The sequence below is a fragment of the Myripristis murdjan genome, chromosome 21 (genome assembly GCF_902150065.1).
Source record: "Myripristis murdjan chromosome 21, fMyrMur1.1, whole genome shotgun sequence".
Lineage (NCBI taxonomy): Eukaryota > Metazoa > Chordata > Actinopteri > Holocentriformes > Holocentridae > Myripristis > Myripristis murdjan.
Genome location: NC_044000.1, coordinates 13,957,216 through 14,168,810, shown reverse-complemented (window position 1 = coordinate 14,168,810; position 211,595 = coordinate 13,957,216). Strand labels below are relative to the sequence as shown.

General features: G+C 42.6%; 9 protein-coding genes across 19 annotated transcripts; 4 read left to right on the top strand and 5 right to left on the bottom strand.

Moving 5' to 3' along the window:
• Positions 1–5,221: 5,221 nt before the first annotated feature.
• Positions 5,222–54,393, bottom strand: LOC115380318 (protein FAM126B). 3 transcript variants are annotated; one of them, XM_030081437.1, is made up of 13 exons: positions 54,224–54,393; positions 35,058–35,142; positions 30,806–30,884; positions 28,398–28,499; positions 26,090–26,269; positions 23,628–23,708; positions 20,517–20,632; positions 18,961–19,056; positions 16,867–16,983; positions 14,665–14,752; positions 14,003–14,159; positions 12,958–13,128; positions 5,222–9,933 (listed from the first exon to the last, which is right to left on the bottom strand). In XM_030081437.1, exons 3-13 carry the CDS (start codon positions 30,854–30,856, stop codon positions 9,278–9,280), a joined length of 1,815 nt encoding a protein of 604 aa, XP_029937297.1. In that variant the 5' UTR covers positions 30,857–30,884; positions 35,058–35,142; positions 54,224–54,393; the 3' UTR covers positions 5,222–9,277. The 3 variants fall into 3 exon arrangements, with proteins under 3 accessions (XP_029937297.1, XP_029937298.1, XP_029937300.1); XM_030081438.1 differs by lacking the exon at positions 54,224–54,393 and adding an exon at positions 53,920–54,181; XM_030081440.1 differs by lacking the exon at positions 12,958–13,128.
• A 915-nt stretch (positions 54,394–55,308) lies between these two features.
• Positions 55,309–58,926, top strand: LOC115380454 (CASP8 and FADD-like apoptosis regulator). The gene is made up of 11 exons (XM_030081658.1): positions 55,309–55,488; positions 55,613–55,652; positions 55,912–56,244; positions 56,351–56,456; positions 56,597–56,732; positions 57,106–57,182; positions 57,267–57,336; positions 57,568–57,614; positions 57,730–57,808; positions 57,979–58,483; positions 58,640–58,926. Exons 3-11 carry the CDS (start codon positions 55,949–55,951, stop codon positions 58,767–58,769), a joined length of 1,446 nt encoding a protein of 481 aa, XP_029937518.1. The 5' UTR covers positions 55,309–55,488; positions 55,613–55,652; positions 55,912–55,948; the 3' UTR covers positions 58,770–58,926.
• Positions 58,927–59,988: 1,062 nt separating this feature from the next.
• On the top strand, positions 59,989–154,799 carry LOC115380389 (disco-interacting protein 2 homolog A). Of its 3 annotated transcripts, XM_030081543.1 has the most exons (39): positions 59,989–60,456; positions 114,158–114,229; positions 120,393–120,512; positions 120,605–120,724; positions 125,066–125,347; positions 128,214–128,351; positions 130,174–130,215; positions 132,835–132,954; positions 134,298–134,495; positions 134,814–134,905; positions 135,261–135,371; positions 136,630–136,753; positions 136,874–136,983; positions 137,197–137,299; positions 138,349–138,413; positions 139,284–139,377; positions 140,612–140,731; positions 140,909–141,023; positions 142,151–142,290; positions 143,091–143,227; positions 143,373–143,453; positions 143,833–143,960; positions 144,132–144,246; positions 144,626–144,827; positions 145,030–145,139; positions 145,487–145,567; positions 145,708–145,831; positions 146,645–146,766; positions 146,944–147,055; positions 147,241–147,350; positions 147,563–147,693; positions 147,967–148,135; positions 148,379–148,549; positions 151,042–151,103; positions 151,382–151,439; positions 151,553–151,627; positions 151,828–152,002; positions 152,178–152,301; positions 152,511–154,799. In XM_030081543.1, exons 1-39 carry the CDS (start codon positions 60,333–60,335, stop codon positions 152,761–152,763), a joined length of 4,830 nt encoding a protein of 1,609 aa, XP_029937403.1. In that variant the 5' UTR covers positions 59,989–60,332; the 3' UTR covers positions 152,764–154,799. The 3 variants fall into 3 exon arrangements, with proteins under 3 accessions (XP_029937403.1, XP_029937404.1, XP_029937405.1); XM_030081544.1 differs by lacking the exon at positions 130,174–130,215 and having other exon boundaries at positions 60,333–60,456; XM_030081545.1 differs by lacking the exons at positions 130,174–130,215; positions 144,132–144,246; positions 144,626–144,827; ... (13 more) ...; positions 152,178–152,301; positions 152,511–154,799 and having other exon boundaries at positions 60,333–60,456; positions 143,833–143,964.
• A 557-nt stretch (positions 154,800–155,356) lies between these two features.
• LOC115380390 (sacsin-like) lies at positions 155,357–178,871 on the bottom strand. Its single transcript, XM_030081546.1, has 2 exons — positions 178,865–178,871; positions 155,357–159,469 (listed from the first exon to the last, which is right to left on the bottom strand). Exon 2 carries the CDS (start codon positions 159,305–159,307, stop codon positions 156,788–156,790), a length of 2,520 nt encoding a protein of 839 aa, XP_029937406.1. The 5' UTR covers positions 159,308–159,469; positions 178,865–178,871; the 3' UTR covers positions 155,357–156,787.
• Positions 162,041–174,946, bottom strand: sacs2 (sacsin molecular chaperone 2). Its single transcript, XM_030081542.1, has 8 exons — positions 174,931–174,946; positions 173,889–173,934; positions 171,735–171,822; positions 170,196–170,307; positions 169,855–170,001; positions 168,315–169,746; positions 167,938–168,026; positions 162,041–167,801 (listed from the first exon to the last, which is right to left on the bottom strand). The coding sequence occupies exons 2-8, from the start codon at positions 173,915–173,917 to the stop codon at positions 162,121–162,123; spliced, it is 7,578 nt and encodes a 2,525-aa protein (XP_029937402.1). The 5' UTR covers positions 173,918–173,934; positions 174,931–174,946; the 3' UTR covers positions 162,041–162,120.
• LOC115380392 (zinc finger protein 525-like) lies at positions 175,692–178,462 on the top strand. Of its 3 annotated transcripts, none has more exons than XM_030081554.1 (2): positions 175,692–175,815; positions 176,326–178,462. In XM_030081554.1, the coding sequence occupies exon 2, from the start codon at positions 176,378–176,380 to the stop codon at positions 177,434–177,436; it is 1,059 nt and encodes a 352-aa protein (XP_029937414.1). In that variant the 5' UTR covers positions 175,692–175,815; positions 176,326–176,377; the 3' UTR covers positions 177,437–178,462. The 3 variants fall into 3 exon arrangements, with proteins under 3 accessions (XP_029937414.1, XP_029937413.1, XP_029937412.1); XM_030081553.1 differs by having other exon boundaries at positions 175,692–175,866; XM_030081552.1 differs by lacking the exon at positions 175,692–175,815 and adding an exon at positions 175,889–176,001.
• On the bottom strand, positions 178,495–183,633 carry prmt2 (protein arginine methyltransferase 2). Of its 4 annotated transcripts, none has more exons than XM_030081549.1 (9): positions 183,413–183,633; positions 183,125–183,313; positions 182,844–183,005; positions 181,789–181,911; positions 181,363–181,538; positions 180,330–180,459; positions 180,067–180,203; positions 179,572–179,749; positions 178,499–179,372 (listed from the first exon to the last, which is right to left on the bottom strand). In XM_030081549.1, exons 1-9 carry the CDS (start codon positions 183,500–183,502, stop codon positions 179,340–179,342), a joined length of 1,218 nt encoding a protein of 405 aa, XP_029937409.1. In that variant the 5' UTR covers positions 183,503–183,633; the 3' UTR covers positions 178,499–179,339. The 4 variants fall into 4 exon arrangements, with proteins under 4 accessions (XP_029937411.1, XP_029937409.1, XP_029937410.1 ...); XM_030081548.1 differs by having other exon boundaries at positions 178,503–179,372; positions 181,747–181,911; XM_030081551.1 differs by lacking the exon at positions 180,067–180,203 and having other exon boundaries at positions 178,495–179,372; positions 181,747–181,911.
• A 950-nt stretch (positions 183,634–184,583) lies between these two features.
• ercc1 (excision repair cross-complementation group 1) lies at positions 184,584–188,755 on the bottom strand. The gene is made up of 9 exons (XM_030080094.1): positions 188,564–188,755; positions 187,852–188,304; positions 187,626–187,729; positions 186,701–186,800; positions 186,502–186,578; positions 185,666–185,765; positions 185,373–185,444; positions 185,051–185,119; positions 184,584–184,955 (listed from the first exon to the last, which is right to left on the bottom strand). Exons 1-9 carry the CDS (start codon positions 188,624–188,626, stop codon positions 184,893–184,895), a joined length of 1,101 nt encoding a protein of 366 aa, XP_029935954.1. The 5' UTR covers positions 188,627–188,755; the 3' UTR covers positions 184,584–184,892.
• A 1,119-nt stretch (positions 188,756–189,874) lies between these two features.
• Positions 189,875–208,495, top strand: sona (SON DNA and RNA binding protein a). Of its 2 annotated transcripts, none has more exons than XM_030080395.1 (10): positions 189,875–190,040; positions 195,410–195,513; positions 197,520–197,727; positions 198,513–198,589; positions 198,693–200,567; positions 201,173–201,629; positions 201,924–202,450; positions 202,745–203,250; positions 203,410–203,502; positions 205,614–208,495. In XM_030080395.1, the coding sequence occupies exons 2-9, from the start codon at positions 195,486–195,488 to the stop codon at positions 203,482–203,484; spliced, it is 3,753 nt and encodes a 1,250-aa protein (XP_029936255.1). In that variant the 5' UTR covers positions 189,875–190,040; positions 195,410–195,485; the 3' UTR covers positions 203,485–203,502; positions 205,614–208,495. The 2 variants fall into 2 exon arrangements, with proteins under 2 accessions (XP_029936255.1, XP_029936256.1); XM_030080396.1 differs by lacking the exon at positions 189,875–190,040 and adding an exon at positions 190,173–190,514.
• The last annotated feature ends 3,100 nt before the right edge of the window (positions 208,496–211,595 follow it).

Below are 211,595 nucleotides of genomic sequence, written 5' to 3'. Positions count from 1 at the left end.
ATTTAAGTTTTTTTTTCCTGATAAGATAACAACCTTGAAGTCACAAACTTGATGCTCTGTTTTTAAGACATATTGCATAATGAATTGCAGGTTATATCATTCCCCAAAATCAATATAGCACAACATTAAACACACACACACACACACACACACACACACACAGAAACAAGTCATTTTGTCTTTGTTAATCAAGGTAATGCAATTAATAGCAAAAACACTGTCATCTCTTTTACATCCACTTCAAATCTCCTCTTGATAATACCAAAACAAGAATCACTGCTTCATTAGAAGTGAAAGCACATGGTGGGAGAAGACTCACCCTTTCAACGGTAGAAATTCGATTTAATTTCCCCAGATGCAGCTGCTGGACATCTTCTTCTGGGTGAATTTGACTCTCAGATTTGGTCAGCATTTCTAAGGGAAAGAGCAAAAAAGCCTGATATCTAGAAATCCCCAGCTTGGAGCAGGGACTTGAAGTTATTTTATGCTCATTGACCTTTTTCCATGTGTGGAGGAAGACAGAAGAAACAAACAGGAGGCGCGGTATGAACGTCAGCACTGATGATTTCCTCATCAACAAACAAAGTATTGCATCTTGGTACTGTGATATGCCTTTAACTAGCTGTCATGTGACCTATACAGCATCCCCTGTAGGTAAAACTTCATTTTACAGTCCATTAACTACCAGGTAATAAAAAGTATTACAGAAATAAAAATACTTGCACAGATATTATCTGAAAACTGGAATCTGGAAACCAATTTATTTTCTAGTAAATACATGTAAATGAATAACCTACTGTTCCAACAATATTGTTGTACCATCTACTGTCCAAGTAAATTCCGAAATACTTACTAGGGAATTTTTCAGGACTTACAATCCATCTTCCAGAAGATTTTCCCAGTAAAATATTTGTCTCCAGCTTATTTCCTGGTAAAGACTGCCAAATAAAGCCTTACCGTATTTAAAATACAGTTTAAAGTCCACACTGACCCACTGATTCACTCATCAGATCCTGAAGAGGCAAGGAATCCTTCATGATGCTCACTGGACACAGATATTACACTGACCTTGCTATCTTGCATTGTGAAAAGGCTCCACCCTCAGAGAAATAACAACCCCTCCTCATGCATCTAATGCGTCTAATGGAGAAGAAAATCTGTTCTATAGTAGCCTAATGGCGTCACAGCAGACCAAATGAATGGCAGCGTGAGTTCAGAAAATAGACACACATTAGGCAGTTTACCAGTTTGCGGTGTTAGTTTACACTCATACCTGTACTTATTTCAGCCCTAAATATTCTCAGATCCTATTAGAAAGAGTGAGAGCTTTCCCAAGCTTCATACACCACTAGAAAAAGAAAATAAAGTGTGGAGGAATGATTCATCATAGTTAGCATATTACCCTTCTCGCTGCCCTGAGATCCTCCTTTTATGTGGATGAACGACAGCAGGAACATTCGTTTGTGATGCTCAGCACGACCACTACACCTGCACCTGTGTGGAAGTGCTATGTTATGTTTCCTTAAATCTTCACCAGGCGTTACGGCAATTGTTGCCAGGTGACACCTCAAGAGTATTCATCTAGGGATCTTGTTACTGAATGGAGTTCAGTTTGGACTCAGGTTGGCTTTCAGTGGCTCATATGCAGCCATAACAATCGCAACAGTAAAGACAAACAGACCGGCAACACAGAAAATGTCACCAGTGAATGGTCCAGTTGCACACACAGGCCAGCCTGCAGGTCAGTTTGGCTGTTTTGAATTTTACAACAGCTTTCAATATGCGCCTCCATGTCTTTTCCTGGCCTCCACTCTGCATAAACCAGTGCTGTTAGATTTTCAATAACCTTCAAGAAAATAGAGGCTGTAATTAGAATTATATGGCCATTCCATATAAAATCAACCAAATCACACACAAAAAAAAATCCTACCCACCTTTTGCATATTCAGTGAAGCCATGTAACATCTTAAATTCATTCTAGGCATATTTTCTGAGTTACTGGTCCTCACTCACCTCACTCCTAATAGATAGCCACATGAAATTTCCAGTCCTGAAAAACAAACTTGAGCTCTGCAATCAAGTCAATTTGACATCCATCCAAGGTGTCACAATCCTGAGCCAAAATCTGTTTTTCTTCAACACATTTTTTTCTGTAACCAACTTTGAGCGTCAATATCTTGGGAAAAATGAAAGTTTCAACAGCAAAACTACCAGTTTAATGTTGATGACACAGTGTACAAACAAGCATTGGTATCCTGGAGGTGTCATATGTTTTCTGATAATTCATCAAAAAAGTGCATTTTGGGAAAACTTTCAAGGGTCATATCCAGGGGGGCCGCCAGGAATTTTGGGCCCCATGAAAAAAAAAATACATATGTTTACTCGATGATGGTTTAATAATTTTATATTATTTTTTACCTATTTTTGGGGCCCCTGTCAGGCAAGGGCCCTTGGAATTGTCCTAACTTTTCCCCCATATACGGCGCCCCTGGTCATATCACCATGTGGGACAGATGGCTGGTTAAAACAAATTATGGCATATGAAACTTTTCATTTTTAGCTTCATTTTGAGATCAGGATCATGTTCTAGTCATGATTCCTTCTGTGTCAAAATCACTTCATGAAATAGGCCTATTTTGACTCTCGCAAAATGTAAATGTAAATTGTTGTTGCTGAATTTCCATGGAATGACTCTATAGTTACCCCAATTGTCTGACAGATATCAAACTCTTTAACTTTGTGGGTTAGAGAAATATTTCAGAGCCTAGAAGTATCAAATTCTGAGTGACCACAGGTTTCTCAGGTTAAAGTTGGCTTGCTTGAATTTTGAAAATACATCAAATACATGAATTTCAGGCCCTTATAGGTTAAGATGAAAAATGAAACTAATGGATTAATAAAAAAAAAAAAGTAGTGTATCACTTAAAAACGTAATAATAAAATTAGAGTATTGAGTTCCCATAAGAATTAATACTTCAAAAATGGGCATTGCTTTGTCTTTGACTTTGATCGGTTTAATGAGAGTCAGTTTGAAAAGTTTGTCGAGGGTTTGCTCTGTCCCTGCTCAGCACTAAAGGAAAGTTGCCGCACGGTGATACTGACGTGTTTATGGGCACACTGTACGCTGCTGCAGGCTGACATGTAAATAAGTGATTTGCATTGTTACTCGTTTGTCAGTAGGATGTTGGGGACAAAGTTCAGCCTAGTTTTTGAGCTCAAAACCAGCTCTGGTAAAACATTGCTCTGGTGACCCAGCACTACACTGTATGACTGCAGCATCTGGTCATGAAAAATTCTAGGATGAGCTTTAATTCTTGTGATAAAAATGTTACAAGGAGGGGAGGAGTTTAATTGGTTTTAAGGATAACTGATTTTCCTTCGTTACAGTCATTCAGTCATGGATGCTGGAAACAAGAAAAACCAGACTCTGTAATCACATTGGAGGTAATGAGGTATTTGCAAGTAAAGCAGCTGCTGGCCATAAACCTACATTCGTTAGACCAGAGTCAATATCTCTGTTTGACAGGGCAGTGTAAGATGCAGACATACTACAGGATCTGATTTATTATTTTCATCCTTGTTGGGGCTGTGGGTTTGGTAAGCAATCAAGTCCCCATCCTTCCATAAGTGGAAATATCAGCACTAATTGCAAAAAGTACCAATCCCATGCAAATTAAATTCTCCACAATTTAAGCATTAATCATAACAACCATTACAGGCTGATTTACAGGCATGAGAGCAAGCAAGCAGGTTGCTTTTTTTTTTTTTTTTTTTTTTTGACATTTTCTGCCCCCATTGTAAATGTTGTGAACATATTCATCGGCATAACTTACACATATACATACAGAGACATGGTGAGCACATGTTATCTCACACTATATCAGGGGCAGTGCATTTATCAAGACAATACAGGCATACTTTTGCTATTTATATTGTGTTGTGTCTTGGCAGAGAATATAGTAAGCCAGTGATTGCCCTAAAGCTCGTGGATAAACTTCATGAAGCTTGACGGGTTTTACTGTGAGGGTGATTTATCTTTTCTTAATACATTTTTAGGAAGTGAGAAGTTCAGGTGTGATTACTTTACTAACTGAATATTGACTATTATTCTCATTAACTACCACTAGATGTCAGCACAAGACCATTTATCACAGTCCTTGCTTACCACCAGAACCAGGAACCTATTGTATATGAGTATTTTTACAATATATATATATATATATATATATCATTTTTTATCATTGTCTTTATCAAAAGTTTTTTTTTTTTTTTTTTTTTTTTTACTGATTTTATACTTTTCAACTTTCAGCTGTAAATATTAGTTGGATTGTGGCTGATTCTGGTCCACTGGTTTACATTTGCTTATTTTGGCTAGAGACCTCTTGCTACTAATAATCTCATAACTGAATCATTTAATCATCAAAATGATATAAAATGTTCCTCTAGTTAAGTCAAGCCAATTTTAGCTGTATGGCTCAGTATCTCAAATTACAAATCTGCCTCAAGGTGGTTTACAGCAACACAACTTCCTCTGTCCTCACACCCTCATGGAAGATAAGGAAAACCTCCTGGGACGGTTTCCTCCCTGATGACGGACAGATGTGATAACGAGTTAGAATGAGAAAAATGTAATGATGTAATATCTAAACTATCTCTGAATGAAAAAAAATGTGACCAAAAGGGGGGAAAAAGTTTCTGGATGAATCACTGGGCAATAAAATTTACTGGATAATGTATCATTACATATGGACAGCATCTTATTTCAGAACCTGAGATGTAAGAATTTTCAACTGATGAATTAATAATATACTAATGTGATAATGCCTACTTACTCTTTTCTATACTAGGTTTATAATTGTATCTAGTGTACTACATCAACAGGTTTTATGGCATTTTCAACCCATTTAGAAGGACATTACTTGACCTTTCATAATCAGCTATTGCACACTGTGTAAGAGGTCTCATTTTGTATTGCAAAATGTTCATAGAATCAAAAACTAAAGGCTAGTTATGTACAGTTGTGCTTTGTAATGAAACTGAAACACATAAAACACATGGCTCACTGAGAGGAAGAGATAGTCACAGCTCTTACACTGAGCTTCTGGCTGTTTTTTTCCCCCTTTCTTTTTTTAACTTCAAGTCCAGTAGTTGTGATGCATGGCTACTAGCAGTGTCACGCTGTGCTACTTCATGTTCAAATAAATGCATCCAGACACTCATGTCCCTTACAGCACAATATTTATTCAACAATATACAGATTAATTTCTCTCTACATCTCAGACTGGTCATCAGTTTTTTATACTGTCTTGCTTTCACTCTTTTGTACATTTGATATTTACAAGATTTAAAATAAGTCTTTCTCTCCATTTATACAACATCAATAGTACAGTGTTATCACATCTTGAGCAGCTTCCCTCGAAGCCTCTATAGATTCATCATTGATAATCTGTTTATATTTCATACATCGACGTCTTTGAGCCACAGAGCAGCAGATTGACAGAAGGGCTCGACATGCACCATGAGTCCAGGTCTGGCTTTCTCACTGTGGGGGGGCAGTCGGGTGACAAATACAGAACAGGGGTGGTCCTCTTGTTTCACCCACATGTGGAAGTACACCCACGTGAGAGAGGTCCTTCTCTCTGCAGCACCACAACGGGGTGCAGAGACAGAGGCATTACAATGGGACGCTGCTGAGGACTCGCAAAACATCGTCTTAAAATCATCTGCCCCCTCCCACCTGACGAGGTTCAATGAAAGCCCATACTCAAAGAAATGGAAAGAAAAAAAAAAAACAAGTGTTGCATAGAATCAATTCTGACCTCAAAAAAATGAAATTTTGGTGCTGCCATGTTTCACATGTGGCTTTCTGACAAACATTAAAACTCCTGAGACCTTCCTGACCTCTTGACTTTTATTTGGTTTTCAAAGTAAAGAAAAAAAATAAATAGCTGTACCCTTAGCCTTTGTTTTAAAAGAACAACAACAAAAAAGAAAGCATTGTGTTGGATGTGACATCGCTTAGAAGTACTACTTTAAAGAGACTAAAACCCTGCATTGAGTGTATACACATTTGCACATCTATATATTTTTTCAATTAACTTGAGGAGAGAGGTGGATGAAGATTGGATTAAAGTGCATTATACTGTATGAAAACAAAGCCCACACTTATCACATGCAGGACAGGAAATTAACTGGTTTTTTTATCCAACGGCCACAGTAGCTTATCCACAATTTAGGAGCCAAATCTGATTTTTAGAGCAGAAGAGGCCTTCTGAGCACGACTTGTTAATCCAAAATGGCCGGTGGACAAACTCGCCAGCAGCAGTCAAACTTTTCCAGCATTTGACCGTCGGCTGGTGCTCATTTCCCGCCCTGATCACATGCAATGTAACACAAGACACAGAGATATTTGTCTATCCATTACACCGAGTCAACGTACAGTACCAACGTGGCGCTGGTAACCTTGGTCAGGATCACTCATGTTAATGACACGGACATGTCACCAGTTTGAACAGCAAAAGGCGCCACTCAACTCACAGCAAAATACAGCAGATGGGGGACGCGGTTCCTTGTGAGCCGAACAGCACGGGGGGTGACGGGTACAAGACAGAACAGGTGAGAGTGTGAACTATTAGCATGGCTGCACTCCTCTCTTTTGCTTACACAGTCACTCACGCTGAGAAGGAGCGCGTGATCGTGGAGGCCAAAGAACCAACATGGCTTTTTGGCCCAAAATGTTTAAGGCTAAAGCGCACACGGGACTCACTCGGGACTAGGAGCAGCAGTTGTGATGGTTTCCAGTATGGAGCATGAGTGTGGCGGGATTTTCACTGCAGATTGAACTGACTTTTATATACATTTAACCATTCATCCTCCTTTTAGACGAGCACATGAGCTAGACATGGAAATGTAATACATCACCTGACGTCTATATAGAAGCATAATGTACTCTGTTTGCTTTTTACGCATGAACAGGAAAGCTTAGTCATGATTGTGCATCTACATCTTGCCTTACAAAGAGAAAATGTACATGGCATATAGAGAGAAGCTGCATCTAAGGGCACATTTATCCATGAATAATCCAAGCATCCCTTTTTTGTCCCTTAGCTTTGAAATAAGACTAGTAAACAGAAAAAAAATAGGCATACATTTTTTTTTTTAACTTAAGACACACAAGCAAAAAAAAAAAAAAAAAAAAAAAATTTCCATAAGGAAAGGATGTGTATTGGCACATCTGGCAAAGACGAGGATGAAACTGGGTTTGGCTTACTGGCTGTTTCATATTGTGGGAGGGGGGTCGAGGTGAGGGTTGGTGAAACAGCAGTGCTTTGCAGGGCACTAAGCATGCAGACAAGCACACCATGTTCAGTTCACTCAGCCTGGGGAGGGTGCACTACAGAAGGCTATCTAGCGCCGTGCACAGATAACAGGCATTTAACAGCAGAAGAGATCCAACTCAACTCCATGCATGTGCGGATAAAAAAAAATTGCACTTAAAAAAAAAAAAAAAAAAGAAAAAAAAAGAAATAAAAAAAGATAAGTAGGACATTGTAGGGTGTTAAAAATAATCAGGTTATTCTGCTGTTTGATGAGAAAAAAACCTGACGACAAAGACAGATTTGTTATTATTTTGCAGCTAAAGTTTGTGCATGGTGCGGCTGAACCAAAACGCGAGGCCGAGATATTCAGTCACAAGCTCTCACATTGACACGCACAGATTTGACAGTGTCATTAAGTTGTAGTGTGTGAAACCGTTTTTGGTCCCCACTCTTATTCCCCCAAACTGTCAAGAGTTCTCCGAGCGGTGGCTTCACAATCCGATGGGACTTTTTGTCCCGCCTCTGACAGAATGGGATTGGGAGACAGGTGTCTGAGTGGCAGGTGAAGACACAATGAGGTAGAACAAAATGTTTCATGAGCATCCAATCACAGCACGTGACACGGAGCGAGCATCAAGGTGACCGACTGCTAGGAGCCTCCAGAGGGCAGTACATCACTTGCTCACAAAACAATGAGGAAAGTCACACACGTCCACGTCAAAAACCACAGCTTCTACAGACTGACAGACACACAGCAACAAGTGCTTTCAGATGGAAGGACCAATTAAAATGGACTGAACGCTAATCACCATCCAACTTAAAATACAGCCGTCGTCATGCACTTTAGAAATTCTTTCCAGAAGTCCACGAATGTTTTTACACAGCTCTCCTGCCGGGATCCTCACTGGGAGCTTCAGGTTTAACATCAAGTCACTAGAGGACCTTGAAAAAGTTCAGATGTCATCCAGTCCTCTGTTAGCTGCACAGTAACGATTTTTTTTTTTTTTTTTAAAGGACTTGTCTGTTTGAAAGGTCGGCTTAGAGCTCACAAGACAAACCTTTACCACATTCCAGTTGGATTTTACAACAGTGTCGAAAGTTTGAGAAATTACAGATCAAATGAGAAAAAGAAACATTACAGAATAAAAACGAAACTAAAATGTAGGGGAATCACTTCCGGTCTGGTTGCTGTCTCCAAAATAACTCTCACATAGTCGAGAAAAAAAAGTGCTACTCTCTTTGGATTGTGATTTTAACAAACATTTCAAGAAAAAAAATTGTATTCATAAAACCATTTATGCCAAATTAAGAACAAATAATTAAAAGGAAGATAGTCAGCAGGAAAGATTGCACGTGAGCCCAGGAATGAAAGGGAAGGAATGAAAGAACAATAATCCCTACTCTTTCTCCGCATGAGCAACAGTAAGTGTTATTGCTGATTCAGAAACAGACTGATTCAGTCGGAAACTTAAAATCTCTGAAATGTCATGGATCCCCTTATAGCTAGTAGAGTATCCTTATGGGTGTTTTCCTTGTCAATTCCTCCTTTTGCTCCAGAGTTTCTGTGTGGCGTATTAGAGGTCGAATGCTCAGTAATGAGCTGCAGCGTCGTTCCAGCAGCGGGCAGTCCTGCTCTACTCACTCACTCTTTTCCCCGCACGTGTTGCATTCTCAGGGACTGCCAATGAAGACACTGACTTTAATGGAGCTTGAATGGGTGGAGAAACAACCTTCTGAGATCTGAGGATGATGATAAAGTCCTCTCCTATGTGTACACACACACACACACACACACACACACAAAATACCCAACACAGATAAGGTAGACAGGATTTGTCAAGGTACAGTAGGGCTATGAGCCACAGAAAACAGCAAGAGGATGTGTGTTACGAGAAAAAGGGTGGTGTGTGTGTGTGTGTGTGTGTGTGCATGAGAGAGAGTGTCTACCTCATCCAACATTACACCTGTGATATGATCTGCATGTTGAAGCTGGGGGAGCGGGACTGCCTGGTGAGGGGGGCTCCAGGGGACAGGAGGTCCTGGGCCTCCTCCGGCCTGACTAGGTGCTCCTCCTGCAGGCTGATGGTGGAATGGCGGTGGGAGCCGCCGGCCATGAGCCCCCCTCCCCTCTCAGAGCCGCCCTCCACTTCCCCTTTGCTGTCCTCGCCCCCGTTGAGGTTGAGGCTCATGCAGTCAAAGGACTTGCTGGATGAGGTGCTGCCAGTCCGTACGAGTGTGGGCCCGGCGGGGAAGCTCAGGTGCTTTTTGATGGGACTCAGCTCGATGGCGTCCAAGGCAATGCTGGCTGGGGGGGACTGCTGCCTCTGGTGGTGCCTCCTCAGGGCCGACTGGGGATCTACCAAAAGATCTCGCTGCTTCTCCGTCTCCCTCTCTCGCTCCTTCTCCTTCTCCTTCTCCCTGTCCCGTGACAGCCGGGCCGTCACGGCTTTCTTGATGCTACTGCTGCTGCTCTTCAGGCTGCTGCTCCTCAGTCCGCCACTGCCGCCTGCCTTGGTGCCGCTGGGCTGGCTGCTGTTGGATGCCCCAGAGGAGAAGCCCTCGTCTGGGTCGTTCACGTTGAATGAATCCTCTCCGCCACTCATGCCATCAGTGTCTGGACATGAATGCACACGCACACACACACACAAAGGGGAAAAAAAAACAAAATAAAAAAACAGCATGATAGAAAGAGACACAGAGAGAAATCAAATTTCAGTTTGACGTCAAGTTCAGACAATGACAGGTCTTATCTAATGTAAGGCACAATCTCTATGAGACTAGAAGTAAACTTTATTTGTGCAAGCACTGTGCAGCATATTAATTCTGGTTCACTTTAAGTTCAAAGGATCATTAATTCTGTTCACTTCAAATTTCAATACATTAAAAGATCAGCTATAATTGGGTGGGCGGTTGCAGACAACCCTCCAAAGTATGATAAGCCAATTAAAGCAAACAGTTTATTGCAAACACTCAAGACTTGACACAAACTTTTGCACTAATCCTGGGAAAGGGCAAAGCTTTAGCTCCTCTTTCTTGTTAATTGTAGTGTCAGCAGGCCTATGACAAACCCTGATTAAAATGAGTAATAATTTCCACAGACTGTTCATAAATAATGCAGAATAAATTAGGTGCCGCTGAGCTGGTCAGTGTACTAATGCTCTAATGCTAACTCCTCTCCTCGGGTGGCTCTCTTTTTTTCCATTATGTACTACTAACACGAGAACATTCAGCGCAGCAGACAATGACCTTGAACTGTTAACTATGTGATGTAAATCAGATTGCTTCATTTTTTTATGGAAAAAAGCATCAAATCAATAATAACCAAAGGCCGGTGTTTATCATGATTGATAACAGAGGTAAATTGTGCTTAGCATATTTAATATATCAATGATTAACAAATAATATTTGGTGACTATTTGGTATAATTCATACAGGCACAAGAGTGAAATAAAAACTGTTTATAATCCATCTATGAGTCCATTGTGTGAAAGCTGAGAGGGGGAAAAATGATAAAAAAGTTAGAAAAAAGACCATTATTAACATATGCATGGGGGAAAAAAAAAAGCCTGTTAAAGAGATGAGACAGAGGATCAACCATCTCTCTCCATCATGCAGCATTGGGACAAGCAAAACTGTACACCGGAGCACCACAAGCAGTTAGAGCACCAGAGAAATGGAGAAAAGAGAACAAAGAAGAAGTAAAGGCCTGGATTGACATGCACATGACAAGACGAGACGACGCATGCTCTCCTGCCTCATTCCTCCTTTCTCCTGCAGCGCCGGCCCAGCAGCCGCTTGCTTGGCTGGCCGAGAGGAGCCTGCCAATCTGGGGAGAGCGTCGAGGCGAGTCCGTACGCCTCAAGAGATCAATAGCACTCCAATTAGAACTGACAGACCACAAGGCCAGATGGGCCTGTCTGCTCGCCGTCACAAGCCAAGCCAGTCCCAAATAAAGAACTGAACGCTGAGTATTTCCAGGCTTTACAAAACAGGTTTAACAGGGCTGTAATTACGTCCCTATGATTCTACAATGCAACCACAAACTGTAGGATTTATGGTCACTTAGCTATGTATTTCTAAAACGGAGGGCCCAGTCATCACAGATAACCATGGGCATTTATCAGAGTCACCACAGTTCTCTTTTAATTGGCTGGCAGAATACCGTTCTAATGCAACAGAAACCAGAGATATTTCATGTTTTTTTTTCCGTTGTTGCTGTTTTTATGCAGAGCTCAACAATGATTCAGTGGAAGAGAATGGGAAGAGGGTTAGATGGCAAGCAGACAAACTGACTATGAATCAGAGATGAGCTGATCTTCAATCACATCAAAGCATCTGACTCTGATTTCACAGTGTGTTCAAATATGTAGCGACCACACACTGAGGTGGACAGACATTCAGCAAAATGGACCATATGATTGCTATTGGCAGTAAATTAGCTTTTAGCTGTACAAAATATTGGATTTGTTCATTTTGTAGCAGTCTGTTCACTTGGCCCTGTCATTTGTCATTTTAGTGGTACAGGTTTCCGTTAAAAATGTTTCTAAGCTTGCCTTAGCATGCGCATGCTTTGAGGCATGAGGAAAAGGGCTCTTTCTCACTCACTGAGCTCACAGAGGAAAAGTAACATCGCACGACACAAAATTAGCATACAGGCGAGCTGCCGGACTGAAAAACAAAATGGATGGCCTCTCCCTGTAGAATGGTGCCAGCAGATGGGTGCTGCTGGCCTGAGTGACCCAAAACTTGTGTTGCCTTCAGACACCACCAGGGGCAGCAGAGAAACAAGAAGAAATCTTGGTCGACTGAGCTGCTTTTGTAACATGGACAGATTTTCCTGTTAAAGGCACCTAAAGTAGTTTTCCTTGTAAATTCGCTTGGCTTTGTTTACATTCAACATTTCTCACCAAAACACACCGGGTGTGTCTTGGAGGTCCAATAAACATGTTGAATGCATTTCCTACATCAACCATTTACAAAGCCTTATGTTAGGATGTGTATGTAAACAAAACAGGGATCCAGGTTTCCAACTGGGTACCATAGTGCCACCAGTGGTCACAAACTACATTGAGTACCTTTAAAAGTACAGAAAAAAATAAATCCATAAAACCAGCTATCAGACATGAAGAAGCGACCGCCACAGCTACTAGTCAGCTGTCACCTCAATGCACCAGTTGCCAAGAGAGTCGAGTCAAAGGCCGAGCTGCAGGCTGGACAATAAGCATGCTCAGTGAGTGACAAGGGGAGCGATCTAGTGTGTGTTACACTAAGCATGGCAAAGAGGAAATAGAGGATATGACATGATGAAGGCCCATGCAAAACGGCCACTTAGCCACACTTCCTTCAAACCCAGAATAGGAGACTCTTCCACTCTTTTGAGGAGGGGACAATAGCAGTGATCTGGTAGCAGGGGGGTTGCTGAGTAAAGGGTCGGATAGACTGGATGAGTTAGTATACTCTGGGGAAGTGAAGAGGCAGCCAGAATGGGAACGGCATTAACGTTCAGTTAGCCTCCCGCGTTAGGGAGGCGGAGGAGGAGGAGGAGGGGTGGGGGTGGGGGGGTACAGATCGAAGGGGGCACCTCCTCCTGAGACCCTCCCTCTTTTGAGCGTGTGGCACGTCCTCCCCTGTCCCCTACCCTCAAGTGTGATGGGGGGAACGATGCTGCTGCTGCTGCTGTGGTGGCTGTGAGCCCGCCCTCCTCTGTCCTCTTTGGCCGCTGGGTCCCAGGGAGTGTGGTGTTGGTGGGCGTGGCTAGGAGCATTGACGGTGAGGCTCAACTCTGCATCGGTTGAGTAGTCAAAACAATCTGGGAGTCAACGACACAGATGGGGAAATGTGCTCCTTTAGTGCCAGCAAGCTTCGAATGATTCCGGCCTCATGGAAACAGCAACCCAGAGTTTTTTTTTTTTTTTTTCCCCAGGTTGAAGCCGCTGCTAGATCCGCATTTCATTTTACGAAATGATTCCTCAAAACATTTTCTTGGAATCTCATGTACGCCGAACTGCAAAGTTGCCAATTGTTGATTAACCTAACTAACCAAATCCAGGAAAAAAATGAACTACTGGCAAAAAAAACAATTTAGAAGAACTGGTCCTTTCCTTTCATCATCAATCTGCTGGGTAAAATGGAGCAGCCTCAGTAGAATCTAGAGGCATCATTTGTCCTGACTCTTTCGCAAAATAGGCGTAGTTTTCATACAACGACTTAACTTAAGTAGCGATAATCAGCACAGCAAACACTCAAAAGACAAGACGAGCAAAGAAAGAGCAATAGCGCAGTGAGTGGCACAAATATTGCGACAGAGAGATTATATGACCAACTGCATATTTAACATGAAACACCATCTGGACAGCGTTTAAGATTGAGTGGATTACTTTACAACAGCTTTCCCTCTCACAGCCGAGGATGGACACCGGAGAGGACTGTTTCTTCAAATAGTTCACGTTTGTGTCCTTTCAAATATTGAAAAAAAAAAAGGTAAAATCTCCATGGATAATCAAAGCTTATATCATAAGTCATAACTTAGCACGACTACAGAATCCCTTGAATTCCTTAGCTTTCTGGTTCAACCTACTTTTTGGTATGCAACCAATAGAGGAAGGCTTTGGCAAAAAACACTGAGGCCTGGTTCACGCTTCTTCCCGTATGCTCCTCTGTGGCACTTGGACTCGCTGTCTTACCCTCTCTCTTCCAGCGGTGGCGTCGTATGGAGGCGGTGGTGATGGCTGAGATGGAGATGCGGCTGACGGTGGGTGTCACCTCCACCTGGAGCACCTTGCGGCCCTGCGGCTCGTCGGGAGCGCTTTCTGGCAGAGAGTTCTTCATGGCGTTCCCCAGCTGATCGACAGAGAAACAGCAAAACACGTCACCGTACAATTCAGTGACCTCTGTTTATCTGTATCTGCACACGGACCTGAATACACTGACACATTACTGCACCGTTCAATTATGTTAAATTATACTTGCATAAAAAAAACATCCAACAAAAGACACTTCCATCACATCAACGTATTCATGAGTGAATACACACATGCACAAACATAAATCGCCACATCATTTAACTGCTATATTTTGATTGCAATTCAGTTAAAGTCAGACAAAAAGGTGCAAAATGTGAGCATGCTACTTTTAAAACAACCTATAAGCTCACAATCTATAGCAGAGATTCTTTAAACTACGGATTAGGTTGCAAAATGGTCTGTGGATTTGTGAGAACGACAGCACTTTTATGACAATGTTTTGACTTGACTGGGCTCCAGGGAGAGAAAAGGTTACCACTATTTGTGGTTCAAGTCACACACACACACACACACACACACACACAAAATGCTGTTTGTCTTACCAGGAGAGGCTGGGAGTAAAGTTCCAGCTGGGCTCTGTACAGGATATCCTCCAATGCTTCCCGCCCCATCTCCCACTCTCCATTGTATCTGTGCAATACAACAAAACACATGCACACACGTACACATACACAGAGCTATATAATAATGTCACGGTCACAGCTTGTTTGAGGAACCGGGAGTGTCTGACAAGGTGCCTTCATGTCACCTCCCCTGGAGTATCATTAAAAGTTATTTAATAACACGTGCGGCGATGAGGAGAGAAAGAAGCAGCTGTTGAGTGCAGGTCCTGGTAGTAGCAATTATCACAGGAAATTCATCTAGCACAGGATTTTTTTGCAGAATAAACTCCATCAATATATTATACAAATGGACATGTGAGCTGCATAATTAATTGTGTAAAAATCACATATTGCAATTTTAGTTTCCAAAATTGGCATATTTGCAATAATAAAACATTTCATTTAGAGCGGCAGCTTTAGTTGGAAATTGTCAAGATGTTGGTATCAGAGGCAAAAGGTGCAGTAAGATAATTTTGCGATTAATAACAGTTATCTCAATATCCCGGGAAACAAGCAGGTCAGTCGGTTTATTCATTTTTGTGCTGCCAAGAGAGAAATAATCACTGCTGAACGATGTGTTTAACATGAGGGTGTGAATGCCAGTGGTGCTTGTTCCTCAGCTTTCCAGCGGGAGATGATGTCACATCCCCTGCACAGTGACGGCAGATGAAAGGGAACAGCTCCAAAAAAAGATTGCACCGCTGAACCCTCTTTGATTTCCCCACCGCACATGCAACAATAATACAGCCAGGGACAAGCGCCTGGGCGTCCCATTTAGCCTCGAGATGAATAAGGCGAGGTAAAAACAGAGAGATCTGATGTTCTGACGGCTGGAAAGCGGACGAGACAACGTTTCAGCCCTGGTTTAAAAAAAAAAAAAAAAAAGGAAAAAAGAAAAAAGCGGGTGTCAGCTCTGTTTGTTCTTCTACCCGTGCTCTTCTCTCCCTCCCTCCCTCTCTTCATGTAGCATTACACCGCTGTAGCATTAGCGGACATATTAACCTAAATCCCAGAGTGTCCTCAGCGAGCGCCAAGGTCCCTCTGCATGTGTGGAGCTCTGGATTCATGTTTATCTGCCCTTCACGTGTGCCCTGGGTGAATATGAGAGCCTGGCCTGATACTGAATGGCACCGAGGTGACCTATGGTAGGGATTACTAAAAAGGCTATTATTCTCCCACACACACACACACACACACACACACACACACACACACACACACACACACACACACACACCACACACACACACTTTCTCTCGCTCTCTTTCACTTTCAGCTGCTCCAATCTGCCGATAGCCGGCCTGCACCCTCATGGGGGCAATGTGACACAGCGCGTACTCCCTCACTCTCACTCCCTTTGGTACACCAGCTCAACAGCGGTGATTCTAGTGACTACCCAATCAGGAAATCCATCACTGAGGAGGAGCTATCATCGACTGTAATCTGCTTTGCAACGACCGTCCTCGTAGCGGATGAAATCACCTGCTCCCACAATGCACTGCCGATCTAATCAGTCAGTACAGTGGAGAGTTCCTGTCCTCGGTGCTTTGATATGGTAAGAGGGTTGGGAGGTTCTCTGCGGTAAATCACGCCAAACCAGAATAGATATTGTCCCCATTAGTCATGTCCTGCAGTGGCAAAAGGTCAAATGTGAGTGACATTGTTATCTAGCTCATGAAATGACTCTGTGCATGATTTAATCTGGGCAGATGAGGAATTAACATGTGATCATCTTCCCCTCTATTATCAATTATCTTCCTATTATCTCTTACTCAATGTCACAGTCCTCAGCTGAGGCCATTTTGTATTGATCGTAGTAAGCACTTTAACTCCCTTAAATTTCCCCTTATGAAGCTTCAAAGCCTGAATAAACATTTTTCCATATTGTATGACAATGGCACGCATGTATTCTGGATCTGCTGGCTGCAGTGCTTCACTGAGGCTACATCACATTTATAATGAGTGAAATATTCAGACTCAAGAGACCGCTGTTTTATGGCTGCAGCGTTACATAAAGCAGAAAATATTTAGATGTTCTGTGAGTTAGAACAAAGCACGGCCACACAGCATGCATTTGTAATGTTGAACCCACCGGTGGGACGGGCAGAGTTGAAGTGAGGGTGCACAGCTGTAAATACGTACATGGCGTGATAGACGGCAGTCAGCATCTGGACCATGAACTCGGGGTCCAGCAGCACACGGTTACATGGTTCCCTCCAAAGCTTCTGCTGCTGCCGCGGGAAGCCACATACACAGAGCCTAGGGAGGGAGGGACACCAACACACACACACACACACACACACTCCTGTAAATAAGGTGAATAAGGTCATACTGCACTGGGCAACAACAAAGGGCAGTTTAGGAGGAAGAAAAGAAACAGGGTTGCAGAGGTTTTACAGTTTTTCTTCAAAGGTTTCTAGTAACTGTGGGTAGATGAATATAAAGAGGAAGAACAACATCAGTCACTTCCCAAATAACAAAGGAAAGGGAAACACATCAAACAATGAGCAAACGAGAGCACAAATCTAACATAGTATATAGCCACAGAGGTCAGGTGAGGTCGAATGATGGGGTGTTCAGACCATGAGGCTACGATCAAAGAGCGAGCATTGTTCTCGTGCTCTGCAGCCTTCACAGTCACAGCGTGCCGCCTGTCTAGACAAAGTTCGCTTCAGGCGCTGTCTGTCTGCTTGCTCACAGCAGGGAAGTCTTCATATCCTGAGTCGTCTGAACACTGGGGTGGTGCATTCACCGCGCTGCAGCTCCACTACTGAGCCTCATATTACGAATTCCACATTGATCCTTTCTCTAACCCCCAGGGTGTCTTGGTATTTCCAAGAGAGAAACTCTTAGATGGTGATTCAGTAGTAGGAATTTCATTTAGCCAATCACAGGGCACGATTCAACTAACTAGAGAGTTAGAAAGCACTGTACTCATTAGACCCTCCTGCTGAGAAGATATTTAGTACTGAGGTCAGTGAATGGCTACAGGCAAGAGGGGATGATTCAAACAGAGACTCAGGATAGCAAGTACTGATGGTAAAGGAGAAGGTGGACACTAATTGGTTAGAGGGAAAAGTTATTTTAAAAAACATGATATATAACTGGAAAGACGCTATGCATTACTCAAAATATTTCATTTCCATGTCAAACAGCTGACCAAATTAAACTTTTGTGAATTTTTACATCTAAAGGTTTGTTTCTGGCATGTCAGCTTTATTTGCTAAATTACAGTAAAGAGACGGGAAAGGCAATGGAGAGAGAGGGGATGACATGCAGCAAAGGGTCCGGGCTGGATTTGAACCCAGGCTGTTGTGGTAAAGCCTTGATGGGGTGGTATGTGCTCTATTAGGTGAACCACCAGGGTGCCCACATTTCAAGTTTTTAATTGAAGGCAATGTTTTTTGTTTAATTGCACCATACTTAGGTGCAATAACCTATAGTGCAATAACTCCTGTCCATGTTTGCACTTGTACATATATTTTTTTCTTTCTTTTTATTCTATATATATTTATATTTATATTCCTTTCTTTATTTTTCTTGACTAATTGCTCTTTTTACTTTACACTTTGAGTGGGAGTTGTTATTGTAACAAAAAGTAATTTCCCCCTGGGGATCAATAAAGTATTCTGACTCTGATTCTGATTCTGATTAATAAACATCAAACAGTTAAACAGTTATGTGTGTGGTTGATTTAGGGAGCATTTCCATTAACCTGTTACCATCATGAATCGTGGACAACGTAACATGATATTATCGTATTGTGACTTACTCTTCGAGTCCCACCCCTTGTTGTAGACCAGCAGTGTCAGATGGTGCATGCACAAGGAAGCGCAGCACTTCATGGCGAACCTTTCCACAAAGTTTAACGGTGTTGTAGGAATCCGTTTGTCAATTAAAAGTCTTTTTAATGAGAAACCATGCCCACTGCCACACCCCGTTTTGCCAATCTGCAAAAAAATGAATCCTCTTCGCCCAGTGACAAAGATTTCTACAATGTTTCATGGTGTTGCAGTTATGCATCCTTTTACAGTAAGTCACACCCACCACCACACTCCCTTTGGCCAGTTGGTATGAAAGGTTAATCAACTCTTTCCTGGCCCATGACCAGGCTTTCCACAGAGTTTTATGCAAATCCACCCCCAACATTTTGAGATATCCTGATAGAAAGCACACAGACAGAATGGGGCAAACACAGAACTCCACTGACAGAGGGAAGAATGTGCATTTCCTCACCGTGAGCTCATTCTGCAGACTGACTGATAGGAGGACAGAGGCATGTAGACCACAGCAGAGTTGTAGCACAGCATAAGGAAACACAGCACCTCGAACCTGGAAAAACAATGACAAACAGCGGCTACTATTAACTCTATAGAACACATCCTGAAATTAATCTTGTTCAATTTTAATTCGATCTCAGCTTGTCCAATTTTGTCAACATATCAAATCATCGCATTATTTGTGACAGTTCGGGTATTCACGGAAGTAGTCGATGACCCAGAATTGCTCAAGCGATTTATTAACAAGCAAGCTCAAGCAAACTGCTCGCCTGGGCAGCTTAGCTCATTGTGAGCTATGTGCATACTCTCTGCCTCCATCTGACATGTTGCAATAATCACCTTTAAACTGTCACCACTCACCATCTCATTGCTATAGAATTGAGCCAAAAGCCCACAATGAGCACAAGGCTTTTTGTGAACTCTCGTCTGTGTGGATGTGACAGACTAAAGATTGAGGGTCTGAAAATTGGGCAGTTGGGACAATTGTCTCAAAATAGTGCAATTTGATGAGATACTTTGTAAGTGTGTGTTTTGCTGTGTGTTGGGCTACTCTCTCTCTCTCTGTGGTGTGTGTGTGTGTGTGTGTGTGGTGATGGATGACCGCCAGGAGCAGGACCTGCAGAGTAAAGGCCATAATTGACTCTGTGCACAGAGGAGGTAAATGGCCCGGCTGTATATCACCAATCAGACTGAGCGAGTGCCTCTCAGGGACGTTAGGCTTTCGTCTTATAAACTCTATCTCAGGTCCAGCCACACAAATGGATTTCCCGATAAGCTACGAGGGCCTGGCCTGCTGAAATCCATCGAGTATATTTATGATCCTCTGTGTCCATCATAGCCGAGGGCCTCAGCACTCTGGAGAGGGGCCCAGGGTCTGATCCGTCTTCTGCGTATACATGTGTGTACATGTGCATCTGCGATCATACCAACTGAGTGCGACTCTGCTCATTTCGGTGACAAAACATTTTCTGCCCAGGGGCAAGATTCCAGCAAGCCTCATTATTATGCTAAGATTATCATTCATCCACAGGAGCAGAGATAATGTGAGAGCCAAAAAAGCTTTCAGGCCTGCTGACTCTGGGCAGGCGAGACCGAATGAGAGTGAGGGTTGCTCTCTGATCATATTAAAAGGCCCATTCCATCTAACACTGATGGGAAAGATGTAAAGGAAATAACGACACTTGTTTTGTCTTTAAAAACACAAGGAAAAAACAGCAGAAAGGAAGAAAGAAAAGGGCATAGGGATTGGGTGAAAGCTAGCTTTACTCTAGTGATGCCACGTGGTTGTACTGAACCCAGGCGGCCCACAGTGCTGCCATTTCTCTTTGCTTTGAAACCAACAGAGGAAGTCAGAGGGAGCAGAATGTCTCAAAACGACTGCAATTTAGTGTCTTTTGTGAGGTTTACTCTGTGTGCGTGAAAGTCTGAAGGTCTTTATAACTGGAGCAAATGTCTCAAAATGCTCCACACACACCTCTGTTAGGAAGTCCCTGGGTGAGTCAGTGTGATTACCTGTTCTGTGCAGTGAAGGTCTCTCTCTGAGGGTGGAGGCCGCTGTACACCACTCTGATCAGGTCATGCTGACAGAGAGCCCCCTCTGTCAGTGCCATGGACCCCAGGCTGGAAGGCTACACACACACACAAACACATTTTTTACCATTTATTAATCTGAATATTTAAAAATCTATTCATCTCCTGTACATTAGAGTCCAGATGAAATGGCTGTTTAGGTTCTGGTCCCTGTTGTCACTCTGAACTGGAACCAGTCAGGCTGACAGAGCAGATGAGGGGAGATTACTAATCATAACCCTGCAGTACAGACACTGGAGGTGGAATACAAACTGTGAGGAAAAACATAAAATCACACCAGTGGGTTAAACTTGCCTACCACGCTGACTTTTGCATATCTGCCAACAAACTGGAAAAAAGCAAGAGGTGATAACTTTATGATACTCAAAGAGGCACTGCTAAAAAGCTGATGCACCCTGCAAGTGGAACATGAAAACACCTTTTCTGTTATTAATAAGTAACAAACTGGAGGTTGGATGCTTTCGTTGTTCATGTGGGTAATCTCTGTGATTGGTAGTTGCATTTCATTACAATAGATTCACATTATTAACAGTGCAAAAGGGTGTCGAGGACCTATGCCAGACTCTCTCCATCTACTGAATAGCTTGTTACTGGCAAGTTGCCTCCTTCTATTGACCCCTTTCATTTGTCAAGTCAAATTTGGATGGCACAAACACACACAATTTGATTTTACCCACAGCGGCAAAAACTTTATCAGCTGCAATTTTCCCTCTGTCTTCCATGTATTTCCATATAGTCGCATTTTTGAACTTGATGTATCTGGACCCATCAAGTTCATTAGCACTTTTATTTAATTGATTTTACTTTAAAACCTCTTGTTATTCTGTATCTCTATTAACCTGCCATGCCTGTTTGATTTTTTTTTAAATTGCAGTCATTACTAAAAGGGATTATGTGGGGGATAAGGTTAGTATAAATGAGACAAATTCCTAGCAACCTTATTTGACATGGCAATGATCTACTTAATCTGGAATATTTTTCTTTCAAGTGTAAAAAAGAGAAAGCAAGAAAGAGAGAGAGGGGCAAAGAGAGCAACAGAAAAAGCAAGGCCTTTGTATTGAGTGAAATCCAGACTGATGGGCAAGCAGGGATACGCTGTGGTGATGCGAGGACACTTAGTCATTCTGACGGTGAGCAGAGGGCTCCCTTAAATTGAATTGGTTTTCCATCGTCAGTATCTTGGATGACTCTGAACAGAGAAGTGTTCCGGGAGGGGTGGGGGATTAATTCAGAATAAGGGAGTGGAGTGTATGCTAATGCTGGATGCTGGACTATAAAGCCACGTGACCCACAGTGCCATGCCATAGCCTAGGAACCTTGCTCTGATTAATGCAGACACAGACACACCCACACCCACATACACACACAGACACACACAGACACACACACACACACACAGAGACATGTCCAAACCCATGCTTCCCTCACTTTCTCAGGATGGAGGGAAGAGGCTCTCAAGCTTATAATTACAGCAATAAATCGCCCTCAGCACGGCACACACAACACTATTATCATCAACATCAAATGGTTCTGCTGGGCCAGGCAAAAATGCATGCATACACACCCACACCCACACCCACACCCACCCACACACACAAACACAAACACAAGAAAACATGCACATACACATACATGTACACTCCCTCCAAGACATACACTGGTACCTACAAACTCATTCATGCTGTATATATATGCTTATTCTGGCTAGCAAAAAAAAAACAAAACAAAAAAAACCCAAAATAAACCTCACAGGCCAGCAGAACACAGTCCCTTGTTTTCGGCCCGAGGTAAACGGTCCTAGATCAGTGTGTCCCGTAAAACACCTTGCTAATGAACTCCAGCTCAATACAATCGTCAATGGATGCCCTTATTTAGCAAATGTGTCAGGAGGGGGTGAAGACAGGGGGTGTGGGGGCTGAGGTTTTCTAGGATCAACACACACACACACACACACACACACACACACACACACACACACAAAAAAAACACAAACACAGAGGAGAGGCACAAACCCAGAATCTCAGAGAGAAAGATGGAGACGAACAAAGAATAAGAGAGAAGGGCTAAAGCAGAACTAGGGCTGCACACAAGGCTTTTTTTTAACTTTTCAATTTTTAACTTTTATGTGCTGAGTTTATTCAGAAGTATGCAGGGATGAACATGACTGGTATGGCTCTTCAATTAAATACGCATTCAAGGGAAATCACACATGTGTTGATTATATACTATCAAAAAGTTTTTTTCTATGAGATGCAAGATAGACTTTATTGTAAAAATGCCATTAGGTTGTGTCATACGGTAACTGAAATTGAGTATCTGAAGTTGAAACTATAAATCATTTAGTGTTTGATGTCTGGGCAAACATACAGACAATTCTTCATTGTATAAAATTGCTCAGAAAATGTGTGAACATCTCTTTCAGGAAAACGTGTATGAGGGTAAAAGAGAATTGTTTTGGTACAAACAAGCCCCAGATGTGAGGCTACTGAGAAAAGACCTCCCTTAGTGGTGAGCCCTCAGCAGCTGCCACCTTCCAAATGTCACTTTAACAAGTCTCTGCCTTTCTCGCCAACCTAATTTGTTCATACTAGTACGTTCAGTGGCAGCTTCATGTTGGCTTCAGCAGCATGATGCAGAAAAAAACGTGTACAGTAAATGCTCTTGCAACACAGCAGCTACTATGTCAGGGGACACGAGCATGATTTCAAATGTACCCACCTCAATGCAGATAATGAGCGCATGACGAAGAAAAAAAAAAGGCAGCTGATGCAAAATTTAAAAGAGCTGTCAGGGGCACATTAATTTTTAGTTCCTATGATAGCCATGACGCTAGCAGTTAATGTGGAAATCGTGAGCCATGCTAAGAATAAAAGTTCAACAACGTATTGTTTCATTCATCATTATCAAGGTAAATGTGACAATGTGATGTGATATTTATGGCCCAAGGATAGAAAGAAACAAAATGATGAGAGAAAAGATGTGGAAAACTGTTGATCCACTAACAAGGATAGAGATACTAGATAGGGGACCTACCTCATGATACACTGATGGTTTGGACAGAGAGGGGATTGTGAAGGAGAGGAGCTTGCTGTTGCCATCTTTGTCCACGATCTCCTACAAAGTCAAACGGAGGAGGGAGGGAGGACAGCAGAAAGAGAGTGAGAAGGAGGAAGACAGAGGGGGACACTGTGTTATTTGAGGGAACAGTCTGGTGCACAATGCTCATCCATATTGATGGTCGGGAATGTGATTCTGCTTTGCTCACTGCCAAACTGGCACTGCATGCAGAACGCTGCCATCGTAACTTAACCCAGTTAGGCCGCCTTTCTCTGTGGACTGGGGAGACCACTTAGCGGCATACAGTGCAGTTGACTACGACTGTATAATCCAAGCTCGCTCAAGTGGTTGTGTCATGTGTGACACAATGCTGCTGGTAGCCGGTACATATTATCAGCTCGGCACAGTCACAATCCCAGTTGACATCATGTTTGAGCCGAAGAATCAGGGCTAGGATGTAAAGCTGTGCCTTTTTCACTATGCACCATCACTTGTTGCTTTGTAAACCATTCATGCATTTACAGGTCTTTTGTAGGACATTTTAAAACTAAAGTCCATTGTGGAGGGCTGAATAAAGGGCACCAGAGCAACTGTTTCCTCTTCAGCTATGCATTTTAGACACTGCCCCCTGATTGGAGGACATATAAATAACTGTATTCTCTGTGTGTATAACACCCCTCAATTTTTCCGGCATATTTTTGTGTAGATGCAGAGGTTGGGGGTAATTTCAGCTGTAAGACCCAGCTTTGCTCCTTGGCCCATTTTGAGTTCAGTCTCAATAACAGCAATTTCAAAAATGTTCTTATTTTAGACAAATGTGTCATGAAAACACACAGAAAAGTGCTTGAAATGTGTTAACTTTTTGGGTGCACTGATAAAAGCGGTCAAATGATGAATTTTATTAGAGTGTATTAAAAAAAAATGTCTCCAGCTTTCTCAGGCCACTGCATGAGATGAATATAAAGAAGATGGTGTCCAACAATCAATCCAGCCATATAAGCATCTGTAATCTGGGCCCAGAATGTGTTAGTGAAGAGGCTTTATCCCGTTATCTCCCATTCTCCCTGATGTTCGGTGCACTGTTGGCCCAGGCCTTGTCCTACCCTTCACTCGCTAGCTGTATGTCTCTGAATATCTGATGGGACTGCAGAGAGGAAGGCTATTTATCTGAGCCCTGCAGTCAATGACCATAGCAGAGAGGTCTGTGTGTGTGTGTGTGTGTGTGTGTGTGTGTGTAGGACGGTATAGATACAACGTGATAAATTATGCATGAACGTACCTCTTCCTGTGCTGGCTCACAGGGAACTCATTCTGCTGATATCTCTAGCTGTGAACCCATTTCCCTAAGGGTGTTTCCTGGTGATCCAGTGGACTTCTGGTCTATCCATTAACCAAGGATTTCCCGATAGATCACCTGTCACTTCAGCATGCTTACTGCGCCTCACTAATGTACTACCCGTGTTAGGTTTAAAAGATAATCATGTTCTAACTTTGAGTTTCTTGTTATCATTTTCACTTACCAGTTTGTTATTGTATTTAAAGATGTGCGTCTAACTGGCTTGGTTGAAAACACCATAGATACCAACAGGCATCCATGCCTACCAATAACAAATTCTCATCATGGCCACGATTCCAATGCAACGTTAAGTGGAATGAGGTATCACAGTCCTTGAAGCCTCATCCAACTAATTGTCATTTCTAGTGTAGTAGCAGTATCTGAATTTTGCACCTAAAGAAAACCATCTGAGGTGAAACTTAAGAGTTGAGGATAAAACATATCATGCTTTACTGGCTTACAGCCACTGATACAGCAACCACTCTAGCATGCAGTTGGTATTTTCACACCAAGTGAGTGGAAAATTAAAGCTAAATCAATTTGAAAATGACCTTAAAGTGATAGTGTGGGGATTGTAGCTAATGTCTCCACCCCTGATGGCCATTCATTTCCATAATTACAGCAATAACCATAACAGCAATATCATCCTTAATCGATTTCCATAAGGAAATTCTCTCTTTGTGAGTTTCCTTCAGTGCTGAGGTCAGAGGTCAGTAGCAGCTACACAGCAGCATCTCTGCAGCTGCAGGGATTCACTTGTTCATGGCAGATTTTTACAGGTGGTTGTAGTATGGTCTAACAGCTACGCCTTGCTGCCACATACATATGAACTGTGTGAAGGATATGTGTCCATCTGGATGGGAGGAGCAATTAAATTATTTTAACCTGTCCATTGTATACTTTCAGGTCAGATTACTATTTCAGCCAGTGCTATTTTGGATCCCACCAGGTAAGCATCAAAATGGGGATGCAAAATGGCACAAAAACCGACTGAAGCGTTCATGACGGAGTGGGGCCTGACTTACATCTTTGTACTCTTCCCACCTGTACTCTTTCTCCCATCATCACCAGCATGCCCAGGAGGACTGGGACTGGCACCCACCAGGTTATAGATGCCCAGGAGGAGCGCCTCGATGCAGCCGTTGCTCTGGCGGTCTCTGCTGGCCGTGACTCGCAGGTACACCCACACCAGCTCGGGCAAGAACTGCAGGGTGAAGCGTCGAAGGCGGTCCTCTGAGCTCCGGTACAGCTCAAACAGCTGATGGCAAACCGGCTCCAGCAGCTGGATTGGGGAGGGAAGGGGGGAGAGGCAGAAGAGTGTGGAGTATAACATCAGTGTGTGTCAAAAAGTGTACGAGAATATACTATGAGGCTCGCTCGCTGATGGATTAGTCCAATAAAGCAGTAATCAATCAGTTTGTCAGTCAGTCTGTTTCTCTGTTACTAAGTCATTCATTTGATCGGCTCAGAATTCAAGGTTTGAGTGATCCACTTCACTCGGTTACTACCATGTTAATCTAAATTTGGCCGATGTCATTGCTGGACTAAAAATCTGTGTGCGCATCTACAAGAGCCAAGAAAAAACCTGGCAAAAAACATGAACAGTATTTTCGTATTACCAGTAAAAACATCTGCCAGTGAAGTGAGATAAATTAACTACTTCTTCCACTGCTAATGAACTCACTTCATGAATTATGTTGTGATCTCATGGTATTTCATATTGACAACCATTTCAAAGAAACAAATGAAAGTGAAAACAAGAAACTGGCAGATTTCACTACTGAGAAAATTAAAACTTTTATGGCTCACTAAAAGATTAATTTACTGGTTAAGATGTTGTTCTTACAGCGAACCACAACGTGTCGTCATCCCCTCCGTGAGCCACTATCACTAGCTTTGACAAATGAATATGAATACGCGTGTGTTTTATGACAGATGTGGGAAGGAGATGAGCTACAGCTGCCTACTCTGCCCTCACTCTGCTCCTCCTCTTTTTCCATCTTCTGATAAACTCCCCTTCCCTTTCACATGCTAACCTTTCAGTCTGTGGACTGTCTTACAGATTAGCCTTTCTGAGTAGCAAGAAAGATATCTCTTACTTTACTGCTTGTTTGAGCAGACAGCTCTTTTAATTCTAAATAGGCCATCAGTGAGAGTGAATCTTATGTGACCCTAAAAATGGTGGATTGACAGTGGGAAAGTTTCGCTGGTGGTCAATAGTGGGAGAGGCAGAGAGACAGATAGCAGCAGGAGAGATAAATCACTACAATGAAGGTCTAGTCAGGTCTAGTCTCAGGGGAGCCAACCGAGGGAATGTGTTTACACTGTCCAAGGGTCAGCCAACTGTGTGCCCGAGTAGCACTGCTCTGTGTGTGTGTGTGTGTGTGTGTGTGTGTGTGTGTACTGTGCCTCACCCTGCAATGAGCTGCGTCTCATTATTGAATTTGGCAAGGCATTTGCTCCTCCATCTCATCAGCAAAACACACAAATACACATAAGGCAGGCACATCTTGCCTTCTCGCTCCTTCCCTGACACACACACACACACACACACACACACACACACACACAAAATTCTCTCTCCTTTACCACTTGTCCAATCATTAATGGGGTTGTGCAGCAGATTGACAACACTAATGGAATTTGTACCCATGCACGCCTAACGCTCAAATTCGACCGTGAAACAGAGGAAAAAGAGAGGGGAAAAGAGAATTGGAGGCACCAACTGTATCATTAGAGTGAAATTAAGGTCCCGTCTTGTTGAGTGCCTGAGGCCTTGGTTCAGAAATTGTGTCATTTGTTCCCTTAAACAGAAAATACTAGCTCAGCCTCGCCGTTAGAGGAAACACATAGTAGAACAAAGGGGACTTGGAAAAAGAAATGTCCCAGGAAAAATGTGATTTTGGGCACAAATCTAATTTCAGTTGCGAATCACAGATCACTGTGGCTTTTACAGCACCATGTGCACGATGGTTCCTGATTCTCATCACTTACACCTACTTTACACTGAGTAATTGATTGCGTTTCTGACCAAGCCTGCGTGTGTACCTGTGACTGTGTGTGTGTGCGTGTGTAGTTTTTACTGTGTGGGTGTGGTTTGGATTTTTTGTATGTGTGTACAGTGACCATATCCTCCCTGTACGTGTGTGTGTGTGTGTGTGTGTGTGTGTGTGTGTGTGTATGTGTGTGTGTATGTGCGTGCGCCCACATAGGCACAGCTGTGTGTCAGCTTCATTCTCCCTGCCAACTGAAACGGTCATGTGAAACACATTTCCCTGAGCTAAATCAGTCCTGCATGGGACTCTGTTGAAAAGTATCTTGGTATTAAAATGTAGTCATTTGTGTGTGTGTGTGTGTGTGTGTGTGTGTGTGTGTGTGTGTGTGTGTGTGTGTGTGTGTGTGTGTTTCACCTCATTGTTGGGGTCCTGGATGACTCTGTAGAGTGCTGGCACCAGGGACTTCTTCAGATGAAGGCTGCCTGCGTAGCTGGGTATGTGAGTGTCTGGTAAGGTCTGAGGAGGGAGGAGGACAGAGGAGGAAGATTTGCTGAATGATGACAAATACTTTTTTTTTTTTAACATTTTTTTTCGAGCCTATACCTTTCATGTAAATGTGAAGGCATTCTTGGCTGTGCCTCTGTGTGGAAATATTGCTGCATGATTGGATTTCAGTGTCTGGTTTTGGTGTCAGCCTCTCAAAATTCTTTCTAGACATGTGATTATAACAGGAGACTCTGTTAGTTCTTCATGAAACAATTTGAAATGCTAAAGATTGCCTATGTCAGCCTAATACACACTGTCAGCCAATCATGCATTCAGATTTTGCATAGCCACACAACTTTTTCCCATTTGCGACAGATTGGACAAGTAGGGGAAACAGTTTAACATCAATGTTGCAGACCAGCCAGGGGTTGGTCTGCTACACACTGTGGAACTGACACAAGGAAAAATCAAACGTAAAAACAATCTCTATTGCTCAACTACATGCCTGTCATGACTGTTTACTGTTGACATGACGAGGCCTGCTGCCAAGCAGACTGTTGTGATTTTGTGCTTTGTTGAGTCTGTGGGTAATGCATATGTACAAGCCTCAGTTAGAGAAAAATGTTCTGGGAGCATCAATGTCCTTCAGAGCAAATTTCATCACTTCATGGCGTATGCTATTTGACAGCATCCCTGAATCTGAAAATAAACAATTAAACAAATATCAATAAAATGATAATCCGTATGTCAAAATGTTAGATACAGACAATTCCCCCTCAAAGAGATTTGGTCATGCGGGTCGTGATCCTAAAGCCAAAAGGTGTTTCAAACACTGAGAGCCCAGTCTCCTTTTACAGTCTAAGTGTCTCTGTTGCAGACTAACCATTTCGCAAGAACGTCCCATAGAAGAGGCAGACGGATCAGTATCTCCGCTGATGATGGTCTCAATAGACCATAATGCAATGCAGCCACAGGACATGTTTTGAGTAAGTGGTGCAACTCTTTGCCGCTTGACTGGAAAAACTCTATTGCTAATGCTCTTTCCACATAAATGCAAAACCTGCAGCCGAATGCAAAAAGTTCACACCTCTTTTCTCGGGGTAGTTTGAAGGCATTATGGGAAATTCAGGAAAGCACTGACTGAAATAGGGATGTTGTAAGAACCAATACCAATCTTATCTGATCTACATGGTGGATCACTGTGAATTCTGAGCTTTAAGTTGCTTAGAGGATGAAATTAAAATCGGTGACCTTGACCCCACAATGATGAATTATGTTGATCAAGAAAATATATGGCTCTGTGATTTGTTTTAATGCATTTTTATAGTCAAAGGAGATACATGATATCAACTATTTCTGGTGGTGGTCAGATGGACCATACTTGTTCACAGGAGAAATACTGTACATTGAAGGCCTTGCGTTTTGCATTGGCCATGCTGAAAATAGCAGATGCAAAAATACTTTGACCTTATCCTTGAAAGAAGTCCTCATTTGTTATTTAATGGCACTTCATTCTCTTCTCCTCTACTTTTGCCAGTGATTTGTATTCGTAATATAATTTGTATTGCTTTTTTGCCATGGCATCGTTTTGGTTTCAAGTATGGTGAAACTAAACCTGGTATCAGTATTGAAGACAAAATTTGTCATTTTTACACTAAACTGAAATACAAGTAGTCAAAGGCAGCTGAGGTAAAGTGGAGTAGCCTAAATGATAACATCTCACAAAACAACTCTAAACCTGCACTAAAACTGCATAAACTGATGCCATCTGACAGTGTCAGAGCATCTTAGGTTGTTTTTTTTTTCTTTTAAATGTTCAGGAGTCTGTGTGCTTGTCTGCAGGATGACAGGAGGCAGTGATCCCCCATCGGCACGGCCTGGCTGTGGTCATTTTGGCTGAGGACGGAACACAATGTGCCCAGCCCGCACTACTCACACACTGACTCACACCATTCCACTTCCCTCACTATTCATCACACACTCCCCTCCTTCCCCTCCCTTCATTGGCTCGTGCCTTCCCTTCCCTTCAAGCCATCGCTCTTTCACATACTGTCTCCGCTGCCCGCTAAGCCCCCCCCCCTCCTTTCTGCTGAGCTTCTTCCCTTTGCACACAATTATAAATAGCTTATGTGCATCCACTGAATTAAATTATAATTCCAACAGGATTCAAATATTGCAGAGGTCACATGCACACTGCTCTCCTCATGACAGCTTTTATACCCACAGCCTGTTGTTTCTATGGATGAATGCCTCCCAAGGGTGACTTCTAGGAGTGCATTTCAGTGTCACGAGTCACAACGGAGATCAGAGGTGGGTTCTTTTTCTTTTTTTTTTACCTTGAATTCTGAGAGCCATTCCTCCACGACGCCGCGCTCCGTTCCCAGCATCTTCCTCAGAGACCCCCACCTCGGCTGCCTGGCAAATAGACAGAGATGGAGGATGGAAGGAGAGATGGAGGAATGGAGAAAAAGAAGGGGAGAGGGAGGGGTTGGTGGCGAGCAGAGCAAGGAAAAAAGCATGAGTGCGGGGAAAAGAGCGGAAGAGAAAGCAAAGAGGACAAGGAGTGTGAGAGAGAGAAAGTGGCAGAGAGCAGTGAACGATTACTCAACCATCTGTCCTTCCGATGACATGTTAAGGCCTCCGAGTGTGCAGGCGATGAGTGTGGATGCTATGATGCTGGCCACACCATTACATAAGCAGTCACCTCACCTGTCACAATGAATCTGAGATGACGCGAGCAGCCAAAGCAAGCATTTAGAGGGTTTTCCCCTGCCTGCTTAACTTTCAGGTGATCCAAGTAAGGCTTTATTTCTTGCGGGCTCAAACATGACTCACACATTTTGTATTGCTGCCTTGCACAATGCAGCTCTAAAATGAATTTCTGACATTCTTGTGCAGTCTCTCGAAATCTTGAAACGGCCATGCCCGATACCTACCTCGCTGGTGATGATGTAGCTTTATAAACCTGCCAAAAACTCAAGGATAGCCCTGCCTTAAAAAAACCAAACCAAACCAAACAAAAACAAAACTTGACTCAATGTTCTATTTATTTTTGGCCTTACAAGAGTGACAAAACAGCTGGATATTAATTTCCTAAATATTACTACACCTTTTCCATATTCCTGAGAGATGACTGAACAAAAGACAGTCCCTGGCTTCTTCAAACGTAAACGTATTCTAATCTTGGGCTGTGGGCACACCGTATCCGTGGTCTGATTCTCTGTATCCAGGAGCTAAAATTAACTGCAGTGAACTGCCCAAAATAACAAGCCATTGCTCCATCAGACTTCATCACATGGAAAATACATCCTCATTAATTATCCTGTAAAAAGGCTGGCTATGAACGAGGCATGGTTCTCTGTGCATGTGAGAGAGAAGGAGAGAACATAAGTGTGTGTATGTGTGTGTGTGTGTGTGTGTGTGTGTGTGTGTACTATGTTGGTAGCGTGGAGGGTGGAGCAGCCACAAGCGCCAATGAATGTTTGGATACAGGCTGAGGGTGATAATGCAAGGGACCAAGTGTGCCTTGCTGCCAACATGACAAAGATCAACTATGCTGATGTAATGGCACAAAGAGAGAGAGAGAGAGGGGGGCTATTCCTCACTCTAAGCCTAAACCCTTCCACACAACAGGACACGAATACCCCACTACTTTAAAGAGTAAAAGAAAAAAACAAACAAAAAAAACAGCCAAAAGCATAAAGCAACATCAGCTAGTTCTCTGCAATAACACAGGACAGGATATTGCCTCTAAATACAGGCCACAGCGGCCATTAAAACAAGTAACCAGCTACTTAGACTTAATGAAGACTTATCAGTGCACTTGAGTTTTAGAGTAGAATAGAACGACTGCTTTTCAGAGAGTACACAAACTTAAGCCGAGGCTAAAATTTTACCAGCTGGTATCTGGTATGAATTTCCCACTGTGATGGCAAGTATACACTGTGGATCTGCGGTAAAGCCAATGTGAAAACAAGTGGCAAAACATCATGGATGCAAATCCCTTTCATTTCTGAGAATCCCTAAATCTAACCTCAATAACAAGGCCACGTGCTGAATGAGTCACGGTCACACTGGAGCCTTTCTGAAAACACTGAGCCAACAATCAAGATAAAATCCATCCCCTGACATGCGGTGTTCCTTATCTTCCGATAAAGAGGAAAAAAAATCTCAAAGTTTGCGCCGCACTTCAGGTCATTACAAGGCCATTGTGCCACTTTGGAAAGCTTTGAACATTTGTTTTTGGAGATGTAGCTTTGGTTCCTTACGTGCGTCACCCATATTCAGCTGCATTAGCATTTGAGCCCCTTACTCTGAGAGAAACTGTCTTGCTCAATAGCTTGCTGTGGTTTTGACTTGATAGGATTAGGGATTAGGACTAACTGCATATATTTTCATTTCAAAGTAGGGAGATCACATTTACAGTCTCAGGCAATAGATTAGTTGGCTAAATGTAAGGTACTCTCCCCCACCCAATGCACTTCTGGTAATACTGAATCTGCTACCTGCTCTTGAATGCTTCAAAAAGCATGATGTCATAAATCTTAATTATTAATCATACCCAAGATAAACAATGTAGACATGATGCCAATGTTTATCTTAAATTAAGGGATTTACACATGTAGCATCACCAAATGCATACTGTATATTGACTCATTTCATTACTGCTGTTATGCCAATATGCAAATTGTGATACAGAGTATACATCCGTAATGAGAGCCAAGTGAAACTGTGCCAGTGATTCAAGGACACATCCTTGATAGCTGCACTGTTCATGATATCAGATGTTATTGAGTCTCTAGTTATAATAAAATTTCAAGTAGAGACTCAAATTGATAGAGGTTACAGTGGCCTCGGTTCTACAATTGTTAGGTAGGGAGCAAACTTTCCAAATTCCCTCTTTGTGTTTTTCTGCTCTTTGCCACTTTGCTATTTCACACTTGGCTCTGATTTTTGACTTAACAGTGTCCGATGGATAGATTTGTGTGAATGCATCTATGAATCTGGGCCTAGCTGGGGTAACTGGGTAATGAGATTATGACCTTGTTCTCATTAAGATAATTAGACTAAGTTGTTTGCATGGCAGCTGCGGGTCTGAGGATTGTTTAAACACAAGAAAGACCAGGACAGTCATTTTATTTCTGTTCTGAATTATGAAATTGAAATATCAAAGCTCTCAAAACTGTCCTCAACTCACTTGCCTTACAACCTTTGTCATTAGATTTTACAAACCACACACAAAACACAGCAGATTTAATTATACTTGGCCTTTCATTTGCAGCTTGTTGGCCCTCTCTCAGACCCCCAAATCCACTTGCCCGTCTGGTATTAATCAAGTCAAGATTGCATGAAAAAGCACTCACTGCATCCAGTGACCTAATTTTAACTTGGACTACCTATGAGGCGCTCAGTCAGACCCCAACATCACTGGCAGAGTACTTAGAGGTTACTCATGTTGAACAAATCCAACATAAAACGACGCATGACTCCCTGAATTGTGCCGATAAGTCTGAGAATGTTACAAAACAGGCTTAGACAAGCACCATGTCTGATTTGCTGTGAGACTGGAGGAGACAGAGCCATCAAGTTCCCTGCTCACAGGAGATGACGATCTGGACGATTCCTATCTTGTTGCATGCACAGGCTCCTTTAATCTGGGTGTATGAACTGAAAGGTCCTGGTAAGGAAGCTTATTCAGCTCTTCATGAATGGCTGACTCATTCTTTTCCTTTGCCTTGTCAAACTGTCAAAGACTCAGTCAAGGGAAATTTGCCATGGGCAGGGCTGGATTATCAGTTACCATGGGAACTGTAGCCAAGTGACACTCAGGCAGTGGCAAATCTCCACCAACAAGACCATGTCCACTTTTTATAAACAACTTGGATACTGACGTGTCAGAACTGCATAATGTGGAAATGTGCTGTAAGAGGCAGATAGGGGGAGAGAAGGCAATAAATACACAACTGCTATTAAAATTTAGGATGACGTTAGACCAGTATGTTTTTTTAACACCGACAATGATTCTGATTTTAACTGAAGCTGCAAATTGCTGATATTTTGTGGCTATAATTGAATATCATAAAATTAGAATATGTATATATATATATATATATACACCGGCAAGGTATATCAGCTAACTAACCCCACCAACCCCAATCTAAGATGCTAATGTAGGGGTTTACACCATCACTGTTCAGGTAAAGGCCTGGTAATGTAGCTTTGTTTAGTTGTAGTTCTATAATTTACTGACACAGTGATGAAAAATTCGATGACAAAAACAACTATCTTGTGCAGGTGAGAGAATCTCTCCCATGTACTTATAAAAACATCTCATCCAACAACAAAAAAAAACAACAACACAACTTGATTAGATGACAATTTAAAACAAAATGTGGCTAGAATAATGGTGGAAAATCATGCATAAAATGATACGGGAAATGAACATTTTAGGCATCTCAGTGAAGAAAATGAAAGAGGAGATGAATTAAAAAAAAAAAAAAAAAAAAAAAAAACATAATTCCCCATGGAAAGAATCAGCAATTGTCAGTCAGATATGAGCCTATTTGACAGGCAGGTTGCAGAGCTTACCTCACTGTCCCAGAACTCAGATCTCCACTGGGAGAGGCAGGCGGTTCTCCACACTGTCACACATCTGTCAGTCGCTGAGGCTCACCTGCACACACAGAGCGAACAAATGATCTGTTAAACACACTGTCATGGGACGAGCCGTCATGTCTACATAAAGCAACATTTAAACTGGATCCATTTAATTGGGGCAGGTCCTGGAATGAACTTTTTCCAGCTGTATGGATAATTCCTGTGGAACAGAGAACCATCATCCAGAACACATTTCCAGCATGCTGGTCAGTCAAACAAGCATGGAAACCAAGCAGAAAACTGGGATGAATAGAGAACATGCTTCTCTTTATAGCTGTACAGGCTAACACCCATTTCCAATCATAATTTCAGTTGGGAAATAAAAAACACATGCAGTGAATTTAGAATTCTTATTAACAATGCTGATTAACAATGTAATATAATCACTTGAAGTATAAACGCATTTTCAACTATTGCCAGGTGCCAAAATTTAAGTATTTCATGTAACAGAATTTCTTCCATTTCTAGTAGATTCTCACTAGAATAGCTAAACCTGGAAGTGACACTGTGCCATTTGGAAGTAATTACAAACCCTGACAGCAGGGCTGTAGCATGGACTAGTTTTGAGTCAAAATTTTATTGTTTTATTTATATGGAAATTCTGTTCACAGCAAGTTTAATATGTGTCATACTTGACAAAAGGTCAGCACTTTTTCTGTGCAGCAGCTGACAAGATCAAGATGAAAAAAAAAACAACAACAACAACCAAATCTCATCAGCTGCTCTAACAGCAAAGCCCTCAACTGAAAGATCCTTTGTTTTAACTTTTTTAGTATGAAAAACCACTGCTAAAATACATGAGACTGAACCTCGCTGACAGACCGCATTTTAGAGTACAGTTCCACAAGATGCATTTTTGTTGCATTCTTGTGTCTTGCCCACATTGTTTAAAATGGAAATGATGCATTTTTTCCCATGAAACGCTATACTGAACATTGTTTGAGGCATGGTACACAGCATCACATAGCAACAGCCACCGGGCCGACGTGTTGTTTTTGCCTGCTGAAAAGGCATCTGGATGATCCACACCCTCGGTGTTTACTTGGCAGAATGAACCAACACCAAGGCCACAGTGACACACAAGATGCTGAACAGAGCCCGCTCCGAGCCGCTGTCTCTCTCAGAGCCCGACAATGCCACATCATTTAGTGCTCCACTTGATGTTAAGCATTTCGAACACAGCCTTGTATTTATCTGAAGGACACTCACTCACATTAGAAGTCCATCACAAACAGCCGGGGAAATTACCATGCAGGACTCCCATCTGTCTAAAATGCTACGTATACTCCGTCTATTGAAAGCTCTACAGAAGCTATTTATTTTCTGTCTGCCATATAAAGCAGACCCATTTTGTGTGACTCATTGAAGCTGAGGTGAATAGTGGCTCTGGGTTAGGTGAGCAAAGCAGAGTAAGGGACAAGTGATGAATAATGCAACGTAAACAAAGCCAGTTGGTAAACCCTTGTGTGTATAGGTTAGATAACAGAAGTGATAGAATCATGTAATTTACACCTGAGGCAGGAAGGGGAGACACTTTGGGTTCACTGATTCCTTGGGATGACTACCCTGATCCTCAACGACATCATCTTTATTTGGCATATCTATTCTATTCCTTTAATATGCTTTAAATTATGGCTTATAGCTTAATACTGCCACATGTAGCAGCAAAATGAGTTTTTGATATATGCTGCACAAAGTCAGCCTGTTGCTTAAAAGACTTAAAAGACTCAAGGAGTCTCTCGTTGATGTTGTTGACAGAAATATTTACCTTCTGACTGCTAGTCCAAAGTGTGAGAAGTTTTTCTTGCACGTTTCTTGCACTGGATTCAGCTCAAGTTACCGTTTAGTACCACAAATTGTAGCTGATAACAGCACTGTCATGACAGAGATGACAGCATGTTGATTCTTTCAAACTGAAGGCTTGGTTGCTTGTTTCTTGCACATTCTGGGAGCTTCAACAGATTTTGGAGGGCAGTGCCATGCCACTCCGGGGTGAAACTTAACTTACGAATTATGTTAAACAGATGAAGTCACTTATCATGTCGTGACTGCTCATGTTAGCTTCTTGAGCTCATTCTGCTGCGTGATGCCCACTGTTACTTTATAAGTGACAAGGTCCCAAGCCCTGGGGCTCCGGTGGTGGTTTGACAGAGACTAATGATTTTTGATAGACACCACATGAAAAACAGATGAAGATAATACTGTGGATAGGAACATAATAGGTGAAACATGTCACAACATCACCAGAAGTGAAGACATTGTCAGTTCACTTTACTTTCCCTCTGATCATACTCAAGAATGCAAAGTTCAATATAAAAATAAATAACTAAAAAAATCCTCCAAATGTTCTGCCATGCTGGTAAACTTAGGGTTTCACTTACTATGTTTTTTCCCATGTGTCAACATGCTTATTAGTTGATCCTGTCTGTCCAACAACAAACAAACAAACAAAACCACTTACCCTACACGTCGTAATTCTGCTGACATTTTTCACTTTGGCTAAGCTTCTGAGCTTTTCCTGCACACATCGTCTACCAATTCAGACTCCATTTTGAAACAGATTAGAAGTTCCTTGGTTTATACACCAAATCTACAATGATTTGATTAGTTATCTTTGATAGGCCTTTCAATTCACAGTCCTTGATCATATAATGTCGTTGTTAAGCAATCTCAACCAGTTTTCAATACTCGGTGTTATAACACACGGACCAAAGTGAGGGCGAGGAGTGCAAGGGCATGCGATCTCTGCAAACACTTAACAAAATGCTAGGCATATGAAATAGACAAATATCCTTTGAGCATTAGTGGTTTGGTTTTTGTGTTGCTACACAGGTCAGACAGCATTTCACAGGTGCCTTGTATCACTGATAAGTCATACAATGGTTTCGAGATAAAGTATTAGAGCGGTTACATGTCTTACTAAAAAAGCTTGTGCCTTAAGTCTAGTTTACGGGTAGAGCTCCATTATACAGACATAACCCAAAAGCAACAGTGTCAATATAAACCTATTCTCAGAATAAATAAGATTATACGTTTGCCTACGGCTAGACCATTGGGGATGAAAAGCAAAGCAGTGATACCAATTCTGTTCTCCCTTCTGGTTACAACAGCGCATAATTATAATGTGATTCCTCCCCACCCTGCATACACCTCGTCCCAGTGTTTGTGTGTCCCATAACAACAGCACTCCCCAGCCAGCCTCATTGTTGGCTAAATGTGTCGTACGTCTAATGAGGCTTAGCAAATGACAATGAGCAAACTTTCCTTCAAGGCCCACTCTTCCTCCGTGCACGACCTGCTCATTGTCCTTTGCAGGAGCTCAGAAAGGAATAGGAGAGCACCAACCCATCCTGTTTACGGCATTTCAAACCCCAAAAACACACTGCTCAAATCTCTGAAACGCTGCTTAGGGTTGGAACGAGGCCAACAATTGTGTTCAGTTTGGAGACAGAGCAGACATCGAGCCAACACACAGCAAGTCCTTCCACACTGCCACAAACACTAAAGCAACAAGGCTCGCGATTTTAATTCCAATTATTTTTTCCAAATCTAAACAATTTTACTACCCTAAACATCACTGAATGATTTATTGAAAAAAAAGCTGATCACTAATTTGTTATTTGCATCACAAGTTCAACACAACTTTACAGGACTGTTTCCTACGAAACAGTAATATTTAGGTTATCTGATTTTTGTTTTGTAGTCATGTCGGGTGCTGTGATATGTTTACCAAAACACAGGATGTGATACTGGAATCCATGATGCCGGTGGTTCTCGCTGGTGTGGTTGTCAGACCATCAAGAATTCATATTACCAGCTGCTGAAAGCTAGTGAAATACAAAGACCACAAACTGCAACTAAGATGCAGCACCTCTCTGTGGATTTACAGTTTGACATATCACCTTGATAATCTGATGGACATGTAACAGAGATCTACTGTTGCACTGTCATTAGCTTACATTAAATTCTAAGACTTTAGTGCCTGAGGAATCTTGACAAATCAAGCATCAATAACTAGCTGCGGATACCCCAGCTTCTATATAACTCTTTGGCTGAAAAGGATTCTAAAAAACTGCAGTATGGGGAATGACTGGGAGTCTTTAGCTACATGAAATGTCTTCTTATTTTAAGTCTTTTCCAAGAGTTTTGAAAGTAAACCCTGAACTGTGCAAGCAGTCCAGAGGATGAGGATTAAAAAATTGCACAGCTTATTAGTGTCACCACGAGTAAAGACGGCTGTTACCGGCTCTCTGGTGGATTTTACCGGGTATTTTCCCCAAAGGCCATGTGTTACTCTTGAATTTAAAAACTTATACACCGTGGAAAGAAATGGGAGGAGGTATATTCTGTGGAGAAAGAAAAAAAAATCTAATAAAGACTAGTGTATTCAGACAGATACTGGGAGCAATATGCTGAGCTGGTGTAACTCCACATATGACGGAAGGAAAGGGAACTGCACACTCAAAAGGGGGAACAGTTTGGGGGGTTGTTTCGGTTTAGGAGATTAGAGCCTGAGCAGTCTCGTGACTGCATGCTTACTGTGGTTGTGTAATGAGGTAGTCGTTAGCTAATGTGGTTAAACAGCAACACTTCTACACAAAATCATTAGATTAATATCTCCAAGGTTGCAAGGTTTCTCTACCAGGGCAGTACAATTGTGTATTGTATGTATGGGTGTCTATCTATCAGTGTGCTGCTGGGGTACTGAGGAATCAGCATAGCTCATTTTATCGGAGTGTGTGTGTCATCTTCTCCTCTCCCACCCTGCTGCCAGCCATGCCTCAGCAGCCCACGCAGTGTCTGTTAGCCAGTCCTCTCGCTTGCCGGCTGCCAAGACATGCAGGGCTAGCAACAGCAGCAGCATGCTAATCAACATGCTGCTCTCCTCCCTAAACAAACACTACAAGAAAGCTGATCAAATCAATTCCATGACAAGACAGCATGCTTCTATGTTAATGGCAGTCTGCTGTACTGTACCTGTGTGTGTGTGTGTGTGTCTTATGTCAGCATGAATAACCCTCTTCATTTACAGCTGGCTTGGCTGTAGAATACATTAAGAGGCAGCCTTACATACAACTAATGATTATGCTGATTAAAGAAAGTATTGCCACCAGGTGCCACATTAACAAAGATCCATGCTGCAAACCCCTGCAGCCTCAGCCTACACTCTAACCTCGACTTACTGGAGTCTACTTTCAAATGAACACTTGAATGGAAGGCTTCCTCAGGCACCTAACACAATACTCATCATTCATTACAGATGGATGAATCATGCAAGTATCCATCACTAAGTGACTCATTAAACAAGTGTAAACAAACACGCAGTTACAACCCAGTAAAATACAGAGAAGCGCTCTGTACCTCAGTTCCACCCAACACAGGGAAGTGTAGATAGAGTGGGCTCATTTACACAGTTCTGTTTTCTGTGTCTGGCTGGGACATTGGTGGAAATTTGGGGTTTCAGTTTCTAGTCTGGTGAAACCCATCATGAAACCAGTTTTGCATTAAACCACTCACAACTATACTATTTAAGATAAAGGCACTGTATCTTAACGCTGAGGCAATTCTTATTTGTTCTTCTTGAAGCAAAGTTTCAATGTTAAGTTAATTTCAGTGTAGCTCTGGGAGGGTGGCAGTACTGCATCTCACCACTGGTGAATGAACCTGAAGGAAACATTAGCAGTTTCTCCCATGAACATCGCTGAAACACCTTACACAACATACGCTTACTGTGTGAGTGTCATGTAACGAGGGCTTTCCAGTGAGCTTTCAGCCAGTTGCTATGAGATGGACATGATCTTCCCACTGAATCTACTAACAGTGTTTTTCATCGCCATGTACTCTTAGGTGCTTGAAAAGTTTAAGAGCCACCTAAAGAAAAAATGAAATGTTTTACTGTGTGCATTTTATCTTTATAATGCATGAGCCTTTTGGACCAACAGTGCACTGTCCATAGAAATCGAATAGGTAGAACTGGAGGTGGCCTTTGTGGGCCTTCAGTTCACTGCAAATCAGAGTATTTCCATCATTACAACAGCTGTAGCTATCAATGATGTCAGAAGAATTTGTTTATGTAACATGATGCTCAAACAACCTACCACGAATAGAGTGCAGATTGGGACACACATTTTTTATCTGAACCCGAGCTGAAATGGGTCCATCCCGGGTATCCACACTCAATCAGGTAAGACTCAAGTCCTTCCAGCATTTAAAAATAAATAAATAAATAAATAAAAAATAAAATAAAAAATCAAGAGCCAAGGAAGGTTATTTTCACAATTCTTTTATTCATTTACTTGTGAAAACAGAAAGTTTCTGTTAGCTGTGACTCACCCAGAAATATTCTGATTTGCTGTGAATCAAAGGCCCATGCCAGTCCGACCCACTGAATTTCTATGGCACTGTCCTTGCTTGCAGCTTCTTGCTGAGGTCCCATGGCCTTTTGATGATTTCTGAATTTATTATGTGCTCGGAAATTCTTGAACAATTGCCCACACAACACTCACGACAGTGGGAACATTAACACCTAAGCCTGGGTAACCTTGAACTTCTTCAACTATCAAACATGTAGAGAAGGTACAATATGTTTATGTCCCCAAACTGTGGGATGCCTCTCATTCTCTGCCATTCGCCGATTATACTGATGTGGAAAAGTATTCCTCATTTAGCGTCCTGACACTGAGGTGTAACAGACTTCATTCCCTGATTACACAAAGTTTAGCCAGGTATGACCTTAATCAGTGATTAATAAATAATTCTCAATAATTCCAAAATAGGCCTATGTCCAGTAGGCCTCATTAAAAAATGAATCATAAGGCTGAAAAGATCAAACATTTAGACCTTGCTATAGGGATAAAATAACTATTATAAAGCTATTCAGCTACTGACAGGTTTTTTTTTTTTTGGAGTAGCAGAGCATACATGGATGGAAACAAAACTGCAGAAAAATGCAGAAATGGTCAAAAATCATCATAGTATGTACAGAAACTGCAGTAGCATTTGCATTTTTGATTACAGTGTGAAGAAATTTAATGCAATACTTTTTATTGTGACATACAATGAAGCATCATTAATAAGCAAAAGATGATTGTTAGGTGCATCAGAGCTCCAGAGAGCTAGTGCAGCGCCACCCGCACTTTGGCTGCCATGTATTACTAGTGTTTGACACAGTGTGATCCCAGATACAGTTTTTTATCTTGAAATGTTAAATTTGTTGCAGTTTTGTATTTGATTCATTTAGGTTCGCACCAGCCAGTTACAAGTGAATTGGTGCTTTTAAACAAAACTCACATGGACTTAGAAGTAGCTTGTTTATTGGACAGAGATTTGGCAAGTTGTCATCCCATGAGATTAGAGATTTTGGCTGCTGGGGAGCTGAGGGAGTCAAAACAAATCTGGCCCCAGTCTTTGTATCTTTAAGGCATGGTGGACTTTTCTGGGATCTGCCATAATTTACTTTCTCTGGTCTTCATAGCAGGTAAGAGCACATTTTACAAAATGCTGAATATTTGTATGCTACAGTGGACTAAGCAGCAATGGTTTCCTGTAGTTGGTATCATATTTTCACTCTTACAAAATTGCATCACAGTTTGCTTTGAAGAGCACCAATACCTACATACCTACAACATCTCAGTGAGTCTTTAAGGTGCAACCTGAATGTTGCACATTCAAATCACATTTTTCTAACCTGCCAAACCAAACCAAGTTACAGAATGAAAGGCTCCAGAGTTTGGCTGAGCTGCTCGGTGTGAACACTTTCAATTTCAGCGTCTGTCACCTGGGCGATGAGGACACAGCGATGCCATGCTACTGTTTATATTTCTTCTGGAGTTACTACGTATAAGCAGCTTTGTAATGATGACCTGTTGCTTTATTTACATGTACATCAGTTCTTCTCTGTAAATCCCCGATCTGATCCATGATCCTGTTAAGTCACGGGCTGCTACAAAAATAAATTCTTGCCTGTCCAGCTGGGAGCAGGGGCAGCAGCAGAAAAAATAAAATGTGAAAATTGTAATTCAGTGTAGCATTAAATACTGTATCTGTCTTTTTATATTTTTGAAGTGTTTCTTCAAAAGAAAGAAAAAAGAGAAAAGTCAAGATGAGTTGATATTAATTTAGCTTCATTCTCATTTTCTATTAAACAACAAAAAGAATAATCACAAGCCAGTAATTTGTGTAAGCCACTTAAACACGCAGCTGTTGTAACAAACAAAATAATCATATGTTGCAGCCAAATATTACTGCATTTTTGCTCAGTGAGGAAACCAAACTTGTGTCTATACGAGTTTGTTCCCATTCACAGCACTATTTATTTTAGCTGCACCGTGGAGAATATTTAAGAGCTTTTGGAGCTGAATTAAGTTTGACCCCATTTACATCCCTCACAACTGCTGCTCGCTAGCAGGGACTGCCTGTCCAGTCTGAGGCAAAGCATCTACTTAAGATAAAAACTACTGACTGATCAGCTACGTCACAGCTGAGTAGAAAATAACAATAAATGTCAAACATTCTAAATTATCCTCTATATGTAATGTGTTGTGTCATGAAATAAATGTCCCCAAGCACAGCTCACACCTGAGGCATTTGCACCGCATGGTACATGATGAAACTGGCTCAGCAGTTTTGACTTCACGTGACTATTCTCTCGCTCTCAGCTGGAAACACACACAGGACCTCAGAACAGTTTTAACACTTCCGTACTGATGGTAGAGAGAGACAGGAAGGCCAGAGGAAAGAGAGCGGGATGATGTGCAGCAAAGGGAATCAAACCTGGACCGCTGCACTAAGGACTCAGCCTTTAGCCTATACGTGGTGCGCGCTCTAACAAATGAGCCACTGGGGTGCCCAGCACCTCAGAACATTTTATCTGAGCATTAATGAACTCGGAGGCTGCTACCTTTTCTCTTAATTAATTAATTAATTCTTTTCTTTGTAATTCCCAGAAATCACTGAGGGGGCAAATCATTCCAATAAGACTCTACAATATACCCGTCTGCAATTTTTTTTTTTTTTTTTGCAATTTATGAAATATAAACTACGCTGATTCAGACAAAACATGACTAGGTGCTCTAATAGCACCAGATAAAGTTGATTGGTAATGTGAGTATATCACTCCAGTAAAAACTACAACATCAGACCTCCTCCCTGTACTAATACTAACGCTGTCTGGATCCATGGTTTTCTACACAGCAACATAAGCTTTGGCTAATATTAAACTGTTAACATTCTGGGTTTTACTCAGCTGTGAAAGGGTGCATGAAAGCACAAACTGCTGATTGTAGTGTTACGGTGATAAACTGTGTTATAACATGTCCCGTCTCTAGCATGTAAACCCGGACTTAGTAAGGGCACAAAATGGAAGTCAAACTTGGAGCAGATATGACTTCATTTGAAGCAATCCAGTAAACTGTTTTATTTCAGTAAGTTATTTTAGGTGTCATACTTCAAGTGGTAATGATGCTTTTGAAGTAAGAGTTGGCCAATAGCCTGTACTGGTCGATTACTTCATAAATTGTCTCAAGGAACACAAGTGAAAAAGCAGTTCTACTAAAAAGGAAGACTGCAAACATGTGAGTGTGTGTGTGTGTGTGTGTGTGTGTGTGTGTGTGTGTGTCTCAACTTCTCTGCCCTAAATGAGCAGTGCCAGGTTTCAACAGTCCAGCATTGGGGATTTTTCAAGGTCAGCGTAGCTCAGTCAGCCATGAATTATTGAACTTAAAGCAAGCCCTGTTCCTGTTCTGTTCAAGCTACTTCTCTTAACTCTGTCACTCTTCTTCCTCCAATTTTGCTGCCTCTGTCTCCCTCGACATCAGCAAGCAATAACAGAGCAGATGATGACTGTGCCAAACTCAAAGCCATTAACATTTATAATAATAAACAGTAATAATGTGACTGTAGGGAAATTCTTTCTGCTTACTCCACAGAGAGATCAGAGCACAGGGTGGAGTACAGATAGAGCTGAAACCATTCATAGAATAGTTTTGTCAATTTACAGAAAAAGAATTTAAAGAAAACATACCAAACAACTGCTAGTTACAACTTAAAAAATGCTAAGGTAAACTAAATAATTAAATGAATCATTTATTTAAATATTAAACTAAATAAGCAATTTTAAAATATTACTTTTAGCTCTGGGAACTTGTGATAAGACCTAAAAAAATAAATAAATCACTTGACAATAAGAATGGCTGTTAGCTGCAGTCTTAACTACAGACCAGCAGTCCTGAAGCTGGTAGGGCTTCAGTGTCTTGCTCAGTGACACTACAGCAGGGCAGATGTAACGTCTGGCTATCACAGCCACATGGGGCTTGATCCCAGGTCCTCTGCTTCACCGTGCTGCTGAAGTAATGTAATGATATAATAATGTGATGACGTTGTGATGTCTATTGAGCGATTTAAATGTATTGCACCTTTTAGATTCTGGCCATTTCATCTGTCCCAGGTGGGATAAATAAAGTTAGGCTATGACTGCACAGAAGTGAGTCAGAGAACAGGGGAATCTGGGACAAGTTCAGGGCCGCCTGAGACTTGTTGCACTGGCTGATTTGCTCACCAAACACATAGCGATACCGACCACAGAGGAAAACACAGACACAGGAGTGTGCACAAGTTGCACGCGCGCACACACACACGCACACATGCACACTTACCCACTTTGTTTCCACACTGCCCAGTCATTCCTCCAACATGTTTGACATAGTCACTTGGGAATTTTACTCCCACTTTTGATGCAGGCTTGCTTGTTCACTTCAGTACCTGTACGTGCCCTCCCTCTCTCTCTCTCTTTCTCTCTCTCAGCCGCACGCATGCATACGCACACAGAAACATACATACATACACACACACACACACTTCATCCAGAGATTCCCCTAGGTGAAGGGATTAATTCTAATACCTGACCACACTTATCCAGTCTACTGTAATCTCCAACCCTCTGCCTCTCTCACTCGTAACGAAAACCAGCCACTCACCACTGGAGAAGGCTGTCTGCTCAGGATTAGGATGAAGTTTATTGATAACCAATACAGGACTGGAAAACAAACAAAAAACACTATTGCTTGGTTTTCTGTACAAGACATACAGCCATAAAAATACACAAACTCACCTAGATCTTCTGGCACACAAACTTGATACTACAGATTTCTAGTCAGAATAAAAGAAGATAAAAAAGGGAACTAGCCAGAAAGAGAATGAAAGAAACAGATGCATTGAACAGAGCATAGTGAGAGTCACAAAACAGTCCTCTCTCTCTTTTTTCTCTCTCTCTTTTTCCATCTCTCTCTCTCCCTCTCTCTCTGCTAGGGGAACTGAGGCGTACGCACATCCTAGGCTAAAATTAGCTCTGCTGCAGCTGCAGGGCCAGACATGTTGGGATGGGCCCGTGTTCATTGCAACTAAGTACATAGAAACACACCCACAAACACACACACACACACAGTTCCACCACTTGGATAGGGCGAGCATCGAGCAGTGACACACAAACAGCACAGGTGAATGCCAGCAGCATCATGCCTACCTCCTCTCTGCCTGACAGTAGCAGAGGCACACAGGTGCACTCTATGCAAATGTGTGTATACAAACCCACATTCAGGATGAACACACACACAGACATATTGGATCTGGTGAGGCGCAAAGTGCTCCACACTACCCCCCAAATGTTACCACCGAAACTGAGGAGGAACAAATTAACTTATAAAGGCTTATGATATTTTTACATTTTAGGAATTCAAATTACTATGCAGTCTACTCAGAAATAAGCAGGTATGGAAAGTAAATGAATGAAGTTGCAATTTGTGATAATTTAGCATTTGTCCAATGTAACTATATCATGTAAAATCATAAACTGATGTTGGCTCAGATTAATTTCCTGCGCTGGAAGACCAGCACCATCCGCAGCCTGTTCACAGCCAGTCTGTTGCTATTTCCACCTATTTTCTATTAACAAAGCCCAAACCATCCTGTAGCTCAGAAACAAGGCCTGAACTTCTGCTTTCCTCCGACATAGCTGACTCCAATGCAAAACGCTCTGTTAAAACTCCATTAGCTACCAAACCGAGGACAGAGGCTGGAGTCCCATTTGGCTTTTCTCTCTGAGAAAATTTGCACCTTTTTGACTTGTTTGCTAATGTCATAGCATTGTAGCTAGCTATGTTTTACAGTCAAGAACTAATGTGTTAGCAGATTGTTGTTTGGCCATCTATTATGTTATCATAGAGAGACCATATTTTGAAACCCCCAAACTGGAGTTCTTAAGTTTACCACACATTTATGCACGTGCAAATGTATGCACATATGCACGCACCATAGGTCTTTTCATCAGGATGGGGGACAATTTTTTAAGCACTTGGCACATCTACTCAGTGCACCTTTCAACACCATGGACAGCGCCTCAGCAGACGAAAAATTGTTTTTCCTCCCAAACTCCACTTTATTTAAAAACTGTATAATAATACTAGTAGAGACAAAACACAAGGATTGCATTGGTATAATGTAACATATATGCTGACTGTCAGTATCTGTTAAAGCACAACAAAACTACCATGTCACTTCACGACTGCAAGTTGGCTGACAACTACGTCAAACAGGAGGAGGAAATAGAGTGCGTGATAAGGGATGTGGATGAAGTTCTTCATATCTTATGATGACCAGTATTTCCTCTTAGTCCTGCATAAGTCCTTACTTTTAACAATTCATACAGCAGACTATAGACTGTCCTTTTGTTCATTTATTGTCACTGCTACTTTGATAAATAATTCATCACTTCAATTTAATTTCATTCAGTCATTTTCTAAACAAAATGCTGCAGGTAGGCTAACGGCACAGCCTTTGTGATGTGATCCATGAACCACAAACCACCTTGTGGTTCTGAGAAACATTTCTGTGTAGCCTGTCAGGGGATTTTTTTTTTGGATCAGCATGTACCCAACCCAATGCAGGACTATACTCCCTCTAGTGATGAGTGATGAAAAAAATATCTCAACTAACTAACCTTATGTTCTTATCCACAGTGACTTATAATGAATTCAACAGTAGAATAAGCTTCCATTTTTAGATCATCCTCTTCCACTTGTATAGAGCAGAAAGGTCATGGCCAAAGTGGCTTGACAACATCTTGTGACCACAGAATGATCATGCTAGCATGACGTGCTAGGAAAGGACATAAAATGAGCCAAGGAGAGAGGTGGAGGGGATTTTTTTGTTATGAAAGCTGTGGCAGTCACAAGTTCACTGACAGTTCAAACTACAGACACATGACCACTAATTCCACGGTATTTAGAAGTGCTGCTGACTTTGTGTGTATGTGTGGGGCTAGCTAAGCGTTTAACTTGACTCTGGAGGTATGGGGGGAAAATGCTGCGCTGCCATATAAACTGCTCAGCAGTCTTCTAACAATGGGCCACCTTGAGCTTTCGTGACACGCATGAGCCCACTGGGCAGCCCAGAGGCCTAAAACCGAGGCCTGCATGGCAAAGGGATCAGCTAGGGGGAAGCAGAGGAGAAGGGGCATGTTTCTACACTGCCACCCCAGATGCCAGGGAGCCTGCAAAAACTGCTGAATACCAGGGAAAGCAAGCCAAAAACATAGCCTGCCCCACAACATCCCCCACCCCAGAGACTCATAATGGTTATTAAATGACATTTTCCCCTACAGTCTGAAAAACAACAATAATATACATTTTGGCCAGGTCTGTCCCACTGCAGCAGATGCAATAGAAGCTAACTGGACAATGGCAGCCTGCTGCTGGCGATTTACAACCTCAGCCAAGCTCATAAGCATTAGCCATCTAGCCTTGGACAGATTTTGTGCTGCCTATCAGACTCTGAATCTGGATTAAAAAGTATTTTTATGACTGGACCATTGACAAAATATGAAATATGCTATGTACTCTGATTCACTGCTGCATGCTTTTGCATATTTTTCTGCTTCCCATCTCTATGCAAAACAGTGAATGAAATAAAAAACAAAACTCATTATACTCAATATATAACAGTACAACCTCTGTAAATGCAAGAGAACATATATTCTAACACTTAGTCCATCAGCAGGCATCGTTTTTGTGCACTTGTTTCAGCCATAGCCTATGACGTTTTCCCTCGACATCTTCTCTATCATATCACAACAACAAAAACAATTGGCAATAATTCAAAGGCTCCTGGACTCAACCGGCCATTGGCATCTGCTCAACTCCAGGCAGGCGCTGAGTCGTGACTGGCACACAGAACAGGAGAGGAGAGAGCTGACCAACTGGAAAGTAAAGCCCACAGGAGAACAGTGGCTTCAAGAGGACGATGACCTATTATCTTTGCTTAAACAATACCATCATACTCAACTTCCTGGTGTTTCAGGAGGCTATGCAAATGATACAAAGCCCTCAAACCACAAACAAACAAACGAACACACACACACACACACACCTAACAAGAGGACAGCTTGGCTGCTTTTCAAGTTGATGCCCATTGTGTCCAGGTCAACAGCAGGATGTGTCATTTCCCCCTGTTAAAGAGCTGCAGTCGATCATGTCACATGAGTAACAAGGCTATATGGTCAAACTGTACTGCAATGCTGTGACTTTCAGCAGGCGCCACTGCACTTACAGTGTAAAGCACGCTTTATATGATGACTGTAGACAGACTTAAACAGAACTGGTCTTTTGCAGCAAAAGAACAAGTCGCTGAAAAAAAATAATACATCACTGTGTCAGAGCAAGAGTTTCCCATAGCAGATCCAAATATAGCTTAAAAATCAATGTGCTCCACCGAGTCTGCCAAAAAAAGAAACAAAGGCAGGACAAAATGAGCTCAGGCTCTGTAGCGCTGTCCCCAACCTGTGTAACGTCTGGCCATCACAGCCACATGGACCACTGCTAATGAACAGCAGGGTTGCTGGGGCTTTGTGCTGCTCCTGTAACACACATCTAGGTGCCGGATGGATTTCTGCACACATACACACTTTTACACTCACGCTGCTGCCGCACTTGACTCATAGTAATATAAAATAAATAGCCTGAGCTTACAGAAGATGCAAACGTCAACATAGTTACAGGACCCCACCCACACCACCCTAGCACACACAACAGCAACGTGTGTTTAGTGAAAAAAAAAACAAAACATTGATCATAGTCCAGGGTCCAATGGAAAGGAAACCTGGTCTTGGGTGGGGAGCAGGCTGTGAGTTGTTGGCCTGCCCTGCAGCAGAGGTACATGTCAATAACAGATCATACTCGGTCAATGCTACAGTGCCTACTATGGGCTTCACAGCTCCCGATTAAAACAAACAATAGGGAGAACGGGCTTGATTCTCTTCCCCAATCAACCTGGCCATGAGTGAAGTCTATTGATTAAACTCTCTAAATCAGCTATCACAACTAATTTCACTGTTGGGGCAACATAGCAAGATATGCTCTCCTCCACACTGCACCATACAATATGCAATTCACTGATTTGAGGGAAAAAAAGTAAAACAGGAAACAGAAATCTGTGACTGTCTTTTGACACCAACAATCATTAACAATGGACTAAACAGCTCAGTGTTAGCTGAAATAGGATAAGTGTCATAGCCTAAGTTTAAGTTTGCTATTTACTGTGTCTGGTCAGCAATAGTGGATTAAAGGTTAACCTTGAGCTGCTAACACGACATAACATCGACTACAGCTACAGTATTGCACCCATTGCACTCTCTGTTAAATAAAAACTCAGTTAAGGAGGTGAAAGGCTATGGCATACTGATATAAACAGATCATACGGCAGAATAATGACAAAAGAGCCTTTCATCATTACCACAAGCACATTTAGACTCTTATTTCAAAACCTAAAGCCACATGGTACACTTTATCAATTTTAAGCCACTTTAAAATCATGTACACAAACACAAAATCATAATTTTTAAATGCTATCATTTTCACACTAGTGAGTAGTAGAACTGAACGATGTAGGAAAAAAATGTACTGCTTTTATTTAGACAGACATTGTAATAGTGGCATATTTCACAAGAATAATATTTTTGCATCACAAATTTCATTTTCACTGAAAAAAAAATGTTATTTTTGCCGGGGTCTGCACCAAACATACATGTTTCTTACGTCTGGAGAGTATGATTTGTAGGCCAGGACATCTCAGTAGTGCCACAGTACTTTATTTATAATGGTATTTTGTCATTATATCTTTATCTAAAAATTGCAGCTCCTGCAATTTGAATATGCAATGCAATTTCAGTAATATTTTTGATTTCATAGCCCTAAAGAGCAGATATGCACACAAGTTCTAGTGCTCCACCTCTTTAAAGGCCATGGCCCCAAGCCACCAACCTGATCCCCTGGTTGGAGTCTGTCAGGCCTTGTTTGACTGACAGGGAAACAAGGTTCAGTACAGAGGGGGGCAGATACTGTACATCATGGAGAGAGCCAACAGACAGACCTCATACCTGGCAGCACAGTGAGTCAGCAGCACCACTGCTCTCTCTCTGCATGCCAACCACACATCCAGCTGCTGCTGCTTCACACTATCTACAGCACAAGCATGACTACCCTGGTGACTTTAAGTACATCAAGCACAGATTAGGAGGCTGCTGAATGACGAAAAGTGAGTGAAAATACAATAACCATTTTAAGAAATGCTGCACATCCAACTCTCCGGGGCAGAATCATGTCAGAGAGCGTCTGGAGTCTCTCTCCTTTTTTTGCTTGGCCTGGGGGAGCCAAAAACAACCACGGCAATCTGGTTTTCCAATTTGAAAAAAAGGGAAGGGTGGGGAGGTGGCTGAATGTGTGATCCTCTGGCTCTGTGGGAGTGAGGACAGTGGAGAATAGTCCCCACTGCTAATCCATAGCAGGCTAATTACAGCTCTGATCCCCTAGGCGTGTGCATCCCTCTAGGTGGAGGGCGGCAGCGGTGGCTGGAGGAGGGCAGGGCACAGTGGGTCTCAGACATGTTTTGGCTTAGAGCTGCCCCACTAAGTACACAACTGGAGCAGATGTATTAACATAACAGCAAATAACAGCGCTCTTTGGCTGCATACTGACACAAAGTTACCGATGAGTCAAATCCCCCTTGAACCTCCCAGGGCTAGCAATGGGAATATGAACAGCATGTGGCCCCATAACTATTATTTAATGAAGAGAAACTGCCCTGAGACACAGCAGGACTACTGACTGAAGTAAACTTAACAGCCTTGCTTGCCTGCTTACAGTACTTGTCAACCTTACTTACTGTTAGCTAAACAAATTCACTTCACAAGTTTAAGTAAAGCCATTCAAAGACTTTCGCTTGTCAAAAAAATTTTGGCTAGGAAAAAGTACCACAGGCTACACTAAAGAGCAGAGGAAACTCAGCTACAGGAGACAGAGGCATAGATAAAGTGGGTAACTGGAGTTTCTATGTCTAAAATAGGCTGCAGTTCTGATGACAGCCTGGTCCCAAAACACACGGTGGATGAGCTGAAGGGAGGGAGGAGGATGATGATTGAGAAAGAGCAGCAGATGGCATGGAATAATCTGGATCTCCAGCTCTACATCTTTGCCCATGATGTCATTACTTGAGGGGCAGCAGTCTTTTCATGACCACATTGCTGCATATCAAAACACATGCACTGTTGAATTAGAAGTCTACTCCGCAAGCAGTGTTCATTTTATTGACTGAGGTCAGTGGCAAAAACAATAGTGTGGCACATGAAAAGCAAAACTGTTTTTGCTGCTGAGTCTGAGTGATGCTGTAAGTTGGTTTGGTTGCTGCCTGCTCCCTTTGGGCAAAACTGGCACAGGAAGTCATTCAGGTCCTTAGTAACACACTGTTCTATATAAGCACTGATTATTAAGGAGCATCAAGGCAGGGGGGTCATGTGGTTAAAAAAGAACAGTCCTGGCAGATGATAAAGGTTGAAGTCCGGTGTTGGAAAACATGCACCCTGCTGAAGCGTCCTTTAGCAAGACTCTGTATCCCCTCTAGCTCCAGGGCTGCTGCTCTAAAACTGACCCTACCCTTTGACCTCCAGAGACAGGGCAATGAAAAGACAATCTCTCGATGGGATCAACAGAATACTGCACAACAGAAACAACAATATCTGCTAATGAATGAACATGGCATAACCAAAAAATGGCTTGGCTGCTGTGATGAGTGGCCTTTAAAGTTACACTGGCCTGCTTGCTGGTCACTTTGAGCACAAGCCTACTATACAGCTGCGTGGACTCTTTGCGTGTCTGTGAAGCCTCCAAGGTGATATCCATGTACTAACCAGCGAGCCCACAGACTCAAGTCACGAACTGGCCTCTCAGGCTTGCTAGCTAGTGTAGCAGGGGCTACTCAGTCCTCTCAAAGTCACTTCAGTTCGGCTGCTACACATGGCGCTCGTTCTCTCCCTTTTTCTGTGCTATAACACCTCCAAAGAGAAAGCTAGCGTTACTTAGAGCAGCACAGCAAACTATGTTCATACTGAACGGAGAAACTGGTGCTAGCTACTACTAATTCAACGTTAAGGTTAGTCGCTGCTTTAGCACTGTACTATCAAGTGTGCCGAAATAATAAAACAAGGACTTCCTGTGCTTATTTTTCAAAATAAAACACTTATTGAATAAACATCGCAGCGGTGCGTTTCTAAGCACTAAGTTGCAAAGTAACACGGTGAAAACACGACTATATTTGAGGAAGAATATGTAGTGAATGAAAATACAGCTGCTGCTCTAAACATGACTTGTCTCACTCCGTCTGTGGGTGGCTTGACGCAGCTGTGTTAAGGCAAGCTACAACAGTGCCACGAAACAAGGCTGACACGTCCTAACGTTAGCCCAACAGACCCTACCTAGCTCGCATGGCGTTAGCGCAGCCACACCGTGCCCGCTCCAGTCAGCTTCAGGCGGGCATCATCCCATTTTTCACCGGTCGTGACCAGGCCGAAACGAGGACACGGCTGGCTCCAGCGCCGGGAGCCCCTCTTATGCAAAGTCTCAAGCCCACAACACCAACACTGGTGTCGGTGTCGCTAAAGCTTCCTCACCGCGGGTACCCATCCACACATCTGATGCTCTTCCAAGTCAGCAGCCCCTGACTGCGACTACCTGGAAAATGATACATGTTCAGCAGCGAGGAGGGGATGAATTACTCACCCGAAGACAGAAGCTGATTATAGCAGTGTCATGCGCTGATTATCACAGGAAGGTAAGAGTGGCGTTGGCCCAAAGCGGCCAGCCAGGTCGAATATCCTCAAAATGATCCCTCAGCGAGCAGCACCTTCCTATGATCTCTCCACACTGCAATGGTGCTGAACCACCGTGCGCTACTATTGGCCAGACTGAGCGGAACTCTCAAAGGCGCCTCGGTCAACAGGGAGGACAGCTGTCCTGCAGGGGGCGCCAAACACACCAACCACACGTACAGGGCGCCTTCAAGCACTGTGGGAAACTTTGCAACTACACTATGAATGCACTGGAAAGCCCCAACCAAGTGGTATACGTCTAAATAAGAGAGGGAAATAGTTTCTAAAATACCCAGGATGTTTAGAAATAACGTTTAGAGGGCGGAGAACATGGAGGCCGCGTCAGCAAATAACGGTGACATTATATAATTTATTATTATTATTATTATTATTATTGTTGTTGCTGTTGTTGTTATTATTATTATTATTATCAAATGGAATTAATGATTCCTGTAGTGAAAGCAGGGGTTATTGTAAAAGAGAACAGAATATAAACAGTAAGATAAATTACATAACCAACAATTTCAGCGTTAGATCTGTTAAAAGAATACATGATGAAATTTTAAATAGTTAACGAAAACAGTAAGAGAAAAAAAAGAATAGCGTGATAAATACAATATATATATATATATAAGATTATAGTGCAGTATACTGTCTATATCACAGAAGTGTTGGTTAAACTTACATTTGTCCATACAACAGGTGCAAACAGTATGCAGTTTTAAGTTTATTTACATGGCTACAACTTTTGCGGAATAAATCACTTAATTTCTCACCAAATCTTCACCAAACAAGTCTATTGTTTATTGTTAAATAACGTTCGGTATATTTTGTGGCCTTTTGAACTACATCCATCCATCCATCCATACGTCCATCCACATGTATATTGTGCATACTTATAACCTCTTTTGAGTATTTATTTTTATTTATTCTGAATTAGTCCGGGCTGTTGCTTTTCTCTGCACAGCCAGTGCCTCACTATTGGGTGACGCCGCCTTTTAAGGTCTTATCGCTGACAGTCGCACCTACTTGTGCCTTATATGGTGCTGCTCTTTCGCTTTCGCTTTTAGCTCTTGAGAAACATTGCAGGTTATGCACATTTGAGTCACAAATTAGACCTACATCTAGAAGAGAAGAATTCCGGAAACATTTTGTCAGCAGCAGCTGTACTCCTACGTGGGTATTTCAAAGCGAATTTCCCTAGAAACGGAGGATCTGAGTCTTTCATTTCCTCTCTCCTGCTTTGTGCGTCACATATCAGCACTTTGAAATGCATGACTCCACTTTTCAAAAATTCCAGTTAAACCCACCGACCCGCTTCGATAACTTCAATGCATAAGGTAGGTCATTTAAATTTACTCTGCATTTACTGATACAAGTTGCCTATTCAAGAGAAATAGTCATGGCTTAATCAATACCGGAAGACGAACTTATACGAACAGCAAACTCGCTAATAGCCTTAATTTTCCATTTTTAATAGTCACATTAACGGAACCGCTGTAGCCTACTTGAAGAAGTAGGCTATTTCTCACTTCTTCATTTGGGGGAGTTCCACCACAGACATATATATCAACGCCTGAAAGCTCGTTTCTCTTTCAGTGATCGTGAGATCTTCCACTACACCACCAGGATCCACATGGCTTTGGCGAACGATCACCTCCGTCGGGTGGTCAATGAGATAGCGGGGTCGCTCAGCTCTAGTGAGTGCAGGAGGCTCTTCTACTTGTGCGGAAGTTTGGACACAGACAACAGCGTGACCTCTGTGAGAGACATGTTGAAATCTCAGCTGGTGAGCGGTCAGATGGATGGCTTGCTTCTGACAGAGCTCATGTTTGACTTGAGACGTTTTGACATCCTGAGAAAGGTGTTAGGAACCAGCAAGGATGAGGTGGAGAGGAGTCTGAGACAGAGGCATGCGTTGTCAAGATACAGGTGAGATGCCTTTTAGGATAAGGGAGCTGTCTAAACATACATCTCAGTTTTGGTTTTTGTATTGTACTTATCATACAATTGTTTTTTTTCTCTCTCTGTCTCTCAGGGTACTGATGGCTGATTTAAGTGAGGACATGACCAATGAAGATTTGAACAATGTGAAATTTCTGTTAAGTAGCAAATTGTCTCGAGAGAAGCAGGACAAAGCCAAGGTGAAATTATGAACAGTTTAGTTTCACATTCTGTCACTGAATTCCTACTGTGGTCTTGACATTTTTCCCCACTGTGTAGGTGGGTTATTTTCAAGCATTTTGTCTCTGTTACTCATCTGTGGCTATGTCTTCTGTGACAGAATTTCCTTGATGTGGTTGTTGAACTTGAGAAGCTGGATGAAGTTTCATCTGAAAGGGTGGACTCTGTGGAGCAGTGTCTGCGAAATATTGGCAGGATTGACCTGGCCAAAAAAGTGAATATGTACAAGAACTCAGGTGAGAGTGTGTTTTACTTTTATGTACTCATACTGAACAATGGGATTTTTTAGCCACAGTATATGAATTGTTGAATAATCAGATGTAGAACATCACTGGTAATTATAGGCATGAAAGCAGTATTTAATAGGGCTACTTATATGATGCATGTATGTGAAATATGCATGTTTCACACTTTAAACAGGGGGAGTGAGGAGAGGAAACCAATACACTGAGGTGTAAAAAAGTACAATGTGACTTGGCACAGCAAACAGTGCGATTTGATCCTGACCAAGTAACTTGTGCATTTATTATAGAACACAAAGACTCAGAAAACTAACCTGAACAGTCAGCCCATAATGAATATTTATTTTAATACCTGCATTTCTCTCAGTGTGCAGAGGGGGAGCAGCTCAGCAATCATCACTTGTTCCTCATCAAATAAAGGAGCAGCAGAGTCGCAGAATTCCTGTGAGTAAGATAGTGTAATTCTTAACATTCATGGCTTTCCCTCGCTCATAAAACTAATTTTCCTTAAACATGTCTGGTTCTCAGTTTTCATCACCCACCCCAAGTTGCTCCTATGCTTCACACCAACCAAGGCAAAGACAGCCCCACCACACTGGTAAGGATGGGTGATTTTGGTCGCAGGCTACATGACTATGTCATTGTCAAATGTGTCTTATTGTAAGACACATTTCAAAAGAACCAGAGTGCCAAGGTACTGGTGCCTGAAAGCCCCTAAAAAATAAGAAAAGTTTTTCATGACTGAATGAAAATGAAAACAAACCCTGCCTAGAACAGAAGGATGTTTGTGTCTCAACTGGATATTTACATCATGACTTTTTCTCGTCAGTCACAGGAAACATCCCAGTGGCTGTGAGGAGAATGCAGAACTGTCAGGTAAGGTATGCATTTCCTGAAGCCTTATTCACGACTTTGTTCCACATTTTTCAGCATGGGTGTAATCTGTACAGTGCATGTATGAAACTGTTCTGTCTTCTTCTTTGTATTGTAGAGCTCGCTGGAGTCTTACCAACTTCATAGCAGTCCCAGAGGGGTATGCGTCATCATTGACTGTGTTGGCAATGACGGAGGTAAGATCCAACGTATGGTTGGTTTGAACACCCCCTCTTATTGACCTTTTATTGAATCATCATCAAAGTTGAAATTTTCCTACATGTCATGCCAGGTGGTATCAACCCCATCTCTCAGTGCATTTTAATATGTATTTAAATGCTGAATATATGTTTCTTTACTCACTCAGACATGATTGAAGACATGTTCAAGGGTCTCCATTTCACAGTGGTCCTCCACAAGTGGTTGGGTGTGGATGACACACTCTCAGCTCTCCGAGGGATTTTTAGACAGAGGGAGAACCACGAAGCCGGTGCTTTTGTCTGCTGCATCATTAGCCGGGGCACTGAAACCGATCTCCTGGCTACAGACATGCACAACACGGGACTGCGCCTGGACACAATCAGGCACCTTTTCACTGCCGAGTCCTGCCCCATGCTGGCCGGCAAGCCCAAACTCTTCTTCATCCAGAGGTACAGTGTCCCCAATGTCCAGGCCTATAACAGGACAGCTCACAGGGATGAGGATCTGGAGACAGATGGGTGCGATGGGCTCGCAAGATGCGAGTTTGTTCCCACAGATGCTGACATGTTCTGGAGTCACTGCTGGACGGATGAGCGCCAGCTGGAGCAAGGGCATCATCGCTCTGTGTACCTGCAGGTGCTGAGAGATGCTCTGCAGAATGGCCAGAAGAGGTATGGGACAATACCATCACAGCAATAGTGTTTGAAATTTATTTTCTGAGCTAAATACAGCTTTCATAGACTACAGAAATATTTCCATGTGCAGTTTGATGTGATTTACATGTGCCATACTACACAAAACTGATGTCTTTTTGTGTGTTATAACAGGAAAACCCACCTTGTTGATATTCATACGGAAGTGAATGGTATGATCTACGAACACAACAAGAGGAATCCCGGAGCAAGATACTACATTGATCTGAAACATACTCTTAGAAAGAATCTCTACCTGCAATAGGAGGACTTTATCACTTTGACTGAAGCTTTCATTACTGTCACTTAGCCATACAGTGCAGTCTTTGGTATAGTGCAATTTTACCCTCCGAAGGAGTTTTATTTCTGTGTTTAGTGTGACCTCTACTGGTCTTACTGACGACTAACACTCAAACCTTATTTTTTTCACAGAAGACGGCCCTTATGTTTGATAGAGATATTCACACTTAAACTGTTCTCACCATTCATAAATTACATTATGGGCATTATGTTGAAGTGTTTCAGATATTTGTTTATAGTTAACTTATTTTGTGTTCCCTTTTCTTGCCACATACCGAGCAGCTAACAGACATTTAAATATGTGAAATTATTACTGATGTTGATTTTCTTATTTATTTAGGGTTTCAAAGTGACTAGGTAATGACACAAACTTTTCTTGCCATAAAAGTTCTTCCCTCAGAAAACCAGTCACTCTATCACTATCACTATCTTTCTTTCTGTCTCTGTTTGTCTAACAGTTTTTCTGAGCCATACCAATAGAAATCATAATGACACAAACAAGAAAATATTACTCAATTCACTTTTATGACATCCAGAGCATGCAGATGAAGAATGTACCTATACTCTGGTAACTATACGTAACCAGAATTATCTCTATATGTGTATATATTATCTATCTATCTATATATGTATATATCTATCCATATCTATGTGAGTGTATATTATATAGATGTTTATAGTGTATTGTTTCATTGCTGGCTCATTTTTCTATTTAAGTGGATTTCAAACTTTTGCTGTGATGTTTGTACAGCCTAATAAGCCAGTAAAATGGCCTTGTATAATGGCATTGCGCGATGTTTATCTCATATATATCTTATATATCTTATATATTATCTTATATATTTTATTGGCTCACAGCAACCCATGGCTGAATGAGACGCAGTCACGAATTCCCCTTTTTTGTGCGCCAAGGACGTCAAAACACAAAACCCCCTAACACATCCACATAGTTTCTCTTTCACAAGCCGAGGTGTGCCTCCCTGTCCGCCTGCCGCGTCCAGCGCCGTGCGCGGCTCTGACTGTAGGAGGCAGGCGAGTTATGTGGAATCATCAGGAGGCGGCAGGCAGCGCGCACGCACCTACCCACACACACAACACAGGGAGTAGAGCTCGTGGACGCGCACGATCCGGGCTGCTGCTGCTGCTATGATGCAATGGCGACTGCGCCGTGGGGAGCGAGGAGTTGAATGAGTTCTCTCCTCATTTCAAGTCAAGAAGCTCCTGACAACAAGGGGACGTGAGTGACAGACGGAGATAGGAGCCGGAGCCCTGGGTTCTCCACACTACATGGAAGCACATACCCAGCTTCTGCCAGCTAGCCACGCAGCTAGCCGTGTCATGACGTTTGGAGGGCTCTCTCACATCTGGACGTCGTTGTAACGAGTAACGTTGAGGGAGCCTTGCGGAGCAAAGCACCAACACCCTATCTGCTCTCGTCAGCCTAAACCGAGAGAGGGGGCATTTTTTTGGTCATATCGTCCTCTTCACCGGCGTGTCTCGACCCATTCGTGCTCGGGGCCGGACCACCATGGCTGAGAGGAACTCTACCGGTTTGCTCATGATGATGTTGGAGCCCACGCCGGCTGTCGCTATGACCCTGCCGGCAGAGGTCCGGGAGAAGCTTGCGGAGCTGGAGCTGGAGCTCTCCGAAGGTAACTTGACAACAACCTGCATGCAAACTACCTCACCTTGTGGCTACAGTATGCTGGTTATTCGTTGTCCTACGGTGCGGCGTGAACATTGCTCATTTATGTGACAGCAGTCAGAACCACCGCCCTTTACTATGGCTTTGTGTTTAAAAACATGACCAGGTTCACCAGAGCGCCTGTTCGTCAGGGGACTCATTCCCACTGCTGAACTTGTGCTCTAGTTTTCTCCTCATGACTGATACACTGCTGCACACGGAGTGGAAAACTCAGCCTAACATGACTGGTAATTAGGTGCACAGTCTTGTTTGTCATCTCCTAAAGGCCGGCAGTTTTGTTTGCCCTGCACTGAAGTTTTAGAGCCCCCACAGTCCCACTCCCAAACAGCCTATTTGACCAGAGGGCTATCTGCCTCTACCTCAACAGCTGAGCTGAGCTGACACACCCATGTTGATGTTGCTGTGGCTCAGTTTTTGTCACACATCCAGGACTGTCTCATGTTTTGGAATTTAAGAACATTACTGAGGAAAGGGAAGTGAGGACCTAATAGTAACCCATATTGTTTTCATATCACTTAATTTCATTACAATATTGTAGAACAACACCACACAATCTACCATCATCTTGCCTATCTCTTGTTGTATTATAGAGACCAGGGGGCAGCTATATAATGGATATTATTGTAAAACCACCCGTTTGAGTGGAGATTGTCTCTCTTGGTGAGCACTTAATATAGTCTCCTGATGGCATCAGTTTGAACCGGAAGAAATTAAATTGCTCCTAGATTGAACCATGAAATTGGGAAGTCATCGGGAGAATTGAAGCAATGACAAATTTGCCTGTGTTGTTCAACCAAGGCAGTGTAGACTGAGTGAAACATTAGACACAACTTAAGTTTTGAACATGCAGTTTTTGCTCATAGTGTGTTTGTGTGCTTGTGTGTGTGTGTATGCATATGCATTTGTTGAAGTTCATGTTTGTCTAGAACCTGTATCCTCAGTTTGACCTTCCCTTTGGTTCTTTCGTGAACTTTGGTGCATAAGACAGGCTTTGTGAAGGTGCAGACTTTTGTAGGTCATGGATCAGACATATTTTTAGGACACCCAAAAGTAAGGTAAAGCTGAGCTTATCCTCCTATTGAGCTGAAATCCTTAAATCCAGTGTTAATGCATTGTAAATAATGACAAGGATGCTTGCTATTTGCACAGCTTCCCTTTGTTTTTCATTACTACAATAGGCCTAGTTTTGGGATAACTGCTGTTTCTTATTTTGAGAGGTTTCACATGAAATTACTTGAGCTGTAGTATTACTAATTAATACTAATAATGACCTATATAAGGGCTGATTAGATTTGGGATTTGACCTCAGGGTGGGATCATATTTTTTGTCAGCATGGAGAAAAGTGTGAAGCTGTACCCCTAACATGTCCTTACAAAGAGCATTTGAAAAGACAAAACCCAGACATCTAGCTTGCTGCATACGTCATGTGTTTATGTTTATTAACACAGATGTTGCTACCAATCTTACATTGAGTCATCCCTCCAATAGTGGCTTGGTGTTGGCTGCATGCTTGTGCAGTAGGACTATGTCAGGGTTAGGAGCAGGCCCAAGGTGTATGCTTTGATAAGCACATTCGCTGCCACTGGGGACTCTAATGGGATAGACATGTTTTCAGGAGTGGCTACCAAACTAATCTATATCTGTCCAGTTTCCTCTTCCTGCTCTCCCCATGTCACATCCTGCCGTGTTGGAGCTCTGATAGCACTATCTCCCTGTCTCCCCTGCCTTCTCTTTCTCTTTCTAGCCTGCCTCAAACGGATGCATTCTGTTTTATGTTCTGTCACTCTATTTCTGTACCTCTCTTCATGCCTTCAGTAGCCTCCTACACTGCCCCCCCATCCCCACCCCCTTTGCTTTTTTTCACTCTAATCACAGAGCAGAATATGATCCCATTTTTGTCCAGGTAATAAGAGAAATCGTGCTCTTAAATCCTATTACTGTGCACTGCTGTGAACTCTTCACCTCACGATGATGCCCTTCGGTTGCCTCCCCCCCGCATCCTGTCTCAGGATAGAATAGTCGAGTCGTTTTATTGCAAGGAGATGAGAGCCTGACAACCCTATAGGTTCCCTTTCGCTCTCAGTGAGCTCCTCTCACGGGGATCTTAACTCAGGCATGTCTGGGTCCTGCTGAGAGACGTCGCAAGTGTTAAGCATGTGTGTGTGTGTGTGTGTGTGTGTGTGTGTGTGTGTATGAGAAGGTGTGTGAGTGTGCAGGCGCATTCTATTATTCATACATGTGAATAGATGTGTCATGTATGTTTGTACAGCAGTTTAGCAGCCGCAGCAGTTATTAGACTAACATGAGTTTGGGACAATGCAGCAGCACAGCCAGCTAATATTCCAATGTCAGCAGCTTAGGCCTGCTGATGTGTGAAATAAACAATCTGTGCACCCTCTTTGCCGTTGAAGCAAATAGTCCTTGCTCCAATGAGGCATTTTTCTCTTGCTCTTGCTTTTTGGTGTTTGTTTTGGTGCAGATGTGACCCGAAATGTTAAGCCTGTTCAACTCATGCGAACCATCCTGGCAATGATGAGTATTTTTAGTCCAGCCATGCAATCATTTTCTGATTCTGCCTAAATTTATGCAAGCCTAAGTATGTGTAAACCAAGTAACTCTTGTCTTTTTATGTAGTTGTTGTCACTTATTTATTTTTGCTGCTATGTTTTGGTGCTGCTTTCTCGGTCGATCGAACTGCCTGTTTGTATACTGATAAACCAGTTTCATTGACTGATTAAAAAAAAAAAAAAACATAGCTGCAATGTTGACCTATGCTCTTTCACATGATGTCAGATATTTGCAAGTTGCTAGCAGACCCAAATCACCTCCTACCAAATCATAACTTGCAGAGTAGTTATTGGAGAGGGCCTGTGTTATTTCTCCGCTGACCTGGATGCAGATGAGTGGTCAAGAGACAGGGCGTAAAGGAGGGCAAGAAGACGGATGATCCCCATTATCTCCTGCAGGGAGGAAAGAGGGAGAGACTCGTCTGCTGAGTAATTCATATGCTCACTCCATCATTCCCTGGTCCCCTCCCTCCTCCTCTGTTTGGTCTCTAAACCCTTTGATTACAAAGTCATTTTTAGTCCAGTGCTGGTGTTAGCTGGGAAACAGCCAGCAGCTGCTGGTTGGTCTGTGCACTTGTTTTGCCGGCTGCCATTCAGCAAACATTTACTGAAGAGCACTGCAGGTTTTTTTTGGTAGGATAGGTGCTGCCTGGTTTGTTCATGTTTGTTTGTATTCATGGGAGGTAACAGTTGAAGCAGCTCTGAGATGTTTCAAGGCAGCTACAGGACAATGTGCCTTGTTGCTTCTCGGTAATTATACCAATTATATGAGTTGTGCATCAGCATTATGAAACTGCTGTTTCATAATTTATTGTTGCATTATCCTGCAAGTCCATTTGTAATTATTTATTGTGGTATCTTCAGCACTCCTTAATTTATTGTGTTTCTTCTTATCTATGTCCTAGACTGCACCGCTGCAGTGACCTAGTTTCCTCACGGGGATCATTAATGTTTAATCTTTTCTAATCGTTTACAGTTTTGCTCAAGTTTTATAGTTGCCTGTAGGTAAAGAGTCTATGAGGCAGAGAGCTGTCAAGTGGTAACTATAGTAACAAGATGGTGATGTTTAAAGCTCAAGCAGGCTTGTCATACCCAGGCATTGACAAAGCCCTGAGGGAGTAATGATCAGTGGAATGTAACTTATTGCAGGTCGCTATCAGTTGTTATTTGGCTGAAATTGCAATTAGTTTTTTTTCAAATGGCACATGGCTGTTTTGGCAGCAATCTCATCGGAACTCATTGAAAACCCAAAGCATGATTCACAGAATGCAAATGGTCATCAGTTGGGACTATTTTTCCCTGCTGCTTTAAAGTCACTATGAGACGGTTCTAAAGTGCAAAGCAGTGGGAGGGCAATTGTGGAGATAAAGGCAATGAGAATGGTGTGGTGGTTTGAAAATATGATGGTTTTATTGGTTGGAATTTTTGTTCCTGACCACTGGTTCAGCGTGAACTGACCATTGTTTTCCAGTAAGTAGTCCACAATGGGATTTTGATATAAACAACAATAAATAAAAATGTAGTCAATCCTTTGGTATATATTGTAGAGGAGGTGAGTATTCTGGTATTTTAAAAGGTGAAAAAGTTTTTTTTTCCCGTTTCATTGTGACTTTAACGTATACATGTTTCTCTTTAACAAAGTATAAATCTTTCATCCAACAGCAGTGCCATACAATAGCCCGTAAACTTCCTGTTACGTAGACCTATTGTTCAGCAATTTTGAACAGCGGTCGCAAAGCCCACACACTTGGTGGGATAGTAGTGGATGCCAGTTGCTTTACCAAACCCCTTCATGGAGGGTATGAGTGTACAGGAAGTCCAGTGAGTAGCCTCCGTAGTTCGTCAAGGGAAGACCACTTACTGCAGGGAAAGACCGCTCTCTGGCCCTGACTCACTTCTTAACTGTGACCACTCACGCCCACCACCAGAACTTCCACTGGACTCACCCAACTGAGTGAGTGCAGCCTATTGTTGGGCAGCACCAAGGATTTGAAGAATGGCACATGCACAGGCCTGTGGACAAATCAGATAATGGTGTTGCTCTATCTACATTCTACATTCAGAGCTTGAGAATATACGGGATTTAGGGTGATTACAGGGCCGACTTTGTACATGGCTGCTGACTGGCTCTGAAATAGGATCCTGAGGAGAAGAATGTTGAGCCTTTGAGCGAGCTAGCCGGCTTGTTGTAGCTGCTGTGGTTGTGGAAGAGCCCAGACGGTTCAGTGATAAGGAGGCAGCTAGGCTGTGCCCCTGCCGTGGTGGAGAATAAAACGTCACGGAGGGTCATAAATATTTCAAGGGTGTGCCTTAGAGCAGAGTTGAGCTTCAGATTCTTGAGCTGCATTCATGTGCTTGTGCCTGTGTATGGCCATATGTGTGTGTGTAAATCTGTGTCTGTGCACACAGGCGAATGTGTGTACGAGTGCACGTGTATCTGTGTGCTTTGTTAAGGTGCTCCTTTCCTTTTTAAAAGCACAAACCACATAGCCGTGTTTCACTGTGGCCCCACAAAGATCCACCAGTTATTGTTCTGGCAACTCCACGGCACTTCCCTACTCTCTCGCTCCCATCTGTTTGTTTTCTTTATAGTAGTCTTCAACATCCTGTCTCTGTCTCTATAGGAGACATGAATAATTAATGGTCTGCAGTGTGGGAATGTAATATCTTGAAATATGTCTTTCTTTCCTCTGTTTATTTAAGTGCGGATGACTCTACAGAATCACATTTCTGTGGGCACGGTGTTTCTGGTGTCCCTGGTGGTTCCTGTGAGTTTGAATTGCTCAAGTGACTCCCTCATTTATTTTTCCAATAGTGTTTTTTTCATACCAGACTTTTTTGCTCTGTGAAACGAAGCATGAATGTCATTTCAGTATTGATTGTTTGAAATTACCACAGCTTTGTATTTTAAAGTTGAGCTGCTTTGTATCTCATTAATTTGGCAGCATATAGGTTATCAAAAGCCCTTTTGCTGAGGAGTTTGTTCTGCAGTTTGAAATACACATTTTTCTTTTTTTTTTTACCTCTTTGTATGCATGTATCAGCTCTAAGCGAAGATGCTTTGCTCTCCCTCATTTCATTTGACCCTGAAGTGATGCTGATGTATGATGGTGTTTTTATTGCTGTTGGTACAATTGATGGCACAACCTGGTACACATTTTGATTACATTGCCACACTCCTACACGGCTTGTGACAGACTTCTGCTTGTATAAGGAGGAGACAAATTACAAGTGCAATGGAATGTGTCATTCATACTGGCTACCAGTGCTACTTGACCAACATGCAGGCCATTTCATTACTCTTCCCAGACACAGGCTTACACCTAACTGTGTCCAAAATAGCTTGTTGGAAAATGAATTTGCAGTGTAAAAAACCACAACAAATGAGCAATCCTGCACTGTTTGTACTGTTTTTCAGTGATTTCAGAGTGAGGCAACCTGGGATGGCTTATTTTTGGAAGGCGCCAACAATTACTGCAAACACACACTCAGTGCCCACAAGAGTCCGCAGCACCATAACTGTTTCTTGGTTTGCTAACAGCTCTGCTTCAGGTCTGTTAATGTATTGAAAAAAAAAAAAAAAAAAAAAAAAAAAAACAGTGTGAATTGAGAGTTTTAGTTAAGTTCTTGTTTTTCTCCATGTTTTTGCTTGTCACAGAAAATGATTGTATCAGGCTAGTTATGCAGAACAGAAGTGCATCAAGTAATTTGGAAATCTGGAAATTTATAGTGTTTTTAAATATCATACATTTCCAATTTATCTGCTGTCAGTTTTTTTTTTACTGTTTTATTTGTTATTTTTCAGTGACCTTGCTGCTGGATATTAAGAACTTTAAATATCATACACTTCATAGGTAGGCCAGTTAAATGTATGAAACAGTGATTATTTTCATTTTGAGGCAATGGCAGTATCCAAAGGACAAGAAAAAGTCTGACCCACTGGTCCAACTGAACCAGTACAGTAGAAAAAAAATTAAATTGCTTAAATACCAACACCAAAAAACAAAACAAAACAAAAAGACATACCGAGAAAGATGATTGCTCATTCTGGATATGAAACAGTGACCACATCGAGGACTACTGGCAGCTACATTAGCTTCTAACTAAGCTTTTCTGGCTTCTTCTATTGCCTCCAGTCCCCTACAGTGAGTTCACCTGACCTTTTTGAATCATATGACTGCCGTTGTATGAAACCAGGAAGTTAATCTCTTCCAAGTCCACGAGTGACTGGGCCCTTTGCCAAGACAACAGTTGCAAGACAGTGCCAGCATCCTGTAACCCAGGCCAGGTAACCGTCCTTTTCTGTCTTGCCACTGAAACGCCACTGTAATGTTCAGTTGGCCATAACATGTGCCTCCTAACACTCAATGTTGGACTTTTTTTTTTGAAAATCATAAAGAAGCATGAACCTCTTTACACAAGTTAATAAAACCCTCCTTCTGATTCAAAATTGTTCTCCCTCGTCATGCGTGCCAGGTACGCTGCCCACTGAGCTGCCGGTGATGCTGCGCCCTTACTGTGAGGGAGATGGCAAGTGCAGTGGAGAGTAGGGTAGCGCAGCGGGCAGCGGTGCCCGAGAGATGTGCTGACCAAACAAGCCACATGCCCCACTTCAAGGACTCGCTGTGAAACTCACTCTGTTTTCCACACCCCATCTCTCCTCCCCATCAAGGCTTTTGTTCAGCTTCCATCAGCGTCTCACTGTGTCATGTAAATTCCCTGCTGTCCATTTGCCTACCAGTGTGTGTGTGTATGTGTGTGTGTGTGTGTGTGTGTGTGAGAGAGAGAGTGTCTGCATCTTGTTGAGAGATCCTGCATCGTCTCTGTGCACAGCTAGGGGAGATACAGGCTCAGTGTGCAAATTGGATGCCAGTCAAGGACCCCTCCTTTAGCCAAAGCCACAGCTCAATCTGGTCTCTCTCTGGTCCAGTCTACTGAGAGGACTGTCAAACCAGCACACCCAGCTGACGCGATTAAATTGTATGAGCTGATACTTGCAAGTACAAGCCTAAGGATATGTATTCAGAAAGATAAAGAGCGGACCACAGGATGTTCTATCGCTCTTTTTTTCTCCACAGGTGTGTTTGCTCTGCAGTGTTTTGGTAATGTCATGTGCAGAGAATAGAACATGGGTGCAGGGTTGAGGCTAGTGGATTGTGCCGGCTGCCTTTATTCTCTGAAGAAGGTTTTCAGAGCCCAAGGTGAAAATCTGTTAATGGCCCTCACTGACATCTCTGTCTTGCTGTGTATTTTTCTGTGTTGAAGAAATGCCTTTGCAAGTTTTGTCTTCATCCACATTGTTATTGATTTCTGCTTGTTAGAGGCAGCAACATAATGTGCTCTGCCTAACAGATCTGCGACTATGGTGCTTCTATGAAAAAAAAAAAAAAACTTCTAAAGACCAAAACAAAGTCTTTCAACCCATGAGGCATTACAGAAGTTGGCGACTGTCTATAAGGCTATTTGCTCTGTCTTGCCATCATTATGAATACCAAATAAATAAGCAGCCGATGCCAATAGTTGGCGCAGCTTTAATGAAAGTGTCTGATGATAATTCATTCTGGGCAAGTGGTGTAATGAATGTACCACTGGCCAGAGCCATCAGCATCTATTAGCTCCCCCTGACCTTCTATGGGCCAGCAGCTAGCGGAGGTCAGCCTGCACAGCATGACAGGACAGTGGGGAGGGAGAGACCACTGAACTTCGCTACATCAGCAGCCAGCCGGCCAGCAGCCCACAGTACAAAGCAAGCGGCAGAGTGTTAGTTTGTAGTCCGAAAACCTGCAGGTGACTTAGCATTTTTGACTGCATTTCCTGGCCAGACTTACAATGCTTTTTTCCCCATAGGGTTTTCAGTTTATGCAGAAAACAAGCAACAATTTGTTAGCATAACATTAGCTTTCTGCCTATATTAATCATGTGTGTCATTCAAAAATACATTTAAAAAAAAGTGTATTGGTTTGTCGAGTTTATCGTGTTGGACAATATGTGCAAGTATCAAGCTTTTGTTTGCGACAGCGCTTATTTTCCTACATTTTTGAAAACCCTCTGGGAAAAATCCACTGGAAATCTACAGAGGGAACCCACGCAAAGTAACCTCTGGGTTAGCCTACAAAAACACATCGTCACCAGGACACTCTTTAGGAAGGGCAACCTTTTGAGCAACTCTAATGTTCAGCTGCAGCCAAGGAGCTCACACAGTAGTGTTGCTTTCATGATGTAGGAATATCTTAATGCAAGGAAACCCTTTAGCAGATCATTGACTTTGTGTCTCATGTTGCTGCCTCGAGTATCGCTGGTCTGCTCTGCCCCAAAAATACCTGGTGTATCAGCTGCTCTACAAAAGTCATTGACATGTATTTTATCTAAATGTTCAAACCACAAAAGCTAAGAGTGCGGAGACTGAAGCAATGTCTTTGATGAGGTGGTCGGCCTATTCAGATGTGAGGTGCAGATCAAAGCCATGCAGGGCCCCTAGCAGCAGCAGCAGGCTGCATTGTTAGCCTTCCTGGTAGAAAACAAACAGACAGAAAATGTCTGGAATGTGCCGTGACCTATCAACTTAACCGTGAGGAGAGGGGCTTCCAAATCCCTGCCACTGCTGGAGGGCACAACTGCACACAACAAACAGGCTGATAGCGTAGCAGGTAGTCCCAGCCTTTTAGAAGAACAACGCCAAGTTGGCCACCCTCCCCCATCCCTCACTCTCCTAGGTGTCCCAACAGAGTATGGAGGGGAAGAAAGAATGAGGAGAGAACAGAATAGAACTGAGTGAGGTTTTTTTTTTTTCACTGTGGGACTAAAGCCAGGCTTTTTTTAGATATAAAACTTAACTTGGCAGACTCAGCTCACATACCAGAAAATGTGTTTTCAGCCTGTGTGCTCCGAGCAAGCAGACAGTTTTAGGTGAGCTTCGCTGCTGTTCCTCTCCAGAGACTACTCCCAGAGAGTTTTTAACTTGTACCTGTATATCCAGAAAGAAGGAAGACAGGGAAAGAGAGGACAAGTCAGGACTGTGTTTCAAGTTCCTGAAGGCAGAACTCACAAACTATGGAGTCTGAGCTGGAGCAATTAGCTACTAGACCAATTTATGCCAGAGACAATTTGGAAATCATCCTGATAAGATTCAAGCTGAAGATCCAGGCTGTGTTTTTAGTCTTTCTTGACTGTGCACAATGGTGCAATTAAGAACCAGTAAAGTGCCTGGTCTGCACTTAAGTCTCAAGAAGGTTTTAAGGAAAAAATGGAAGGTTCTGACCCACCTCTAAAACCCCAGGTTGTTGCACCTTTACAGCAGACACTTTGAAGCCTGTGCCCATCTGCTGTATGGTTTCTGTCTGTTAGCCACATGCAGGTAAACAGTCAAGGCTCAGCTCAAGTGGCAACTAATAATCATCAAAATACGATTATATGAGCTTGGTGAGATTACAAAACCAGCTAATATTAGGTTTAGCAGCATGTCTGTGGATGATTTACCTCTAGGGTCTCCATTCGCCAGCTTGGCACTGTTAATATTGCTTAGATTTTTATATAATCGCATCAAAAATACCTTTCCAATGTGGGAATTCCTTTTTCTAAATTCAAATCATATGGCATTCAAGGCATCCTACCTACTGTGGTTTCTACTGATGCTATCATCTGTTATTAACCATACAAATTTGAGAGAGAAAGGGAGAGAAATGGGATAAAAGTTTTATCTGAACTGCTTGACTCTGAGAGCATGTGCGATGACTTGTTGTGATTGAACTGAGAATCAGCTTCCTTTGTCGAACACTCAGGGCCACTCAGCCATGAAATAACAACAACACAACACTGCCCTGAGACTGCTGGGAAAGCTAGCTTCCTGCCGCCTCACCTGACTATTCTGTGTGCCTTATGAAAATCACCATATGGCAGATGATGCCAAGGCTGTCATGTTTCACAATCAAAGCATGGTTGCATGTTCTACCCAGCAACTTAATCTAATCTCACCTGGCTCCCGAGCCTCTATGCTTCTTGTATTCACTGTATTCCTTCAGGTTTATGCGCAAACAACCTGAACCGTCTTTTTTTGTACAGTTGCCATGCTTACGGGAGAGTTTTATATAGCCAGGCAAGACGTTATATCCAAGGACCCTGCATCTGTTCCCTATTGCTGAGAAATGATGTAGGAGCATGGTCTGGGTACTATGTATGTTCAGAATCTTAAGTAATGACTGATGTATTTTCTGTCAAGACTGCTGACACCTCAGACATTGTAGTTGACACAGAGGCCAGAGAAAAGCAGTGTTAAAGTGATAACTGTAACTGTATGGCCGTCAGCTCACAACACTCCACACTGGCATCAGCTTAAAATTGCCCAAAATGATGATATGCCTGTGTAATTATACCTCATATTTCAATAACATATTTCTTTTTGATTGTCTCTTCAACAGTTTGTGCATTTAGCTGACCTTTGTGTGATTTGGTGGCATCTCCTTTGAAAATAAAATTCCCTGATTTCAGTTGGACAATGTTAATGCTTCAATCCGGAATTGATTTTACTTGCAGAGTGCAGTGGTTGTGCAGAATATTGCAACAACATAAGAGAGTTTGTTTACATCTGCAGGTTTATAAACTGGAGAATAGGAAGATTATTTCGTTGTGTTGTTGGGATTGGTGAGGGAAAATACAGTCCTGTGAGAGGACAGGAGAGTGCAAAATGTAATCAGTGTAAGCTACAGGAGCTACAGTCAGTCTTACTGTAATCTCTGCTTCCTGATCAGTTACAGCAAGCTCTTCAAAAACTCTGATCTGACAGGAAAAGAAAAGCCAAGTCTTGTAAACTATCCAGTGAAAGTTACAAAATATATTAAAAAAAATGTATTTATTGGCATAGCAGTGCACTAACCTTTGTGTATGTTGTAATCAGACTGCACTCCTCTCTCTCTCTCTCTCTCTCTCTCTCTCTCTCTCTCTCTCTCTCTCTTTGCTTTTCCTTGGTTCCATCTCCCCCATGTAGACCTGAGACTTGTATGTGTAGAAGTTCTGTAATTCTAAACATGAAATAATCAGGATTGTTATGGCATCGGGGGTAAACGGGATGGGATTAGCTGTAACAGATGCAGGACTGGGATGGGAGGGCAAGACATTAGTCAGGTTTGAGCGAGATGGGAAAAGAATTTCTCTCCCATGTCTCCCTCTAACCAAGACTACAGGCTATGAATTTACTTAGTAGTACAACAGAGAGAATGAAAGCTTCCAGCTTTTTCAGTCGTTTTCAAATCTGGGATTGGGCCTTTAAATAAAACATTAAATCAAAGGCTAAAAATAGTGTTTGTTCGTGATGCAGTTTTGCCTATGAAACTGTTATGTTACTATTATTTATTACCATTTCTAAGAATTGAATTATTATATACTGTCACGTCGTGTTTGGCCAATGTTCACATATGGTGAACTTTGACCTTGGCAAATTTGTATGGCCGGCTTGAAATTCTGCTTTGGGCATGCTGACCTCTGAAAGTAAATTCTTCCTGACAGAGTCTGTAATCGTGGCAGTGTCACTTCATCCCATTTTTAGAAAACCCTGCTTTAGCGCAGCACACAAGTAAGCCGAAAAGAGGCAGCATGGCTTGCAGTCATCTGTACGGCAAAATTAGATGATACATTTATGTAAGTAATAATTTGATACATGGTGATACTAGCACTGGGTATGTTTTAGAAATAACTCTTTATCTCTTTAGTGAGGATTGGGTTTACACAGAAAAAGTTTTTGCACACTACACCTGGCCAATAACTTTTTGTGACAGAAACATTGCATCTCCTTGTTTAAACAGTTTTTATTTTTGCCTGTTGTCAAACTTTGTTCCTGTTAGCCATCATATACCTTACACACTCTCTGACTGTGAACGAATCAAATCAAAGTAAAGAAATGAAGCTGTATCTCACTGGCTGTCCTTTACACTCATTTACACAAAGCATTAGTGTCTGAACATTTGTTTTTCTGCTGTCTGGGTAATTTACTAGTCTGTTGTTAGTTGTGAATATAAAAATGTGAAATAGAGCAAAAAAACAACCCAAAAAACCCCTTAGGGAGTCCATGAAGTTTCACTTAAAGGTTCTTGTGCTGATATATAAATGATTCAAAACTGATTTTTGTGTGTGTGTGTCTGTGTGGTGAGTCTTACACATGTACTTACGCATGATTGCTGATCACCTTGCACAGCATGGCCCATAATGATATATGTGGCTTCTTGAACACCAAACCTCCCTGTTGTCACATTAAATGCAAACTAGTTGCTCTCCTTCCACATATTTACAATGTGGTCAACACGCCCTGAAGATTTTGAATAACTTTGCTGCAGAATGTTATTTGTGGAATCCCGGGCGCTCGGAGAGGAACAGTGACATGGATACAGCTTTAGGCCAGCCTGTAATCTAATAAAACAGAAACGCACACACACGCACGCACACTTCACCTCTCTCTGCTCTTACTCACAGCATTCCTGACATAGAGGTCACAGGCCTCCGCAGTCTGCGGTTGATGTGAATGGCTGTGGTCACATAACGTGCGTGTTCATTCCACCCCATGACGACAGTTGGAACTCAGTTGTTGAATCTCAGAAGTCCGTTCTCCTTTCCTAACATCCATTCTCCGTTACCCGGTTCACCTCCTTTTCAGAAACACACACACACTCCCGATTTCATTTCTTCAAGGGTGTCAGGGGCATTTGAGGAAAATGTTTGTGAGTGTGTTGCAGGGGCATGTCTCTGTTAATGTGTGTGTGTGTGGGCATGTGTGTGTTCGCTAGTGTGCAGTATTAGAGTTCATGTGCACTCGGTTGAAGCAATTGATTGTTCTGACAGTTATTGTAGCGACTGATCACTTCATTGGCTCTTGCACACGCTACCATTGGGTCCTCATCACCATGCTAGTTGCTAGAAACCATCACTAACTTGATTGTCAACCGCTTCCACCAGCCTTATCTTAACATCTTTGCCATTGTACACCCTGGTTGTTTTCAGATGTTTGAACATGCAGATGTATCAAGTCAAACGCATAATCACAGCATAACATCAGTCACTTATAATAGCAAATCTGTGCCACAGCTATGAATTAAACATAGCAATTACAGATAGCTGTGAATTAAAATTAAGATGCCTGGCAAGTTTCGTGATTCAGTTTAACTGTTGCCTGTTCATTTAGTACAAATTAGACCTTAGTTTTAACACATTTGTCGCTATAGGTTTTATACTGACAATCCTGACTTGAATTCTAATTTAAAATCTTTCTGGAGCAGTGCAGGCTGAACAAGCTCACTGTACCACTGTAGTAAGCCAAGACCATCTTGTACTGGAGGCATGTTACAACATTGCTACATTAAATAATTACACTTTGCTGTACTTCAGTCTTTATTGTGAAGCCTTGAAGGTTTGTCATCCTCAGAACTGCAGAGTCTGTCAGCCGTTTCCAACATACAGCTAATCGCAAGTCAGAGAGGAGGTGTGCATGACTACCTTTGATGAGAAATCAACAGTGGTAAATACTAATTTATGATTTAGCGTTTGATACTGCAGTGTAATTGTTGCAGCCCAAGTGTGTGTGTGTCGACCCCACCCTCCACCTCTCCACCTAACATGTCTCTGTCATGGCGTGAGTGAGAAGCAGCCAAGTGTGGAACGGCAACAAGTGGGAACCAGCTGCTGGCAGGCTGGTTGGACCAATTGGATCAGTGTGTCATGCCACTGATGACACACACCCCCACACATACACACACGCACCCGAGTGCAAACATCCCCCTGAGGCTTACAGCAGAAGCAGCCTCCAACTGACGTTAATTGTCAATTGTGTGGTGGCTGCATGTGAGTGAACAAGCTATGACCTGTACATCAGAAAGCAAAGCCACGACAGAATCACAGCTTACTTGTCCCTCGCTTATTATTTAATTTGATGAGACAAACTAAATTAACCTCTGCTGATATCATACTCATGCTTGGTCTATATTTGGCCACCAGGATGTCAAATCACAACACTGAGACAACATGGTAACTACACTTAAGCTCTGGCGGAAAAGAAAACCTTCACAGCTGGTTTTTGTGTACTTTACAGGTAACTTTAGCCCTCATTTGTAGAAAAATTATTTGGCGGACAGACATGATTAGCTAGCCAAGTTGAAAATGTGCAGACGAAATGATTAAAAAAAGAGGTCAGCGATGAAAGTCAGCCACTTTCTTTGAAAAGATGGCACGCTCTCAGACTCCATGCTGGACTTCAGTGTAGTTTGGTCTGGTTTTCTGAGGTTAAAGGCAGTCCTCCCAAGTCAAATCCATAAAGACACCTTTATTTACACATCAGGGTCAGCTGAAGATGGAAGAGGGGAGGAAGAGAGGAGGAGTGGGAGGTAACATGAGTCCTGTATTTGGATTTACTTTAAATTTACAGTTGCATGGAACAGCTGGAATGTGTCAGACTTCAGGCAAATAGAATTTGCAAATTATCCATAGTGCTTGTTTTTAAGATGCTCGGTGTAGTGAATGGATGGGCTTCGTAAGCATTTAAGACAAGGAAATCAGAAAGCTAAGCAATCACACAAAAGTATGTGAAAGTCAGACCAGTAATCTTCATTTGATTGATCAGTTGTCCTGATGCAGATGACACCTCTTACCTTGTGTTCTAAACATTATGAAACAAATGCATGGAAGAACTGCATAACTGCAAAATTTAAGTGTGCATCTGTGCACACACAGGCACATGTTGCATTTTTGAAAAGGACTTTGCAATCACTGTACTTATCATCGTTGCATATTCATCTAGCCTTGCTGAGTTGTATGCATGCATTCTTCCTGGGTCGTCAAGGCAACAGCAGAGCTGACACACCTCAGCAGCTGTTAAAACACTCCTTCTCTCAGTCAGATTGCAGATTCTGGTTTATTAAATGCACCCACTACTTCCTGTGTCTTTGTGGCAGTGCATACATTACTGAGTATAAAATTCATGCTTTTCTGATTTTATCTTTGTATGATTTACCTTTTTGTTTTATTTACTATGCTTCTGTACTCGTTAGTTGTTACTACCAGTCATTACAAATGGTTGCTGGCTGGGTATGTGTGTGTTTGACTGAGATTGAAGTGTATATATATTATATATTCTGATGTGTTAAAATATAAGCTACATGTTTGAGATGGAGGTTTAATATCTTTGGTGATCTGTTCTAGAGTACTGGCAATTATGCCTGTATGCAATTTCAGTGAAACTCAATTTTTGGAGCTTGTCCTGTCTATATTTTGTTGAACAGTTGTCCTGTTTTGTGGTCTGGATGTTTGTCTATTTATTGTATTTTATTTTTCCTTTTAAACTGTGTTGCGTCATATGTGATGTGATGTTCTATGTTGTATGTGTAATAATATGATTTTGAGTGATGAATGAGGACCCCAGGAAGAATAGCTGTGTTTACATGCTAATGGGGATCCAAATAAATCTTCAAGCCTTGAAGGCAAAATAACTATACATCTCAACAGATACTATGCCTATCTCCCAGTGCACAGTGTAGTTTACTTTCTGCACATGCTTCTAAAACCATCACGTCTACAAAGGCACGGCTGGCCTCTCCCCCTCTTGAGGCCTGGTAAAGATGAACTGTCCACAGGGCACAGCGGGGTCCTTCTCAAGACCCTGACCTTCGACCTGCTGTTAGTGATGCACCATCAGGATGAGTTCTGTATCCCCTGCAGGTCACAGAAGATGAATGATAGGCCGGTGCAGGGCTCCCGCGGGGCTGCCATCGATCTGCACTTTCTCTTTAGGGCCAAAGGATTGGGCCGCTGGCTGGGGAGCATGTGCTACTACTTCTGTCTGCCTAGACGATCATCAGGGGCCCCTGACTCTGCTCCACTTTGTGGATTGCCATCGGCGCCTTTGACACATGCATGTGTACGCACATAAACACACGTTCTTACTCACTCGTGCACATACACAGATAACCCTTCCCTTCCCCCTTCCCTCATGTCAAAGACTGTTTATTGAGTTAGGCTGTGGGTTTGGCCCCTGGCTTACACGTGTGTGCGGGGATAAGTGCAAAAGCAGACCCTGTGCCGGTTCTGTCTCTCTGTGGAACTGACCATTTATTATTTCTCCCAAATCCTCTTTCTGTAAGGAGAGGTGGAGGCTCTGGAGCGCAGAAGACCTTGCTCAGTGAAAAATGCTATTATAAGCTTTCGCCAGGACAAGCGTTTGTTTTTGTCTTGGATTCAGCTCCACCTATTTTTGAAGTATCAGCTCACAAGTTAAAGCCCCACCCTTAATGGTCCTCACGCTGGTTCAATAAATAAAGGATATTTTGTCTGGTGTAATGTTCTGGTGTTTATTAATTTTATTTTTCTTGTTAAGTTTATTTTAAAACAACATTTCACACTTATGATTGATTTTCATTTTCCTGAACGCATGCTTCACAGAGTTCATGAAAAGCCAACTTCTTCAGCATCAGAACTAAAGTGCTGGATATCTGTCCTGTAAAAGCTTTTCCTGGATCTTAAACATCTGTCAGATTATTTGGATACAAGGTAAATCAGTGCTACTTAAACCAATATTGAATTTGCAAAATTTTCTGAATACACAGACCACATCATGAAAGACAGTGGAAAAAAATCATGCTTAAGTAAAAGTGAACATACCTTGTTTGAAAGTAAAAGTCCAAAAATATTTGGAATTAAGTTTTCTTAAGTATTCAAAAGTAACTTAAAAAAAAAAAAAAGCCCATTCAGATGCCCATTCAGTTTAATGAAAGACAGCTGTTTAATCTTTTTGGCAACAAAATTTTATAGCAACTTGGTTGCTTATGATTGTGGCAAATATTTCAGTTTCAGGGCGCCCCAGTTGCTCACCGGGTAAGAGTGCATACTACTTGTTAAGGCTGAGTCCTGATCACAGCGTCCTGGTTTTCAAATCTGACCTCAGGCCCTTTGCTGCATGCCACCCCCCCTCTCTCGCCTGCCTTTCCTGTCTCTCTCTACTGTGACTGTCAAATAAAGCAGAAATGACAAAAAAAAATTATCTTTAAAAAAAAAATCAGTTACATAGTTCAAAATTTCAGCACACAAGCCAGAAATTTACAAGATGGATACTTCAAGGGACAACTTCCCCTGAATGCAGCATAGCTTCTTGCACATTTTTTGCAACCATTTTTGGATGGATAATCTTCAGACATACTTGATTGTGATGTGAGCTTGTTATTTTCAAAAAGTCAGAAAAAGAACTGGCATCTCACCCAATTTTTTTTTTTGTAACGAATAACAAATGAGTCAGGCAAATTGTAGAGGAGTAAAAGAATGCATTTTATTTTCAAAATGCGTTGAAGTAAAAGTGAAAGGAAACAGAGCGATAGATACTCAACTGAAGTGCAAATTCCTTAAAGAAATACTTAAGTACAGCAACAAAGCATTTTTAATTTTTTAACTTACCCCAATGTGTATAATGCACAGAAAGCACCTGTTATAGCACCCTGTTTATACCGTTTTTTGTTTGTTTTTTTGCTAATGTCTATTATACAGTGTCTGCTCTTTAATTTCCGAAAGCACAGACCTCACTCAGGTTTAAACAGTAAAACCATTTTTTAGTTTGAATTTAGTCTACTTGGTGCAGCACTTTCATGGTTTCCGGTGCATCAGGGCAATTCATCAAGTGTCAGGCATGCTGTCAGTCACACAGAAGTATAACTTAATTGACTTTGAAACAGACAAAGTGTTCTGTCATTCAACCAGTCGTCTTCCACGACAAACCCCACCCATCTGCTGTGCCAACCGTGTTGAAACTGATGCTGCGAATTATTTGCATATGTTTGACTCAGGTCTGTGTGTATGCCATTTTGCATACTGTACTCCCCGGGGGGGTCGAATTGAAATGCTCCAATTTCCCTTATGCGGCATCGTAGCATTAGCTGTTAGAGGCCTCTGAGCCTGCAATGGTGTTGCAGACAGTATCACCCAGCTAGTGTTACAGAGTAATAGCCCTGTGCACAATAGCACCACAGCTGGCCTTTTCTGCCTTATCTTCCCAGTGTCCTGCTAGAACAGTGAACAGCCCCGCCGCTGCCTGGTCCAAAAGGCTGGCTGACTTTGAACTGTGGGCGTATGTGGAATGTGGGTCTGGAAAAGGCCTGGGAGGGCTTTGAGAAATTTTAGAACAACAAGCACATCCATTCTGCTGCTTTCTCCCCATGTATGGGGAGGCAGCGAGGGGCTGGCAGAATACCTGAGCAGGCTGGTGAAATTCACCTCAGGCTGCTCTCTCAGCTTGAGAGGCGTGAGCAAACAAGCCTTTGCCGTTTCTGCTACGCTGTTTGTTTGTTTGTTTACGTGATCTAACACGCATTATCTATTACACATCATGGAGCCAGAAAACCTACGTTGGAGTGTTTGCCTATGTAGTGTTAATGGTGAGTGATTTCTCTGAAGGTATACCCCAAGGCTCAGGAGGGCGTGTTTGTCATGAATGAAGGTTCCCATGTAGTTTAGCTGCAGGATATGTTGGGGTGCTTTGGGGCGAGCTGCTGTATGTTACTGCTACACAGTTACCGTATCTACTGTTGATCTCTCTTTCGCTCACACACACTGTGAGGGTAAAAGGCTAACCTCAGCTCACCTCAGACTGGAATCTGTCTTTTCTCTAGTTCAGCTTTCCTCCTGCCATCTGTCAGATTCCTCATCGAGAGGCTCACTCAGGGGCTTGACCGCTGACAGTAAACCTTGAGGTTTGTGTGGCGAGGGTATCGATTGAAGCGCTGGAGGGTGGAGAAATAAGGAGCTAGAATCCAAGGCGGGAGGGAGTGAAAAAGGGAGTGATTGCTGGAGGGGAGGGAAGGTTTTGGGGTGGTATAGAGCATAGATATGTGGAAGTAAAGGAGAGAGGGAAAATAACAAGAGGTGCTGAGTGACAGAGAAATAGAGGACATAGGAAAGCGAGGGTGTGAGTGTGGAGGTTGCATCAAGAGTGAGTGAATATCCCTACAGCACAATGAAAAAAAACCTCATGAGTTGTCGAGAAACAGTCCTATGTTCTGCATTATAGAATCCAGTGTTGCATTTCGAATGTGTTCTTCACTCGTTGAAAGATCCAGCCAAGGTCTCCTCAGACCTTTTGAGTATGAAGGCCTCAAGTCTTTACAGAAGTCCATCTCACTTTGGATGTTATGAAACAGTGACCTTGTGAATCATGAGTTTGTTGATTCATTTTGTAGATTCACACTCCTCCTCCTGCACATATACAACAGCACACACAGAAAAGTTTGGGTACATTTATGTTTCTTGATTATTCAGTGTGTTGTGGCCAATGTTGCTTACAGCATTATATATATATATATATATACACACACAGTACAGGCCAAAAGTTTGGACACACCTTCTCATTCGATGCGTTTTCTTTATTTTCATGACTATTTACATTGTAGATTCTAACTGAAGGAATCAAAACTATGAATGAACACATGTGGAGTTATGTACTTAACAAAAAAAGGTGAAATAACTGAAAACATGTTTTATATTCTAGTTTCTTCAAAATAGCCACCCTTTGCTCTGATTACTGCTTTGCACACTCTTGGCATTCTCTCGATGAGCTTCAAGAGGTAGTCACCTGAAATATAACTTATCAGGGTTAATTAGTGGAATTTCTTGCTTTATCAATGGGGTTGGGACCATCAGTTGTGTTGTGCAGAAGTCAGGTTACTACACAGCCGACAGCCCTATTGGACAACTGTTAAAATTCCAAACTTTGTCCAAACTTTTTGGCCTGTACTGTATATATATATATATATATATATATATATATATATATATAGTATTATTATTATTTTTATTATTATATTGCCCTCATTTTAGCCCTTGTCTCTTTTGTCAAGGCTAATGTTGTCAGTAAAATTAGTCAGTAACTGATCAGTTGATCGGTACTGCTCAACTAATAAATCCTGTAGTAGATTAGTAAATTTTATACAATAAAAAAATTGATATGGCTGGTATTAAGACCAGACTGTTTTTTTTTTTTTTTTTTTTAATTCAGCAGAATAATTTGAATGAGATTCATGGACCTCAGAGGCAGCCCATAAACCGACCATACAAATTTTGTTGTTATGTAACAGGAAAAACAAACAAGCAAAGCCCTCCAAAAAGAAAAAAAGAGTCATAAAGCTTTTATCCACGGTGGTAACATCCTATAAAATTGGTATGTCATGTCCATGTCAGCCCCTCTGTCCTGAGAGAAAAGAGAGTTCATTGTGTGTGAATGCCTGTATACTGTACAGCTAGGATTGTGATGTGGAGGCGAAGTGATCTTCTCACACCAAGATTCATCAGGGTTTCACAGACCAGGCCTTTGGGCTTTGTTGGCTATGGGATAGGCCTGTCAGTGTCTCACTTTCACTGCAGGTATGTGCCATTGAAAGGAGATGGAAGAGAGGAGGTGACTGAAACTGGGGTCACCTGGTCACAAGGTAGCACTGAGAAGATGGAAATCATTTCTGTAAAATGATCAGGCTGTAAAGAACTCACTGCTGGATGGTTTGATGACTTCATCTGGCAGGTGTGTGTTTGTGACAGTTCTCACAAAGCCACCGGTTAAGAGGATTGGGGTGGTTCTCCTGATGCGGCTGCCATTGTTAGAAAACTGTGATGTGAAGGGAAGAGACCAGACCGCCAAGCCAGCAATCACCATGTCTTTGTGTGCTTGTTTGCTCCGTGATGGGCGTCAGAGCTAATCACTTCCTTAGGGCATGAAAGGAAGTGATGTTGTCACGCGGAGTGTGCTCTTCAGCCTGGTGTAGACTAACAGACATCTCCTGTGTTGTCCTATGTTGCGGTGTTGAAGATGCTAGTGTAGCCAAACTGAGATAAGTGAAGGCTCCTATTTGTGTAAAATGATTGACATAAAAGAATGAGATGTGTTTTTTCATTTGGAAGCACACCACTTATTTGTTTACAATAGCAGTCTTCTTGTACATACAGCACAGCCGAGTTACAATGTTTTTGGCTTAATTGTTAGACCAATTTATTGGTTTTCTGACATATTGGGCCGATATCTGCCTGTCGACGATATCTGAGTGTCGACCTGTCCATGTCTTCCCTCTCTGATATCAAAGAGCGTATTCTCTAGCTCTTAAATGAGCTTCAGTGTTTGTTTGGCAGTATCTCTCTTTTTATTTTTTATTTGCAATGCCATCTTTGTTTGTTTCCTTTATTCACACATTTCATAAAAAAGACACTTACGCTACTAATTGTTCTTTTGTTCATGTATCTGCATAGAAATGTTTCTAATTTAAATGTGGTTAATATCACCACAAAATATTGTCTATCACAGCTTTAGATAAAAACAACATTGGTCTTAAAAAACAAGCAAAAAACTAAAAAAAACAAAACATATTAATCAAACACTAATTGCCAATGTGTTGCAAATGATTTTTCGGTTCGACTGCTGGGAATGGCATTGGCCCTCTGGGTGTGTACTACAGCAGCACTCTCTGCAATGGTAGGTAGGCTATGTAGAGGTAGGCTACATAAATCTCTACAGTGAGGACAAAAACACTTGTCGTGATTGCAAAAACTATGAAAATAAGGGCCAGGTTGAAAATAAATGGAATTATTCTTTAGGATTCATTGCTGCACACACACACACACACACACACACACACACACACAAATACGACTTCAGCACACACACTTAGCACTCTCTGACCACCACACGGTAATGAAGGCAGGTCACAGGGGACCACTGAAACTCCCCACTTTCACTGTGTGTCTCTGCTCGCTCAGGCCAGTCGTGTGTTTCCTGCCTCCAGATAAGGCCCTCAGAAGTGGCTTTTTTGTCCCAGTGCTGGTGTGTGTGACTGAGCAGCCAAGCATCCCCGGCCCGGAGAAGCATTTTTCCTGTTAGAAGCCGCTCCTCTTCCGCTTTTCATGCCCCACCCAGGCCGTTGTGTGTGTGTGTGTGTGTGTGTGTGTGTGTGTGCGAGAGAGTTCAAACGTGCGTGTATGTCAAGCTATGTAATGTCTGCTCAGGCTAAATGGGTGATGTGTGCACTGTGATTGCAGGGCGGGATTGGAATGTGTGTGTTGCGTTGGCGTCTGCCAGCATAGCAGAGTCACGGGTCAGCAAGTGCTTCAGTCAGTCACACGTTTTCCCTCTCTCTCCAGGAACCGGGCAGCTTGCCTGCTGAGGGGAGCGGCGAGGTTAACACCATCCTCTAGATAGTTACCGTGCTCGGGTTCTCATTTCACTTCAATATGTAGCAAGGTCCTTCTGATTAGCTGGTCTGTCAGCGTGGGGGTCTCTCATTTATAATGATGCCTTCACTGTCTAATTATTGTTGAAGAGTTAAGTGGAGGACAAGGTATTATATTATGTTTTCTAATGACCCATAGAGGCATCAAAGACTTCCTTTTTCCTTTTCCCTTTACAGTTTATTCACTTTTATGTTGCCGTATCATTTGCTGTATGCCAATTTTGTGTTTTGTGTAAGTGCAATATCCAACTCACAGGAGCTGCAATTTTTTTTTTTTTTTTTGCAATTTTCTTTGATGCCTGTGGGACGCAGACTGAAATTTATGATGTCATCAAGATGTGCTGGATTGCGCTACAACAATGATAGCAACTAGGAGACTGGCATTATGGACTTGTTCATATTTTGCGGGCGCTTTTATGTCCATGCAAGTTTGGTTTTATGGTATTATTGACAGCTCTGAACCATAAAACATATCACTGTCTCTAGAAAATCAATCTGGCTGCGGTGACCATTTTCCATCTTCTCCAAAATCATTTGTAGCAAAGGTGTGTTGCAGCACAGGTCTGAGGGAAGGAAATCTTTTCTGTCTTGTTTCTCGTCAGAGGTCAGCGTTCATTCAGGCAAAACCGACTGCCCTATAGGCCTAATAATAAAAAAAAAAAAAAGTTCCATTCCCCTTTTTGAGAAATTGCTGCCTGCGGATGTGTTTCCCCTGGTTGGACTGATGGTATTGCCGAAGTTTTTGGATGAGGAATTTGTAAGTGAGGTAACCAGCGTAAACAGTGTTATCAGGCAGACTGCAGGAGGAAGTGTCGGTCATCACTGGAGCGATCAAACCTTGGCTCTCCGTATCGGTGGTATTTCCGATCGCTGGATCCTGAATCACATCCCCCCTCTGAAAATCAGATACTGAGGAGGTCGCGCACTGATGAGCACGTGTGTCCACACTTGAACGCAAACTCACATATTTATGAGGGCTACTGCCGCCTCTAGAAGAAGAGCGGAGGGTTTGCACACGTGCACACGCTCGTGCACGTGCGCTGTTGCCACCAGCTGTGCAGAGGTGGTCGAGAGCTGCCATACTGTGCACCCACACACAATGACGTTCACGCGTTTTCAGTAAATCATAAAGAGGATTTAGAAGAAAAAAGAAACCAGTCGCTATGCCAACGGAAGAGCAGAGTGTCAGTCAAGTCTTTGTGAATGATGTTTGCACCGACTCGTGTCACAGTTTTTTTTTTTTTTTTCACAAAGCAAAGCCTGTGGGCCTGTCTGTGTCCAATAGACACTTCACACATATCATGAACTATTTATTCCACATTTGTGATCCAGTCAAATTTTCACTTCACTGTTAGAGGCAAACACATTGTGGATTGTGTGTGTATCTGTGCGCACAACTAAGAGAATAAGAGAGTAAAAATTAATGAGAGACAGAAGAGAGAGAAAATGCCATTGATTTAGAGGGAACCTGAGGTGTTTGGAGCTGTCAGACGTCACTGTCAGCTTGAAGACCTTCAGTTCTCTGAGCCGCAACATGAACAGCACAGAAGTTTTAGACTGCCGGGACTGTTGGACCAGACGAGGATGACAATGTTTTCTCATATTCGTGTTTCTTCCCCGCTTCCTCCCTCCCTGTTCAAGATGACATCAGCTTTCTGCTCAAGTGATTTCAGGGCTGGTGTCATTTAGCTGTTCAGCGAGAGATAGGTAGATACCTCTAAGAGGCCCACAGCGCTGAACACACGGACTGATGAATGAGCAAATGAGATCTTGACAGAAGAGATTGCCATATCTTTTCATCAGCAGTGTGACGTCTGTCAGTGTGAACTCTTTCTGGTTGACAGTCCTGGTTATGATTAGATAAGTTGGTAAAAGGCAAATGGTCAATCTTTTCAGATACTGCAGATATTCATTTACACAATATTATAACATAACAATTATATGTGTATGTTTATATACATATGTAGATCTATATCCATATATAGATAGATAGATTTAAATTATTCATTGTCTTACCTCTCAAATGTGTCTTGTGACTCTCAGGACCTCCTCGTGGTTGAGAACCTCTGTCTGATTTTCTAGCCACTTGCAGTCCCTTGTTCAGGTTCGTGCCTTTTAACCTGTGAGGCAGCTGGCCAGGTTTGATTCAGATGTTCACCTAGCAGGCGCCCGGCTCTGCCCGCATGCACAGGTCATAACGTGACACACGGAGCCGGGGGGCTCTTTAGTTTAGCCTCAATCAGGGGCCATCAGCTTCAAAGAAGGCCGTGACCTTAGGCTGCCCTTTGATGTCCGGCCTACGCAACGAGCATGAAAAGCCTCCTAGCTCGGAGCCAGGTTAGTCTGATTCCCTTCATCGCTGTTTGACTGGAGGCGAATGCATCCACAGATGAGCTGTGGCAGCGCTGCAGCGTCGCCAAATTAACCAAATCTCAACAAGGTCACACCCAGCAGGCAGCCCTACTTTATGATATCAGTGCAGACTGTGCAGTGTGTGTGTGTGTGTGTGTGTGTGTGTGAGACAGAGAGAGGGAGAGAGGCTGCTCAGGATTAATGTTATTGAATTCTGGTGTGAGAGATTAATGGAACAGTGGTTTCATTAGGATCAAGTACATAAAACACAATTACTGTATCCTCCACTTGGGTGAGGGGGGTGGGGGGTGGGGGTGGTGGTGTTGGGGGGGTACAGCGATTGTATTGTAGTCTCTTACAGTCTGGCTGCTCTCTGTCTCTCCTATAGCTTCTTTTTTTTCATGAGTCACATAGCCCAGCCCAAACAAAGGACGGTTTCCATTTTCTGAAGTCTCAACCTCCCATCTCACACACACACACACACACACACACACACATACACACACACACACACACACGCAGTTCCTGTATGATGTAGGCTGCAACTGAAAGATGAGACAAAGCTATGAAACTTGCTTGAGGACAGTGAGAACACGGCCCCCCTTCAACTATCAGAGCTGAACTGGGAAGGAAAGTTACAGCAAAGCAAAGACGGGAAGTCAAATGGATAGACAGGAAAATTAAAGAGGGCATAAAAGAGCGAGAAAGGAGACAGAGAAAGAAAGAGAACCCCGGCGCTCTTTTGTTGTGTGGAGTAAAATGTGGCAGATCTCGCAGCTGCCTTTACCCTGATGTCATCGAACATATCTCTGACCTCAGCTAGCATCTTGCCTAGCGTAGCACTACATGGTATGGCAACCAGATGACTGATTTGCAAAACTATCCAGTGATGTAGTGCTTTTGTTTTTGAGTGGAGCTTTTCTCACCATACATGGTCAAGAGTGAATTGTTTTGTTGTCTGAAGATAATAGAGGAAGGTTGTGCAGTTTGTTACTGACCCTAGGGTGTTTTCGGAAAATGATTCCATTTTTCATCCTGGAAACTTCAAATTACAAAGCCAGCATGAAACATCAGCTGCGCCTCGTGTGCATCCAGGGACAGTGTCAAAGGCATTCACCGGTTAGCAGCGTTCACTGTTAAATTATCGCACGTCTAAGGTGAGCAAAGCCACCTCAGAAAACAAAGCGGACTCAGCTGCCGGCAGCATATAATTCACGAGTCATGAAATTTTGAGGTTTTCCCAAAGTTGAGGTGTGATCAGATAGAGTCCTAGTGGAGCAAGGTTTCATCTAACTTTGTGACAGCCTCACAGACCTCACTGGTCAAGGACTGAGTGTGTGGGAATGTGTGTGTGTGTGTGTGTGTGTGTGCAGCGTCTGCCGTCCCAATGGGGTATCTGACCATGCAGGTGCCATGGCTCTTAAGTCCAACGTTTGTAGGTGAGTGCAGGCAGTACTGTGTGTGTGTGTGTGTTGTGGTGTAAACAAGAGTGCCAGCTGGCTGAGTCAGAGATATAGTGGCAGTGGTGTGTGTGTGTGTGTGTGTGTATGTGTGTGTGCGCGCGTCCATGTCTCTTTTTTGTTTCCTTTTGGTCTTTGTGTCTGGATGTGTTTTGAAAGGGGGAGGCTTGTGTGTGTGTGTGTGTGTGTGTGTGTGTGTGTGTGTGTGTAGCCTGAGCTGGTAGTGGTAATGTTGGCCATGACCCGTGTAGGACCCTTGTTTCCTGTTGAAGGCCAGACAAATACACTGCTTCCTAGTGTTGGCATTACTCATACTCTCTCTCTCTCTCTCCCTCTCTCTCTTTCCCTCTCTCTCTCTCTCTCACACACACACACACATCTGCTCTGCTCACTCTACTATGCGTCTCAGCTTTGTCTCTCACTCATTTTGTCTCTGTTGTCTCTCATTTCCCAGCTCCCCTAATCTGTCTTTCAACTTCATAGAAAAACCCAATAAAATTTGACATTACCACCCCCACCCAATAATAACTAATGTGCCTCCCTCATCTTACTCACATCCCATTCGAGTCAAGTTTCCCGTGCACCCGTTGCACTCGGCGAATAAAAGTGCCTCTGACTCTCACTCATTCTTTTCAGCCCTCTTTGTGCCTCCTCTCTCTTTTGATCTCTAACAGGAGCTGCAGTTTTTCTGCGCTGTACGTCCCGCGGACCAACTGTATCTCTGCATCGCCAGCCCATTGGTCCTTATAAGGAAACGATCCAGCAGCTCAGGCTGTCTCACAGAGATGTTTAACTCCTGATTTATCGGGATGCCTCCTCCTCCTTTACCTTAGCTCTGGGCTTTCATTACGCTGACACATCGCAGACCCTCATGATCTGAGTCAGCATCTGTTTTTATAGACTGCCGTGGAGTAGTACTAGTGATCTGAGACCTGTTGGACCATTAAGACATGTTTGTGTGTAAAAATCCATTGATGCAGCACAAGCTACAGCCCAAAGGAGCAGTTCACCCAAAATACAAAAAAAAAAAAGTTATTTTTCCATCCAGCTAGTTTCTGTGTGATTTGGCGAGGTTTCCAATGTCCGAGCTTCCCTGTGCGAGTTCCCCCAGCATGCCACTGCAGTCGGGCTGCTGGGTATTTGTTTGTAGAGCTCAAACCGTGCCCTGCACTTGAAAAACTCACAACCAACAGCCATCAGCCTTTTTCCAAAGACAAGGACACCTGTCATAATCCACAGCCCTCGGGGAGTGAAGAGTTTGTTGGTATCTATTTCCTGCCGAAAGAAACGAGCACGAATTAGAGCCCTCTTCTCTTGTGCATCAAAGGTCATGGTTGAACTTGTCTGTCTTGCTGATCGGATCCAAATGCCAGCGGGAGCCGATCTTGGAGCGCACAGACTTGACAGTGGATTTGTCCCGGCGTGATTGGATGACAAAAGTTGCACTGAAAAGACAAGTGTAACCACGGCCCGGGCGCTTCTGTGGTGTTTTTCATTGCGCATCCTAGAGTTCACTTCTCAATCAAACTGTTTGTCCAGCACAAGGAGGTCTTTGGCAAGTAGAAATAGACATTTATTTACATGAAAATGTCCACAAAAAAAAAACTACTTAAGCCATCACCCAGTGGGACACATCATCCTTTTTTACTGAGTTACCTTGTAAAATAACCTTGGCAGCCGGAGTTTGAGGTAGGCAGCTAAAACAATAAACATCAGCGGGCAGGGAGGCTGCCTGGCCATGTCCTGAGTCAGAGAGCGCATGGTTTAAATTACTAATCCCTGCAGTGTGATGGACCTGTGTTATCTCTGTCTGTCATTAGGCCTTGACAGTGTGGGGGGTTAATACCAACTGAGTGACAACAACTCAGGCTTTAATAGCGCTCTGCGAGGTAAGCCTCACGTAATTTAGGTTATGTTATGTCTGATATGTCTATATATCATGAAACCTAGGGTGGATTAGGATTTGGGATTAAGCTATTGTATGTCAAACTTGTCTTTTGTTTGAGTGTAGGTATGTGTGTGTATGGGTGAGATTGTGTGGCTCCATGTGTGACAGTATTGACAGTATTGTAAGTGCAGTGTGTGTCATGTGAACATGTGTGAAAGAAATGTCCGGTAATGTGTGTGAACCCGTGTGTGTGTGTGTGTGTGGATTTTGGTGCTGTTTGCATGTGGGTTTATGTGTGCGTTTGCATATTTGTTTGCACGTGTGTGTTCTCTCTTTTCATCTCAGTGGAGTATCAAACAATGATGGTGTGACTGATTTTTGTTTGATGCCCCCCCCCACACACCCCACCCCCCACAGAGGGCAGAGTATTGATTTGACAGCAGATGGCCGTAAACTCACTTTGCTGCTTTTGCTCTCTGCTGTGTGTGGAGATATGAAGGTTCCAGTGCAAATACGCAGCCAGGCTCACAGGCTCACAAAAACAAACACCACCCACACCGGCAGTTATCAGGGGCAGCGGTTGGCTCTTAGGTGAGGCTTTGTAGCACCGCACACAGCACGCACACCAAACACACCGATACACACACACACACACCTTGACATGCACACCAAACACACACTCGTGGGCATATGTATGCACGCAGAAACCCGAGCAGTCAGAGCTTTACGTTAGGATCAGTGCAGGATGTGTTATGGAAGGGAGTCCAAGCGTGAAACAAAGGATTAGGTCTTGTCATGTCTGTGTGTACGTGTGTGTGTGTGTGTGTGTGTGTGTGTGTGAGAGAGAGAGAGAGAGAGAGCGAGAGAGAGATTGTTAGTGCAGTCTATCATGTGTGGAGTTCATTGCAGATGTGGCCTGTAGACCTACATTGACCTCAGCTGTTTGATAAGACCGGATAAGGCTGAAGGTAATCTGAGGGAGGGAGAGGGGTGACATCCTCCTGGTCGAAACAATTTTGGACCTGTATCTTTGTTTATTTAATGCAAAATCTAAGAGAAATCAGTGTTTTATTGCCTTAATGAAACCAAATCTGAAAAAAAAACCACAATCAGTTGACAAAGATAATATTTCATGGTGACTTTTAAAGTAACAAGTAATTTTATTAACATTTGTGAATGAACTGTGTTTTTGATGCTTTTGTCCCTTAGATTCCAGTATGCTTTGCAAAGTCAGTCTGCCCCCCAATTTGGTCTAATCTGTTCTTATTTCCATCTCTTCTCAAAGCAATATTCCTTATCTGCCTCTCATAAAAATATTGCCTGTGTACTGTGACTAAACGTCTCACTCTAATTTAGAGAATTTTAAAATAAAGCTGTGTTACATTTCTGTTTTTGCTGAGTACGTTCTGACACAGTGATCTTTATCAGAGTTTAATTACTGTGGTCTTCTTGCGCTGGCTGTGTGTGTGTGTGTGTGTGTGTGTGGGCTCCGTTGTCCCTGTTGACGGGTGTCCAAGTTTCTTCCTGCAGTTTAACCCATATTCAGCTCCTTTGTTTCTGTGTTGCGTTAAGGTGTTGCCTAAATGACGCGTGCTCTGTGTACAGGCATGGGGGGTTTACCTTTGTGTACATGAGTTAACTGGAACGTTTACTCTTCCCACCGTCCGTTTTGCATGCAAACAAGCACATTCTTGCACGGGAAGACGTTGGTGAATGCCAGCTCTTAGTGTGTGTATGAGTGTGTGTCTGTGTGTCTGTGCATGCACTCATGTATGCTCGTGAGACGCAGCCAGTTTGGTCAGGTGTCAAGTGGAGTGACAGGTGGCAGCTGGGAAATTAGAGAACTTCCTCTTTCTAGCAACGGCTGATTAACTTCCATTCCTTGCACTTGCGCCCTGCAAAACCCATTCACAGAAATCCGAGATTTTCAAAGCAGCGTCACACAATCAATCTTGTTTAGCGCTATGCTGTGATTTTAGTTTCCTTAATTAAAGATTAATTAAAGATTAAAAAACGTCATTTAGAGTTGAGAGTAGAATAGAGTTGTTGATGTTGATGTAAGATCCTCAAAGTGCCATAAAACACCAATAGAAATAATTTTGATCACATCGTCTACCAAAATAATCAGTTACCATTTCAGCCTCATTTGTGGAGCCTTAATTCAAACAGATTGTGATGACCCGACTTCAAACCCCGACTTTGCCTGGAATAAACGTGAACATAACAGGATAGAAACTCTTCAAGGTCCGACAGCGACTTGGAATTCTGTCTTGATACGCCCTTGCTATTTGTCTACTGTAGAAGCAGAGGTTGGGCGAGACACAAAGAGGAAGGGAGAGAGACAGACAGAGAAGGAGTCGGAGAAAAAGAGAGACTGGAAGGTTAAAACAAGCAGAGGGAGGAGGAGGAGGAGGAGGAGGAGGAGGAGGAGGGAGGGAAGGCAATAGAGTTGTTTGTTTTCCACATCAGTCCTGTCGGAGGGGATTGCCCCCGTGGGAAAGGACTCCCATATCATCAAAGAGTAGACAGATACTGTACAACTCCCACTCTCTGTCTGTTTCTCACCTTCTGCCTCTTTTCTCTCTTTTTTCTAAAACAACTTCAGTGTTATTTCTCCGACACTCTCCAGTCACTCAAGGCAGATTTCACCCCTGGGAAACCCAGTTGTCCGTATGTCCCATTTCAGTTGCAGATCAATTTCATCTCCAGATGTGCTATTGTGTGTGCACAAAGGCTGCTGTTATTCTGTCACTGCTGCTTCACGCGTTGTCTTTTCTTGGTCACACAAGCAAACACACACACGCCCTCTCTATCTGTCTCTATCTCCTCTCCTCCTGTGTTGACCCCCTAGTCAATCGACCTCCCATTGCCCTGTCAGATTAGTGGCTGTCATTATCACACTCCATTAAACTTCCGCCAACGGTTGAGATGGCCTATCAGAGGCAGAGGGCCCAGCTGTCTCCGCTGCAGTCTAATCTATACACCCTCAACATCCTATAGTGCTCTGCCTCAGGTCAGTTGTGACATATGTACATATAAAGACGGACATAAAACACACATGGAGAGACACGTGCACAGGGTAACCTGCCTGCATGTCGGCATTTGTCATGGGCAAGATCTATTAGCTGTGCTGTGCCCTCTGTACATAGACATCTTACACAAAGCCTGCACTATCTATCAGTAACTTCTTATTTGAAATTCTTATTAAATATTTTTAATTAGAGTACTTGCCATATTTCCATTGTTTCACCATTATTGCACCTTATTTTTGTTTTATTTTGTATATTCTGTTAACTTTTCCCTCTTGCACCAACATACAAAGACAAATTCCTTGCATGTTCTTAAACTGCTTCTCAATAAACCCGATTCTGATTAAAACAAACTCGCACGTCGACACATAGGCCTACTAGGTCTGCATGTGTGCAGTACCAGATGTGACAGCACAAGGTGCCACTGAAGTGGACAGAGTCGAGATAAATGTGTTTGAGTTGACTGGAGTGTTGAGCAAAAGCCTCGGAGCGGAGGAGCAGTTCATCTTGTTAGTCTCGCGTACTTAAGACTGTTTGCTTTGAGGGAGGAAAGAGTGTGTTTTGCAGTGACCATCAGGTTTCATGGTGGGGATGGTGATGGGTGGTTCAAGGACGCGGGCGTCAGGTCCATTTAGGAATGAGAAAGATGTCATGAAACAAGAATTTTGGTAGCCAACATCAATACTTGATACCCGATCCGACTAAAACAGAAATCCCATTCAGCACAGTCTCCTTTATTTAAATTTCTCATATAAACATAAGCAAGCAAACAGAAACTCAAATATCCTGCTGTAACCACAAACACAATGGTCTGATTATGTGCTCTCATTTTGATTTACAGTCCTGTAGGCATGACTGCAACTTTAGGTGATTCAGTATTTAAACACACAGACTAAAGCCATATTAGAATAAAAGCACTGAGTTGCAGAATTAATGATCAAGTTGTATTGATAGCATATTGTTTTCAATATTTTGGTATTGACTTCGTTTTGAGGTACATGCAACCCAGCCCCCAAAACGTCACACATGAGGCCACAGATCCCCCTTTAGCAAGATTTTGTCTCAGGGACCAAACATTTTTGTTGTCTTTTTAGTGATGAATTGAATAATTGTCCGATGTGAGAGAAACCTATGACTAGAGTTATCATCCTTAAACTTTCCCTAATTTGTATCATTTCTTGTGAGTCCAGTTATAGTGAGAATAAACTCTCACTCATGGAGAGCACTCAGAGTTCCCTCAAGGATCCCTCAGTGTCCGTGGACTCCAGCTGGAGACCCACAGGGATTCAGGAAGCGAAAGAGCAGACAGAGACAGACAGAGCTGGGATCAGCAGCAACATCTGGTCCAGCAGTCCCAGCAGTGTAAAACTTCTCTTTCTGCATCCTCCTCTTATTGCCACTCAGAGATCTGAAGGATCCTCAAACTAACAGTGACATCTGACAGCACAGCACGACACCTCAGGTTCCCTCTCGATGCCTCTCTCCCCTCCTTTTTCCCTCTCTTCCATGTCTTTGTATCTCTTCTTCTGCCTTTCCTCTGAGGATTCGGCACACACACACACACACATCTGCACAGGCGGCACACAGACACACGCGTGCCCTGCTCTGCCAGCCTAGTGAAACAAGGGTCTGATTGGATGATGTCTGGCTGTCGTTACTCTGCTCTCCTTAAATCAATCTTTCCGACAGCTGCTCTCACGCTCGCCTGTCTCCTCTCCCTTCCCTCCCCATCCTCCTCCCTCCATCTCTCCCTCCTCCCAACCTGTCCGTCCAGTGGAGCCAGTTTCTCTGGGTGCCGGTAGCAGCATGCGGACCATTCTCTTTCTCTTTCTTTCTCTCGTTCTCTCTTTGTTTTCATCTGCTCTTCTCACTTTTGAAAAAAAAAAAAAATAAAGCTGTAAAAGCTGCGTCACACCAATGAGATGCAAATACAAACGTGGTGACTCAGTTCAAAACCATGACTGTTCCTACGCAACAGTGTTCCTAAGGTGCAGTCCGTAGAGTCGCTTGCAGCTCCAACTCTTTAAGAATTTAACAGAAACTCGCTCTGAAATTTCCCCAAGGGGAAAGTGGGTCGTTGCGGCAGTAAAAGGATGAGATGTAGATAAGAATGCAATAACTAGAACATGTCAGTGGTAATAGAAGGAGAACATATTGAAGATAAAACAAAAAATAAAATGTATTGAAAAGTTAAAACAGTCCTTGTGTTAATACCGAATGCCATGAGCATATTCTGTCCATGCAGACTGCAGATTGATAGATTTGCATATTTTTGCCTTCCAGTGGCAAGAGCAAATGTGTTTATGGATTCAAGTCCAACAGATTCAGAACTTTTTATTTATTTATTTATTTGATCACAAAAAAGTTTCCCAACCCTAGTTAAAGTTGACATATTCAGCCAATTTTTTTTAAAAAAAGTATTTTATTTGGCTTCATTTTTTATTTTATTCCTCTGTGATCTTATTCCATTAGAAGTTAAGTACTATGGTATGTTGAGGAGGCTGTGCTGCAGGGTGCTGGGTGACACCCGTGTGACATATTGTAACTGTGTTTAACCTCTGGAAAAGGTTTCTCCTCCGAGCTGAGCTTCATACAGTAGATCACTCTTGAAAACACATCATATAGAGATTTGGGGCTGCATACTTAGCTTTTAATCTTTTTGATCGGAGCATCATGATAAATTCCCTCTCATCTAGGCCATCACACTGGCGGGCTAGATAAAGTGGGGGCTGGATGAAAATTTCAAGCTTAAAAGAGCTGCACATTTCCAGGGGCTATTGTGCAGGCGTGAATCAATACAGAGTGGTAAATAGTTTTGGCTGACATGACATATTGTTTGTAGCCGTGAGCCTGCCATTGTTAATTTACTCAATTCCCTCACGAGTCATAAAGCTGATCAATTCATCAGTTTGGATCAGGTGTCTAATGTGATGAGCTCTAATGTTCTGTGTGTGTGTGTGTTAGTGATTGTGTGTGTCAGATTCAAGTATCGGATATCAGCCCATCTGTGCACTTTACTGAATCAAGCCTGCTTTTATCCGCTGGCATCTTTTTCTCTCTCTGTTCGGAGCTGCAGCCCTGCACTCTGCTGTGTGGGTGGGTGGCCGTGTGTGTGTGTGTGAAGTTGTAGCAGATCCAAAGGTCTCCAGGAGTCCCTTCCTGGTTACTCGCAAACACAGTGTGTGTTGTCCCTCCTTCTGAGATCCACACGCACTCCTCTCTTTGCTGCGGCCGACACCAACAGGAAGGAGATAGGAAACAAAGAGCCCACTTCCTGTACGTACAGCCAGCATTCCACACAATGGAGCAGGAAGTGCCTGGCAACTGTAAGGGAGGCCACGGAGTGTGAAGGAGAGATAAAGCGCTCTCTCCATCCGAATTGCCTACTGCACCGCACACAAAACTGTAGGCCCTCCCACCCCTCCCCTGCTTCTTTTTCCATCTCTCAGCCCTAAAAGTACCCCCCTTAATGTTTGTTTTTTCTTGTCCTTTGGTAAAAGGACAAAGCACACATCCTATTTCTCCAATATTCATGTATTTCTCATGTTTCCCAAGAGTTAAAGGTCGGTACTCCTCCCTTTTTAGAGTAGATTTGTTTGTTTTGGAGTCCAGTGATGCAGAGTGGAGTAAATTTACACCCTGCACAAAGGGATAAAGGCTTGCGAACTGTCTCTGCTTGCTCTGGTTTCTGTTAATTTTGCCTAATTTATTCTGTCAATAAAAAGTTGGGCAATCAATCTCTCTTTGCGCATTCACTCCCCATGTCAGACGACCCAAGGGGAGCGCCGCCGCTGTCACCATGGCGACCTTTGCTTGGGACAGGCTATGTACCCATTGGACAACGGGGATCTCTGGGCTAACTGGCTTGCAGATGCTGGAAGCCCTGCTTTAAATCAACACTGCTGGCCTCGCTGAATCAGATGGAGAGATTCACATGCTGCCAGAGGCTGTGACAAAAAAAGATCCTAATGCAGAGAGTTTAGCAACTGAATGGCAGTAAAACACCAAAGAAGAAGTATGTCCAAGTTTCTGCAACAGCGCTTAGTAATGGATTCAAACTCTGTCCCTGCTCCCTGTTTCACATCACCATGCTGGACACAATGCACGAGACAGAGTGTGGAAGTGCACTGCAAAACATCTCCATCTTACCAGGTCATTCAGTCTCATATTCAGTGTTACGATCTTGTTTTTCTTGAAACAAGTGAAAGAAAACCTTCCAGTTGTATGAGATAATTCCCTTTGTTTCCAATGTGAATCAATTTGTTCCCAGAATTTTCTTGAATCAAGGGTCATTTTCTTGATACGAGTGGGCTGTTCTGCCTTATTCTGCCTTATTCTTTCTCTCTGTTTTCCTTTATCTCTCGGCACTCCTTTCCTTTCCTTTTCCGTCCCTCTCCTTCCCTCCATTCCTCTTCGAGTGAATCCCACCCGTCCAGGGACTTCAAAGGCATTTCTCCCCCTCATGCTGCAGTCATTTACCCAAGCAGGGCAGGCAGGCGAGCTCGATGCCAAGGCTGGGCACCCTCAGGGGAGGCTCAGGAGCTGCGTGGAAACACCACGTGTTATCTGGTGAAGAGCACGGGGAAAAACACATAAAGGCCCTTAGAAAAAAAAAATGATGTCATGCTTTATGGAATGTATGGACAAATGGTGGTGCAATTTATACAAGGCATTATTTGGCTCTGAAACTCTGACAGTCACAGTGAGTGCAGAGAGAGGATGAAGAAAGTAAGTTCTGCTTTAGAAGTAACAACTAGGCTATAATCTAGCTCGCCTACAGCTCTTTCCCTGAGATGTCTGTTTCTTAGTTTCCATCCTCACAACTATTTTTAGCGGAGCTTCCTATTTTCTGGGAAGCGTCATAAAGCCGGTTGTCAAAGCAGAAACCAAGTAGACAAGACTGGAAGCCAGGCAGTACAGAGGTACTGTCTGACATTGTACTTTGATAGCTGGTGAACTTTGTACCACATAATAACTTCCTTCAGCAGGGATTGTATAGCCGGCTTAGCCATGAGTCTTTACGTTGACCTGCCTTGATTATCAAATTTCCTGTTCTGCTCCTCTCTGTTGTGGTTCATAAGAATGTAAACACGAGAAAAAAAGTAGAAGAATAGAAGAAAGGGACAGTTTTGAAGTCAAAATAGCCTACCTCTGCAGATGTGCTCTTTTGAAGTCATTTCCTTCAAAGCAGCCATCAGAATAGAGTGCAGCCTGTCAAGTAGTTATCTCATCTGTGTGAGAGATTTTTGTTAGGTGTTTCATGGCTTTTCATGACTTTTTGACCTGGCTTGTACCTTTCTCCAGTCACCTGTAGTGGGCGGGATTCTGGTGACTCAGCGGCCGTGGATACTCTGCCCTGCCCACGTCAAACTCGTACACACCGCACTCTTTCTTGCCACCTTGAAGTTAATACCATTGGCAGAAGTTGCACTGCATGACCAAAAGACATCTCAGTGTTCATTTGCACGCACAGGCAGGCACATAAACACACATATTCCAAATGTGTGTGGTTACAGAGGCCAATGCATCCTGATTAGTCAGTGCTGACCTTCAGATTCCAGTCTTAGAAAGGCAAGACCCCAGTGTCGCTGCATAGTTTAGTCCAGCCTATAGGGAACTGCTACGTCTCTGCATTAGCATTGTAAATGCCTTTGCGTAGAGGTCACATGCTGCCATCACATTCACCCAGGTACAGTAAAGAGCAGCCGTCCCCCTCTCTGCCCACCTTTTCCTACCTCCGTCCCTCCTCTCTGCACCTCACCCACCCCCTCTTCTTTCTGCATTGGCCTACATCTGCGCTATCAGCACTCTCACCGCATAAAGAGACATGACTCATTTCTAGGGAAGCGCTTAACTGTCCTTCGTGATCAGCACCCGCTCCTGTTTTCAAATTCAGACTGTATTCCATGTTAGACTCTCATTATCATAATCTTTACTCTGCGCTTGTGATTGAATAACCCCACATGAGTCCTGATAGAGGGTACCACAAGTCAACTTGCAATTAATCCTGCACGTCACATTCTCATTTCCACAGCTGATAAACATATAATCTCCGCATATTACACGCTGAAACACTTCATTCAGAATGGCCGATGTAGCTGAAAGTAATTGAAATGTTGATGTAAGATGCAGAAAGTGCACTAAACAGTTTTGTCCCTCCCTTTATAAAGACTAACAATCATGACTGCAAAAGGTGAGCACAGTGTTAAACTAAATAATTGGGGTTATTGTTACAGTACTGTTGCACCCCTCCTCCAGACACAGTGGCACATCTATAGACCCGTATGGAAAGAAGATAATGGTAGTACTATTAGTCTGGACAAGCTGAGCGAAAGGGTCAGGGGGTTGCTGTCTCTTTGCATGTGTAGGGGTGATTGCTTATTACAGGTTGGCCTTTGGCTGAAAAGGACTGAGCACACAACGGGAAACATGCATGCAAAATGTGATAGATGAGCACAGATATAAGTGCAGCCATTCTCATTCTCATGTAAACACACACACGCACACACACACACACACACACACAGAAGACATAAATTGCCTCTGCAGTGAAGATTGATGAACTCCGTCCATCAATCTTTAAATGCCAGTATGAAGCTCTGTCTGCAGCCATGTCACAGACTGGTTATAGAGCCCAGAAATGCCCCAGGCCATTAGGGAATGACTCTATTAATAGTCTGAAACAATGCTCGAACGGGATGTTATTCATGATAGCTGCACTCTGGAAAAAAAGATTATTTTTCATCCAAGTGATTGGATAGATTTGACATTTTGGAAAAACAGCTCAGCGGCACAAAACTGAGACCTAGACACGTGAAGACAGTGATAAAGACACAGAATGAGGCTCCATTCAGATGGATCTGTCAATGACTCTACACCGAGCATCAAGAGACTGACAGGAATAAAAGTGGAGGGAGAGGGGAGAGAAGGACACACCAGGCAAGATCAGGAGGAAGGACACGGGGAGGCAGAGGAGGGACGTGGTGCTGTCAGTGGGACCAAGAGGCTGCACATCACTCTAGCACCCTCTATTGGACAGATTTGACCAAAACCCACCGCCGCCTCGCTGTCAGTGGGGGCTCCAGTGGGGTTGGGTGAGATGGCTATCATGCAACATGATAGGCCTGTTTGACGTAAGGGCTGTTCCCTCTGCGTGGAGGATCTATTTGTCACAGCAAAACGAATGTGCCATGTTGGAGAGGGTGTGATTATACCTCAGGCTGTGTGTGCCCGAGGCCGGCGTATGTTTATGTCTGCTGTTTTGTGTGTGTGTGAGAATATCGTTGCATGAATGTGTCTTTACTTGTGCATGTGTGTCTGTTTGCATACATGCATGTGTGTATACAGGATGCTTTGTGTGTGTGTGTGTGTGTGTGTGTGTGTGTATGTGGGTGGTAGCAGTTGCGGTTGCTGTGCCACTGACTAATGGACTCATTAGAATGGGGGCTGTGCACATGTGCTCCAGCTGGAATGTCTCCTGGTGCTACCTCTGCTCGTGTTAATGTACTGGCCGCTCTGTGTGGTGTGTGTGTGTGTGTGTATGTGTGTGTGAGAAAGAGAGAGCTCATTAAAGTTAGTCTCATCTGACATCCACCCCCTCACCACAAATGCTTTACTAGACTGGTTATCCTGCTGTGATAAGCCCACTTAGACAGCACAAACACTTACATTCCCCGAAACACACACACACACACACTCACACACATACGCTATTTCTCTCCCTCCTAGCTTGCTCTTACCAATAATGCAAATAATTAGTGAGCTGCATTTGAATAGATGATGTTAAATATGCAGCAAAATTAATGAGATTTTAATTTGTAACAAAACACTACAACATCCCACAAAACACACATGCCTCAGTCTCAACTTGTTGCCACACCATGCTCTACTCTTCCTTGATATACCTGTTTTGGTTTCTGAGCATTTCTTGCTCTGCTGCTCCTCTCTCTCCCAGTAATAAATATCTTGTCTGAGGACAGCCAGATGTTCCAGCCAGCTTGTTAACAGGGGTTGGGGCTGTGCTGAGCTGTGGTGTTAAATTTTAAAAGGCTTGACTCTGGCCTTGAGAGCGCGATCACTGCTCTGCCTAATTGCTCCGGTTCAGTCAGAGGAGTACAGTTCAGCCAATCGTATGCCCAGGAAGGTGACTGCCACACTGCTGAATTATGGATGAGAAATCACATGTGGACCTGAGCAAGAGTGTGCATGCATACACACACAAGCACACACAAATACAGCATATATATGTCATATATCTCTCTATCTATCTATGAATTAATAAGTAAAATTCCATCTTAATTGCACCCTTATTGGGAAAAGTTGTAATATTTAAAATATTTAAAATAAAGGAAATTTCATTTTGGTTTTACAGCGTAAAATGCTTCCTACAGGTGGGCTCTTGAGGAGCTGCTGCTGCTACAGACACTTTCTGCCTGTCTTTCCTCCTCTGATGCTCTACCTTCATCCCCCTCCAGCCCCACCCCACCCCATAACACCACCACCACCACCACACAGACACACACACTCATCCTGGCTCTGTACTGGTGCAAGATCTGCTGAGTAGGGTCACACTGCACTGAGGAGATAAAGAGGAAAAAGAATGAGGGGGAAATGAAGAAAGGCCAGAGGAGGACGATGACAATAATACAATGACAGCAGTGGTTGACAGGGGAGGGATGAGAGGTGCGAAGAGCCAGAAAATACAGAAAACAGAGTAACAACAGTGAGGAGGAGAGGGAGGAAACACACCAGAGCACTTTGTTGTCATGCTAGAAGACCAAAACATTACGAAACGAACTGATGCAAATTTAACTTTCTCTGTATCTGCACAGATGTAGATGTCAAAATATGCTTTTACAGTTCATTGTTAATGAAACTAGACATTCCAGCGTTTCCTCACATACACAAAATCGGAAAAGTTTTGAAAAGTAAGAGGCAAGTAAATGAAGTTGATGAACTCCAGGTCAAGAAAAGTTTGGTAAAATATTGTTTTTCAGACTCCAGTACACATATGACTAACATTTTATGTAGACCTATTAATCATCCTCAGTGATTTAGCCTCGCTGACAGTCATATTACTCAGCCACTATCAGCACATATCATAATGAACACCAAAATCTTCAAATGGAGCAAAGAGATTAAGGTCTTTAAAATATGGAATTTTGAAATTGAAAATAAGTAGGAACACTGTTTCCAGCCTTATCGAAACGTCATGCTACTCCTGCGATTAGGAAGGGGCTTAAGACAACCCCATTTTTGATGGTAATGTCATGGATATGCCTTTATAAAGTGACATCTCTGGCTTGAATATACAACTCAATTAGATTACACAGACACAGATATGTAAACGACACTGGCTGTACTGTTGATAAGGTTGTTATTTCTTAAGCTCCACCGAACAGAAATGGAGTTTAGCAGCATTTTAAACCATGGGGACAAGTCTAAAACTTGGCTCTCAGGCTGTTGCAGTTGGATCCGCAGCTATAGCGCAGTGCTCACTCTGCAATAATCATATTGTCCTCACTGCGTACGATCTTAACTTTGCTCAGCACAGCTCTGGCTGGAGACATTTATTGAGAATTAACTACAAGTCCGCAAGTTGGAATTTTAGAACAGAAATGGCAGAGTGGAGAGAAAGGAGAGCGAGAAAGAGAGAGAGAGAGAGAGACAGATGATGGCAGCATTAGAGAAAAGAAGACTGTTACCATCAGTTTTGTGTTTGAGCTCGGTGATAAGGTGCTGGAGGAATGGGGGTGTGATGAAGAGAGGAGAGGGAAGGGAGAGAGAGAGAGAAACAGATGGTGGTGGAAGAGAGAGGGGGCTGGTGGTCAGCCTGTCAAGGGCCTGGTGAGATCAGCCTGTCATACTGTCAACTGTGTGTGTGTGTGTGTGAGAGAGAGAGAGAGAGGGAGAGATGAGTGAGTGCGTGACAGTATACATTAGCTGAACTATATGGTGAGAAAATCACGTTGCGGCTATTTTGACAGATACTGTGATATGATTCATGATTGTAGTTGGAATAATCATTTTTGGAGAATATGATTTGTGGGCTGAGGCATCGCTGTAGCACCACAGCACTTCATTTATAAATGGCATTTTGTTACACACTTTACCCTTTTCAAAAAATTGCAGCTCCTGCAATTTGGGTTTTGCTCTCAGCCATATCGATATTGCAGTTTAATGCTATTTTTAATAATTGTTCAGCCCTAGTATACATCTATCTGTGTGAGAGAAAGAAAACACATATTTACTTCATGAGTAAATAATCGATAGTATTGTTGGGTGAAACCAGATATGCTAGAACAGCACAGACTGGGCTTCTTTGGGTTTATGAAATTTTCAAAACCAAAATGTACCATGGTTAAGCTAACAACAAGGCTGTTTTTCTTCAAAAGCTGACATTTTGGAGATGCGAGATTTTCACCTGACAGCAGCAATATGCTGTCTGTCATCAGTGCTGTTGCCTGTCTGATCGGTTTTGATATGAATGCACACTGTTGATCCTATAAACAGGTATACATGGTTTGTTTTGGTTTGTGTGTACACCTGCTCGTTCTGTTGAACCTCCCTCAGCTGGCCGATCCTGCTCTCTCTAGACAGCTGTGTATATTTGGAAACATACTATAACATATCAGCAAAGATGGTGAGGAATAATAGGCCCATGTTTCTATACTGAAAACAGTAAACAAACACACACACGCGTGCAGTTGATCACACACAGTTCCACATAATCACAATGAAGCTGGGCCCTTGTCCAAGGCCTGGTCATGAATCACAGGGAAGGAACAAAAGACTTTGCCGTATGGCTTGTTAGACCTGCAACAGCGCTAGTTAGCTCTGACCCCTCATATATAGTTACGCACATGCACACACACACAAACATACACACTGAGTTTGATTCGGTAGCCTGCGCTCCTCGTACCATTGCGAGTATCTGTGTGTGAACCCTTTAATTGGATTGCCACAGTACCCATGTGTATGTTTAGCTGTTTTGTGTGTATACACAAAAACACCCTGCTTTCCCACCTCCTTATCCCTCTCTATGACCGAGGTGTGTGTGTGTGTGCGTTTGCGTGTATGCATGGAGCTTAATGACTAAGCTTGTGTCAGGCTAGTGAAAACATGGTCATTCATATGGTAATAACCAGGCAGAGAAGAAGACAATAAATCTTTCCACATCCTCGGAGACGGTCCAGGGCAGCGAGCAGACCCCGCAGACCTGGGAGGTTCAGATGGGACAGCATGGTGCTCGTATCTCAGACACCAGGGGTTCAGTGTTTGTCTCCAAAAGGGTAAGCGCTGGAAACACTGCAAACTGCCTCTGCCAAGACGATGTAAGCCACTGGCAAGAGCTGTATAAGTGCTGTAGTGAGGCAATGTAGTTAAGTTAATCTTTTTTATTGTTTCCATTGTTTCATTATGGTTTAACATGGCAGACAAAAGGGACCGTGATCAGAATCTGACAGTTTGTTCTTTCACCTTGTAACTTTAAATGTATCACAGTTTCCAGTAAAAGAAAAAGAAAATGGTAGCTTAAGCCTGTGAGCATCATGCTGACTGTCCTATTTAGCAGAGCCTAGCTATGTAAAAACATTTGTTTCCTGCTCTGGCTACTGAGCTCCCAAGTCTCTTGAGAGATGTAAAGCAGTGCAGTCTGACTGCAGACAGCGTGTGTGGCTGAGCGTGTTGAATAGCATCTGGACAATAGCAGCTGAATTCCCATCAGGATAGACTACTTTGTTGTTTAGGTTCTGTTTTAATTGAGACAGAGTGGACTGGCAAGTTGGAAAATGGGATTCTGATCCTGAATGGAGAGCATTACTGAAACTGAACTCAGCTTGAGTTGATTTCTGCTATCTTAAATCTGCTCACAGCAGGCTACATATTGACCTGTTCCACTGCTTGATGCATGGGCAAGTTTCAGTCTCTTAACTCTTCTCAGTGCATTGCAGAGACAGATGATCCATATGACAAGATTACGTTTTCTGTGAGAGCTGAACACCCAAAATAGACCAGTCACTGTTGACAGTGTTTGCCAGTTTTCCAGTGAGGGCAAGTTGGCTGCAGAAATCGTGACAGATTTGTCTACCAGCCGCTAGTTAGGTGCTTGCATTGCTACTCATCCTGATTATCACTGAAACTACACCAGCAGCTTGCGTGTGTTGGCCAGATGACAGTAGCACACAAGGTTTTCTCTGACTCCTCTAGAGACCAAGGAGGTGACATGATCAACAGAGTGGGATTGTTGGCATGCCACCCAAGAATTAAACTAGCAGTGAAGCCTCTTGGGTCCAGTGGCGTTGGTCCTTGTGAACTGAATGTACAGTGAACTGTGTTACAGTAGGAAGGTCTTCTCATTAGAGCTGGAGGCACAGAGGGGCTGGTTGGCCGTGCACTGATTCTAATATTTAATGGTTTCCCTGAGACTTTACTCTGACGCTCCCATGCTGCTAAAGCCTGTCACAGAGATGTCACAGACATAGACACACAAAAACGCATGAAGATGCCAAATCAGAGTGAGAGAGACTAATCATGATTCATCAAAAAGCATCTTGCTATGCAGGGACACTGAGAAAGTCATTTCTGCTGCTCAGTGTCACGACTCAGTTTCCACTGTGTACAGTCACTATCTTTCACAATCTACTCACATAGAGTTTGTTACATTTTTATATGGACATATGTGTATATCATAAATTACAAATATATGCTTTTTTTCTAATTTCTTTAGTCAACAGCAGCCACTGTCATATAGGAATGTTGAGCAGGTATGGGTGCACACGCATGACAATATGTTGTTTTCATGTAGGCACGTATAAATTATACATACATACAAACCTATAAGTTGACCTTACATGGGTTAATGTATCACCATCTCCAGCGGGCAGTATACATGTTTGGTTAATTTTTGAGCATATACATAACATACAGTATATGACACCGTTTTTCCTGTATCGACGCATATACTGTGTTCACATGTTAGATTTTTGCATGAGTATATTACTATACTTGTGTGCATATTATAGCTCTTTTTTACATGCTAATCTTTAAGCATTCACATTACTGCTCTTGGCTCTGTACATGTGTCATCAAAATATTCAAAACTCAACAGACATTTAGAGACATTTTCAAGTGTTAGATCAGTGTCGTCAGTTATCAGCCTTGGCCTCTAGAGCGTGGACCAAGAGCCTGAGAGGTTTGATTCTTGTAAAATGCATCCTTTACATTAGTAAATAAAGTTGTGCGTCCTTCCCTTTGAAACTGTGTAGTCTGCCTGTTTATACTTATTTACAAGGAAAGGTTTCTGATAAGGCTTCAAATGTGAACACAGACTATTCTTAATGTTCGCCTGTGCTGCTACTGTGTGTCGCCAATCAGGGAGTTTTATTAAAGATATATACCGCATGTCATAGTGGGCTGGTTTCAGTAAGTTGCATGTGCAGTTGTGGTGCATGATACATTGGAGGACGATTTCTGCTCTTGCGAGCGTTGGTGAGATGCATGTCTGCGCATGGAGAGGCTCTGGCCCTGAGCCAGAATAACAGCCTATCGCTCAGTTACTGTGCAACTCAGTCCAGCCAGGGTATCATCTGTCTGAATGCAACTGAGACAAATACACTGGAATGTAGCCAGGTCCACACACACACACTCACACACACACACACACACACACGCACACACGGATACACACTCAGGTGATCCACTCACTCAGCCGCAACTGTGCTTCTGCTTAACGCTTGGATCACCACAGTCTCACATTTCACATAACCAGTGATTACAGCATGTAAATGGTGAGTGTGTACGTGTGTGTGTGTTTGTTCGTATATGTACAGATGCATGATGCAGGCACAATATTCTGATCCCTTATGGTGAGGATTGTTGTAAGTTGGCTTCAGTGTTTGTTCTTGAGTGGATCTACATTTGTATGTGTGTCTCTCTGTAAGAATTTGTGTGTGTGCGTGTGCATGTTGGTGTTTATTCGGGACTGTTAATTATGGTCCCCCTGCTTGTCTGCCCACTCCCCCATCACCACCAAAAGTGCACAGCTGCAGGGCCCCCCTGCGCAAGGCAGCGCTGCGTCTAATGTCTTATTATTCACACTGTCTGTCTGCTCTCCTTCACCAGCCATACAGAGCCTGGGGGATGGAGGGACTGTGTATGTGTGTGTGTGTGTGTGTGTGTGTGTGTGTGTGTGTGTGTGTGTGTGTGCATGCGTGTGCGCCATGAGGGGGTTAGGTATTAGCATAGCGGTAATGGAAGGTTCGTTCTGAGTCCTAATTCGTTGGCGCTACTTAATTAAAAGCGATGCGACAGTGTGATTGGACCCATTGATGGATGGAGACTGAGAGACGCCCAGGCGCTTTAGGACCAGGAATATCAGTGTGTGGATGTGTGTCAGCATGCATCTGTGTGTCGAGTGAAAGGAGGAGGAAGTCATTACCTTTTAATCATGTCCTCCTTTATTCTTTCCCCTTTTCTTTTCCCTTTGCTCTCCTCATCCTCTCTTTCTGTCTCTAAATTCTCCCTAATGCCTCCTCATGTCGGGCCAGCCCCCCCCCCCCCCGTTGACCAGCTGGCTCTCAGTGTCAACCTCCTTGTCATCTTCAATCAACCCCTCTTTTCTGCAACACTTACTCTTTTCCTTCCTTTCCTGACTGTCTTCACACTGAGCGTGTAACCTTCCAGTAGTGTGTGTGTGTGTGTGTGTGTGTGTGTGTGTGTGTGTGTCATGTAAAATGGGACAACAGTTTTTTTTTTTGTTTTTGTTATCAAGTGTTTTTTATTTTATTAGAGAAAAAAGAAAATCAACACAAACAATACATATCAAAAATAGAAATACAAAAAAAAAAAAGACACCCACCTACCCCACAAAATGGGACAACAGTTTGCATTCATGTCATTCAGTGTGCTGTGTAAAAGAATAAATCTCTGTCATATTTGTATAATAGCACTCAGTGTACACACTATCTCTCAGCCTGTATAAAATGCAGCGCTGCATTTGAATGGTGAGCTGCATTCGTGATGTGACCTGAAATGATTTGACTTGCATGGCATCGTGTGTGCAGCACCTGTTAGGCCTGGGTGATATGGACAGAATTAAATATGATGTAAATCTGATGATATGGCATAGGTCTAGTCTTTTCCTGGTTTTAAAGGCTCTATTACAGATGCAATTTTCTGACTTTATTAGACTATTCTAGCTGTTGTATTGTCGGTCTCTACCTGCTTGGCCATCATATCCTCATTACTGATGACTGTTGTGTGGGTAAATATTTTATGGAACCACCAATAGTCATCCCTACAATATCATTATAATAGTGATATTGAGGTGTTTTGTTAAAGATGCCATGATTTTGTCCATATCACCTGGTCCTAGGTGCCCATGTAATGTCTCTCAGTCTGTGGAGACTATTCATTGTGTGTAAATGTATGCATGGCAGTGGTTGTATGGGCCCATTTTTGCTCTGTGTTAATGAGCAATTATACAGCCCAATTATGTGCAACTATTTATTGAGACTAACTGCCATAGGGCAAGTAGGTCTCTAAGATAACATACTAACGCACCAGCACGTGTATATGCATGCACAAGCACACACACACACACACACACACACACACACACACACACACACACACACCCCTTGGGTGATAAGCCAGCTGTGGTTTCTGTGAAGAGATGCAGATCTGCCAAACACACACACACACATACACGCGTGCACACACACACACACACGCACACACACACACACACACACACACACACACATAAATGTACACACACATGCATCCACTCATACCGTCCATGCACACATACACACATATGCCACATGCGAACAGTATACAAATCCCCCCCAAATAAAGAAACGAAAGAAATTGCACAAAGTGTAAACACAGATTCATACAGGCATGCACTCACAGATAAAAACAAAAACAAAGACACCCACTAAAATGTACACAGTTGCACACACACACACACATGCAGACGCACACAGACACCCCCGGGGTGGCGAGTCTGCTGTGGTTTAGTGGAGAGATGTAGATCTGGTATAGTGAAAGCCAGAGGGTTTCAGTGGGACCGATGCAGTTCTCTATCTGCAACCAGTCTAAACAAAGTGTGTGCCTCCACATCAAACTGCTCCCCATTATGATAAGACTAATCTTCACCCAGCTTAGCTTCTGTATCACGTTAAAATAGACTTAATCGTTCACAAAGAGATTCTGAGGTGGAATATCAGCAGCATACATTCAAAAGGTAACAGACAGTAGTGCATGTCAGGTTGTTTTTGATCAGGTTATTGCAGTAGGCTTGTGGTTACAACCTGCAAGCACTTTAGAAGTCACATCGCCTCTATAATCTTTATTTTCCAGCTGTTGCCTTTATAACTTTTTGGTCATTATCATAGGGTCAACTGTAATACCCTGGTTTTCAAGTGTGTACAAGAAGGTGCTTGACAGTGAAAGTAGGTCTGCAGTGTTTCGTCATTTGACCTACATAAGCGTGTAGTGGCAGGCTAAAGGAGTGTCATCGTAATTCATCTAGTGCCTGTGTGTGTGTCTCTGTGTGTGTCTGTGTGTGTTTGTGTGTGTAGTGTGAGTTTGGTATGTGGGAAGGTGGGGGGCAGGGGTCTGCTGCTTTGACACCCTAATCCTGGGGTCTTGCTCGGCTTTGTGTGGAGACCTTAGCTGGGAGGAGAGAGAGGGAGGGATGAAGGGATGGAGAGAGAGGGAGAGGGAGGGGGTGGCAGGGGCGGTCGATTGAAGTGGGGGAATTGGGAGTGCAGGGTTTGAGAGAGGGAAGAGAGGGGAGGGGAGTGACTGGAAGGGAGAATGAGGGAATGGGGTTTGCTCGTCCTCCTGCTCTCGCTGTGAAAGGAGACAAAGGATGCTGAAGGGCCTGACTCATGACAGCAGGACTTCCTGGAGTTCACCGGTTAACCTCTGCTGACCTATCCAGCCTCGATCCTCTGCCTTTCCCCGGCCTGTCCCCCCTCCATCCTTCTGTCTCTCTCTCTCTCTCTCTCTCTCTCTCTGGGCTGAAGACGCCTCACCGCTGCCTGCTCCCCTCGCTGCTGCATGTGAGTGATTCTGCCTGCGTGTGCATGTGGATACATGTTTAACCTTTAATTAGAGGTCTTCTAAGGCCATCGCTATACTGTTACTTTAATTCTTCCAGCGATTTGGCCAGTGTTTTCTCCTCATGGGAGACCGGCAAGTGGATGGACAGACTTGTAATGTAATTTGTAATATAGATTTGCTCTCTCTCTCTTTTTCATTCATGTCCCTCCTCTTCCTCAACAGTGACAGGTAGATTTCCCGTGTACAGTGTACACATCAGTCGAAGCTGTAGATGAAATCCTGGCATAGTTACATACGTACCATCTAGATTCATTTTGGTTGGAGATTGTCAGTGTGAGCAATAATGAATGGAAGCGGTCTCGCAGACATGAATTATGTTATCTATGGTCCTCGTCTAAACTACTCATTGGAAATCTGCATTGGCAAAAAACAAACAAACAGAATGTTACTTTATTATGTCAGCAAGCTAATGGTAAATGACAGCTGGCCACATCTGCTTTTGTTGAACCAAACCACAAGCCTAGAGAGCAAACGCTGCCCTGCCTAAATATTTAGCTGTGGTTTTCTGCCGCTGAAGGGCAGACAGCTTGGTTGCTGGCTTGGCACCAGGGGATTGGCACACTGTGGGTCAGCCTGGCACCGGCAATGGCACGGGTAGGAGGATGGGATGGTGGCAGGGGGGTGGGGCCACTTCTGTGGCAGTCTGTCACTTAAAAAGAGAGGGTGGCACAGGCACAAGAGCTTGTACTTTGTTTGAGGGTGGACAGTTTGATTATTTTGGTGCTTAATGTTCCTCAGACAGGTGGGCAGGCAGGCACGTAGACAATCACACACACACACACACACACACACACACACACACACACTCACTCAGCTTCTCAGTGTGGGCTCTGTCCTCTAATAGACAGCCAGCTGGAGAAAAGAGCACACACAGATGCAAGGCTTGATACAGTTTGACTGTGTGAAGCTAAGCACTGTGTGATCACCACATCACATCAAGCATAAGGAGGGGCTGGGTTCACAAATTCAAATGACAAAATTGATGGGCTTTCACAGTTGTAGAAGTAGTCACAGCAGACGGCAGAATGGAGAGAGAGAGAGAGAGAGAGAGAGAGAGAGAGAGAGAGAGAGAGAGAGAGAGAGAGAGAGAGAGAGAGAGAGAGAGAGAGAGAGAGAGAGAGAGAGAGAGAGAGAGAGAGAGAGAGAGAGAGAGAGAGAGAGAGAGAGAGAGAGAGAGAGAGAGAGAGAGAGCTGTCTGTGGATGCTGTAAAAACTGTGTATAGTCCACACACCCACTACAACTCATGCATTTCCATCCTCTGTATTTGTTTGTTCATTCAGAGCTTCATTATCTTCATTATCTGTCATCATTATCTTTGTTTGTACTGGCTTGTAAAGGAATCTGTCAGGTGTTAGTATTTGCTTTGTCTAGGGAGATGCAAGGTAATTCTCTAATGGGCCATGTTGGAGCAATGGCTCCACTCAATAGCCATCAGTCAATCGGCGTCAATAAGACAAAGCAGAGGACAGTGGGCCCTCTGGCTGTCAATGTCCTGAGTGTCACAAGATTGACAGTCTCCCGTACAAAATTAGATTCAGGGCTGGATGAGAGGAATGCTTACGGTAACAACACAGGAGGACGTTCCAGCACTTAGCCTCTGGGAAGGAACTTTCTGTCATTTCAGGCTAATGAAACCTATTGTCATTATCCTAACATACATTCTTTTGAAATGCGGGCGTATTAGACACAATCACCCTCCCGCTTCTTTTGTTACTTCTTCAGAGAGGACTGCTGTGGGTAATTACAAAGAAAAAAGGGGGGCTTTTGGATGCGTCTCTGGGGGTCAAAAGCTGACTGGAAAGCTCAGTACGGCAGCAATCGCTTGTGGGCTGAGAAGAAGATGCATGTGAGAAAGAGATGAGGAGAGGAGGTTTGAGCGGAGGAGATGAAGGGAACAAAGTAGGAGGGAGCAGGGAGGAGAAGGAAACAATCCTCCCAGCTTCCCCCAGCCTCCGAGCTCCTGATGATGATTCTGTAACCATCAACTCGTGAGGAAAGGCAGGACCAGACCTGCCTCCTCTCTCTCTCTCTCTCTCTGTCTTTTTCTCTGTCTTTCTTTTTGCCTTTCTTTCATGCTTTCATTCTCCCTGTTTTCATTTTCTCCTCCCATCCCTCTTCCCAGGTGCTCCTCTGTAATATATGGTTTGCTTCTTTTTGCTGCTCAATTACACGGCGCAGCCTATAGTCAGTGCAGGAGGGATTGGGGTGGGTGAGTTGGTGGGGTGGTGGGGGCAAATGAATGGTTTCCCACTCTGCTGTAGGTATAAACCCTAGGTAGTCGTCTCATCCCCATCTTTCCCCTTCAGTCTGGGCTGAGAGATTTTGCATGGGCGCTCAGCCTCCCATCCATCCTTACACCTCTCTGTCACCCTTTATAACCCTCCATCCCGCCAGCCTCTCCCAGTCTCTTATTCCCTAGGCGGCAGGCCACATATTGACCTTTGAATCCTCCCATTCTGCTCTTTTGAAGGCAGTCTGTTAAAGCTCAAGCAGAGGAGGGAAATGGACTGTCTGGCTGTGAATAAGTGAACACACACGCACGTACACACATGCACGCACACACAAATGCAGGAAATAACAGGATCATTTGGTGGCTCAGCCTGTTTTTTGCTGTTTGAGATTTGGGCTAAGGGTCATTGTTTACCGCTGAATGGTTCAGTTCATTCCTCCATATTTAATGAGTAAGCTGTTTGTTCTCAGATCAAACGATTAGTTTCACAGACACACAACTTGATGGATCAGTGTGTGCTAGGGGCTGCTGGGACACTGGGACCGCTAGCTTGGATCTGGAGCTGTCGTGGAGAATAGCTCCCTATTGTGTGTGGTTGTCAGGCTGATCGGCTGCTGTGGTCCACACACTCAGACACATAGGCACGCACACACACACACACACATCAGCCGAAAGAGTCAGTGTCAGGTCAGCCGGCCAGGCTTGCAGACAGCACTGTATTGTGCACTGGCCCCCAGCTCCCCTGGTCATTTAACAGTGCATCCATTCAGCTGTCAGTGGTGACTCAGGACCAGCGGTCAACGTTGTGACCAGTGTGACCAACAACACCTGCCCTCACACTATAACACACACACACTGTTCATCATAGGGCTTGGCTCATTCCTCTTGAGCAGAAAAGCACCAGCACGGATTATGATGTGATCCCTTTGTCAAAAAATTTTCAAAATTACATAAATAACCAAACTGCCAAACAACAAAAAGAAAAATGAAGTAACATTCAGTTATATTGTATGGCCTTTGTTGTACTCAGTCATTTCCAGGTTAAAAAGGTGGTTTACATGGTGGGAAGAAGAAAGGGAATAACATGGGAAATGAATTTAATCGATTGGTTCGGTTCAGATAGCCCTATTGAACGTATTGTTTTTTCACTTGACCCTCACCCTAATGACGCCCATAGTGGGCCCATAGAGATCAGTATAAAGGGCACAGTGTGATCTCCATTCATTGGAGACCCTTAAACATTGAGTGGAAAGTCTTACCACTGAGATCTTGTGTTGACTTATGTGAGCCCTTCTCGCTTCTTGCCAAAACACTGAATATGTCATGTCAAGTGCCTGTTCGACTTTGACACTCCTTGTGGCCCGGCTGTGTGAGTGGCATGTTTTCCGCAAAGACCCCCTCCCTCTCTTCTTCCATAGCTTTGTTGCCATCTATTTTATTGACACCCGTCTTTAGGGGTTGCTCAACTGGGGCAGAGCGTGGAGGGATATGCTAGAGCTCGTTGTAGAGGGAATGTGTGCATGTGTGTATGCGCACAGATGTGTGTACATACACATAGTTGTGTGTGAGAGAGAGGTGTTGTCAGTCAGCCCTCACTGGGTGAATCAATATGTCTTTTGTCTGTGGCAGAAAGAGCCTCCATCCCATCAGCCTGCAGAGAGACATAGTGGCATCTCGCAACCCCAAATTCACCCACCATCAGCCAAACACTACTGACTCAGTGACCCGCTTCTTCTTTTTTAATAACACTTTTTATTATGTTGGTATGTTTTTGGCATTTATTTGACACTCTATGATGGATGTATCAGCAGAGTAAAGGGACATTCACATTGACTTTGTTCACTTGTTGGCCATTTTGAATGCTTGGGAAATTTTTTCCTGAAGATGGACATAAACATACGTGACTAATGCTTATCAAATTAGCTGGAAGACTAGGGAACAACAGCCATAACAACTGCTTGATTTTAGGAGGGAAGTTAGTTAGCCATTTGATCAGCTATAGAAAGCTACTAGTTAGTTGTGTGTGCAAGACTGGGTAGCGATAAGCAATAAGCTGCGGTATACCTTTACCTTCTCTCCCTGTATTTGTCTGACTGCCTGCCTGTCTGTCTCATTCTTTGTTTCTCTCCCTCCCTCTCTCTGTCTGCATTTCTTGTAGTCCGACTGCTGGCTTCGAAAAGCTTGTCCCGTGATATTCCATTCAAAGAGGGAGATGACTGTGAAATAACGTGCAACTAGACCTTGTTCAACAGACGGCCTTTTAATTATGTGTGGCGAGACAAGTGAGGCAGATCCAGTTAAGGCTGACATCAGCAGTATTTTTACTTGTGGTGGTGCTGGAGAACAAATGTTCCAAGCGCACCAGACAAACGATCTTTTAAATGCCCCTTGCCCAGCCGATGTTATCATTGAAGTATTCAGTGGCAAATTCACCACAATATCATGTCTGTCAAGTGTGCTGTCTGTGTGAGTGTGTGTGTCTGCATATTTAAAGTGTCACCTCTTTACAAGTATGCATACGTTGTGTGTGTGTGTGTGTGTTAGATCTAATGGTTGAGTCGGTGCCCCCGCCCTGCCCTGGTGCCCTGTGGTGCCAGTGTAACCAGCCTGACGATGTGATCCCAAGGCACTTGCACACACACAAACACACACACACACACACGCGCACAGACATATACACACCCCACAACACGGCACTGCTGAGCTAATGAGTCATCTCTCTCTCCCTCTCTCTCTGTCTGTCCCTCTGTATCTCTCTGTCTGTGCAGGGGACATCACTCAGAAGGGCTATGAGAAGAAAAGAGGCAAGCTGTTGGCACCGTACATCCCACAGATACAAGGTAAGGGCACATGCCTGGCATAGGCCTGCTGAAAGCTTAGTCTACAGAACAGGTTTTACCTTGGTGTTGCTACATTTTAGCATTACTGTTAGCATGCTGTTCATGCAGGAACAATCAAAAAGAGAAAGGCATCTCACAAGCTATTAATCATAATAATAAAAATGATAATAACTTCCTTTATATAGCACAAAAGCCAAAGTACTTAAGAGAGATGATAGTAAAATAGCACTAATATGAGACAAAATGTAGACGGCATCAAAATATATAAATAAATAAATAAAATAAAAGTAGAGCAAAAGCAGAGCCAAAACAAATTCATGCATGCATGTGGAATTTGAGACTATTCACTGAAGTCAAAATGACCAGATGGAACATCACATCGCCATAAAGCTGTCATGAAATATATCTCAGAGGATCTCAGCGGCTCTATACTTTCCTCTTTGCAAGAGTGTGACCCGGTCACCTGCTCAGATGCGTCTCTACTGGCGTGTCCTTGACTCCTTGGGTCAGACTTTTAGCTGTGATCCTCCATTCTTTCAGGCTGATATTTATGTTATAACCCTGTATGGGTCCTTGCTTCAGCTTTATATTGGAAATACAGGCCAAATTAAAATTGGTCCCAAGCTTCCAAGGGTAAGAGGATGTAATGGAGGTCATAAAGACAAGGCGTTAAACTCTGTATGAATCAAAGTGGTGTCGTTTACGATCAATCAGCGCCCAGTCTAATCATTTCATTGTGTCTGTGTGCTGCTGTGATAATGTGAATGCAGGTCTTTGGTTAGAGATGATTATGTTTGTTGTATTGTCTGTCTATGGCCTGTGAGAGTGCGTGGGTTTAGCCTAAATGTATTTATTCATCTATTCAATGTATTTTTAGCACCAGTCATTCAGTCTGTCAGTCTCAGCGGCCACGGCTGAATATAAAGATGAAGTTTTTTTGTGGTGAGTCCTAGAGAGGAGTCTCTGTCTGTCTGTCCTCAGACCAGGGTCCATGGCAGTTTTTGGTTTGGCCCGCACTCAGAACACCAAGCCTCAGTGGAAACCAGAGCCCAGTGCAGCCACTCGCTTAAGGCTTTCCGCTGGAGTTAGCAGGCCTGTTATTTAGCTTGGGCGGATGAGTTTGCTCTCTCTCTCTCTCTCTCTCTCTCTCTCTCTCTCTCTCTCTCTCACCCTCTCTGACTTACTCCCTCCCCTCAGTTTTAGCCTGGATGGACATGTTTTCTGTCAGTCATTTATGGTTAGATTCATGCAGTCTGGATCCAGCGACCTGAGGAGTGGAAGTGATAGGTGCAGAGCAGAAATGGACCGACTATGGAGCGGGTGAGATTGCTCTTCTGATGCAACACATTCTTCCAGGAGCATGAATGAATGCACTGAGGCTTAATGACACATCCGTCCAGCAGGATGAGTGAATGGCTTTGGGTTTAATGGCTACAGGGTTGAAATAGGAGACTGACTGTAGGCTTTGAGCTCCATACAGAGTTTCATCAGCTTGACTGCCTTTTATTTCACTATTGTCATAGGGTTGTACATGTGCCATGTCTCATAAAGATGGTGCACAAAGCCAGGTTGTTTAAACCTGTGAGACAGGGAATTAATTTCCTCTGTATTTTAGCACTGTGAGCTTTGAGAGTGAATAATTGTTTTGTGTGGGCCAGCAGAGAAAAAGCCATGCTCTGAGATAGATATTTAGATGCAGGTAGTCAATCATACTGAGATACTGTAGCTTTCAAGCTGGGGAATACATAGTGATTAGCATGAAAACATTATAATTATTGATCTACCAATAATTAGTGTAAAAGTGGAATCATTTTAGCGGAATGAATATAAAACTGACAGCTGCCAGTATGCCAACTACTGTGGCATATTCTTCTCTTAGCAACACTGCCAACACTGTCAAGTCCGCCTGCTTTATTGAGCTTTCACAGGTTCAGCTGTCTCAGCAATGGCCATGCAGGACTACAGTATTCTCAACATTTTAAAACACAAAATGTACAATTTAAACTGAAAATAAACATAGCGATCGTCCATTTGGGGGAGAAAAAAAAAAAACACTCATGTAATGTATATAATAACTTCCAAATAATGTAAATAGGTATTACCTTAATGGTTAAAATATTATTGCATCATAGGTTAAGCTATTGTCCTTTACTGATAATGTAATATGTAATGTAATGTTCTTGATTATTAGGCAAAGTATTAGATTATTGGGTTGTATTACTTTTTTGACAGTTACAAAGTACAAAAAATATTACATTATTGGCCACTACAGACCTTGTATGGTAATGACTTTGAACAGCTGTGATGCATTTGTGATAGAGTGCTTGATGCTTACACTAAGCATGTGTATGGTGCATTGTAATAATCATATTGTTCAGCGTAGCATTCTGGTGAGGAAGCTAACAATGTTCTGAATGCATGGATTTTGTTCTTTATCCAAGGAACTTTTAAATCCATATTAAACAACAGACTTGTAAAAATAATGTATTTATTTTTATTTAAAGCAGAACAGCAGAAATTTTCTTGATAGCATGAATCGTCTGGAAGTTTAGTCATAGGAAACTTGCACGTTCAAGTGCAGTGCTGGGTAAAATTTACATCTGTGAAACAGAACCTGCACACTGTACTGCTACTTTCCTTCTGTTATTAGTAAAGGGAAAGAATCAGTACAGAGTGCGGGTTCTCTGCTTTTCATGGATCTAGAAGATCAAGCAACAAATGTGATGTCCACTGCAGAGTAGACTAAAATGCACACGCCAGGTCTGAGGAAGATATTGGGCACATTGTGGAATTTCATTCACAACAAATTATTTTCATTATGCGACTGTGGAGTTGATAAAAGTCATTAGCCAAGCTTATTTACTCTGTAGGCAGACAGACATGATGTCAGCCAGCATACAGTATTGGCATCAGACAGGTGCTGAAAATTCATCAGGGTTCCTCGTGAGCCAATGACATCCTCTGTTGTGGCAGAGCACGCCTCTGATTGGCTCAGCGTGGTGTGTCTGTGAAGTGTGTTCTCCCCGGCAACCAGGCCTGGTAGTCTGGCATGTTTCATAGACCTGTTTTCTCTGGTGGCCGGGAAAGGCCATTATGTGACTGGGGCTGACAGAGCCACATAAGAAACCATGTCTGTGTGTCTGGATGCTCAGGGTTGTGTGTGTGTGTGTGTGTGTGTGTGTGTGTGTGTGTGTGTGTGTGTGTGTGTGTGTGTGCTCCTTGAATGTATGTATGTTACTGTGTGTGGAGACATGCATTTTGTGTCAAGTGTTATGTAGACCTGCACAATATTGGAAAATCTGACATTGCAGTATTATTTTTTTCCTGCAATATAGGCTTATATTGTGGTATGAAAAAATACAGGAAATTTCACAGATGCAGGCAATGTGTTACTTATGTATAGATATACAATTAACAATCATAATTTTCATCATTTGGGTAGTTCCAAAGTCTATCCAAAACAAAACCCTCCTGCTTCTATGACACTTGGTTCAGACCTCTGCCACCCCTCCAGGAATCACCTTGGCCTCGTCCACTTTCTGTTTCACAGCACCTTGTCCCGGCACCGGGACAAGGTGCTGCTGATAATGGGAATAAAATCAAAGGCTGCCTGGCTTCAGTGAACACTGCCTTTAGCATCCAGGAGACATTATCTGTGACAATAGCCGCATCTTGTGCATCTTTACAGGGTGCTGACACACAGGCTCTGCATGCGCAACAAACCACCATTCACAATTCTTGATCCATTTATCAAACAACCAGAACAGGTGCCGCTCAGGTTGTGGTTGGCAACTAGCAGGGCCTGTTTTTTTTTTGTTGTTTGATAAACTGTTCAAGCCCTCCCCTTCACCAGAGCACATAATGATGTGATTGCTGTGGATGCAGAGCCTGCACCCAAGAATCTGAAAAAGCGGACTAAATTATGTTCTATCAGATGGACATTTCTCATAGATCAGTCATGGAAAGTAAGAACCTTGAGAGTTTTCCTTTTGTATCAAGCAGAAAAATGGTTGTGGCAAGACATGTTTGAGTTTATGTGCCTTACTTGACATTGCACATCCTGAAATGCAACTATCACACATTGCGACATCAATGCTGAAACAATATATTGTGCAGCCCTACCTTAAATGTCCTTAAGCGACATGGAACCTCCTCATGTAATTTAGTGGATTTGGATAAAGCATTTAAATTGTGTGAGTGTGTTTATGAATGAATGTATGTGAGCATCATTTCTCTAGGTGCTTGTACATCCACACATTGGAGATGCAAGCTTGGAGGATTGACTGGAACTCAGCATTGCTGTACGCGCAGCCTCTGTCTGAGAGTTGCTGACGGTGTGGAGCTCACTGATCCCTACTAAGCTGCTGCTGAAAAGCCAGGCTGGCAGGCTGGATAGATAGATGGGTGGATGGATGGGTGGATGGGTGGATGGATGGCTGGCTGGCTGGCTAGTAACTGTAGCAAGGATTGGAGCTGGTTGCTTGGCTGTGATTTGGCAGGATTCTGTCCTAAAAAGGCTGTAGACTCTGTTTTCTAATGTGCAAGCCAACAAGGTCAGCCGTCTGGTTCAAAGGGTCACAGGTCAGCAGAGTGAGGGCAGCCTCTAAGCTAGCCCACCCACAGTCCAGCCGTAGAGGCTTTTTAGTTGTCACTGGGGTTGGCAAAACTGTCTTCCTGTAGGAGAAGGGAGAAGTTGGACAGAGAGACACACAAGCTCCTTTTAATATGAATTGGAGGACCTTTTTGTGATTCATTTGGCTCTGCTCCCTGCAACACACACAGAGCTCAAGCTTTAGCCTGTGATGTTTGTAGATTGCACATTGGCTTTCAGTCTACAGTGTCACATCCAAGGGGGCTTTGGGCTCTCACTCACATACTGAAGGATAATGTATTTACTTATTTATTGTGTTGCTGCAAGTGCAAGTGCACATGTAAACCAGCATGATGCAGTCCATATTGTTTAACCTGACCTCACCTACCCACAGAAGCAAGTTTTCAAAATCTCATTATTCTTCTGTTTCCACCAGTGACAGAAAAGCGCAGCACATAAAGCTGTAGGATGTATTGCTGAGTTGGTTAGTATAGGTACAGTGGCTCTGACAGCTTCTTGTTCCATTGTGTCAGAGGTTTCCCCCACACCTGCTAAAAAACTTGCTGGGACTACTTATGACTTCATATGAAAAAAATCAGAAACATTGTGGGTAAAAGTTTTATATTTCTGCATTTAGAGCTGTGAAATGTTGAAATATAACTATAGGGGACAGTAAATTATTTTTTTATGAATAGTTTCTGAAAGGAAAAGGTTGATCGAACTGTTCTGATATACAGTAAAATGGGTTTTATACAAAGTTAAGTGAGCCTTGATTCATGGTGCATTTTACAAACTCTGTATGATAGGATGACGTTAGCTCATCAAATTTCTCTTCTTAGTTCCTTCCCACTCATTCATCCTTCCTTCCTGCTTGAAATGCATCAATGCAACAGCTATGAGAGGAGGAAGCATAGCGGATGGTTACGCGGCTGTTAATGGAGCCGGAGCTGTGACAGTCCCACAGGCGGTAGTCTCGGGTCTCCCCTCTGATGCTAACCACTTACTGATGCTGAAATGAGAGTTGCATAAGCTGAAGGATGAATCACTGCCTGCGTCATGCAGAGCGGAGTGAACTTGAAGAGTTTGAGAGTTTGATAATTTTAGAACGCTCTCGTTAGAGGATGCTGTCCTTTTGACATTCAGGGTCCATAATCACCTCCGCTGTGTGACATCTCTGTCAGTTGTATTCATTTCCATATGCAAAGAGAGCATATGTGTGTGTGCTGGCTGTGAATCTTCTAGTGAGATCCTTGAATAATTAAAGGGAATACTTTTTTTTTTTTTTTTTTTTTTTAACTCCAAGCTATTAAAAGAAAGCTGCTTAAGTAGGGATTGCCATTAGCTTTTAGATACTTGAACAAATTGTGGTCTGGTTCCTCAGTATCAAGGACACTGAGAAATAGACAGTAGCATTTCTCTGTGCCCAGAAGACATTCTATGAAGCCTGTGCGTAATGAAAGGGATTTCTAAGCCTTGAATTTATGTCTGTTACTGTGAGAAGATGCAAGATGTGCCTTGTGTCTTTGTATCCTGCTATGAACAGTGTTTTGCTGCGCTGTTGTCTCCTTGCAGGTGTAGATCCCTCTCTCCAAATTGACAACAGGATCCAGGCGTCATCCCAGGCTGCCCTCCCAGGTTCCAAACACAACAAGTCTCGGGCTGCCAACACCCGGGATGAGCGCTTCAGATCTGGTAATCACGTGTTGATGCTGTCTGTGAGTTTTTACATGCCTGGTGTTGTTTTTCTTGATGTAGCTAAACTGTGTGTGGATGTGTTCCCTCAGATTTGCACACAGAAGCCGTCCAAGCAGCTTTGGCCAAGTACAAAGAGAGGAAGATGCCCATGCCCTCCAAGAGACGCTCAGTGTTAGTTCAGTCCTCTGTGGAGGCATGCACACCACCAGGTGAGACCTCGCCTTCTTTTAGATGCAATCCCTTGACGTGTATCTTGTGACATGCACAGTTGTGCAGAGATATACACAGATGGCCTGTTTTTATGGATGTGCACTGGATTGTTTGCATGTGTCTCAGTGAGCATCAGTGTGTAGGATGCTGACGCTCTATTGTGTCCAGTGGTTCAAGATGATGTTGCCAGGCATTAGCAACTGGAAAGATATGTGCAGCTTGATGAATGTGTCCATTCTTCTCAACTATAAAGGAGGCAGTTCTCAACGTTTTGTTCCCAGGCCACCTTCCCACATGGGTGGTATAACATGTGCGTAATCAGATTTTTAACATAGTATCAAAATGTTGACCTTTTGTTGGCTTTTGTAACTGTTTGTGTTATGTGGGCCAGTTCTTTTGATATTTTGCCATTACTCTGCATTCTTTAGCCCCTTTTTAGCCAGAGTTTCCAGTTCAAACAAAACGTAATTTTTTGTGTTGTCAGTTACTCAAAAAAAGATAAAAACTACTTTCTCTCAGATCAGACAGTAAGATACGAGGTGTGTTGGTGGAAAAAACTTGTCAGTCTCTCTGACACTGCAGTGGCCTTGTGTTTGCTGGTTGGTGTTAATGGCATTACGTTGATGCTGAGAGGGGGGCCTCAGAGCCCCTTGTCCTGGGCAAAGAAGCAGGCCACAGCGGTGGAGCGTTTAACTGGATTAGGAGCTCAGAGGTTGGGGTTTGAAGAGGAGAAACAGGGGGCCTCTTCATGGTTGTATTGAACTTCTCTGTGTGCGCTGCTAATTCTATTGTGGTCCAAAGTGATAAGGTGCACAAGTATGGCTGACAGACCCACAGAATCATATACATGCCGAGATCATCTGGAGCTTTGCTAATCCATCTAGGCTAATGACAGCTGCAACTGTTTGCATGCACACATTGGCTTTAGTACTTGATATTTCAGCGTGATTTCAGAGATTTAAAAAAACTCCATGAGACGACATCACTGTATCTGCACACGTGATTTTATCTATCTTGTATGACTGTGCTTATTTCAGTCTGTGTTTGCATTATTTCCCCCCTCTCTCCTTTATTTCCTATCATGCTTACATGGTGGTAGATCCAATCACAGTGCACTTCTAACCACCTCAATATCTGGTTTTGAAGATTGAGTAGTTATGTGACACAATCAGATTTTTATACACTCAGATCTGTCAGTTAATGCATCCTAACATAATCAGATGATAGAGGCCACATTTTAAAAACAACAAAGTCTAACAGCAATATATACACTGTGCAACTTACATTAAAAATTGGACCAAATATCTGTGCACACATATAGCATACACTGCACACAGACTTTATGTTAAACTGCAGCCTATTACAAGCTTGATAATTTACTAAACTTATGACTGAATAGATCATTGGTATGCATTTATGATTTGCAAGGTATTAGTATGCAGAAGTTCATCTGTATATTCTCACCAGATATTTTCCTTTTCAGCACTTGTAGACTACTTCCTAACCAATAAAGTGGATGTCATACTTCAGTGAAGGGGGATAGAGAGCAAGGACTTTAAATTTCTCCCATTTGTACAAAGGGATCAGGCACAGGGACTGATGTCATACAGAACAAGTCCATGAAAAGCAGCTCATCAGTAGTCTTAAACTGCTCTGCTGGAACATTATTAATATGCTTGTCTTTGTTTGCTTGCACACAGCATGACATGGGTGCAGAATAACAACTGCGCTCTCAGCATGCTTGCTGACTGTCTCTGCACTTCTTCTTATATCCCTCCCTACCTCCAAATCCTCTATCCCCCCGTCTCTCTAACTCTTTACTATTTGTTCCTGTCTTTCTCTTAATATATCTAATTTTCTCTTTTTCTCTGTCTCCCTCAATTTTCCTCTCTCTCTCTTTCCCTTCTCTCACCATTTCTCTTTTCCTCCCTCTCTTCTCTTTTCCTCTCTCCCTCTCTGCAACTGTGTCAAGGTTACTCAGATAGGGAGAGGGCTGAGAGAGGCAGAGGAATAACAAACAGAATCATAAATGCAAGATAACCCTATGAGTTCTCTGGTTGTAGAGACATTAAATTTTACCTTGTTACAATCAAACCCCTTCTAGCTTTCTGCTGGCAACCTCTGCAAGGCCAAGAAAGGCATGAATTAGGTAAAAGAGCACAGAACGAATGCTGTCAGTGACTGAAGCTTTGACAGCATCCAGCAGCTCAGTAAAGCAGACGAGTTGTTTTTGTGGCCACTAAATTGATGGACTTGCTTGTAACTGCACACTGTGAGTGATTAGCAGGCAGATAAATGATATGAGCACTCATTAGGTTAGAGGAGAAAATCCATCTGGCACGTGTTGTCCCTGGCAAAACACACTATACAAACACACACACACACACACACACACACACACACACACATGCACACTACATGTTTCTTAATGTCTCTGTGTCTCTGTCCCCCTCTTTGAGGACTTGCAATAGGCTTTCCATGTTATTAAGCCTTTTCACTGTACACTCAGGCTTTGGTGCAATTATTGAATTATTGAGGGCATGTGCAGAACAGTGTGTCTGTGCTTTCTTTTACTTACATACGAGTCACATTTCTTAGGTGATTTTGAGAAAAAGCTATTGTTTATAACCTGCTTGTTTCAGTCTCTGTAAATGGATGATGCCTAAGCCTTTTTTAGCTCTTTCATTTGCACTCAGTTCTCTGCAGAATGCAAATCTCTGACTAGCCTGCTCTTATGTAACACCATTGATCCTGTCGAAAGAACAGAAAATTCTGGGAGCTTAGCAGATGAAGTGGAATGTGTTCATTTTGAATGATCCTTACCTGGCTTTGAAGTTGTCCCTGTTCAGGCTATTTTTGCAAAGACCAACTGCTCCCAGTTGCCTCGGGGGAGAGACAGTGAAGTCATCACTGGCTGGCTTTGAGTCCAAGCCATAATAACTTGAGTATACACCACAACTAGCAGTACTCTGTTTTACTCCAGTAACAGAGAGGGTAACCTGTTTTATTCATGCAATGTTGTTCCAGCATCGGTCATGCAATATGTTAATACACTGTAGAGATGCGCTCAAAGTATCTTTTTCACATTCTTTTGCTCTCAGTACATAGGACAGTCTATTTTGAACATTGCAATTCAAGACGCGCCTGATTCAACACACTTAACAAAATAAATCCCCCTTCACATTACACAATCATAACACATTGTTCATAATCACACTGATTGCCAAATGAGTCCCCTTGTAATACACCGCCTTACTGCTTTTTATGGTTTGTCCCATAAGCTTAGTCAAATATTTTTTTCTTGTAAAGCTGCCTTTGTTTGCAGCACCGTTTCCCCAGGATGAAGTTGCCTGTTCAATCCCAGTGTGTAATGACACACACAGCCTCAGGCCTTTTGTTTTTTTGTGGCTCCTAATTCAGTCTCTCACCTCTGCTAGACAACTAATAAGACACACTGGTCTGTCTGTTGTCAGAGCCTATATTTCCTTGCCATTCACATACAGTATGTATAGTTTCAGATGGCTGTCCTTGTTTCCTGTGTGTGTTGTTATTGTGGCTCTTCCTACTTGGAGTCAAATACCTGACTTGTTTAACACATTCTCAATTTAGCCACATAGGAGCCATTAAGGAAGCCATAAAGGAACCATAGCCATACAAGAACATTTCCCCTAAAATACATATTTTCCCACTTGCCCCCTAGTGCAAGCTATCCAGCCAGGCAGATTCTGTGTGATTTGGTGAGGTTTCCAGTCTGTCACGGTATTCCCTGTCTCCTGGCACCCCAGTACAATGGGGCTGGATGGGTATTCATTTGTGGAGCTCAAACTGTCAATAATTTACGTGTGTACAACTCAAAAGCAGCAGATTATCCAAGGATAATCCACAGCCACTGTGTCATGACAGTGTCTGTGTCATTATCTCTAGAAAGAGTTGCTGCTTTTGAGTTATTTACATGTAAAGTATCCACAGTTTGAGCTCCACAAAATAAAACCGATCCAGCTCCATTGCATTGGAATGCAAGGAGACACAGAAGCTCATGGCAGACTGGAAACCTTGCCAAATTACACAGAAACTATCTAGATGGATATGTGGAAAAAAAATACATTTTTTGTATTTAATCAACTGTTACTTTAAACCTTTCATCTTCAGCCTCCATCTCCATCTAAAACATCACATCTGCCCATCCCATTGGCTTATATGTACTCTGTCCAGTATGTATAAGTAGAATATCATCAGCATATCATCTGAACCATTCAAAAACTCGAACTGCCAGTTTTGCCCTTGGTTGTTTCCTGATGACACTGTAGTGACGCTGCCCTGTCTTGACCTGTCACACACAGACACCTCCTCAGCGTCAGAAGACGAGGGCTCGCTTCGCCGGCAGGGACGCCTGGCCACCTCCACGCCCTACCAGGGCCACAGCCACCCCGCCGTCGAGCACTGGTTTAACCGTGTCATCCAGGGCTCGTCCACCTCATCCTCCGCGTCATCCACCTCATCCCACCCCGGAGGGAGATCCGTCACCACTACCACCACCACCACCAACACCGCTGCCCACGCAGCTCTCAACGCCAACGCAGCAGCTACCGCATTGGCCGACCTCATGGCACACACCCAGCTAGGTCAGTGACACACACACACGCACACAACCATGCAGTTACTTACGCACATCCTGCAAGCCCCCTAGTGGTGCCAGTGGTGCTCTATCATTTTTTTATGCCTCCCCTTAATGCAGCTCTCTCACCCAGTTAATAGCTCTAGAGGTGATAGCAATCAGAATTTGGGTATTTTTCGGCATGGAGTTGATGGAGCTGCTCTGATCCCTTGGGATGGTGCAGTAGAGGAAGGTGTGAAAATGAGCCTCTGCCCACAATTTGTGTGACACTTCAGTGGTCACAAAATGGTTGAGTTGACAACGCTTGTATTCCCTATAGACTCAATGTAGGTTTGTACTCAGAGTTTGCAGGAGGAAATGCGGTCCATGGCATGTCACACAAATTGTAGACTGGGGCTTTAACATACAATATGATTTTTTTGATTATGCTCAGACGTTGAAGTTGCAGTGTAAAACCAGAATGACTACAATCATGCCAAAGAAGGAGAAAGTATCAGATATTCAAAATATTCCCAAAGTACACTATCTGTCACTATGCAGGTGGGCTTTTGGAGGGATCCTGTTTTTTGGATCGTCCAGGATTATAACAAAGAAATAGCAAAATGACACTACACAGTCCTCCTACAAAACCTGCAGATGGCCTTGCATGGCCCCAAGTTTTTCAGTTCCTCCATCCATGAGTAAACGTACACAAAATTAGAAAGTATTGACTCATTTTACACCTTTTCCATTGTTTTCTGATGATTCTAGCACATTGATTAATTCTGATTAATACAGCCTTTTTGTTTCGTCAGAAGTGACATCTAAACCTGTACTCTGTCGCTCTTAGTTTTCTTCTACAACTGCAGCTCTGTCCCATCCGAGACAGACAGCTGTGTCCTACTATATCTGCTACTGTCGAGGCCTTATCTCCCTCCAGATACGCAGCAGCACTTCATGAAGCAAGACAAAGGGAATGAGTGACAGAGTTTTAATTCACGTCTTTCTAATTAGCCATCTCTGTCTGCTGTCTCACTTCTCATTCAGTCATGTGAAAGGGCTCAAAGCCATTTTCCCGTCACAGTTACTCGTTCCATGTTGCCACACGAGTGTCACAGGCTAGTTAATGAGATTCAGTGGATTTATCTCCCACCAGCTCTCAGCAGCAGAATAGAAATATGGTGTCTAAGTAGTGTGTGCGTGTGTGTGTGTGTGTGTGTGTGTGTGTGTGTGTGTGTGTGTGTGTGGCTGGAAGAACGATAGCCTATTAGGATGGAGCTGTCAGATTTGTGTCCCCCCATCTCCCCTCGAGGTTGCTGTCATAAAGAGGCAGCAGTGACTGGTGCTGACTGGAGCTGTAAATAAATCACCCATATACCCCTGTTCCTTGGCCCCTTAGACTCTGATTCTGTATCTGTCATTCACTCCAGCAGCAGACAGTGACTACAGGGCCATCACAGATGGGCAACATTTTCAGATAAAGCGGATGGGTCTGACCAAACAATGGCTTTTCAGCAGCAGAAAAAGCTCAACCAACATTTGATGATATACACAATAAATGCATAAAGATATCAGGAGGAGAGGGAGGCACAACACTCTAAACCAGGGGTGTCAAACTGGTGCCATGGAGGGCCAAGAGGCTGCACGTTTTCACTCCAACCATAAACTCCACCAGGTCATTTCACTGATCACCTCACCTTCAAGCAGAGAGGAGGGAAGTGAAATCAGTGAAATCATCTGGTGGAGTTTTTGGTTGGACTGAAAACCTGCAGCCTCTTGGCCCTCCATGGCACCAGTTTGTCACCCCTGCTCTAAACATCAACTTTTATCGTTGAAATTTATAAAACCCCATCATGACGTTTTGGCTGACTGACCTTCAGTAGATGAATTGGAATAGACAGTAAGGACCTTTTAAAGCATAAAATGCAATAGAGCCCAGGCAATCAGCCCACAGCTTTTTGGCATCCCTCATTTGTTCCCTTTACATGTTACACATAGGTTATATCTGCCGTACTGTCCAGTTATTCGATGTTTGAAAGGGGCACATTAGTAAGAGCTGGGCTCTGTGTGCATTTGTTTGTTTGTTCATGCGTGACACTTTTTGCAATGTGCAACACGTAGGGGAAGTGTGGATGTAATTTTTCAAACTGCATGAATTAAATATTTTGTTCAGCAATTCTCTGTATGACCATACCACCACTACTCGTGTACAGGTGCAGTTTTTAAAAATCCGTGTAGTTTCACTTACTACTTTCTGGCACTCCCCACAAATCCCACCCCACCTTATCCAAGCACAGTATTTATAAAGCACTAGTTCACAAGTGTTGTATGGATTTAATTTGTGTGATTTTTTTTTTGTTGACCGTAGCCTGTGTTTTGATATTTCCCACCAGTGTTAAATGATGAATATGAGGATCAAAGGAGGGCTAGTGTTGTGTTAGTCCCTGATCTTACTAACTTCATTGTAAGTCATCTGTTTTATCTGTCTAACAGATGAACATGAGAGGGAGAACAAGTGCAGGCTTTCATGTTGTCCTTAGACTTACCTATTAATCACATTACACAGGCATCTAGCTCTCTGCGAATACATAGCTCACTGAGGGGGGATACGTTTTAATGCTGAGTAGAAACATTCATTCAATATCTCAGCAGAGAGTTATAGTTGAATTAAACTGTGAAATCCTTGGTGAAACACACTATACCGCAGCTTTACGAGTCTCCACATACAGAACTACAGATGGCAAAAAGGGCTTTTATCCCCTCAAACGGTCCATTTCCTAAGCTGTCAGATCAGTTTGTTTGCTAACACATGAAGAAGATTATCACTCAGTTGCCAAAGCCCTAAGTAGGCCTGGCGTTTGACCTTTTCACCCCCGACACCCCACCCATCACAGATAACCACTCAGCGCCCCCTGATGTGACGGGGCTGTCGGAGCGCTCCTCACTGCATGCAGAGCGGCCCCAGGTGGCCTCAGTGCAAGGCGTTCCCCGCGGCTACAACCACCACACCAGCGTCATGGAGACTGCAGATGGTGAGTTTCCTATACGCACACACACACACCCACACACACGTACACACACACACACACACACAGACTCAGTCACCTCCCGTTTCCTTTTCTCTCCTGCTGTCTGTCCCTCTGTCTCCTCCTTAGTCAGTCTGTCTATCTGTCAGCCTGGCACAGGCTGCTGACTGACCCCCTTGTGTTTCCATGGTAACCAATCACCACTCCCACCCCACCTCAACCACCCACCATGCCCTGTTTCTACCTCAGTGTCCTGTATGTATCAGCCAATGAATTGGTCAGTGAAACACTATTAAAAACACCCACTGCAGTTCATTTGGTGTTTGCAAATTACAAAGGAAACAAAAAGTCAAGGTCAGGGGTCAGTGAAGTCATGACTCAAGGGTCATAAACCAAAGTGGTTAGACTTTGGATTTGTGCTTAATAATTTCACTTTTCTCCAATGCTTATTAACTTGTACTAAAACGTTTCTCAAATGAAGTGACATTATCTTGATACTAGTGAAGAGATCTGTTATTAAAGAAAACTGACTTGTTAAGAGAGGCATGTTTGCAGCGTACACACCAGGTTTACTGTCTACACGGTAAATTGTCACAGGTGACAGTCAAGTAAATTGATCTTTAAAGGACATGGTTCTATTTCTCAGCTTAAAATTGATGTTTTGGTTCCTTAGTTTTTTTTTCTTCTTGAGAGTATTCACTTAACTTGCTTTGACACCATGAATGCTATGTTGTGGCAGGCTGGAAGTTTTCAAGACTGAAAGTCCAAGGTCTTGAATGCAGTATTTGCCAGGTTAGCAGCAGAGTCGTGTGGATTTGTACAAGGCAACTGTCGCAAATGTGAAATAAAACCTGTTAGAAACATGGTTTGCAACTATTCTTTGGGCGGACAAATTCAAAATATGTCAGACTGTGTTTTGAATTTCACATTTTTGAGAAGGACATTTACAGTTTAATGGTCTGTAAGGCTGGAAACAAGTGCCTTGTTGGATGTTGTTGTAGGCTCAAAAAGAAACTTCAACAGAATGGCATGCTTGTCATAAGAAAAGCTAGCACTGATGTGTTACGTACAGTTAAAAATGATAGGTATAAACATGTTAATACAGCTTGAGTTAAAAAAAAAATACTGATCTTATCCTTCAAACTCAGAGCCAATTATGCTCCTGTTGCCCTTCCATCCTCAATCCAACATCAGTGCTGACGTATTGTTTTGAATTGTGGGACGGTGTGTTAATAATCTGGCAGCCTGAAAACTGGAACACAGCTTGAACATGGCCTATTACATTCCAGTCATCGTCTGCCATGCTCAAGACCCGTTAAGAATGCATGGGTTGTCTGAGGTTTCCCTGTTTATTGAATCATAAGCCAGCGCACCAAGTTATTTTACTCACCAGGATAGAGAAAGGAAATTTTGAAATATATCTATTCTTTTTTTGTTTTCTTTACCTAATTCTTCTGTAAGACTTTCAGTGATGTCTCTTCCTAGTGTGGAGCTCGTGAATGGTTTTCAAAAGCCTTGTTTATGCCCTTTTGCTGTGTTTTATCGTCTTTGAGGCTTTTACAAACCCCATGCTCAAGTGACACCCAAATCTTACCACTTTGGTCACTCTGAAAGCGGCCAAAACCCCTTGTCGTGGTTGTTGTTCTACCTGCAGTCTCTCTGTTCTGTGTTTACACCTACCTATGTCTGTTTGTTTGGCTGTTGGTATTTTTTTTCTCTTCTCTGTCACACTCTCATGCACACATACAGTGAAAACACACACTTAAACGCAGCCCTCTGATGTCAGTAGGATTGTGTTCACTGACATCCTGATGTGTCTCTCCTCCAGGCTATGAGTGGAGAGGTGAAGGAGCCCTCAGTTTAATGGATGGTATTTATAACCGTTCCTCCAACTGTATGCCAGTCCGCTGTGTGCACTGTGTTCGCGTGTGTGTTTCAGCCCTCACCTCCACTGTCACCTCTACCAATTGTCCAAACTATGCGTGTATCTTCCATAAATACTTGCAAAGTTGTAGTGAATTCAAGTGTCGAATGTATGTGTGAGTGTGGGCATTTGTGTGTGTGTGTGTGTGTGTGTGTACAGTATGTGAATGTGTGTGTGCATACGTGGTGGTTCTGGCTTTAGCATTTGTGTTTCACCACCTCCAAGCAGATGTCTGACCTAAATCCTCCCACGTTCAAGCTGACATTAGTTTGAAACGCATGTTTGATCACAGGTGTCAAGTGTTAGTTCAGGTGTGTGAATAATTAGAGCGGTGACATGCTGGTCTCGGCTCTAAGATTGAGACGTTGGACCTGTCACCTTGTGTTTCTCACTCGCTACATTCTGTTACGCCACCTTGGTACCCACAAAGCGGAGACTGTGATGGCAAGCCTCCGAGTGCCACTGCCGTTTTAATATTGACACGCAGTTGGTGGTGAAAAACATGAATCAGAATCTCTCGGGTTCCATAATTATTCTGCTACTGAAAGATATTTGCTGTTTGAGGCTGCATCCAATAGTGCCTAAATTAAAAAAAAGAAAAAAAAAAAAAAAGAATACACTGATTGATACAAAGTACAAGGTGCACTGTAGGTCTGAAAGAGAATTTGTCATCAAACGTAGCGTCATGCACGTTTGTTATGTTTCTGAGTTGATGTGCGCGATGCCATCTTAACTTGAAGCCAAGTTAGGATTCTTGGGCAACACCTACTATACATGGAGAGCCTTTTCAACCCCAAATGTGCGTCAAACAGCGCAAGTTTCCATGGAGCAATGCTGTATATAAATTGCACTTTACTTAAGTACGACCATTAGTGAAGGGAAATTAACATTTTTTGGCTTCAAAATACATATACAATTTTCTCTCCTTAAATATGTTCATAGACACTAACACCTAGAGAAAAACAGGAATTTTAGTGAATGTACATGCTGTGAATAATCGCAACATATACGCGTATGTAGTAACTTCCAAGCTCACGGAGCAGTTTTTCACTGTTTTTGAACATGCATGGGAGTGAACTGGGGTAACTTACCCTCAGTTTTCTAAGCATATTACTTACACATTTATGCAATGAATATTTGCGATAGACAAATACAATTATGACTGTTGACAAGAAGTCAAGATAGAGCCAGTGTGGTCGTTTAAGGCTTGGTGTGGTGCTGTTTTCCAGATTATACTGGGGTCAATGATTGCTCCAGTAATTATAGGCTCTAGATGGATAAACAATGAAATCATGAATACATTAATTATAGTCATTACATGGCTGATGCTTATTTGTTGCCATCACAGAGCCCTGCTTGGCTGTAATATTAATGATTAGGGCTCTTGAGTGGGAGGCCTTCAGGACCCTCAGATGTTGTCCTCTGTGTCTGGGGCCTTCTAATTGGCCCATCAGGTGCTGTGCTGACCCATTGACCTCCAGACGCTCACTCCCAGCGCCTGCGTCCTTGCATGGGGAGGTAGTGTCTGTCTGAGCCGAGCTTATTATGGGCCAGATCAGGCGGACTGCATGCAGCTGTGGCCTTCGTCTCCTGCGGCTGCCAGGAATGTCTGAGACTAAACCCCCGTCCTCAAAAACCTATGAGCTCGTTTAGAAATAAATATTGAGGGGATGCACAGTTTTAGTCTGCAAATAGTCTTTGTCCCATATATGACTAAGGAAAATCTGAGCGGACGCTTCCTATCTTCCTTTTCTCTTGTTCTCTCTCTCATTCAGTCTCTCTATCTGTGTCTCTCTCTATGTCTCTTTCTCTCTCTCTCTCTAAACCCTCCCCCCTTCTTGTTATTTTGTCTTGGCAACAATGTTTGTCTCTGTGATTATGCTTTTTGAATATTCTCGCGTTCTGCTTTTTTTGTGCACAGTGAAGTCAAAAATGTGTCCAGAATGAATTTGAATCTGTATGGATTGAATAACGTGTGTTTTGATTTGATGGGTGTTCAGTTGTGTTTGATTTAGGCAGCCACAAAGCTTATAGACGACATAAGCAGTTTGGAGCAGGGAGTGTGTCAAACAGGCACCTTTTGAGACATCTCATGAATCACTTATGGGCTGTCTGGATAGGGGACTTCTTTGTTGCTAGGCAGCAGGCAGCCCTCCTCATTTTTTTTTTTAACTGCTCTGGTTTTGAGGTTATGTCAGGTGACTGTAGTGAACGTGCTTAGCGACAGACTGCAACCTTTGACCTCCAGAGGTTGTATAGCCACGGTGTGATTGACAGCTGGTTGTCCTCCATGTCTCATTAGAACGCCATACTGACCTTTTCTCTTTTCTTCTCTTATCTATCCTCCTCTCATCCATCTCCTTCCCCCGATGCCTTTTTCAATCTTTTCTGCTCCACATCCTTCACTGGACCCTGAAATCCATTTCCTTCCCCTTTTTCCAATTGTCCCCCTTTTTCTCCATTTCTCTGTCATCTTGCCATCCTTCTTTTTCGCCCCCTCTGTCTCTGTCTCTCTCTCTCTCTGTCTCTCTCTCTCTCTTCATTCCCTCCCATCTAACTGTTTAGGTGTTCCAGTCAACAGTCGAGTATCCTCCAAAATCCAGCAGCTGCTCAACACCCTGAAGAGACCAAAGCGCCCGCCGTTGCGAGAGTTCTTTGTTGACGACTTTGAAGAGCTTTTGGATGGTAAGCTGGCTTGGAAGTAATTACACTGCCTCTACCAGATCAATAAATCATGAAAAAAGTATATTTTGCTGTGGTGTGATCGGCATACTTATCAGAGCCTTCAGTGGCTGTACACTGAATTTGAAGCTGAGACGCCTGCTGTTTTTGAGTATGACAGGCCTAGGAACTTTCTGATTTTGAACCATTTTTTGCAGCTTTCAACTGAGTTTCTGGACTTAAATATTGATTATCCATTTTGATGAGCATTGGGGTGTTTATCCGTTTGTGTGGAATCCAGCTCCTGCGATGGCTGCGCTAAAATGACACATGAACCCCTCCACGCCTATGAGTTAACTATCTGTGTGCACTTTTAGATCAGTGGTTGTTTTTTTTTCTGTCTTTTTGGAGCTGAGACCACCAGGTGTGTGCTAAGGGAGTGGTTAGGAAACACTGGGCACAGAAACACACACACACATACACACACACACACAGTGGTCCAGCCCTATCTATCCATTTCCTCAATTTTAACCAGCCCATTGTGGGTTTTGGGTGGTATGCAGCCAGGCTGAGTAAACAGCGTGAAAGTGAAAAAGCAGCAGGAATAGCAGTGAATCAGCAGGTAATTGTAAAGCTTGAGCACTGGGACTGCGGAATGGCAGCTTCGGTGGTCTGCCCAGTGTGAGCAGAAACAGCCCGCAGAGCTGAAATGGGAGCAGGCAGGCGACTATTTGTGCGTGATGGTGCTGGGTTATTTGGCTTGGATACACCTGGCCATCTCGGTTAAAAATCCCCGGATTCCAGGAGTCCAAAATTTGATGATGGAGGGGAAAACAGTAAGGGAGAGGGGGAAGGATAGACTGAAGAGTGAAACTTCTGCCTGTCAGGAAGCAGTGGCTCCTCTGAGACGGACAGGTGGAGGCTGAGGGAGGGAGAGAATGAGGGAGAGGCAACAGTCACCAGGCAGAGCGGAGGAAGTCAGTCAGGCATGAGTAAAGCTTTATTCTGTGGCTGTCTCTGTCAGGGGCATCTAATAGTAATATGGCAGCTAGCATATCTCTAATCCTCCACATTATTCTCCCCCACTACCTTTTTTCCCACCTTCTATTAATGAGGTTGCATACCACTTCATTTCTTTACACAGCAACAGCTATTTTTCTACCAGCATCCAAAAATAGACACACAGGGCAACTTTTTCAGACGGTTCTGGTGGCCAACAGCGCACGACAAGCTTGGTTCAGCTTTGTTGCTTCCATCATCTTTTTGCCAGTAAACATTTGAGCAGTAGACTTCATGGCTCTTATCCATTTCTGAGAGATTTGCTCCTTCAGACTGATGTCCCCCTTCCTCCTCCATGTGCGTTTCAGTCCAGCAGCCAGATCCCAACCAGCCGAAGCCAGAAGGCCAGCAGATGAGTCCCCTGGAAGGAGAGCCTCTCGGGGTTGTCACCAACTGGCCTCCCTCCCTGCCAGCAGCCTTACAACGGTGGGGCACCACCCAGCCCAAGAGCCCCTGTCTGACAGCGCTAGACAATGCTGGCAAGCCCGTTTACACACTCACCTACGGTAGGTATTAACCAGAGGAAGATCTGCCTAGAATTAACAATGGAGAAGGACAGGGGGCAACGCAATGTTTTTCCACAATTTCCTAAAATGGGAGTCGTGGGCAGTCCTCTTCCAACTCTCCCGAATTCGCCTCCTGTCATTAGTACCCTGCCCTGTTAGAAACACAGGGTGATTCAGCAGGAGAGTGCTGTCCTCCTGTGCAATGAGCTGAGAAGACTCTACATGCCTTATTTTTAATCTGTCAATGATCTTAGCCATTGTTTATGTTGATGATCTGTAGTGGTTATTATTCCTGACACTGTGCATACACCTGTCTAGGTAAACTGTGGACCCGCAGTCAAAAACTGGCCTACACTCTTCTTAACAAGCTGAGCACCAGGAATGAGCCTTTACTTCTGCCTGGAGACAGAGTAAGTCATGAAATATTACTGTATGTTCAGTAGGCTGGGGCAGTGCAGACATCATGCCCACCCCCAATACTGTGTTCATAACTGAGTTAAACAGCTTCAGACATCATTAATGTTTACACATGTTTTCCATACAGGATGTTGCATTTCTGTGTCCCATTTTCAATATGTTATAATTTTTTTCTACCCTCACAAGTACTTTATTACCATATTAACCAGTGAGAGGAAGCAAAGATTTGGTTTCAGGTTCTTAACATTTGTTGCTATTCATACCATTTCTTTTTCCTGTCTCATTTTACTGTATTTTAGTGTTTCCCCTCAATAGAACATAAATGGCATTAAAATAAAATTTCGGCAGGTTGCACTTGTGTTCCCCAACAACGACCCGGTGATGTTCATGGTGGCCTTCTATGGATGTCTCCTGGCAGAGCTGGTGCCTGTGCCCATCGAAGTGCCGCTCACTAGAAAGGTAAGGCTGATTGCCAGTCCTGCCCAAGTCAGCATGCAAATCATTCAGGAACGTGGTGTAATTAACTGGGAATGTATGGACTTTACTGCATTTTTGTAGAAAAAAAAAAAAAAGTTTTCTGTGTAGGCACTATAGCGCAGTAGTGACCCCTACTGGAATGACACCCCAATGAATGAATGATGATAAGAAATGAGGACAATGGCAGCTTCATTACATTCTGATAATTACGGTATTTCACTGCTGAGATTCAACATTATTCCCATATCTCTGCTCATTTGCTTACACCAGAAGACAGCTGGCTCAAGTCCCAGTCAGGCTGGTCTCTTGGTAGTTTGTTGTATCACTACAACTTTAGCAGAATCAGTCGATATTGTTTCTTAAATGTCCTACTTGTGGAGTTTTAGGATGTACTGCAGTCCCTGGTCCGTCTATCAGCTGAAAGTGAATTCATCCACATTAGTTATATAGGCTGAATATTAATGCTTGCTCTTGGTTGCCTTCAGAAGCATGCTGTTGGCAGATGTGGTGCTGTAATTAATGAGATTTGAGTGAGGTGAGATGATTTGTAATGCCAGTCAAAATATTAGATCAGAGGCCAACTGTTGTTGGGAGTCAAAAATTTACTCACTCACCACCACTAATTTTCTCTGTCATTTTCTGTCAAACCCTGTTCTCTCTCTCTTTCTCCCCCTCTCTTTCTTTCTCTACATCTCTACCTCTCTCTCTCTCTCCTTCTCTACCTCTCTCTCTCTCTCTCTCTCTTTCTCTCTCCTTCTCCTCGTCTCCCTCCCACTCCATACTCTCATGTTTTTTGCTTTCATGCACAGCAAGGTTTGCACGATGGGAGCCTAGCCGTAAGCTAATTTGCACAGCCAATCAAATATGAGCGGGTGTGTGGAGTGTGTGCACACACACACACACTTGTGTGTATGTGTGTCAGATCCTGGATTTCATTCCTGTTATGATTCGGCTTTGAGGCTCAGCGGTAGAGTTTTTAATGGTGATTGGCCGTCACTCTGCTTTCTTACCTGCTGCTGCTGCTTTGATGTCCTCTGAGGTTTCTTCTTTTTCATCTTCTTTTCTCTTTCTCTCTCTCCCTCTACTCATTACAATTCCAACTTATAAGAGCAGCTTTACTGAGAGCTTTTACCTTTTGAGTTTTATTGTTCCTAATAGTAAATCTCTATACAGGAGAACTGCTGCATTTTTGTGATGTTTGTCAGTATGAACATTTTTTTCATCTCCTGTGGTCCCCCAGGATGCAGGAAGTCAACAGATCGGCTTTCTTTTGGGCAGTTGTGGCGTAACATTGGCTCTGACCACCGACGCTTGTCAGAAAGGTCTGCCCAAAGCACAGACAGGCGAGGTTGCAACCTTCAAAGGTACCGTGTGCTGTTTAATTATTCATTTTGTTCATTTTTAAAGCTCACATACAATGCTGTTTCATGGCATCTGTGTTGTTTGACTGGGCTTGAACTGATTTAATGTGTCTGTCTATGCAGGCTGGCCGAGGCTGCTGTGGTTTGTGACAGATGGAAAACATGTTGTAAAGCCTCCCAAAGACTGGCACCCCCCAATACGGGAAGCCAGTAATGACATAGCTTACATAGAGGTTAGTATAATTTGATTGTTGTCAGCGCAGAATGTCTAAAAATGTCCTCACTAACAGTTGTTTACATGAAATAAAGGAATAATGGGTTTCTATTCTGGAAAAAAAAAATCATCACTTGAGGTTATCATCATTCCAAATGTAGAGGTTCTTTTCTGCAAAAAGCATAGTTTTGGAATGAAACTCTTCAAATGTTTTTGTGTTTCTCATATTCAGTACAAGACCAGCAAGGAAGGCAGCACCATGGGCATCACCGTGTCCCATTCAGCCATGCTGGCTCACTGTCATGCCCTCACACAGGCCTGTGGCTACACTGAGGGTGAGTGGGACACTGTGTGGTTATTTATCAGATACTTGTGGTTTATTTTGCAATTTATCTTCTCTTTCATTCATCTCTCCATCATGGAAAAAATATCTAAGCGCTGCTGGTAGGAATCAATCATTTTAATGTTGGAACTGTTCGTACTTTTGATTTCATATGGTTGGACAGGGAGATGGGAGACTGCCATGTCCCATCATCTGACCCTATTACAGGGTGTCATGAGGGTAATTTCACTGTCATACAGCCACTACACCCAGTCACAGTGGTTGTCAGGTGTTGTGTTTGATGTGTGTGTGTTCAGGGTATGATTTTGAGGCTGACCTGGGTCAGTTCCAGTGAGAGTGATTGGTGGATTGCAGTATAAAGCCATATGGGTGTCATACGGTAACAGATCATAGAAACATGAACCAAAATAGACTCTCAAAGACAAATGAAATAGTAGAGTGGCTTTCTCTTTTAGTTCTTTTCGCATACAGACTTGTCTCATTGTTGCCTTGTTTCTTATTTAAACCTCAAATTAGATTGCACAGTGCATACCAGGTTGGATATTGATGTGTCCCTGGCTATCCTTTTGAAGAAACATTTGTTCAGATAATGATCTAGAATACTGTAAAATTTCCCAACCATACTGCAGAGTGGAATTAAGGTCTAGTTTGATAAGTGTATTCAGCTGGTTGCCTCAGCTCGTCGGCCCTCAGTCTTCTTAGAGCGGGAGGGGGAGGGAGAGAGAGAAAATCTAAGACGCATCCTCTCCTCGAGTGTCCCAGTTTCACCCTAAATAACTCCTAACTGCACCAGCAACCCCAAGAGACCCTGCAGGCTTTTTCGTGAAGCTTAATTCAGTGCTTCACTCACTCACACTACTATCAAGGTCAAGCTTTACTCTTCATTAAGGAAACTGCATTGTGTAAAAAGTAATGAGAGCATCATAATTAGATTAAGCGTGTGAAAAATTGCTAGGTAGGAGTTAATTGTATTGTAACTAGATATTGTTTTGATGTCTTAACTTGTCCTCTTTTCTGACCTTCTGTCTCTTTGACTTGCAGCTGAGACCATAACCAATGTCCTGGACTTCAAGAGAGACGCAGGATTATGGCATGGTGTTCTCACTGTGAGTGGTCTGACATCCTCTGGTAAAGCTTATAGGCTGGTTATGAAATCAAAAAGAGAAGAAATCTGCGCTCCGTTTGCAGATGAAAAAGTCCGGTTCACTTGACAGACGTTTTGCCCATGCGGGATTTATCAGTATGTGAATGCATTCGCACTAATGAAGTCCCGGAGGGCAAAGACATCTTGTCTAATAAATGAAGACTTTTTAATCTGTAAAAGACATGCGGAACTCTTTCTTTCTCTGATTACTGGTCTTCGCTGGATCAACACAGCACCAGATACAGCTAAGAAACACAGTGCAGCGTGAATAACTGGATGCACACATGTTGGAAAATTTCACTACAGCCCAAATATTCTGATGTGCAGTTACATGCTTGAAATCCAAAATGGGCACAGCAATAGCAACATAGCATAAACCACTGACATGCAATACAAACAATCTGCATGTTAACAAGTCATTTAGTCTCACAATCAATCTTGGAAATCATGTTATTCTTCAAACAAGTGTTTGTTTTGCAGCTTCACTTGTCTCAGGATTTTTTTTGGTATGATTATGTTGAAACAAGCCAGAATAAGGTGCATCATCCCACCAGAATCGAGAAAGTGGCACTTGGTTTCAAGAAAATTCAGGAAGCAAGTGGGATCATTAATCCCTCTGGCATAAACAAAATTTAAAGACTGAATCTGAGACTAAATGATGTGTTAAGATGGAGTTTTTTTTGCCTTGTGCTTACTCAGTACACTAGCAGGTAGTGTTGAAATCTTATCATGACTTGCTCTTTGTGCATACATGTTTACTGTGACATCATGTACATACAGTATGTCGCACTTATGGCATATTTCCATGTTTGTGTGTCTGTTTTCATGGCAGAGTGTCATGAACCGTATGCACGTGATCAGCATCCCCTACTCCCTGATGAAAGTCAACCCTCTCTCCTGGATACAGAAAGTGCACACATACAAAGGTGAGGGCCAGTCCACCTCGCCACTCCATTTATATACAGTAGTGCCCGTCTCTCTCAACCCCCCCCTCCACTGTGTCTCAGCTGTACCCAAGGAGTGTATAGGAGAAGGAAGGGACAATATGACATAGTGACAGCATATCAAATTTGCATTGGTGCTGAGGTTTGGTGCCACATACTGAAGTCAGTGGAATGGGCATAGAAACTCCCACTCTAAACCACTTTACCTGTGTCATTTGAACTTTGACAGGAAAGCAATTCAACTACATAATAAAACACATATTACATGGTGCAGACTGGTGTTTTTTCTTAACCCAGTTTGCACATTAGTTGTCCTTATTGATCTCAAAACAGCGGGACTACATATGGCCAGAACTTAAGCCCCGTTGGGTCTGGTAGTTGTACAGTCTGAGCACATTTACATGAACCAATATATCATATGTGAGCTAGTTAACAATATAGCAAATCACCAAAAATTCTGACGCCTTTACTGGTAGCCTAAGGTATAAACTGAGGTGCGGCAAATCCAAACACCACAGTGGCAACCATGCTGAATTTTTTCCATTTTCATACCAATTTTGGCTCATGTGCCAAAGAGTGACAGTGTCCTCTCTTTCTTTTATACATTCCTTTTCCATTTCCTGTGAGGAAGGGGGTACAAAAATAGATTCTTCACAAGAAACTTTTCTGAAAACTGACACTGATATTGATAGTAGTTTGCCTTATGGTGTTTCATTGACAGGAGCTGGTTGTTTGTCTACCTTTTCATTATCATTACATCAGTCAATAAGGTTGAATGTGTGAGACTGTGGCTACATCCAGAGACATTATTCTTCTTATAACATTATTTGATTCTCTTCAGAGATCTGACAGGGGAGGATAGATTACAGCAATAGTTTGTTTGAGCCATCGATTTCTAGCACAATCCTATTAGATCAGTGAAGGCCGCGGAGAACAGGCCTGATGTCCTGAATGAAATTCACTTCCAGTCTGGGCTGAGCTCTGCTGAGTCACCTGTTGGCAACTGAATCAGACCGCGCTCCTATTCGCTCGCAGGCCTTGTGATTTGTGATTGGCTGTTTTGCTGGGTGATTGCGGTATTGATTGGCTGATTCTGTTGTGACCCTCTCTGTCTCTTTCTCTGTCTCTCTGTCTCTCTCTCTCTCTGTCTCTCTTTCGCTCTCCCACTCTGTCTGTATTTGCTACCTGTATGAATGTGTGTGTGTTTCTGACACAGCACGGGTAGCAGTGGTGAAGTCGAGGGACATGCACTGGTCTCTGCTGGCCCAGAGAGACCAGAGAGACATCAGCCTCAGCTCCTTGCGCATGCTGATTGTAGCCGATGGAGCCAACCCCTGTGAGTCTATCACCAGACTGTCAGTGAGACAAATCTCATAACTCTAACTTTATTGAAAGACCCTACGGCAACAGAAGATACTTATTTATTTGCTTTGTCTCTGGGTGGCTTTGTTGCTCGTGTGTGTACCTGTTTGCCTGCCTCGGTGTGTGTGTGTATGCGTGTGTGACACCACAGGGTCGATATCTTCCTGCGATGCCTTCCTCAACGTGTTCCAGGCACGTGGGCTGCGACCTGAGGTGATCTGTCCATGTGCCAGCTCTTCAGAAGCCATGACTGTCGCCATCCGCAGGTAGGCTGCTGTTACTGCACCTTTTGAGAACAAAGCAACCTGCTGCCACTATCTGTCACTGTGCTGTTATATCACACTGCGCTTGTAACATCCTCTGAATCCTTAAGTGAGCGGGAGATTCGTGCTGTCGACTGTTTACTTGTCCGTGCTTCCTGAAGCTTTCACAACTTTTTGATCACGCATTACAGTTATATTTTAGGATCCTGATGGAGAGAATAAAAAACACTCTCTGCACACAGAAAAAATGCACTTTAAAACATGGAATGCCATTTTGGTTAGATTAATTATGTATGTGTCCAGAGATGTTGTGGCAGAGCCATATGTCTCCCTGCAGACTGAGGATCAACCAGAACCTTTTATGTCTCTCTCTCAGCCTTCATTACTGCCTTAATAAAGAGGATTTACCACAGGAGTGGACTCTAATCACGGAAAATGAAAGAATTCACTCATGTTTTTGGCTTGTGTAGCACTAGTGCTGGCTATCGGCAAGGATACGTTGGTCACAATACAATTTTTATCACCGTACATTGTAGCTCTCTACAGGATAGACTGAATATATTTAAATAGATCTTAAAGATACAAGCTACTGCATAACCTGGGTACTCCAATAAAATGTACAACATATTAAATGATAAATCAGGTGACAAACTGATTCAGAGAAATTCAAAATTCTCACTGTGGTTTGCTAAAACAGAGTTGCCACAATGCACTTACTTAAGACAGTGCACTAAAATTAAGTGTCATAACAACATCATTAAAAATAAAGCGCATAAGCAATTTGTATTGATACAAAGGGCTAGAGAATCAATACAGTACTATAAAAATAATATCGCCATGTTCAGCTGTATTGATCCCTTCGTCGTTTTTGTTTTTGCTGCAGGTTGGCTGTATTAGTAGCTCTAGCATGATATCAATACAAACTAAAAGGAGGCATATTCCCATGCTTCCTTGTTTGTGGAAGGCAGAGGCAGTGGAGTTGTGATTACCGTGAACTGTGATAGTTAGAGAGTCGGTTATAGGATGTTGTGGATGTCTCCAGCAGGACAATAACATATTTTCACAGTGATGCCTGTGCACCATTGTGTTTCAGTAGTAATCAGTATAATCATAATATCTGTGCCCTGCAGACCTCCAGAAATGGGTGTTCCTCCTCCGGGCAAAGCGGTGCTGTCTATGGGCGGGCTGAGCCACAGTGTGATCCGTGTGGACACGGAGGAGAAGCTCTCTGTCCTAACGGTGCAGGACGTTGGACAGGTCATGCCTGGAGGTACGCTGCACTCCTAACAGCTACATGATCACACATTCTGCTGAGGGTGGTGAGCAGGCTGCACTGCTAAACCAGCTTCTCTGCTACCTGGATGGCATCATTGGCTCTAGATGGTACTGCCTCATATTAGCCAGTTATGACAGCAAATATCATCACTTGTACTGTGACAGTTTTGCAAGCAAGCAAGAATGTCTGTGGAGGTAACGTTGGCATCTGAGTGTCTCTCTGTGTGTCTCTCTGTGTGTAAACATGATGTAAATACAACAACTCAATAACAATACATGATAGAAACAATGTATTTACTCCACAGGTTACAGAGGAGATGATCTGAGTGGATGCTAGAACATCTTGCACATTAATGAGGAAAAAATGATTTTCCTGAAACTGCTGTAGCTCCTCAGTACGGAGTTCATATTATCGCCAGCCATATGCAATGTGCAAACAAGCACGTTTGCATTGAAACGTACCATTTCTAATTGATGTACATGTAATTAATACAATCATTAGATACATTCATAACCTCACTAGGCTGCTCTATTGTCTATTTGTAATGTAACGTAATTTGTGTACAACATTTAAAAACTGAATTACGAAACTCTTTGCAGGCGGTACTACTAAAACTACCGTAAACAAAATTCAAACATATGAACAGGACAGGAAAATGCATGACACCTATCACAAACAGGCTAAACAAAGTATTAAACAATTCAAAGGAGAAATGTAGGGAAACTTACGTGGACTTCTACTATAAATGATAATTTATTGTGATCCTGATAAGTGGTATCATGTTGCGTTTCCAGCCCTGGTTACGGTGGTGCGGGTGGAGGGGACTCCCTACCTCTGTCAGACAGACGAGGTGGGAGAGATCTGTGTGAGCTCAGGTAGCACCGGCATTGCCTACTACGGCCTTCCTGGCATGACCAAGAACATCTTTGAGGTCAGTACTCACCTGCTGCAAAAATAATAGTGTGATCATTTGTGTTGTTTATTGCTTATTGGTAATAATTGGTAAATTATTCTTCCTGTGTAGTGTGTACCAATATTTGCTGATATGTTTTGAATGGTGGTGTTTGTTGCCGCAGACCATCCCAGTAACATCGTCTGGAGTCCCAATCAGTGACAGACCGTTCACCAGGACCTCGCTGCTGGGCTTTGTGGGCCCGGTAAGTTTATAGTCTCTTAACACATTTATTCTGTCTTAGCTTAGTGAAACTAGCTGAAACAGATGAACTCTCAAGAATCTCGCAATGAATGTTGTATTTTTTAGGGCTCGGCACAAGCATCAAGCTTAAGGAAATACATACTTGCTCGCAATCTGTGTTCTCAGTTACTTGTGTTGAAGTGTTGTAATTTTAGCTGAAAAATGTTATGTTATTGAACTCCATTGTGGCTGTGCTGGAAATACATTAACAGATACAATATTGTCTGCATTTGGCCATCAATAAGAAACATACACCACCACAAAAAGGAAAACGGTACTGTACTAAACCTTTAGATGGATAAATCTCATCTAACCATGTCTACTGTGTGTCTCCTCCTTAGGACAATCTTGTGTTTGTGGTGGGGAAGATGGAAGGGCTGATGGTGGTCAGTGGGCGGAGACACAACGCTGATGATGTGGTCGCCACGGCGCTGGCAGTGGAGCCCATGAAGTTTGTTTACAGGGGGAGGTAAAGGAGCAGGGAGCATAAAAAAATGTTCAAAATCTAAAAACTTTAGTCTGTTTTATCTGCGGTTGAGAATTGTGTTTCCTTACACTTCCTTCCAGTATAGATGAACAGTCTGATTGTATGAGTGTACACTGTAATTTTAATAATGCTGTTGTACATTGCATTTTCCAGGATAGCAGTGTTTTCTGTGTCCGTGCTGCATGACGAGAGGATCGTTGTAGTGGCAGAGCAGAGGCCAGATGCCTCCGAGGAGGACAGCTTCCAGTGGATGAGCCGTGTTCTTCAGGTGCTGCGCTGTTTTCTTTCCTTTCCACGTTCAACCTGACTTACTCTCACTCTGTGGCACTCAATTGCTCTATAAGTGTCAATCAAAAGCTGCAGTGTTATAGTGTATGTTTTTTGCTTAGTGTTTCAATCTGTGCATGTACTGTAAAATGATAAAACACAATGAGAATAATAAGCACAGGTGAAAAAAATCCCCTGAGGGGCTTATTAAATGCATCTTATCTCCAGTAAGACAAACTTGAGCTCAGTTGAATAATAAAATAAAACAACAACAACTCTGTCTTCAGTTGATGATGACCTGAAATTCGTCTCTTTTATTGATGACTTTACTAATCACCTGACTCTTCCTTTATGTATACGCTTTCCCTGTCTGTGTCTAGGCCATAGACAGTATCCACCAGGTGGGTGTGTACTGCCTGGCTCTGGTGCCCGCCAACACGCTACCCAAGGCCCCCCTGGGTGGCATCCACATCTCTGAGACCAAACAGCGCTTCCTGGAGGGCGCCCTGCACCCCTGCAACGTCCTCATGTGCCCCCACACCTGCGTCACTAACCTGCCCAAACCGAGACAAAAACAGCCAGGTGTGACACATGATTTCCAACTTGATGCTGTGAAAATAAGATACAAAATGCACTGTGATTAGCTCTGCTGTTGCATGTCTTTGTCTTGTTGTAGCTGTTTTCTCTCCAAAATCACTGCTTTGGTCATAGCTGATGAGGACATCGATATTGGTGCTTATGTTATTAACAATTACAATAACGGTGATGGATTTGTGCCACACAGAGGTTGGTCCTGCTTCTATGATAGTGGGCAACCTGGTGGCAGGGAAGAGGATAGCCCAGGCCTGTGGGAGAGATGTGGCCCAGCTAGAGGACAATGACCAGGCACGTAAGGTAGATAACCATCCTCATTTCACCCTCTCATCACCTCTGCACATGCACAGGTAAGACGATATACCTGGGTCTGAGTGGGATCTGAAATACCTGTTGTTTATTCAGTGAACACAACACACCACAAGGACATGGTTTTCACATTTGAAGTGATTCCCTCTGCCCTGTTATGGCAAAGCCTGCCGAATTGGTGGGTGTTTGGTAAAATTTTGACCCAGAATCACCTCATAATGCTTCCATCATCCATTCCATTGTCATGATCCATTATTGTCACAGTGTATGTCTGACTTTGCCATTCCCTCTATGGTTACTGTTTGGTTTAACCTTGCTCTTTTGTCTTTCCTCTATAGTTCCTCTACATGCAGGATGTGCTACAGTGGAGAGCTCAGGCCACCCCAGACCACCCGCTCTTCCTTGTACTGAATGCCAAGGTGCTGCCACTCTGTTTCTCATCTTTTTTTTTCCATGGTCTGAATGAATCAGATGTAGCATGGATGTAGGATTTTCTTAGTTATAGCTGTAGGATGAATGTGAATGAGTGTAACACGTGCTCTTGTCTTGTGTTCCCCAGGGCACGGTGGCTAGCACAGCCTCTTGTCTGCAGCTGCACAAGCGGGCAGAGCGGGTAGCTGTGGCGCTGATGGAGAAGGGACGCCTCAACACTGGAGACCATGTAGCACTCGTCTACCCACCAGGTAGGAGCTCCTACCATGACTTGTTCTCTCAGCTCTGTACTTCAAGAGACTGTTTCACAGCCATTCCTTCATTGCATCGATTTTCAAGTTTTTTTGTTTTTTGTTTTAATCATGTAGCAGAAAAAAAACACTTGAAATATAACTTTCAGAAACACAGGATACTTCCTAAAAAACATATTTTTATCTTTTTATCTTATCTATCAAGCAATCATTTATTTATTTATTTATTTATTTATTTATTTAGTTATGATCAAATTATCAAAAATAACGAAAATAACTCACAAATGCTGGTCACAGGTAAGTGCAGCCCAAAAAGATCTGATGTTCATGTTATAATAAAATGAAATGGAGCAAGGCAAGCAAATTTTAGCATTTATGAAGCTTTAACCAGCAAATGTCAGGAGTTTTTACTTGATAAGTGACTGAAACAATCAGCTAATTATAAAAATTACAGCTGATTCATTTTCTGTCAATAATTTACCAATTGATTAACCGACTTAAGACTGCTCACTGCTTAAATAATAAATCATAATGTCTTTTACTTAATTATGTTTTACAAAGATTTTTTTAATTCAAATTGTGGCCCCTTCTTATTGGAATGAAATTCTTCAAATGAGCTCTTTAGCATTATTTTTCTTAGGTTTTCCCAACAAAAGTCACTTTCCATAACTTACATAACATTCTGTGGTCACTGTAATATTGCCAATGCATTATGGCCCGACCCTTGCACTCCTTACATTTACTCATTCCTGTGGATAAGACTGTCAACTCAGTGTCTAAAATGCCTCATGTAATATAAACATTTGTGCCCAGGTATCGACCTGATTGCCACCTTCTATGGCTGCCTGTACGCTGGCTGTGTGCCAGTCACTGTCAGACCTCCTCACCCGCAGAACCTGGCCACCACCCTGCCCACCGTCAAGATGATTGTTGAGGTAATACAGTTGACATGCATCAAACTTAAAAAAAAAAAAAAAAAAAAAGTCAAACCTAATTCTGTATTCATATTTATGACAAAAATTAGAAGCTGTTTATACAAACAGCTGCTCTCTTAGTTGTGTCACATGTTTGTGTCCTGTGAATCGTATGAATACAGTATCTGTGTTTTAAAGGTCAGCAAGTCGGTGTGTATCCTGACCACCCAAGCAATAATGAAGCTGCTGAAATCCAAAGAGGCTGCTGCTGCTGTGGACATCAAGAGTTGGCCCATGGTGTTGGACACAGGTGAAGTATGCTCACACACACACACACACACACAGACACACTCACACACACACGCATATTTCGACTGCATGCTCTTGTCCACACTTGTAGCTGTAGTAGCTTTTTGAGTGTAGCAACAGCAAATGATGTCCTTGATTTTCTGGCCTGCAGTATGAAACTCTCTTCTTGCTCTGTCTGCCCTCCAGACGACCTCCCCAGGAAGAAGAGTCCCCAGATCTACAAACCTCCCACCCCAGAGATGTTGGCCTACCTGGACTTCAGTGTGTCCACAACAGGCATCCTAGCAGGGGTCAAGGTACTGGAGCACTGACAGGGAAGGTGCATGTTGAAGAGAGATACTGAATCCCCATCAGCTCAAAGAGTGCTGCTCTGTTGCTGACCCTGCACTCAAAGGGAACTTAAGAAAATATCTCCCTCAGGCATCAATACAGTATTACCAAAACAAAGAAAACAGTTCTGGTCTTGACGCTTTGTTCATGTCTCTGTGTTTCATGTGGCCTCCTCTAGATGTCCCATGCTGCCACCAGTGCCTTGTGTCGCTCCATTAAACTGCAGTGTGAGCTCTACCCTTCGCGGCAGATCGCCATCTGTCTGGACCCCTACTGTGGCCTGGGCTTTGCTCTCTGGTGCCTGTGCAGGTAAAACAAGGACTGTGAACATATGCAAGCCAGAGGAACAACAGCATAATCATAAATCCAGTCAGTATTATCATTGAATATGCCCATAGGAGATGTTTTCCATGACCGCCAATGGTCACGTGTTGATAGAGCCTTTTCTCTTGTGTCTGTCTCAGCCTTCTAATGCAAATGCCCACTCTTCTCGATATTTTTTGTACACCCTTACTAATCATTTTTGTCTTAATGTTTGTTTTTTTGTGTTTGTCTGTACGCCTGTGTATGTATGTGTTCCAGTGTGTACTCGGGCCACCAGTCCATCCTGGTGCCTCCTCTGGAGCTGGAGAGCAATGCGTCTCTGTGGCTGGCAGCGGTCAGCCAGTACAAAGTGCGCGTCACCTTCTGCTCTTATTCGGTTATGGAGATGTGCACCAAGGGCTTGGGTTCACAGACAGAGGCGCTGCGGGTCAGTGCCAAGCAATTGCATTGTTGACTTATACAAAACTGAATGTTTTTCTTGTGGTCACTTTATTCCCCTTGACACTTTCACTATGGTGTACCAAGAAGAAGATTCAGGGCACGACATTTCACTGTCTCCTGTGTGCCTCATGACTGTTTGCAGCACTTGAAAGGATGATTGAACAGAATTTTGTTGCTTTTCCTTTTGCTCATCCATTCATTTTTTTTTTTTTTTTTTTCCAATCTGTAGTTACGGAATGTGAACCTGTCCTGCGTGCGAACATGCATGGTGGTGGCGGAGGAGAGGCCCCGCATTGCACTCACCCAGTCCTTCTCAAAGATCTTCAAAGACCTGGGGCTTTCGCCACGTGCCGTCAGCACAACCTTCGGCTGCAGGGTCAACGTGGCGGTCTGTCTGCAGGTGAGCGCCCAGCTGAGCGAGGAGAGGAGAAGGAGGAGGAGGAGGAGGAGGGGTGGAGGGTTAAAGAGGTCCAGGGTCCAAGATGGTTATTGTTTCAGGGCATGCTGTGAAGACCAAACCTGGCTATGATCCCATACAACAAGTCAGGTTAACCTCTAAGAAATCCGTGAATAGCATACTATTGGCAGCACTCTAAAGGACTTGAAAGGACTTGAAAAAAACTAATGCTAGAGTAACCCCTGTGGCTTGATGTGGCCATCAATAAAGTAATAGTATAACTGGATCTTGCCTTACATTTAGAAAAAAGATCTTTTAAAGTGCTGTCATTCCCATTTTTCTTCCTGTTCTCAGCAGGCGCCCAGCCAGAGGGTTATATGTAGAGGCACAGCGGCCATGTGTTCTTTTTCAGATTAATTGGTAGATATGCTAGTTTATTTTCTTTTCAGGCCAGCTAGTGTTGAGTGCAGAGAAACCAAACTGTGCAAAAGAAAGGAGATGATGGGAAGAATGGCGATGATATGATACCTGTGATACTTTGCCAGTTACAGAAAAAAGGAAAAGAGTCCGAGTGGTTGAAATAATGTTTTTGAGCCACGACAAAAAGTTGCTGCATTGGAACTCGAGTAGACCCTTCATGACTGTTTCATCCTTCATTTTTTTCTCTGTGGTTTCCTTTTAGTCTCACAGTTTCTCAATCTGACTGTGCATCATTTCTCTTTTCTGTGACCTCTGTCTCCTGTCCATGTTTTGTTTTATTCTTTCTTTGTTCGGCTCTCTGGTGATTTTGTGTGTGCACGTGTGTGTGTGTGTGTGTGTGTGTGTGTGTGTGTGGGTGTGTTTTGTATCTGTTGTCTCATTGTCCGTCTATGTGTATGTGTGTCCTTGTATGTATCTTTATCTCTCTGCCCCCCTGCCCTGTCCCCATCAGCCCAACAGGCTAGGGAAACTGGCTGAGCAGGTACTGTGAGATCAGAGTGGCTGCTTGCTCACTGGGCAGCCGCTGGGTTTATTTGTGTGTGTCTGTATGTGTGTTGTTGTTGTTTTTTCCTCCTGCATGATGTGCAAAGATGCTTAACTTTGATCTACTCAAGTTGTTCTCGCCTCCTTTTTTTTTTTTTCTCTGACAAGCTCCAGCTCCACCTAGCCTCTGTTCATTTTAGTTAAACCTAAAGTGTACAGTCTAGGCCCTGGCCATTGCTTTATGATGGGGTTGTACATGATACCGTTAGCTGGCAGCATGATTTGTGCCTCAGTGAAGTCAGTTTGGGAACGCTCCTAATTTGTAGCATCTTTTTGCCTCGATTAAGGAAGGGTTTCGCTCCAAAATATGATAAATCCATTTTAGAAAGATATTGCTAACTAATATTCACCAGTTCATATTAGTTAATATAGAGCTATTTTGTAAGCAAAAATCTGGACATGAGTTACAGTAAGACAGGAATCAGTGTTATTCATTTTAGATTATAGTGCAGAGATTATGTAATACATAATCACATAATAATTTAGAAGTTATTTTAGTAAGGTATATATATATTTTTTTTTTTTTGTTGATTGTTTTTTTTTTTTTTTTTTATCTAATTTTGGAATCAAACTCTTCAGCTTAGATAGTACATACACCTTTGCACTCTGTCAGATGAGGCAACATGAGTTTGTAGGGAATGACTGATGTTCTCGTAATCAAGCTGGTCTGACTGACAACTTTGTCTCGATGGCAAAGACTCAATCGTCAGATTGAATCTTGTCGATGCTTTCCAAAAACGCTTCGAAGCTGAAACCTCTGCTTGGCTACATGCGCTCATGTTCCCCGGCTCATTAATGACTGAATCAGGCCTCCTGTGTTTGGCTGTGACCTCTCAGAAGACCATACTGCCTTTTACTGAGCCTCATTGCTAGCTTGTGCTCTGGCTTCACATTGGCAGCGGAAAGACGGAAAACATCATTGCTTGTAATTAGTCTTGCATCAGAAATGACTAGATGTCACAAAAGTAGTAGGAATCAATAGAACAATTAGTGTCTCATATCTAGCAACCATAATCAGTGCTTGAGAAATGGCATCATTAAACTACATGGCAGAGTTATACACATTAATCCATAGACCAAAAATTTTGTAATTAGAATATATTCAAATTGTGTGCCTTTTTGTTACAGAAAATAAGCATTTTAAATAATTTATTATTAATTGAGTATTAAATTTGTATGGCACTGTGTTTTTTCTTGCCGTGGCTCTTACAGTTTCATGAAAACACACATGAAAAGGGCTGTGAAAGTTATTTACAGTCGCTGTGGTTACATGGTTAAGTCTTGCCAAATTCCTGACTATCATAGCCTGGCTGGTTGGCTTCTGGCTGCCCCCCTGCTTTGTCAACAGTTCTGCCATGAGCAGCATAAGCTTTCACCTCCCCTCCACCCAGGCAAGATACGGCATTTATTATATGTAGTGTTGTGAAACTGCCATTATACACACATGCCTCATGTTGTTTGTCTTCCCCCAGGGCACAGCAGGACCAGATCCGACCACTGTCTACGTGGACATGAGAGCACTACGACATGACAGGTAGGGGGCGCCACGCTAGCACACTGGGACCACTGAAAACATTCAGTCTGTTGCAGTTTACAATTATAATATTTGTAAAAATGATCTAATGTATGCAGTTATTCTTGCTGTTATTCTTGTTTTGTTAATTTTGCTTTTTTGTAACTCATATTTCTTTATGACCATGGCTCGTTAATTTGAACTTTGCACTTTTTCAGTGATTGGTCACCCTGTTCTGTTGTGTTTTGTTGTGTTTTGTTTTGCTTTGTTTTAATTTGACATGTTGTTGCCCTCCTCAGGGTTCGTCTAGTAGAGAGAGGGTCACCGCACAGCTTGCCACTGATGGAATCTGGGAAGGTACATCTTCATGCAAACATACACCACTTGCCATTACCACTGTGATTGCAGCAAGTGTTTTGCTCTTTTTTCTTTATTCTTGTCATTTGAACTATGACTCTCTGCCCTTCTAGATCCTTCCAGGAGTGAAAGTCATCATTGCCAACACGGAGACTAAAGGGCCCTTGGGAGACTCCCATCTAGGAGAGGTGAGTCACCAGGCCAGTTGGTGACCATATCAGAACGACGACTTTGTTGACATCAGCACTTATTTCAGCTGGTTTTAGCCCCCCTTCATGATCCACTGTTTATCAAAAGCAATAGCACATTTTCTGAGGTGAATAGCTATGTAACAAATCTATGTTTGCATGATCAGCTGTGTCATTTATGTTTATTTTCTGTGTGATAGATCTGGGTCAGCAGTCCTCACAATGCTACAGGTTACTACACTGTGTATGGGGAGGAGGCGCTCCACGCCGACCACTTCAGCACCAAGCTCAGCTTCGGCGATACTCAGACTGTCTGGGCAAGAACGGGCTACCTGGGCTTCCTGCGACGCACCGAGCTGACTGACGCCAGTGGAGGTGAGGACCGTCAGTGATGCAACTGAATCAATCAGCACTGGCACTATCGAACAAACCAACTCTGTATTTTCCACCAACAACACTGAATAAAATCGTTTACGTCCCTCTTTATTCTCTCACATCATCTCACACAAGCCTGGTCAGACTTGATCACAGCACTGTTTGTGTGTTGCAGAGCGCCATGATGCCCTGTATGTGGTGGGCTCTCTTGATGAGACTCTGGAGCTGAGGGGAATGAGATATCACCCCATCGACATTGAGACCTCTGTAATCCGTTCTCACAAGAGCATAGCTGAATGGTAAGAAATCCATCCCCGAAGTCAGAGTTTACTTATCACTCAGTTGGAATGAAACCACTGAATCCTCCTACTTTCCTCTTCCTCTACATGTCCAACCCTCTTTGCTCTCATACCCTCTCTTCTCCTCTCTTCCCTTGCCACCTCTCCTTCCTCCCCTTGCTGTTTTCTGTTCCTTCATGCCTCCACCTCCCTCTCCTCCCTCCCTGTAGTGCGGTGTTCACTTGGACCAACCTGCTGGTGGTGGTGGTGGAGCTGGAGGGCTCTGAGCAGGAGGCCCTGGACCTGGTGGCCCTGGTCACCAACGTGGTCCTGGAGGAGCACTACCTCATCGTCGGGGTGGTGGTGGTGGTCGACCCCGGGGTCATCCCCATCAACTCGCGGGGGGAGAAACAGCGCATGCACCTGAGAGACGGATTCCTGGCTGACCAGCTGGACCCCATCTATGTGGCTTACAACATGTGAGGGCTCTGCTGCAGGGCAACCTGTCCGTGTGGCTTATTGGACAACAGGACAACTACAGGACTATCTATGGGGCTTGTAATGTGTCAATCGATGAATGGAGGGCCCAGTGTCAGCGTGGCTTGTGTTGAAAGAAAGCGAGCTTCCCTCATTTTTGGGGCGGCTGAGGTGGAATAAAAATGAGCACTGGGCTTTACAGCAAAATGGAGAGAGAGTATTACAAGAGGAAAAACTGTCACAGAGCGTCAACTCATGTCTCTTTCTCCCCACGATTTCTTGCCCCAGCAAACATAAATTGTTCCGAAAAAGAGGTTGTATTTTCACTAAGGTTGGTTTTTGTATGTGCGACAGATTTTATGACTATTTGAACCCAGGACACCTGAAAGCCTGAAGCAGATGGTTGTAGTACAATAACCTACTACACTGTGCCATTACCATTATTTCCTTCATAAAGCTCTGAAATTATGAATGTCAGTTGTGTTTGCCAGACACTTGTGCCATAGAATACCGTAGACACCAGTCCCCAAACTCTGGCTCAAAGCGCCTCATAACATGTCTCATGTTCGCATAGCCTGCAGCACCGTGTTCGAGTCCGCTGCTCATGATGTTGCAAATGGAAATGTGTGGCGTGGAGCTCATGTGCGTGAGAGAGAAACATGTCTTTTCCATAAGCAGTCGCATTAAATTCAAGGTAATAGTTCCACAGTATAGTGCTGCACCCTAAATTATCCTCCAGCTTAGTTCAGACTTTGTTTGTTACATGACCAGGGAGCTCTGTCAGTGTTGAGGGAGGGGCTGTCATGTCTTCTTTGTTGCAGCAGCTCATTCCAGCAGTAGTACTTTTTTAGTGTCAGTTACAGAAGTCTTTTAGATGTTGTCGTATTTTCACTCTTTCTTGTTCTTTTCTAAGTATGGATTATGTGATACAGATGCAATGTTTTATCTGAACAAAATGCAATATGAGTGATGTTGTTTTAAATGACTGCAGACATGAAGTCTCTATCATTTGAACTCATGAGATGACATGAAATGTTGCTTACCCTTAGCAACTTGCCAAATGTTGTGAATCAAGCCTTAAGTATTTTTTCAGATGCCTCCTTCTATCCCAGCTCCTGTTTAACTTAATTTTGTGAAGTTCCTCAGCTGCTGGATAAGGAGGTAACAGGCAGGAGGTGGTTAGATATGATAAGTACTTCTCTCTGGTTGCACCCAAAGTCTTTTTGGCTATAATGAATATATACTTGATCTTAACATCAACCATTACAAACACACATTTCTACCCCATGTTTTTTTTTTCCAAGTTTGTTCCTATGGCCAATTATTGTTTTGAATGTTGTGTCTTATAAAATCAGGCAGGAACACATAAAAGCTAATATAGGCTTGATGCAGAATGTGATAGCTTTGAGTGCCATTAAGGTTGAATGAGTGAAAATGTTTTGAGTTGCATGTACTGTGTAAGGCAAGTATATAATATGCTTGTAACACCGTTAACACCCCCATCATATCACATTGAGTATGTAAAATTCCACTTGTAGTATGTTGCTTTTTTCCCTTCCTACAGTATGTGCAAACCACTTCGGAAACAGGCGGCAAGCCTGCTGTAAGTATGTACAGGTTTTGTGTAAGTTATTAATAGAAGGAGGAGACTTGTGGCTGGTTCAGCAGAGAGCATAACACAAAGACTGAGTCTGGTAGAGATGTGGACCGATCCCTCACAACCAGAAATTTGAAATGGTTTCTCATGTATGGGAGACAATGGGAAGAAAGATACATGAAAAGCCTTGTAAACATTTTTTAATTGTATGAACACTGGGAACAAGCGACTTCCAGGATGAGACGAAGCACACTCCCAACACAAGGGAAAGACTGTTCTGTTCTGGTGACTTGAGACGTCACATCCTCCAGAGCATACTTTTTGTTGTTAACATGCAGAAAGATACATTTGTCTGATATATGGGTAGTTGTCATTATTTTCATAACATGATTTCTTAATGAATAAAAAATAGTACTTTTAACTTGAAATGTTTGTCTTCACTGGAAACTCTGGGAACAGTTAAGAACGTAGGTGGCTTATGTATTGAACAATAAACCTAATGGCATCCAGTTTTAGGTAGTTAACTGAAGATGGTAATGGCATCAAACTATTTGTGTAATAGTAGCACAGCCCATCAAGTAAACAAATGCTGCAACAAGCAGATCTGCCTCAGGTTGAATCTTTGAAAGTGAAAATTTAATTTTCCTTTGGTGATCAATCAAAATATTGACACTATTATTAGTGTAGACGTAGTAAGAAACAAACTACATTTCTTTATGATCCATCATCCACAATACTATGTGGGCTCATTATTCCCGGTATTCTTCACCATATTCACCACTATGCGTCATTAATATTATGAAGACTTGAAAATATATTCTTCAACTTAACTGCACCAGGAGACTGATAAACAGTAAAACTTTCCAAGATGTAAGATCCCTGACTGCAGTAATGCCTCCTGCCACCACCTTCACATGTTGACTTAAAACCACTGTGCAGCAGAAAAAATATCGTACATTGATGTCATTGTTGCAAAAATAAGGAGCAGGAATGGTTCTTGTTTTTCTCTTTATTGATCCCTTTTTTTCCATGTCAAATAACAGAGGAAGTCTCAATATAAACAATGAAAGTTCCAACAAAGTCTAAACTAAAAAGTCACAATTCCAATAAAATGTGAATCATTAAAAAACAATGAAAACAAAAACAAAATTTCCCCAAATTCTTTCATATTATTTGCATTCTCATAATAATGTTATAGTCATTTCAGTTAACACATTTTACCATAGGATTATGTTGATGATTATGTACATGATATTGTTACAAAAAAATAAGAAGCAGGAAAAAATTATTTAAAAAATATATGTAAAATAAAAAGTGAAAATTCCAACAAAACATACATCATAAAATAATGATGGAAACAAAATTGCAGTCTTTTTTTATATAGTAGTTGCATTCTCAAAACAAAATTGTAGTCACTTTAGTTAAGAAATTGTTCCACAGAATTACTATTCAACAGGGAGATATCTATTTTTGATACTGTTACAAAAAATAAGAAGCAGGAAAATAAAAATAATTTAAAAATATATATGTAAAATAAAAAGTGAAAATTCCAACAAAACATAAATGATAAAATAACAATGATGGAAACAAAATTGCAATCTTTTTTATATAGTAGTTGCATTCTCATAACAAAATTGTAGTCACTTTAGTTAAACTGTTCCACAGAATTACTATTCAACAGAGAAATATCCATTTTTGACACTGTTACATAAAATAGGAAACAGGAATGGATTTCCCCCCTGTATTAATTCCACTGTTTTAATGTCAAAGATTAAGAAAAGGCTACAAAAAAGAAAAATTTCCACATAAAAAAGTAAAAATTCCAGTTAAGCATCATAAAAATAATAAAAATCATAAAAAAGGATGGAAACAAAATTGCATCTGATCATAGTGAAGATTTCAACAAAATATAGATGAGCAAAAACATAAATTAAAAAATGTGACAGACTTACATTCTCAAGACTGTGTGTGAGAAAAATGGTGTTGCTGTCATGCAAGTTGCACAAATCTGGAAATCTCATCACTGACTGTGTACACATGTTGAGGATAAGGAATAAAATGATATCAGATTCTTTCATAAAATTTGCATCATCACAAAGCCATAAACATGTGATTTTTGCTCAGGTTAGCATGAAAACAAAAACTGAATCTGGTAAATGTGTGAACAGCCCCTTCACAAACAAAAATCTGAAATAGTTTCTAATGTGTAGGCTCTATGAGAAGAGCAATCCATGAAAAGCCATCTTAACATTTTAAAATATATTAAACGTGCAAAAATGTTCAGAACAAAATCATTAAATGACATTGGTTGTTTTAGTCAGTGACGGGTTTTTTTTTGTTGTTGTTTGTTTTTTGATCTGTTTCATATCACAGTATCGCATTTGTTGTCTCAGCCAATGCAAAACGTGAATTATCATTTGCAATCTTGACTTCTTAATTTACATATGCCTCTACTTTACTGAGAAGCTCTGATGCCATATTCAGTGCTTGCATTTCGCTGTCCGAGCTGAACTGTCCGTTTGGGATATGTGGACGTGGATGACAGTTGGGATATTGCGTCTTCTTGGCATCCACTCCCAGCAGCTTCAGATTTTCCACAATTCTAGGCACAGCACTCAACTGAGGGTGGTATTGGGAAACTCGTGCAGCAATGAAAGAGATTGAGCAGTTAGTGGGGTGTTTTCCATTTCTTCTGTACTCTGCAGCTATCAGGGCCTTTTCCACTGCTTGATGCACCTTGAACAGACACCACTCTGTGCTCCCTCCACCGGTGTCCTTGTAGGCTGCAGTGAGGTCACAGCAAGCCTGTCTGCACCAGCGCTGGGCCTCCTCTCTGTCCGGTCTAGGGACATTTTCATAATGTGTCCAAAAATTATAACTATGGTGGCGGCGGCCTGTAAAGAATCTCTCCCTACCACATCTGTGGCGCCTGGCCTCCTGGTTCCACTGCTCATAGAAATGACTGAAATTTGTGTTCCACCTTTGATAAGAAGAGTTGGTTGTACTGTCAGTAGTTTTACCTTTTGTAAGGTCATCAATTCGATTCTGTAAGTACTTGAATGCCTCAGTGGCAAGCAGCTGGTAGTCTGGGTTTTTGTCAGGGTGCCATCTAAGGAACAGTCGCTTGATGGCCTTTTTTCTCTCCTCCTCAGAAAGAGTCCAGATCTCTGCCAAACATTTGTCAATTTCCCTTTTGGCTTCTTCTAGAGATGCTGGTGTGGATCTTGTAGATGAAGCTTGTGTAGAAGAAGCTCTTGAAGATGAAGCACTTGCAGAGGAAGCGCTTGTAGAGGATGTATGTGGCACAGCACCTACAAGTGGTTCAAGCTCCATGCAAGTAGCTTCAGCAGATGTGCAAGTTTTCTCCTCCTGTTCCTGCATCTTTTCTGGTTTAAACTGATACAGGTCAAGAGAACTGACTTCAGCTGTTTCATCTTGCCCAATCTGTATTTTATATCTGCTTGAATACTGTCCAGAAGGCCCAGGCAACTGCTCAACAAAAACTGCATAAATGTATTCCTCATTTGTGTAGTAACCAACATATTCCCCTTCTTCAAAGTTATTGAGGACATTCATGTCTAGGGAATCATGCCACTCCTCGGGGATAGCTGTTCCAGGGACTGGTGGATCGAGAAGAAAGCTCTCGGTTTCAGCACTGTCATGGATTTTATTCTTAGCCAGGGTTCTTTTGACTTCTTCAAGACTGTCACACATGAGAAGTTGTCCAAGGACTGGAAGGTGAATTGAGGCAATTTTGTTACCTAAAAGAGCATTAATCACTTTTGTCAGCATCATGTTAACTTCATTTATCACCTTAGGAGTCATGATGTTGTCATTGTGTTTTAAGTAAAAGATGCAACCTTGTTGTCCCTGTTTGACATAGACCTCAGTTTCAGCAGTAGTATTATGAAGCGGCTGACCATCAACCCAAAGCTCTGTTTCAATGCTTTTGCAACAGACTATCTGAATACTGCCAAAGGTCTGCTGGCACATGTTGGCAGCATCTTCTTGTGTTATTTCACCCTCTGACTGCTCTCTGATAAGACAGATAAGTCCATGTCTAAAGGGTAGTGAAGATAGATGTTTTCCAAACCATCCACTAAATTCACAGTCAAGTGCATAGTCACAACGCTCCATGCATGACTCCAACACTTTCTCTGCAGTACACTCTGACAGCATTTTGGGCTGAATTTTCTGAGGCAGTGAATGCATCAGTCTATGATGCTCATAGATATCTTTGCCCAAGTTACATGCGCTGAGTTTTTCAAGAAGCAGGTATTTATTGTCAAAGGCCTCCAGTGCTTCCTCTAATCTTTTCACCTCAAATACTGTGTCATTGTAATACAGTGTAGTAGAAGGGTATAATCTACCATCTGTTGAAGGAAGATACAAAGTCTTCACAGGTTTAAAAGGTGACTGGTTTCCCTGAGTTTTGATTAATTTAAACAACTGCTCAACAGCACGCTTGACAGTCCTCTGTTGGTTTGCGTTTAGTGTTAGTTTGTCATTGGAATCCAAATAAATTGCAGTTAGAACATTACAATACTGCAAAGCAGTAGGCTCATCTTGAACACCAATTTCCCTGAAGAACTCTACATACATTGCATCCTTTGCAGGAATTTTGTACAAATAAGGCCTGAACTCCAGGTCATTCAGAAGTCCAAAAGATGTGTCATGAGCCTTCACAAGTTTTGTGTCTTTCTCAACCAACACAACAGGGAGGTCAGCCAATGGAGAGCTTTGAAACTTGTGTCTTTGTAGGTAGGTATAACAGCGCCGAAACACTTGAGCACGGGTTTTGATTAACTCCTCAGTATCACAAGGAGACATACAGATGTTTCTCATGTTCGTGGTTACATAGTGTGTTGGAGGTTGTTCAAAAGCTCCTGCATTTTTCATCATTTTCGGGTACCTCTGTGTGAATCTGTAACCTGGCATTGCTATTATTGGCATTGAAGTCCAAATCAGGTCTTGATGGTCAGGATCACTTTTAATCAAAGATCCTCTGATTGCAACAGCAGTTCTCCGAAGTGGCTGGTGATAGTTGCACAGCTCTTTGCGAATGTTCACAGGGGAAATGAACTTGATGTCAGCTATACTCTCCAGCACATTTTGCTCTTCTTTATCATGGCTTGCTAGAGTCAGGGCTTTTCTCAACAGTGTTGATGATTTCTTTACCAACTCTTCATGTACACAATTTCCTTTTGCTTCTGATTCTGCTTCTAATTGGTATGCAAAATCCATTATTTCCTCCTTTGACACAGCATGCTTCATTCCAAGTTCTCTAAGCAAACATTCTGCTTTTTCCTTTTCATTGTCACCCAACTCAGCCCAAAATTTCTCAGGCACAAATCTTTCTTGAGGCAGCATCATCTTGTATAACTCTTCACTCTCATCAAAGAAGTATGATGCCTTCTCAAAACTCCCTTTGGCACTGCGAATCAGTTTTACAGTCTTCATTGAGGAGATTATTTTGTCCTTGTGCTGATGGTAGCTGTCAAAAGGTTGCAATGACAGTAACATTCTGATGGACTGAAGAATCTGTTTCTCTGTGAGTTTATGTAGGACAGGCAGAATGAACCTCAGGAAATATTCTATGTCAGTGAGGATTTGGATGTTCAAGCTGTTTGACAGACTCTCATTCTCAAGACTGTGTGTGAGAAAAATGGTGTTGCTGTCATGCAAGCTGCACAAATCTGGAAATCTCATCACTGACTGTGTATACATGTTGAGGATAAATACCTCTTTAGATCCATCAATCCTCACTCGTTTTCCTTGTATTGTTTTAAACAGTGGTAAGGATCTGAGCTTTCTTTGATACGCATGTTTGTCTTTGGATGTGGACACGCCAGACTGTAGAAAGCGCTGAAGTTCATTCAACTCATCATTGGAAAGTTTGGAAAACTCTGAGTGATCAAATTTGCAGACTTGGTCCAACACAGAACTTTTATCTGCTGTATTCATAAGCTCACGATGTAAAAGTGAACGTACTTGTGAACTCATATCAGTGAAGAATAAAATGTCAAGCTTCATACAGCCAAGTTTAAAGAGAATGTTTGATATGTCCTGATCTGAGCTGTAGTGAATCACACTTGACATGTCCTGCATACTTTGGAGAAAGCGTTTGTTTTTTAACCTTGGACAAACAACAGGCATGATACAACAGTCACAGAGGAGCTCCTTCACAGTACTTAGTGTCATACTTGGTTTACCACTCCCACTGGAGTGCACTTGTGTTTGGATTTGACTTATGAGGAACCCCCAAAGTTTTTTCAGCCACGGCCATATTTCCTCATTTGGGACATGAAGTCTACTGCATTGATCAACTTCACAGTCTTGAAGATGATGCTTAATTAAAGGTTTCAAGTACTTCACTGCAATAGGAATTGTCAAATCATGGATAAAGGTGCCTTCTTGTAGGACATCCATGTGTTTTTCATTGGTCAGATAATCTGCAAAATCCTCCTCATGGCCTGAGAACAGACTGTCATATCTTGACATCAGTTTAGGACATTTAGAAGTAAACACTCTCAAAACGTTATCTTTTGTGAGAAGAAGGGGGAGCCCATTGATTGAACTGGCATTGTCCTTACTGACATCTGTCAGGCAGAAACTCAACAGCTTTGAGCATCTTGCTCCATCTCTAATCAGGGTGCTTGTTACAGGTAAGGGTAAAGCCTTATCAGTTTTGGTTGGATCATTGAGTGGTTTTTCTCTCAGAAAATTCTGTACAGTTGAAGGGTTGACATATTTCACTTCAACTCCAGCGCATTTGAAACTGGTCCAAACTTCTGCCATTTTTCTTGAAAAGGGGACTAACTTCATTCCAAGATCTTCCAGAATGGAAAGTAGGTCTTCATTCTTTATATCCAGCAAGTGAGGTGCATTAGTTGGGTCTGTCTCTCTGACACTACACCAGTCAAAAGAAAACTCCTTAATCGAAAGATGTTCCCTTTTCAATGTTGAGCTCTTCAACACAGGAATCACAGTGAGGCTCCTTTCCTTTATTGATCTGTATACCTCATGGATCATTTCATGCCACTCTGGGGCAATATCTTGGTCTACACAAGGGAAAAAAAACAAGTAGGAGCTAACAAGATGTTCACCATCAACATGCAAAGAACGGATCTTCATTTTTGCAACATTACAGTGGATGCGATCAAGCAGGTCAGCATACAGTGGAGCTATGATGCTCTGTTTCAAAAATTCATTCCACTTAGTTTTCAGACTTGTTTCATCTTCCTTCCATAGGTTTTTTCTGGAGGAATCTACCTCAAAGTTTCCATTAACGTGTACTGGAAGTCCAGTTTTCCCTGGCAAAGGAAGTGAGACAAAGGCCCCTCCTTTTAAAAGCTCCTTTCTAAATGGTTCACAACTCACACAAGCAGCCAGTGCTGCTTGGGGTAGGGTGTCTGACTGTTTCTTTTCACTTACATCACTCCTCTCAAATGAGCCAAACTGTTCTGCAATGGTCCAACCACTTTGTCTTTTATCAGAGGCTGTAATCCTGACATCATACATGACTTTGTGTGGTGGTATTGGTTTGTCAGACTGGAGTGCATTTTTTAGATGATTTACAAATGATACCCTTTGTTTGCTGCTTTCCTCGGGCATACTTTTGTCAACCTCAAAGATTGTTTTGAGTTTTCCGGTGGATGTGTTGATCTCATGAAATTGTATTTTGTGGATGTTTTTCAGGAATAAAATCAATCCTTCAGGGTCATCAAGCAGTGCTGTACACAGTTCTTCTATATCACTGTCACTGACTACCTGGTTTGATATTTTGGAGCTTTTGCCATGCTATCTGTCCTCAGAGGTAATCTGAACATTGTGCCCACCTTCAGAGAAAATTTATCTGGAAGAAATGATTTGTAGACATCAATGTACATCTCCTTAAAATCATTAGCTAGTCTATAACCACAGCCATTTTGTGGTTTGTCTGAGTAGCTTTCAATGTATTTTTGATTGGGATCAGAAATGCAGAGTAATTCATCTCCAGTCAAGATTGAAGGGCAGTCAGTCAGATGGTAAACAGAGTTGAATCCAACTCCATATTTTCCTGTTTTCCCTGGAGTGTTGTGCTTTCCACCTTCTCCAAGTTGCTGAATCCCTTTCAGATCTGTATCAGAAAACACCTTGTTGTTGTACACACATAGTGCCGGACCCTGCAGGTGGTTCCATTTCTTCCCAAATGTTTTTTGTGTACTGTGCTGTCGTTTGTCCCAAACAAAGTGAATTTCTGTTGCCTCTGCATCATCAGCATTTTGGATAAGTTCTTTAAGAATATCCTTCTTTGAAGGATAGGCCGAAATGATGTTTTTTATTCGGACAGGCAGTTGCTCTCGTTGTTCAAACTCAAAAGCAAATGGTGAGAGGCTCTCAACTAGATGATTTTGCAGAGTTTGATGTCTTGTGGTCTTGATTCCGAAATGACAAGCTACAACACGAGGGATTTTCTCATGGCATAAAGTGACCCCTGAAGTGACTGGCATCCATGGGCTGTCATTGAAATGTAGCTTGCTTGCAGGTTGTAAAACACCATGCTCACTTGGTATAAGACAGTCCTTTATTTCTTTCTCTTTGTCTTCAAATAAGCCTGAAGTTAAAATTGTGAGGCAAATTGCAAGATCATCCTTTGGAAGGGGGTTGCTTCCATGGTTACTGTGCAATTTCTGGAGAACTGTTAGAAATTGTTTGATTGTGAATTTTTTTTCAAGTCCAACACATTTCCAGAGCACGTGGAAATTATTGAAGGGAACTGGAAGCACGTGGAGATATGGCTTTGCTTCAAATTGTGCATTTTCTGCCACAGTGTTCACATTTACAAAACTGTCACCAACAAGAATGAATGGGAATGAATTTGCCTTCTCTGAAATGAGCGTGGAATCACCTGTGTCATAGAGCCATTGATCCAGAAACCTGTAGCATTCAGTGGCTATTTTTTGAAGTGTGGTTTTGTTGCAAGATTGAGATTGCCTCGACACTAATTGCAGCTGTTGAAGCACTATCTCAGGGCTTGGACTTTCATGAACCCCCAAAATTTTTAAGACTGGATCATCATTGTGTATTTTTAGATTTGAATGATCCATAACAGGCTGTGTCATGTTAACAAGGAGACAATACTTGTCACTAAAAACTTCAGTGGGCCTCCAAAGTTTCACCATTGGATCCATCTTGGTATGGCCTGGGGAAAATGCTGGTATGAATGCAGTGTTTTTCAATGATTTCCAGTGAATAGAATGTTCATCATGCTGGGGACTCTTCATGAGTTCAAGGATGCACTTCAAAAACCCATATGCTTTTCCTTTATCAGTGCCCCAAATTCGGGTGATTGTGCCAGCTCTCTCTGTGATTTCTTCCAATGGAAGATGGTCATTCAGCATTCCAAGTTCCAACAAACGGTGAATCCTTTTAGGGGAACAAAAGTCTTCTTTTGTTCCCCCAAGCAAGCGTCCCTTTTCTTGTTCAAACAGACAGGCAACTTTTCCTGATGGATTCACAAGTTTCTTGATGTACTGAAGCTCTCCACCCTGTGTGGGGATGCAGGGAAAGTGCATGAGCAGATGGTCAATTTCACTGATATTAAGGTCAATAGCGTGCAGCACAAGAGCATCTCTACTTTTGGGGTCCATGGTGGCCAGAGTGCTAAATACTACTTCTTGGTAAAAATGTTCCCAGTTCCATGTTCTGCTCTGTAAAACATGTCCCAAGCCAGCCTGTTTGAAGCTATTTCTCAACCACAGAGGAAGAGGGACAACATGGATGGGTGCTTTTACATGTCTTAGACACACCTCCATTGCAAGTACACCGACATTTTCATCCTCCTCAATACTCTGATGCAAAAATATGGTGTTATTCATTGAGCACCAATGTTTGCCATCATTGAAGAGCTCTGGAGCAATGGATTGCTGAGCAATGGTGGAGTAAAAAGCATCTACCAAAGGTTTGAAAGTTTCACTCACTTTCTCTCTGTCAGGCCAAAATGTGTGGTAGCAGTAATTTTCCAGGTGGTTCCTCTCAGACATATTTTTTAATGTCAAGAGCACAGTAATATATGCTTTCACTGCAGGATCCTGGAGAAGAGCTTTATTCCAGTCATGTTTCAATCCACTCTCCCACAGACCTTTTCGATTACTTGTCACAGCAAATGTTCCATTTATATTGACTGGGAGACCTGTGTGAATGGAAAGTGGAAGGAAGCAAAATGCCTGGCCAACAAGTTCTGTTTGTGATGTTACCCATTTTTTGGTGTTTGGATGATGTTGCAAAGGTACAGCAATGCCCGCAATAGGCAAAGACATTTTGGCTTGCTTATTTTCTTTAAGGGCCATTTGTAAGGACTGCTGTGTTCCAAAGCAACTGTAGAGGAGCCAGAACTGGACATGAGATCCATTACATTGTTGGTTGGTTATTTGGACAATGCTGGCTGTGCGGCAGTCAATGACCTCTTTGCATGTTTCATCAATATTCATCAGTGTTTTCTCAGCTTGACATTGCTTTACAATACAGTTTTCATCTGGAATTTTCATTGTACTCTCAGTTGTTTTTGAGGCAGTGAAGACAGTTTTCATTTGGTCATCTCTTGGAGGAGCTGAAGCATCGGCTGTGACATTTTGTAGAGATACTGTTTTGATGTTCTTCAGAAAGAGCAGGTGAGTTTGTGACTCTTTAGTTAAGTGCTGTTGCAAAGTGATTATACTGGATTTGTCATACACTTTTGAGCTGATTTCTGACTTGAGAGCCTCTTCTTGTGTTCGGAAAGGTAGTTTGATCAGAGTGCCAGCATAAGGTTTAGGAGGACTTTGCCTGGTGAAATTACAATTGAAAATGTGCTCATATGGTCCAAACTGACCAGGAAAATAATGAAAAGGTTGCTGCTGGGAGAGATCCAGCTTAATGCCAGGATTTGATTTGGCTTTGATGTGCTTCTTCAGGTGGGTTACATTTGGATCAAGTATGAGGAGACTGTTGCCACTGAGGATGGAGGGAACATCTGTCACATGATAAACAGTGTTGAATCCAAGTCCAAATTTTCCAATTTTTTCCACCTTGTTTTCTTTTGAGGCAGAACCTACTCTGACAATATTTTTCCAATCATTCTCTGAGAATTGTTCATTGTTGAATGCCCACAGACAAGGTCCCTGACAAACAGCCATGCCAGGATCAATTAGACTTTCAGGTTGGTAATTATGCACTCTGAAATCCACCAAGAATCTGCAGGCTTCTGCCCTAGCATCCTCAGCATTCTGGATGATCTCTTTGAAGATGTCATTTTCCTCATCATACTCCTTTAGAATGTTTTTAATCCTCATTGTTATTGGTTCAGACTGTCCACACTGTTCAATTCCTATTAACTCTGGACTGAGTATGTGGGTGCTGAGCAACGGGATGTTCAGCCACTCAGCAGTTGCTTTCGGTATTTCCTCATGGATGACTTGAATTTTCTCCTGATTATGTTTGAGCTCTTCCAAACTATTCTTACTTATATCACAAAACACTGTTGTTGACAGTGGTTTAAGGGTACATTGTCCATTCTCTGTCATGACAGGCACAGGGATATCATCCCTAATCCTCTTCTTCTCTCGCCAAATCCAATTAAGGATTTCTATGGACACCTTAACCTCAGAGGAACTTGCAAGTGGATGTTTTCTTCCTTCAATAGTTTGCTTGATACAGTGAAGGATGCCAACTATTTCTTCATCTGAAAGCACTACCCTCACTCCAAACTCCCTGAGCAACTTCTTGTAGGGTAGAAATTCTTGTGGTACCTTCCCAATGTAAGAGCTCAAATCTAGATTAAGCGGGTAATCTAGAACTAGATTGTGAGGTGAAACAAAATGACTGTGGTTCCACAGCCATCGTGTGTCTTTGCTCAACACAGTTGTAAAATCAAAACTGTGATCTTGCATGTGTTTATAGATTCTATGCAACTTCCTTTTGAAATCCACATTTGTATCAGGATCATCCATTGTCTCTGCCACTGATGTCAAGACTGACAAATTGTCCGCCACTTTTTCAGGAGGAGGCAAGCGATTGAGACCAAGTTTGTTGCTAACTCTCTCACTGAGGTCTCCCACTAGAGGCATTACATGGCCAACAATGTCCTCATACACAGAGTGCCTTATTTCGTGAGGGCAGAAGAAACACTGGCTCTGAGATTTTACCTTGAGTTGTTTTTTCCCTTCATCAGGTTTGACACATGGGAACCATTTCAGCATTAACAGGCAGTCAAACTGCTGTTTAGAGAATTTAGACAGCAAATGATCATCATCCAGCAGTCTTAAAAGCACTTGAGACAGTCTGACAGCATCTTTTTGAGAGTGAACGTGCAATTTTTCAATCTTTCTGGCAGCATCCAGTAAATGGCTTGATGATAAATCCCTCTCTTTATTTAGCAACCCAAGATCTGTTAGGCTCTCAAACATCTGTGATGTCTGAGTGTATATAGGTGGGGGGAAACAATCTGACTCCAAAAGGACTCTGAAGGTTTCAATTGTTGGATCAAAGAAGCATGATGTCTTTTTCAGGTGTCCATTTACTGCAATAAAATTCAAGTCCTTACATCTGTTTTTCAAGGTCTTATTTTGAGAGAAAAGGATATTGCCATGCAGTAAAATCCACCTCATGATTTTCTCTGTGTCTCCTTTCCCTAAATCTCCCCTCTCAATACGATCAATTAGTAGATTGGCTGCTTGAGCTGTATCCAACAGCATAATGTTGAGCATTTTTAACAGTCTGCGATCAGCCTCAGTGACACACTGCACAACTGAATCAGGCATAGGGAGTTCTGCTGGTATTGTTAGACCGGAATTGATCAGTACAGCCTGTTTTGATTGTGCCTCAACCCACAAACCTTTCATGGTCTGGAACAGAGGTAACTTTAAGAGTACATTTTGCTCACTGACTGAGAGACAATCCAGACTAGACAGATAAGCTTTAAGCTCTTCCCGTTCCCTCTGAGATGCAGTCTTGATTCCTCTGATCACTTCCTGAGAATCAAGATTCCCAAACACTTTGATGACACTCCTTGGTGATGGGAACAGTACATATGAGTCTAGGTCTTCATGTTTAAGCCACTCCTCTCCTGTCACCACTGTGCCACCAACTCTGTTCACCAACTGAGCAATTTGCTCTGGTAAACTTGTCTGTTTGCTTTTTTGAAAAATGAGTGCCGGGTTCTGTTGTAGTCTTGCAAGTAATACAGGATGATTGCCATTGTCTATGGGTTTGATGGGTATTAACGGCATGCCACTGAAACGATTTAGCTCTCTGAAGTGGGTGTTGAGAAAATTCCAGAATTTCTGGAGCCACTCTTTGGGTGGATGCTGGAGACTGCCAATCTCCCAGGTGACATGCCTCATGTTTGTGTGATCCCAACCCACTGGCACATACCTCCTTGCATATTCAGCCACCTGGTCTGCATTAATGTTGAAGACCTTGAATATATCTGGAAAATAGATATTTGGAAACATGTGGCATGAAAAGCATGCAGCTGATGTGAAAAAACATGCAGATGACAAGTCTGAGCAGCTTTCATATTACTGTATTGTATTTTATTGTGTTCTATAAAATGACCCTCTTACTTTTTGTGGCCAGTTCTTTCAGGTGGGTATTGCAGGGTGCGGTGAGGTTATCTGGAATGAAGAGGTTTTTGCATCTCGGCAGCAGGACTCTGCATAAGAAAGAATAATAGATAGGATTGCTTGTCCATTCCTCAGGTAAGAGTTAATAAACTTATCTATATATTAAATCTTTCATAAGTTACCTATGTAAAGAAAATTTACCTAAATAAATCTGGTCAAAACTGCCAATCAAATAGTTTAAAATTTAACACTGTAGCATTGTGCACTACACACTGACTAAACAAACATATAAAGATTGAAATCAAACCAGCTGTAAAAGAATATTTTGTAGTTTTATTTCTCACATTTTACAATAATCCTAATGATTGAAAACCTACCTTGGAAAAGCACTGCTATCAATGAAAGCAATGTCCTTCTCTTGATCTGTGAATGACCTGAAAGAGCCATCACTGAGTGGAAGCAGCTGAAGACCTTGGAGTTCTCTGTATTTTCCATCACTCAAAATGTACTCCAAAAGGGAGAGTTTGTCCTCTTTAGAAATGCTCTGCAAATCAATTCTACGAAGAACTTCCCTGACAAAAGTTGGAGTCACATGTCTAAGGGTGTTTGGGTGTGGATATGCCTCCTTTATGGCTTCTGCAATGTGATCTGGTAATGTCACAAGGTTTTCTCCACAGGAAACCAATGTCTTTTTTATGGCAGCCAATACTTCAGGGCTTGTAGAATCTTTAGAGGGGAACACAGCTTCTGATGGACAGACAAAACTTCTTTCATCAGTGGGAAGAGAAAGGAAAGCAATATTTTGTCTAAATATGTGATGAACAACATCCAAAACAACTGCATGCCATTTGTCTTTGTGTTGCATCTGGGTAATATATGGCCAAAGATCACACACTACGGAGACAGGGAGTGTGGAGTCTTTTGATAGCTTGATGGCATCTTGAAAAATCTTGAGATATGCCTGTGGGAGCACCTTTTTAATAAGCAATTCATTCCACATGGCAGCTTCATCATATTTTTGGTCTTCCTCCTGCCATTTAATGTATCTTCTGTTGTCTGTGAGTCCAAAACATGCATTAACATGAACTGGGAGTCCAGTCTTGTTGGATTCATTGTTTGGGAGGGGAAGAAAACAGCTTAATCTACTGTCATGACAGTCTCTCTTCTGACCACAAGGGAATGCCAAGTCAACTTGAGGAAGAAAGCTTAACTTCTTTGCAAGTGAATCCAGTTCTGCTGTATTGCCCTCTTTCATGCAACATGTTGTCACGAGGAACTTCTTTGTTTCTTTGTGACCTTCTGAAGTGAGAGTTATGAATCTGAAGCTTGTTGAGCCCTTGATGACTGACTCATCTTCTGACACCAAAACATCTGTGGAGCGTGAACATGACACTTCAAGTCTGATGTTGACAGAGTTGTCTGTTTTGATATGTATCAAAGATACAGAGGCCACATATTTCAGGAACAGTAGGCTCAAGTCTGCATCTGCAATAAAGCTGTTAAAAAGCTGAACAACTCTATCAGAGTCATACAAATTTTCTGAAATGTCTGATGCCTCTTTGCGCAAGGGAAATCTGAAAAGTGTCCCATCAAAGTGCTGGTCCTCCTGGATGATTTTTGACCATTTCTGCTTGCCCACAAGTGAAACTATGTTTTGAAAGGGTTGGAATTGATCGCGCATGGTCATCAAAGTTTCCTTGTCATCTCCATCAGCCAAAGACCACTGATAGCCTCCATGTCCTTTTCCAAATAGTTTTTCTTGGGGGTCAAGCAGGCCAAGATGCCCTGAACTGAATATACATGGCAAATCTGTAAATAAAGTGTGAGAGATTGTCCAGTTAGTTGCCTAGTGTCACATCAAAAGATTATAACTGAACTGGGACTATGTGTATATATAGTAAATGTGCATGGTTTCACCTGTTATGTGGTAAACAGAGTTGAAGCCCAGCCCAAACCTCCCAACTTGGTTTGGGTCATTGCGCTTGACGCTTCGTCCTGTAGCCTGAATGCCTGTCCAGTCATCATCAGTGAACACAGCATTGTTGTAGGCATAGAGAGCAGGACCTTCAAAAAAATCAACATTTATATCAAATAATAAAGTATTTAAGACACTGGAATTTTACACCCATTTTTGGGACTTTGAAACAGGTATAACTCCATTTTTGATAGTTGTTGAAACATAACATTGAGTTGTTCTGAAACTGATAACCATCTACAACCTAAATGAACCTATATGTCACTCTTAAAACCGTGTATACCTTGGTATTTTCCCAATTCACCAGTGCAGAGGCTGTCAGTCCCATAACTTCTCTCATCATGGATGAAAATAACTTCTGTGGCTTGAGCATCATCTGCATTTTGGATCAGCTCCTGCATGAGTAATAGCACATCAAAAAATTAACCAGTGGCAGACAAAGATAATGTTCAAGGGTTCCCCATTCCTTTGTTCTTATGTCAGACTTTAAATTCAGACTTCATAACTTGACATTGTGTTAAAAAAAATAAATAAATAAATAAGTGTTTCTTCATAGGGCTGTCGCTCATTAACTTGAATTACAGAGACACATTACATAGTAAATAAAATGGGCTTTTACAATTCAGGTACATATCAACATGGCCTTAAGCATACCACAGCACTGTTAGTGTGATATTGAATATTTATGTTGAAAATATGTAATATCCTATATAAAGTAATGATTATATTTCTGTAGCAAAGTGGCACACAGCTAGTAGGTTGGGTGTGTGGGAAGAAATCAAACAACAACTTTATTTTGAAGTGTGATGTATTTCCAGCACAGAGCTTTTATTTTGAACTACTGTTTTCCATTACAGCATGTAAGCGACACTAGCCTCATAGATGGAGGGTAAACTATAGTCACAAACTGTTGTTACCATTGCCGACTGCGGTGCTGAAGCCTGCAGAACAAACTCTGACCATCTACTCGGGGCAGAACTGTGTCAGACAGCTTGGTGTCGGGCAGCAATAATTTTTCAAAGACTCTATAAGTGGACTATGGATGGCAGAGTAGTGTTTTCATTTTATTCTATCAGTGGGAATGCTGACATAAAATTAGGGCATCCTTCAGTCCTTCAACGATAACGATTTAGAGTTGAGAGCAAAGTTTTGCTTTAGGACACGAACCAATTAAAAAGTAAGTCAAAGAACAGATCCAACTGATCAGGACCAGCTGATTTAATGATATGTAAAAGTTTAAGTGCTTTATGTACCACAGTCAAAGGAAGATTTCCGACCTGGAGACCATTAGAGTCAGTTTTATCAGAGAGTTTGGGTCAATAGAATCAAACCAGAAGCAAGAAAATGTTCATGAAAGCAGTTCAGCATTTGAGCACTTAATGTTTTTCTATACTTTTCTAGGACTGTTTAGATTATCTGATATTTGGATGAGAAAATCTGATGCTTTGGCCCTTTTAATTGTGACTTTGTATCTTCTGGGGAATTGTCAAAGTAACAATCAGTCAGAGTTGAAGTCAGGGTGCCTTGCTTTTGCCCATGCCATGTCTCACTCAAGATAAATCACTAGATAAGAAAACCATGCATTGTCATGACCCTTAACCCTGAATTTTTGTAGGGAAACATGTTTATTTGTAATTTCAACAGAGCCATCATAAAAATATCTCTAAGCAATTTCAACATGTGGAATATGATAGATCTTTCACTGTTCAAATTGAAATAAATCTGAGGATGGACAGATGTGGACCATTTGAGAACCACTGCTACAGAGAAATATGAGCAACTTTAATATGTAGCAACTGTTGTGTAAGTGCACTGCACAAACCTTCAAAATCTGTCCACCATCCGGATATCTACGTAGAATATCCTTCAGGTAGTCGATAAATGGTGGTGCTGTTGCCCCAAAAGAAGCTCTAAACAGAGAGGCACGGATAAAGTGGATTAGAAATAAAAACATCTGAAACAAAGCAACAAAGCAAGGACAGGTGCCTGAAGCAATCAGCGTGACTGGCACCAATTGGGAGCTCAGGCTAACCAATTACATGTGATTGGTTTAACAGCCAATCCCAGCTTTTCCTGGGATAGTGGACATATCTTATGAAACAGGAAAAAGGATCTCCATGAGGAATCTTTCAAAACCTCTGCGGCATTTGGAAGAAAGTGAGGATGCCATGGATTAATTAAAGTGCCCTTATTAAAAGTGTCATTTCAAAGAGTTAAAAGGCCAAGTGGTTTCCACAACCACAGTTCTTTCTTCAGGTCTAAACAAGTCAGTTAGATGACAGGTTTCAGTCTTTGGTCACACGTTAGTATATTTACCAGAAACGTCCTCAAGGTGGAGTCTACATGAGCGAGCAGTAAGCATAAACACAGAGACCAAACTGGCAATAAATGTTGAAAACTCAGTTATAGATGCACAATTTATCAAACAAAATATACATATGGGAAAAATCAATCAAAACCAAAAAACAGTATGATTATACACAAATCACCTCAACAACAATCTAGTAACAACAGAATCTAGCTTGTAGTTTGATGTGTCCAATTTCTCCCAGGTTTAGCAAGGTGAAATCATGTCTTCTCTTTGAAGTATTTTGCCTTGGGATAATCTCACTTTTGCCTCTTTATAGCAGATTTATGTCTATGAGATATCTTTTTGACTGGCCTCTAAAAAAATACCCTGTGTAAGCTTTGGGCTTCTTCCTAAGTGTGATCGCAGATAAAATTTGCTGATGTTTAGGCTTCAGAGGGCTACATGATGCAACACTTCCCATTGGTGAAATGGTGTGTTGAACCATATCCTGTCAAAAGCCTACTGAAAAGACAGTATGCTCTTATTTGGTAATATGACCTCCTTGCTGGGGCTGCACAATTGTCACATTTCATTCACTTTTAAAAGGAGCGCTATGCAAAAGTGCTGATGGTTGATTGACTGTTTTTTACCTCACTGTCAAGTGACTGTGTGAGCATTTTTTAATATTTTGTGTGAAGCAACATGAGCTGAATTTTATATAGGAAAGTTGCTATATAAATAAAATGGGTTATTATTTTTTATCATTACAATTGTTAAGGACACTCACACCAATCTTCATAGTCAGTTGCGGCAGTTTAATGTCACTTTTGTTATCTCAAAAGTATAATGTCCGCTGTTCAATTTGGCATACATCTGATCCACCAAGCTGTTTTCCCAATACAAATGCAGCATTTTTAACTGGTTCATCTGTTTTCCTTACAATTTTCTCCTATCAAAATACACCATGAGGGCAACAGTGAACACAGTGGATCAGTGTTTGTAGTGGACATTTTACTGAAATAATTTCTTTTGAGTGCACTGAAGCTATAAGAATGATCAGTGTGATGATTCAGAGAAGTCATGTTGTGTAAGGCGTGTCTACCAATTAAACACTAACTAGAAACTGCCAAAATTTGAAATGGACTTTGGGTTGTTCTCTAATCCACACCAGTGTCCATTAAACATTATGGCAGTGATTACTCTGTTTACAAAAAATCATAATCACCATTCCTAATCTTGCAACGACCAACCAACCATATAATAATCACACATCACATTCCAGACTTCCCTCTCTCCAAAGAATGTGTATCGGCCAGTTCACCCAGTGCAAAGCAGTTGGTATCAGGATGTAACTAAGAATTTATTTAATGTGCAACGTGGCCTCAGTTCTTTGGAAAGGAAAGGGAAGTAACAACAGTATGAACTGAGAACAGTTGTTGCGTGGAAAGAAGAACATGCACTGTCCAAGGCCTTATTTGTTGTGATTGACTTTTGTCAGAAGAAAAAACTTACTCCCACACACAGTCAGAAAACCAAAATGTTTGTGAGAGGGTTCATTTTTTTTCTGAGCTAAAACCAGTGTCATTAATGAGGATGCAGGAAGTGAGTGCAAGGTATTTTCTATACACAATAAACACATGAAACACAGTGAATATGAATAACACAGGAAGGCACGGGATGACTCACCGGCTTCTTCTCTGTGTGTTGAGACTCATCCTCACCGGCTAGGATTCTGTAAGAAAAAACCAAATGGTGTGACAAATGCATTATAGCTATAGCACAGATTGCACAACCAACTTTTCTTTAACCCTACTCTGATATCTGACCCCAGGAAGAGTAGCTGCTGATCTTTTCAGCAGCTAATGGGGATCTTAATAAACAATCAATCAGTCAGAACAGACTGAGTATTGAGAACAAACACATAAATAAATAATGAAAATGCCAATCTATGAATCAGCCACTTACCATTGCTGCCAGTAGTTCACCTACTAAAGCACTGATAAACAGTGATGGGAGCAACGGCGTTACAAAGAAACGGCGTTACTTTTATCAGTAACGAGTAATCAAAGAAATTACTGTTTCCCCCGTTACAACGCCGTTACCGTTACTGACAATAAAACGCGCCGTTACTAGCCGTTACTTACTACTAATAAGTATTATTATTTTATTATCCTATTCAAAAAATGTGCGTCTTGTGGAGAAAAAGCGGTGTGTCAATTTTCAAACCGGTCGGACTTAGCAGTTTTTCGTAACTCATCAACATGCATGGAGAACGACTGAGCACAAATTACAAAAAGCGTATGAACTCTCCGACGGCAGAGTGGATAGAATCTCCGCCTGCCATACAGAAGACCGCTGATTCAAGTCCCCACCTGAACAAGCTGGAATCACTACATTAAGCTGTAGCCTAATAAATTACTTTTTCAAAGTAACGTGCCCAACACTGACAATGATAGATGAAATTTGACAGCAATGTCCACACTGCAACAGCAATGCAAAAATATGTGCATTAATAAGAGGATTTAAGAAAAGAAAAAAAGTAATCATAAAAATTACTTTCCTCAGTAATTGAATTACTCTTCTGTAGCAGTAACTGACTAGTAATCAAAATTACTTTTTTACAGAAGTAATTAGTAATTGTAACTTATTAGTTTTGTGAGTAATTGGTCCCAACACTGACGATAAATAACTGATCCGGAGGTTGCTGATGAGAGTAAAACGACAGTACCTCAGTCATGGCAATCCTGTAGGAGTCTCATCAGTCTCGCTGTCATGTTGCCACCGGCCGGAGGAGAGCAGTGATTCTGCCGCTTTCACCTGTCTTATATTGCCCTGCCCAAACCTGACATCACGCGATACGTTTTGTTTCACGTTATTCATAAACGACATTTGGGGTACCAAATCCCTGGGAAACGAAACTTAACTGCGCTCCCCAAGGCGCGTTTCTTTGGCTTTTCCTCAGGAAACGAAAGTATCGGATAATGAGAGAGGAGCACACGCTGTTATTGCCGACTCATGTCCGGTAGACAGAAATAACTCCATCACCACTAAAATGGTCAAATCACATAATAGAGCAATTACTGAACTCTGTGTCATTTTAACCAGTCTACTTGCCGAGACTTCCTATCAGGGGCACCGCAGTAGTAGCCTACATGTAATCGTTAACCGTCTGTTAGAATATTAAAGCTGTTACTTTGGGACATTAAAAGTACCAAAAGGTCATTTTAAACTCCACACTATCAGCAGGAGACACACGCAGACACACAGGGATAAGTATTATCACATCACACATCATCATTAGTATTTCGCCCCGTAGTGACTTCTTGTGATGTTTAGACCTACAGGCCTATACGAGATTCATTTATGACCACCAGCATCATATAGGCCTACTGTTAGAGCTGGAGGAGTACAGTTACTCCGCCGGTCGCTAGGTGGTGCTATAGGCCTATCCGATGCTTGCACAGTCTGCTGGGTCTTTCTTCAGGAAAATAACCGGGGAGCTTTTTCTGCAGGGAAGCCGCAAGAGATGTAATGCATCGTTATTACGACCTACCAGTTGCCTGTTAATGGTGTTAGCCGTGCCCTTCACACCTTGAATCAACCCTGCAGGATGGTATTTCCCTTTCATCACAGCTATGCGCCTTCTTTTTGAACAATGAGCTCGGTATGTAAAGCAGTGGCACTGTGTTGGCAGACTGTCGCGTCCTCGGAAGCGCCACCTCATTTTTACATGCAGGCTCATAATCAGGGCCTGCACCGGCGACTTTTGCATGATTTTTCTGCTTTACCCTCTTAAAGAGTGAGTTTGCGTGTTGCATGGTGTTGATGGTCGTCGACGCCCTGTTTAGTCAGCACATTGCGGGTTTAGATTGATCAAATGCTTACAAGACCTTGCACGTAGCTTTGGCACAATGCCATCAGGACATTGTGTCAGAGAGGCGCACAGGGTAATAAAACTAAGACTTGCTAGATATAGCCTGTGCCACCACCTTGATGTTTATTTCAATATTGATAAGGCTGTAAGTTGCCAGACAAAAGGTGATTGCTCTTTGAGGAATACCTTCATCTCCACTGCTGTATATGTATGAATCATCACCAGGCTTTTAATGTGTTTTACTTGCAGATCCAGATGTGCCTATGATGTGTCAAGGAAAGGACACCCTTCATCTCCCACTATGGTTGTAGATAGCATCATGCTGGATAAAGCCAGTGACAAAGGGGAACAGACTGGGCGGTGCTCAGACTGTGGATGTAATCTGGACCAACCACAGCCTGACTCTGAGACGCCTTTAGCCAACTCTTCAGCCCTCCCTAAGCAGCGGCGTTTACCCAAAACAGAGGGCCCCTCCAAATGCCCCTCCTGCGAGGCACGCCTTACTCTCTCCAATGGGCGGCGGCCACACAGACGCATCCGCCCAGATCCTCACAGCTGCCCTCTCTGCACCAAAACCTTCATATCCTCTGCCCATCTGGCCCTTCACCTAGCCTCCCATGGTAAGGAGCGGAAGTACAGGTGTAACATCTGTGGCAAGTACTTCCATCAGTCTTCCCACCTGATGGCGCACAAGATGATCCACAGTGGGGACAGGCCATTTAAATGCCCAGAGTGTGGCAAGACCTTTGGCCGTGCCTCGCACCTTAAGACCCACCGTCGGCTGCACACAGGTGAGAAGCCCTTCAAGTGCACCCACTGTGAAAAGGCTTTCACCCAGAAGGCTGGGCTCATCGCGCACGTCCGCCTGCACACAGGGGAACGGCCCTACAAGTGTGAGCAGTGTGGCCAGGCCTTCCGTTCCTTGTCACACCTGCTCTCCCATAAGGCTCAGGAGTCCTCCGAGCGGGGCAAGCCAGTGTCAGCATCTGCTGCCCCAAGCGATCAGCAGCAGAGGGCAGAGAGCAACCTGGACGACCTGAAGTGTGGCGTCTGCTGCCGTACCTTTGTGCGGTCATCCTACATCAGGCTCTACATACGCCTGAAAAAGGGGCAGCGGCCTTATCACTGCAAGGTGTGCAACAAAACCTTCGTGAAGATGGACACCTTTGTGAACCACTGTGATAAACACTTAAGGCAGAAAAAGGCTAAAAGTGAGGAGCATAAAGATAAAGTTGTGAAGCCTCCGTTGTTTGTCCCACTCTCCAGGCCTTCCTCTCCTCTGGCCTCATCTGCCCTGCCTGTCCTCTCAGAAGTCAACACACGCTCCAGGGCAAAGGCCAAGAGCAAACTGGAGGCATGATCCATTAATATAGACGTTACATTCAACAATATAAATGTTGCTTACACTAAAAAAAAATGTGTCATCGCCATACTGTACAGATGATAAGCTATTACAGCTTTGCCACAGCACTGAATAACAGACTGCAGGATGGATTTGTCACATAAAAATGTTTTTCACTGAAAACACTGCCAATAGAGCAAATGGTAAAAGAAAAACATGTTTACTGACCTTATTAACAGAATATCAAGATGAGATAGGAATACGTTTTACTTGAGTAACTCCCCAAAATACTGTCACTGATTTATTAATTGTATGGTTTGTTAATTGTATGCTTTTGTTTTGGGTTGGGACATGTAATTGTTTTTGCAGTTACTACAATGAACAATTATTATTATGCTCATAGTGAAAAATATTTTAGGGCTCAAGGCAAATTCTGTTTCACCTCTGACAGAGTATGTATCCTGCTTTTGAGGCACTTTGTTTAATTCATTTTCTTTTATGGTGTCATCCAAAATTATAATATTTAATATTAATAATTATTCTGGGTTAAGCATAATTTTTCTTTAAACCCATGTATACCTATTGGTCATGGAGAGAATCAGTAATATAAAAAAGCAAATAGCATGCCTATTGTAAAATAATGCACATTAAGTTAACATAGTATTGGAAAAAAATATTTAAAAAATTAACTGGCACATTAAAGGGATGGTAAATCCCCTTTCTTATTTAGTATTATTCTTGAGTAGTATCATCTGCCAAGATTTTAGAGTTCCTAAAAGTCTGTTGTTGTTATTAAAATTGTGATTTATATAGGAACAGCACAAGTTACTTTTGTTCACCATAGTCTGTTGAGGCTAATGGAGGATAATTGAAAAGTCAATCAAACGGGGCAGGAGGAGTAAAAACTAACACTGTGCTCTGACTGGATCGTCCCTGTTCTGCATGCAGCAGACTGATCGTTTCATCCAGGTGGAATCAAGTGGTTTACCATGTTCCCCTTTCAGGGATGTTATGATTAATCAACATGACTCATGCAAATTATTTTTTTTATTTTTTTTTTTTTAAAGGTGTGTTTGGGTGGGGTAGTGAGCTGCACAACATTAATCTGTGCTGGAGGTGATTTTAGGACATCGGATCTATCAGCTCTTCCAGATAAACTTGGCCTTTACTGACTGTGTGAGTCCACAGGCTAGGCTGTATGACTAAAGGAGTACTGCTAAGCACACACAACACCTGATTTCATTTACTTTTACATACTGGGATACATTTGTACTCTAGTGTACATTGCTGTTAATACATAAAAATACAGCGGAATATCAAAAATAGATATACATGTCATGGGTTTTATGTTTAAAAAAAAAAAAACTACATACATATGTAATAAAACACATTTTGTGTGAAAAATCAACTGTTCTTGTTCTGATGTCTCCACTCTGTATGTTTTACTGCTTTTTTTGTCTTTTGCCAATCGCATGGCTGCCTTTGTGACCACAAGGATCTGCTGGAAAAATCTAAATTATTTCAACCTTTGCCAAGGCATTTTCAGCACAACACTATTTTTTCACAAAGCCCTCTTTTGCCATTAGGACTCAGTGGCAATCAGTCAAGGACCATAGTGTTGTTCCACAATGCATCCTCTTCCTTTTCCCAGCATGTAACTCTATATTGTTAATCTGCAGACATCATACCGGTTGATCATGGTGTGGTATATCCCTTGGGCCTGGATTCATCAGGTGTACCATAGTGTCCTACAGTGTTAGAGTCCTGGGACCGTCATGTTCATTACAATATGTAAGTAAGACTTAATTCCAGGTTGGCAGCAGCTCAAAGCCAATATCCACCTTGCCCTGACGTCAACAGAGGCTGCATTAGACTGGTTTTGGTGCTCAGTGTTACCACTGATGGACATGGCAGTAGGCTGTCACCTCCACATGGGGAAACTCTTTGTCTCAACCTGTGGACAAACATAACAGGTCCAACTGAACAAATGTAAGGACATGGCATAGGGGTTGAATATGTGTGACTTTTGGTAAGCTGCTGAATTGTATGGAATTACACAATTACACAAAATATACATACATACTTAACATCTGTGGATATTGTCAATGAATGACGCCACTTAGGAGGGTATAAATAGCAGACAGGAAACTTGCCTGACAGTTATCAGTTTCCTCTGTGCTGCTGCTGTTAACGCTCCACTGCAGGGTAACGGTCATATGGCGTCTCCAGATGGGGTTCCTGCGCAGAACAATGGTCCCTGTGATGGAGTCTCCTGCATGCACACAGACTGGCCGGTCTAGCATGAACAGAGTCTGCTTCCAGTGTGTTTGCCTGTGAAATTAAAGGGTCCAATTTACAAATTATTTCTCACTGCAACTATGATAACAATTTTTGCTTCCAAGTGTGACTTGAAGAGAAAAGTACCAAAGGCTTCCCAGCATACAAGCATTTAAGTCTGAGATTTTCATGTATTTGCTAAACGTAACATTTGCTCAGACATTGGTTGCAAAGGCCATCATTTTTTGCATGTAGTGTTTTATGTTCTTAGTGACTTATTTTAATGTCTATTATTATAATGGCTCTTAAGCACTGTGGTTCATAAATAAACCAATCACAAAACAAAGAATATGTATTAGGGAAACATTTACTCAGAGCTAGGTCCAGTATTGAGCTCCACTGTTTCACCCCCCGTCTCCAGGCTCTCGAAATGAACAGCAAACCAAGCAGTGAATCCATGGAAAGTACCAGACTTCTCCAGGTGAAAATGAAACTTACCCTTCATTTCCTGAGAAATGAGACAGCATTCCAACTTTTAGCTTTCACTGCATGTTTTGGCAGTGCATGGTTTGGCAGTTATAAAGAGTGAAAGCAGAATGTGATGTAACCTGATTTAACTTTGTGCACACAGTACCTCTAGGTCTTCGACCTGCAGTGTGTACATGTCCAGGGATATGACATGGCAGGGGGTGGCGAGGCAGTCGTCCGGCTGAATGACGTGGCTGAATTTGGGCTTGGTGAAGAACTCCTGCTGGGCCAGGGGCCTGCAAAGATCAAGATATAAGAGGAAAAGAGTTAACTTTATTGATCGTGGTTGGGAAGGACACAAACACATTATGAACAGCCAAAAACAGGAAAAAAACAACCAATAGTGCAGAAAAAAACAAATAATACAATACAATACAATACAATAATACAATACAATACAATGCAATAATACAATACAATAATAAGGAAATAAAACAAATTAGGTTTTCTATGACTGTATGACAGAGCCAGAGACAAAAGACAGAACAAATGACTTAACCTCATAGTGGGCATGAATTAGCCCACAAATAAAGTAGGGAAAAATGAAGAAAAGTGTCTACAGATGCCAACGCATATATGTCTGGATCGAATGTTGTGGCAAGTAGATTTTTATTATATGCATCATTCAAAAGTACACTTCTGTTAAAGGCATAAGATTTGTTATTTATGTTGTATTTGTCCTTGTGCTAATAACTACTCATGAAACAACTTCAATAAAGTTGGTGCTTGTATTCAGTGTAATATTATACACAGATAATTTTAGTTTAATTGTACTGCTCATTTCAATGGTATGCAATGTGGCTGCAATACCTGTGGCTTCAGCCATTTTTCTCTTTTCATGATACTAGTGGGGTTGAAATTTGGTACCTTACTGTACCAAGTCCAACCCAAGTGCCTTGCTACTACATAACATCAAAAAAGCACCAAATTTAGATACACATTAACAACAACCTGCCTCCATACTTGGAAAAAATCCAGCAAGTTTGTTGCGTTTTTTGGGCAAGTTTATAAAACTCACTGCTGTTGCAAAGAGTCAAAAGCACAGACACATAGAACGTGAGACAGTGGGAGGTGGGAGAAAGCTTATGACGCTGTTTGTTATGGTACATGATCAGTTTTAAGCTGACTGAGGGCCTTACTGAAGAGGGGTGAAGTCCAGGCCATAGGGCCGCTCCCAGAAGGCCATCTTCTCTGTGTAGTAGCTGTGGGCCTGACATGGGACCAGGGTGAGGGCAGCAGAGGACGGCCACATCACTCCCCCCTTCCTCAGCCAGCGGTCTCTGGCCAGCAGGACAGACTCCACCATGAACTCAAACTAAAGCAGAAGGAGGGCAGGGTGTGGACAGAAAAAGATGAATTGATAGTGGAGCTGCAAGTAGAACAGCATGACCATAATAAACAAAATAAGGCATCATTTACAGCACACGCTTGCAGGGAGTCATGGAGTTGACCTTGTGTGTGTAATCAGAGACTTAGGGGCACTGCCATCTGAAGCCTTACAATTTGTGCAGTGTTATTATTACCAGCAGGCAGTTACCCATCCATTCAGACACCAGGACGTCCACCTGCTCAGGCAGCTCTAGCTCCTCGGCTCGCCCCTGGAGAACCGTGACCACCGCCTCGCAGCCGTTCTGCTTCACCAGCTGTCTGGTGTACTCGGCCATAGAGCTTGCTTCCACGGCGTACACCTGCAGCACCACAGAAGGCCTTGTAATCCATGCTGGAGTTGATCTGTGCTGAGCTGCAATCAGAGTTGTTGCAATACTCCTCCTCCACTAGATGGGAGTATAGGCACTGTAATGTTCAAAGTACAGTATATCTCTAAACCTAATAGTTCAGTGTAGTGGTTTTCAAAGTGGATTCCAGGACCAGCAGGGGTCTTTAAGTGGCTCCCAGGGCCCAAGGATCCTAAGCAAAACGAGGAATAGTTTAATTGCACTATTATTCAATTCACTAGACATTGAAAAAAAAAAAATGTATGAGTTATTATTTAACATTACATCTCAGTCTCACCACTTTGAATCTATTCAGTGTTACAGTTTGGCAACTATACAATTAAATACTTTATACATACCAAAATAAAACATATATACAGATAATTAAAGAACTTATCTTAAGTGTGGGTGGTTTTCAAAATAGCCCTTTAGGGTTAAATATTTAAAACGATAACAAGTGAATAGTTTTGCCACATGGGATGCAGATTCTGGGTAGGGGGCTGAGCTCAACTCAAACAGAACCTTAAAATTCTAAATGCCCATGATAAAACACATGCGCAAACACCTGTGCATGTGTGGGTGTGTACATACACATGTGCAATGTCATGTGCTGCAGGGATGGAAGCGCCAGTCCTTGCTTACAGTTACAACGAATATATGTAGTTGAAAATCAAGACTGAAACTCGGGATATTGGTTACATTTTGATTTCTCCACATATGTTCTCTGAAAAGAAGAACTTCATTTGACTTTATGACATTAAATCACACTAAAGTCCCCCAAATGGGATAGAGCTTATCCTGAACCATGGTCCTATGATGAGTCAGTCCACCGCCCACATTACAACCCACAGCATTAGTATCCACAGTGTGAGCGGCCTCCCCAGCAGCCATGCTGTTGGCATTACCGCTGAGGGCTGAGCCAGTCGGGCACAGAACAGGCTGATGATGCCCGTCCCGCAGCCCAGGTCCATCAGCACCTTCCCCCTCAGACAGGAGCTGTTGTTGAGGATCACTTGCCGGTAGGTCTCAGTGCGGCTCTTGTCTGACAGCATCTCCAGGTGAAGCCTCTGGATGACAAAACAGAATGAGTGGCATGATTTACTGCAGCACACACACACAATGGCACTTTATTTTTTTAAAAAAATGCTGTTTTGCTTGTCTGAACCCATGGTTGGAGGTTTCTAACCAGTGTCCCATAACTGCCGAAGTATTCCTCATCCTGCCAGGGGTCCTCTGCGGAGATGTCGTCCCCATCAGCACCCCGGTGCAGGTACCCGGCAGGAACATAGCCAAACACACCGTGCAGCTCTGCCCACCACCACTCACAGGAGGTCTTGGCGTGCACCAGCAGCCTGTCCCCGGAGCTGAAACTCAGCTGAGTGCAGCGGACAGTGATTGGTCAGTCACCCCGCCTTTCAAGCCTTCAGGTGGCAAGTGTGCAATCACTCTCAGAGGCCCGTTCTCAGTCACTCACCTGGTCGCTGCCGCTGCCGGTGAAGTCAGACAGCCCGACAAATTCCTCAGGAGAAACATCACCTTCCTCTTCTTCTCTTTCTGTCTGCATCACTAACAGGGATCTATGTCACTTATCTGCTGTTTTGCTTAAGAAAATAATTCTCAGATGGTATGTTTCTTTAACTATCCGAAAGTAATTCTACAAAATTAGCCGCCAAACATCAAAACACTCCTTGTTCCTCTTTTTGACTTGAAGTAGTTCTTCTTCTTCTTGAAATTTAATGGCGATTGGCAGACAAAGCCAGGGCGCATTACCGCCACCCATCGATCTGGAATGGCGTTGCGTGGTTGTTGTTTCAATCCCATCTGGGCACATACAAAATAAACAGAGACCACGCATGCCAGGATAAACATAGTGTCTATTAAACAAACAAGCATACAAATAAAATAACCAGCGGCACTAGGAATGCATGACGAAGTTCACTTTTTTATCTCAGAGCTAGGAATACAAGGGAGTTAAAGGCAGAATTGCAGTAAGTTGCTTGTTTGCTGAAATTAATTCAGGTGGCAGCTCCGAAACTTTTCATAAATGTGTTATATAAATTTAATACATATGCATGATGACACCCAGAAAAATCATGTCATCATTGCCCCCTCTCTCCCCAACACATCTCACCCCCTCAGTATCTCTCCCTCCCTGTACTGCTGTATATTCCCCTAAATATGTTTTGATGTCTGTTTGGCTGTTTTGGTTAGGTTTCCCCATTCTTAGCTTTGTAATGGTTCCCTGAGTTTCCAGAAAGGCACATGTAAATTAAATGTGTGAATATTAGTATTGCTATAACTATGCATAACATTTCTGTGCCAACCAGTGGCACTTCTGTTTAACATTTCAGCTCACATGATAATGCGCATGCCAATCATGCTTTCATGACACATGTAAGAGCATATGAATGGCATTGCAAAGGTAACATGGTGTCCTTCAGCTCTGTGCTGTTCCACACACCCTCACACACAGACAATGCTGAACTCAACTCACTGGTGTAAACTGCTACCTAATGTTACACACAGCTCCCAATACAAGACTCTTTGCTTTAGATGTACAGCAAATACAGAAAGCAGCAAAAGCTTACTTTTCATGAGAATAAAGGCAATAAAGTAGCTGTAAAACAGAGGAATTAGGCTCCATGTATTGCAAAAATATAAAAAGGTTTATTTTCATTGTAAATTAATTCAGAAATAAACAAATTATTCAAAACTCCACAAAGTATGATGGCAGTGTACAGCACATAAACTTGAAGCAAGTCTGTCTCTTCAATTCTTCACACCATCCTGAGTTTGTCCAAGAGCCCCATCATAAATTTCCTCCTGCACATCAGGAGAGTGGGAGTGCATATATTTAATTCATTCTTCTCTTGTGGGTGTGCTTGCAAGAACACAGTGACTAACTTCCTGAAGTTGTTTCTGGAAGCCTGTGTCACAGTTCCCCGGTAAGAGGTTCAGCTGTCTTTCCTCCTCGACTTGAGAAAGGGCTGGTGGAGCACATCATAGAGACGCCGTGCCTGCACTCACAAAATGTCAACATATCAGTTCAAAAAAAGTCGCATCCACCTTCTGTGCCTCCTAATGTTGCACATATTCCTTTAATTCCACTCACTTTTTGTGGGCCAAGGCCTGGACACAGAGCCAAGTCTTCTTTAGAAGCACTGATGATTCCTTCTACGGACTATGAATTTAAAAAAAACAAACAAACAAAAAAAAAATCATTAGGTCTGTCTGCTGAAAATAAAATTCTTTCTGAAAACATCAGACCAGAGGCAGCATGGCAAGGTTCATCAAAAATACATCATCAAGTCAGCGAGCTGACAAGGCCATTCAAATACACTGATAACAGGATAATAACAATCTGAAGGTGTGTGTTTTGTTGTGACAGCAGCAGCTGATGGACTGCAAATGTTCTTCTTTTCAATGAAACTCACTGAGAAGGTGGACAGGAGGGTAATAGCATCTGTCTTGTTGACGGACTTCACAGTGGTCAGGCAGTCTGTCACCTTTAGACAAAAGAAATGTCATCAGTATTATATTAAGTTATTAAAGTTATCAAAAAATAGAGGAAGGACTTTTTCAATGCTATGCTTTTTTTTCTCATGTGACAACTCTGTACTGTGTTAGTCCACCTCAATTTGAGCATTAGGAAATATTAGCTAATTAAAAACAAACCACCACCAGTTCTTAAAAAGTTGTATTGGTGACTGCAAAGTGCAATCCACACCTTGGACAGATAGTCTTTTTCAACTTGCTCCTTCAGGAGGTCGGCTGGTTTCTTCTCGTAGGACTTGTATGTTTCCAGATAACGCCCCGCCTCCTCTGGACTGTCAATTCAACAACAGAGGAGCAGTATTATATTAAGACAGTTGTTGTGGATTTAAGTGTACTTAAAATTTTCAGGGAAAAGAGGGAATATTTGGCTTTATCTACTGATATATCCACCTTAGATTCTCTTCATGAAGCAAGGTGGAAGTTTATATATTTAGAGGCTGGTCAGCACTGCTGCCACTCCCTCTTGCATTTGCTTGTACAATTCTGCTAAAACTGCGTTCTCATGAATAAAATGCACCAAATTCGGTACATAGCTTTGTTTCTATGCCAAACAAATGCAAATTTTTTGAGGATGTTAGCCCAATGAAAATAGCGCTATATACTATACATGGCACTGAAGACCGCCACTGTAAACTGAAGTTTACACAGTGTCCAAATTTCATGTGAACAAAATATATACATATATACATATATATATATATATATATATATATATATATATATATACACACACACACACAGGAAGTTTCTTAGATGAAACCTACCACCTAAAAAAACAAATTTTTAAAAATTATTTCAGTTTTTCCCATGTGATAAGCATTATAGCCAATGGAAATTAACTGCTTGTAAACATTAGTTTTTGGCTTATGAAGCGTTTGATTTTTATTAAAAACAAATTTCTATGTTGTCTCAATAAAAACACAGAATTTTATCTTGAAACAGAATTTCTGACACGACTTTAAATGGACGGTGGCCATCCTGGACCCTGCTGGCTGCCTTGAGTCTTACCTCCAAGCCAAGATGAGAGTGCAGTCAGCCAGGATGCAAATGCGAGCCAGCTCCTTCAGCGAATGATGAGGATCTTTCTGCAATGTAAGAGCAACATGAAATCTGTCAGGTGCAGAGAAGCGCTACAAAGATTAAAACATTAACCTCAAATCAATGCTACTTCATTTATAAGTAATCTTTGGGTCATTTTTTCACTCACCACATCTACTTGTATCAGCAAAACTCGGAGGGTGAAGGTCTGTCCCAGCTGCTTGAGACGATTGTGGATGTAGTTGGGGTTGAGGTTGTGGTACCTCAGGCTTAAGACCAGGAGATAAACCAGTGTCAAAGTGAAAGAAAAGAAAAATGTAAAAATATATATATATTTATGCTTTTGTACTGTCAGCTCATCAAATATCAGGACGAACAGCAATACTAATCAGTAAATGTAATGAGTATGTTGTGTACACCAGGGCTAACAAAAGATGCAAAAAAATAAATAAATAAATAAATAAAAAAAATAGACACTAGGGCTGAATGATATAATTTCAAAAAATCATTCTGTGATTCACTTCATGGATATTACAATTGCTACATCAGTCACAATTTTAGTAAGAAAGATAATTTTTGCTTTTTAATTTTTGCTGTGGTCTAAACCAAACAAATGTGTTTCCTTTCATCTGGAAAATACAGTTTGTAGGCAATGTCATCTCTGTAGCATGTACTTATTTCAGCCCTGGTACATACACACACACACACACACACACACACACACTTAGCAATATCTATCTTGTCGATATCATGACTAGATATCATCTGGGATTTCAGATATTGCAATATCGTGAAATGGCATTAAGTGTTGTATTTTCCTGGTCTTAAAGGCTGCATTACAGTGAAGAAAATCAATTTTCTGAACTTATTCCACTGTGGTCTCCACCTGCTGGGTCATCATAATTACATTACTGATGAAAGTTTAGCAAAAATCTCTCATCTTATGAGCGCACCAACAGTCATCCCTACAGTATAGTCACAACATTGATAGTAATATTTCATTTTGTCAATATAGTCCAGCCCTAACACACACACACACACACACACATGCGTGCATACACACACACTGTTTAAGAGCATTAAAACAAACAAACCTCAAAAAGAGAGCACAGGTTGTCTGTCCCAAGACATAGTCTGGCACAACTTCTCCAAACTCCCAGGGGACACTCCTCACAAACTTCAGGATAGGATTTCCCCTCTGAATGGGAGACAGCACATAGTGACCAAGAAATTACTAAATAATCTGGCCAATTTCATGCAAAAAGCTAGTCCAGCTGTTGCCTGAGTCAAACAGCAAAATGCACCGACTGTCATGCATACCTGTCGAGGACTGACAATGATGCTGCTCCCTGAGCCCACTGGTTTGGGACCCAGGTTCAGGCCTGGCTCTGACCTTTGACCTTCTGTCTGTATTTGGTCAGCACCAGTCATCTCCCCCTCCTCTCTCTTCTCACCCCCTAAAGGTGCACTCTCCCCATTGCTAATCCCTCCAGCTGAGACCTGAGGGGTCACACAGCCCCGTGAGGCAGAGGCCCCTGCACCAGCTCCACTCTGCAGATATTGTGTGTTTGCAGCCTGCTTCACCGTGTCAGCTCCTGCTCCAACACACTGGACCGGCTTGGTTGTGCGCTCTGTGTGAGGGTTGGAGGACACTTTACTCTGGACGATGTATTGTGCGTAAGACAAGGGCTGGCCTGCTGACTGAGGTGCAGATCCAGATGTGGCTGAGGTGCTTGGTCCTCCTATGGATGAAGGCTGAAACTGAGGCTTGAGCTGGAATACAATGACATGAATATGTTGAGAATAATGGCCGAACTATCCCTTTACACCAGCTATCCGTTGGTAAATAACAGATTTACAAACACACACACACACACACACACACACACACACACACACACACACACACACACACACACACACACATACACAACAGTAATGCAAATAAAACGGCACAATTCATATTAAGAGAAAACACACACTGTGGCAGCTGTAAGGTTAGCGTTAGCAAGCTAATAACTCCGCTACTGACCGGAGGTCTTTCCTTAGTGAAAGCAGAGTCATCTAGGTTGATGTTAAATATCTTCTTCTCCATGTCTCAACTGATGATTTTTGTAAAATAAAGGCATATGATTAGTTGAGCCAGTGTAGGTATCATAACGTTTTGAAAGGCTCCTGCCGTGTGAAAGAGAAAAACGATCAGGCTCACACGCTGATCGCAGAATAATCGATGGCTGACGCTTAAAAACATTTTTTTTTTCAGCCAGCAGAGGGCGCCAGTACTCACCAGTGTGTAGTGATGTATAGACTCCCTATAGAGGCTGTGAAACGTGATAGTGTCCTGAAAGAGTCTCCATTTGCCCCCTTCCCTTTCACTTTTCACTCCTCTTTATAGAAAAGAGAAAAAAATCCAATATTAATTTAATTGTTCAAAATCCTGATAACAGCCCAGCCTATAAGGATCCAGTCTGTTTATTTGGTTAAACACTATGATCTTGATGCTGTGCGTCTGATGTAATTACATTTTATTACATCATTATACTTCTAAGAAAGTACACTGTATTTGTAATGGTGGCTCACACATAAAGGGTATTGGTCGAGCCTCCTGTGTAATAATAATAATAATAATAATGATGATGATAATAAAAGGTTTCATCATATTTAGGCTCATAAAGAGTGGGAGTTATCAATTCTTAGATTGCTTATGTCATCAGCCACAGTCATTTGGGTTGGTTTGTCTGCATATCAGGGAAATATTTGATGCCAAACCTAATATGTTTAACCAATACTGAAATGTGGGCCTACTCAATGTCAGTATTTCATGTCTTTAGAAATAGGATTTCACTTATTTTCAGCTTGTAATAAAATTCTCATCAGTAACCTTTTTTAAGTTGAAAGAATTCTCTCTCATCGGCCCATATCTAATTATATGACAGTACTGAAAAAATCATAGTGATCAATTGGGATAAATTACTCACACGCATAATCTTGTACAGCAACGGCTACTACTAATTGTAGTAGTAGTGGTAGTAGTAGCTAGTAGTAGTAGTAGTAGTAGTAGTAGTAGTAGTAGTGGTGGTGGTGGTGGTAGGAGGAGGAGGAGGAGGAGGAGGAGGAGTAATAATAACAACAACAACAATAATAATAATAATAATAATGATAACAACAACAACAACAATAATGGTTACTATTGTTATTAGGAGCAGTATTTATGATGATTAATCATAAAGATAACAATAATAATAATGATTATCATCATTGTTATTAGTATTGTTGTATTGTTGTTCCTTTTTCTTGGAAGTTGTCTTGGAGTTGCCTAGGAGATAGTGACGCCGCCATTCAAACCGCGCAGCATGGCATGTTGGGATACCTTTTACCATCATGGCGGATCAGTTAGTTGGCTAACGTTTACGGTTAGCATATTCAAAGATTTTTCGGTTTCGCTTGTCTAGAGACTGTGGATACGGAGCTTACATACACAGAGACTGCAGCAACAGAGCATAAGCTGGGTAAATATGTGACATGAAGTCGACTTCTCGATTAATGAATTACCGTGATGTGACTGACAAAACGTCTTAAATAGCTAACAGCATGCTAACAAGGCTAACGCTAGTCTGCTAGCCACTGGGCTGTCGACCGCCGCTGAGGCCGCGGCGTGCAGGCAGCATGTATGGTTTTGTTATTTCGCTTTGTGTGTTACCCGTTTTGTAAGAGTTGTAGATTTACTTTTGTCGCTTAAACGGAAGAACACTCAAGCCGCATTGGTTTTATTAACATTAGCTAACGTCAGCTAACGTAAGCTGTCCAGGTGTATGAATGACTTTTTTGTCAGCGCAGGCCTGACTCTGTTTGGCTAACTAACATGGTAATGAGCTCGCCATTGCGATGCTAAAGTTTTTGTTGCATGTATCCCCGCAACCACTCGGCCCACCTGTAACCAACTGTGTTTGTCGATTGAAGAAAAACATGAAGAAGTCCGTGTGGTAAGAACAGATATTATATTTAGAAGCTAAATTGAGATTAAACTAGCCTGAGCAGTGGGGCTAGCATTAGCCACAGGCAGTAACGTAACGTTACCACATGACCTGGCGTAGCTGCTGCTTCATTGTTGTCTTCACAGTAACGTAATACAAGTCAGTTATTTCCAGAAAAAATACTGCCGGTGATTTTTGAGTCTAATATGTGTTTGTTTGTGTGTGACTGCTCAGATTTTTTTTTTTTTTTTTTTTTCCGTGAATGTCAGTATTCCGCAGGTTTCTGTGCTGGTAGTGGGCAGGCGGCACAACTCCTTTGGCCGACTAACAACTTCCCTTTCGTAACTAACGAAGAATATTCCTCTTAAAATGCTTATTTCATGCTTTCACTCAGAGAAACGGGATAGGCTAAGCCTAAGTAGTATATATTTATATATAAGTGCATAGATTTATAAATATGTAGATATACATCTCTAGAGTATGAATGTTGGTGGCTTACTAATTGTGTTGTGGACTATAATAGGAGGCAGCTGAATAATTTGTTGTCTTGTAAAGTACATTTAGTGTGAGACAGGGCTAAAGCTGTAATCAATTTCTTTAAAAGAAAAAAAAAAATACAGAAAACGTAACAAATTGCAGCTAAAGCAGACAGATCTGAGCTGATAAGACCAGACCAGGAGTCAGTGACTTGATATAGGGCAGCAAATTGTGCAAAACTGGCGATTTTCACACAGTTGTGAGACAGCACATAAACAAAGCAGTGTGTAGAGGACTTGGGGTTTGAATGGCTGAGGGGGAATTATTTAATGTGTCCCTGTCTTTATTACTGTTGAGTTTATGAATTTAGAATACACTCTTAAATTGTCCCAGAGGGCATCAGTTCAAACTCTTTACAAAGGGGATCATCAAGACAGGGTTGGCAACACATTACACACACACACACACACACACACACACACACACACACACACACACACACAGAGCAATAATGAAATCACCTGTGAGTCAGCTAATCCTGTAGCCAAATTGAGTGCAAATGTAACCAAATGAGCAAATACAGCGTGGAACAAATTGAAATTAGTTTCCACTGATATATCAAAGTCTCAGCTAATAAGCATATCAGTCATTATGCACACCTCATTACGAAATGGTTAAGCTCATCAGATTTAGCAATCAGTTTTATTTAGTACCTGGGAGTAAAATGATGGGAAGTGCTTCATGTGTGTAGTATTATCTTCTGATGCAGGCAAACAGATTTTAGCTCACAAAGATTATCGTGGTTGATGTGATGTGATGAAATTAACCCAACCAAGGTTATGCTGATTGAGAAATGCCTTGCAGCTTCCAGAGTTTAAGTTGAAAGGAGGGCTATCCTGGCATATTCGTCAGATTTTGGTACTCAGAAACTCAAAGGTGCAGTCATGCTATTTTGCTTTGGTTTCTAACAAGAAAAGTGGGTCATTTTTTCCAGTCATTTATGGCGCTTTTCCACTAGCACCTACTCGGCTTGACTCGGCTCGACTCTACTCAGTTTGTAAGGTTTTCCTTTAGGTGGTGGTACGTGATAACAGGTACTATTTTAGCACCTACTCAGCCGGGGTTCCAAGCGAGCTGAGTCACGCCAAAAATGTGATGTAAACAGAGTGCAGGCCACTGATTGGACAGGGAGCGACGACATATGAGAGGGACTCCTTCACGAAAACCAAACCCGCGATTTAAAAAAAAAAAAAAAACTGGCAACAGCAACTGTGTGCATTGATCAATGCTGAAGTTGGCAAAGTTGGAAAATGGCAAGCAAACCGATACCGTGGTCAAATGAAGAGGTGGAGACTTTTCTGTGCTTGGTGGCGGACCAAAGAATCCAGAGGGAGCTGGATGTTGCGCCGTCTTGCTATGACGACTCCACCCACGGTGAGGTGGTACTCAATTGTAATGGAAAACGACCGAAACCGAGTCGAGTACAGTCAAGCCAAGTAGAGCCGAGTAGGTGCTAGTGGAAAAGCGCCATTAGGTGAGTGAATCCAGCCAAATGGACAGGATCTCAAGTGTTGCCCTCCAATCACAGTGGTCGCTTATTCTGCTGTGTATTTTTGGGTACAGGGGAATCTCTGCAATATAAACTGTGAAAAAATACTTCTAATCTAAACTTTCTTTTTAGAAAAAAAAAAATGCTTGCATGGCTAAAACTAGATTCTTGAGGTTGTCTCTAAAGTCTGTAAAGACTCTTTTGATGCTTATTATTCTTGTAGTGAGGGGATTGGGCCTGTGGCATCTGATGTTGGTTGCATGTCACCAGATTTAAACACAAGAATCATGATTGTAGCTGATGGTGTAGCAGGTTGAGGAATTATCCTGTACTTAATTTCAGTGCTTTTGAGTTGGGACGTATTGAGCAAATTTCAAAGACTGATTCCAGGACCTGATCCTGGCAATTTTTTTTAAGTGATCAGCGTCAGCTGCAAAATGCTTGATCAGATTCTGATCAATATAATTTCCCTATTCTGCCCAATTTGTGTCAACTGTAGTAAGATGTAGTGCCACAAATCGTCACTTTCCACTGCTGTTACTTGCGGAGGTAATCATCGTGATTGGGTAGAGGAGCATGTTTTTGAAATTAGGGCAATTTGAATGCCTCCTGATATTCAAAGGTAAATTAGGCTCTGTTTACACCTGGCATTAACATACAACTTGGGTGACCCAGCAACAAGTGGACAGCTACAGGTGTGAATGTGTACTCAGGGCCTACTCACATTAGGCCCAGTTGCTCCGTATCGTGCTGAAGCAGGAATGCCCCCCTCCCCAGTCCCTCGCTGGCCTGCACTCACATTACCCAAAGCCCATGGTTCCGTGCTTAAGCGCGATTGCGTCCGGTACGTCCGTCATCACAATGAAATACGACACTCGCATGGCCCGACGTCATTATAAATCCACTTTTGTTTATATGCAGTTGCAGCAGCTTAATGGACAATGACACAGACAACATGGTTGATTATTGATTGCGCAATGCAGCGATGCGCAGCTAATCGCACTGCGTGCATAAAACAGTTTTGTGGAGGCAGGAGGAAACGTGGGAGGGACGGTCGCATAATTCACGTCATATCCACGTGCGCTCAGCGTGCACGACCGCGCATGTGCGCGTGCATGAGTGCCCATACCGTGCTGAAGCATACTCCCTCCAACCGTGCCAGAGTGGGGGAAGTGTACTATATTCAAGCACGGAACAGAGCGATCACACTAGTCAAATAATCCAGATTTTGGGGTCAAACATGCTTGGGTGCAGCACGAATAGGGCAATGCGAGTAGCCCCTCAGTGTGTCTTGAGACCCGATCTCTCAGACCACATTCAAACATGGCCTGGAATGCGTTTGTCCACATTCTTAAAAGTGTGTACGCAAATGTGACCTGGGCCACATAGTCAGCTGGCATCCTCTGTGTAAAGCACTGCTCCAACGCAACACATTTTTAATCCCAACCATGGTCCAACCTTTCACTTTTCCAGTAGAAAACAATGTCATATGGGATTCTGCTAAGTGTAGCTGAACTGTTAAAGCTGATGGGCCAAATAAAAACTGATCTGCAGGTAGGTTATAAAGCAGCTGTTCAGTGAATAAAAACACAGGTTGTCTACCTCATGCATGGTTCACCAAAGCCTTCTCTGAGTTCTTCTCTGGGAGCCCCCACCCACTTGTGCGCTCCAGTTCAGTTCATGTATCCACCACTGGGCAGAGCCTGACAGGATTCAGGTTGATAATTACAAACTCTAGTGTTCAGACATTTACAGACCCATGTTAATGCAAGGTGGAAACAGGCTGTTAGAGAATTCAGATATTCCTGCAGGAACCCAGGGTTCCTTATGTTACTCCTTGTGATGTAATAAGATGTTGGTGTGATTAAATACTGTTTAACTCAGCTTTGCTTTATCCTGCTTCTGTTGCACCGTAGTTAGTGTACTTCTGTTCCCTCAAGCTGGCATTAAGCAACTGTTATGCATTGCATTGACCCCAATAGAATGACCCCTGAGTCAGCAGGTTGTATCAGGGTTTCAAGGCTAATAAAGAAATAATAATAAATGCACCTACTGAGTGCATTATCTAATATCAATAAAACTACATTTCAAGCAGCAAGACAACCAGTATTGTGAATTTGTTTTTAGTAAGATATTTTAATAGCAAGGTTTCTAAAACCCATGCCTTTGACAAAGCTGAGTGGCAGCGTGTCCCTTCCTGACACTTCAGTTCTTATGTTTTTCCAGGTCAGACTGAGTTGCATTTTCAAGCAGGGCTAGAGAATGCTACAATAGCAATTTGCATTGTTCTGCTGGGCTGAGAGACTTTGTGGCATGTTTCAGTCCCACATGATTCAGTTTGATGCTGGTTGAACGATGATAAAGTTTGGCAGTACAAATCTTGCACGCAGCAGCATTATTGCTTTCACAATGTCAAAATATTGCCAGACTTGACTTTTTTGACAACATACTGAATTGAAGTTTTGCAGCTTGCTGCCTGACGTCCCGTGATGCAACATGATAGAATACATGAATAGTAATTTCAGTGTTTGAATACTTCCACCGTCCAGGGGGATTTTACGCTTTGTGCACATGTCCAGTGTTGGTAAACACTATAACTGAAAGAGCCCTTTTAAAATGTTATGGTATACATTTGTGAAATGTACTGTATGTTTTATGGGTCTGTGATATTATGGTGGACTAAACATTGCTGCTACATTGTGTGTGTGTGTGTGTGTGTGTGTGTGTGTGTGTGTGTGTGGCTTTTGTTATGTAGTTCAAATAATGTCCATTACCATTTTGATATGGCGCACCCTGTATGAAATGAATATCCGGATTTCGGTTTGTGATGTATTTGTCTGCTATACAGTAGTTACAGTATATTTGTTTTTCTGTGCAGAGTGTTTGAGTGAAAGTGCACCAGTGACGAGGAGGGTCTTTTAAGTGATCAGTCACACCTCTGGAACACTGACATAATGGAATGTGCAGTGGACATTCCTTCAGGTGAGTCATGCATCAAAGGACACAATGACATCTGTTTCAATAAACTGTACTATAAAGACGGTTTCCCCCAGGACAGTAGATGATGGAGGAACTATGTGTCTCAGAGGGAGGGGTAAGCAATGGTGCAAATAACAATCATAACCGAAGAGCTTTGCCAAGTTAAGCAAGGCTGTGTAAATGGAATGATATGCAATTTTATATTCGCTAAAGCAGTTGCAGCATCTAGAACCACCAGCTCATGCTGGATGGGAATGGATGATTATTCAGATGCATTCCTGGTTGTATCGATATGAAAAGAAAGCCCAAGTGATTATAGCAGACGTTAGTCATTTTAACACCCACCCACATTATTGCTGTATGTTGACACAACTGATTTCAGTTAAGATAAACTGACTTGTCCAGAGTGTAGTGAGATATTTAAATCAAATACTGAATGTCTATTGGGGTGTAACAGTTCTGAAACACAGACCAAAATGATGATACAACATCTGCGGTCTTGAGTCGTGATTGAGTCTTCCATCTCACAGTCCCCGAGATCGAAGATCATAGTAGACTGGAGCACACGGACAATAATTACTGTGACACAAACACATGATTTGACTGTGCAAGTTGCAAACTATGATGGAGGAAGGGAAAGAACACACAAGCAAAGAGTGAGAAGAAGCAGGCTTGCCTAGAACACGACAAAGTGTCCATAGTTTGGGAACCATGGCTACTTCAACCAGTGTTTTCCACTACAGGTGTAGACTACAACTGAACATCTGTTCTCTTGCTGTTACTGTTAGTAATCATTGGCTATCCCCTCAGTTTACTGAGGTATGAGTCCTGTCCCAAATGATTCTGAAATGTTCCCGTGGTACTAACCATTTTCCTGGAGTAGCAAGCCAAACATACACAAACCAACCACCAACACTGGGGAACTGCACCTTACCTGAGTCGGCCTACAAGCCTCGAGTCAGGCCAGAACAGGGTCCTGAAGCTGTGGCTCAAAAATTGAGGTCTGAACTGAATCGTTTTTGGAGAATGTTACACCCTTAATGTCTATGTGGTAACATTGCCAAACTAGCACAGTAGTGCTATATTTTCACATGGTCATTGTGATGATCCTGCCTTTACTTAAGAGCAGGTCACCTCCAAAGAGCACTTTTCAGCCACAATCTGCTTTGCTGTGTATCTTGCATCGTGTCAAAAATATCCATGAATCCTGCATTCTTGAAGTAAAATTATTGGGTCTTGTGCACAGTTGTCAGCATTTATGTGAGGATTATGTTTGTTGTTCTAAAACTTTGTCTCAAACAACAAACAACGAAGGCTGGCAGATCTGATATTTGTTCTTGAACTGTGTTGATCAAGACAAGCACTAGTATTGTTTAGTATTCACCCATTTTGTGGCCACTTTATGAAGTATATCTGTACAATCAAATGCAGTTTAGTGCAACATCTCTGCCATACGTTTTACCTTTTAAGAAAGTTTATGATGTTCAGTTTTTGTTGACATTGACGAGAATGAGTTATAATCATATGTTTATTACTGAGGTTGTAGTTTGCACAGGTCTTGTACTGGACTACATTATATTGAGAGGTGTTTATATACATGTGTGGGGGTGGGGGACATACCTCAATAAAATGCAGCGCAGTATGACAGCACCACTAACTATGTCTTCACTGTCAAACATATAATTGAATGAACGCCTCTATTAATAAGACAGAAAGAAAACCTCAGCATTATACCTTTATACCTAATAAAGTGGTGTGTATGTGTGGGTGGAGGATATAGATAAAGATACAAATAGATAAATTTAGACTTACCCAAGACAGACAGAGATGAATAGCACATGTTTGCCTTATGTAACGCGTCACATTAGGCAAAAAAAAAAAAAACCCTCTAGAATAAAACTAGGTATATGCATGTAATTGCCATAAAAGTAAACTATTACGCTGTTAGCATCCTTTGTTGACCATCGCCAAACATACATCTAATCTGTAACACTTTTCGCCCTGTGCAGGTGAGGATGAGGCACTTGACAGAGATGAAGTGAATGCCAAGGAAGGGAACGAGACACTACATAAGAAAAACAAGAAGCACAGAAAACACAAGAGCAAGAAGAAGAGGAGGAGGAGGAAGGGCGAGAAGGAGAGCAGTTCTGAGTCTGGTGCCGAGTCTGATGTAGAACCACCACCTCCACCAAGACCTGTCAGGACCACTAGAGCCAGGTCAGACATTAATGATGATCTGAATGATCTGCAACACACACACACACACACACACACACACACACACACACACACACACACACACACACACACACACGGAGTGTGTGTGAGTTTGAGCATGTGTGGCAGCAGGCAGGGAGGAGTGTCAGCCTGGTGCAAATGAGGAAATGCAGTAAAACTGTTAAGACCACTATAACAATAAAAATAACAGCAATATAATGAGTGAATCTGCACTGATCACAGCTGTGACATAAAAGCTAGATATGAAATATTATTTAACCCATTTTCAGTAGTAAAAAATACAATTTGTGGGTCAATGCTGTAAGTAAGAGCTGCTCTCTCTCTCAAAATCTCTCTTATGAATTATCCCTTTCCAAAGTCTTTTTATTATTCGGAACAAAAACAACAGTCACATCTAAATTGGTTTGTGTTTGCCCATGTAGCTTCTATTGCAGCTTGCCTGGCCAAGTGGTTCTGTTTCACACTCCCTATGCAGACAAGAAATGCATATAGATAAGGTGCCAGGCCACATTTCAACACAGGTGTAAATGTGCCAAAACACCTCTGACAACAAATTTGCTCACATTGTGTGGTGGTCGTTTGGGAAAAGTTAATCTCCACCTGTTCTTGACTGTGTTTTTACAATTTTAAAAGTACCTTGGCATGCCATCTAAAAAGAAATTTGATATACAAATGTTCTGTCCACATTGGGAATTTCAAATCCCCATATAAATGAGGACATAGGAGCTCACATTGCACAACTCATTTTTTCTCTGTGATTGTAGTGCCAGACTTGCAGCAGCTTCTGCGACTGGAGACCAAGCCGAACCTAAGGAGGAGGCCAAAAGGGATGGGATCACAGGTAGGAGGAGATTGACACACAAAAACACACTCACATTTCCTTTGCAAGTGATGAATGGATTCCTCCATTTTGGGATTTTAAAAATGTTCCCTCCTCCTTTCAGATCGTGTTGAAACAGAGGGAGATGCAAAATCCAAGAAACACAAAAGGCACGCTGCCAAGAAGAAGAAAAAGAAGAGGAAGAAAGATGAAAAGCAAGACAAAAAATCTCCGTCTCGTTCCCCTTCTGAAAGCAGCTCAGCCTCTGGCTCTGACTCCGAGGGAGAAGGAGGGAAAGGATCTGGGGATTGCAAATATTCTTCAGCAGCAGCACCTGACTTGCAAGAACCAGTGTCTAAACTGATGCCCAAAAGCAAACGAGGGGAGGAGAAGGTGGCTCCCATCTTCACCCAGAAGCCTGAAGCGCTGGCAGTAAAGGAGGAGACATCAGATGTTGATGTTTCCCCAGCTGGAGGAAAAGGCAGTAACAACAATGGGTCAATAAAGGACATGAGATCGCCATCTGCAGGCAGGGAGGACATGACACAGGCATCAGCAGTAAAGGTTAAGACAGAGGGTAACCATGGGGATGGTGGATTCAGCCACGCTCAAGAACTCCCAGATATTATTCCCAAACAGGAGGGTTCTACACCACGAGATGACCCTAGCCTGAAAGATCAGGCCAACATAGTTCAGAGGGCAAAAGTTAAGGAGCGAGATTCCTCCAGGTCCAGGTCTCGTTCCACTTCAAGAGGCCCAGACATCAAGAGGTCTGAGTCTAGACAAAGTCGGTCACCAACACCCAGTCCTGATAGGCGACAGTCTGGTCAGACAGCAGCAGTCAAAGAACGATCAAGAACCCATTCCAGATCTCCCTCAAAGGGGACGCGATCTACATTTCCCTTGAAGAGCAGACGACTGTCCCGTTCCCAGTCCCGCTCTCAGTCTCCTAAGTCAGAGAGGAAGTCCGTCTCCCAATCCCCTAAACCTCCCAAAAGACTTAGCCACCGGTCCCGGTCCACCTCGCCCTCCCCCACCCCGAGGAGGAAAAAGTCCAAGTCTCCCAGGAGAGTCAGACACCCATCTCCATCTCCTAAACGCCGTAGGAGCTCTGTATCACCTTCCCCAAAGCGATACCGCAGTTCTCCCTCTCCCAAGAGGAAACTGTCCAGATCCCCTAAACGTAGTGGGCGCAGGTCCCCCTCCATCTCTCGCTCTCCAAGGAGAAATCGAAGGTCAAAGTCCCGATCTCGTGGTGGTACCAGGCGCTCCAGGTCCCGCTCACCTAGACGCAGTGGTGCTCTTAGCAGGCGTTCGCGTTCACGTTCCCCCACAAGAGCGCGCCGCTCACGCTCTAGATCCAGACGTCCACTTCGCCGCTCTTGGTCACGCTCACCCACAAGGCGCGGAGGAGGCAGGCGTTCCAGAAGTCGCTCTGTGTCTCGCCGCAGGAGGTCCCCACCCCCCAGAGCCCGCCGCTCGCGGTCCCGGTCGATCCGAAGGATCAGGCGGACCCGATCACGTTCCATTGTAATCCTCAGGCGCAACCGCCGCTCCAGATCCAGGAGTCCTCGCAAAAGGACCAAATCCAGAACACCTCCCTTGCGCCGCCGGTCCAAATCCAGGTCTCTGGGTAGAAGGCGGTCTCGGTCACCTGCCAGGCGAAACCGTTCTCCGCCGAGGACTGGTAGACGCTCCAAGTCCCGATCACTGTCTCGCCGTCATCGATCCAAGTCACACTCACCACTGCCTGGCAGGAGGAGATCCAAATCTCCCAGGAAAACTAGGAGGACAAAGTCGAAATCTGCCTCCCCTGGCTTAAACAGATCTAGGTCCCGGTCTGGGTCAAGTGACAGGGGGTCTGACAGCGCCTCCCCAGCTCGCTCCACATCATCCTCACCTGTTAAAGAGAGGAAGCCCCTCCCATCTCCCAGGGCAGAGCAGACCACCAGTGGGAAGGCAGCTGGGGATGGCCTAGCAGTTCCAGCTGCAGCAGCAGGTCAGGCCTGGTTTTTATTTGTATTTTTTCCCTGTTAAATATAGTACACGGGAACTTTTGGTATTTTTGCCTCATCATATATAGTGTCATTCTGCACAGTACACTGTTGGATGTAAATTCTTAATGCTACATGCATGTGACGTGGTAGTTTGTTGAGCCACCACTTGCTTTTTAACAAGCAACCATATACAGTACTTAAGTTGCAGTGGTGAAGACAAAAAAATAGCAGAATCCCAAAATTAGGAGGTGGCCATTGGCTTGGAGGAAGACTACATCCCCAGTATTTCTTATGTGCTCCTCCTCTTAATGCAGTTGTCTAACTTGTTTTGGTATTGTATCTTCATCACACCTTTGTAAAAGCCCCTGACTATATGTTTCCATTTTAAAAAGTTTGTCTCATAATTAATATTTTTTAAACTAGATTTTAGAAAAAATGTCTTCACAGATTAGAAAAAAAAGCAACTTTCTTGTCTCACTCTTCTGTGTGTAAACATTATTGTTGCTAGTAGTGTTATTTCCACTGTTATAATTGCCACTGTAACAGGAAAGTGCAGCTCTGTTGAGAATAAAATTGTCATCATTAAAGTTCAGATTATACCTTGCAGGACCCTGGAAACCCCTGCCTTTAGCCAGTGCTCCCAGCCCTCAACTTGCAGGATCTGACCCATCTGGGAGCTCCTCGGTGCAGTTGCAGGACCAACCTCGGCCCCCTGCTCCCAACCACCACCAGAAGCAGATGGAGGATGCTGGCAGCTCAGGTAGCTCATCTGATGAACGAGATGCTTCCCGGTCCAGGTCTGGTTCTCCTGAGCCCGGGACCGGCCCAGATGTGTCAGATGGTTCTGACGGTTCAGATGGCTCTGATGAAGAAGAGCATTCTTCCACTCCTGTTAAAACACCATCTAAACGCCAGCGAAGCTCCTCTGGGTCAGCTTCCCCAGGCCAGCAGAAGAAGCAGCTCTCAAAGTCGCACTCACCTGCTGCACACAGGAAGCTGTCGCGCTCCACTTCCTCCCCTCGACGATCCACATCTAAGACGGTGTCCAGAAGGAAGCAGTCCAGGTTTGTGGAGTCTGTGTACTTGTACTTGTGCTATCACGAATGTGTGCGCAAGTGCAGAATGCTGATGGGCATTGGTAAACGCAAATGTTGATTATTGATGTCTCAAAATTGATTATCATGGTAAAGATCAAAATGATCAAATTACCAAAACTATTAAACATTTGGGTCTGCCCTAATAAAAACATAAAAAATGTATCTTGATTCTCTGAATATTGAGTTGTGTAAAACGTTTAATTGTAAAATTGTGTTAGTATCCAAGGAATCATCAGTCTGTTTTCAATCTCCTTTCCTTAGGTCAAAATCTCCTGGAAGGAAGAGAGACTCCGTTTCTCCATCAGATAGGAAGAAGCGACGGTCCAAATCCCGAAGTCCTGGCCGCCGCCGCCGGTCCAGTCGCTCACGCTCCACAGCACGGCGACGGCGGTCTCACTCTAAGTCACGAACTAGGACCCGACGGTCTAAATCACGCTCCCCAGCTCGCAAAAGGAGATCCCGCTCACCTGCTACCCGGGGGAGGAAGAGATCCAAGTCCACAGACAGGAGCAAGCGTTCCAAGAGCCGCTCAACGGGTAGGAGGAGGAGGTCCAGGTCGGGAGAGAGGAGCAAGCGGTCCAGATCTCGTTCCACAGACCGCAGGCGCAGATCCAGATCAAGGGGGCGAGGGAGGCGTCCAGTGTTTCGCAGTCGTTCATTTGACCGACGAGACAGGTGGAAGAGGGAACCAAGCCACTCTCCGGTTCTTATCCTTCGGAAGCAGCGCCGCTCAGGGTCCCGTACACGGCGCAGCACCAGCAAGACACCTCCACGGCTCACCGAGCTGGGTAAACATCTTGAGTGTAACTTGTTAGTTGTTTCATTTTTAGACATTAATCCACGGGGACGATCTAAGCAAATTTTGAGGATTTTTAGTCATCATATAACATACATGTTCATGCTTTTGCATACTAGTGTCAGTGATTGTGATTGGAATTTGTTTTTCATTAGTTTTTAATGTACACTGTTCTTATTGCTTGCCATTCATTTTTCTCCCTTGATTATCTTGCCCTCCTGCTCTTTGTTTCTCCTACATTACTCCTCCCTCTCTTCTGTCCTCTTACCTCTGTTCCTTTTCTCAGATAAGGACCAGTTACTGGAGATAGCCAAGGCCAATGCTGCAGCCATGTGTGCAAAGGCTGGAGTGCCCATCCCTGAGAGCCTTCGGCCAAAAGGCATCCTCCAGCTCCCTTTACCTACTCCGCCCACTGCCCCCCTCTCCCTCCCGCTACCTTTACCTCTCCCAATGGGCATGGGGATGCCCAACATGCCTAATATGCCCAACATGCCCAATATGCCCAACATGGGGCCAATGGGCATACCCAATATTCCAGGAATGCCCAACATGTCAAATATCACCATGAGTGCTGCTATGGCAAGTATGACAGCAGCTACCATGACGGCTGCCCTGACCAACATGGGTGCCCTGGCAGCTATGCCCCCCCTCGCCCCACTCCCTACTATCACCAACAAGCCCCCCCCTTGCCTTGCACCCCCAGCCCCAACCCTCAACTTGGACCACATAGAGGAGGTGAAGAGGAAGGTCACCCAGCAGGCCAACATACATACCATCAAGGAGCTCACGGAGGTAAAAGGAGATAATAGGGGAGATTGTGTGTTGGTGTGTGAGGATGCTTGTATGCATACATGAGACAAATACTGAATGTTGAAGTGTGGGCAGGGTGCACTACTTTAATCCCTGTATCATTACTAGGTTACATTTTTTTTTTTGCCTCTGTCTTTGTAGAAGTGTAAGATGATCGCAAACAGCAAGGAGGAGATGGCTATTGCCAAACCCCACATCTCGGATGATGAGAGCTAAAACCTCCGCACCTTCACGGTAAAATTGGCAATCTTGCCGTCTTAACTTTGTTGTTGCTGCATTCTTATCATACTTGGTTAAAGATGTTTGTTGTCTTCAGTAATATGGCATACCAACTATCTCATTTTCACCCATAATAAACTAATATTCGAGGATTGTTGCCTGTTAGAAACTGAATTGAATGCTTTTATTTTCATTTTTAAATTGTGTTCCTTCTCTTTGTCCCAGTATTCTGTTTATGCATTTTTATTTGTTTGTCCATTCGTCCTTCCCAATGTCTTTCAGTCCATCATCATTTCATTGGTGGTTGAGCAGCTTCACTGACCACAGAAATATTATCTGTTCATTTTGAGTTTTAACTTAAATGTTCACTCCTTAAAAGGAGTACAAGTGTCTAAGGGCCCACTCACATTGCCAAGTTTGAGCCCGTATCGTGCTAAAGCCAAAATCCCCCCCTCCCCAGTCCCCGGCTGGCCTGCACTCACATTACCTAAAGCCCAAACGCGCCCAAGCACGATTGCCCCCGGTGTGCACGTCATCACGTTGAGATACGACAACAGGCATGGCCCGACGTCATTATAAATCAATGTAGTTCAAATACATTCACCATGTCTTCCTTTTTACTAAAAAACGTTTTTGGTCCTTTTAATCAGACATGGGATGTTTATTTACCTTGACAGTTTCAGAGGTAACTTCCTCCTTCTTCAGAAAGGTCCAACTGACAGCCGGAGCAGCACCTGTCAGATCCGGTAGACCGGGTGACCGCACACCGCGCGGTGCCGCGGCCAGTGCCGGCCGGTGCCGACGCGGTGCCGGCCAGCACCAGGTCTGCCGAATCTCCGCACACAGACTGCTGTACTTTCATTATAAACCGACTTTTGTTTATACGCGGTTGCAGCAGCACAACGGACAATGACACAGACAACATGGTTGATTATTGATTGCGCAACGCGGCCATTCGCCGGTAATCAAGCTGCTCACATTAAACAGTTTTGCAGAGGCAGGAGGAAAGTTGCATGATTTACGTCCGCGCACTGCGTGCGTGACCGTGCATGTGCTCTTGTATGCGCCCGTACCGCGCTGAAGCACACCCCCTCCAACCGTGCCAGAGCGGGGGAAGTGTACTGTATTCAAGCACGATACGGAGCGATCACACTGGTCAAAGAATCCGGATTTTAGGGGCAATCGTGCTTGGGCGCGGATCAAACTTGCCAGTGTGAGTGGGCTCTAATTTCTTTGGAATTTGGCCTGTTGGTCACCTTATCTGATGATAGGACTCATACCAAAATCATTTTGTGTTGGTGGTAGGTAGCTCTTTTAGGTGAATATACTTTAGGAAAGAGTTCGTTGCACATTCGAGGTAGATAGCTTTATCCAAAAAAGTAAACCTTTTAGTCATCCAAATTATTCCGTTGCTTGTGAACTCACAACCCCAAAATTACAGTCTTCATTCCTGAAATCCACAATTACAAACCACGAGGACAAAAAATCTGTAGTCTGGTTATGATTCTCCTTTCCTTTGTTAACGAAACCACTTGCACTCTTGTATGAAGAGAAATCGTCTGCAATTGAAAGTGCATTGTTGTCAAATTTTATGTCTCTATTACCAATCCCCCAGATTTACACGTGACTGTAGGTTAACTAACCTAACATCTAGCCTCAGAGTACTACAAGTTGTCATTTGCTCACTTTCACAATGAGTATTGCCTGCTGTAACTTAATATGTGCTAAATATGCTTCATATGCTGAAGTGTATGCACACCAGACCAAGATTCCTTCTGGCAGGACAGAGACGATTGTATCACAAATCCACTCATCAGGTATTGTGTAAGGTGACCAAAGGGCCAAAAACATGGAATAGACCTTTAACAACCCCTAACACACACCCTTGACTTGTGTACTATCCATTTGATTATTCCCTCCATCAGTCATATTTGCTAAAACAGAGATACCATTTGTTTTCATCCTGTCAACTGATTCTCTGTTTAACACATGCAGTCAGGATATTAGTCGCATGTTTTTCTGTGACTAATGACTCCATCTTATGTCATGTCTGTCACCTGAACATATGGGGCAAATAATGAAAAGCAAGATGTGACTTTTCTTTTCTTTTCTTTTTTTTAATACAGCAACTCCCCCTACTGGACTGGATAAACAATAAAAATACAAAACACGCTTTACTGGAGGACTTACCCTTCCCACAGTTCCCGGCAGCCAGGTCACCTGACTGAGCCTCCTAAGCCACCAAGAAGAAGAGCGCCCTAGTTGTCATGGTTACAATACAGGAGCACCGGCACCAGCCACTGCCCCACTTAGCTCTCCCTTTTTGTGTGTGTGTGCGTGTGTGTGTGTGTGTGTGTGTGTGTGTGTGTGTGTGTGTGTGTGTGTGTGTGTGTGCGTGTGTGTGCGTGTGCGTGTGTGTGTGTGTGAGTGAGTGTGTGAGAGAAAGACACTGCGAGTTTGTGACCTGTGATACCACTGAGGAAACTGGACACACTGACTTGTGTGCACAGTAGCTTGACTGTATAACGAGTGTGAGTCTGTGAGCGGATGTGTGTACATAGTGACTTTAAACACCAACCCCTCAGTATTGCTGCTCACACAAGCAGTCGCTGTGGGTGAACAACTGAAGAGGAAACAAACCAAACAGACTAGTGGCGCAGTTGCTTTTGTAAAAGATTAGTTTCTCTAAATATGTTGTACTTTTATGCTTTCTTAAGGATTGTGTTGAATGGCGACCACTTCCACACTGTCCCCTCCCCCACCCCTCCCAATATTGTCATGGCGGTTACAAGCCCCTGGTTTTTCAAGCAAATAAATTCACAGGCGAACTTTTTGTGGATTCTTGCATGACAAACAAATCTGTTTTCACAAGCCCGGGTCTCCACGACACACGAGTGATTGTATGGTTTGGAGCAGCGTTAGAGTCCTTGATCTGACCATTTTGAAGGAAGGGAATAACTGAGTTTTCTGGTCGCAGAGAGAGGAAAGGTTAGGTTCAATTTGAGTTAGGGCAGAAATTTACAAAACATAGCTATAACTCAGTCAGTACTGCCCTGGGTATGGCTTTCCATATGTGGTACCAAGTTAATCTGTAATTCTGTCCTGGTCTTTCAATTCAGTTTTGTTAGATTTTTTTTTTTTCTTTTTTTCCAAATTTTGCTCTTTAGATCTCTACCCAAGTGATTTTTTATGTAATTTGTCCTTCACCAAAATGGTTATCATCATATATGTTTGCCTTATTGAAAGAAACATGCCTGCATGTACCTCTAAAAGGAATTCATCAGCCCAGTTTGACAGCTAAAATCTAGACATGCAGAATTTTCCTACTTTCCAGCAAGCTAAAATTAAATTTTCAGATGGTGCACAACGAGCATTTCATAGCTTATTGTTGAATTTGTTCTTGTTCTTGAATGGCAACAGCCTCTGTAAATGTACGTATTGTTTTCCTTCCGGGTTTGGTTGTCCAAGAATTTGACATGTGAATCCGGTTCTGTTTAGCAGTCTTGTTTAAATTCCTGTATATCTGAACTTGAATACAGAATAATTGTGAGTAAAAAACAATTGTCAAATGATCATATCACCTCCAGAATCTGATCAGCTGATTCTTGGGCCACCAAATTGCAGCCAAAACAATTTGTAAGTTTGAGCTGTGCTGCTAACAGACAAAACAAACAGGGGTGAAAACATTAGCTTTTTCCCAACTTTGTTTTTGGGGATAATTCTTGTTTTTGACTGAGTTCAAACATGGGTGAATGCACAAAAATCAGCCTGCATGTTTTCAAATATTTTTGCCATTCTGTTATTGTAACTTTAAATTATTAAAATTTAATTTCCCATGTTAACTTGTTTTTGCGAGGCGAACATAACAGCATCAGTCCTGTTGTGATTGCCTCAGAGCGTAAAGTAGCAAGATCGCTTATGGCATTTCAGTCTAGTCGAGTATATCTCAAGCTATGATGAGCCTCTAACGTTTTTGTTCACAATATGCAGTTTTTGCGTGTATTGTGCATTGGACAATCAGGATCTTGGCTGTCAAGATGCTTTGTGGGAAACCACCCCTTGTCTGTTCATAAGATTAATGTTCATGTCAGATGGCGGCCCAGGAACCCAACAAGATAACTAGTCTCAGGTTTGCATTTGTGTTCCAAGGCCCTTAAACGACACCACGCAGCTGTGTCCTGTTTGCTTTTGGGGTGTTAAAGAACCATAACTACATGGTGAAACTTACACAACTTGCTGTATTTGACTCTAGTTGCGGTTGGCTGAAGCATTGTAGTTATTCATTTTTAATTTTTTTTTAGTCCCATTAAACACAGAGATTAACTTGGCAAAAAAAGGTGGTATATGGACAACTTTTTAAGACAGTGGAGATGGGTAATATTGCCACAACCTAAAGTGGTAAAATGAATTGCTCTGGATAACAGGATATACAATAAGGAACAAAAGTACAATGGGTTATAATCACCAAAAAAATTCCAGTTTTCCTGGCCCAGTTTTTTCCATTTTTTTATGTGAACTGTGTCTGGGCAATCAGAATTGTACTTCAACTATTTTTCACATTTGGATTAATGTAGAACAAAGATGACCTTTGTGCATTTGGGAACCCTGGCAGGGATTTTTTTTTTTTTTTTTTTTTAAACACTTTTGGATAGAATTCCCATTCAGTTCCAGTGGATATTCTGATTTTCCTCATTCCCATTTCCTGGTTCACAATGTTCCCAGCTTCTCTGTGTTGTCCTCCCATCTCCGCCTGGCCCAGGGCTGTATAACTGTGGAAGAAAATCTGTGAAGGTTTTGTCAAACTGTACCTATAGTGATTCTGTACCTATAGTGTTTAATTGTTGAATTGAATCCCTGAGGTAATCTTTAGCTATTTTAATGACAGGAAAAAAAAGATGCATTTTAGGATTTTTTTTTCTTTTTTTTGGGTCAGTTGGATATGACATGGCTTGCTTTGTACATAAATGTGTTGATGATTATTAAAAACCTCAAAAATGGTCTCATTTAATTGTTGCCTTAATTGTGTCTTATTCTCTGGAAAATAATAATAATAATAATAATAATAATAATAAAACACATGGTTTTACATCCTAACATTTATCATTTTAAAATGGGGGTTAACTTGTTTTCTTCTGGTTTTTCCAAAGCACTTTTTTTCACTGCACATATGTCTTCCATTGATCATTAATTGAATTTATTTTACTTCTTAAAACTCACACTCTAAAGATGTCTTTGAGTTGGGTGTGATATTAATATTGTATAAAGGGATTACTGTAAATTTATTCCAGAAATGTAGATTATTGGAACTACAGATTTTATTCAGATATATAGAGGAAGAGAGAGATTCTTAAAGTGAAACAGGAATTTTTCATTCTCTTAATCAGTGACAACTTACACTCCAAGTATAAATTTAGGCTTTTTTTTTTTTAATGCAGTGGGGGATGCTAATAACAATTTCATTTTTTTAAGTAATCTTCCTATCCCTCAAGCCTGTGGTGCAGTGACGTTTATATGCAGTGAAATTTCAGCGTAATTTAGTTGTCACAGGGTCAGGGCCGCAAGACCTGCATGTGCTAGCCAGGTTTTGGAGCACACCCAATCATTCAGGAAGCAAACTCAGTCCAACATGCACTTAGAAGACAGCTAAAAATGTGCAATAAAGTTGAGTGTATGCACAGATGTTGAGTTCTCTTATCAGTGATATTCAGTTAGTCGTTATTATAGACCTGGCTTGTTCCTCCTCATAGCCAAACTGCATGTTAGTAGATTGAGATGTGTATCAAATGCTAAGATCAAGTATATATTTGTCCTTTGAATTATTGCAGATGGCTTCAGAGGCCATATCCTCCTCTCTATCGTATACATCAAAGTTTGGTTTGGAGCTGGTTCAAAGTTTTTGCCTCCTATGGATGCTTTCATATTTGGCACACTGCAGAACATGTCAGCATGCTTGTCTGATCTGCGTGGAAGTGCATGCTTTAGATCAGACTGTACATCATACCTTACTGAAGCAGAGCTGATGTTCCTCACTGGCTGACTGACTCATCACACTAGCTCCTTGCTTTGAACTATTTCCATTACACAGGCTCCTTTTCAGGATACAATCTGGATTACTTTAATTCGCCAAATGCAAGACACACACACACACCCACACCCACACACACAGACTTTGTTCCTGGTTAATTGGAGCTGACACATGAAGTAGATGTCAGAACATAACAGGGCTTCACATTTAATGCAGACAAAATATACTGTATCACAACAGACCTAACATAAACACACTATGCTTTCAGGTATGCACTTTTGTCTTTTATGCCTAGAATTAAAACCTGATGACATATCCAGGCTGGATCTACATAGGCAGTCAGTTCAAAAGAAACCACAAGCAGAAACCCAGAAATGACGGCAAAACACATGTGCCGCACCCTTTCTGAAGAAAATATGAGAAAACTAGATCACCACTTCTCTTTTGTTAGTTCCTGCATATAGCATGATGTCCTATCTTTACACTGTCTGCAATCACCACCGTATTTCTGCATCAGGATGTGAAAGAACGAACGCTCAGTGAATTGACACTGGCCTAGCTGCCGTTTGCTCAGCAGTCAGCAGCTAGATTCAGGATCTATAATGAAAGCTTTTACCGCGCAGATGGTCTCCAATCGCATGACCTGGGCTACTTGGGGTATTGATCTACAAGGCTGTATGCTTGTATACATGTAGGTATGCATTTGCCTATGTGAGAGAAAGACGAAAAAGTATGCATGTGTTTATGTGAAAGTTGGAGAAGCAGCAGGTATGTGGGTGTATCAACTCCTGTTAATTGCTATTGGGTCAGGAATGCAATTCTAATGTCATATATATATATATATATATATGTATATATATATATATATATATATATATATATATATATATATATATATATATATAAAAACACACATATTAAGCATAATCATCCTGAAGCTACATGTAAAAATATAAATTAAAGCTCTGCAAAAAGCCCTTTGTTTTGACATCCTCATCCAAGCAGTGCACTTTTCCCTTTGCTCCTGTTGTAATTATATAGTGGAGGTCAATGAAGAAATTACCTAAGGGCAGTGTGTGAGCATGAATATGTGAATCTGCAAAGTCACCAGCCACTTTTTTTTTTTTAGACCTGTATCATTAAACCAACAACAAACAAAAGAAATTACCATCAGACTTGCAGAGCATGTATTACTCCACATCCAGGATTTTTAAAGATTTCTGCTTGTGAAGTAGCATTTTAGAGTGTAAAGCTCTTATAGCTCTTATAGGTGTTGAGAACAGACAAGGTGAAGCATGGGGAACAAAGCTCTTTATTTTGGGGTTTATACATTTTTACAGCATACATACATTTGTACAGCAAAGAGGAGGCTTTTGTCATGAAGCAAGTCTAAAAGCCTTTAATCCATGGATTTATTCATTGCAGGGGACAAAAAAGGTTAAAAACTCCACTGTGTCTCCGCGTTAGTCTTCATCGTGGTGTTTAACATAAAAATCACCATGCAGTCAGGGGAAGAATACAGTCATTACCATGGTCAGGGATTAAGGACTTGAACGGCGCCTCTCCTCCTCTCTTGAATCTTACTCCAAAGAAAAGAGGAAATAAATGCAATCTCCTGCTCTCTATAGCTGTTTTTTCCCCTGCACATCTGCTGGAATGCTGTCAGGGCATTATGGCTCTGACTGTTGCAATCCTTATTATTTGGTTTTTATGATGATGATCTAGGAATTTAAGCTTAATCTACTGTTGTGCAATGAGCTTATATCCCAGCTCTGCAGGTGATGTTCACATTTTACTAGAGAGAATGGAGAGCAGGCTAAGTAAATTGATTTTCTCTCTTAGAACAACTTTGAAATCTTTGTGTGAAATGCATTCAGCAAAGAGCTTGGTTTACATGGTACATTGTCAGTGCACTGCATTTCTACAGTTCTTTTCTAGTACTGTACAATGTCTGCCATTCACACACACACACACACACACACACTCACACACTGATGGCAGAGGTTGCCATGCAAGGTGCCGAGCTGCCCATCAGGAGCTCAGTTCAGGGTTCAGGGTTCAGTGTCTTGCCAAAGGATACTTC

Bases quoted from the DNA above. Each gene is read 5' to 3' on its own strand.
- LOC115380392 (XM_030081552.1), top strand. From the start codon at position 175,973: ATGATTTTTCTGCTTTACCCTCTTAAAGA. The intron at 176,002-176,325 runs GTGAGTTTGCGT...TTTTACTTGCAG, and splicing joins CTGCTTTACCCTCTTAAAGA to ATCCAGATGTGCCTATGATG.
- LOC115380454 (XM_030081658.1), top strand. From the start codon at position 55,949: ATGGCTTTGGCGAACGATCACCTCCGTCGGGTGGTCAATGAGATAGCG. The intron at 57,337-57,567 runs GTAAGGATGGGT...TTTTCTCGTCAG, and splicing joins AAGACAGCCCCACCACACTG to TCACAGGAAACATCCCAGTG. The intron at 57,809-57,978 runs GTAAGATCCAAC...TTACTCACTCAG, and splicing joins CTGTGTTGGCAATGACGGAG to ACATGATTGAAGACATGTTC.
- LOC115380389 (XM_030081543.1), top strand. From the start codon at position 60,333: ATGGCTGAGAGGAACTCTACCGGTTTGCTCATGATGATGTTGGAGCCC. The intron at 120,513-120,604 runs GTAATCACGTGT...GTGTTCCCTCAG, and splicing joins GGATGAGCGCTTCAGATCTG to ATTTGCACACAGAAGCCGTC. The intron at 125,348-128,213 runs GTCAGTGACACA...CACCCATCACAG, and splicing joins CATGGCACACACCCAGCTAG to ATAACCACTCAGCGCCCCCT.
- LOC115380390 (XM_030081546.1), bottom strand. From the start codon at position 159,307: ATGCCAATAATAGCAATGCCAGGTTACAGATTCACACAGAGGTACCCG.
- LOC115380318 (XM_030081437.1), bottom strand. From the start codon at position 30,856: ATGCTGGGAACGGAGCGCGGCGTCGTGGAGGAATGGCTCTCAGAATTC. The intron at 23,709-26,089 runs GTGGGTGCCAGT...TTGACTTTGTAG, and splicing joins TCCTGGGCATCTATAACCTG to GAGATCGTGGACAAAGATGG. The intron at 16,984-18,960 runs GTGAGGAAATGC...CTCCCTCCCTAG, and splicing joins GTCTGCAGAATGAGCTCACG to GCTCTGTGTATGTGGCTTCC.
- sacs2 (XM_030081542.1), bottom strand. From the start codon at position 173,917: ATGAGTCTCAACACACAGAGAAGAAGCCG. The intron at 170,308-171,734 runs GTTTGTGCAGTG...TTACTCATGCAG, and splicing joins ATGGTGGACAGATTTTGAAG to GAGCTGATCCAAAATGCAGA. The intron at 170,002-170,195 runs GTATACACGGTT...ATTTTTTTGAAG, and splicing joins TGAATTGGGAAAATACCAAG to GTCCTGCTCTCTATGCCTAC.
- prmt2 (XM_030081548.1), bottom strand. From the start codon at position 183,502: ATGCAGACAGAAAGAGAAGAAGAGGAAGGTGATGTTTCTCCTGAGGAA. The intron at 181,912-182,843 runs GTAATGCCAACA...GTGGTGCTGCAG, and splicing joins GACTGGCTCAGCCCTCAGCG to GTGTACGCCGTGGAAGCAAG. The intron at 180,460-181,362 runs GTAAGGCCCTCA...TGATCTTTGCAG, and splicing joins CTGGACTTCACCCCTCTTCA to GCCCCTGGCCCAGCAGGAGT.
- sona (XM_030080395.1), top strand. From the start codon at position 195,486: ATGGAATGTGCAGTGGACATTCCTTCAG. The intron at 195,514-197,519 runs GTGAGTCATGCA...CGCCCTGTGCAG, and splicing joins TGCAGTGGACATTCCTTCAG to GTGAGGATGAGGCACTTGAC. The intron at 203,251-203,409 runs GTAAAAGGAGAT...CTGTCTTTGTAG, and splicing joins CCATCAAGGAGCTCACGGAG to AAGTGTAAGATGATCGCAAA.
- ercc1 (XM_030080094.1), bottom strand. From the start codon at position 188,626: ATGGAGAAGAAGATATTTAACATCAACCTAGATGACTCTGCTTTCACT. The intron at 185,445-185,665 runs GTGTGGATTGCA...TTTTGTCTAAAG, and splicing joins AAAAAGACTATCTGTCCAAG to GTGACAGACTGCCTGACCAC. The intron at 184,956-185,050 runs GTGAGTGGAATT...TTGTGAGTGCAG, and splicing joins CAGGCCTTGGCCCACAAAAA to GCACGGCGTCTCTATGATGT.